Raw genomic sequence first — 235831 nt, forward strand, 5'->3', positions numbered from 1 at the left:
GTAATATGTAAAGCAGCCATTTGTGATGTTAAGCTTCAGTTTATTTATATTTAAAAACTGAAAAACGATTCACTCATAGAAACATTTTTAGAAATAGGAGGATGAGAGACTTACATGGTTTTAATTTGTGTATGAGGGGCGGACAGGCACTCCACAGACCCAATTATTTGTATGCAAGCCATTTAAATGGAAATTTTCCATATGACAGAATTCCATTGAATCGACAGAATTGTGAAATGTCAACGTGCCATTGAATCAACTATGATATGCATCTTGTAGTTTAGCAGAAATGCAGACAGAATAAGTGAGAAAGTTCAAATTAAATGAATCATATAAAAGACATTGTCAAACCTCCGGCAAGAGTGACATTTTCTCTCATTTCAACTTGCATCTCAAATATACAATGATCTAAATTAACCTGATATTTTATGCTGAATTATTGTTAACCGATAAATATGAGAACATGAAATTGCTTCTTGTATGAAGTATGCCACATTGACTTCTTCTATTTATGTTCCTGTGAGTCATCCTCATAACATTATTTTAATTTAAATGAATTATAATTTGGCAATATCATATCCACAACCAATAAAGTATTTTTAGCACGGAGGCATGCAACATGCTGATATGCGACATGCTTGTGTGTGTATGTCAAAACTCATCCATCCATCCATCCATCCATCCATCCAAATATATGCACATATGTGTTTTACATGTATCCTAATTTTAGTCTATTTTTCAAAAACAACTGGCCAGTTTAAAAACGATCCATCTTCTTCCTAATCCTAATTTGGTGGGTTAATGAAAAATATTCTCGATGGAAAATATTATAAATGCCCATTTTGTATTATTATTTGTCATTCGACTGAATGAACCGAAAAGTAAAATTTGTTTAAAAAACGATAAACGTTGAAGAAAATGACGTCACATTTCCGGGTTCATTAGCATTTGCACACCTAGCTCCCCTGCGGTAGCCGAGTGAAGCTCATTTGGTTCAAAATTGCAGCCGAGTGAAACTCATTCGTGACAAAATTACAGCGCATCTCCAACATGGTATAGAGAGAAAAGAAAAAAATATTCACTGTTGCTGCTGCAGTCAATAGGGGGCAATCCAGCCTTGGAATGTCCGAGAAAGCACCGAATCGCAGTCCCAAAATGAAGCCGCAAACAATCGGGCCAAGCACGGCGCAGACAAAAAGCAACCGAAAGCTTGGCGTGGTTTCCGGAGTCGTTATTCCGACTTTTCTGTCAATGTTTAGTGTCGTCGTTTTCCTGCGAATTGGTAAGTTAAAAAAGGAGGATGCTTGTTGAAACTACACGAAAGCGACGATACTGTATTTAACATTTTTATAGTTGGCTAAAAAAGGCAAACATCAGAGTTAGGTGATAAACCAATTTCAGTAAAAAAAAACTCCTGATTAATTGTCGTTTATATTTTTATTTTGTTTAATTCCCAGTTGCGGAATATTGAATATCATTTGCTCAAGTAATTATGCCTACGGTTGTTTCCTGCGGACTAATTAAGGCAAAATGACAAATTACCCTTGACAAATGGGATTTCGAGTATCTGCAAAATGAATGATTGTTCACGAAAAGCTAATTATTCTACTATTAATTAGTCTGTAATTAATCAATGATTATAGCAGGATGGAAATTATTTTTCAAACCGAAATGATGACCTGCTCCCTCCAATCCATGTTTATGGTTGACTATGCGGCCTCTTTAACCCCTAAATATATCTCAATTGTGGTTGCAAACCATATCACATTAAAATCATGTTTCAAAACTACCCTTAGCAAAATATCTGTTTTTAATTTCACTGGAAGTACATGCATTGCACACAGTATATTTAAGTATATGTACAGCCCCTTGCCTTGCATCATCTTGATGTTTTTACAACCCTGCCTTTCCTTGTCGTGGGAAATTCTGCACTGTAATCCACTGTACATTCAAACACATTCTTATTTATCTCCAGGATTTATTGTGGGGCAAGCAGGCCTGTACCAGACCTTCGCCATGTTCTTGGTGGGCTACATCATCATCACAATGACAGTCTTTTCCATCTGCGCCATCTCAACCAATGGAGCCCTGGATGCGGGAGGTGCCTACTGTATCCTTTAGTTAATCTGCCTTTTAAGGGCTAATGTGGCTGCTGATATTTGTTTGGCTTGCTCTCTGTTCAGCATTTATTTTGTCATTTCACCCTTGGTGGATGGACAGACATTCTAGAGACACTCTTGATCTACAGTAATTTAAAAAGTTCACGACCGACCTTTGTTTAATGATGGCCTTCAGACATGATCAGTCGAGCGCTGGGTCCAGAGTTTGGGGGCAGCATTGGAATCATGTTTTTCTTTGCCAACATATGCGGTAGTGCTCTCCACGTTTTAGGTCTGGTTGAAGCAACCATGTCTGCTTTTGGCATCCCTGAAGGTTAGTTGTTGTCATAATAACATCACATTCAGGGGCATTATAATGTCTTCCTCAGACTAACCAACTAATTGTTTCACATTGGTTCCAGCGTTAGAGACCGTGGCGGTTTTTGGAGCCTCCCATCGGGTGCTGCCATCTGGATACTGGTGGTCTTTACTTTACGGGACTGCGCTGCTTTTAATTTGTTTCTTTGTTTCCTTGGTGAGACACAACAACATGCCATGCAATTCCATTCAGTCATTGAAGTAGAATCTTGACGGTAGAATGCAATCAGATGGGATGCTGACTGACTGGAATTATCGTATTTTGTGGTGTATAAGGCACACCCAAAAGCCTTGATTTTCTTCAAAAGATGACCCTGCGCCTTATACGGAGGTGCGCCTTATATGTGAAGTAATATTGAGCCACAACGGGTCTTGCAACTACTGTCAGCAGCCACTGACTAGTAGTACTGCTAACCCCAACCTCTGCTGTAGCGCCTTATAATGTCATGTGCCCTACATTTGGAAAACTTTCATATATTTATACATTATACAGTAAAGTCTTTATATCGATTATATCGATAGTCCCGGTTATATCGATACTATTTCTATGCACGCACGGAGAAAATTACATGCAAACAGGGTCGGATATATCGATAGTCCCGGTTATATCGATATTTTTTCGGACTCCCTTGAATATCGATATAACGAGACTTCACTGTATTTGGAAAACATGTTTCATTTATTGACGGTGAGCCTTATAATCCGGTGCGCCTCATACATGGAAAATGTTTGAGAATACACCATTCATCGGGGGTTACTTATAAAATTATTTAACTGCTGTTGACTTCATGACTAATGGGCCTTTTAATTTTAGCATATTATTACTTGTATCGCCGGTCGGTTGATTTAAAGTACTAAAAGCTATGAAAATTAAAATATACACAAAAGGACAAATATATCTGATATTGTCCTGATTTTTTTTTATTGATAAGATTCTGAGAGTCACTTTTTGAGGATAACATTTATCAAAGTCTAAAAATACTTTATATGCAATAAAATGTATTTTCTAATTTCTGGTATCACATGTTGATGTATAATGTCAACCAAAATCCCAACCTTTGCCCCTTCCCCAAAACTTCGGGGAGCAGGCCCTTTCTGAACGCAACAACCGATAGAATCAACATTGATCAACTGTATATCGTACTTGCCTCTCACACCATAATGACTTGTGATTTTCAGGGAGGCGCCGACATCTACGCCAAAGCCACTTTTATCATCTTCATCATTGTCACAACTGTCCTGGCATCCATCTTTGGCAGCTTCTTCATTGTGGATCCCAGGATGGTCATGCTTCCAGATTCCTCCTTGATAAACGGTTCCGACCGGATCACTGCCAACTATACCGGCTTCCAAATACGCACCTTGGAGGGCAACCTATGGGGTGTGTCCGAATGTCTGAATGTTGACCATAACAACTCTTAATTGCCAAACCACAACTGATTTTTATTTGTCGTACCAACCCAACTGAACATATGCTATTTCCTGCGTTTCCTTGCAGCGAGTTACACTGTCGACTACACCACTGGAACCATGATGAGTTTTGCTACCGTTTTTGCCGTCATGTTCAACGGCTGCACTGGTATCATGGCCGGATCCAACATGTCAGGTAAGGTGTGTCGTTTATTTATTGATGTACAAAAATTAAAGCGACACTGACTCATACCTGTCAACGTGAGGCGGTTGGCAATCTTACAAATAATGGCGTCTGCCCTTACAAAATGGTGACTCATCTTCCGTTTTATATTGCGTAGGTAAAATGAAACATAAATAACTATTTTTAAAAATATGACTATCGGTATAGCACTGGTTCAGTCAAAGAACAAACAATGTCTTCAGCTGTATCATGAATTCTAAAATGTAATGACTTTTGTTGTAATTCTATGTCGTGCTTTTGGCCATTTCAAACATCCCTTGATGGTTCCACTTCATGGCACTTGAGCTCGCAAAAAAGTTTGACCGGGAGGTAGTTTGTGAGTGTGTCGACTCCCATTGATTTCTTATACTCTGTGTTAATTATTCTGACATAAAAATGCACGTTCACTGTCTGAAAATCTAGCTCCTCGTGTACCTTTCATTCTTTATCAATTACGCAAGACAGAATCACAGTTCATAGGTCGGTAAACTTTACTAAAATTACAGCGCATAATTAACAATAATTTGGTAAATGCAATTAAAAAGGTCAATTGATAAAGTTAACTGACATGCAAACTTTGAGTCAGGAAACATGTCTTTTGTTAATTCTGAGAAGTAATCAGCAACATTGCAGCCAGGTTGTGTTCGGCGACAAATTGGCAGAGCAAAATATCCGCTTTCGTCACAGAATCCGATGAGTGTGTGGTTTTGTTTAGAGGCAAACATTTTTCATTGATGGGCTTGTAGCTTTTCACATTAATTGCAACGAGAGATTCTCGCGATCAAACGGCTACAGACCAATTCGGTTCCATTGTCTTGACAAAATCAAAATGAGGAGAAAAAAATTTCATGGTCGGAAAACGTACAGATTTTGAAGGTACGCCACACTTATTTAAAAATCAGTGCTCACTTGTACAAATTACGCAGAAACCGTACAACTTAACAGTTATGCTGACTCGCCTCTTGGCTTTTTGACATGGCGTTACTCATCGTCTCCATGAGCACTTTTTTTCAGCATTGTGACAAACATTTTCTTACCTACTATCAAACATGTGCTTTGAATTAACATACAGTACTCTGATTGAGGGAGTGGCCTTGTCTGATTTCCAGTGTACAGTCCATTAAAATCCCAGTTTTCAGCACAATTTCTCTGGCAATGTTCAGCATGGTAGATTGCCTCCCACCCGCCTTTGCTCTTAACGATTCTGCTTATGTTGTCTGTTTCTGAGCAGGACTTATAGGCGCTAGTCACTGCTTTTAAAGTCATTTAGCAACTGATGCTACCAAAAAAAGCTTTGATTGTCTTTGTGTCGCCAGGTGACTTAAAGAACCCTAGTTTTTCCATCCCCAGAGGAACTTTGGCGGCGGTTTTTACAACATTTGTCACATACAACGTGCTAAGTCTGCTGGCTGCGACATCTTGTGAGCGGTTAGTATCGCCATTCAAGAAATCTGTTCAATTCCTTTCATCACTTTTCTGCTGTGAAATGTAAATTTCTCCAGTGCGAGACTAAGAAAGGCATATCCAATCCAATCCAATCCAAATCACAAGTTGTATTCTGAGCCCAAAGTCCGCAGTCAGGGGAAGATGGTGTCTTGGGGTCAATTTTAAACCGATTTAACCTTAACAAGAGTTAAACCTTAACTCCTCCTCAAGAGAGATCTCGCCAAGTTAAGCCGACTGAACCACAAGTTCTTCTTCTTTTTGAAGTTTCTGACATTTTAATTAACTCTGTAGGGATGGAACTGATCATATCCATGAAATCTTCACTTTGAAAACATCAATACAAAGGTAGTTCAGAATGTCTGTCTCTAAAATTGTCATTTGTATGCAGGTACAGTGATTGCCAACTGTGACGGCTTTTATTGAAATTAAAGAAATAAAAAATAAAACAATTTCCATCTATATCTTGGTTCAGTACAGTTAAAAATCTTAAAAGGAATTGAAAGGAGGCAAAACATTGTATCTAGTCATCCCGGTTGTTCACTACAAATGGCCCAAAAATCAGAATTGCATGCTAATTCTCAAATAGGATATGCACAAATCTGTGCCAGTATATGTCCCAGATATAATGAAAAAACATCTTCTCTTTACATATCTTCAAAATAACTACGTATGAGTGTGACATGTAAAGCCCTTCACTATACTTGCAATAACTAGAAACAAAAAACAAAGGAAATATGGATAGGCATGCCCTTTTATATAGATCTTTAGATAATCTATATACAGTATACTGTATAGTATACTGGCATTTCATGAACTAAAACCTCAAGACATGAAAATTGTCCCGTGAAGTAGCGGAATTGGGACCCAGGCGTCGTGACACAGAAGTTGAAAATTAAAGTTTTTAATCTATGACAATACAAAATAATTACAGGTAGTTTTATCTTTAAGGCTGTTACCTGCGTGTGCTAAGTGATGCCATCTAGAGCAGGGGTGTCCAAAGTCGGTCCTCGAGGGCCGCCGTCCTGCCTGTTTTCTAGCTCTCCCAGGAGCAACGCACCTGATTCAAATCTCAGGACCATTTTGATGCTGCTTTACAGCTGGCTGATGAGCTGATCATTTGAATCAGGTGTGTTGCTCCTAGGAGAGCTGGAAAACAGGCAGGACAGCGGCCCTCGAGGACCGACTTTGGACACCCCTGATCTAGAGGCTCAATTAGGAACAAAAATTACTACAGTATATAAGTCAGGAGCAGAATGATCCCCCCCCCCCCCCTCGCAAGTCATTTTTCATTCACGTAAATCTGAATACTTTTTTTAAGTTTTCACCCCAAAATCATAAAGTTTTAAAAATCCAGTCAACATTTATAGTTACTAATGATTAGTAACATAAAATCATGTTTTAAATGAGCCCCGCACTTAGTAATATCACTATTACTTGTTCATTTCTCTGCTATTGTGTTTAAAAATTATTTAAATATTAAACGGCCATTGTGAGATTTTTTAATGTTTAAAATGTAATTTGCACCCAAGAGTACAATTACGCCTGATCAACTCTTACAGAAAAGTTAATGAAAGTGTTTAAAACAATTAAGTTAAGTGAATAATCAATTTTCAATGTCAATTCAAGTTTGATATGCATGTTTCAAAGAACCAAAACGCATGCTTAAAAGAGCTGAAAGTAAAATAAAAAAGCAATTCTGAAACACAGAATAGCTCACTGAAATGTATTGAAATTAATAATAAAAATACATTTCATTTATAAGCGCCTTTCAAAGCTCTCAAAGACACTTTACAGTCATAGGATATTTTTTTCTGCGGGTGAGCAGCGGCAGCCACATGTGCCAGCGTTCACATGTAAAGAACGGCCGCCAAGTTCGGCTCCCCACTCCATTTGTAACACACAGTATGGCCCCCTTTGCAAAATGTTTGGCCACCCCTGCTATGAAGTATAATTCACAATTCTTCATCCAGAATGTCCCGCAATGAATTCTACCCATGTATTTTTAGTCCCATCCTCCAGAGAGACTACAGTTTCCTTGGAGCCATCAACATATGGCCGCCCCTGGTCACAGTTGGTATCTACTCGTCGGCCATGTCCGCCGCTATGAACAATCTCATTGGGGCCTCCCGAGTCCTGTATGCATTGTCGAAAGATGACTTGTTCGGTAAGCCAACCATTTTGTGAGTTCTAAATCTCAGCTGTAATTTGAAAGTCTGTTAAATTATTTAACATGCATACACCCTTTCCCCAATCAAAATGGTTGAGAACGCCTTTCCTAGATGTTTGCCTTAGAACTGCATGCGGCGGCAAATTTGACAAAAATGGACCAAAGTAATTAACTTAATGTTTTGTTTTCCTGATCCTGCCAATGTGTCATTTGACAACAGATGGCAGGCGGTGTTGACTTTCTATGCAGAAACACAAATCCCATCACAGTGTGTTTTGCTTTAGCACCAACGCCGCATGACTCAGTTGTTTGTCTCATTGTGAACCGCATGAACAGGAACAGACAGGCGTCCTTTGCCTTTTTTGACTGTGCTTTTTTTGAAAATGGCAACAGGTGGTGTCCTGGCTCCAGTAAGGAAGACATCCCGCAGTGGCAACCCCTGGGTCTCAGTGCTTGCCTCTTGGCTGCTTGTGCAGGTAAATACGTATGTTATGACTCGTTTACCTTTTTATGTAAATATTTGTTTGTTTTTGAAACATTTGTTTCTGCCAGGAAATAACCCACTACCCACATTAGCTGTGATTCTTTTTTTTTCTCATAAATTGATGCTTTTGGTCAGTCTTGGCATACAATTTGCATACTCGGCACCGGCAGCTAATCAGAAGCCTGCTTCGGACTACACCCTGACTGAAAAGTGTACTTCAGAGTTTTGAAAGACACTGAGAAAATGGAGTCCACGCAGCTTGTAGCGTTCTGTTTGTAGCTTTTGCTTTATTGAATAAAACAAACGTTTGATTTGAAAAAAAAAATGCTTTTTTTCTTGAAGAAGTTGTCGGGGCCGAGGCGTTTTGAAAGTTGTGTTTTGAAAGTTGTACTCCCGACGTAAAAGTTGTACGCCCCGGGCCACCGGGCAGACTCTATTTCAAACACTGCTTTTAGGTACGCCTTATAGTGTGGAAAATATGGTGAATAAAATACAAAAATGCCTTTTTTTATTTCCTGGGGTTTTTTTGGTTTTGTTTTAAAAAATGCCTTCCATCCTTGCAAAAAACAATGGAAATGGTGTCGTAATTTCAGGAAGAAACATACGCAACATATTTTATTCAAACAATCACTGATTGACATATTTCAACGGGCTGTACAGATATGTCAGTTTTTAGCTTCGATTCGATGGACATTGTGCTGCTCATAATGGTGCGTGTGCCTTTGCCACGCTGTAATAAGGGACAGAAACAAAAAAAATCACAACTGAATTAGAATAAGGAGTATTAGTCATTATAACAGGGAAAAGCCGAAAGGAAAAGAAGAAGAGGAGTCATAACAGAACATATACTGGCACTTGTATTTTTATTTTGTCCATGAACCTGTTGTGCCGCCGTTAGTTTTCATATATCTGTTGTTGGAAGGGTTGAAACACAAAAGTAACAAGATGGAAATCCAACTAATATAAAGTGAATACATTATGAAACTGTCATCAGTGGCACATCATTTGACTCATCCATCCTTTATCTTACCTTGCATCAATTTTGTTTTGTCATTGTATAATCTTTTGACTCATCGTGATAATCCGTGACGACACGGGTCTGTCTAACCCTTATCACAAAATTATTGTATTGTCCCAAACATCCGGTGACAACCTTGCTTTTTGTGTCACTAGATGGTGCTGTTTGCTGGGAAATTGAACACCATCGCCGGAATTGTGACCATCTTCTTTTTGTTGGTGTATGCTACTGTCAACCTTGCCTGTTTGGCTCTAGAGTGGGCATCTGCGCCAAACTTTAGGTAGAGCACAGGGACAGACTGGTAGATTTTTAAACTATTTAGTTGTAGTATTGTAGATAACTGCTGCAGACGTCTCTTATGTCCCTCTGTCTTATTTCCCTTTTATTGGGTGCATTTGGTATACAATAGAACCTGGTGGAAACGAAATGGCTGAAAATGTCGCTCTACTGTTTTTGTTCTCCTTCCCATATTCAGACCTTCCTTCCGTTGTTTCACGTGGCACACCTGTTCCTTGGGCGTCCTCGGTTGCCTCGTCATGATGTTCCTCATCAATGCCATCTATGCTTTTGCCAGCATCGCATTCATGCTGCTCCTCCTCATGCTCATTCATTATCTTGGCCCCATCAGTAATTGGGGCTACATCAGCCAGGCTCTCATCTTCCACCAGGTGCGCACACACAAAATTCCATTTTGAATCAGGATTTTTTTTCTTTCTAAATCACATCATTTAATTTGAGACTAATCTTCCACAAAAAAATCTGATATACATATATTCTAAATATCACTGAACAAAATCAAATGAGATTTGTTATAATAGAAAAATGTGATTGTGATTCATTTTTATCTTCACTTTTATACACACCATACCACCTGTTTCTGCTCAGGTCCGCAAGTACCTGTTGATGCTTGATGTGCGCAAAGACCACATCAAGTTTTGGAGGCCTCAGGTGCTCTTAATGGTGGCCAATCCCCGTAGTTGCCTGGGGCTGATAACTTTCACGAATGATCTGAAGAAGAGTGGCCTCTATGTACTGGGTCATGTCAAACTGGGATTGCTGGGTAATATGTTCTACCTTTTCATTTTTATTGGGACTCTTGCTGCATTGGAACGATGTCTCCACCACGCATTGATCAAAGCTGGGGATGGAATCGTCATTTGACTTTTGACTAAGTGTTTGTCTCTGCAGATGAGAGCCCGTCTAATCCTCTGCGGAGCTGTTACGACTCCTGGCTGTCTTTGGTAGACCATTTGAACATCAAAGCTTTTGTTAACCTCACATTAGCCGACTCTGTTCGACGTGGAGTTCAGCACCTTCTTTTTATCACAGGCTTTGGTAGGTGTTTTTTGTTACAATACATCCATCCATTTTCCGTACCGCTTATTCCTCATTAGGGTCGCGGGGTTTGCTGGAGCCTATCTCAGATGTCTTCGGGCTCGAGGCGGGGTACATATTGATTTATATTGTCGTACACAGCATAATACTCAAAAAAAGTAATATTTTCTAAGATTACGCTAAATGATTTTGCATTAAAACAAACTGCAGCAGCAAAAACATACACACGTGGACAAAAGTAACAAACCTGGCTGTCTCTCTCTGAACTGAGCTCTGTGAAAACTTATACAGTACCTGTGTGTCATACTGTGATGCCAATTAGCATTTTCTAGTTAGCTTTTGCTCTGGCACCATCTTGTGGTTTTGTTGGGTATTATAGAAAAAGTACCACATCTTCAAGTGTATAAGGCGCCCCCCAAAGCCTTGATTTTCTTCCAAAGAAAAGATGCGCCTGATATGTGAAATAATATTGAACCACAACAGGTCTCACAACTACTGTCAGCAGCCAGTAACTCCATTTCCCCGTGTAAAACAAGTAGTGCATAACGCCAGCCTCTACTGTAGCGCCTTGTAATGTTGTGTGCCTTATTTGGAAAACTTTGACACATTCATATACTGTATTTGGAAAACCTTTTCATTCATTGAAGGCTAATAGTCCACAGTGCCTTATATGGAAACTGTTTGAAAATACACCATTCATTGTGGCTGCGCCTTATACTCCGGTGCACCGGAAAATATGGTACATAGACATATACCGTATTTTCCAGTGTATATGGCACACCCCAAATACTTGATTTTGTTCAAAAGATGATCCTGTGCCTTATATATCAAGTAATATTGAGCCATAACAGGTCTCTGCCAGCGACTCCATTTCCCCCTGTAGAAGAAGTAGTGCGTAACTCCATGCCTCTACTTGCCTTATAATGTGGTGTGCCTTTTATTTGGAAAACTTTCATGTATTTATATATTGTATTTGGAAAATCTTTTGTATTGATTGAAGGTGCCCCTTACAGTCCAGTGCACCTTGTATATGGAAAAGGTTTGAAAATATGCCATTGATTGGTGGTGCACCTTACACATCGGAAAATACCGGTATTTTTTTCCCTGACTAAAAGTAGCCCCTCTCCTCACTTCAACATAGTTGCTTGCCACCTACAGTAGATGCCACAAAAGGGCTCCAAAGCAATTATTTTAGCCTAGACTGGGATTTAGGTTCATCTATGAGTGAGTCATGCAGGATAGTCCCTCCAAAACATACGTGAATTGGTGAATTTGCAAATGTTCGAGATATAAATATGCCCGGGGCAGACGTTCCACTCTCTTTGTTTTCATGACCTTGAAAGTGACTCTTTTTGGACGAAAGCTCAAGCTAGAATTGTGACGTTTCCTAGGTGGGATGAGGCCAAACACTCTTGTTTTGGGTTTCTATGATGACTGCCCCCCTCAAGACCACCTCCAGGGCAAAGTTATTTTATCTCCTGACCGCAGCTTGGATGGAGTGTGTCCCAACGAAGACCCAGCAGAACGTCCATTCCATTTTTTCCCTCGTGTACGTGATACAGATAAACCTAAAAACTTTAAGGAAGAGGAATATGTGTCAATTATAAATGACACTCTAAAAATGGGCAAGAATGTCACCCTTGCCCGATACTTCGGCCAGTTCAACAGGGAAGAGATTTTAGGATTGGGGAAAAAGACAAAGAGTCACCAAGCTACGGCGGCCCCGTTTGTTGACATTTGGCCATTGAATCTTCTGCAACCGGACATTCACGGCTATGTGGACGTCTGCTCGCTTTTTTTGCTTCAGTTGGCCTGTGTGCTTCACGAAACCCGCGCCTGGAGCCAGGCCCGCTTACGCCTCTTCCTCTGCGTGGAGGCCGGGGGGAGTCTGCGGGACGAGGAGGAGGCCAAGCTCCGACGAATGCTCAAGGAGCTCCGGATGTCGGCGCAAGTTCAGATGGTGGATTGGGACCAGGTGGTGGCGCTGCATCGGCTAAGAGGAACGGAGAAAGACAAAGGTCGAGGTGACAAAACCAATGATGGACGTCCCAGCAATGGGGCACAGCTGACAGACGAGTACATCCACGCAGTCAACGATTTAATCCGAAGCCATCGAGATCCCGCGCCTGCTGTGCGCTTCCTGTATTTGCCGCACCCGCCTCCGGATAAAAGCTGCTACCGGGCCTACCTGCGACAGGTGGACATGCTGAGTGAGGATTTGGGTCCCACGTTGCTCATCCATGGAGTCACACCGGTTATCACGACAGACCTCTAGAGCACATTTGCAACCTTAATTGAGCCCGTCAACGTAGCTCACCAATAAATCACTCTCCTCCAGTCAACATTTGGAACCACTGCTTGATTCTTCAGCACCGTTCTCTGACATTGGCGTCAAACGCCCGTCACTCACTCACCAAGATGCTTTGAAGGGTTTGTGAAGAATATATCGTGAGATCATTGGGGCTGTGTTGTAAAATAAAATGGATTTATTTGCATGTTTTTGTGGCGGAAGAAACTAAATGTAAATGTTTGAGTTCATCCTTCACTTGATATAGTAAGTACAGTTTACACATTGATATTGATTGTGTTTGGTATACTTGTTGATAGAAAAAAAATCAATACAATTAGTATCTTCATTGCTTAGATCACTTGAATGGTAAAAGCTTGCTGCTCTGCAAACACATTGGTGCAAAAATGATTATGTAAAACTGCGATGTGTGATTGTAAAGAGTTTTGTATAGTTTATTAATTGACCCATTGTGTCGTCAAATAAAACATGGTGAATGTATTTTTTTCTGACTTAAATTTATTTCCAAGCATTGCTTTGTTTACATGTATGGACATGTTGGTGGTTCTTGTCAAACTATCCATTTTTGGTGTAAAAGCTTTTGAGAACATGAAAACCACCACACACGATTGTTTAAAAGTCCCTTGAGCTTTTTATGGTGAGCCCACTCGAGTGTATATTAAGTTCACTGAGCGAAAGTGACGCAGTTAGTCATTTGGTGGCGGGCAGTGTCGAAATTTCTCCCTTCGGTCCGATGCAATCTGCGGCATATGTCGTGTAGTGCGAGGACGCTTGCGTGTGCGCAGGAGGCTTTGACGCCTGCCTCCACAAAAGTGACAAACGCTGTGTGGGAGAAGGTGCGCTCACAGATGGAGGCAGATTGGCTCTAAGTAGGCCTACTATAAATTAATGTAGCATTGAGGGTGAAGCCACGTGGGCCTTTGGAGATGAGCGAAAGAAAATGACAATGAGTACAAAAAAAGTCTTACCCTTTGACTGTCTTACCAATTTTATATTTACGTGTTTGTCATGGACAAATGTTGTCTGAGTTATAATTCAAAAGAAAAATACACCATTTGAAATAAAATGATGACTTTTTTAAAGGACAACCGACGCCTCCCGACAAGTTGTGTCCATAATTTGTAAAATCACTTCAAATGACTTCTACTGAGCGTATTTTACAAAGATTCCACCACATATAGCTATATTTTACGTTTTAATAGGCAACCGACGTCACTTTTTTGTTTTTTAACTGACATCAGAAAAACGTTTTATAGCATTTAAAATACCCAGAATATGCAGTATGACATTTTTATTCAAATGCAAAACACCAATAAAAATGGCTTAAAGTGTCCAAAATCTGCAAAAAATTGAGCTGCGAATTGGGCATTTTCAGAAAGTCCCGTCGCCGTGTTCGTGACGTCATGCCAAGACGTCTTGCATTGCTGGAGAATAAAAACAATGGCTTCAGATTCGGATAATATGCTTTCTTGTTACACATCCAGTTATGAATATGATTCAAATAGTTCTGAAGAGGAAAGCATCCATGTTTGGAATCGATTAAAGAATTTATTCTGTGTCATTTTGAGGCAAACGGGTGGGGGGGGGGAGGTCTCACCCAAAGGCAGGAAAATGGCCACTGAGCTGTGAGGAATGAATCAGCCCGTTTCCACAGGCTGATAAATTCGTTCCATGGAGCTTGGACTCCCTCTGCTGGCGGCTTTTGGGTGTAACACATGGTTTTCAAAAGACGTTACAATGCGTCTTTTTTACGGTCAGGGGGGGGGGGGGGTCCTTTCATGACGTAACGTGAGGACTCGTCACCAACTCAAAAACAAGACTTCCTGAATGTTCAGCGCGAGTCTTAAAACGTAAAATATAGCTATATGCGGTGGAATCTTATTAAGGTACGCTCAGTAGAAGTCATTTGAAGTGATTTTACAAATTATGGACACAACTTTTCCGGAGACGTTGGTTGTCCTTTAAGACTCGCGCTGAATATTCCGGAAATCTTGTTTTTGAGATGGTGACGACTCCTGACGTCACATCACGTCTGGAATGCCCGTGACCGAGAAAAGGACACACAATGCATTTTGCGGTACTTTGTTTGGTCTGAAAACGTGTTGATGGCGAAATTAGAAGGAATATGAATGAATAACGCAATGGTGAATCGTTGTATGTTGCACCAAGACAACTACAGTGAGACCTCAACTTACGAACACCTTATATTACGAACTTTTCATCTTACGAACGTCAAATTTATGAACATTAAAACTTATAATAAGCACTATTTTCATATTACACACCCACCACGGCTGGTCCATCAAGCACATGACCTTCGGATCTGGCAGAGTGATCTTCGGCGGAAGCACACGACCGAACAGCGCTACAGCCGGTGCTACTTTCCACACCCCCTCTCATTGAATGCACACGTCGATTGCCTACTTGGAGCTTTTTGCTGATAATTTTACTATGATGGGACCGAAAAAAACCACCACAGGCTTGTGTTCAACCCAAGAAGACACAAAATAAAATCACCGTGGCTGAGAAGAAGGAGATAATTTTAAAAACACGAACGAGGTGTGCGTTTGTGTGATTTAGTGGCCGAGCACGGCTATGCTAAGTCAACCATTGCTACCATTCTCCGGAACAGAAAAGCCATCAAAGGTGCGTCTGTTGCAAAAGGTTTTTGCCCGAGACCGTCGCTTTGAGAGCACGCAATCGAAGAAGTTGAAAAACCTCTGTTAATTTGGATTCACGAAAAGCAGCTATCCGGCGACAGCGTGAGTAAAGCTATTTTATGCGAGAAAGCACGGCTAATTCACGCCGATATCGCCATGCGCCAACCTGGAAGTTCGGCGCTTATTGAGGATTTTAAAGCCAGCAACGGATGGTTCGAGAACATCTGAGCGCAGGAGGAGATGGCTGCAGCATCAAGTGAGCTCATAAAGGCAATGTTGGCAAAGTGGAGTCCAGAAAAGACTGTGGCTATGACAATCATCAACATGATGAACGATAATGTGATGCCTCAGCTTCGTAAGACCTTCCAAGTCAGAAAGCAAAAGGTGTCAATTAAGGGTTTTTTAATCAGCAAACATGATGAGGAGTCTCCAAAGAAAAAAGACGAGAAGCCACACCAGAGGTTAAGTTACCAACAGTCCTTATGGAAGGTGACTTTCCTTCCATAAGCCATCAACGACCATCAAAAAGGTAAATAAAACTTTATTTTACAGCAGTTTATTTCTTTAATTACAGTCCTCATGTAATGTGCATCTCTTTCCAACCAAACAGCAATTCCCTTTGACCTTCGACCTCCAACACCATTCCATCAAGCCATCAATGACCATCATAAAGGTAAATAAAACGACTATATTTTATAGCACAGTTTATTTCTTTAATTACAGTCCTTATGGAATGTGACTCTTTCCAAACAGCAATTCCCTTTGCCCTCGGACCTCCAACGCCATTCCATCCAGCCATCAATGCCCATCACAAATAAAGTGACTTTATGATACAATGCAGTGTATTTCTTTCATTACAATACAATAGAACATTTATTATACATAGAATAAGGTATGTTGTGTGTAATTTTAAGGCTTATTTAGTTGAAAAGTATATTTTATGGAAACCTAGGAATAGATTATTCCCATTTTAATGGTTTCCTATGGGAATTTTTTTTTTTGAGATACACACTTTTCGCCTTACACACTCTGTCTGGGAACCAATTAAGTTCGTAAGTTGAGGTCTCACTGTATTTGATATTCGCTGACACAAATTCCCAGCAGACAAATCAGCCCATTTCGAACGGAGCTTTGGCACCATTTTGTGCATTTTCTGGGACGCTACATTGAAGTCCTGATGGCTCGAATTGATATGGAAGGACTTCTTTAATCGATTACAAACATTTTTGCTTTCCTCTTCAGAACTATTTGAATCATATTCATAACTGGATGAGTAACAAGAAAGCATCTTCTCCGAATATGAAGCCATTGTTTTGATTCTCGAGCAAGGCAAGACGTCTTGGCAGGACGTCACGAACAAGGGGGTCGGGACCTTCTGAAACTGGCCATTTCCGGATTCATTTTGAAGTATTTTTGGACACTTTATGTCAGTTTTTCATTTGACTAAAAATATCAGCCTGGGTGTTTTGGGTCTTTTAGATGCTATAAAACGTTTTTCTGATGGCAGTTAGGAAACATAAAAATGGTGTCTGTTGTCCTTTAAAGTGTACACTGAGAACAACTAGAATTTATCGAAAATAGTGTTTGACTAAGTAATTTAAAAATATAAAAATTGAAGCCTGTAAAAAAAATCCAAGTTGTCGATAGGTAGGAATGTGAGTACCCCCGACCGGTTTGATTGTCAAAATGTGTTGCTGGTTGGCGACCAGTCCAGGGTACCCCGCTTCTCACCCACATCAACTGGTATAGGCATCACGATACAGTGATACACGGACAAGTGCCAGAGAAAATGGGTGATAATATAATTTGAAGGCACATTTATATGCAACACCAACACCATGAGTGAACACTTCAGGCTGGATCCTGCAAGTGTAACGTGTGAGGTTTTCGCCTCCCTCTGTTCGTTAACGTCAGCTTCCGGGTGGCATAATTAAAATTGTTTGCTCATCGCTTCCTTTGGCAAGCATCCTCCCCTTGTGAAGAAGAGTTGAGCATCCTGTCATCTGCCGACATTTCTCCCGAGCAAATCCTGGCTTTCTCCAAAGCGTTTTGAGAGGCTGAGCATCATAGCACGTACATACATTGCACTCTGTGATGCCGTCTCTTGACCTTTTCACCTTTACAAAAATGTTTTATTTGTGTTTAAATATTTTTGCTGGCCTGAGAATAAATATAATTGGAGAAACCAGTTTGAACCCCAAAAAAATCTGGATTTTGAGGTTCTAAATTACAGAAGCAGCCAGCGATGGGACGTCAGCATTTGAGTTACTTTGTGTGCTCCCTCTTACATGCTCCAGTTAAAGGTAAATATTCATGTGGTCCATTACTTCTTTTTAAACGTTTCATATTCATTTTGTTGGATGAGAGCTGACTGTAATTGCCAAGAGATGACTGCCACCTCGGCCTCTCCTGCGCCATGGAATCTCCCCAACACATTAATAGTAAAATTGTGTATCAATGTCCATTACAATTTTGAACTTGAATCTGACAAATCACCAAGAAGCTTTTTACATGAATTATTATGATTTTATTTATTTATTCTGTTGTGTAAATTCAAACTTTCAGGGAGGGAAGACAATCCAAAGAAAAACCTAAAAAACAATTCTCCCCATTATATTTACCCTTTTAAATTTGATGTCCAGGCAAATGTGCTTCACGTGTTGCTGCTTTTTCAAAAACAGACTACCACACTGAGGTCTGGCATCTGTATGCTCTCGTAGAGTCCTTATGCAGCACCATGTCTAACAGACTCTCGGCCATCTGGAACCTCCGGATAGTTCTGGAGCAAACAGTGATTCATGTCAGGAAACTGGTAGATGTGTCATATGTATGCGTTTTCTCCAATAGCTATTTCCGGCCTCAGGCAGCACGGTGACTGACGTTGTGTTTGGCATGCCTGACCCTTTGAATCTCTTTTGGAGCATCAGCGTATGGAATTTACACTGAAATGATATTGCTGTACTGGTACTGCGTGGGTTTTGTTGGTACATGCATGGCCAGGTTGATTGAACACTCAAAATTATTTTTAGGTTGTGAGTGTGAGCCTGGATGGTTGTTTGTTTCGTGTGCGCTGCAATTGGCTGGAAACCGGTTTGGGTCACATTCCCAGATGAATGCAAATTGGACCAAAGTAAACTGTGATTGTGCCAATTGACGCTGACTAAATATATGCCATCCCTGATTGTAGCAGATGGTGAGGCGCTACCTCGTGTCGTGAAGTATATTTCCCCTGCTTTTCTGTATCAGTACTCAAATTCAGTGCTATGAAAAAAATATTTGCCCACTCCTCAAATTCGCTTTGGATCGTTTGCCCACTTGAATGTCAAGATCATAAAACGAATGTACTGTATACATGTATATCAAACACGACTCAACTAAAAACAAATTATTTTGTAAATTGTGTTTATATTCAGCAAGGGGCAAAAATCTAAGATACTTTAGGCTGCGTGTGGAGAAGGAAAAAGTACTTGACCACTTGCAAATTCATTTTTGTGTTTGCATCTGAGAGCGGGTGAGAGTCATGCTCTTTAAGACAGGACAGAGGAGAGTAATTTCATCTATGCTGTATATCATGCATATTAGCATATTTGACAACAAAGCTGACTTTGACTTTAAAATGTTGAATTTTACCATTTGACTTAGTTGGTTGAAAAATAACCATCAAACACGATAGGATGAGAGGAGAAGGTACAATTAGCCGAACCTAAAAGAAAGAATAACATATTCTAAAGGATTTCACTGTAATTAGTAATGGGTCTATCGTGATCGTTCGTCCCAGGTTCATCGCTTTTCAGGGTGTTGATGGCAGGTGTTGGACAGAATAAATTAGTTTAATCTTGTAGAGAGCAGGGGCATCGCGGAGTGTCGGCCGAGGAGGAGGCAGGAAGAGGGAGGGAGAGAGAGAGAGAGAGAGAGAGAGAGAGAGAGAGAGAGAGAGAGAGAGAGAGAGAGAGAGAGAGAGAGAGAGAGAGAGAGAGAGAGCATTTATATGACGGACAGGGTGCGACACAATAGGATGTGACATAATGGGATGTGACATCATGTAAAGGCAGGCAGGATGACGTATCAGGAAGTCCAAACCAAAACAAAATGACTTTTCGCGATACACACCCACCACGGAGGGCGGAGTGATCTTCGGATCTGGCGGAGTGATCTTCGGAGCTTCGGCGGAAGCACACGACCGAACAGCGCTCCAGCCGCCGCTACTTTCCACGGCCCCTCTTTCTGAATTCACACGTCAATCGCCTCCGAGGAGCTTTTTGCAGATAATTTTACTATTATGGGACCGAAAAAAAAAAAAAAACACACCACAGGCTCGTGTTCAGCTGAAGAAGACACACAAAAAAAGCACAGTCGAGGAGAAGAAGGAGATCATTGAGAAACACGAACGAGGTGTGCGTTTGTGGCGTTACATGTGCACACTGCGGCTGTCATGTGAATCTCAGCCTGACACATCTCTCATGCTGTGTGTCACTTCCCTGAGAGTAACTTTCTACGACCATTCTACAAATAAAGAGCCCGGTACCGTCCACCATTGCTACCATTCTTCGCCTAAAAGCTTCACACAAAGGCGTTATTTAGCCGATGCTTTCACGTGACTAATGACACCGAAATTGTCACGTGCGAGTTGACAGCTGGGGCGGGGCCGCCGCTCGCGACCTCCACCAGCTGAAGAAGACACTTCGATTTCATTTCATTTCAACGAGTCGATGTCACCTCACCACTGATGAGGTGACACTGGTGAGTCACCAGTGACATGATTACGACGCCTTGCGCCTCTCTGTGGCTTGTGCTGGCAAGTCCTAGAGATTGCTTTGCCCTAGGTGATTGTTAGCCGCGATCGCGTAAGTTTGTTGGTTTCCGGGATCGCGAGTGTGCCATTTTATTTTGCCTAGCTTGATAGACTGGACGGATCGCCCCGCCCGCCTTCTTTTGTCGCGTTTTATTCCGCGTCCGTGGAATCATCGGACTCGCGCCTTTTGTTGTAATAAAATCTCTGCCAGCACCTACAGGACTCGAAGTGGATGCAGATGACATCGAGCAGCTTGTTGCTGACCATAATGAGGTCCTCAACACAGAGAATTTGATTTGCCTTCAAGAGGACAAGCAGAAGCAGGCCATTCAGGAGTTGATGTGCAGGCTTTTATTGAACAGTTCCATCCAGAAAAGGCTATGAGAATCATCAACATGATGAATGATGATGTCATGTCTCAGTTTCGTAAGATCTTACAAGTCAGAAAGCAACAGGTGTCAATTAAGAGCCATCAATGACCATCACAAATGTAAATAAAGTGACTTTTTTATATAGTGCAGTGTATTTCTTCCATTACAATTCAATAGCACATTTATTATACAAAGAATAAGGTATGTTGTGTGTAGTTTTAAGGCTTATTTAGTTGAAAATTATATTTTATGGAGACCTGGGAACGGATTATTCTCATTTTAATGGTTTCCTATGGGAAAAAAAATTGGGATACACACTTTTCGCCTTACATACTCTGGGAACCAATTAAGTTCGTAAGCCAAGGTCTCACTGTACGTATTTGCATGAACTGCGTGCACTCCTACTCTTCCTGCGCATGAAATCGAGCTGGTCCCATTTTAGAAAAGAGGTTTACAAATCGGGCACGCCTTGACTGATTTATCACTTGTTCAGTTCCTTCAAAATGCCATACATTTTTGCATCTAGCGTTTTTTTTATTCCTGTATTAAAGGACAACCGACGTCTCCGGACAAGTTGTGTCCATAATTTGTAAAATGGCTTCAAATGACTTCTACTGAGCGTATTTTCCAAAGATTCCACCGCATATAGCTATATTTTACGTTTTAAGACTTGCGCTGAATATTCAGGAAGTCTTGTTTTTGAGTTGGTGACGAGTCCGTGTGTGACGTCACTAAAGGACCGCCCTTTACCATAAAAAAAACGCATTGTAGTGGTCCTTCCATCACGTCAATGTATTTTGCTGTACTGTTTGTCTCAAAACCTTGATGTTGCACCCAAAAGCCGCCAGAAGAGGGCGTCCAAGCTCCATGGAAGGAATTTATCAGCCTGTGGAAACGGGCTGATTCATTCATCACCGGGAGCTGGTCGCCATTTTTGGGTGCGACATTCCCCTCCGCCCGTTTGCCTCAAAATGACACAGATTTTTTTTTTTAATTGATGGCAAACTTGTATGCTTTCCTCTTCAGAACTATTTGAATCAGATTCATAACTCGATGTGTAACAAGAAAGCATATTCTCTGAAGTTGAAGCCATTGTTTTGATTTTTCAGCAATGCAAGACTTCTTGGCGTGATGTCACGAACTGGGGGCGGGACTTTTTGAAAATGCCCAATTCACAACTCCATTTTTTGCAGATTTTGGACACTTTAAGTCATTTTCATTGGTGTTTTGCATTTGAATAAAAATATCATACTGCGTGTTTTGTGGTATTTTAGATGCTATAAAACGTTTTTCTGATGTCAGTCAAGAAACAAAAAAGTGACGTCGATTGTCCTTTAAGTAATTATATATGACAAAAGGTTTTTTTTTTACTTTTGTATTCATCCACAGGTAAACATGATCATTATCGGTAAACATGATCATTACCAGAGTGTTGCAGTTGCATAAAAATAAAATCAACCGGCCTCCAAGTCAACTTAAAAAGGTGCGTTCGATTATGAATTCATGTACTGTATCGGTAAAGGCTACTTTATGCGCACGAACAACTCCTGCGCTTTCTATGGATTAGTTCATGGAATACTTCATGTTCCACAAAGTATATAAAAGTTACATCGTGTACAAAAAGTTTTTTTAGTGTCTCCGCATAGTCAGCCTGACTGGTTCTTGTATAACCGTTTATACAACAGCCGTCCAAGGCGCTTCATTCACAACGGCTGCTCTCTCTTGATTGGCCATGCCTCCCGCCACTAGTTTCCCCACGTGTAAGCGGTGACTCGTTATATAAAATGAACGACAGTTCCTTGGGCCAATCATAAAAGTATAGCCACGCCCTCATGGACACCTCCTTACCCGGAAGAATGACACCGTTGGCTGGAAACGCTCCGTGAGTAAGACTGACAGCTATAGGAGCCAATAAAGACAAAAAAGGAGGAGTTACTGTGAATGAGGTCACCATCTTCGCTGGAGCTCCTCTACGCAGTGCGAGTACAAATCTGACCGAGAAAGCAACTGTGTCACGGCCAGTATAGGACGTGCAACTTTTGGAATCTCTATTTCAGTTAAGCGTGTACACGAGGACCGGGCTCATTTGATGTTGACGGTACGTAGAGCTCTCCATACTTTTAAAAAGATGTCAGTTGTCTAAGTTGCATAAGTGTGTCAGTGGACTACTGGATCAGCTGACTCGGCGCCTGAGCTTTCACGTCAAAATGTTAACTTGGTTCATGTTGCCAATGTCAACGATGTTTGGGCTTTCGTAAAAAACGAAATATACGTTGTGGGAATGATGAGGCAGAAAAGCACATCGCGTTCGTACTTGACTTGGCATTGCAAGGAAAGTGAAACACGGCACCTTACATAAAGAGTGCAGTGCAGCACATGTCGGTGGAGTTTGTCATGCATTGGCGATTAGTGAATGATGCTTGGAATCCCTCCTCCTCTTAGTTAAAAAAAAAGCTATATTTAAGTCAACTATTTCAGTGTACCTGATACACAATGCGGGAGGAAAAAAACATTATTTTTTCAATCCGAACAATCATACTGTGTACAGAATACTATCATATTACATAAAGCATATAACCTAGGTAAGAAAAAATGTCTCTTTTTATCCTTTATGATTTAAGGGGTCATGTCTTCTATATTTGAATACAGTGGATAGACAAGAGCGCAAAAAAACAAGCACAAAACAACATTGTAACTACTATAAAGTGTGAGAAATGAATTGAACAAACTCCAGTTCTCAAGGGCTACTTTCCTGCATATTTCCCCAACTCTGTGCGACAATATCAACATATTGTTGGGTAAAAATGTGCTATCTCTTGTTCCAAAGCTTGAGTTCAATTATGTTTCAAGAGCTGCTTTGCTACATCCATTGCAGTGTGGGCTTGGTCTTTGTCGGGTGCAGTGGTGACTTCAAGTTATTCTCAAGTAAACCCTGCTGTCTGGCGCAAACAGATTTACTCTGTAATGTGGGGACTGCTTTGCTAAATCCAAAAAAGGGTGACTTGAAGATGTTCTAGTGCAGCCTAATCTTGTGACATTATGGAGATAAATGTACTGTTTGGTTTCTAAGGTTTTGCTACATCTGGTATCTCAAACTGGGCAAGGTGCAATTACATCAGAAAAATGGATTGGCAACCTGGAGCAAAATGGTCTGTCATGGCTATATCCCAAGGCTGTGTTGCTACCTTTGGCACCTGTTGTCTTGAAACTGTGTTGGAGACTATTCCTTGTCAGAAAGCAGTGACGAGGTGTCAAATCCTAACACTGTCCGGGCATTCTGGAGTGGAATGCGCTGTCTAGTATCGGAAAGCTTTGTTTGATAACAGTCACCTTACAGTTCAAACCCCACAGCTAACAATAGACTTGGAATTAAACATTAGACTAATCTGAGGAGGTCTGAACTAAATATTATCGACCAACAAGATGTGACTGTAAAGTGTCCTTGAGAGTTTTGAAAGGCGCTTAGAAAGAAAAGGTATTATTATTATGGAAATCTGTAGAAGAAACTGGATGATGCTGTTTGTGGGGAGTTCCTACATTAAAGTATGAGTGAAATCTAAGCCGACTTTCAACAACACGTATGCTATTGAACACATATTGTTACATGTGTTCAATAGTACGTTTGTGTTCAGAAGTACTTTTTGGTGGCTAGAACAGTTGGAATTGATAGAACTGCAATTTCGCCTGTTGCTTTGGCTCTGGCAGAAACTGAATGAGAGCATACAGTGAAGAATTAGAAGTAGGAAAAACAGCAAGCTGTGTGGTGATTCACGGGTTGCTTGGATACAGTTAATCAGGGCGGTTTCAAGGGCAGTGTATTTTCATCTTGTCTCAAGAAGAAAGGGACTTTAAAGTTGTCCAAATATATCTGTCTGCCTTTTCACCCAACTCTGTTTTTGTCATGGTGTGACCTGTCGCTTTTTTTAGCCACTGGGATAAAGGATGAAGTCTTACGTGGTCCTGGTGTGCATGTGTATGAGGCAGCTTGCATCTGATCCATTAGGTCTATCTAGGATGTCATTGACTGAAGATGTAGGTCAAGCAAACAAATTCAGTACCACTGAAAGGAAAAGGAAATACAGTATTCTGTAGTTTTGTCAAGAATTGCATTTGTAAAATATACAAGGATTTAGTTTACATAAAGATAAATTAAGATAAAATAAAATCATACAAAATGCATTTTGTGACTTTTTTTCCGCCCTCACCTGATAAAGCCTCAACGGTCTTCATTCACTTGAGAATGTATTCCTAACTGATTGTTAATTGGCACGCTAAAGAGGTTTCCCACAGGAAGCTTTTTCCACCCCTGGAGTCCCCGGAGCAACTTGTGATCACATTTAAATGAATGAAATAGCCTGGGATGAGTCATATTGTTTTTATTTGCTTTGTTTGATCCAATTAGCCCTCTCTGGTGAGTTCTCTCTGTTCCGTTCTCAATGGAGGAGGCAATTTTTTTTGTCTAGTCCTTCCTTGCACTCTGACGGGAATTGTATTAAACTGCACTTTAATGTCAAGGTGTTGTCATGTATTGTGTTTATTTGCACGTAGCTGGCTAAATCGTTGGTGTGTTTCTGTGAAAGAAAAGCAAAAGCCACAGTGGTCAATGAAATGCCTTAAAGCAAGTCAAAGTCAAGGCCCGCGGGCCAAATCCGGCCCGCGAAAGCAAATCAAACTTGTTAAATTCCATGATGATTGCTAAAATCTGAGCCAAAATGTCATATTTTTGGATGTCAACCACAATAAAAGTCATTATTCTTCACTTCAGATTTGAAAACGAGTTATTCATTAATTTGCTGTGTGCTCTATATGTAATATTTGAAGGGATTTAAACATTCTAATGGGTTCCCCAAATTCATAACGGCCCTCGAGAGGAAATCATAACTACATTGTGGCCCGCGGCAAAAAATGACTGACACCCCTGCCTTAAAGGATAAAACGAAGAATACTGTACCCACTGTGAAATACATAAAGGGTTTAATTTTGGATTGGATTGGATTGGATTGGATATGCCTTTATTAGTCTCACAGTGGAGAAATTTACATTTCACAGCAGCATAGTGATGAAAGGAATGAGAGTAGAAAAACAAAATACATGAGCTGCTGGAAAGGCAGCCACTCCTGCGGCGCCGTCTTGAAGTCAAAAGAACAAAAATATATATATATATATATATATATATATATATATATATATATTCTCAGTCAGGGCGGCCCGGTAGTCGAGTGGTTAGCACACCAGCTGCACAGTGCAGAGGTCGCCGGTTCGCGTCCCGGTCCGGCCTCCCTGTGTGGAGTTTGCATGTTCTCCCCGGACCCGCGTGGGTTTTCTCCGGGTCCTCCGGTTTCCTCCCACACTCCAAAAACATGCATGGCAGGCAGATTGACCACTCCAAATTGTCCCTAGGTGTGAGTGTGAGAGTGACTGTTGTACGTCTTTGTGTGCCGTGCGATTGGCTGGCAACCAATTCAGGGTGTCCCCCGCCTCGTGCCCGAAGACAGCTGAGATAGGCTCCAGCAACCCCCGCGACCCTAATGAGAAATAAGCGGTACGGAAAATGAGATGAGATATTCTCAGTCAAATTAAATGTTAAGACCGTCAAGGGGAGAGCTGTGCTGTTCGGCATCAGAAAGCTTGCTCTTAATTGTTTTCTGGGGCTGCTTTGCTCCACCTGGAACAGAGTTTCAACACCGTGTGCAGGGTGCAATGTAGTAAATACAATTTGCTTGCATCTCTCTCAAAATGGAACATGTCAAGAAGACAATGTTAGTTAATACTGCCGAATGAATATGCATACGAATGAGCGAGCCTCCCAGATGGTCTGAGCTAATCTTTAGTCAAAAGTGGAAACAGTCCATTGATATGCCAAGTCAGAATATCACTGTGTTGATATAAATGAGTTTCTCAGAAGCGATACGATTCTATTTTTCCACACCATATGTAAATGTTTAAAAGAAATAATTTCAAACATGTTTATTAATTAAAGTGGAAACAAAGATGGGTACCGTATTTTCCGCTGTATAAGGCGCACCAAAAGGCCTTGATTTTCTTCAAAAGATGACCCTCCGGCTTATACAGAGGTATGCCTAATAAGTCAAGTCATATTGAGCCACAACAGGTCTCGCAACTACTGTCAGCAGCCACAGACTCCTTTTCCCCATGTAGAAGAAGTGGTCCGTAACCCCAGCCTCTACTGTATCGCCTTATAAAACGTTTATATTTTTAGAAATGTTTTTTTTTCATTCATTGAAGGTGTGCCTTATAGTCTGATGTGCCTTATACTGTATATGGAAAAGGTTGGAAAATACACCATTCATTGGGGCGCACCTTATACACCGGAAAATGTTTTTTTTGTTTGTTTTTTTCACTTTAGGTATAGAGACCACCCACTTTTTCCTCCAAACTGTATATATTTTTTTTAACTGCTAAAATTGCAAAATGCGTCCATTCAGTTTCCCAAAGAATCTTCTTGGCAAGATCTGCAGTGTGGTTATACAGTAAAGCAGACCATTTGATCATTTTACGTACAGTGTGTCATATTTTCTAGCCTCAGTGCTTCAATGCCGCAAAACAACAACAACAACAACCCGCCACTGCAACCTAACATGGCATTCAAGTAAATGTTTAGTGTTTCATGTGATAGATGATCCTTTTGAAAGGGTCAGGGGGTCTCAGATTTAAAAGGCTACACAGTTTGAACCTGCTCACCTTTTCACCGTAGATCAGAGAAGCACCTGCAGAGTGTTTTTTTTCCAGGTCAGAAGTGAACCCTGCCATTTGTTGAGCTTTTCATGTCTGTAAAATGGATGCTGGCTTTGGAGATCCATACATGTCTAAATTCAGGCTTGTTTTTTGAGGCCTCCCGCAGTTGCATCATTAAGCAGGCTCGTGTAATCGAATGTTAAGGCATCAAACTCAAATCAAAGAGAGTGAGGGAGGAGGTGGACTTTTACAACATTACAGTAGTTTAGTAGCATCGAAGTGTGGTGACAGATTTGTTGTCACGTTGTTTTCAACACGTATCAAGTTGTGCTGCTTCAAATAACAGGGTCGTTTTCCACTGTGAGATTAATAAAGCTTTAATCTAATCTAATCTATCCATCCATTATCTAACGCTTATCCGAGGTGGGGTCGTGGGGGCAGCAGCTTAATTAGGGAAAGACAGACTCCCCAGCCACTTCTTCCAGCACTTCCTGGCAGATCCTGAGGCGTTCCCAAGCCAGCTGGATGACATGGTCTCTCCAGCATGTCCTGGGTCGTACCCGGGGTCTTTTGCCAGTGGGGCATGCCCGGAACACCACACCAGGGAGGTGTGCAGGAGGCGTCTTAACCATATGCCCAAGCCACTTCATCTCGCTCCTCTCAATGTGGAGGTTGACCGAACTTCTCACCTTATCTCTAAGGGAGAGCCCGGGTACTCTACAGAGAAAGTTTATTTCGGCCGCTTGTATCTGAGTATCTTTCGGTCATGACCCATTAGCCTGTGACCATAGATGAGGGTTGGGACGTAGATCGAGCGGTAAATTGAGAGCTTCACCTTTTGGCTCAGCTCCTTCTTCTTCACCATGACAGATCGGTACAAAGTCGGCATCTAATCTAATGTAATCTAATCTAATCGGTACTGCGTGTTTCATTGAATGTTTATTCTTTTCTTGACAGATCAACCCTGTTTCATCCTTCTGACAACTTGACTGATGATGGGGTGATAGCGTTCCATCTTCTCAACTACAACAGCAACGATCCGAAGTCAGCTCATCCTCCCGATGTCTGAAGATTCAGACTCCAAGCACTGTTGCTTTTCAGTACCGGAAGACCAAGGTGGCGCTTCGAGCTGCCGAGCGGCCACATCGTGCGGCTCAGTGCCGAGGGTGGCCTCCGGCCGCGACTCCATGGCCCAGCTGCAACGGATGAGCAGCTACACCCAAGGCGGGCCTGAGCTCGGCTTGCCGTCAGAGGGCAGCGACAGCAGCGGCCATGAACCTCCTTCTGCCGGGCAACGCAAGCTTCGAAAGAGTTCTCGTTCCTTCTTGCTCACGGAGGAGGACGTGGAGATGAAGAGCAGCGGGTCCAGCGGCAGCGGGAACGAGTCGCACGGCAATGAGAGCCATGGCCATGAGAGCAACGGTCGCGAGTCGATGGGCAGCTCCAACAGTAACAGCAAAGATTCCGCTTTACTGGAGTCTTCTGGAAGCAACAAGAGGTATTTGCTTCGGGATGTTTCCATTTAAGTCAGTCACTGCCAGACGATGTGAAAAAATGTGTCCACTCCAGTGCCAGGGTTTTTGTCATTTTCACTCAAATTGCAGGACCCACAGAATATTGAGTTTCAGGACTACATAAACATTTAATGCAGCATAAGAAACCTTTGACTCTCTTCTTTCATCAGAAAAAAAAGAGTTAATTCCTAAGTTATATGGGTCTGGTGTTATCAGAGTTTAAAATGGGCAGAGCTTTGCAAAAGGCAAATGCTGCCGCCTCGTGGGAGGGAAAAACATTGCGATGGGTCTGACCAGCGCTGAACAAATTCAGGAATGGCACGCCACGTCATGCTTTTTAATTCCCAAAAAAAATCGGTCAAGTCAGTCAATGGGTTAAAGGCGAGGAGAAACATGAGAAAGATTACTTCTGAAATAACTTGGTTCTGGAAGAAACTTTTTTACTATAAATGTTTGTACTGGTAAGTGGAAACGCGTTTTCCATGTAATTCCCCTAATTTGTTCCAATCTCCCCCCGAAATTCAGACATAAATGTTTCCTAAAGCATAAAATACATCAACACTATGCAACAAACACTTGTTACTATGAGAATATTGCACAATAAATGAGAGTTGTGCATAGATTTAAATGCGTCATCATTTTCAGTTCATGTACTCTCTCAGATGTGTTGTTGTTGTTTTTTTTTTATATATATATATATATATATATATAGCATACGATAAAGAACTGATCCAAGGACATTTGCTTTTGTCGGCTTCTGACAATCCTTTGAAAATGTCCAAGGCAAACATGAATATCGTGAGCCATTTAGTGAAAACTTGTTCAGGGTGATTCATATTTACCGGTACGTAAAACAATCAGAACGCCTCATAGCCGAATGAAGAGGACGCATACGGTCGAGCGTCCTCTTCGAGAATGGGATACCAGGATGATGCTTGGTCGTAGCCAATGGCAGAGCAGCTATTGGTATGTTGTGTTCTGGAAACTCAGGGCTGTGAGTAGCAGCCCATCATATATTCTTACTTTTCATATCTTGAAATTTCTCTGATAACAAGAGGCAATATTTTCCGGTTGAGATGTTTTGTAACTTGAAAATACTTTTGTAAGTAGAAGTGCTGTTAGCGCAAATAGCTCAATTGAAATGCCAATAATCCGATATTTTTATAACTTCACTCTTTCAGGTGCCACTATACAAAAAGCAAAATATCGTTTCAAGTTCTGCACGGCCCACAACATGCATCACCATCATAGGATATTTCCAAAAGTCTGTAAAATGGCTGAAATGTATCTGCCGTGTGACGTCAAAACCAGTACTTCTGTGATTCACTCCTGACAGGAGGCGGCCGTAATTCATCTGGACTGTTAGGAATTTAAAACATTTAAAAAAAGTCTGCTCCCAAAGGGAAGTCTGGCTTGATGATGTCAATCGGCAAACCAGCCATTTGGCTTTGTTCCAACACCAGAGGGGCTGTGTCATGATTTTTTAACTTGGTGATCATCACCATGGCGATGCATTGTTTGTTTGAGTGTGTCACCGGGCGGATTGAACACTGATGCACATTCGTCTACCTCGCCTCTCACTCCAACATTTTGATGTCCAGGCAGGGAGTGTTATAAAATACTCGTAATAGTATACTTCTCAGACTTTTTCCACCAATTAGCACCTTGGAAAGTACTTGGCATGTCCAATAATCACCACCATCATTAAAATACAGTAAGCGTAGTAGGCAAAGGATTAATTTCAAACAAATCAGCCTTTCTCCCCCAAATTAGATTTGGTTTCTATATTTGTCACGAATTGGCCTCGTAGCTTTGGGTCGCATTGACACCCTGACCTCATGCAATTCCCTTCTACTAAATCGTTCAGACTAGATCGTGAACCATTGATATCATTGTAAACCACTGTAACAAAAAAAGACATTTGAGTCATTGTATTAAATCTGTAAGTTTGCGTGCACATTAACTCATTCACTGCCATTCACAAATTTATTCAGGAAATGAAAATATGATGTGGAGCGCCATTCCCAAATTTGTTTGTTCAGGTTTTGGTTTTTCTTGCAGGGGGTGCCGATAAAGTTGTTGTTCGGTGCTGGTCTGACCTGTGGCAATGTTTTCCCCTTCACGAGGGGCAGCATTTGCCTTTTGTGCAGCCACCCCCATTTCAAGCTCAGATAACACCAGACTCATTATAACCTGGGAATTAACTTTTTTTCTGCTGAAAGAAGAGAGTCTAAGGTTTCTTACGCTGAATTGAATTTTTATATACTTCTAATACTCAATATTCTGTGGGTCCTGTAATTTGAGTGATAACGACAAAAACCCTGGCACTGGAGTGGACACAATTTTTGCACATGTCTGGCAGTGAATGACTTAATATTGGTTAATTCTTATTCAGCTTTTTAATTTCAGTCATTCATACTGAAAACTCAGAAATTGCTTTTTTATTATTATTATTGCCAATTTATTTATTTCAATGTGAGAATGGGTGGACTTCATTTCCCGCGCCACACCAATGCACTTCAGCCCACTATTGGCTATCACCAATTTGGAACATAAATACAGCGTGTACACATATCTCCCACTTCTAACTACAAAGAAAACACATCAATTTGTGCCCCACAGCCAGAGGACTATTCAAGCAGACAGAAACCAAAGCTCTCAAGTCTACGATGATGCAATGCAGACCAATTAGCCTCCTGTCAAAGCTTAGTACACGTTGGGCCTGTCCACTCTAAAACCAGAGATTGTATTTTTGAAGCTTTCCTCTGTCCAAAGGTTGCAATTTGTAGCAGCGCTGCTCTATTCTTAGCCGGATTAGTCTGCTATTTAAGTACACCTGTGTTGTGATGTGTCAGCGTCTGAGAGTCCATTTTGGGTTTACCGGGTCCTCGTTAGGCTTGTGGGTTAATGCCAACCAATGCACACATACTCTCCCGGTCTTTTTTTTACTCAGGTTAAACCTGTGCAGTTTTTTAGTAGTGATCTAGTATTTTGAATTTTGACAGTTAGATTTCATCACAATGTGTTTTAATTAGATTTTGGTGAGTGTCGCACAAAATGTCATTGTCTTTATTTACAGAGAGTGAGATGGAAAAATGCATTGATTATATTTTTTGACGATCGATTCATCATTTCGAAACCTTCGAAGCCTCTCGACATAAGTATACTCAGTTTTGTGGAATGAAAACACATTTGTTAATTTTGATTCAATACAAATACAAACATTTGCAAACATCTACTTTTATTTTGAGAGGGAGAGAGACACAGAGAGGCACAGAGAGAGACAGACAGCGTCAACCATGGTCCAGACCAGTAACTCATCCATAATTAATATGTGCATTTTCTGAACTATTTGTCTTTTTTTTAATGAAGAGATGTACATTGAGCATTTTTTAAGAAATCTAATTCAGCAATTAATTGACAAAATTCAATTGACGAGCTATTGATTTCATATAACCGTGAGTTGCACCCCTACAGGACAGAGTATGTCGATGAAGTGTGCAATTAGCCCGCTGTCGTGATGGCTCTTGTTATCCTTCATTATCAATCCATCTCTCTATATCTCGCCCTCCATATCCCACTCGAACAGCCATTACATCGCAATGAGTGTCATCCGAATGGCTTTTCATGTGGGCCGTGTTTAAAAGTTGCACTCATCCTCCCAATTCTCCGCCTTCCCCGCGGAGCCAGCTAGTGAAGCGTGTCCCCCAAGGAGCTGCTGACGATTGAAGAGCACCGCATCCTTTCTCGGCACCTCTCTTAACGCCACATGTGGCCCATTCCCCTTGTTTACCCCCCACCCCTACTCATTTTCCACAAGGCGTCAACAGCGGCGGGTCTTTTTTTCCAGGTCAAACTTAACCACATGGCGAACTGCAAGATCCACCGCGTCCATTTTTGCTCATTGTTATGTAAGACCTCCTACAGGGCTCCTCTGGAGGCTTTTCCTCACCTGGCTGATTGGCGGCTATTATGAAAGATACCAAAATGTCAAAGAAATTATCATCCTTTTTGTTGAGTGAATACAAAAAGAAACATCTGCTGCTCAATGTGAGAGAAGGTGTCGTCTACATTGGAGGCAAGTTTCTTTGAACAGTCTTTCGTGCACAAGGCAAAATCCATAGACGGGCAAAGAATTAATGATTTAAGACGACAAGCTGTTTTTCAGTCCTTTATTTTGGGGGGGATTTTTTTATTTGTTTATTGTTTTTTTGTTTGGCGGTGCGAGTTGGCTTCAGGCACAATGACGTTCAAACTACATTTCTTGTTACAAACAAAACTAAAAACAAAAAACACTGGATCAACCAAGATACAATAATGCCCTCGCATGTGGGCAAGGAGAGCCACAGTCGGCCATGCATTTTCAGATATTTATTTAACAGAACAAACGGTCAAACACCGAAATGTAAAAGACACTTGGCCAAAATACGAATACTACAGTATATAAAACTATTCAATCCGTTCATTTAAAGAAAGGTTTTATTATATTTTTATTTCCGGTCTGTATACCAGTAGTTTTTGTGCCATTTTTTTTTTTTTTTTTCAGTAAAAATCGGGCAAATCCGATTTTGAACGACACATGCATGCAGATGAATGTGCCAGAAAGCATCATTGAAGCGTCAACATGGAACAAACACGACTTTGAGATATCAAATTGAGATGATTTGAGAGTCACGACTATTAGCCGTGGGGTGTCAAATATTTTGCAAAGGGGGCCAGATTTGGTGTTTTCAGCTTCACAGATTTTAACAATGGTTTGGATGGTGCCCCACTGGTTTTAAACTACAAGAGAATTAACATAACCATTATAATCTGTTCTCTCTGTTTACTTACCCGTTCTCTCAAACTGTACCCACAGTTTACTCATGTTAAGTGCTTTGTTACAGCTTCAGCTGTTAAAGCGCTATATAAATAAATATTTATTGTTTTATTGTCTGGTTATACTGTAAATGTAGAGGGGACAATCTTAGCAGATGTTCTTTCCATATAACACCAATTCATTTAAATACATTTCAGGGAGTCGTTCTGTTTCACATTTACTTTTTTATTTGAAACATTCATGTCAACATTGAATTGACATTGGAAATTGGATATTCACTTAACTTCACTTTTTTAACACTAACGTTTTTTTGTAACAGTTGAACAGAAGTAATTGTTATTTTGTTTATTGCCACCATTTTAGAAAATGTGGAAAAAAAATGAAAATTGCCATTTTAGAAAAATTGGAGGTCTCATTCAGTCTTCTTTTCCTTCCGGCTTTTCCCTTCAAGGGGTCTTCACAGCGAATCAGTGTCCGCCATCTTTATAGGTTTGATCCGCATGTTTGTTTTGGCCAAGCTTTTACGTCAGATGACCTTACTGACACAACCCTCTCTATTTTGGGACCTGCACAATAAGACTCATTTTCAATTTTGCTGTTCCTACTTGAGCCTCTAGATGGTAGCACTTAGCACATGCAGGTAACAGCGCTACTGCCCAATGTATTAATTTGACATACGGTGCCACACATTGATTTTATGATGGAGGCAGCGGGCCACATGACAATTGACCACGCGTCCCAGTTGGACCCCGGGCCGGACTGTTGGCATGTTGGCTTGTCCTTATTTCCTCAAACGGAATCTTTGCTGACGTGATGTGCAACCTGTTAAAAATGATTGAATTTCTTTTTTCTTCTTTATATCTTGCCTAACCAGAACATGGAACAAAATATTTGTAGTTACAGCTCTAGCTTTTGTGGAATCGCGATATCCATAAAACTGTATCATATTGTATTGAGGTATGATAATCTTTCTATATTTTATCACCTGGTAATAAAAGGTATATTGGTATATTGGTATATTTCCTTCTCTGTCCCCCCACAGCTCAAAATCCCACAGTCCATCACCCCCCAGTAGTTCAAATGCCTTCAGTTTGCTGAGCTCCGAGCAAGACAACCCTTCCACCAGTGGTTGCAGGTAAGCAATCCACAGAGGCGTGAACCGGGCTTCCTAAAATGGCCCCTCTTTTTGGGGGTTTGATTTGTTTAGTATTTTTTAGCATAACTGACCTAGTGGGAATGGTCCTTGTGCCATTTGCAGTAGTCAGGAATCAGCGAAAGCCAAGAATCAAAAGGAAGTGCTAAAGACCCTGAAAGAGCTGAAGCTGTACCTCCCTGCCGGGAAGAGGCAAGGCAGCAACTCCTCCACATTGAACACGCTCAAGTATGCTTTGCGCTGCGTCAAGCAGGTGGAAGGTAAAAGCAACTGAATCTTTTTCTATATTTGTCATCAGACTTACCGTCAATGTTGAATTTTGCTTGCAGCCAATGAGGAGTATTATCAATTGCTGATGACCAATGATAGTCAACCTTCCAGCCTGGATGTATCATCGTACACCATTGACGAGATCGACAGCATTACATCAGAATACACTATCAAAAACAATGTAAGTTGCTGATTTATTGTCCAAAGAAGAAAGATCACATTTGGTCAATTGTTCATCCCAGAGTCGAAACACCACTACTTATATTTTCAAAGGGTTTTGATGCACAAGAACTGTGCATTGGGAAAACTGATTTTTTTTTAACTCATTCACTGCCAGACGTGCAAAAAATTTGTCCACTTCAGTGCAAGGGTTTTTGTAATTTTCACTCAAATTTCAGGACCCACAGAATATTGAGGTTTAGAGTACATAAACATTCAATGCAGCGTAAGAAACCTTAGACTCTCTTCTTTCATCAGAAAAAACGAGTTAATTCCAAAGTTATGTGAGTCCGCAAGAAAAAAACAAAACCCGAACAATTTTGGGAATGGTGCTCCACGTCATATTTTCAATTCCAAAATAAATTTGGGGATGGCAGTGAATGAGTTAATAATTATTAATGAATTTATTTCAAATGCCAAAATGAACTTCAATGGGTCCAGATAGGCATGCCAAATTTGAGGTGTCATACTCAAAAGGTGGAGGTTAGAGTGCGGTATATGTGCCCGATGGTATAAATTTAGCCTATGGTATCAATTTGGACTCCGCGGACCGATCGCGATAAAGCATGTTGATGACATTTTTGCATCTGCTTCCATCCATTTCCCAGACCACTTTATCCTTACTAGGGTCGTGGTGGGGGTGGGGGGCACTAGGCGAGGAACAGCTTGAATTGGAGTCCAACCAATCACAGTGCACACAGAGACGAACAACCAGAGTCACTCTCACATTCACACCCACGGAGTGGACAATCAGCCTGCCATGCATGTTTTTGGAATGTGGGAGGAAACCAGAGGACCCAGAGGAAACCCACGTGGGCCTGGGGAGAACTTGCAAACTCCACACAGGGAAGCCGCAGTGGGATTAGAACTCACAACCTCTGCACTGTGAAGTCGGAGTGCTAACCACTCGCTCTTACTAATCATGGGGCAGACTAGGAGAGAAAGGAGGAGAAAACGGAGAAGCTGTGGTAACTGTTAAGATAAACTAAAATATGGTGCGGCAAAAAAAAAAAAAAAAAAAAAAAAAACATGTGAACGAATTAATGTGTCGTTTTGGTCCCCTTTTTACAGGACATTTTTGCAGTGGCCGTGTCACTTATCACAGGAAAGATTGTCTACATCTCCGACCAGGCTGCCTCTATCCTGAACTGCAAAAGGGACGTGTTCAACAACAGCAAATTTGTGGAGTTCCTCATCCCGCAGGATGTCAGCGTCTTCTTCAGCTTCACCACGCCATACCGACTGCCCTCCTGGAGCATGTGCACTGGGGCTGGTAGGAGCAATGTTTTGATGACATGATTGTCAGGGGGGGTTCAGCTTTAAGGACAACAGAATAGTTTTCACTTGTGGACGCAGCACTTCATACACAAACACCACTATGTGGATGTGATGCACGGATGCATCTCTCAGCAGTTTCTTCTAACATTTTCTTTATCATTAATTCATTCATAAATGATTAATTGTAAAAAATAAATGAACAAAACACATTTATCCATATAAATGTCCATGTGAGACGGTGGCTGAATGAAAACATTTCCCATTGCAGAGTCTTTGCCGCCTGACTGCATGTCGGATAAGTCCTTCTTCTGCCGTATCAGGTGGGTGGGCGCCTACTCGCGATCAGACCATCTGCTGCTCGTGAATTTTATTCATGCATTTGTTCTACTGAGGAAGTTTTTTGGGGGAACGGGGTTGACATCATATGCACGTTACAGCTAATCGGTGATCAGCGCTGATGTTTTAATGTGAGAAATCCAATATGTGATTATTATTTACCAGATTTTTTATATTTATGCAGGCCACACAGAGGTAAATTTAGAAGACTTGTATATTTAAAAACAAACACATACACACACACATACATACATACCTTTACCTTTCAGCTGTTCATCATAGGTGATGATGACGCTTGCTCCCAGGGAGGGGATGTTGGGGCGGGAGGGGGGGTTAGCGACGGTGTCGCTGGTGCCAGTTCTCATGGCATAGAGCCCAATCCTTGAGCCGCAGACACGTCCGCAGGTGGAACATGGGAAGCCGGATGCCAGGGGGGTACCAGCCGCCCGCTGGTGCCGTTGAATGTGTCTCTCTAATTGTCTGTCTATGTGGATATGATGTCTTTCAGAGACTATCCTGGCACAAGTGGTCTGCCAGGTTTGTAGGTTTGAGGCCACAGTTTCGAGCTGCGTGATGTTGATGTTGGTGCGTTTGAGGAGGTCCCTGGTGTAGTCCTTGAGGCGTCGCTTTTGCCCCCCTGCAGAGCGCTTCGCGTCTTTCAGCTGTCCATAGAGGACTTGGCGGGGCAGGCGGTGATCGGGCATGCGGATGGTGTGTCCAATCCACCGAAGGTGTTTCTTTGCAACTGTCGCTTCCATGCGGATGAAATTTGTGCGCTGAAGGATGTCTGAGTGGGGAACTCGATCTTCCCAGGACAGGCCAAGGATCTTCTGCAGGCTCCGGATGTGGAAGGCCTCAAGGGGATTAATGTGCCGGCGGTATGTGGTCCATGTTTCTGCCCCATAGAGGAGAGTGGACAGACATACTGCGTTGTATACGGCAATCTTGGTTCCAATTCTCAGGTTTCGGTTCGTAAAGACTCTGCTGCGTAAACGACCAAATGATGACGAGGCTTTATTTATACGTTTGTGTACTTCAATGTCAAGGGAGCAATTGGAAGATAAAGTGGAGCCAAGATAGGTAAAATGATCCACTGTATTTAGTGAAATGCCATTGATGTGAAGGCTGGGTGGTGTGGCAGTTGGAGACACAGGTTGGAACATGAGCTCTGTTTTTTTTATGTTGATCTGGAGACCAAAAGGGTACAAGCTAGAAATGGTGTTGAGAGCATGCTGCATATATTCTGAGCTGTGAGCTAGTACAGCACAGTCATCAGCATACTGAAGTTCGCAGATGTGGCAAATATTTGTCTTTGTGTGGGCCTGGAGCCGTCTGATGTTGAAGAGGTTTCCATCGAGGCGGTACTCCACCCGGATGCCATCTTCATGTCCGATGCCTTTGTGAAATAGGCACGTGACGGCAGAGAGGAGGATATTAAAGGGCACTGGAGCCAAGACACAACCCTGCTTCACCCCAGCATTCACCCCGAAGAGCTTTGACTGGAGCTCTCCGAAGAGTATTCTGGCTTGCATCCCGTCATGCAGCTGCTGGAGGATGCAAAGAAACTTCGGTGGTACCCCAGGTTTGGAGAGGTATTTCCATAGAAACTCACGATTGACAGTGTCAAATGCTTTGTTGAGATCTATGAAGGCTATGTAGAGGTCCCAGCGATGTTCTCTACTCTTCCCCATAAGCTGCTTTAATACAAAAATCATATCTGTGGCGGATCTTGTCTTCCGGAAACCACACTGTTTCTGGAAGCACAGACTCTGAGAGATGCTTGACCAGCCTACTGAGCATGACTTTGGCCAAAATGTTCCCTGCGGTGGAGAGTAGAGAGATTCCTCGGCTATTCCCACAGGCTGTTATGTCCCCTTCCTTTTTTTTAGACTACAATGATGTTGGCGTCCTTCCAGTCCTCTGGGAGCTTCCCGTGTTCCCAGATGTTATGTATAAGGATGTGCAGACAGCGCGTGAGGAGATAACTTCCGTGTTTGTAAACTTCCGCAGGGATGCCATCAGGTCCAGCACTTTTGTTGTTCTTAAGGCTCATGATGGCTTGCCTGGTCTCCGAGAAAGATGGTGGGGTGTCGAGGCTCGTGATTGGCGGCAGATCTGGAAGATTGTCCAGAATTTCTGAGTTGACGGGGTTGGTGGTGTTGAGAAGAGTTTTAAAATGGTGCAAGGATCTCATAGCGGTCTTTAAGGAGCGCAGAGCCATCAGCAGATTGCACTGGAGCATGCGTTCGCTTTCTAGGTCCATACAGTTCTTGGATGGCATTGTAGAAACCCTGGGTGTTATTACAGTCTGCCAGATATTGGATCTCATGTGCCTTTTGCAACCACCAGGTGTCCTCCATGACACGGAGTGCCCGCTGGGTTGCTGCCCTTGCTTCGGTAAAGATTGCTTTCCGGGTGTGAGATGTGGGACAGGACAGGAGAGCTTTGTGGGCCTCATGTTTTGCTTTTAGAATGGACTGTATTTCATCAGAGTTTGAATCGAACCAATCCTGGTGTCTTCTCCTAGACTGTCCAAGCACTTCTCAGGCTGTGCTGTAAATAGCCTGACACAGAGCTTGCCAGTCGACCGGGTCCTCTGGGATCTTGTCGAGTTTTTTGGCAAGGAGACGTTGAAGGTGGGTTTTGTTGGTGGGGTCGGTCAGTGCTGTGCAGCAGAGCTTTCCATTGGGAGCTGTCCTTGGACGACGGGGATATATGCGTGTAAGGAGTTTGGATCTGACACGGGTGATAAGGACATCCTGTATGTCCTTCTGACTGACAATAGTCCAGGAGGTGCCAATGTTTGGAGCGGTGATGCTGCCAAGTGGTCTTGAACCTTTCTTTCATTTGGAAGATGGTGTTAGTAATGACCAGGTGATGCTCTGCACAGAGGGAGAGGCCAATAACTGGACAATAACTTCCACACAAGGTGTTCCATGCCCACCCAAGCATTGAAATCTCCCATGATGAGGAGCTTATCCGTGGCCGGAGTTTTCTGCAGGATGGTGTCCAGAGCTCTGTAGAACTCGTCCTTGACAATGTGGTTGGCATCCAGAGTTGGTGCCAAGAGAATGCGCCAGGTCATCAAGCAGCTTGCGCAAAGGTAGAGATTAAGGTGAGGGTGTGGGTGCACAGTCCACACTCCCACCATCTTCACTCTTACCAGGTGAGTTTCTGGTGGCATGAGGATTCTCATGACGACCATTTTCTGGCAGGAGTTGCAGGGGGCTACCGGTAGTCCGGTTTGTTGGACTCCGCTTACGCCTATCCCCAGGTGCGTGTTTGGGATCACTCTTTGTCTGGCCTCTACCATTCGACCTGTTCGGCTTGGGTGACCCTGACAGGAGTGCAAGACTCAGGCCGACGTAGCTCTCGGGGTCATTGAGACCCGCAAAGTGCCTCACCACGATAAGGTGGTGATCCCAGTCGAGGCACACATACATGCACACACACATACACACATACATACCTAAATAAATGTATGTATAAATAAACACATAAATAACATCAATAATACAATAACATAAAATATATATTTTTAAATCATTTTACAACCAGCATTGACTAACAACAGCTGTTAAGCTTGATCTTTGCTTAAATTGGTCTCTTCGAACCCCACCCTCCTTTTTTAATGTGTTGGCCCAGTGGAGGTAAAGAGTGTAAAGGCGACCAGCAGTACTATCCCTTCCGAATGACTCCGTACCTGATGAAGGTCCAAGTGGCAGCACACACCGAGGACCAGTTCTGCTGCCTCCTCCTGGCTGAGAGGGTTCACTCGGGTTATGATGGTAAGGACCTTGATAGAAGTGCACACATTTTGAAATTGGATTTGATTGGGTTTACATGCATTAGTCTCGCAGTGGAGAAATTTACATTACATTACATTGTGGCCCACTATTGATTCTGAAGGGCTGATTACCTTGAAATGACAGCACTGGAATATGACTGGACAAAAAAATGAACATCCCAGCACACACACTGGAAGTGGATGAGAGAGAGAAACATTACAAATTCTTTGGAGTGAATGAATATGAGAGTTACTAATATAGTTTAGTGTTGCTTATCAAAGTCTGTACTGCGCAATAACTGTCACCATGTTTTCCGTAGCACCCAGGATTCCGACAGATAAGCGCGTCTTCACCACCACTCATTCTCCAAGTTGCGTGTTCCAAGATGTGGATGAACGGTAAGTTGGACATTTATTATCTGTTCCGATTCGATTTTACTGTAGAATAGGAAACGTTGGAAATTTTATCTCTGGATTTGATCAGAGAGGATGACTTGAACCATTTTTTTGTTTGACGCACCCATACATTTTGTATCCAGTAGTCTCTGTTAACATTCGGGGACAGGTGATTTTTGTCAACCCCGCCACACGGAGGCAAACAATATTGACTTTTATAGACATTGATGCCGTCTCATGGGAGCTCGTGAGTATGTTTTAAGTCTACATCATGTGCTGTGCATGTTTATTTCAGAGCTGTTCCTCTCCTGGGTTACCTTCCCCAGGATCTGATTGGCACATCGGTTCTCCTCCACTTGCATCCGAACGACAGACCCATCATGCTGGCCATTCACAGAAAGAGTAAGGACTTAATTCATTAAAAACAAATGAAACGCTTTCATACACTGCCAACATGATGTCATGATTCATCACTGTCAAAAAATATATTCTTTGAATTTGGACCAATTCCACTAATATTACAGTAGCACAGTGTCGGGCCGTGCATGTCACCCCTAGGCCTTCAGTAGTGCTACGTCTAAATCAATCCACAGCTGCGAGTGTGGTATGATTTTACATGTTCACTAGATGGGGCCATTGCCCATTAAATAACTTGTGACTTGAAGAAACTTAAGAAATACTGTCTTTAAACTGTTTGAATTATTACTATGAACGTGGATTCACGATAACGTCATGAAATTGAAATGTTATTTGGTATTTTTGCTAGCTTCGGAGTTGTCCAACCTTTCTTAATGATGTCCATCCATCCGTCTTGAAAATGGCTTTAACAGTATACGTATCTGCAACCAAATCCATTTATTCTCCTCCTTCAGCCGTTGTGGGTTGACAAAACCGCTATTAAATCAACATAAAAAATTATTTGCTGATGCAGCTCGCTACAGGTATAGTGTGCGAGCTCTGGCCAGTATGCTCTTATCACTAGTGGCATATACTAGTGGCGAGTGACTAGCCAATCATAGTTTGCGAAAACTCTGACTTGGCTTGCCAATTCGAAATCTGATTGGTTAAAACAACAGTTTCATCGACACCGCAGAGCCCGCAGAACTGATTTTGAAGGCGTCCAAGTACATTTCTGACCCTAGTAACAAATGATGACTGAAATGTGATTGGTTAAATCAGGGGTCGGGAACCTTTTTGACTAAGAGAGCCATAAAAGTAAAATATTTAGAAATGTTTTTCAGCGAGAGCCACACGCACGCGCGCGCACATACAAACGCTCGCGTACGCTCGCGCACATACAAACGCTCGCGCACACGCATGCGCGCGCGGACACTTTTCAACAAAATATCAGAATGCATTATTTAAAATAACTTTGTGATAGTACTCACCGTTAACATGAATGGTTTTCCGTTCCTCGTGTTTGGTAAAATTCCAGGAAAACGATCGGAATGAAATTCAATTTGCCGGTCCAGAGGCGAAGTTATTGCTAGTTAGCCTGCACACTGCTCAGAAGCGTCCACACTTGCTATCTGCAATCGACTTCTCGCAGAAGTATGTCGATGCTAACGTTAACATGGGGCTTGTTAAAATGTCACTGACATTCGACTATTTCATCGATGGTATTGTTTCATTGCAAATTAGAATCAGAATAGTTTCTCTCCTCGCCGTCTTGCTGGAGCTCAAACACTTTGAAAATATTTCAAAAGGAACAGGCCGAGATTCCCCCGCGCACGCCCGCATTCGGTGATCGAAAAGCCGGCTTGAAGACTTCCGCAGACGCCCGCGCACACACACCGGTGCATTCACGCTGAAGTGCACTCGTTGGGCTCATTTAAAGGGGCGTTTACCTGTTTCAACATGACGGCCACTATCATCCAATCAACATGGCGCTTTCGGCCATTCTAGGTCAGTGTCATCCAATCAAAATTGTGTTTTCTGCCAACTGCAGCGCCAACAGGAAATGAACGGCGAAAAAAAAACGACGAAACGAAAAAGTAAATACATATTTTAGTTTTATCGGCGAGCCATATGCAATCATCAAAAGAGCCATATATGGCTCGCGAGCCATAGGTTCCCGACCCCTGGGTTAAATGCTTAAATATGAAAACACACACTTTGAAGCATCACAACTGGTGAAAAGCAATGAAAGGAAACTGAAACACAATTTGGAATTATTAAATAAGAGTTCATGGACTAAATATAATTCACAGTAGTCTGTGATTCAGATAATTTTAGGCCAGCAGAGCAGGCCTGTTGCATTATTTTTGTATTTCTGTATTTGTATGATTGTCCGTGTGTGAATAAATGGAATTTAATCTGAATTTGTAAAATCTGCCAAAAACTCATGTGATGTTGCCCTCTCCACGATCAGTCCTCCAGTATGCCGGGCTGCCGTTCGATCACTCGTCAATCCGATTCTGCGCCCGCAACGGTGAATACGTCATGCTGGATACCAGCTGGTCCAGTTATGTCAACCCCTGGAGTCGGAAGGTCTCCTTTGTGATCGGGAGACACAAAGTGCGAACGTAAGTTTTTGCCTTTTGAAGATTGCAATTATGTCAAGGTTGTAGTACAGATTCTTTGGGGGTGAGAAACTGGAAGTAGGATGACTGTGCTGATTGTGTGGAATGTGGAAAACAAATGCATTGCTTGTTCTTTGCCAAGGATATAAACAAAGTATTTGTATTTTGTTACCTTATATCACTGATAAAATATGTCACCAATTTGTTCATCTGTTTCATATTTTTTTTTTTTTTTTTTTTTTTTTTCCCCGTCTCCCAGGGGCCCTGTAAATGAGGATGTATTCATGGCCCCGGTCACTGCTGGAGCCGAGCCAAAGACCGTGGACTCGGACGTTCAGGAGATCACTGAGCAGATCCATAGGCTCCTTCTGCAGGTGAGAAACGTTAATTCTCTTCCACAAGGCTTACGACTCTCTGATTTTTTTTTTTACAATGAGCACTACCTTAATGTCAAAATTGCTTGAGATTGTGGTGAAACTACTGACGTTCCACAAGTCTCAATGATAGGTCCCCTCTACATATACATAAATTATTTGTCGTTCCTGTAGGAAAGCTAATAAGTTAGCATATTGGCTCGAATACGTATAAGACGACACCCTCTTTGTCACGACTCAAGTTTGAAAAAAATACTTTTTGAACACCAAATTAATTTTTAAATAGAAAATAATGACACTACATCTGAAATAAAAGCTTCTAACAATATATTAATTTTGCCTCATTCAAGTCTTAATATCTGAACATTTAAATATGTACAGTAATCCCTTGCTACTTCGCAGTTCGATTATCGCGGCGCTTGATGCATCGCAGATTTATGTCGAACTTAAAAAAAGGCGGCAAATGGCAGAGAAAGTCACTACAGTACAGCACTGTAAAACAACAGTGGGTTGAAAAAGCTACGAGTAGAAACATCAAACTGAAGGGTTCTCGGACATGACATTGGAGGATGTTGACACGCTTATTGAGTGTCTATTCGGAGCCTCTAACGGATGAGGACCTCATTGAGATGACATTGCCGAATAATGGGGAAGAGGAGAAGGCCTAAGAAGATGAAGAAGCCAGAGTGTGGCCAATTACCTATTACATACATGTTCCTCACCCGTCGTAAATCGACATCCGAACCTTCTGCAGGACCGTCGACTCCTTCTGAAACTTAACTTATACAGTAGTGTACCTGTAAACATTATGCTTTATATACTATATGTTGAAAGTGGACTGTTTACTACAAACTACAAACATTTTCTGTGCTTCTTTATGCATATCCTGTACTGTCTTCCACTAAATTTGGCCTCATAAATAGTTTTTGTGCACATGTAAATTTACTAATCCATGTAGGGTTCGCTACATCGCAGTTTTTCGTCTATTGCTGGTGGTCCCGGTCGGCATTCACTGCGATAAACAAGGGACAACTGTAAACCAAAGTGCAATCACAATGGCTTCTGGTTTTTGAAATGTGAACAAACCAATTTATTGTGCAAAAACAACAAAATTTCTATAAATACATGAACCATCAAAGTGAAGTCTCAGGTTTTTCAAAGCGTCAGAAAAAAAGGATGACTCCCAGTTTTTCAATCTTCTTTCAATGCAAAAAAACACAAATATTTGAGCCAATATGGCAAACAACTTCTGTACATGACACCAGGTTCTCTGTTTTAACACAATTCTGTCTGTCTTTCAGCCGGTTCATAACAGTGGACCCGGTGGCTACAGGAGTCTGAACAGCACCGACCACCTCCTGGGCATGACCTCCTCTAGCGGAAGCTTCGACAGCAAGTTCCACCGAGAGGACGATGAGGAGGAAGTCGTGACCAGCAAGGCCCGTCCGGTGAGTTTACGTCCATTTTACACAGTGGACCAAACTGGGAAAAGCATTAACTCACTCCGTGCCAGACGATATGTGCAAAAATGTGTCCCCTCCAATGCCAGGGTTTTTGTCATTGTCACACAAATTCCAGGACCCACAGACAATTAAGTTTTAGGACTACACAAATATTCAATGCAGCGTAAGAGACTTTAGACTCTCTTCTTTCATCAGAAAAAGGTTAATTCCTCAGTGTCAGAGATGTTCGCTCAGACACTGCGAACAAAGGCTCGAACACAGGGAGATTGTCTTTTACTGCTGGTAGGAGGCGTAGTTTTAATGAAGCCACTTCATGTGCGCTTCTTCGACCAACGCCCGCCCTTGCAACCCTCAGTCCAGCTATTTATTGAGAGTATATGCAAATTTCAGTGAGACATTATTAAAATACAGCCTTCTTGATTTGAATACCACACCCCTGGATGTCCCAAGCACCAGCATCTATAAACCAACCCATTATAATGTGCACATTATAATGGGTTGTCTTTCCATGAACTGATAGATTTATAACCTGGCTAATGAGCTCTTCCCCTGCAGGAGTTTGCCATGTCCTAAATTCCGCCCAAGCCTAGATTTCTTCCCCGAGGATGACAGTTTAACAGGCTGTGTATGTACACCTCAGATTGACCCCAGATGTTCTGTGCTTCCATCATGGGCCTTGTGTTTGTCGAACTCAGCATACAACAGCATGAAACTTTTAAATATGATAATTTATATTCTGTCTATTCTATATCACTAAGTTTTGTGTGTCTGGAGTAATAACGAGATGGAAGTGGGAGCAGCTGTACAAAAGGGAAAGGCTGCCCCTTGTGGAAGGGAAAACACATTGCCAGAGGCTATAGCCAGCGCTTTATCAGCACCCAAACTAGAAAAAACCAAAACAAATTCGAGAATGGTACTCCACATCATATTTTGTGCTAAAATTAAGCACTTCAGTCATACAAAACACTAATTGCATTGGTGCCATTTTTTGGCAGCTATACGCAATAACTTTGATTACAAGTTGAGAAATATGATGTTGCTCTGTCTTGGAAAACTTCAGATAATGTGGACCAAAGTGACCAACTTTTTTTCCTTTTTTATAGCGAACCTTCCAGGAAATCTGTAAAGGAATCCATCTGCAGAAGCACCAGGAACACTGCAAGAAAATAAATAGCAGTAAGTCAGAAATCTCAACCCATTCTACTTGGGCGGTAAGACTGATGCTCCCTTCACATCTTAACTTCATCACTTTAGTGGAGTCCGCTCAGAAGAACCCAGCAGTTGTGAGGCCCAAGGACTTGTCGGCCCTCCTCAGCTGGAAGGAAAGCGCCTCCTCGATGGAGGAGAATCGATCCTCTTCCCACGAGGACATGCCACTCAATGGCCAGACGGCCTACTCTTACCAACAGATCAGCTGCCTGGATGGTGTTATCAGGTACGAACAGCAGATTACAACTACAGAAATACCGGTTAATTTCTAATTATTATTATCAATCAATCAAACTGCAGGTACTTGGAGAATTGCAATGTTCCCTTTGCCCTGAAAAGGAAATGTCAATCCTCCTGTCGCACCACATCCTCTGACGAGGACAAACACAAAGACGGCACCGCATTAGACGGTTCTCAAGGTATGTCTCACTACATTGCCACCATAAAGGTTAAGAGTGAACAATGTCTTCGCATGAGAAAGTCTTTTTTCCAAGGCCTACTCAGCCTTACCTTAAAAGAAATGGCGTCCAAAAAAATGGCCCGGGGGGCCTGGAAATGACATCACGCGTGCTCAGGTAATAACCAATCGCAGTCATGTCAAGCTCGCAAACTGAGCCATGATTGGTCATTACTAAAACCCCAAGCACGTGTGGTGTAATTTTCTGTCGCAGTAAGTGGCAAAATTGGTTTCTAAAGGATATTACACACTTTTTAACTCTTTCACTGCCAGACAAGTGCAAAAATGTGTCAACTCCAGTGCCAGGGTTTTTGTCATTGTCATTCGAATTCCAGGACCCACAGAATGTTGACTTTTAGGACTACATAAACATTCAATGCAGCGTAAGAAACCTTAGGAATTAAGTCTTTTTTTCTGATGAAAGAAGAAAGTCTAAGATGTTTGCTCAGACACTATGAACAAAGGCTCGAACACAGGAAGTTTGTATTTTACTGCCAGCAGCAGGCACAGTTTTAATGAAGCCACTTCATGTGCACTTCTTCGACCAACGCCCGCCCTTGCAGCTATCTGCCAAACTATTTATTGAGAGTACAGGCAAATTTAAGTGAGACATTAGTAAAACATAGCCTTCTTGATTTGAATACCACACCCCTGGACGTCACAAGCACCAGCATCCATAAACCAACAGAACGTAGACATTTTAATGGGTTGTCTTTCCATAAACTGAGATACAGTAAAGTCTCGTTATATTGATATCGGTTATATCGATAGTACTGCTTATTACGATACTATTTCTATGAACGCAAGGAGAAAATTTACATGCCGCAGGATCGGATATATCGATAGTCCGGTTATATCGATTTTTTTCCGACTCCCGAGAATATCGATATAACGAGACTTTACCCTATTTATAACCTGGCTATATTTAAGACTTAATTCCCTAAATTATATGGATCTGGAGTTATATGAGCTTGAAATGGGGCACCTTTCCAAAATACAATGCAATACATATTGGTTTATATAGTGTTTGAAAGTGAAGCCGGTGTGATAACCACTCGACTACCGGGCCGGCCAAGTTTGGACATCTTTGCTTAAAATGCTTGTTTTCTCAGACTCTCCAAAACTTTGTCATCTGTGCTCTTCGGCAGAACCGTCATTGTTGAAGGGTCAGCACGGTCTCTCGACTTTGGATGACCCTGAAAAAAAATCCAGTGAAGCGACCAGACCTGTCGTGGGCACTTCGCTGCCGCTACCTTTACCCAACAAACCAGAAAGTGTGGTTTCCATCACCAGCCAGTGTAGCTACAGTAGCACCATCGTTCATGTTGGGGACAAGAAACCTCAGCAAGAATCAGGTAAAGTGCAGCGAAAAGGACCGGCCTCCTGTCATGTTTTTTTTCTTTCTTTTTTGATGCATATTTCCTCTCGTTTTCTCGTTCTGCGTTTTCATAATTGTTAAGTAATCATTATTATTAATTATTCTAAAGTCATATGGTATACAATTTCATTGCATTAGCGTGTGATTATTTTTAATTACAATATATTTTTTCACTATTATAATTATAGTCATTATATAATAATTATTTGATTCTCTTTTATATTTCAAACATCCAGACTTTTATCACCACACTGTGTCACCTTGAGTTTCGATTGTTGGCAGCTCCAAAAGAAATCTCCAGATATTTTTCTTTCATTTTGTTTTTTTCTTGTTTGGGTGCCGATAAAGCGCTGGCCATGGCCTGTGGCAAATTTTCCCTTCTCCATTTCTTTTTTTCATGTTAGCGCATTGTTCCAGCTTCAGCTGTTATTAAAGCGCTACATAAACCAATATGTATGTATTGCATTGTATTTTGGACAGCCACCCTCATTTCAGGCTCATATAACTCCAGACCTATATAACTTAAGTATTTTTTTTCTGATAAAAGAAGAGAGTCTAAGGTTTATTATGCTGCATTGAATATTATATGATTTCCACTGTCTTCCAGTCTGCTATTATTGGTGCATGTGACATCAATCAGCTAATTTCTTTGGAATTTTCTTCTCTGGACTCTTAAGAGCTATCGGTCCTTTATCATCCATACAGAGATCACAGAGGATGTGTCAAGGGCAGGTGACGTGACTGAATGCAACCACAACCCAACACAGGCGGCTTCATCTCGAGCCCAAGAAAAGCAGTCTTACAAGAAACTGGGTTTGACCAAACAAGTTTTAGCAGCCCACACGCAGAAGGAAGAGCAGACCTTCTTAATTCGCTTCAAGGAGTTGCGCAGGCTCACCGACCTCAAAGCCAATTGTTCGCAGTGCCTGCAGCGACAGAGGGAGAAAAACACAGATGGTAACAAAAAGAAAAAGAAAAAATAAATCATCACTCAAAAGAATGTTCTCAACTTGACGGGATGAAAATGTCCTTCCCCCCAGGTGCACAAGCTGTCCCGCGTAGGAAGCAAAGCGGCCGCGGGCCCGAGTACAACGCGGCGCGGCGCAGCATTCGCAACAAAAAGACCAAATCCAAGCGAGCCAAGCATATCGAGTCCTCAGACAGCTCCGCGTCTTATCCGAGGCACCAGCAGCCGCAAGGTCCCCAAGCGCTTAACCAAGCGCTCAACCCCACATCCTGGTCCGCTTCCGACACGTCGCCGTCCACGTTGTCCGTCGCCTACCCAGGATTCCCCTTCCAGGTTTTCCCCAGAGACGCTTCTGTTGTGCCCGATGTGAACACCCCTCTGCAAAATTTCTGTGACAAACAAGAGGCTGCACCCCGCCCAGCGGGGGTCCCTCATTCGCCCTACACGGCACCGATGGTTCCTCCCATCGTGGCTCTTGTACTGCCTACCTACCTTTACCCAGCATCATTGGGGCCCGGACCTCCGCAGTCGGTGTACCACCTGGGGACTGATGCTTTCCCCATCCAAGCCCAACCTTACACCCAACCCGTCTTTCCGGGACAATCGACCATAATGACTCCTGCCCCGTTCAACCCTCAGACCCCCTCGACCCCTCAATTGGGCTACGTGATGCCGTCGTTTTACTTCCCCCCGCCCACTTCAGAAGTTCCCAAGGTCCCGGTGGTGGGGGCCCAGTCCCGTGCCTCCACGCCTCAGTCCGCTTCGCCGCCGCTGTTCCAGTCCCGCTGCAGTTCTCCTCTCAACCTGTTGGAGTTGGAGCTCTCCGGGGATCGGCAGGACGGCACAACGTTGCCCCCCGCGCAACAAGGCAGCAATGTGGCCGAACGGGAAAAAGGGACGGCTGGGTCGCCCCAGAGCAAAGAGCTGAATCAGGTATGCAAGGAAACGGCAGAGCTCTCCAACTCCCTCAATGCAGTTATCCTCGCTATAACACGGAGGGATATTTTATAGACCGTCATTCTCTCTCACACGCTTTAAAGATGTAGCAACTTATTATCGCTCGTTTTTAAACCACGAAGTAAGCTGCAAAGACCCTTTAAAAATCACCTAAAACCGCATTTTTCCGCAATATAGCAGGGAGCACTCTATGTAGCCATTCTCCGTTTATATGTACCCACCTGCACGTCACCAATGTTGGGCCTGTTGAGCCTGTGCGAAACGTTACACCTCTCACTGAAGTGACTGTCAAATTGATTCCTCCCAGAATTGAATATGTATTTCTATGCTGTGTGTTCAAAGCCAAATTTGGTCCCCAAGGTCCATATGGGTGTTAACACATGATGTATTATGCCTTACACCCTTTAGCCATCTCTCACTCTCCTTGGTCCACCTGGACCGTTGTATTGCGAGGGCACGATCCATGTCTGTGAGCATTTGTCTTGGGATAAAGGCATGTTCTCTTCTAGGCTGAGGGCTTGCAGCAGCGAGGTAGTCTGACCGTCTGAAAACCTTCCATCCTTGTCCAATCCCATTCCTCCTCAATTCCATATGTCTGTGAAAGCTATCAATAATATCGCTCCTTCCCCGTCTCACCCAAACGTTGACGTCTGCTGTCATTATTTCAATTCTAAATGGATGCCCCCATGACCTCTTAATGGTTGAAGACATTTCGTGAGGCGCCACTGTGTCGTTGCTAAAATGGTCAGACAGTGACAGTTCATTTAGAAATGTCAGGACGGTAAGAAACGCTGGGAGCTTCTCAGAGATGGCCACACATTACCCCGTCCTCTGTCTGCGACCTGAACACCCTCTCGTCATCGTCCTTGTCCTTTTAAAACGCTGCCATGGGGGCGGGTGGGTAAGTAAACGGGCAGGATAAAAATCTTGATGGGCAGGCACTGAGAGACATAGACCGCAGCCAACTTCCTTAAATGGCTGGGTTGACCTTTTGTCAAATGGGTGTCCGCGGATACTTTGTGTTCTCTGACTGTACACTTGCTGGCGGTGTTGCTCGAAAAAAATATGATTGGGATGTAAAAAAGGAAGGTTCTGTCACAGCGACAGTGAGTTGTGCAAACCCTTGTTGTTCTGTTCACAGCCTTATATGAAAATGTAGTGCTTGGCTACACTGTGGCCTGATTTTGCTTCCCGACACCACATACTGAACCCGATAAATGGCCGGATGGAAAACCCATTTCTGTCTTTGCTTGGTGCGTCATTTTTGAAAAAAGGGCGTCCACCCGGGACATTTGGACGGACCGTTCCGTCCCAGAGACAAAATGCCCATCTCTGTCGATTATTTGTCAGGGAATTATTGTTGAGTGCTCTTATTATGAACGATGGCATGAATGTGTTTTTCTTGCTAATTTAAAGGACAACCGACGTCACTTTTTTGTTTCCTAACTGACATCAGAAAAACGTTTTATCGCATCTAAAATACCCAAAACACGCAGTATGATATTTTTATTCAAATGCAAAACTCCAATAAAATGACTTAAAGTGTCCAAAATCTGCAAAAAAATGAGCTGCGAATTGGGCATTTTCAGAAAGTCCCGCCTCCAGTTCGTGATGTCACGCCAAGACGTCTTGCATTGTTGCAGAATCAAAACAATGGCTTCAGATTCGGAGAATATGCTTTCTTGTTACACATCCAGTTATGAATATGATTCAAATAGTTCTGAAGAAGAAAGCATACATGTTTGCAATCGATTAAAGAATTTATTCCGTGTCATTTTGAGGCATCAGGGGTGGGAAATGTTGCACCCAAGGGAGGCAGAAAATGGCGACAAAGCCGTGTAGGGAATTAGTCAGCCCATTTCCACAGGCTGATAAATTCCTTCCATGTATTTTGGTCGCCCTCTTCTGGCAGCTTTTTGGTGAAACACGAGGTTTTCAGACCAAACAAGTACAGCAAAATACATTGACGTGATGGAAGGACTGTTACAATGTGTTTTTTTTTCCCCGTCAGGGGCGTTCCTTCAGTGGCGTCATGTACGGACGGACTCGTCACCAACTCAAAAACAAGACTTCCTGAATATTCAGCGCGAGTCTTAAAACGTAAAATCTAGCTATATGCGGTGGAATCTTTGTAAAATACGCTCAGTAGAGGTCATTTGAAGCCATTTTACAAATTATGGACACAACTTGTCCGGAGACGTCAGTTTTCAATTTACTAATAACTCATTCACTGCCAAACAGTGTGCAAATGTGTCCACTCCAGTGCCAGGGTTTTTTGTCAATTTCCCTCAAATTCCAGGACCCACAGAATATTGAGTTTTAGGGCTACGTAAACATTCAATTCAGCGCAAGAAACTTTAGTCTCTCGTTTTTATCGGAAAAAAAGTTAATTCCTAAATTATATAGGTCTTGAGTTATCTGAGATTGAAATGGGGTGGCTGTACAAAAGGCAAATGCAGCCCCCACGTGGGAGGCAAAAACATTGCCAGAGGTCTGACCAGCTCTTTTCAAGACCCCCTCGCAAGAAAAACCAAAACCCGAACAAATTTGGGAATGGCGCTCCACGTCATGCTTTTCAATTCCCGAATAAATTTGGTAATGGCAATGAATGAGTTAAAACACGTCATGACTTTTCAGAAGGTGAAGACTGCAACATTTAGTGCCTTTTTTGAAGACTTTTGTAAACAACGAGACTTTTGAACGAACGTTTTTACACACACCCCAAACGAGTCCAAACGATACTGATCCATGTTTACTCATGCCTGTCCAGACTGTAAATGAATGGCGCGTATGCCCCACTTTATTTTATCTGCCCCACTGGGCTTTTACATTTGGTCCCGTAGAATAAAATATTTGTTGCATTGATTTCGGTAGCCCAGCTGCCCCTCAAAATTGGAAAATTAGATTCTTTTTAATTAATTAAATTAAGTACAAGTATTTTCACCCATTCACAAATGTATTCAGGAATTGAAAATATGACAGAGTGCCATTCCCGAATGTGTTCGGGTTCTGTTTGTCCATTCTTGGGTGCCGATAAAGCGCTGGCAATGGCCTCTGGCAATGTTTTTCCTTTTCCACAAGGAGGCAGCATTTCCCCTTTTCCATTATAGCGCTTTGTTCCAGCTTAGTCTATTGTTAAAGCACTATATAAACCAATATGTATGTATTGCATTGTATTTTGGACAGCCACCCTCATTTCAAGCTCATATAACGCGAGACCCATATAATTTAGAAATTAACTCATTTATTCTGATGAAGGAAGAGAGTCTTGGGTTTCTTATGCTGCATTGAATGTTTATGTAGTCACAACACTCAATATTGTGTGGGTCCTGTAATTCAAGTGACAATGACAAAAACCATGGCACTGGAGTGGACATATTTTTGCACATCTGGCAGTGAATGAGAATTTGTAATAACTTAATTAATTAAAAGGATTTGGAAATTTTGCTTATTTTAATTAATTAAATTAACTACAGTAAAAGTATCCTCATTTTAATTATGTAATTAATTAAAAATGATTGTAATTTTAATTCATTTAATGAACTAAAATTAATATCGAGCTACCCAAGTCTGGTTGTCAAGATTTGCTCCAACACACCCGCTTCAAATGATCCCCATCATGATCTGATCATGAATTTGCAGATGATCGATTAATCTAAAATGGGTAAAAACTGTTTTTTTTTATACTTAATCTCCAATTAATTATATCCCATGTATCAATAAATAAATGAATAAAATGTGGCCATAAAATTTTCCCGACCTTAATTAACCAACTATTCGTGTAATTCTCCGGACCTTATCACACACATACACATATACACACACACACGTGCACTCGCGCAAATAAAAAGCAGCACTCAATCTACGTATTTCCATTGACTTGTATTTTTAGGATGCAGCACCGAGATGTCGACATTGTCACTCAGCATCTGGTGTTCCGTGTGTATGTGTTTTGTGTGTGTGGGTGTCTCTCTTGGGATCCCAGGCGAGCTCTCGCGGCGACGGCAACAACAGTGACAACAACTCATCTTCCAGCGGCATGCTGGACATCATCCTGCAGGAGGACTCTTGCTCGGGGAGCGGCTCGGCCACCTCGGGGTCCGTGCGCTCTCGCTCCAACGGCTGCGGGACCTCGGCCAGCGGAACCTCCAACAGCAGAGCGTCGGCCAGCGGGATCTCCGCAAGTGTGGAAGGTGGGTTTTGAGTTAGGCCTAAATGATTCTACTACATGTCATTGCCACCCAAAAGATAATTTGTTCACAACAAACCATGTCGATATTTTTTTCATTTTTTTGAATTATTGACAGAATGACCTTGACGCGTGACTGTACTCTTCTTGCGCCTTCAGGTAGCAACAGCAGCAACTACTTTGGCAGCCTCGACTCGTCACAGAACAGCCAAAAGGTCAAAGGTCACTCGAGCGGCAGTGAGATGGAGCCCAGCGAGGGCTACGTCAACTACATCCTGCAGGACCCCGTTTGGCTCCTTATGGCCGAGGCCGATGACAAAGTGATGATGAGCTATCAGGTGCCCTCACGGTAAGCCCACACTCGAACCTTCAAACTGTTGCTACAGTATCTTCAAACCCTAAAAACTCTCAACTTCAACTTGAAACCTTCATTTTGCGAGCCTATCTGCGTACTGATCCTTCAGTTGACGCTTTAGCCCTGTTTTAATACGCAACATTGAGAAACTAACCCTCGTTTGAAACGCTTATCCTGTCTTGTAACCGAATTTGGAATTACTAATTTGATTACTTGTACTTTGAAACCCGAAACCTGTGAAATTTTAATTTGGAACCTGAAAACCTGACTTTAAACTGTGATTTGAAAACTCTTCTAACCCTACATGGAGCCCTGAATACCTTAACATAAGATTGAAACATACACAGTCAACTTTAATTGATTACTGATTACAATTCCCGTATAAAAGTTGGAGTATGCTGTACATTATTTGAAATAATACAAAATGCTAACACAAGTGGAAATGCAGTTTGCAGCGCATGCGGACGTAATGCTTTTATCAATCCTGCCATACGCAATGATAAAAACTATATATACGATTGAGGATTCCTTTTGCTGGTTTGCCGTGACAATCGTAGCGAGATCGGCGGCAGCAATGTCGTTGGCTTCCAGCAGTCGCGACCAACTCGATTTGAGCCCAAATGGTCTTTCACAATTATTTTTTTTACCCCCGTCTAAAAGTTATCCGTTTTCTTTAATCATTTCAAATAATGTACGGCGTATTATAAGTTTACAATTTATAAACTCCAACCCTGTCGTGGAAACCTTTCATTCAACACACGAAGCCACTTTGGGAAATTTCTCCTCTGCCTAAGAAAAGCAATTCCCCATTTGAGCATGGTGGCCTCTCGTGGCATTGGGGGTAAACTGCAATAAATGAACCGCATTGACACAAACACGATCATACTGTACTCTGAAAATACATTCCAAGGTTTACACGTTTTTTTCTCGTAAATATTTGCAAGCAATAATTTTGATAATACGCATATTTGACATTTCAATGTATATTTCTTCATCTAGGATCTTGTTTTTCAATGTCAGTTTTTTGTACAAAAAAAAACTTGGTGTGTAATACTACTACACGTCCACTAGAGGGTACCGTTGCCCAGAAAATAACTTGTGACTTGAAGAAATACAGTACAGTGGTACCTTGGTTCTCGAACGCCTCACTGTTCGAACAAATCGGTGTTCGAACAAAATATTCGAGATATTCTTGCTTCGGCGTTCGAACGCCAATACGACGCGTGAGTGCGTACGCGAGGGTGGGGAGCTGAGCGGCGCACGGGTGTATCGCTCTGTTCGTGACCAACTGTTGTCGCTAGCGGACGTGCTGCGTTTTGCTCTAGCGTTTAATATAGGTGTACGAAGAGTTTTAGACCCTAATCATGCCTCCAAAGAAAGTAAGTGCTGCTTAAAGTGACAAAAGAAAAGTAGTGCGTACAACTATTGCATTTAAGAAAGAAATAATCGCAAAATATGAAGGAGGTGTGCGAGTGTCTGATCTGGCGACGGAATACAGCATGGCGAAATCTACGATCAGTACGATATTAAAGAATAAGGAGGCTGTGAAATCTAGTGATGTGACCGTGGGAGTGAGAGCAAGTGTCATTGGATAGATATTTTAAGAGAAAAGAACATCCTGTAGCCGAGTCATCCGAAGCTGTCACGTTCCGACCGAGAGTGACGGCAGCTGACTCGTTGGAACGTAGTGGAATGTTTGGCATCCCAAAGCAGACACAGGATGTTTATTCACAAATAAAAGAAAACACAACGAGTAAGAAGGCAGGGGGGGATCCGACCCGCTTACTACGCCAAAAAGCAAATGGCACACAAGGGTGCAAAATGACGCAATCCCAGAAGATGACATAAATTTACGCGATGCGGGGAAAATACCTCGGACCGGATACACTCGTGCATCGAGTCCAGGTACGGTGGCGAGTTGAGGCAATCATCCGGCATTGGCGAGGTGATCGCGAACCGTATAAATGCCCCGTGTCCGTGATTAGAGAATGACAGTGGGTGGAGAACGGCCGGGAGAGGCAGTCTCTCCCCCCCCCCTGCTGTCAACTCGCTAGTGACAGGAGCAAAGAGATGGTTTCGGTGTTCGAAAAAAATCGCTTTGCGAACAGGGTCCTGGAACGAATTATGGTCGAGAACCGAGGTACCACTGTACTGTCCTTAAACCATACCTGTCAACATTATACGTTTCCCACGTATTTTATACGGTTTTTTTTCAGCATTTTGAATTGTGTACGCCGTATGACAACTTTTATACGATAAAAAAAAAAAATCTGCGGTTATCAAGTCTTTGTTGATTATGCATGATATGCGCATGCACGTCACATTGTTTTCGTTTGATTTTGTATTTCTGTTTCTGTATTTGAAGTCCGGCATTTGTGTTGCAATCGAGGAATCAACTAGTTATAACGTAGTAAGCATGGGACAACCGCCAAGTAAAAAGAGAAAAACTCTAAGATCGGGTCGCCACCAAAAAGAATGGGAGAGTCTCCAAGGTGAATACGCTGGATGGATAAGATCGTCTATAAAAGGTCCTCAGTTTTCGTTGCTGCAAGTGGATTTTACGATCTAAAGAGCCACTTTAAAACTGCTGGACACGTGGAAAATGTAGCCAAAAGCAAGTCTCATGTTCCATTGAAATAATTGCTTGTGGTGTGTATTAATTATTAATAAAATAACGTAAACAAATTACCTTTGTTTTTATTCTATCTCTGTTTTCATTCTTGCTATATGTAAATAATTATGTCGGGCTGTGTTTGTAAGGTTTATTGTTGCTTAATAAGGGGAATTGCAATAATTAATAAGGGGAGCAAAAGTAATACTCGAAAAGTAATACTCGATCATATGTATATATTTTTTATCGCTGCGTACGGTTGATTATGAAAGCATAATGTGCGCATGCGCGGTAAACTGCATTTCCGCTTGTGTTAGCGTTTTTTTATCATTTTAAATAATGTACGGCGTACTTCAACTTTTATACAGGAATTGTAATCTAATCTTATAAGGGCAGCTATTAGCCAAGGTTGACAAGTATAATAAACTGTTCACATTTTTACTATAAACATGTGGATTCATGATAACCTCATAAAATTGCAATGTTATTTTCTGTTTTTGCTAGCTTCTGAGCTGTCCAACCTTTCTTAATAATGTCCATCTATTCTTGAAAAGGCCGTCTTGACAATGGCTTTAACAGTATATCTGCAATCAAATACATTTCTTCTCCTTCAGCCATTGTGGGTTGACAAAGCCACTATGAAATCAACACAAAAATGTATTTTCTTAAGCAGCTCGCGACAGATCCAGTTTGCTAGCTCTGGCCAGTATGCGCTTATCACTAGCAGCTAGTGATATTATGATAGGCTAGTGACTAGCCAAAACTTAGACGTTGACCAGCGCCTTCCAGCAGGCCTTGATTGGCCAACTCGGACTCTGATTGGTTAAAGCAACAGTTTCCTCTACATTGATGTTTATGCTCCAGGGCCTGCATAACTGATTGTGAAGGCGTCCAGGTAGATTTCTGACCCTGGTAACAAATGATGTCTGAAATGTGATTGGTTAAATGCTTAAATACAAATACGCAAATCTGGAAGCAGAACAATAGGGAAAAGCAATGAAAGGAAGCTGAAAGACAATTTGGAATTATTTAAGAAGAATTCATGGACAAAATATAATTCACATTAGTAGATGATTCAGATATTTTTAGGCCAGCCGAGAAGGCCTTGCAGGCCCTGACGGCCAACCACTGGTTTCCACCCTATATTGGCTGAGCTGAAAATCATGTGATCAAATGGAGACATCACTCATTCAAATGCATTTTGTCGTTAAAGCGATATCCAAGAGCTTCTCAAGGAGGACCGTGAGAAGCTGCGGCTGATGCAGAAGAGTCAGCCAAGTTTCACGGAGGAGCAGAAGAAGGAGTTGATGCAGGTGCATCCATGGATGAAGAAAGGCGGACTGCCCGAGGTGCTGGAGGTCAAGGTGCGTTACATAACTCAAGAAAAGAGTTTGCACGGTCAGATTTCAGATGCATATGTCGTTGTGATTCCTGAATTGAAAGTATATAGTAAAGTCTCGTTATATCGGTATTCGCTGGAGTCTGAAAAAATATCGATATAACCGGACTATCGATATATCCGATCCTGCGGCATGTGAATTTTCTCCTTGCGTTCATAGAAATAGTATTGTAATAAGCAGTACTATCGATATAACGAGACTTTACTGTATTCAATAAATACCCACACAAAGTATATCAAAGGATTGGATAAAAATAGAAAATATGTTCACATCGTTATAACATTTTCTTTTGCATAAATTGATCATTAAAAAAAATCATTGACAACGACAACAACGGTGGACAACTACTACAAGAAAATCATCAAGCGTGTAATTGATCAACTTTGCCACTAGGGCGCGCATCAATTCTCCTGTTGTCTATTCTGCTATATTAGAATGGATAAGATGAAGTTCTTCACTTTTTGTCATGTACAGTGAGACTTCAACTTACGAACTTAATTGGTTCCCAGACAGAGTGTGGAAGGCGAAAAGTGTGTATCTAAAAAAAAAAATTCCCATAGGAAACCATTAAAATGGGAATAATCCATTCCTAGGTTTCCATAAAATATACTTTTCAACTAAATAAGCCTTAAAACGACACACAACATACCTTATTCTAGGTATAATAAATGTGCTATTGTATTGTAATGAAAGAAATATACTGCATTGTATCATAAAGTCACTTTATTTACATTTGTGATGGTCATTGATGGCTTGATGGAATGGCGTTGGAGGTCGAAGGTCACAGGGAATTGCTGTTTGGAAAGAGAGGCACATTACATGAGGACTGTAATTAAAGAAATAAACTGTGCTGTAAAATAAAGTTTTATTTACCTTTTTGATGGTCGTTGATGGCTTATGGAAGGAGAGTCACCTTCCATAAGGACTGTTGGTAACTTAACCTGTGGTGCTGTTCGGTCGTGTGCTTCCGCCGAAGATCACTCCGCCAGCCGTGGTGGGTGTGTATTATGAAAATAGTGCTTATTATAAGGTTTAATTTTCATAAATTTGACGTAAGTTGAGGTCTCACTGTATTACTTTTTACTTTTTTTGAAAGGCGCTTATAAATACAATGTAAATAAAAATAAATGGAAAAAAAACTCGCATCTGATCTCCCAACATTGGTACCTAATGAAGTGGACAACACACCCACCCATTGGGGCACTCACTCATCCAACATGTCGTCATCATCCAGGTCTGCTCGTGTTGCGACGGTGCCATCCAAGACCTGCCGGACTTGGATCTGATCGAGCACGAAGTCTTGGTGGAGGGGGGCTGCCAGAGGAACTGCCCGGAGGACCCCTATGACCTCAGTGACACATCCGCATGCTCTGCGTCACAAATAGTCGACTGAATGCACACACAAACAAACAATCAAGACTTTTTAACATGTGACTGACCATCTGTTGTTTAGTTTTTGGGGGGGGGGGGGGGGCATATATTTTTCCCCTCGCTTTATTTAACAACTGATGTGCAGCTTTTTATGTCTGATTTTGTCAAGCACTGACGTAGAGACACCAGAGGCAAGCTTTATGAGATGAAAAAAAAAGAAACCCAACAACCACATACACTATAAACAGTCGGGTCAACAAGAACCCCCCCCCCCCCCCCCCTCTTTTTTTTTAATGGACCAACCCAATACTTATGGAGTACAATCTATCTATCATGGTTTATGTAGCACTTTCTGAACAACTGCTGAGGTCTATTTTACCCAATTTTCCGGGTTGTTTGGTGTCAATTTAACACCACGTTTTGGTCTATATTTGACCCAGATTATCTTATTTTCCACCTACCTGTATTTTTGAGTGTATGGTAGTTTCTGACGTAAAAGTCTCTTGTGATTTGCTGTTACTTCACATGGATTTTGCTTGCTGTCTCTGTAAAAAAAAATCATTGAAATGCACATGCGCACTTTTGTGAGTAACATCGGAGGAGGAAAAAATGAGGCCATCTTTTCTGTGTGCCCTATCATTCGTTTTTTTTTCCTGGTTTTGCACTCTGATTGTAAATAATGTGAAATAAAGAAAGTCAACTGCTGAAGTCTACAGCCGACCGAGCAGTATTTTTTTTATTTGGATTGGATTAGCCTTTCTTAGACTTGCAGTGGAGAAATTTACGTTCCACAGCAGCAAAGTTATGGAAGGAAGAGGAAAGGAAAGGAAGAAGTACCAAAAAAATATACATGCGCTGCTGGAAAGGCAGCCACTCACGCGGCGCCATCTTGAAGTTCAAACAAACAAAAATAACAAATGTGACAACACAAAGACACAGACAGTCATTCAATCCTAAACACTTTCTGCACCATCTTTGTCGTATGAAGCAGTTCTAGATAAAAGGAAAAGATCAAAGCGTCCTTATCACCAGTGGATTAGAAATGTTACGGTGAAATGTGCACGTCTGCGACAAGCCAAATGTTGAAAGCAAACATGAAGCTGTAGCATCTATTGACAAAAAGCGATCGTTTCATATCTCCTGTCCCATGTATATCCGCTTCAGTTCTACGTATGCATCGGTGCTCTGCGCTGACGTTACTTTTTTCTCATCGTGGGCTCCTCAAGCCATGCATCTATGCAGCCGCAGACTGTCCAACAGCACAGACCTTTCTAGTGAACAAAGCGGGGCTGTGAACATGCTGCCCGTTAGCGGGGCATAAAAGCACAATCGCCCCAGGTGTGTTCAGCGATGACAGTCAAATATCTGTCTGACCTACTTCAAATCTCCGTTCCCTCAGGTCCTCTTCCTCCCGCCACCTCTGTATGCCCTCTGCCCGTCTCACTACGATGGGGTGCAGCGCTTTCAGCCGCTCCGATCCCAAACTCTGCAACTCACTCACTTCCACTCAACATCCGTAACATTGAGTCCCTTCCTACTTTCAAATCTTACCTCAAAACCCACCTGTTTAAACTTGCTTTCATGGTCTAGTTTAATCTGCTGTTTTATTTTTTATTGTTTTATGTATTGTTTTTATTGTAAAGTGTCCTTGGGTGTCCAGAAAGGCGCTTGTAAATTGGATTGGATTGGATATGCCTTTATTAGTCTCACAGACAATTCACAATTCAATGTATTATTATTATTAAATGGCACCGACATTCCTCCTAATCAAAAACAAGGCAGGCATATTCACGCTGGCGGGAAGGTGCGAGCAATCGACACGGTCTTCTCCTTGATGAAAGTGGTGGCCAAAAATGCTGCCATTTCTTGCCGATTCTTTGGCCAGCAGCATTGTCCATTCAAGTGATGCAAAGTGACAAAAGCTGTTAAAATGTTGCTCAATGCAACTCTGTGTTACTGTAGTTGACTTTTTAGTGTCATTAGCCATTGTCTGTCCCCTTTATAAAAGGTGTGTGACAGCAACTTGCTGGCTGGTTAACAAGGTGACATTTTAGGCTTCTTGCAGCCACCAAGGAAACAACAAGGCCTTTCCTCCAATTTGAAGCTCGTCAAGATCCCCCCCACCACCCACTCATCCATCCATCCCTCCCTTTTTCCTCCCTTGTTCCCAAGTGTGGGAATCCTCATTTGCTTCAATCCATCACCGTGAAATGTCCACTCGAAGCCTCGTTGCCGCTGTGAAGAGCTGTTCATATTAGTTTAAAGCCGGCAAGCGCTTGAATAAGTGATTACTTAAGCGATGCATGTGACATTGACCTAATTGAAAGGGCTGACCATTGTGCGAGATTTGAATAGCCCTTAGTCTAGTAGGATGCGGTCATATCGTTGTTAGCCATTTCAAGTAGCTGTAGTTCAAAGTGTAGTGTTCAAAGCGATGAATATCCGACTGTTATTTTTGCTTTTTTGAATGTCGCTGTGCCGATGACCATTTTGTGTTTGGGAGCCTTTTACTGAGCGAGTTGCTTGTTCTCTAGCCACAAAGGGACATAAGTCTTCTTGTGCCGGTCCCAAACCCGGATAAATACAGAGGGTTGTGTCAGGAAGGGCATCCGACGTGGCCAAAACAAACATGCGGATCAAACCTCTCAAGATGGAGGACACTGATTTGCTGTGGCGACCCCTTGAAGGGAAAAGCCCAAAGGACAAGAAGAAGATTTGTGAGGGATAAGATAAGATGAAATAAGAAAAGCTTTATTGATATTACAATGGAGGAATTACCTATTCACAGTAGCAAAGTTATAGAAGGAAGACGTAGGGAAGAAAATACTGTATTGAAGCTGCTGCAAGGCTCGCCGTGCCAACTTGAAGTAACAACAAAACAACACAACACATAAGACAGTCATTCAATCTTCAGAATCAGAATCAGAATCAGAATACCTTTATTCGTCCCGCAATGGGGAAATTTGCAGTCCACAGCAGCAATTGTAGAGGGATGGGGTTGGGGTGGGAGTGAAAGGATAGTAAACAAGATATTCTAAGCATAACAAAATAAAAATGTCAACTGTATACTGTGCAAATGTAGATGTGCAAAAACCGTTCTATAAACAAGACTGTACATAGTGCAGAATCAAGAATTGCATTTAGATATATTGCAACAACCCATATTTACAAGTGTCCAGTTTTTTTTTGTTTTTTTTTTCACATGTGATCATTGGGAATTGTGAAGCCTGACAGCAGTCGGTAGGAACGAGCGGCGGTACCTCTCCTTCTTGCAGCGCGGGTGTAATAGTCTCTGGCTAAAGGAGCTACCCAGAGCTGTCAGGATGGGCAGGAGGGGGTGGGAGGGGCTGTCCGTCATAGCTTTTAGTTTAGCTAGCGTCCGTCTGTTGCCCACCTCCTCAAGAGAGTCCAGCGAGCAGCCCACGACAGAACTGGCCCGCTTGACAAAGCGCTCCAGTCTTTTTCTGTCCACTTTTCTGCATCCTCTTAATGATTTCACAGATTACACTGCTCCACTTTGAATTGTTAATATCGGGTAATTAGATTGCTACTAAATTGCCCTATAGACCTTTTTTTCACTCATCCTGAATCCGCCCTTGTATGATTTTTTTTCCTCTAACATAATCAGGTTTCCATTTGAGTAATACTGCAATGTAGTATTGAACGTCATAGTTTTTGATGATTTTGGTTCAGTTTGCCCAGCAATAAATAACAACATAATCAATTCTGTAGGATATTGGACAATCTTTTCAAGGTTAAATTTAAAAACCAAAATTGTAATAAAAAATAGCACGGGGTTGAAGATTTTTTAAATCAATTCAAACAATGGTTTTAGAATAAAGTAGAGAGAAACGAAGCCCAAATTTGCTGTGGAGAGTTTTTCTTTAACTCCTCCATCATTGTCATCCACAAGAAACACTTTCCAATTTTGGGGTAAACCAGAAAACAGAAAGCATTGTGATTATTCAATTGAAAATGAAGGATTTTGTTTCAAAATGGACACACAAAGTCTAAAAATAATAATATCCTCTCCTCTTTCATCTAGAACTGCTTTGTGTCACAAAGGGGGTACAGAAAGTGCTGAAGAATCAATGACTCTCGGTGCCTTTGTGTTGTCATATTATTTGTTATTTATTTATTTACTTATTTATTTTATACTTTGTTACTTCTGGCTTGAGTGAACGCTGGCATGTGTGGCTGCCACTGCTCACCCGCAGAAAAAATATCCTGTGACTGTAATGTGTCCTTGAGAGTTTTGAAAGGCGCTTATAAATGAAATGTATTATTATTATTATTATTATTATTATTGGTAAAAAACTGCAATTGTGCGAATCTTAGCGAGAGGTTTCAGCGATGGTTGACATATATTTTTTCCAACCTTAAGGAATGAGAGACATTGACCAAATGGACTCCTCTCTTTAAAAGTCAGTTTTAAGAATCAGTCCGGCAAAAAGTGTCATGATATATTTTAGTTTTTGGGTTGACTCATCTCTAAATCCCTGCACTTACTTCAATGCAGGGATCCCCAACAGAAAACGCCTGTGGAGTTTTCCTTCTGAATGCAAATTTCTTTCGGAAGGGTCAGATCCTGCAGGCCCAGCAGGTCTGATCAAAGCCTCCTCCTCATCTTCGCACCTCGAGATGAGGTGTGAACCTTAAGCAGCCGCCCCCCTGCAGACAGGGGCCTTGTTTGCACCCTTTGGGTGTCTGCAAAGCCAACCAAGGTCATTTGCAGGCTTTGAAAAATGTTCAGGCTTGAAAATGATTCAGGCAATGCATACAGAATGAATTCAAGGAAATGACATGAAATGTCCAGTATGCAGGACTTGGCAGGGGCAAAGAGTGAACTGAAAAGGATGAGAAAAAAACGTGTCCGTCAAGAGATTTATATATACTTTTTATTCTCTCAGAATCAAAATGAATCTAAAAATGGAAGAGGATAAATCAAGTGAGAAGATCACAAAACTGCTGAAGCGGTTGAATTATTCATACTGCCCATATTTAGAATGACTAGCTTATGCAGATGCAAACACTAAACAATTTTCCAATCAAAGATCAGAGCATTGTCATCAAATGGTGAGTATTTTTACTTTATTTGAATGTTGCTGATGAATATTATCCTTGCTGTCATTGCTTTTTTATCGAGTATCTTCATCTTCATCTGGTGACCCCTGGAGGGAAAAGCCCAAAGGAAAAGAAGAATGGATACAAAATGATGATGATCAACGTCACACCATAAAAGTAGACAAAAGGGCCTTAAAATCATCATTCAAACCATTTGTCCCTAGTATTGTGACACCTAGGAGTTAGTTCCGTAGTAAAACGTGCAGTCTACGGCTAAAGAGTACCATCTTTACCCTTTCCTCAGTCGCAAGTGTTATGGTGTGACAAACGACACTCTGTACGCACATCACAGAGCACAGTCGTCATTACGAGTGCACCATTGACTTATTATTATGCGGCCAAAGGAGTCAGGATGGGAGGGTGAATGTCTGTGACCCCTGTGGGGGACCGAGTCCCCCCCCCCCCCCCCCCCCATCACATGGTAATGTGGCCTATTAACATGATCTTTTTTATTTTATTTTAGATCCATTTTCCAGACCGCTTTTATCCTCATTCTGGAGCCTATCCCAGCTGTCTTCGGGCACTAGGCGGGGGACACCTTAAACTGGTTGCCCGCCAATCGAAGTGCACACAGACACACACACACATTGGCATATTTTATTGTATATTTATTTATTTGCTTATTTATTGCTTACTAGGTTGTCTGTATTGTGGATTCATTGCAAAGTTTTACAATGTTAATTATGCAAATCACATGTAAGCCGAATGTGGAGCAACGATTCTCAACCATTGCGCCTTATCTAATTTCAAATGTTCACATTCATTGGTTTGGAAATGATGATTAATTCGCAAAGAACAAAAAAAAAAAAAAAACAAACAAACACGGAAAAAACCAATTGCCTTTGTTTCTTGAATCATTGCCAGCGATGTACAATAATTGATGTAAATGTGAATGCTCTTCTGGTAGATGCCAAAAAGTAGAATTAAACGGTGTCTTCTCTCATTGATATTCATCTAAAACAATATGTTTGTAGACAGAGTTCATAAAAATTCCAGTTTGCTACGAAAACGTCAGTATTCTTCCACATGCCTTGTTTGCCTTATTAGTTTTAAGTTTAGAAAAGAACAAGGTTTTGTTGACAGTGTGACCTGCACTCCTGCTTTGTGTCCAACTTTTTGGCACTGTCAACGCAACAAACTGTGACATTGTTATAATTATGATGATCAAAACTGACCAATTTAAGCCATTGCAGAATGTCAACCAACATCCCAAAACTGAGGGGAAAAAAATGAGATGGCTCATTTGAAGCAAACTTCCATGAAAAGTCAACTTTCACCAAATCATTTATTGTAAAAGTTCTCTGTTGGTGTTTCATACATATAAATATACATTAAAAAACACTATAAAATATATCTATGGAATAATTTACACAATTCTGTTGTGACATTGTTTTGGGGTAGTGCGCCATGAGATGCTTTTCAAATGTAAAATATGAATCTAATAAAAGGTAAGGAAAACATTTCTTTATGTTTGCCCTCTATATGAGGTAGTCATGATTCCCAACTGATTTGCATTTGAAAAGATTGACTGACTGTACATGTGACACGTTCGGGTGTGACATATATATATATATATATATATATATATATAAATAAATTCAATTTGTGAAAAATATACCAAATTGTGTTAATCGAACAGCCTAATTGCCCAAGTTGTTTTTAATTTACTATAACAATAATAATGTATATTGTAGATAATAAATTAGAATGTAGATAATAGATATAACGGGTGTTAGATAGATATAACGGGACTTTTTTGGGGGATGACTCCATTTTATTTATTTTTCTACTTTGATTGTTCAATGGTGTGACTATCGCAAGCCTTTTTGCTGTCGCATCAACCCAGAGCGCAGTTAAATGGCGTCTCAAAATTAATGAATGGATGAATGACACCCCTGCTTTAAAATATCTGATGGCGTACAACCCCCTGAATCTACCATGGTCTCCAAACACGTATGGAGCCATTTAAGCACACACATCCCGACACGTCCCGCGACTCTGATTCTTCAGACGAAAAGACTTGACTTTGTTCCGACTCCTCGGAAGAGGAACCCTGACTGTGCTCTGAGTCTGTGTCCTCCAGGTCAGAGGAGAGGTCGTCGCCGGAGGCGGAGGAAGAAGAGGGATCTGGGCACACCAGCGAACCCGGTGCCATCGGGGCAGTGGGGGCAGGCGGGGACCGTGGGCCACCGTGGCGATCTGCGTCCAAAAGCGTGGCCCTGAGGTGGTCCTGGCCGTGCAAGGGCATGCTCTCCAGGAGGTGGTTGAGCAGCTGGGCCCCCACAGTGGCATCCATCCCTGGGTTGCTGGACACAAAAGTGTGTACGTCGTGCATGCACTGGATGTATCCAGCTGCAAAACGCTGGCACGCCTCTCGGTTGATGGCGTCTGCCTCTGGAATCAACAGAAACAAAAAATTGAATTCGACCCTGGTAAAGATTTCAGATTTCAAATTGTTTTTGAAAAAAAGTGAACAAAACATTATTTTTTTACAACTTCAACAATTTTTCATAAAAAGATTATGCATATTCAACACATATGTGTTCTATAAACAATATGGGTGTAGTCTTGGGGAAATCCAGGGATATATATATATATATATATATATATATATATATATATATATATATATATATATATATATATATATATATATATATATATATATATATATATATATATATATATATATATATATATATATATAGGGAGTCCAGTAAAGTCTCGTTATATCGATATTCAAGGGAGTCCGAAAAAATGTCGATATAACCGGGACTATCGATATATCCGACCCTGTTTGCATGTAATTTTCTCCGTGCGTGCATAGAAATAGTATCGATATAACCGGGACTATCGATATATCCGATATATATATATATATATATATATATATATATATATATATATATATATATATATATAATATATATATATATATATATATATATATATATAATCTAATTAAATCAATGAATTGATAATATAATTTGATAAATTAATCTCTGAATATGTGAATCCATGGGTGGCGACCTGGCTATAGTTAAGATGTAATATCATAATTGGCCACTAGATGACAGGCATGTCCTGGTTGCACTTAGATCAGCTCTTAAAATGCCAGACACCACTACTAGTTGCTTAATAATATTACAATTTGGAGTAGGTTGATTTTTGAAGGAAAAAAAATCAAAAATGTGGTTTTGCATTTGATGTTTGTGTCCTGTTCAATAAAATACAGTAATATATAATAATGAATAATCATTTTTGTACAAGTGGTCCTTTACATTGGAAAAAAAGAAAAAAATCACTGTAAAGAAAAACAGACCTTTGAAAATAGTGTACAGCAAAAACAAATCAGTCGTTGAAATGCGACCTATATTTTTTCTAGCGGAAGAACGTCCAGTGTTACACCTGTAGCCTCGGTGCCAAGACTGTATACACAGTATACTATACACTGTATAGTGTACCAATGCGCTGACCAGAGGAACTAGCGATCACCGCTGCGCTTAATGAATTTGGAAAAACAGATAATTTGTTGAAATTTGACTGAACTAACCTGTATTTAAACAATGACAATCAAAATCCAAGTAGAATTTGTCCTAACTGCCCCAGATTTTTTTCATTAAAACTGGAACATTCACGCCATTTCCTCAATCGTCACCAAGTCGTATATACGAGGTCATCCGCATTCCCAGCAGACTTCGAATGGAGCATTCTGCCCGGATTTGGGCTGCGGTTTGCCAAGTGGAAGCGAGGCAAACTCGAGTAAAATGTTACCTTTTACGGCCATAATCTTACTAAAACGAAAACACGAAAGAATAACCCACAACATCAATGGCGTTTAGCTTCACCTTGAGCCCGGTTTTGTAGAATGCTCTCCACCCGTTTGACCGTCATCTCCAGCACTTCGGCATTCTCCATCTTTGAATGGAACTGCTACTCAATACGCACACAATATTCGTCACGGTTAGCTCCAATTTAAAAAAAGAGAATGATTCGCCTATTAAAAATTTATTCACGACTTGTTGATTACCTCAGTATCCGCCATGAGAACTCTGAGTTCGTGTAAACTGTCGTTGATTCGAGCGCGTCGTTTCTTCTCGACTAGGGGTTTCCTCATCTGGACGTATAGAATTGGTGTTAAGGGCACCAAAAAACAACAACGACGACGTTACATTTCCAATGAATCGTTTTTTAACTGCATGGTGAATAATTATTGATATTACCTTTCTGTCAGACTTCAGTCCGCCTGTATAGTGGTCAGTCGGCGTGTGCTTGAGGGTGGGGGGCATTCTTGCCACCCCCTAAAAAACAAAACCGACGAGAACCTTGAAACTGTCTTTGGAAGCCCCCCCCCCCAAAAAAAGACACAGTGCAGAGACAGATGTTCTCTGCCAACAGACTTCTTTTTAGTGCTTAAACTGGAAGGGGAGACATGGGCAAGGTATATATGACGCCTGCTTTACATATAAATAGGGCGAAAAGCCACCAGGGCAGGAGGAGGGGTGTTAGCAAGAACCCCCCTTTCAATTTGCTAATCTGTACCCCAAATTCAATCACAGAGGAAAGGCTAAAACGCTACATGTAAATTAAATGTTTTCTGATTAATGTCATAAAATGACTGATTGTTATCATAATTTAAAAGCACATTCCCACTTCAACTTTTGAAAATATCAAAACTAAGCCCCTTTTTCTCATTCATATAGGTGCAATGAGACAGTCAGTTCAGTCAAAGCCAACAATGCAGTGTTCAAAGACCCATGTTTTCACACCTACGAGTACTTGGTGATTTCCTCTGGGTGCAAACGTAATTGAATGACAGTTTATTTTGCCCTTTCAGTTCATCTCTAGTACAACATTCATGACTGTATGTTAGCTGCATAAAGAGTGGCCCATATTGTCATGTGAATAATAAAACAGTTAACCATTATAGGCCGGTCTTCAAAGTTTATGTCTAATATTCATTGACAGTGATTCGCTGTGCCGACCCCTGAAGGGAAAAGCAGATAGGAAAAGAAGTTCCTGTTTCTTAAAAAAATAACTCCAACTAATTTTTAATCTTTGAAGTTGCTGACTGTGCCCTGGGTGACCACCTGTGATTTTTCTGGGATGCAAGTCCATCACTTGCACTGTGATAAAACTTGAGCCTGTCTTATTAAAATCTTCACTGACTCCCTGAAGAGAATCTTCTAAAGATGAATGTTCAGATGAATTTTTCTCCATGTCAATTGATGTCTGTTTTCGCATGGCAGATCAAGGCGTAATCAATGTGACAGACACTTTGTATAGTCGTTCAACACAAAGTGGATATCCGCAAGGCAGGCACCACGGACAAAGTCAAGACGAGATATGCGTTTGGCCCAAGTTGTAAGAATTGAAACGTGTTTGATTTGTTCAGATGATGAAAGTGTATAGCAGGATCTGAAAAAGCATTTCTCACGAAAGCTAATTTTTGTGACAACTTCAGATCAAAACATTTTTATGTGCTTGTAGGTGATACGTCTGCTGTTTTCTTTTAGGCTTGCAGTTCCTAACAAGCAAGCAGTGGTCAACATGATCATCACAGACTGTCAGAACCAGGCATGAAAACGCATTTCTTTGTGTTTATTCGTATACCTCTGCAGGACTGTCTCATGTGATATTAAACTAATGATTAACGATTTTTAGGGCACCGTCTCTGTAAAACATTTGATATGGGGGATACAGAGACCCAGAAGACCTTGAAGGAAACAGCTGACTCCGTAATTGGAAGACCAACACTACCTGGCAGAAGCAAACACCTGCCAAACCAAGCCAATTTACAATATTGCAAATGGAACCAGAAAACATATTAACTCATTCGTTGCCAGACATGTGCAAATCAGTCCACTCCAGTGCCAGGGTTTTTGTCATTGTCACTCAAATTCCAGGACCCACAGAATATTGAGTTTTAGGACTACATAAACATACAATTCAGCCTTTGAGACCTTAGAGTCTCTTCTTTCATCAGAAAAAAAGTTCATTCTTAAATTATATGAGTCTGGAGTTATATGAGATTTAAATGAGGGCAGCTGTTGAAAATACAATGCAATACATACATATTGGTTTATAGAGCACTTTGCGAGATCTCACATTGTTTTTTTTTCTTCGATGGCCCCTTTGGGGCTCCGTAGTACTTTAACAACAGCTGAAACTAGAACAAAGCGCTAACACGAAAAAGGGGGAAATGCTGTCCCCTTGTGGAAGGGAAAAATGCCAGATATCTGTCTAGTGCTTTTAGGGCACCCAAGCAAGGAAAAACAAAACCCGAACTAATTCAGGAATGGCGCTTGAAATCATATTTTAAATTCCTGAATAAATTTGTCAATGTGAATTTTTGACTTCAAGTCGGCGCCGCGAGAGTGGCTGCCTTTCCAGCAGCTCCTGTATTTAGTTTTTCTACTTTCATTGCTTTCATAATTTTGCTGCTGTGAAATGTAAATTTCTCCACTGCGAGACGAATAAAGGCATATCCAATCCAATCCAATGGCAGTGAATGGGATAATATGTGCATTAACTTGCACTTAAAACTCTGCTCACCATCATCATCTGTATCATGTGGAAGAGTATTTGGTAAAGCCTGGGAGCTGGTGTCAAAGAGTACAAATTGCCTTGGCGCAAAGACACTCCAAAAACTTTTTTCCTAAAAAAAAGATAAACTAGTTACTTTTTTTGTCTATTATTTCACGATTTAAAAGATCACACATTTTTTTCTACATCAGTTAAAACTCAGTTGTAACTTCCATTTTACATTCCAACTCAATTTAGCATTTATGCAAGCAGGGGATTTCTTTGCCTGCAATAGTTTTATAACTACTGCAGGAGTCACTGTTGAGTAACCCACACAGTATCAATACAGCGCAGTTTTTAATGCTGTGTCAAAGCTCTCCTCGAGGTATCAGAATCAGAAAGCCTTTAATAGTCTCACAATGGGGAAATGTGGAGTCCATAGCACTAATTTGATAGGGGGTGCGTGATTAAGATAAAAAAAAACAAAGTATTCTAAGCATAATAGAAATGTAAGAGGACTAAAATGTATAACTGTGCAAAAACTTAATATCAAAATATCATCGTCAACATAACCCTGCTGTTTTTAGGCACTAGGCGGGGTACAGTCTGAGCCGGTCGCCAGCCCATAGCAGAGCAAAAACCAACTAACAACCATTCACACTCATGATGACGCCGAGGGACAATTGAGAGGGTTCAGTTAGCCTGTCATACATGATTTTGGAGTGTGTGCGTGTGTGTGCGTGTGTGTGTGTGTGTGGTGTGTGTGTGTGTGTGTGTGTGTGTGTGTGTGTGTGTGTGTGTGTGGGGTGGGGGTGGGGGGTGGGACCCCTAGCAAACCCACAGAGGCACCTGGAGAACATGCACACTAACACTAGAAGGCTGTCGCCAAAATCAAACCCTGCACCTCTGCACTGTGAGGCGGACGTTCTCAATAGTTATTTACCTTACAGCCATATTAGATAACATTTATTGCATTCCCTTTAATGAAATTAGTGCACGCGCGTTTACTTTGAACAAAACCGCAGTTCCGCATAATGACGTGTGTTGTGAAATACGGAAAACTACCATATCTGGCTCGTGTCTTCAAAATAAACGTTATGGTGGCGTAAATTTCGTCACAAACGTCTTATATTCACGTTTATCGATTTAAATCGTCGATGAAAGACTAAAGTCTACATAAAAATCGTACACAGTTATATCTCGTGACATATCAAACTCTTTCTCTTAACGTTACTCTTATTTCTAATGTTGCGACCAAGGTTTTCCTTGATACCCACGCTCGCTTGTCTTCGTCACAAACAACGTTAGAGTGACGTCCCGGAGTCCTCCCCTGTGTTTATGAAATTTGAACCGGACTGGAGTTATTAGGCTAGTTAAACAAGTGTATCCCGAAAGAAGACTGAATTCAAACAACTCCACACTACTACAGTCACAAGCTGACACAACATCCACAATGGTGAGAGTATCCTTCAACACCTCCTCATCTGACAAGAGGGACAAAGATGAAGTCATTGTCAATACGCTTGTAAGTTGTCCCGTTTTTTCTTCTTTATGGAAGTGACTTAGATCTGATTATCATTAATTCCGACTTGTGGCTACAAAGTCAATGTTGTAATGATAACCCTAATAATAATAACAATCATCATAATAGCACATGTGCAGGATTTTTTTTCATTCTTTGCATTTTATGAATACACTATTTCGTGAGGTGGGGTACACAGAATTGAACATCTAAAAAGAGGGGGTCAGTCATGACTGCACACAGTGTTGAATTATTTCGTTTGTGTTGCTGACGATCACGGGAAATGTGCATCTGGATGTGTGGGTTTGTGTTTTGTACATATGGGCGAAGAGACATCAATTAAATATTTAAATTCTAGTGACAGTACATATTGTGTACATTCTGTGATGCTGTGGTGATTTTATGATTAGTACTATTATTTGTAACTCCTTGTTTCTAGTCACATATTGTGGAATCTGCTGATAGTTATGGTTTTACATTTGAGTAATTACTATTTTTATTTCAAGGGGCTATTAATAATAGTCAATGTGTGAATTCTATGGAATTTCCTGAGTTTTCATATAATTTCTATCATAGGAGCAATGGCGAATTGTTTTTCATTGTTGCGAAAAATAATTGAGGTCGTACTTTTTTAATGACTATTTTTTTTAATTGTGTGCTTTTATCCTATTATCATTTTTGCAGACATAATGTAAATATTATTTTTAAATATAGTATTTATTGTATTGTCTGTGGACCTAGTAGGTTGGTTTAGGATTGGATTGGATTTGCCTTTTCGTCTCACAGTGGAGAAATTTACATGTCACAGCAGCAAAGTGATGAAAGGAATGAAAGTAGAAAAACAAAATACTTGAGCTGCTGGAAAAGCAGCCACTCTCAAGGCGCCATCTTGAAGTCAAAAGGAAAAAAAGGCAGTTCCTTCATTTGTTGATTATCAGAAAGGATAATACAAGTGTACCTAATGTTTTGTCTAAAGCCACCGCCACATTAATCTAATTTGATGCTAAATGTTTTTCAGATTAGCCTTTTCAATCGCCATCCATATTAACAAAGTACGAGTGTGATCCCTGCTGATTATTGCATGTACACACCAGAATATGTCGATGTGCCAGTCTCGCGTGACGTCAAGGCGCATCGATCAACAAGTGCCGGACATTTCTGAAAATGATACAGACGTCTCGAAATAGGCCTTCGCCTTCAGTCAGAGCATCCCGGTTCTCCCACTTCCGCTCCTCACCATGGCGACGGTAGTACGGCGAATGTGACAGATTGTTCGTGAGATCGTAGGCGGGCATCTGGCGAGCTTTAGCGCTGCCCGATTTTATGTCTGACAGATCTCTGCCTGAATCACAATTTGGCGATGCAATCCACGTGTGATAAAATTCTCGACTATATTAATCAGAATTAGAATCAGAAAGCCTTTAATAGTTCCACAATGGGGAAATTTGCAATCTACAGCAGCAAAATGTAAGGGGGGGGGGGTGAAAAGATGAAAACATAGTATTCTATGCATAATAGAAAATAACAAAAATGAACAAAATAGTAGAAGGGAAAGGGATTTAATAATGGTTAGGAGCTGCTGTTGGGGCAGCCACCCAGGGTGCCCCATGAAGGGGGGAGCTTTCACGACAGCTGCAGATGTAACAGCACTTCACATAATAGTCAACACAAAGCAAAATAATAAACACAACAGGAACATAAAAACATGACAGTTGTGTTATCTTAATGACTTTCCTCAAGTACTTTATGATGTTTGAGTACAAGACACTTCATCATGGTGGAATGTGCGCGTCTACACCAGGGAAAGTTACAAAGCAAACTAAGCTGTGGCATCCATTGACAAAAAGAGATTGTCTCACATCTCTTGTCCCACGTAAACCCATTTCAATTTCAAGCAGCGACAGTTCCACATACGCATGCTCCTTTGTTCTCATCGCGGGCTCCTCAAGCCATGCATCCACCCAGCCGCAGACAGTCCAAAAGCACTGACCTTTCCGCTGAACAAAGTGGGCATGTGAAAAACCTGCCCATTGTCTCCCTGTTGCAACGCACCTGAGGCTGTGTTGCAGTGGGGCAGAAAAGCACAATCGCCCCAGATGTGTCCAGTGATGATTAGTGACTTGACTATGCACAAAATTGATAAGAGGTGTCAATTGTTTATCCACATAATTTTTCACTGGGTTTGCTGGAAAAAAATAAAAAACAATGTTATCCTTCTCAGCCAACAGTCACCTTGCCACTTGCCGTTGACTGATAATTGGATTGGATTGGATTGGATTTGCCTTTATTAGTCTCACAGTGGAGAAATTTACATTTCACAGCAGCAAAGTGATGAAAGGAATAATAATAATAATGACACAGTTCCTCAAACTGTCTGGATTTGGTCCCGTGACAGTTGCACCCTGCATTTTTACTAACGATTTGGAAAGTTGCACTAGATCACGGGTGTTAAAGTCGAGGCACGGGGGCCAAATCTGTCCGGCCACATCTTTTTATTTGGCCCGTGAAAGCAAATCAAGCATGTCAAGTTCCATGATGCTTGCTAAAGTCCAAACAAAAATTTCAAATTGTCGTATGTAAACCACAATAAGTAATTATTCTTGACTTTAGATTTGAGGTGGGGATTAAACATTCTAATGGCTTCCCCAAATTCATAATGGGCCGAGAGGAAACTGTGGCCCATGTTAAAAAATGCGTTTGACACCCTTGCACTAGAACATATCTTTGCACTCGGATTTTTTGAGTTACAAACTGAAAAAAAAAAAAAAATATTGAGTTCACTTGAGTTCACTGACTGACTTTGAACATGACTTGATTGTGGCGATCCTGAATTGATCCCCAATAGCAAGTTATATTTTAAATAATTTAAAATATTCACTTAGTTGTATTTATTTTAATTAGTTTCTTGAATTTTGTTCATTCCATTCAAAATAACTTCATGTAACAAAATGATTAGTACTGGACTGATAATGAAGATAAGAGCTAATTTACCCCCATTAAATTATTATGAGAAATGAATGAAATGCTTTGAAAATAGGATCCTTTATATCAGGGGTCTCAAACTTCGGTCCTCGAGGGCTGTTGTCCTACATGTTTTCCAAGTCTCCCTGTTGCAACGCACCTGAGGCTGTGTTGCAACAGGTGTGTTGCAACAGGGAGACATGGAAAACATGTAGGACTGTCGCCCTCGAGGACCGGACTTTGAGACCCCTGCTTTATATAAATCAAGTAAAAAATATTTTTTTCTGGAGTTTAAAACCTGTTGTAATGAACTAGAACAACAAACCTGTCTGTTGTTTACATTTGACTTAAACATTGAGTTTGGAACTTGATAATTAACTTGGGATAAATCCAACTAATTGCTACTTTTGAATACAGTCCACCATGATGTCCCTGATCCACTGGTGAAAAGGATGCTTTGATCCTTTCCCCTTTCATCTAGAAATGCTTCATGCAACAGGGTCTTTGTGTTGTCATATTATTTGTTTAGTTTCTTTTCTTTTGATTTCAAGACGGAGCCGCGAGAGTGGCTGCCTTTCTAGCAGCTCCTGTATTTTTCTACTTCTTTCTTTCCTTTCCTCTTCCTTTCATAACTGCTGCTGTGAAATGTGAATTTCTCCAGTGCGAGACTAAGGTAAATCCAATCCAATTAATAGGCCATGTGATGTCATTTTAAGTTGACACCATCAGACAAAATGAGCACAAATTAATACCGTCTTTAGACTTGAGTTCTTGAATTTCAATATTGTTGTGGTTTAATGTCAATGTGAAACACTTAAAGGACAACCGATTGCGGGACGAATAAAGGTATTCTGATTCTGATTCTGATTCTGATTAAAGGACAACCGACGTCTCCGGACAAGTTGTGTCCATAATGTGTAATATGGCTTCAAATGACTTCTACTGAGTGTATTTTAAAAAGATTCCACCGCATATAGCTATATTTTACGTTTTAAGACTCGCACTGAATATTCAGGAAGTCTTGTTTTTGAGTTGGTGACGAGCCCGTACGTGACGTCACTAAAGGAACGCCCCCTGACTGAAAAAAGACACATTGTAGCAGTCCTTCCATCACGTCAATGTATTTTGCTGTATTGTTTGGTCAGAAAACCTTGTGTTGCACCCAGAAGCCGCCAGAAGAGGGTGTCCAAGCTCCACATAAGGAATTTATCAGCTTGTGGAAACAGAGGCAGCCACAGGAGGTCGCCATTTTGTGCCTCTTTTCTGGTGATCGTTTCTCCCCAAAGTTGCCTCAAAATGGCATGGAATAAATTTTTTAATCGATTGCAAACATGTATGCTTTCCTCTTCAGAACTATTTGAAGCATGTTCATAACTGGAGATGTAACAAGAAAGCATATTCTCCGAATCTGAAGCCATTGTTTTGATTCTCCAGCAAGGCAAGACGTCTTGGGGAGACATGACGAACAAGGGGGCGAGACCTTCTGAAACTGGCCACTTCCGGGTTCATTTTTTTTTGCAGATTTTGGACACTTTAAGTCATTGTTATTGGTGTTTTGCATTTGAATAAAAATATCATACTGCGTGTTTTGGGTATTTTAGATGCTATAAAACGTTTTTATGATGTCAGTTAGGAAACAAAAAAGTGATGTCTGTTGTCCTTTAATATTAAGGAAAATTATATGTATAGACTGTCTGAAACTCATGACAAAAAGTTAGCGGACACCAGGGCAGACAACTCTGAATAAAAGTTGTTTGGCCGGCCATAAAGTTGCCTGCCCTATTTTCAACTTGTAATAACTTGAAACACAATAAGATGACTAATCACACATAGAAAAACATTGTTGCAAAGTAAAGAGGATTGTTTTTATGAAGGATGTACCTACCACAAATGCTCCCTTGCTTAATTTATGGTAAATATCCCTTGCTGAAGATTTTGCTCCAATTGGTCGTTTGTCCATACACTGTTCGTCATTTTGCACAATGCAATGTTTGCGTTGCGTCGTCTGCTACAAGCCACGTGAATTCTTTCCACAATGTTTTTATTGTGTGTTAAATTTCTAAGCGCTTTTCAAAATTCTCAAATACACTTTACAGTCACGGGATAATGTACGTTTATGTTTTGTAGCGTCGTAAATTTTGTTAGCTTTTTTTGAATCTTTATTCTGGGGCTGAGGTCTACTTTGGAAAATGATATGCAAATGCACGACCTTATAACGCTTGGGAAAGGCAGAAGCATGAAGCAGGCTTCTGATTGGCTGCCATGCAGAGTATGCAAATTGCCAAACGTACCAAAATTCAGACATTTCCAAACTGAATGAAGATTTCAAAATCTGAATAATTGATTCTGATTTCAAAATCTTCGTTCAAATGTTTGCTTTATTAAATAAAGCAAACGACTTAGTTGAAAACGTTTTTTTTTTCTTCTTCTTCTTGAAGTTGTCGTTTTGCAAGTTGTGCGTCCGACAGAAAAGTTGGACGCCCCAGGCATCCGGGCAGACGCTATTTCAAACTCTGGTATAGACAGTTTTACATTTGGGACTGCTCAATACTGGATCATGAAGCACATTTGTGAAAGAGCCAAACATGAATGAAACGCTTCAGTCGGTGTAAAAAACGGAAGAGGCATAGGAAGGCTGAGAAGTGGGCCATCTGTACAAAGTCAACTGATACAAACGATCTTTATCCAGGACTGAGTTTTTGTTCTTTAATTCTTTAAAAAACGTTTTTTTAATCTGACTTTGACAAACTTGGAACGCGAACAATGCAACGATAACATTAGCACTGTAAACATTAGCTATTGCGGCAACATTTATAATGAAGTTTCATGAGGTATATCTCTTCTGGAGCAAACAATGCTAGCATTTCCTTGTCTTTTCTGGAAGTATTCTGACATTCATCTTCATCATAGCGCCTAGTGGCCAATGGTAATGTTTAGTTGTTGTTTTTTTTTGTCTTCACCAGGACGAGGGCCACAATCAGGACCCTAAGTCTACCTATACCCACATCAAGAAGTATTTTCCAGTCCGCCTGTGCGCCATCATGATTTCTGTGGTGGTTATTCTCTTTGGACTGCTGCTGGGCTCCATCTCTATCTACCGCCACTTTCATCCTGAGGTACCTTTTGCATCAGGGCAGCGCTCAAGCGGATCTGTTTTGTTCATCACCAAGTGGCGTTTGGTGCTGACATTTTCTTGACATTTCTCATTCTTATTGATGTGTCCTTGTTCAGTCATCCGTCCAGTTGGATGACGATGCATCTGTCAGTCAAGTCCACATGCCGGACGTGCCAAGTGCCGATGCATCTGTCAGTCAAGTCCAAATGCCGGACGTGCCTAGTGCCGATGCATCTGTCAGTCAAGTCCAAATGCCGGACGTGCCAAGTGCCGATGCATCTGTCAGTCAAGTCCACATGCCGGACGTGCCAAGTGCCGATGCATCTGTCAGTCAAGTCCTCATGCCGGAAAAAACCACCATCACCTTCACAGATAACAATTTGCGTTCATGTCTCCATCCTGCTGTAGTTCTGTCATTCCAGCCAACTACTTTTATCCTTTTCATCAAACAGCTCTCTGTCCAGCTAACCATGTATTGCATCCATCCTGCAAGGCTTCTATTCTTTCACCCATCCCACATGTGCATGTTTTCTGCTATTCTATCCTATACATCAGGGGTGTCAAAGTCATTTTTTTGCCGCGGGCCACATTATAGTTAAGGTTTCTTCTTGAATGAATTTGGGGAGGCCATTAGAATGTTTAAGCCCCTCCACATATTACATATAGAGCGCACAACCAATTAATGAATAACGAGTTTTCAAATCTGAAGTCAAGAATAATGACTGTTATTGTGGTTTACATCCAAAAATATGAAATTTTGGTCAGGATCTTCGCAAGTATCATGGAATTTCACAAGTTTGATTTGCTTTCGCGGGCCGAAATAAATGATGTGGCGGGCCGGATTTGGCCCCCGGGCCTTGACTTTGACACCTGTTCTATACATGAATTCCATTCGTCACACAGCATATGGATTCCATCTACATGCAGAGATGCATCTGCGCGCCGCCCCATTTATGCATTTTGACAGCCACTGGCTACTTTGTAACTCCAGTGCAGCAGCACCAGCGCAGGTCTATTACGATTAGCGCATATTGCTACATGATCTGCGCCACATACTTCTGTTTCAAAAGCTAAACAAACATTTAGTTAAACCGCAATAGAAAACGGTTTGTTTTCCTTCAGATGTTTTCACTTTCGCCGTCTGCCATCTTGCCTTACTGATATCTAGCCCATAATCACTTTGCATTTGTTTTGGTGCATTCCAAAGTCGTGGTCGGATATTTGGGCTTTTCGGTGATCTGCCGGAAACTGCTGAAAGAGATAATCATATACCCATGGTGCATTGCAGTATTTATGTCGAACATGGCGGATGGTTGCAAAATGGAGCGTTAGAGTAAAATGGGGAGAAAACAAAAACAATCGATTAAGTCTGCGGAGAGTAGTGCCAATTGGTTGCAGCAAACTGCTGTTAATTATTTGAATTTTGAGCATAATGGGAAGGATTTTAGAACTTCTGCAGCACATTGTAATACCGTACAATATCAAAATATCACGATTGATTGTGTAGTAACTAAAGAAAATAATTTTTATTTTTGTATGAATAAATTATCTCATCTCATTTTTTCCGTACCGCTTATTCCTCATTAGGGTCGCGGGATGAATAAATTATTTGACTTGAATTAAAATTGTTGATATGGAGGTTACTGATTCGCTGTGGCGACTCCTTGACGGGAAAAGCTGAAAGGAAAAGATTCAAAGAATAGATTTTACTCAAGTAATGTTTTTTCATTTGTAATTTAGAAATACCATGCTTCAATCAGTTTCGTATACTTCAGCAATCGAGTTAAATTGGCCTCCATCAATTTTAGAATTTGGCCCCCTTTTCAGACAAAGGGGCCAACTGGCCCCCTTTTTTACTTTCTCAGATGCATCTCTGTACATGTATTACTCTTAATCCTGTATCCAAAAACAAAACAAAACGGATCTTATTGCCTTAAGGCTGCGCATGCTGATGGAAACTGTGCGTGCATGTCTGTAGGAATCAGCAGAGGAGTTCATGTTCCATGTTGCGTATCATGAGAATGGATACCGAATAGATCTGAAAATGAAAGTGGCCATATCCCTGAAAGAAAGCAACCAGTACATCAAGGTGCTCTTTATAGACCCCAGACGCGACAACGCCTTTGACGTCTTCCACGACTTTGAAAATGTGAGGCCCACCTGACTCACTTCATTTGATTTGTTTTTGTGATACATTTAGTTCTCCAAATATGAGCCGACATATTTATGTTTGTATTTACAGAACAGGACTGCTTATTATTATGACAAATGGCCAACCTGCTATGTGGGTCCGCTCAACACCAAAGTAGTGAAGCCTCCATGCAACCTTTGGGAGTTGCTGACCGGCACCAAGGTGAGTGAGACCATGTCATACAGTGCCAGCACCTCCTCTGTAAAATGGGGCTTGGTGTGTGAAATGACTGATCTTACTGTGTGAGCTTGTTGCTTAAATGAAATGAGACTGGTCATTGATTGGCCTTTTTTTGTTATCGGGCCTGCAGAGTGAGATGTACTTACTGGATAGCTACAAACTTGTCGAGATGATGAGGCTGACCGGGAGGCTGACCGCCAAGGATGTGAACAGCCCCAGCATCCAAAAAATATGCCGCAACCAAAAATATCTTTGGATTTGAGAAAGGAGATCCAGCATGTGAGTGTCAAACATCCGGCCGCAATGAGTCTTAACACACCAGACCCTTTGTTTCTGTTCCACCACCATCAAAATAAGTGTTTAAAATTCTATGAGTCAAAAGTTGAATTGAAAAAGCCTTTTCATTCCGATGTTACATTATGGTAATTTAGATTCTTAATTTAAGAAATCCATCACAATCCAATTTTATCAAAAGTATCACATTTTGAACAATTTCAAAATTGGCATTGATTCAAAAAATGATTGGAATTTATGGTTTTCGATTGGATTATTTTACTGCTAAAATTCCACATGAAAGCATAAAATAAAAATAGACATTTTTTTCCGCAAACATTGGAGACCCATAATTTTCACCATGAAAAAAAACCTACATCTTTTTAACATTGTAATGCGTTACATACCAATGAAAATTCTCCCCCCAAAAATATGTGTAAAAACATTCTAAAATTATGGGTTAAAAAATTGAACATAAAAGATGTTGGAAACTCTTTTCATGTTTTTCTTCCATCTTAAGAATGTGCGATATAAAATTAACTAATTCACTGTCATTTACAAATTTATTCAGGAATTGAAAATATGACGTAAAGCACCTTCGTTACGGGTTTTAATGATGATAATAATACATTTCATTTTAAGTGCCTTTCAAAGCTTTCAAGGACACTTTACAGTCACAGACAAGCATAGGTACAATAATAAATAAAATACAATTTAAATAGAATGCAATAAAAAAATACAATTATAAATAGAAACAAGAGAGAGCTGCACAGAAAATGTAATTTTAAATACATGGGTTTTGAGATGGAAGTTTTGTTTTTCATGCTTGGGTGCCGATAAAGCGCTGGCAAAGGCCTCTGGCAATGTTTTTTTTCTTTTCCACAAGGGGACAGCATTTCCCCTTTTCCAAGATAGCGAGCTATTGTTAAAGCGCCATATAAACCAATATGGATGTATTGCATTGTATTCTGGACAGCCAGCCCCATTTCAAGCTCGTATAACCTCAGACCCATATAATTTAGGAATCAACTTTTTTTTTCTTATGAAAGAGAGTAAGGTTTCGAATGCTGAATTGAATGTTTATGTAGTCCCAGAAATATTTTACGGTTCCTGGAATTCAAGTGACAATGACAAAAACCCTGGCACTGGAGTGGACACATTTTTGTATATCATCTGCCAGTGACTGAGTTAAAACAATTTAAATTTATGTCAACTGAAAATATTTTGATGGTTTTATCCACAATATTAGACCAACACCGATGGTGCAAATCCACTTGTATAGTACCCGCAAGCTGGGACTAATTGTACCACTTCGTCAAAGGCAGTCGGTGTTTGTGAAGTGTAAAAAAACTAGCATGACCAAATATAGACTTCCTGTTTGCAGTGATTGTATGGCCTTGTTTATTTCTGCCTGAGTAAGTGAGTGTGGGCAGAGCCTGAGATCACTTTATGAGTCACAGCTTGTGCAGTAAAAGTGAGGAGGATGGAGAGATGAGACATGAGTGGCTCTTGGCCTTTGATTGGCATGACGGCTTTTTCTGAGGCATCCATGCAACTCACTCACTTCCTTCCGCTGTTGCACAAATATGGAATCTCGCAGGGTTGCAGTCACCATTAAGAAAAAAAGAAAAGTAATTTAATGTGTTCAAAACATCAGGAAGAAAACAAGAGGACATTTTCTCAAAGTGTTTCTCATCCATTTTACTGCAATTTGTCTCGTGATTGCGGTACTTTTATAGTGTAATTACTAACTCCTCCACTAGAGGGTGCTCGTTTATTTTCAAACCCAACACCCAAAAAAAATGAATCTCCGGCCAGATCAAAGTGCATAAAGTAAAAACCGCTGTCACGGTTTGCCTTTAGCCACACGTTTGACCACCTGACTTTCACTTACTAAATGAGCTTTTAGGACCGGTACCAAGTTGTCGAGCTTGATTCCCATTTAAAAAATATTAATTAATATGCTATATAGAGCATGGGAGCTACATTTGAAATGACCAAGTCAAAATGATCTACCCTATTTATATTGAGAAATATATTCAGAATTCTTGCAACTTATGTTGATGTATCATCGCATGTTGCGCAACACAACATAATGCACATTTTTTGCCACTACCTCAGTTCACTCTGATAACTGGCAGCTGAGACAAACCCACTTTGAAAATGTCATCGTGAAAAAAAATCACTCTCCCATTCAGTATGAAAGTGATACTTGTTTTTCTTTCTTGGACAACCGACGTCTCCGGACAAGTCGTGTCCATAATTTGTAAAATGGCTTCAAATGACTTCTACTAGGCGTATTTTAATATAGCTATATTTTACGTTTTAAGACTCGCGCTGAACATTCAGGAAGTCTTGTTTTGAGTTGGTGACGAGTACTCATGTGACGTCAGAAAAGGACCGCCTCCTGAACGTAAAAACTACGCATTGTAGCGTCTTTCCATCACGTCAATGTATTTTGCTGTACTCTTTTTTTTTTTTTGAAAACCGTGTGTTACATCCAAAAGCCGCCAGCAGAGGGAGTCCAAGCTCCATTGAAGGAATATATCAGCCTGTGGAAACGGGCTGATTCATTCCTCACAGCTCGGTAGCCATTTTATTGCCTCTTTTTTGGGTGAGAGATTTTCCCCCAATGTTGCCTCAAAATGACACGGAATAAATTTTTTAATCGATTGCAAACATGTATGCTTTCCTCTTCAGAACTATTTGAATCATATTCATAACTGGATGTGTAACAAGAAAGCATCTTCTCCAAATCTGAAGCCATTGTTTTGATTCTCCAGCAATGCAAGACGTCTTGGCGTGACGTCACGAACTGGGGGCGGGACTTTCTGAAAATGCCCAATTCGCAGATCAATTTTTTTGCAGATTTTGGACACTTTAAGTCATTTTTATGGGTGTTTTGCATTTGAATAAAAATATCCTACTGCATGTTTTGGGTATTTTGGTTGCTATAAAACGTTTTTCTGATGTCAGTTAAAAAACAAAAAAGTGATGTCAGTTGCCCTTTAAAGGACACCAGACACCATTTTTTGTTTCCTGACATCAGAAAAACATTTTATAGCATTTAAAATACCTAAAACACGCAGGCTGATATTTTTTGTCAAATGAAAAACACCAATAAAAATGTGTCCAAAATCTGCAAAAAATTGAGCTGCGAATTGGGCATTTTCAGGAAGTCCCGCCCCCAGTTTGTGACGTCACGCCAAGACGTCTTGCATTGCTGGAGAATCAAAACAATGGCTTCAGATTCGGAGAAGATGCTTTCTTGTTACTCATCCAGTTCTGAATATGATTCAAATAATTCTGAAGAGGAAAGCATAAATGTTTGCAATCGGTTAAAGGAGTCCATATCAATTCTAGCCGTCAATGACAGCAATGTAGCACTGAGAAAATGCAGAAGATGGCGCCCAATCTCCTTTTAAAATGGGCGGATTTGTCTGCTTGGAATTTGTCGGCGAATATCAAATAGTAGTCTTGGTGCAACACACAACGATTCACCATCGCGTTATTTATGTTTTCCTTCCTAGTTTTGCCATCAACATTGATCAACATGAAGTTTTCAGAGCAAACAAAGTACCCACAATGCATTGTGTGTCGCTTTCTCGGTCAGGGGCGTTCCTTCCGTGACGTGACGTCAGGAATCGTCACCAACTCAAAAACACGACTTCCTTGAATATTCAGCGCGAGTCTTAAAACGTAAAATCTAGCTATATGCGGTGGAATCTTTGTAAAATACGCTCAGTAGAAGTCATTTGAAATGATTTTACCAATTATGGACACAATTTGTCCGGGGCGTCGGTTGTCCTTTAAGTTTAAGAGGAAAACCGAGCGAAATGTTAAGATGTAACGAAGGAATAGCTTGTTAATTTTGCAACGCTCGGAGGCGTGGTGTGATCACGCACAATGGACCTTAATAGTGAGATGTCATCTGATTGGTTGTCCGGTGTATCAATCAAGTGAAGGGATGGCTGATAGTCTGACGTCTAGCCACTGTCACGTCACCTTGTCATGGTCTACCAATAGATCCGAACGCGATCGACGTATTGAGCACCCCTGTGCTATACTATTCATATTAGTACCATTTTCAGCCTCTAATGAAGTATATTGAAAATTTGTCCATAAATGTCAATATAAATAAAGCTAATCATATGCACTTGCCATTGACCAACCAAATTAAGTTTCTAACATGTGTTTTCTTTTCTAGATTTGCAGGGTCACAACTGCAAAAGAATTACTCACTTTGAGAACCGTTACATCGTGACTACTCACATCTGTAAATAGGGGAAACATGACCCGACCACGATGTCTTCAGTTCTTGACTACACTTCTAAGCTGCACTTTAACCCTTGTTTAACCTTCATTTCTTTTTTGTCTTTTTTTTTTTTTATAGAATTACAATACATTTTCAATAGTAAGTGTAACAGAATGGTGGCGGACCGCTTTGCTCTGGATGTTCTCCCATTGCTTGTGTGATTTCCCCCCACATTTCTCCAAAAGCCATTCACATCCGGTGAATAGAGGATACTAAATTAATGCGTGAGGATGGTGGTTTATGTACTCCGACATGGATTGGTGACCAGTCCGGGATGTTGAGTCAGCTGGGATAAGCAAAACCTGGAGAATCGAAAACTGCACATATGATTTCAATGTCAATTTGTAACAATAATTGCATTTGAAATGCACCGGACAGCAAATCTAATGCTGTTGAGTGTGCCTGTTTTTAATCCTGATTTTTATTTTTATTTTAAAACCCTTTCATTTGCTTTTCCTTTTTAACTGCGGTACAGTGCTTGTGTAATAAGGGTTTTACCATGCGTTATGTATATTCGTTGTCAAAATACAAAAACCTGATGTGCTATTGGAAAATGGGTTTCTGCTACAAAAAAAACAATCAGCACAGAATTAGTAGTTAAGAATATTGGGCTGCATAATTTCTTGGCCAATGCTGTGTGTCCCAAAACATACTTCATATTTTTGGCATGGGTGGTTTACAGTAAATTTTCATCTGTTTCCAAGCAATAAGTGAATTTTCTACATATGGTCAGATGTTAGATGTATATTTGGGTTTTATTAAATGGCTTCAGCAGAAGGAACCAAAGTGTGCTGAGCGTGTATTGTTTTTCCCAACAATTGTCACTGGTGTAAAGAAATTGGTGAAAAAATGTCTTATTTGACGTATGTTACTCAATATTTAGTGTATTTTACTGTTACCACATTGGTTTGGGCCTTTTTGGCTATTGTGTCAGCAATCTTGTATTCTCATCCACTTGAGATTTAAAATTTACTGAAAGGCCAACCAACATCGCTTTTTTGTTACCTAACTGACATCAGAAAACTGTTTTATAGCATCTAAAATACCCAAAACACGCAGTATGATATTTTTATTCAAATTCAAAACCAATAAAAATGACAATGTGTCCAAAATCTGCAAAAAAATTGAGCTGTTAATTGGGCATTTTGGCCCCCAATTCGTGACGTCACGCCAAGACTTCTTGCCTTGCTCGAGAATCAAAACAGGCTTCAGATTCGCAGAATATGCTTTCTTGTTACACATCCAGTTATTAGTTCTGAAGAGGAAAGCATACATGTTTGCAATCGATTAAAGAATTTATTCCGTACCATTTTGAGGCAACATTGGGAAATTATCACCAAAAAAAAGGCAGAAATGGCGACCGAGCTCCTGTGAGGAATTAATCAGCCCCTTCCACAGGCTGATAAATTCCTTATATGGAGCTTGGTCACCCTCTTCTGGCTCTTATTGATGCAACATGACGTTTTCAGACCAAACAAGTACAGCAAAATACATTGATGTGATGGAAGGACTGCTACAATGTGTCCTTTTTTCAGTCAGTGGCGGTCCTTCAGTGACGTCATGGTACGGACTCATCACCAACTCAAAAAAAGACTCGGAATATTCAGCGCGAGTCTTAAAACGTAAAATATAGCTATATGCGGTGGAATCTTTTTAAAATACACAGTAGAAGTCATTTGAAGCCATTTTACAAATTATGGACACAACTTGTCCGGAGACGTCGCCATAGTTCAGGGGTTAGGCACCTTTTTGACTAAGCCATAAAAGTAAAATATTTAGAAATGTTTTTCAGCGAGAGCCACATAAACATGCGCACACGCAAACATGCCATTCCAACAAAATGTCAAATGCATTGAAAATAATTTTGTGATAATACTTACCATTAATATGAATAGTTTTCCGTTCCTCATCATTGGTACAAAACAATCTAGGTCTTATTCAAAAGGCGGTGTTTACCAGCTTTTTTTAATGAACTTGACAGGCAGTGACAATATGGGATGTGTGAGTGAGGCATCAAATTCAAAGTTTGCAAACATTCATGTAAAAACACTTTTTTTGCATAATGCAGATGCATGAACAACTATTTGGAATTACTGTACCTGGATTTCTGCATCAACTAGTCATAAAATGTGTGTTGATATTCATACTTATTTTTGCAAGTGTACAAACACTGGATCAGAAAGGATTTTCATTTTTTTGTTAGCGTGCCATAATCAGGAAACATAGAATTCAACACTGTATACTGCGAATTTCAAGACAGGTTTTTTATTGTTTTCATGGGTGATTTATCTTCCCACACTGGGATCGCCTTCTGCAAGCTGAACCCGTTTACTTCTTGTTGGTAACAAAATACCTATTATACCTAGAGACAATACCTATACTATTTTGATGACATGGGACACTTGGGAAATGTTTAAAATTGTGAAATTAAAATACATAAAATGTGTCACCTTTAAAAATTATGTAAACTCAAAATGCGCAGAATGTAGCTGAGCGGCTATGCTTCCGTCAGGGTACCTACCACAGCATACAGAACAAGAAACAGATAGCACAAATAGACACGCACGCTCACGCGCGCGCACGCACGCACGCACGCGCACACACACACACGCACGCGCACACACACACACACACACACACACATACATACATACACATGCGCGCATACACTCTAGGTGGCTGTGAATTTCCTGAGCATGATGACAATGAGAGCCAGAAGGACGGATGCTCCGAGGAAAACGGCGATGACGATGGCGGTGATGGCACCCGGTCCCAAGACACCTACAAATATGATGATGATGATGATGCCATGTTACCATCAGATCGTGTAATACATGAGGTTCATAATGCTAATCCAACATTGACATGTATTTGACATGAATTTGAGTAGATAGCAGTGGAAAAAGGGCAGATGGATGGGCACAAACCAAATCAAATCTATCTGGAGAAAACCCAAACTACCTTTAGTCTGGTAGTTGGGCCCATAATAAATAATACATTTAATTTATAAGCGCTTTTCAAACTTTACAGCAGGGGTGCTCACATTTTTTCAACATGGGAGCTACTTTTCAAATGACCAAGTCAAAATCATCTACTTATTATATTTATTGAGAAATATATTGAGGATTTTTGCAACTTATGTTGATGGATAACCACATAAATTGCACAACACAACATCATGATGTACATTTTTTGCCATTACCTGAGTTCACTCTGATAACTGGCAGACGAGACAAACTCACTTTGAAAATGTCGTCGTGAAAAAAAAGTCCTCCTTCCAATCCAAATGAAAGTGATACTTTTTTTTTCTTACTTAGTCCAGCTCCCCCACTTATTTTTATACACTATTTTATGTTTAAGATGAAAAAAAAACAAGCAAAAAATTAAGATGTAACCAGTGACGTGCAGTCAGGGGAGGCCGTGCCTCACCTGTCATCATGGAAATATCAAATGAAAAAATAAATTAAACAGTTTATTTATTTAGTGATTTGTACTTGAACGTTCTCTTCCATTTAACTTCACCATTTTTTGTTTTTTTTTCCAAAGTCGCTGAATTTTCACATTTACCGTTCACATACTAAATGGAGACGAGCGGTGAGGCAGCAGCCGTCTGAGCCTCACCATGGATTGCACAATCACTATGCTAACTGTGCTGGTGTTGAAACGCTTTTAGTATATGAACTAAATTTACACTTTTAGTATATGAACTAAATTAAAGTTGAGATGGTGTATATAATGTAGAGTCACTTTATATTATAAACACTACCACTGTTTATTTTATTTTTATCAAAACTGTGCATAAGTGAGGCACACAGTTCTCCTGCCTCATGTACTACAGTAAACAGTTAGCAAGTTAAGTGCAACCATCCTGTCATTTTTTCGTGTTGCTTGGCCTTATTTTCAGAATGGAGGATTACATATCTAAATTGAAGGAAATAGAGAGACTTTTAAAACTGAAGAAAGATAAAGAAGGTTTCTACAAAGAAGGTAGAGATGCCTTTCTTCAGAAGGAGCGGTGCATGGACTTCATTTATAAGGTAACACGATAACGTTTTTTTTCATTCTTTTTTTTTCTATGCTAAAGTTTATATAAAGAATGCTGACATGACATTAAACAAAACACGTTAACTGTTGCCAATCAAATGGTGAATAAGCTACTCTGTAGAGTTCATATGGTTGTAAATCTGACTGTGATGATGTCAGTGCCTCATCAGCCATGAACCTCACCGCACGTCACTGGATGTAACTAACAACTACATTGTTAACTTTGCAACGCTTAAGCGGCGTGGTTCGATCACGCACGTTGTACCTAATAATAAGATGTCATATGATTGGTTGTCCGGTGTATCAATCAAGTGAAGGGATGGCTGATAGGCTGACTTCTCTCCTCGACTTTATTTGTATAGCGGCAGTTCATGACAATGTCACATCACCTCATCATATCTACCGATAATCATAATAAATTTCATTTATAAGCGCCTTTCAAGACTCTCAAGGACACTTCAGTCACATGATATTTTTTCTACGAGTGATAGAACCTTGAACATCGACGTACTGAGCACCCCGCTTTACAGGAAAAGTAATTCTGTGGGTGAGTACAGTATATCGTACCTTCCCCCCACACACTTCGCAGTTGATCTTGATATACTGTAATTCCCGTTTTCATTTCTTTTCCAAATTGGTGATGAACAGTAGTGAAGTTGCAACAAAGCACTTTCACATAAAATAATTCTTGGGAATACACTTTTAGAACCTTTTAAATCTGCACTTGATTACACATCGAAAGGTGAAAAAAAAACATTATTTTGACCTTCCTCCTCATCCACTGTGAGGCCTTGCGTGGCGTCCTCATAGTCGAATGTGAAGGTCTGTTCCGTCATGTGATGAAGGAGCTCCTTGGTCGTGGCTCCAGTGGGGGAATCATCTGCAGGGATCTCTCCGGACATGTCTTGGTTGTCTCTTGGTGATTCCCCGGCCGTCTCTGCAAAACAGAATAAAAAAGTGATTTAGAGAATTTAGAGAATGTGATCATCGTTGGTATATTTGAGTGATCCATTAAGTCTCTCCTGTGCGCCCCCAACGGCTCCCGAGCGGCAGTATAAGGAAGCCTTTGTAGGGAGGCAACATTTTGTCCGTTTCAGCTTCAGGTGGCCTCCTGACATGTTGTTTTTTCCTTCCTTCAAGGTTCCAAGGAACCTCCCGGAATAGCAGAAAAGCTCCCTTAGTGTGGCCGATTATCACAGAAGAGCAGATGAAGAGGTTCTTCGACATGAAAGCCATGAAAGTGTTCATTTGAAACCCCCCCCCCCCTTAATGAACACTTAAAATTAGTGCCTACCCATAACGCTTTTAAGATGCCCAGTAAGAATGTATCATTGTTTTTTAAATGAATTTTATTTGGCAACTTGCCCCTCAAATAAAATGTCTCGAATTTTTAATAATGCAGTTGACCCATGGAAAATGCTAATCTATTCCGTACATGGACACTCAATTGTATAAATAAACATTTGCAGATACACAAATTGATCCATTCATGCGCACACAAATCAACAAAACCATGCAAGTATGTTGACGCCGGGCCTTGTTAAATAAACATTGACACTGCGGGCCTGTGATGCCTTTATTGAACTCTTTACTATTATTCCTGTACTGTCATTTGATCCATGCTGGGGACGAACCCAAGCGCAAATACTGTACACAGTCTTATGTATTTGTGGAGATTGTAAGGAATTTGTATTACAAGCTAGTGTCTGTTTTCCTCACATTTGACTCTTACTCCTTGCATATGAAACCATACTTGTTCATGTCCAAAAATATAAGATAAGAAAACCTTTATTAGTGTCACACGGGAGAAATTCCCAATTCAGAGCAGCAAGGTAATGAAAGGAAGAAGTACAATAAAATACAGGCGGTGCTGTAAAGGCAAAAACTCGCTCTGCGCCATTTGAACTCATCATAACAAAACAACACAACACATAACACACAGATAGTCATTCTGTCTTATCCACTTTCCTGCATAATATTTGTTGTAGGAAGCACTTACAGATGAAAAAGGAGCGCATCAAAGTGTTCTTTCCACTACTGGATCTCAGACGTACAGTGATACCTCGGCTTACGAACTTTTTGCCTTACGAACATTAAATTCGCACATCCACGTTAGGTCATGCTTCGTCGCGTGACTGTTTGAATGGAGTCGCAGTCACGTCCACGACGAGCTGTGCCGCGTCCACGTCAACGTCCGGCCGAGACCTGTTCCCATACGACCGTCCGCGGTGCCACTCTGCGCCCGGCAAAGCACATCCACATTGTGCCATGCTTCGTCGTGTTTGCATTGCATCACACGTTGAGCCATGCCACGTCCACATCCACGTCAGGCCGAGTCGTCTTCCCATCAGACCACCGCCCATTATTTGCTGGAGAGGCAATGGTTGCCGTCTCCACCTTGTTCCCTGGCGAGTTGGGCCCTTTGGGAGACTGTTGGGACTTCTGGAAGCAGTCCCTTGGTTGGGGGGGGGGGGTACTGTCACGGTCTGGTTGGCCCTGTCAGCCCCGCCTGCACCTGTCCAGGTGTTGGTCGTTCCAATCAGTGGCAGTTAAAAGGACTCTCGGCACGACCATTCCGTGTCGGGTCAAAGAATGGGTTTGCTTCACCCAGTCAGCTTTGTTTCATCTTGGCAGATATTTACTCATGGTTTGCTTTGATACTTTGTACTTCGCTGTTCGGATGACTTTGATGTTTTAGATTTTGTTCCTGCTGACTTTATTTTAATACAATTTGTCAAATACAACTTGCTGCTCCCTCCTGCCTGCTTATTTGGGATCCACAACCATCACCACCTCGCAAACCGTGACAACTTCAATCAGATATCATTAAGAGGCAACTACATCAACAATCATCACAAAGGTAAATAAAACGACTATTATACAGTTCAGTTTATTTCTTTAATTACAATGCAACAGCACATTTATTAGCCATAAAATAAGGTATATTTTGTGTAGTTTTAAGGCTTATTTAGAAGAAAATTATGTCTTATGGGGACCTGGGAACAGATTATTCTCATTTTTCATGGTTTCTTATGGGAAATAAATGTTTGGCAGATGAACTTTTCGCCTACACTTTCTGGGAACCAATTAAGTTCGTAAGATGAGGTATCATTGTATTGCTGAAAACGCAGTTGTGCAAATTGGGTGTTGAATTTGACTTTTGAATTTGTTGAAGTACAGTTCAGAGTGTGTACTTTTTTACTCTTACGTAACCATTTAACAACCCGCTCGACCAATCATGAGAGTACCAGAAGACACATTTCCTACAGGGTAGACAGTATTTACCACCTTGGATATTTTCCTAACTGGAACTAGAATTTCTATAATGAAGTTTCTCTGATGTTGTGAACATTTTCTGCAGTGAGAGGAGACAACCAAACTGCCACTGAAAGCCTACTAGAACACCGGAATTTCATTTTGGGGTTCACCAAAGGAATGTTGAATACTAACTATAATTTAAAAATGGTTTAATACATGGTGGTTGGATCATTCAGAAGGTGGCTGCAACCCGCGTTATAGGAGTGTGTGCACATTTTTAAAACCACATTATCTTGGATTTTTTTTCCACATCAATTTTAATGCTTAAAATAAAGTTAGGATATTATTTGTGTCGCTTCCACGTTATTAAAAAAAAAGAGGCGTATGTCGACTTTTTAGTTCAACTGAAAATTCAGTGTGAAGACTTTCGCAACCTCTGATGGTAATTCAGTAGAAATGGATGCCAAGCCGCATCTTTTTAGCTTGGTGAGTATTTGTGTTGACCCAGAAGCTTCGTGTACCCGTCGCAGGACGGGAGGTTTTTGGAGGCGCTGGCCTCGGGCCAGGAGCGTCATCAATGAGGCGTTCAAGGCCCACGTACAAAAGGCGGCTTGTGCTCGCTGGGCCAGCGACCGGGAACAACCGGCCCGGCCCCGAGCAGACAGCCACCAGGTTATGTTTGTTAAACAAAGTTGTTGATGGAGCCGTTTGGTAAAGGCTGCAGAGTGTAGCAAACAAGAACATGGATACTTCTTTCCATTAGTGTTCTCAAGGGCAGATGTTCAACACTGATTAAAAATATGTACATATCTATATATAATTATAAAAACTATGTGGTTGTTAGTAAAATGTAAAACATATTTAGCAGTGCCTTATGATCCAATTTCATTTGATCCGTGACTAAGCCTGAAATGGAAAATGATCGTATGTCAAATAGTCTTTCCCCATTGAAATGGATGGAAATACAATTAATCTGGTCCAGCTTCACTAGATAATTTTGTAGTTGTAAAAACTTAATTTTGACATTTCTCTCCTTTGATGCCCGTAGAAAGCCAGATGCGGAAGGATTTCTTGCGACGGGCACTGCATTGTTTGGCAGCCAGACATTCTTTTTATTTTACACTATGTCAGAAAGTAGTCAATCATAAAGTCCAACAGATTTCGCAGGAGTTTTTCCCACACCTTCGGGGACCCACAAACTCACCTGACCTCAACCGTGTGGCCAAATTTTGGCACATCCTCAAGGAAAGATCGATGAGGATGCAAGGCAGTTAAAATCCAAACAGCAACTTCAGTAGGCTATTCTGAAATCCTGGCGTTAAGTTACAAATTCAATGCATACAAGACTTGCCAAGCAGGTATCATATAAAAGGTCCTACGTTCAAAGTGGAATATGACCGAATAAGAACGGTGCATTTGAACAAAAACGGAACTTTAAAATAAATAAATATGCATTAAAAAAATAAATAAATAAACAAAAACGCACACACCACACACACATTTGAACCACTGGGAAGTTTCTTTCAAAACATTCAAATTATTCTCCAACAGTTGACTTGAAAATGATGCGATCTACACAAACTATTAAGAACATCATCAGATAGAAATAGCATTTGCATAATCATTTCTAGCACTCCCCAGCCCAATTGACATGGCTGGGATAGGAATTGATTGATTTGTTTATTTTTTTTACCTGAGCGCACGAAGACCACCAAGAGGCCCAGAAGGACCAGGACTCTGCAGGTGCTGCTACAGACCATGACGACAGCGAGACGTCAATGTGGCGTGATCCGAAGAAGTGACGCACCGGAGAGGATCTGAGGAGCAAAGGTGTAGCCTTCTGCAAGGTGAAAAAAGAGCAGAGTTTAGTAGGAGGAAGTGGTGCGGGAAGGCTGGATAGGGCGGGATAAGGTGCCTACCCGACTGTCAGGACAGTGGCGACTTTGTGAGTTCATCTTGCTAGTGCCCACCCACTCCAAGCTCCTTTGGCCACACAGGCGGGGTTGCGAGGTACAGGCCTTGACCAGGTCAAGGCCATTTTAGCATCTTTTTCTTGATGACACTTGTGGAATATCTGGCAAGTACTTTGGTGTGAGGAGAAAAAATATCTTGCAACTGATTAGATTATGCAGGATGGAATTATTGTACCTCCTTAAAATAGTATTTGGGGCATGAAACGGCTCTCTGTAAAGTACAAGGCATGAATTCATAATTAGACAAGTACTTTTACATTTTTGAAAAAAAAAAATCAATTTTGAATTTAATCATAGATGCAAGTTAACAATGACTTTTTTGGGGGGATTAGGGTGGTTGGACACTAAATTGTCAATGGGCGTGATTTTGAACGCATTTTTAGATTTGAGTTTCTTTGACGTCTACAAAAGGACCAGGGTATGAATATACCATTTGATATTAATTATAGCAAATGATTTCTATTTTCAGGGTAAAATATTGAAAAAAAATCAACTCATACAGCAAAAATGGAAGAAATGGGGGGGGGGGGGGTAAATGGCTTATACAATGACATTAACTCATTCACTGCCAGATGATGTGCAAATTTGTGTCCACTCCAGTGCCAGGGTTTTTGTCATCTCCATTCCAATTGCAGGACCCATAGAATATTGACTTTTAGGACTACATAAACATTCAATGCAGTGTAAGAAACCTTTGACTCTCTTTCATCAGAAAAAAAGTTTATTTGGAGCTTACTTGGTTGTAGTTATCTATCTGCATTGAAAGTGGGGCGGCTGTACAAAAGGTAAATGCTGCGCCCTCATGGAAGGGAAAAAACATTGCCAGAGGTGTGACCTAAGCTTTAAACACACACCCCGCAAGAAAAAAACAACACCCGAAGAAATTCGGAAACGTTGCTCCACGTCAAGCTTTTAAATTTCCAAGTAAATTCAGGAATGGCAGTGAATGAATTAAGAGCATGTCGCATTTCAAAACAGAGCAAAATTAAAACGTTCGACTGACGCAGATCATCTTCCAGAAAGAAAGTGTATTTATTTTTTTAACAGCCTAGTATTTTACAAGAAATAGATAACTACTTGGGACTTGGAACATGTCCTTAAAACAGGACATAAAGTAGGCACCGATCCTTGAGCTCATCTTTGCCGTCTTAATCCGCCAACAACCATGGAGGGGTGGGGTACAGTGGCAAAATAACGGAAGGGTAGAATTTGTTGAGGGGTGCGCGGGTGGGCTTCAAATTCAATAAATAGAAGAATGGATATAAACTCTGTCACTTGCCCCACCAATGTTAGAGATGGGTGTTTAAAAAAAGCCAAATTGAAAGATAATACTTCTGCCAACTGTGGCAAAAAAAGTGATTGGATTTCCTCGTTCCATTTAATGGAAAACTACCGCACAGCGTGGGAGGGCATTCGGTCAGATTGTTTTTTTTTTCCAATGTTGCGATGTTGGCAAAGAAGGTCTGACAATGAATGGAGGCCTTAAAAGACAGAAAAAGTTGAAAAAGTTATTGCAGCTGCAGATGAGGGCGGGAAAGGGTTTGAGTCACTTTGTGGCCGTTTTGCTTGGTTGTGTTCCCTTAAAAATCCTCCACCGTCTCAATCTCCCCCATATTCAGTCTCTCAGACGATGCGTTAACAGAAAAACCTAAAGGCATAAAAAGTAAAACGAGCGTTCAGACAGTTCCGAGGCTGTAAAGAGCAGCAATGAGGTGATTGGCGCTAACCTAGAAGGCTTGGATCCGCACGGACCATCTTTTGCTTCTTTTTCTTCTTCCCTGAGGTGACCGTCTCAAAGCGCTGCTGCTGTTGCTGTTGCTGCTGCTGCTGTTGCTGCTTCTGCTGTTGCTGCTTCTGCTGACCACTTATGTGGTTGGCCTGGTAGAGTGTTGATGATCCCGTCCCACCCCATACAGAATCCTTGACGAGAAGGAATATTAGAACATATTTAGACACTGCAAAAAATGTGAGCGACCAGTTCTGATTTGTTAACTTTAAGTCCCCAGGGATGCATCTGGGAAATTGAAAAGGGGGCCAACTTGCATCATTGTGTCTGTAAAGGGGGACAAATTCTAAAATCGATGGAGCCCCATTTAACTAGATTGCTGAAGTATCCGAAACTGATTGAAATAAACCAAAATACTTTCATTGAAGTATGATATTTGTGTATGTGTTTCTTTAGCTTTTGTAACAGAAGTATGTCATATGTGGTGCAGATCATGTAATAATTTGCGCCAATTGTAATAGACTTGAGCCAGTGCTGGCGCAGTGGATTTACAAAGTTGCGCCAGGGGCTGTCAAAATGTGTAAATGTCACAAGGGCGGGGCCCGGATGCATCCTTGAGTCCCACATGGCTGTGTTTTGATGGTCTACAAAAATTGAATGGCATTTTGGTGAGCAAAAGAAGAAACCAAATGGCCAAGGAAAGCGCGGTGATTACCTGCTGCTGTTTCAGGGTTTGCGGACGGTTCTGCGGCGGCGACGCTTTTTGCTGATTTGCGTTCTGTTTGGCACGACGTTCCAGGAACTGCTTGGCAAAGTCTTTAGCCTCGGGAGTATCCCCCAGGTAGGCCTTGACGTAGTCGTGCACTTCGTACGACGAGTCGACTTCTTTCAGGAACGATGCAAATGTAGGAACTGTGACAAAAGCGCAAAGGTAGGGGAGCCAAAACAAGCATTCAGATGAACGTTTTTGTCTCTGCGTCACCCATTTTTGCGCAGCTATTTACCATCTAGATTGTTGGCGGTGTTGAGGCTGTGCAGAGTGTGCTCACACCACTGAATGAAACTGTCCTGCTGACCCTTGTTGACCCCTTTAAACAATTTGAGCAGCTTCTCTTCCTCCTCCGCCTTCTTGTTTGTTCGCCCACTCATGGAATTACTTCACACACACACAAAAAAACAAAAACAACTATTATTATTATTATTATTATTATTATTATTATTATTATTCATTTAAAAAGTCTATGTCAGCTTTCAAATGCCAGGTTTTTAAATTGAAGAAAGGAAACAAGATGGAATAGTTCAAACGTTCTGCTGTTAATGTGACAACTCACTTGAGAAAAATATCTTTCAGAGAAGGGGAGTAAAAACAAATGAGTTTTTGTTTCATCTGACCAAACAAACTGAGACCAATTTTGAACATTTTGGCCATATTCTAAACGGTATGTTTGGCGCTAACATTGGTCATCCCCAAAAGGCCACCAGGTCAGTGAAGAATGACGGTGGCAGCAGTTGTTTCACCATCTACAACTTAAACCATGTTTGACGAACATGGAAGGAATTAAAAAATAGAAATATCAGTTGACGTAGTGCCTTAAACTGTCAGATGTAAGTAAAACAGAACAACCCAAACATTATTTGCAGTGAATCAGGGGAAATTAAAATGGTGGCAGTCGTGTGCTGACTTCCACTTATCACAAGTTTGAATGTCATTGGTTAATTCTTAATAGTGCCACATCTTCATTTGTACTCTAAAATGAAAATTCACTTCAGATTCACATACATGGAGTGTCATTTCTTCTCCCGTATAAAAACCCGACCTTTGAGGAAAGACAGTGTGTGAAGACATTTAACTCATTCATTGCCAGACGTGCAAAAATGTGTCCACTCCGGTGCCAGGGTATTGTCATTGTCACTTAAATTCCAGGACCCACAGAATATTGAGTTTTAGGACTACATAAACATTCAATGCAGAGTAAGAAACCTTGGACTCGCTTCTTCCATCAGAAAAAAAGAGTTAATTCCTAAATTATATGGGTCTGGAATTATTTGATCTTGAAATGAGGGCGGCTGTCCAAAATACAATGCAATACATATTGGTTTATATAGCGCTTTAACAACAGCTGAAGCTGGAACAAAGAGCTAGCATGGAAAAAAGGGAAATGCTTCCCCATTGTGGAAAAGAAAAAACATTGCCAGAGGCCATAGCCAATGCTTTGTCGGCATGCAAGCATGAAAAAACAAAACCGAACAAATTCGGCAATGGCGATCGACATCATATTTTCAATTCCAGAATAAATTTGTGAATGGTAGTGAATGAGTGAACATGACTTTATGCAGTTTCAGCTCTAACCTGAGATTGGCATTGCTCTTGTTTTTCTGTGCATTTCCTTTTCTGGTGGGCGGAGGCTGCTGGACGGCCTCCTTCACAGCTTCGTCCCAGAAACCCATGTTGGAGTTGTGCGTGTCCCCCCAGATCCCGCTGGAGTCCGCCGCCCAGTTTGAGCAGGGTGTGATGTTCGCGGATCCCCATACGGAGTTGCTCAGAGATGTCTATTGAGAACGACACACTCATTTGCCTGCTTGAAATCTCCATTCCTTCTACCAAGTAGGTCATTCGAATACTCCTTCATTTTACAAGCAGGGGGGTACTCTAGTATGATATGGGTTACATACAGTTCTGTTTTGTGGTCGGGCCGGCTGGCTGAAGATGTGGTTCTGTTGCTGCTGCTGTTGTTGCTGCTGCTGCTGCTGCTGAGGTGGCTGCACCTTCCTCTGTTTCATCTGCTGCGCTTCCTCCCGCTGAATTTCCAGTAGGGACTTGGTAACAGGGGCCTGTTTGGCAGCGTGGCCCCACCCCGACAGCTTGGCTTGGGCCTGCTGCACTTGCTGCAGCGCCTGATGCTGCTGAAGCTTCAGGAGCTCCTGCTGTTGACGCTGTTGCTGCAAGTGTGTATGTGTCGGCAGTGGAGGAGTAATAATTATGTTTAAAATGATCAGAAGTAAAAAATAAAACAAAATACAGAACAGGAAGTCTGGTGATCAGGATGGTTTTACCTCTTCGAGTGCCTGTCTTTCTCGCTCCTCTTCCAGCTTTTGGATCGCAGCTAATGACAAGGTGTTCTGATTCTTGTTGCTCATGTTGGCAGACTGATGACCCCATTTCGATGACAGCGGTAGCTACAAACAGGGAAGATTGGCGGTAGAACTTTTTCAATATTTTTAAAGGATATATGATATCTAAATCAGGTGTGAACAAAGTGGGACCCACTCCATTCTGTAGTTTGGCAAACTCATTGACATTGTTAACAGGCCTGTATGATAAAATACATTTAGCCCTCCTCCCCCACACAAATATCACTTTGACAGCTTGTGATATCATTAACCAAAATTGCTGATCCGGACACCCAATGATTTATAAAGAAAAATTGTCATTCTCAGGGATCCCAGACGTCCACTATTTAGCAGAATTCCGCAAAATATTTTTTCCCGCCAAAGTGATATTTTCTATTTTCATATAAGTTATTTTATTTCCATATACAACAACTAAAACATTTGTTTTGAAGGGTAATAGGAAGATCAGAATGCGTAGTTCTTGAGTGGGCATGCTTTCGTGTGTTTTGGTCGATGTCGGTTGCTTCCGTTGACAATCGGGATCGCTTGGGAGTAAAATACCACGAGACTGTGTGCGATGAAACGAGAAAACAAATATGACAGCTCCCTTACCGCACTTTTCGCTTGTAAACTTGTGCTAAACATCGTCACATTTTTGGTACTTATATGTTTAATGTGTTAATAGCAGACAGTGTAGGTTAGATATACGTATATCGATTTTGTTTTGATGTGAAGCTTACGTACATGTGTTCTGTGTGATAGCTCACTCCGGAGAGCACACGACTTTTCACATTGTAAAGATGTCGTGGTAGAGAGATCCTACACAAAAGTGATAGTGGAACGGTGACGTCTCTGGATGGAGGGATCAAGAATTCGTGGAATTGGACATGGTTAGAAAAACAAGTCGACGGATGCTCGCTTTCAAATTTCATATTGAAACATAAAAATCTGGGGAAAGCGTTCTGCAGTCTTTGCGATGGAAAAGTGATCAACTATGGTGGCAAAGGTTGGCTGTCACTCAAACAGCATTGTGAGGGAAGCAAACATGCAGAGAAAAAAAGATTGAAAAGCAGAATTACAAACAACCTGGTGAGTCATTCCAATTCATAAGTTAGTGTTCTAATTAAGGAAATTATGATAGGGCATGTTTATTACTGTTGACCTGTAGTATACCATGATTTTAATTATGATTGACAATACTAAACTAACTAACTTGAATAACACCTGATGGGGGATGCCCAAAGTTGGTGAAAACCCTCTATAAACATAATAAATGGTATTGTATAATTATGTAGCAGATATTTAATATGCAATCGTGCATTCATAAATTTAAGGCCCCCTTCACCCCCGGCTGATCTGTTTCATTTTCCTCTATTTTAATTTCCCTTGGCTGGGATCCCTGCATTCTGCACCGACAAGCTTTGTGGTTACTGTGAAGAAAAACAACTTCACCTTCATTTGTGCAAGTAGTTGCTGTTGCTGCAGTCTCCTCAGAGCCTCCTGTTGCTGCTGCCTCAGTCTCTGCAGCTCCTGTTGTCTTTGCGCATCTAGGTCTCTCTTCTTTTGCTCCTCTTGCTGTTGCTGAGCCAGGGCGGCCGCGGCTGCGGCTGCAGCTTCCTCCTCTGCTCGCTTCTCTGCTGCTCGCTTCTCCTCTGCTCGCTTCTCTGCTGCTCGCTTCTCCTCTGCTCGCTTCTCCTCCTCGCGCCTTCTCAATGCCTCCAGCTCCTCTTGTTTTCTGCGCTCCTCCTCCTGTATGAGTAAGACTTGGCAAGTGAGGATTAAGACCCGCTCGGTAAAACAATAAAGATCTGCTAACCGCCAGGCTACACACTGAGCAATATGGCTGATGCGAATAAATTGCATGTGGTGGCAAGAATGAAACAGCATGCTGATGATGACAAGTGAAATACCAATTTGAATTGAAGCAAGAAATGTATTGGTCCAATCACGGATGAGTCGCTGCTTGTGAATTTTGGCTTTCGGTTCCCCGTGAAGGAGCAGCAAGTTGTGCAAAAACCCGTGAAACCGAAAAGAGTCCAACGTGTGCATTTCAAAGCAATCTCAGACAAAGATTTCAAAGGTGAGCGGCTGGCTGTACCTGTTTGCGAAGGAACTCCTCCCTTTTCTTCCTCTCCTCCTCCTCTCTTCTCCTCTCATCAAGTCTTCGCAGTGCATCCTCTTGTGCCAGTCTCTCCTCCTCCTCCTTTTGTCTCCGGTGTGCCTCCTCCTGTTCTCGCTGCCGTCGGAGAGCTTCCTCCTTCAGATGTAAACTGCTTTAAACACCCCGATCAAATGTTTTACAGGCGATTTGATTAAAAAAACAACTCAATCACTCAACCTGTTTTTTTCTCGCTAACTCCTCCTCCTCGAGACGCTTTCGCTCCTCCTCTTGACGAGCCCGCAGCGCCTCCTCTAAACGCTTCCTCTCTTCTTCCTGTTTGATTCTCATTTCAGCTTCACGCCTCTCCAGTTCCAACTCAAGGATAAGGTGAGAGGAGTACAAATAAGCCTCTTCAATTATGCATTTTGTTCAAATTAAATAACTTTTATGGACATTATTAGTTTAAAATTAGACTCTGGGATCATAGTACAGGTGACATCTGAGTTACGACCGGGTTCCGTTCCGACAAAACGGCCGTAACTCAAACAGTCATAGACGAGAAGGTTTCTTCAGCCGTCATCTGTACAAAAGTGAAGGTTTCGGACGTTTCGCCTCCTATCCAAGAGGCTTCGTCAGCGAACTAAAGTCTGACTGGTCGTATCGGCCCCATTTATATATCCCTAATGTCCAGACATGGTGGCGCCGGACACAGCTATGATAGGTCCCTACTCTCAGGTTGGGAGGGGCGGGGGACCCCTCCCTGTGGCCCCACTGATTGTTCCTACATTCCTGACTAACGATCTTTTGTACAGATGACGGCTGAAGAAACCTTCTCATCGATGGACCACTCCTGTACGACTGAGAGCTTACACAGACGTCAAACAGTCATATGTCAAAATCAATTCAAAATGTTGAATAGAGACTCTGTGCTAAATGACTTGCAAATATTCTGATTCGGACACCACGGGGACGGGCGGGCGTGGGTCTGTTTCGCTGGTGTGCGACTGGTTGCCTTCTCCCCGGCCTAACCCCACTCTCCGCGCCGACCCCGTGGTTGTCTGCGACGCCGACGCGCTCAACCCGCCTACTCGCCCCGAAGCAGAACGAACTGTCATCGCCTTGGCGACAAACTGTCATTGCGTCGGTGGCAATGCGGTGGCGGGATGACGGCGGCGGGATGCCGCCGACGCGTTCTCGCCGCCAACGCGTTCTCGCCCCTGTGATGCTGCCGCTGCATTGCTGCTGGATTGCTGCAGAGGCGATGACAGTTCGCTCTGCTTCGAGGAAACGAGGTGCCGCAGACAACCGCGGGGTCGCCGCCACGTTCTCACCGACGCGATGCCACCTGTGTCAAGGGACCCCCCCCATTCTCGTCACCGTAGTCCCGCGCACCCAAGCGCCGACGCCCACCTGCCTCGGCTTTCGCCTTGGCCGATGGATCCTCCCCCCCTTCGATGTCCGATGCCATCACACGGTCAATTGCTGTGCGACAGTGAGATACTGGCTGGCCAAAATTGGGCTGTGAGGGCGGTGCGGTGCCTGGCGTAGAATTAAAAAAAAAAAGGGTCGGGCGGCCGTGGTCATAAGTACGGGTGGTCGTATGTCGCACCGGTCATAACTCAGATGTTACCTGTATATGGTACATTTTAATAGCATTTTAATAGTCTTTGAAAATGTTCAATTACTTGCACGTGTTTGTTTTCAAAATGGGTGTGGTAAGGCTCGGCCACCGTCCCACAGTAATGGTTTACTCTAATTTCAATTTCTTAAATGGAAATACAAATTACCTTTGCAGCCTTTGATTTTTCCAACTGCTGCATCTGCTCAATGGTTGGCGCCTTGGCCATGGACTCAATGGGCAAGTCCCACACACTGCTGCCATCCCATGCTGTTGAGAAACGAAAAGAAAAAAACACAGCAACATCGGGTGTAACAGCCACAAGTAACACCTTAATTTTTTTGTTGACTCACTGCTTGACGTTGCTGGCGGGAGGTGTGGTGTGCGGGGAGCCTGAGAGGACGGGTTCTGCATTTCCCATACAGAACTAGAGTCGGGTAGAGACAGGGAACATGTCACAGGAGGTAGAAGGCTCTCAGATGTTCTGCAAAACGAGAGCAAAACACATTGTTACGATAGGTTAAATTGCAGTGGTGGACAGTCAAGGCCTGCTAGGCCTTCTCTGCTGGCCTAAAAATATCTGAATCACAAATATAAATTATATTTTGTATATGAATTCTTATTAAATAATTCCAAATTGTCTCTCAGCTTCCTTTCATTACTTTTCCCCTGTTGCGCTGCTTTCAGATGTGTTTTCATATTAAAGCATTTAACAAATCACATTTCAGCCATTATTTGTTACCAGGGTCAGAAATCTACCTGGATGCCTTCACAATCAGTTCAGCAGGCCATGGAGCATAAAAATCAATGGCGATGAAGCTGTTGCTTTAACCAATCAGAGTTCAGGTTGGCAAACCAAGGCCTGCTCGAAGGCGCTGGTAACGTCAGAGTTTTTGCAAATTATGATTGGCGAGGCTCATTATAATATCACTAGCCACTAGTGATAAGCGCATATTCAGATCCCTCAGATCCTCTTCCTCCCTCCACCTCTGTGTGCCCCCCCCCCCCTGCCAGTCTCAGCACGATGAGTGACAGAGCCTTCAGCTGCTCTGCCCCCAAACTCTGGAACTCACTTCCTCCCAACATTCACTTCCCGCCTTCAAGTCTCAAAACCCACCTGTTTAAAATTGCATTTTCTGTGTAGCTCTCTCTCTCGTTTCTATTTATAATTGTATTTTATTTATTCTATTCGTGATTGTATTTTATTTATTATAGTACCTATGCTTGTCAGTGACTGTAAAGTGTCCCCAAGAGCTTTGAAAGGCGCTTAAAATGTAATGTATTACAGTAAAGTCTCGTTATATCGATATTCAAGGGAGTCCGAAAAAATATCGATATAACCGGGACTATCGATATATCCGACCCTGTTTGCATGTAATTTTCTCCGTGCGTGCATAGAAATAGTATCGATATAACCGGCACTATCGATATATCCGATATCGATATAACGAGACTTTACTGTATTATTATTATTATTATTGATACTGGCCAGAGCTAGCACACTGTATGTGTAGCAATCTGTATAAGCAAATACATTTTTGTGTTTATTTAATTGTGGTTTTGTCAACCCACAATGGCTGAAGGAGGAGAAGAAATGGATTTGGTTGCAGTTATACTGTTCAAGGCATTTTCAAGATGGACTTTTCTAGAATAGATGGACATCATGAAGAAAGGTTGGACAGCACTGAAGCTAGTAAAAATAGCAAATATAATTGCAATTTTATGAGGTTATCATGGATCCACACACTCATTGTAAAAATTCAAAACGTTTCATGACAGTATTTCTTAAGTTTCTTCACTAGTTATTTACTGGCCAACATCATCCTGTAGTGGACGTATAGTCAATCACACCACACTTGCAGCTGTGGAGTGATTCCGACGTAGCACTACTGAAGGCCTAAGTGTGACATGCATGGCCCGCCACTGTTAAAATAAGTGTTATGCGATGATGACGTTTCGGACCTTATCTTGAGAGCCTGGTATTGCTGTTGAAGCAAGTTAAGCTGCTGTTGGTGTTGCTGTTGCTGTTGAAGAGGTGCTGAGCTCAGCACTGCAGCCTTTTGCTGAGCCAGGGCCTGAGCATACTGCTGCCTAAAAGGCAACAACAAAGACATTTCATCCTTTAATACAAAGAGCCTTTTTGTTTTGTTTTTTTGGATGGTAATGCTAGTGTGGTACCTACTTCTGTTCACGCCCTACTCCCGGAGTAGTTGAGCTGAGAGGCATATACTAAATGTCTACATTTGGATTTAGAGGCCAACACGCTACTTGTATAGAGGAGAGGCAAACATAACCGAGGACAGCATGGGGAAGTTAGCGTGGGAAGGGGGGGGGGGGGGTGGAAAAACTACACGATAGTTATGATGGACAGGCATTCCCATCCCCTCTAGGCAACCCTAAAAGCACTGGGCAGCTCCTTCAGCCGGAGAAGGAGAGGTACTGTCACTTGTTCTTGCTGAATGTTGTTAGGTTATTAAATAGACAAATCTGAAAACATGGACTCACCCCCTAATCACTTCTTTTTAAATATGCTTATGTTATATAATATTGATTTATATATATATATATATATATATATATATATATATACACTTCTTGTTCTTCCACTTCTTCCTTCCATTATGTTGTAGCTGTAAATTGGGAATGTTTTCTTTTGTGAGACAAATAAATGTTTTCTTATCTTAAAGGCACAATGCTATTAAGAGTATGTATATTATTTTATTATGTGCATTGTGTAAAACATCGTCCCGAAAATGGACTAGCGAAGCAACACACTTACGAACCACGGTCTAAACTGCAAGCTATCAGTTTTGGGATTCGAGCACATTCGAGAGAAGTCAAGATTCATCCATGGTATGAGTGATTTTGTTTTCTGAAATGGCACAATCTATCCACATTTGACACTTTTCTGGCCATACTTTGCTTCCAATACTGACTGTTCTCACAACATATCCCTACATTCCCACATGCCAGCTTGGACTGTGGTGATGTGAAGTGATGGACAAGCCCATTTTGCATTTTGAAATACAGTGATACCTCAGTTTACAAACCACTTGGCTTACGAACGTTAAATTTATGAAAAATTTACCTTGGTATATGAACTTTTTTCATTCACGGAGCTATGTCGTTCACGAACGAGCCCGTTCTTCTAAAAACAAAATGGCAGCCGACTGTTTTTGTCCTCTATTCCCTGCCGCCAGTCTTCGGTTAAAGCCACGTGATTGGTCATGAACGCAGCAGTGAGGGGAGGTGGTTTAAACATTAAAGAGACAGGCAGACGACAGTGAGAGTTTCAACTTTGATAGTTCAAAGGCAGAGTGTAGACTGCAAGGTTAAAATATCCCATCAATCAGGCTCCACAAACAACCCACACAAGCCATCTGTACACTTGATGCAAAAAGCTATCAACTCAGCTAAAGAGAACACAATTGATGAGGAAGTAGATAAAATTATCACAGAGAAAGCACCTACAAGGGCTCATTCCTCAAGATGGTGAAAGAAGAAGGTTACTTTCCTCATCAAGTGTTTAATGCTGATGAAACCGGCCACTCCATTCCATCAAGCCATCAACGACCATCACAAAGGTAAATAAAACGACTTTATTATCCAGGACAGTTTATTTCTTTAATTATAATACCACAGCACATTTATTATTTATTGCACGCTGGGTCCGAGAGGACAGCAATTTCATCTGTGCTGTGTGTCATGCATATAAGCATATTTGACAATAAGGCTGAGTTTGACTCATACATAAAATAAGGTATATTTTGTGTAGTTTTAAGGTTTAGAAAATTAGAAAATTATGTTTTATGGGGACCTGGGAACGGATTATTCTCATTTTAATGGTTTACTATGGGGAATTAATTTTTGGGTTACACACTTTTTGCCTTACACACTCTGTGTGGGAACCAATTAAGTTTGTAGGCCAATGTATCACTGTACGACAAAAAGAATTTTGACAATCACATCAGGCACAACGACATCACCGATATGAATGAGATGGCGGTAACTCAGTTTGGTTCCCACTGCCTTTTAAAAGTGTGCATACATGCTATTGTGTTTTTTTAAGGTAGAGTATGTTTTACCATGCACAAGTCCAATAGCACAGTGTGTCTTGTGTATGGGTTTAATACAGAAATAGTAACCTCAACTGACACTACATCCTTTTATCCAGTGCGCCGTATGACTGTAAAAATACGGTTGTCGCCGAGCCAAATAAACGGTCTTGCAGTTACTTACAAATGGACCTTACCTTAAGAGGTATTGATATTGAAGTTGTTGTAACTGGTAAAGGTTGAGCACAGTGAGCTCTTGTTGTCTCTTCAACCTTTCTTGATCGGCGTCGCCCTGTATGAGTATCATAGGAGACACACACATGGTTTATGAACAATCTAGCAAGATGGATGAGAAGGAGATCTAGATGTGCACATAAGGTTTTACAATCAATGTTTGCGTACGAGTAATACAATACAGTGTTTTCTGCAAAAATATGAGAAAAAAAAGCTAATTCACGAAGGAAGGGGTGGAAATAGCTTTGCAGTCACAACAACCAATTTGCGCTCAAAAAGACCTGAAAGTACCTGAATTTACTATTCAATTTTTGATTTTGTTCTACCTGGGTGAGGAATAACATTCATAATCAAAAAAATAGTTCATTTGAGCATTATGTGCTTGAAACTACCGTTGCAATGTGTATTTTGGGGAAATTCAATAAAAATCTACCAACTGGAAAGCAGATTTGAACAAAGCCCCTGCCACCCCCCCAAAAAACAAAATCAAAGGATGTTAACAAATAAAATGCACGTCGTGTCAAAAATGCATGTACCATTGTGAAGATTGAGAAATATATAACGCAATCGACAACAGTTTGAATATATTGTTGGAATTTTGAGAATTTTTGGGGGGTAATCAGCATGACGCATATTAATATTGTTCGATTAGCCCATGTCATTGTTCAGTAATTTAGATTTTAAATCATCCTGCAGTGTCGTGTTTAAAACAGCACTTATATGTGAACACGCACCTGTAGAGGTGGAGGCGCCGGGCCCGGCGTGAACGGGACTCTCCCCCAAATCTTCATCATCTCCCCCAAGGCCTGAAATATGTCATCACAGCCTCTTTTGACCAGGAGGGACATGGTGAAATATCCCGCCTGGAACCATTCTGCCATCTCCTGGTTGCTGAATGGCCCTGGAGACAAAAATGAAAGATAATGTTCAAAGTAGCCTCACTGAGATTACCGAACATTGTTTTTGTGACATCCAGCATCCGTGTTACCCTGTATCTCTCCTTGAGGGTCTTTGTAAAACCACTTCAGTGCAGCTTTGTGGGTGAGTGGAAGTCCTGCAGGTTTGGGCTTCTCAGAGGTTTTCACTTCAAGTCTGTCATCATCGACCACACCATCTTGGAGGTAAGCCACCATCTTCTCTGCCTCCTGGAAAAAGATGGGTGAAGAAAGCTATTTTGTTACAATTTAGAGTATATCAGTATCTTTGCAGTGAAGTATCTTTGTTGAGAAGGATTTTCCAGGAAAGTGATTGTTACATTACCAACTACATTATTATAGCCACACAATGAAGCCAAATGCATACACATTAAACTAACCATACAAACAACAGAGATATGGATGGGATGGCAGCACCATGTTGAAACAGTTGAGAACTAAAATACAATTTCTCACTCATCCTAAGAGGAATTGAAGAATTGAACATTATTTTTTCCGATTTGTGAAAAGTGAAAATCTGAGAACGTACTATAATACAAATCCAGTGGGTTTATAATAATCAGAACCTGTTGAGATTATGAATGTTGCAAGAACAAATGCCCAGTTACTCTTGTACTTATATATTTGTCATCTGATTGTTAGACGGATTTGGCAGTAGAAGTGTTTTACATTTAAATATAATTATTTTTACTACTGCCATCAAGTAGTTTAGTAACAGACCACCACAGCGCTTTGCAGCTTATTACGTTCCAATTTAGGTTAGCATATTTTCACGACCAAATGGCGCATTGTAAAATGTATGCCAATTTAAAACTAAACTAAAAAACAAACAAACAAAAAAACAGTAGAAAGCATGCTAGCATCCTTCGTCAAGTCTGCTGAAATTATGATAAGCACGCAGATCATTCGCTGCAGGTTTTTCCACAGAGGCCGTGAGATGGTCAAGCATGGAGTCACAAATCAGCAGGTGTGGAAAAAAACCATCAGTTCTCTTCAACTAGCCCTCAGTCGGCCACTCTCTCATTTTCTCCTCATCAGACAGTCTTTCTCTTAAAAACCACAATAGGTGGCGGTTTCTGTCTGTTGATATGGCAAACAAACCCAAAAATAAGAGCCGCCTTCTCGTGCCTCAGTGTGTCAATCGCTGGATGTGTTGTTAGCAATCTTTTTACAGCAGCAGGAACGGAAGGAGCGTAGTTTGCCAAAGTTGTTGCGCCACACTAGTCCTTGTCCATATGGATAATTGGCACTGGTTCATAAAACGAAATCATCAAAAAACTTCGTTGAAAGTGTTTGTTTTCATTTCTTCGTCAAGCATTTTTGCCTTCATCTTCAGTTTCTTGACTTGGTCTCCTACTTCCTCCACTTGCGAACCAAGCCTTCTTCGATTTTAAATTCTCTTGCGGCTGCTTGATTGCCATTTTATTCTGTTTATCTGATTGCTTGAAGTTTGAACTTTGCCACATGTTCATAGGCGTCTCTTCATTGGTGCCACATTTTGGCACCCGACGATAATTTTCCCAATGCATGGCCGGCATGATATCCACCTACAAGTGGGCGTGTCTTTAATCCTCTTTCACACCAGCCATTCTACTCTTTAACATCCGCATGCTGTCACCAGTTAAATCTGTCTTTGCTCTAAATATTTTAACATCTGCATGACATCCCCTGTTAACTCCTGTCTTTGCTTGACATAAACATCATATCTGCATGACATTAGTTAGTTGAGTGGAGCGCTCATTGAAGTCACACAGCAACATTCCTAGATTTGGTGCGCCGCATGATTAGGGCGCCCTGTCCATTTTGGAGATAATTTAAAACTTTTAAGTGCACCCCTTTAGTCGTGAAAATATGGTACATCACAGCCATAGGTGAAGAAGTCTATCTAAACACCAAGGACCCGCAGCACAGATTTACAAAGTTACCTGCTCAAAGTGCTTCAACCCCTCATCTTCATCTGTGTCATGTGGCATGGGGATGGGCCTCGATATTGGCGCAAAAACACTTGATGAAAAAGGAAGAGGGTTGTTCATGGCCACAAGAACTTCCATGGGCTTCTGCATGGTGGATGACTGTGTGTGAACTTCTGCGAGGAACAGACAAATACCATGTGGTACTCTCTTTTCAACAATTCTTGACAATCCATCCGAAGAAGAAACGTCACCTGGGAGGGTGGTGGAAATATGAGTCATGGGTATTGACATGCTGTTTGACAATGTGACATGCAGGGGAACTTGGCAGGGCTCTGGCAGTCGCTCCAGGGAAGGTTGTCTTTCGGCTGGCTTTTTGGATTCCTCTGTTCTGTTAGGATGGCTCGGCGACACAGACTTGGGAGTCGTCTGGTCCTCTGGGATTGGCTGAACGGAGGGTGAAGGGACAGATGGCGCCTCCTCCGATACTCTGCTCACTCCTGCGAATACTAAAGGAAAGGAAGAGAAGGGGGTCAGGGGGCCATTGCGTAAAGAGGAGTGTACACAGCAGTTATTTTTGGTGTGGTCCATCGTGCTACAATTGATCACAAACAAAAATACTGGTGCACTGGGCACAGTAATAGGCTTCTAAGTAGCTCTTTCTCTTGGTTGGTTAAGGGGGGCACTAGCTTTTTGTGTGTGAGTTTCACTTAAATGTTTCACTCACCATTTGCCTATGCTCATTTAACTCAGGTTCTTGGAAGAAGTTATCAGTAAAAATGTCTGTTAGCTGCTGCTTTGAACAATTCAGCTGGAGGTCCCGCATGAGGATCCCATTTTGAATGACAATGATACTGCTTCAATATGAAAGGGTCCAACCTTTCCGGTCAGGATCTTGCTTGGCCTCTGTTTCCCTATCTTTGGTTTCCTTGGATTGGTTGTCTTCTTCCTCTAGGGATTCCTCACACTCTTCCAAAGGTTTGAAATCCAACTCTGCCTCCTCCAGGATGGGCTCTTTCGAGGCCTTCTGCTAAGACAAGAGAAGTCTCTGTGATAAATGTATGAAAATATCATACATTCATAGACATCCGCTTATCTTGACAGAGCTTTGCTTGCCTTAAGTGAGAGAAATGCTCCAGACGAGTCAAAGGTGCCCGCCTCTTCCTCCGCGTCCTCCAGACACCACTCCGGTAGAGCGTCCCTGTCGTCATCCAGACTGCCACTGCCCAAACGCGTGCTCCTGTAGCTGCGTTCGTCTTCTCGCAAATCAAACGGGACGCGGCGTCGCTGCTCTGGATGCCACACTCCACCCCGAGGCCCATCTAGTTAGGAAAAGAAGTGAAACAAAAACAATCAATGGCTTCAACAAAAGCAAGGGATTGACATGGGGTTCATTTTGGTGGATCGAGAAATCTAAGTGAGACAATATTTCTCAAATTAGTTTGGACACACGGCGGGCCTCAAGTCATTGCCTGGCCTGCCACATCATTTTATACAGCCCACAAGAGAAAATCATGTCAACTTTCATGATGCTTGCTAAACGCTAAACCAGAATTTCAAATGGTCATATCCAACCCATAACAACGTTTGAACATTCTTGACTTCTGATTTCAAAACAATTTAGTTGTGTACGTAGTATGAGAAGGTGGTTAAACATTTATATGGTTTTACAAAATTTAGTCATAACGGCACTCTGAGTGGAAACCGTCACGACAATATGGCCCACGACAATATGGCCCACGACAAAATTAGTTTTGAGACACTTTGCCTAAGCGGTCCATTCAATAAGATGAGAAGAAAGGAGCGTCGGCGCAGAGCGCCGATGCGTATGGGGAACTGTCGCGGCTTGGAATTGAAGCAAATTTACGTGGGACAGGAGATGTGAGACAGTCTCTTTTCGTCAATCGATACACATCCTTAAACATCCTATGCTGCTTCATTTCAGTTTAGTATATATATATATATATATATATATATATATATATATATATATATACAGTAAAGTCTCATTATATCGATATTCTCGTGAGTCGGAAAAAATATCGATATAACCAGACTATCGATATATCCGATCCTGCGGCATGTAAATTTTCTCCTTGCGTTCATAGAAATAGTATCGCAATAAGCAGTACTATCGATATAACCAATATCGATATAACGAGACGTTACTGTGTGTGTGTATGTATATATATATATGTGTGTATATATATATATATCAGTGCGTTGAGGTTCATGGCAGGTGAGGCACTGACGTCATCAGTCAGATTTACAAAAATATGAACTCAACAGAGTAGCTTATTCGTCATTTGATTGGTAACAGTTAACATGTTTTGTTTAAAATGTCATGTCAGCATTCTTTATATATACAAACTGTAGCATAGAAAAAAAAGAATTAAAAAAACGTTATCGTGTTACCTTTACTTATAAATGAAGTCCATGCCCCGCTCCTTCGAAAGAAAGGCATCGATAACTTCTTTGTAGAAGCCTTCCTTCACCTTATCTTTCTTCAGTTTTAAAAGTCTCTCTGTCTCAATGGAGATCACTGCCAGTGAAGAAAGTCGTCCTTGATCAGCCCTGTTCCGACTGTATGTTTTCAGTATTTTCAGTGCTGAGAATGACCGCTCCACCGATGCTGTAGTAGCTAGAACAGCGAGCACGAGCTGGAGCAACTTTGTCACCTCACGAATAGTTTCAATTAGATCCTTCTGGACCAAAAAGCTGAGAAGCTGTCCAGGAAATTTATATCTATCGCTCACCGTTTGTGAGCTATACAGTACGGTGTTGGTCTTCCTTTAATTATTATCTCCTGCTTCGATTGAAAGTCCAGTTTAGAAAATTCTTTCAATTTAGATATGTCATCCACCATTCTGAAAATAAGGCCAAGCAACACGAAAAAATGACTGGGTGGTTGCACTTAACTTGCTAACTGTTTACTGTAGCTTGCTGTCACTAATTCTATTATTTTGCAGCCGAGGAGTTGCAAGAAGAATCTCTGGTATCACCAGCGCCCCCTGTCATGAGGCAGGAGCACTGTGTGCCTCACCTATGCACACAGTTTTGATAAAAATAAAATAAACACTGTTGGACAGTTTTTATAATGTACAGTGACTGTACATTATATACACCATCTAAAGTGTAGAAATTTAGTTCATATACTAAACGTTTTTGAACACTAACAGCGATATGCAGAGGGACAGCAATGCAGTCTCACTGCAGAGCAAGCCAGCACAATTAGCATAGTCATTGCGCAAACCATGGTGAGGCTGCTGCCTCACCGCTCGTCTCGACTTAGTATTTGAACGGTAAATGTGAAAATTCAGCGACTTTGAAAAAAAATCTAAAAATGGTGAAGTTAAATGGAAAAGAACGTTAAAGTACAAATCACTAAATAATGATGTCCCTGATCCACTGGTGAAGAGACGCTTTGATCCTCTCTTTCATCTGGAACTGCTTTATGTAACAAAGAGGGTACAGAAAGTGCTTAAGAATGAATGTCTCTCTATGTCTTTGTGTTGTCATGTTATTTGTTCTCGAGTTTTTTTTTGTTCTTTTGACTTCAAGACGGCGCTGCGAGAGTGGCTGTCTTTCCAGCAGCTCCTGTGTTTTGCTTTTCTACTTTCATTTCTTTCATAACTTTGCTGCTGTGAAATGTAAATTTCTCCACTGTGAGACTAATAAAGGCAAATCCCATCCAATCCAATAAATACAACTGTTTGTTTATTCATTTGATATTTCCATGATGACAGGCAGTGTCTGAAACGAATGACAAGTTAGTGGACACCCAGGCAGACAACTCTGAAAAGTTGCCGGCCGGGCCATAAAGTTGCCTGCCCGATTTTTCACAACTTAAATCACATAAAGACGTTTAATCGCCCAAAAAAATACAAACATTGTTGCGAAGTTTAAAGGGTTTTTTTTAATTAAGGAAGTACCAACCACAAATGCTCCCTTGCCTAATTTATGGTAAATATACCTTGCTGAAGATTTTGCTCCAGTTGCCGTTTGTCGTCATGGTGTACAATGCAGCGTATGCGTTGTGTTGTCTGTTTAACGTTACGTGGATTCCACTTTCTCAGCGTCTTTCAAAACTCTGAAGTACACTTTTCAGTCAGGGTGTAGTCCGAAGCAGACTTCTGATTGGCGAACGTTCGTTTGGCAATTTGCATACTCGGCACCGGCAGCCAATCAGAATATAAACACACACATTTCACCCTTCTATCTCGTATAAATAAACATCTCAGGTGAGAGGAGTGTCAGGAAGGGCATCCGACGTAAAAGCTTGGCCAAAACAAAAATGCGGATCAAACTTCTAAAGATGGAGGACACTGATGTGCTGTGGCGACCCCTTGATTGGAAAAGCCGAAAGGAAAAGAAGAAGAGGTCAGGGGAGAGCAGAAGCTTCTCACTCAATGGCCCTACCACTTCAACCTCACAATGTCTCTGCTGTCTACAAGATAAAAGTAATCTCTTTGTTCACTACCTTGGGTCTTGCTGATTTTCCAATCATCCAACACCGTGAAGAGCCAGAACAAGAGAGAATGACCTACCACCCTCTTTCATCTAGAACTGCTTCATACATATGCAACAAAGAGGTTGCAGAAAGTGCTTAAGATTTAATGATTGTCTATTTCTTTTGTGTTGTGTCAGATTATTTGTTATTTTTGTTTTTTTTTTACTTCAAGATGGCGCCGCAAGAGTGGCTGCCTTGACAGCAGCTCCTGTATTTTGTTTTCATACTTCTTTCCCTTTCCTCTTCCTTTCATCACTTTGCTGCTGTGATATGCAAATTTCTCCACTGAAATACTAATAAAGGCTAATCTAATCCAATAAAAAGAAATAATGTCCAAAGACCAAGTCCACACACTGGCTGTCAAGCCGCATTAAAAAAAAATCCTCATGATCATGATTTGTTGTGAACATCGGCACTCATGTTCCCTAAAAGAACTAAACCAAATGTCAAAGTTATTGTGAGATTCAAAGCCGAGGCCATAAAATTGAAGGTTAACACGCTGCAAAAGTTGATAAGAGGGATCAAAAAGTATTGTTGTATGTCAGCAACCAGACCCACTAATCATCATCCTCACCGTTCTGATCGTCACGAGAGGTACGCCAATTTTCACTCTCCGAGCGGGTAAAATCGTGTTTCCTAGACAGGCCTGTTCCAGCATCATCGTAGTTGTTTCGAACTGGAAACGAATGAGTCATGATAGTTAGAGGTGAGGCAAGTTGGTTTTCATTAGAAATGGTGTGACTGAAGGAATTTACCATGATTCATCTGGAAATGGCCTGGGGCGGCATCTACATAGGAATAAAGAAAAGCAAAATAAGCGAATATTTGCTATCATTGATGAATCAATTAATTATTTCTTCATTCACCTGGGTCTTTCCGACCTGGCTTTTCAAACCTTCTATCACCCCTGTGGGAAAGATAACAACAGCTAATCGCAATGCGCTAGATAAACTATTAAACAGTTCATTAAACTTTTGTAATTTTGCATGACTGTCTTTTGGCTGTGTCCAGACTTGAAAGCCCAAATCAATGTATCAGTACCTTTCCTCCCAGCTCTGGGAGCGATGCATCTCCTTGCCCCCACGGCCAAAACCTTCTACATCATCAAAACTTCTTTGGTAAAACCCTCCGTCTCCCCTTCCACGGCCTGAAAACAACCAAAAAAATCTGATTAATTCAAAAAACACTACATTACTCTGAGTATAGTTTTTGCTTTTTTGAATATTGCTGTGCCGATGACCATTTTGTGTTTGGGAGCCTTTTACTGAGCGAGTTGCTTGTTCTGTAGCCAGAAAGGGACACAAGTCTTCTTGTGCCGGTCCCAAGCCCGGATAAATACAGAGGGTTGTGTCAGGAAGGGCATCAGACGTAAAAGCTTGGCCAAAACAAACATGTGGATCAAACCTCTAAAGATGGAGGATACTGATTTGCTGTGGCGACCCCTTGAAGGGAAAAGCCGAAAGGTAAAGAAGACTCTGCAAATTAATATTTATATGATGGCGGTGCATTAGTGCAAGATGAGCAAAAGCAAAAGAAGACGAATAGAATACCACTGTCTTGAGATGAGCCCGAAATTGTGAGCGCCCTCGATGGCATCTCAACAATATGCAGTTGTTACAGCTTTTCTTATTAGACGCATATGCAACTTTTAAAGCTGTGTATAAATTAACTCCACCCCAGCCATAAAATAAGAAAAGACATTCAGAAGTGCTTACCTCTACCCCTTGAGGTACTTCGGCCTCGAGGCGCCCCCACTACCGGACCGCCTCCTCGCCCCGTGTTCCGCAGTGCATTTTTAAGCGTGGTGAAATTTCTCTGCAAACACCAAAAAAGGGGTCAAAACAACTTCCAAATATATTTTTTATGCAACTTGTACAGCATTGCTGTCCTGAACCATTTTTATTTCATTTCGATAGAATAAAAAAGCACTTATTTTACAGTAAAGTAGTTCCTAAATACAAAGACAGGAGATACAAATGGCCATGACGACAGATTCACTGTTGGTTAAATGTTTTTAATGGCCTTGTAAGTCAATCCTTGAATGAATGAAATAGCCGCAATCTTTGACAGCGAAGTCTTATATAAGAACAAAAAGCCCTCTACTAAAACTAACTAACTAAACAAAGATTCTTACAATGGCTTGGTCAGCAACACAGTTTTAATTGCAGCATTGTTTGCTTATGTAGCATGTTACAGGAAAAAAAAATGTTTCAGGTGCAAAATGACACATTATTATGGAGTGAATTTTACGCATCAGGATAGGATTGAGTGAATCTAGCTTTTTTTTTAAAGAAGGGACAGATATTTTTGGAAAGGCAGTCCCACCTGTTCTTCCTCCGCATAAGAAACTACTGCCAAAGGCGGCAGAGGCTCCTCTTGCAATATGGGCAGGAATTCCTTATCAAGCAAATTTATAGGGATCTAGCAGAAGATAACACACAGGTCAACTTAAAACACTAGTGGTACTAACTGCTACAATATTTGATTCATTGTTCACATTCGAAAGTGTTGATCTCTGTGCAAACTGTTGAATGGTTCGTATGATTTGCTAGTCGGTTCATGTTCAAGGAGCAGTTCTTTTGTGATGTATAAATAGCCTAATTTCTGTTCATTTCAATTTGACATTACATATGAATGTTATCTGTTTTTCGTTTAAGAGCTTTTGCTGTTATGTGGTTTGATAGAACATTTTGGCGCTCAATATACAACAAATGATATGCTTGCTGCACTTCTTATGTGTCAGTTTGCAAGCAAATTGCAAATGGAGTGACCAACACCTTGAAAGAAGCACGCGTTGATCTTAACTGGAGAACTGGAAGCAAGAGAATCTTTCCTTGGAGTGAGTCACGCGTTTTTCAATTTTGTTATATTCCTAAGTATGGGAGCCAGGTGATCCAATGGTAAGACGTCAACGTCACAGTAGAGTTACTGGGTTCAATTCCAGTTTTGGCCTTCCTGTGTGGAGTTTGCAGGCTCTCCCCAGGCTTCCGTGGGTTTTCTATGAGGACTCCGGTTTCCTCACACATTCCAAAAACATGCATGGAAGGCTGATTGGACACTTAATTGTCCCTCAGTGTGAGTGCAAGCGTGGATGGTTGTTTGTCTATGTGTGCCCTGCAATTGGCTGGCAACTGGTTCAAGGTGTCCATCGCCTACTGCCTGAAGACAGCAGAGACAGGCCCCAGCATCCCACGCGACCATTGCAAACATAAAGCGGTTTGGATGGATGGATATCCCCAAGTACTTTTTGTCCATTCACATCTTGCTCCTTGCTGTTTTATCAGAATCAGAATCAGAATCAGAATCATCTTTATTGCCAAGTATGTAGAACACACAAGGAATTTGTTTCCGGTAGAACACGCTGCACTAGTATCGTTGTCAAAAAAACTGCTAAGTGGCACTATACAGTTCCATTTATACCCCATTATGTTATTCGTTAAGGGTTTTGATCACCTGTGTTATTCTTAAAGTGTGCTATGAATAAAGTTGGAATGTTTTATTACAAGTTTCGGTGTGTTTTAAAACATTTAAATGTGTTGAAACTAGATGGCAGAGGTAAAAGTAACGCGAAAGAAAAAATAACGGTCTCTCAATATTACACATTTTCACTTATTTCGGATGGATTCCGTTTAATATATGGGAGGGGGGGCATTGTATTTAAAACGTGCTATCAGTTGAATAATATGTTTACCTTGCTGTCCTTTACATAAAGTGCTAACATTTCTTCTCTTCCGTAACGATACTCTGCCAGCTTGTACTTTGGCAATGCAGGTGAGAGAGGTGGCGAGGAAACAACACTGCTGTTGCTTCCTCCACCTGCACTACTTCCACCTCCAGACAGGGCACGGAGCCTGCACAAAGCGAGAAGGTTAGTCAATGACTGAATGAAAAGACGGAGATGACACGTCTTGACATGTCAGGAGAAGATGCACCACTGGAAACTACTTTCACAATAAACATTAACAAACAAAGCCATCATAATTTTAAATGTACTACTTTACCATTCTGGTCCAAAATTAAGTGTCTGGGTCTCCGCCATTTTTTCGTTGAAGCCTAAAATGTAAAACAAAGAGATATTTAATTAATTGCATACTATGTCACTGTTTATTAAAAGTCAGCGCTTTCTTGTCCAGAACAGACAATGTTGTGTTCCACTTAACCAAACCTTGTTTCATTTTGAAAGAGGTTTTGTCAGCTGATGTCAGTGCCCCCATCAGCGCCCACCCACACAGGTTTACGATTTTAATGTGCTAATGCTATTTTAGCTCTTTGGTTTGTGGGTGACTTTGTTCAGACACCTATAATTGACAACGGAAATACGTAGTTATAACTACGAGTATATGGCGGGATGTGAAAACGTGATGTATTTTTTTACGTCCACCCAACTTGCCACACTGAAGGTATGCTAATTGAATCACAAACGGTAAGGGGGGGGGCAACTGTCGACTCCCAACCCACTCACCATATGGGAAGCCAGGATAAGCCACGTGTAAATTGCTACTTAGCGCAGTAAGTCCGATAAAAAAGGTAACATGCATTGTAGATAGCACGAGTGGGCAAGGCGACGATAGTTTTGGGGGGTAGATGTGGACACGCCCGCTGACTAGTCACGGTTGTATATATTTAAGGAAACGCGACGCTACACCATGAATGGCCGCCCAATAACAGCAAAGCTGCTCTGAACACGAAATGCTCCCAGTGACACGTTTGCTAAACTAGCAGACTCTACACTGATAACATTGTCCCACTGGGTCATAAACAAAACCCACTCGGCGCAGGGGTTTGGCTAGTGGCGCTGATGTTATTTCATGAATGGTTCATTTAAATTACCCGGTAGTTTGGCAATGTAGTTAATTCCCGTGCGCAGAAATTCGCACGGCCTTACAAAAGTGGCAATTGGGTGTCTTGCGGTATTTTGATGACAATGCGGTGTAGCTGTGTGTTTTGGCACACACTTTGATGCCACCCCACTGCGAAGTCTTACGATAGCCGCCATGTTAAGAAAAAGCTAACTGCAATTGACCAAGTGCACACAGCGTTAAATCACAGCTGAGGAGATTCGAGCAGTCACGGTGAAAAACACACACGTAACCACACGCCCATCCACCTCGACGTGTTGTCATAGACCGACGATATTATCGACGACAATCGCGATATTGCCACCGCAGCACAAGTTTATCCTCGAAAAACCCAGGCACTTGCGGCTAGCATGCTAACAGGTTCGCTCACGAGCTTTTTGGACGGAGGCCTCCCGCAGTAAACACGAAAAAAAGCAGCCGAACGCGGTTTGATGTTGGCCTTACGACGTGGCACTTGACTTCCAGCAGTCTCGTGCTGGTTGGGTGTCTATTTTGGCTGTCTTACCTCTTCTTGATGTGACAGCTCAAGGTTTTGAATTCGAGTTGAGTGTGTAAGCTCTCTCTCTCTCTCGCTCTCACTCTAGCTCTCTCTCTTTCTCGCTCTCTTTCTGTCACTCTGGCTCTTCGTCTCGGCTGCTTTCCCCCTCCCTTCTGCGTGATTCTGAATCCCACTGCAGTTCTCGGCACAACACGCCTTGCTGATTGCTGATTGGGTGCTTCATCGAGGCAGGACACGCCTTATTTACATCACAACGAAATATAACCGTTGCAAATATGCAGGGCGTGTTCTACCGGGATATAGCAGCCAATCATACTGCGGCATCCTGTGCCCTGTAAGAACGCCAGTGGGATCCACAAAAAACGCATCCCCCCTTACCACAAGATGGCTACGTAGGGAGAGTCACATGACATACAGATAAAACCCGTACATGGCGTCAAAAGAAAATGTGCTGAATATAGTACTGTACAACTATCTCCGTGTGCACATGAACGTCATTTATAACAACATAGTAACTATTATCGCGTAAGATGAAATTGAAAATAGAGATAATGATACTGACGGAAAGAAACTAGTTGTTTAGTCTCCGAAACTGATGTCAATGCACATCGATTCAAATACAGAGAGAACGGAATTGCCTGGGTTAATATGAATTACATTTACATTTGGTTTTGGAAGTTCCCTTGTGTTTTAGTTTTCAGGCTTGTAGTTGGCAATTCATACTGCTTGGCTCGTTGGTCTAGGGGTATGATTCTCGCTTAGGGTGCGAGAGGTCCCGGGTTCAAATCCCGGACGAGCCCGTTGTTTTTTTCCTTAACTGTTTCTGACATAAGACCACACTGTTTTAAAGGACAACCGACGCCTTTGGACAAGTTGTGTCTATAATTTGGAAAAATCACTACAAATGACTTCCACTGAGCGTAATTTACAAAGATTCCACCACATATAGCTATATTTTACGGTTTAAGACTTGCGCTGAATATTCAGGAAGTCTTGTTTTTGAGTTGGTGACGATAGTTGGAATCGTCACTGACTGAGAAAGCGACACACAATGCATTTTGGGTACTTTGTTTGGTCTGAAAACTTCGTGTTGATCCGTGTTGATGGCGAAATTAGAAGGGAAACACATAAATAACGCGATGGTGAATCGTTGTGTGTTGCACCAAGACTACTCCGAATTTGATACTACCTGACACAAATTCCCAACAGAAAAATCAGCCTATTTCCAACGGAGCTTGGGTGCCATCTTGTGCTTTTTCTGGGATGCTACATTGCAGTCCAGGCGCCTCAAAATGACACGGAAGGACTTTTTTAATCAATTGCAAACATTTATGCTTTCCTGTTCAGGTCTATTTGAATCATATTCATAATTGGATGAGAAACAAGAAAGCATCTTCTCCAAATCTGAAGCCATTGTTTTGATTCTCGAGCAAGGCAAGATGTCTTGACGTGACGTCACGAACAAGGGGGCGGGACCTTCAGAAACTGAAACTTTCTGAGGTCATTTTGAAGTAGTTTTGGGACACTTTAACTCATTTTTATTGGTGGTTTTCATTTGACAAAATATCAGCCTGCGTGTTTTGGGTATTTTAGATGCTATATAAAACGTTTTTTCTTAGTTAGGAAACAAAAAATGGTGTCGGTTGTCCTTTAAATGTTGTGTGCTTCATTCGCAGTAAGCCCGAGTCAATTTAAAGGACAACCGACGCCCCCGGACAAGTTGTGTCCATAATTTGTAAAATCTCTTCAAATGACTTCTACTGAGCGTATTTTACAAAGATTCCACCGCATATAGCTAGATCCCCGGAATAAAGGTATTCTGATTCTGATTCTGATTAATCACCACAATACATTTTGCGGTACAGTAAAGTCTCGTTATATCAATATCGTTTATATTGATAATACTGCTTATTACGACACTATTTTCATTTCCCGTGCACATCTCTAGTCTTTTTATGTATAATTAGTTCTGTTTAGTACGATTCGTGGTTTTTACGATAATCCGGTTACTATGGTTCTCTTTTTCATCTCCCGCCGGCCATTTTGCTATGTTTATATGGATACAAAAGATACTTACGGTGAATCGATATTTGCTTAGGGGTTTCTATACAGTACCACCATTATTGAAATCTGTATCGGTCGCGCCATTGGTCGACTTGGTCACGTGACTTGGTCACGTGAGTTTGTTAAGTGACCAGCTCCCGTGTAGCAGACGACATTTTCTACCGTCTTCAACAATGGCGACAACAATGGCATATATGTTTGCAATCGATTAAAGAATTATATGTGCCATTTTGAGGCAACATTGGTGGAACATCTCTCAACCAAAAAAAAGAGGCACAAAATGGCGAGCTCCAATGGCCACCTCCGTTTCTTATATGGCGCTTGGATGCCCTCATCTGGCGGCTTTTGGACGCAACACGGTTCTCAGACCAAACACTTCATCAACGTAAGTAATGTAAACATTGCAGTTTTGGTTTTTCATCCATGTATTTAATTGCGTAGCATTCAGATATCTTTAGCGCTTGCAACAATCACTGTTTTTTTCCGTGGTTCCGTGTGAATAGAACGTGAGGATTTTGCATTGGTTGCATTTTTGAAAAGAAATACAGTAGTCCTTGTAAAGTGTAAAGACGTTTTTATTTTATGCACAAATTTATTTTTCACTTCACTACTGTAGAAAAAGCATGTTAGATACGCAATTTGTTATTTAGTTTTTTTGTTCTTTTGACTTCAAGACGGCGCCCCGAGAGTGGCTGCCTTTCCAGCAGCTCATGTATTTTGTTTTTCTACTTTCATTTCTTTCATCACTTTGCTGCTGTGAAATGTAAATTTCTCCACTGTGAGACTAATAAAGGCAAATCCAATCCAATCCAATCCAATCCAATCCAATCCAATCCAATCCAATCCAATCCAATCAATGAACCCAATGATAAAATGACATGCCATATCAAAGATCCCCCGTTTACGTGTTGCCCCTCCCCCTTTTAATGCAGTTCAGCGCCGGACGGATATATCGACAGCACGGTTATATCGACAGCACGGTTATATCGACATTTTTTTCTAACTCCCGAGAATATCGATATAACGAGACTTTACTGTACTTTGTTTGATCTGAAAACTTCGTGTTGATTCGTGTTGATGGCGAAATTAGAAGGAAAACACATAAATAATGCGATGCTGAATCGTTGTGTGTTGCACGAAGACTACTATTTGATATTCGCTGACAAAACTTCCCAGGAGACAATTTCCACAGAGTTTTGTCGCCATCTTCTACCTTTTTTGGGTACTACTAAAGAGTTTGTCACTACATTTCTCTCCAGATGCATCAAAATGACACAGAATAAATTCTTTCATCGATTGCAAACATGGATGATTTCCTCTTCAGAACTATTTGAATCATATTGATAACTGGATGAGTAACAAGAAAGCATCTTCTCCGAATGTGAAGCCATTGTTTTGATTCTCGAGCAAGGCAAAACGTCTTGGCGTGACACCACGAACAAGGGGGCGGGGCCTTCTGAAACTGGCCACTTCCTGTTTCAATTTGAAGCAGTTTTTAGACATTTTAAGTCATTTTTATTGGTGTTTTGCATTTGACTAAAAATATCACACTGTGTGTTTTGGGTATTTTAAATGCTATATGACGTTTTTCTGATGTCAGTTAGGAAACAAAAAAGTGGTGTCGGTTGTCCTTTAAAGGTAGTGGTAATTCCCATCCCTGACTTTCACCCACTGGTGATAATACGTGAATTAATACATAATCGTTCTGTGCTATTTAAAGACACCGCACTCTTATAATTGTCAAGTCATAATTGCAATAAATTGTTGTAGATAAATATTTTGGACGAGATAAAATAGATGACCAATTCAATCATCATACATAGGTTGGCAATGGGTGTGTCTCCGTATGCCAATGTTTCCTTCGACGGGTAATGTCGTGTGAAAAGTAGAAAATGGCTAACGTTTAAAATAAAATAAATAAATAAATGTCGGAATTTACTTTTCTACCCATAAAAACTGACCCCGACGTGATTTGAACACGCAACCTTCTGATCTGGAGTCAGACGCGCTACCGTTGCGCCACGAGGTCGCACTGAACTGCCGTCGGTTGAAAAATCATTTTATAGAAACTGTCAAGGGAGCAACGGTGTGTATCTTTTGCTTCCGTTTCGCTTTTGTTATACACTAGTACATTTAAAGCCTTTGCTTTTATACAATTCTTTCTGATGTAGTTGCAATTGCTATACATTAAATGACAGTGATCAGCATTGGATTGAAGAGTAAAGTAAGTAAAAGTAATGTGATGGAATTTGTATATATTTTTATTTAAGTAACACTGCCCGGCACAACTCTGTTGACGGATTAGTTTTACGGACTCGCGCATCGGAATATTAATTGATAATATTGCATCACGCATAATTGACGATTTAGTTTAGTGAAGAAATAGTGGCAAAGTTACGGCTACAAATAAAAAAAATAAGATATGTTGGCTACAAATAAAAATGTGTGTTGGGTCTAAAAAAAAAGAGCTGCGTTGGCCGGGAATCGAACCCGGGTCAACTGCTTGGAAGGCAGCTATGCTCACCACTATACCACCAACGCTTAGAAATAGTCGTCTGATTTTTTCTTATATGACAGAAGAACAAACAAAAAATGGTGATTCAGCCCAAACGTGTGCATTGCAGCCACAGGCGCCTGGCGTTTCTATTCCTCCCCCAACAAGAACGAACTTTTTCCCCCCAAGGTATCGTGGTGATGAATGACAATGTCCCCAAAACGTTGATGAGGGCCTGGTTATCTCTTTGGTGTTAAATAAGGCATCGGGCTAAAAGCTGCTACAGATGTTTTTTATGCATATCTATTGAGAAGGTTGACTTACCATGCTAATATTTCATAAAGAATTAATCTAACTAATTGGGAGGGAAATTATTATGTTTCAACTTACAGTTGATGGCAGTGATCAGGTTGAACAACCTTTCCCATGTAGGCCTTATTTTTGCAACTCCCTCCAACGCAGGAATGAAAATGTAAAATAACCCTGAAAATATAATCATGTGTACTTTCAGGCTATCCATGAGCTCATAGGAAGAGTTGGGCTACGGCAGGTTTGTTTGGTGCAGTTGAGCTGATGACGTATGCTGAGCAGGCCGTCTCTACACTTTCAAGAAGCCAGCAGATCAGACACAGTAACTGACGGCTGCCCACGTCTTTGGAAGTCGGCTTGACAGGTGCGGCCTCGTGCAAACACTAATGTCATATTTTTAGTGTACGTGACTTAAAGGCTCACCATTCTCTGGCGTTATAAGAACAGGTTCAGGAGAGATGAGAGGGCTGACAACTTGACCAAGCAAAATATTATTCAGCATCTTCAATCTTAAGCACACGTTGTGTAAATATGACTCTCTTTTGTGAAAATAAATAACATAGGGTGCATTAATAATTGTGTTTAATGTCCAGCCAGCAGATGAAAGTGGTGACTCAGTAAACAAGTTGGAAAAAAGGCACAAGATAAATAATGATAGAAAGCTAAGTTAATTATGCTCAAATTGATTCCCCGTGAGAAACATATTAATGTAAGAACTGTTTTTTTATTATTGCTGTGCTTTGTTGCAGTGCCAGAACATTGTACCGAATGACATATTGCTTGTTTATTAATTTAAATTCATGAAATTGGCAGACATTTCCTGGAATTAAAAACAAACAAACACACAAATGAAGAAACAATAACTCAATTGGCATTCAAATGTATTGTCCATAATTTCCATCATCAATTTTTAAATGCAAATTCCACTCGGCCAACTACCAAATACTGACAGTACTTGGTACTTAGTACTGTACTGATTGGATGATAACTGGATTTGGGACAAAAATAAGAAGAAGAAAAAATGTGACTTTGGACTTGTGTAAGAGGGTGTGAATGTGCATGCTTGCCTGCATACAGTTTACACCCGTGGTGTTCGTCCTCTTCGGCAAGAGATGACCATCTTCACTGGAATGGGGGTTGGTGAAGATGTCGCAATGTCATCTGCCTCACTCTCTCTTGTCCCAGCCCATCTGAATTCAGTGGCAAGACAGAGTCAAGAGACTGGGGATGGGTCAGGATGCGGTGGATGACCACAGTGTTCTACGTTTCTCACGGTGCCCTACTTGCTCTCCACAACGCTTTGCTGGGCCCACCTTCATGCCCGTTAAACCAGTCTAGTGGTTTCCTCCACGCAATCTGCTGGCTCCAGGCTTTATATGTGTAGGTAGACAAGCCCTACAATAACCTACTGTCTATGTGGCATGCTCACTTAGACAGGCTGGGACGCCTAACCCCATCACAGATCAAACAGACCTGCCCACTGCCTACACCTGTAGACTTGCGTGATACACTCACTAATTTCCATTAGGTGAGGTTCATGATACAGAAATGGAATACTATATTTTCAGTATGCTTACATTAACACAAATCTTACAAATTGATAAAAGATAATGGGTTCAACCCTACTCGGACCTATCTCACCAATAACAATGATTTTTCTGCACAGATTAGTCTGCAATGATAATCTTGTAAGTCATACTCAACGAATACTTTTAACAAACTTAATCTTATGCACGATAAACATAATTATGTGCCAGCTGATGGAGGATGACAGCTGTGTTCTAATGTTTTTGAAAAGCTAAACCTTGAATACATCAGGTCACCTCTGCCTCATCTTTTCCCAGAGCTGTGTGTCAGCGCCATGACCCTTCGCCATACGGTCCATCTGGAGGAGGAGGAGACATTCTGTAACACAGAAAGGCCATGTCAAATGACCACAATGAGACATGTCAACAAAAAAAAAAAAACAACAAAAAAAGACTCACTCAGTGGAAATGTTACAATCTCAATTTAAAACGTAATCCTTTGCTGACATATTTAGTTAACTCAGACATGAGATGCAAATGTTCTTTTTTTCCTATATTATATGTCATGGGTCCCCAAACTTTTTCCTGTGAGGGCCACATAACTTTTCCCTTCTGTGATGGGGGGCAGGTGTCAGTTCGTAACAGAAAAAGTGCAACGATCGTAGGGGAGCTTAAAACTATTGTTTTCCAGAAAGCCACACATAACCAAATAACCCTTTCCAGGTTTCCAGGTCTTTACAGAAAAAAAAGTCAGGAAACAAATAATAACACTATTAATGAATAAATAAGAACTAAATAACACATTTAAAAAAAGGAAATACAGTAAAGTCTCGTTATATCGATATTCAAGGGAGTCCGAAAAAATATCGATATAACCGGGACTATCGATATATCCGAACCTGTTTGCATGTAATTTTCTCCGTGCGTGCATAGAAATAGTATCGATATAACCGGGACTATCGATGTATCCGATATCGATATAACGAGACTTTACTGTAAATAACATTATTTATGAAATTAATAATAACTAAATAACTCTCTAGGTTCTTCATAGAAAAAAAGCCATGGAACATTAACTTTCTGTTGTGCCATGCACAATCTTAACAGATAAAAGTTCAGCTCAGTTGTCACAGCAAATTCTCTCTGACACATATGAGCAGTCTCTTAAAGTTCTTGTGTTCCTTCCTTACAATCCTTTTGTAGGTTCCAGTAGCCCTATAGACACCGCTGATTGCAGCTCTCTCTCAACTCCCCTGTGAAAACCACAAAGGAAGCAGGTTGAGAACGTGAACTAAGTGATACAGCACCTACACAGTACAATACATTTCACTACCAGTATGGCTGTAAAGATGGAGTTTATCCCAGTAGATTTTATTATGATTATATTTGTTTATGCTCAGAATGACTCATTCAAGTCAGAAAAGTGAGCTTACCTATGTATGTTCATCAGTGTGAACAGTGAGTGAGCATCTGGCGGGTAGTCTAGTTGAGTATCAGGTTCCACTCTAGTTGCAAATGTTCTTCTGTCAATCTTGATCTCATCGGAGATTTCAGCAGTTTCATGCGAGAAAAGCTGTTCACGCAGATCTACGTGCTGCCAAAAACTGTGGACATTTTCATTGCGTGTTGTTTGATGTTTGGATATGTGTCGTTTGGGAGGGCGGCATAGAAGTCAATGAGACTGTTGGGCTTGAATGCGTCTTTCAGACCATCACAGTTCTGTAACTCAGGCCCCACTTCTCATATCTCAAAGTTTGCGCTAACTCCACAAATAAAAATGAGCAGTTCCGCTGTGTCTTGCACACCCGTGCTCTCATCCAGTGCTAATGAAAAAAGTCACATTCTTTCGTCTTCTGCCGCAGCTGGGCATATACATTCATCCCGATTTCTTCACCGCGTCTGGTGATTGTACTCGCCGACAGACCGACGGCATTATATGCATCTTTCTTCTCGGGACACAACTCCTCCGCGACAGCATCCATACATTTCTTAACAAACTCTCCGTCCGTGAAAGGCTTACCGCTGCTTGCTTTCAGTTTAGCAACCCGAAGGCTGGCCCGAACGGATGCCTTGTTCAGCTGAGCTTGGCGTACAAATGTATTCTGCTGAGATAGTAGTCCACTTTTCGCTTTGAGAGTTTGTCTGCTCGTATTTGGCCTTGCAAGCTATCGTACTTGTCTTTGTGACGGGATTCATAGTGTCGGCGAAGATTGTATTCTTTGAATACCGTCACCGCCTCTTGACAGATGAGACAAACAGTCTTTTCTTTGCATTGAACATAAAAATAACCGTTTGTCCACTGCAGGTTAATTACCCTGCATTCTGAATCAATTTTTCTATTACCTAACCTTTTCGCCATTATTCCGTTCTCTCTTTGACAGGAAGGTTTAGAGAAAACGGGCCCGGGACCAAATAGAGCGCCAAACTGAGCGCACCTTAATGTACCACCGGACTCCCCTCCACTTCCTCATACGTCACTTTCTTGTGTCGCGTCGCATTGTGACCGACTCTTTTAGCGTTCTATTGTGAGCAGGCGTGTTTGTATTGTTCAATCGCGATTATAAACAACATACATTGATTACATTGATTAAAATAGGAACAGATAATGATCGAAAACCGACCTTTGACTTGTAAAAGCATTTGTTATTTTTCTGGAGGCCAAATAGGAAAACAATCTGATAGCATCTCTGGTATTGTTCAGGGGGCCGGGCCTAATGTGCTGACGGGCCGGACACGGCCCTTGGGCCGTAGTTTGGTGACCTCTGTTATATGTGATTCTGGCCTACTAAATGTTTGTAAAGTTGTTGTGACGTAAAGTGTGTGTGTGTGTGTGTGTGTGTGTGTGTGTGTGTGTGTGTGTGTGTGTGTGTGTGTGTGTGTGTGTGTGTGTGTGTGTGTGTGTGTGTGTGTGTGTGTGTGCGTGTGTGTGTGTGCGCGTGCGTGTGTGTGCACGCGTATATATCAATGTGACATGTCCAGCATGTGTTCTTTCAAGTATTTCAACCTCTAACAATTTGAGATTAGCAAAGGTCATAACCGAAGGTCAGATGGAGAGTTCAGCAATAGTTTAAAGAGCAGAACAAATCCAGATGCTCATCTAAGGTAGACCCCGAAGCAGAGAACAAATGTGAAATTCTCGATTCTTCCTTTTTTCTCAATATGGAAACATGGCAAGGTTGGAAAGTTTATAAAGTGTGTGTATAAGTGTGTAAGTGTATAAGTGTATAAAATGTTAAAATCCTCCAATATGAATACACCAACAAAATGATAATATGAATGTTGTCATTATATGCCACTTTTGTCAAATAAAAGCAGAAATGTGAAACTACCACTGTTTTGTTACAAATGAAGACATATCAGGACTTCCTCGTTGCATCCTATTTTAACAGCATTGTGTTCTTTTCTCAGATTGAAAAAGGAAACAGCACCGTCTGTGTTTGGACCATGGGCAAACACGTGAAATAGTTTACGCAGAAATCAAGCAGCAAGACAGGAAGAAACAGATGGTCTTCGACAAACATAGCACAGACACTGTTTGAAATTTCATCTGTCTCTCACTACTTGCTGTGTGTCTGCTCCTCTGCTCGGTGCTTAGAAGTAATCAAAACTTTGCTGAGCTGATAGATCAGCACATGCGTCCATCCATAGTGGCGTCTCTGTTTTTGTTCCAATACACCCTGGACTGTCCCTCCTCCTGCCTTACTGTGAGGCCTCCCATCTAATGATTGGGGAACTAGTCAGAAGCAGCTGGCATGTATGCGGGGGTGGGGGGGGGGGTATCTTCTGAAGAGTGTTGAAGCAGAGTAGGGAAATTGAGAACAAGAAACACTGTTGCAACTCTTCTGGGTTGGAACATTTAAACTTTGACAGAACACTGACTCTTTTCCCATTCAAATCAGCAGCGCTGCGTAGTCAAATGTAAAGGGGAGGAAATGCATATTCCACAATGAGCAAATGCCATTATTTGTCCATTCATTTCAAATATTGCATTTCTTCCAGTTTTCATAAATGATTTTGTATTTCTACCCCCAAACAAAATGTTACCATTGCACCCCTTTTTCATTTATGTACTTTGTCCAATGCAACCTGCCCCATAACGGCTTTGTGATAAAAATCAACGTGAACACGCCTTTTTAAGAATGTCCCTGTAGTTTTGGATGTGAGTAAAACTCGAGTTCCAGTTTTGACAGAAGAAGTAAAATGGCCACGTATTTGTCAGGAAAAAATGTAGCTACATCCCAGTCAGTGTGTCATAAAGATGTTAAGAACCCAACATATTTTTCAGATTTTTTTTCAAATATGTACCTATGAAAGGCTAACTTGCCTTGCTATGCTTCATTAAGAAGCGTTTCATTAACGATTGAGCGGGTAACTAATTATTCAAAAACACATACGTAATCCCAGAGTCCATTGCTCCACCGTCTGCATTACCTAATCCCATGAAGCATCGCGGCGGGCGGGGACATAGCCTGTTGTCGGAGCAACCCCCATGTCAGTGGATAGACCCCACCCGGCGAATACGCTCCAGCCAATCGAAATGCTTCGTACTGACATCATCGTTATTTTCAGAGGAGCTGGAGCTCAGAGGTGGATAAAGTTCGTCTCCACGTTGGAAGTGATAGAAAGTACTATCCCAAATCAGGCACTGTTTTCTCTGTTGTAGGAGGAGCATCAATCAAAAGAGGATTATTTTGTCGGACATTTTGTTGTTGGTGGCGGCGAAACGACGCCCGTTTCTTTCTTTCTATTTTTTGAAACGACGACCGTGCGGGACGGGAGAGAAAAGTTTTCTCGGGACGCCAAGTTGTCAAGTGGTTCGAACTCAAACAAAAGGCGAACTCCTCTGTCACAAGGCTGGGAGATAGAAAGTCATATGTAAACAGCGGACCGTTTTCAAGGTGAGAAGTCATCTCGTAAAGTGACACAACTTAATGTCCGGGAAAATGGAAGCGACGTTCTACGACGACGCCGTGAACGCCCCGAACCCTCACCAGGACGGGGCGCGGGTTTTCGGCTTCAACACAAAAGCCCTCAAACAATCTCTGACTCTGAATCTAAACGATCCTCGAAACTTCAAACCCCAGCTGGGCACAAAGGCCCTGGACATTCTCACTTCGCCCGATGTGGGTCTGTTGAAGCTGGCCTCTCCGGAGCTCGAGAGGTTAATCATACAGTCGTGTACGGGCCTGACCACCCCCACCCCGACACAATTCATCTGTCCCAAGAATATCACCGACGAGCAGGAGGGCTTTGCCGAGGGCTTCGCGAAGGCGCTGGCTGAGCTCCACTACCAGCAGATGAGCGCCGCCCACCCCGAGCTGCCGCAGGCCACCGGAATCGCATCCGGTTCTTCCGCGTCCGACGCCGGCGAGAACACTTACAGCTGCACGGTGCGCCCCACGGAACCCCCCGAATACACAAATTTGGCTAATTTCAACCGGCCCGTGCTGGGCTCAGATGACAGACCCGCACCCACCGCCTGCTACCCAGCGCCCCCACCAGCTCAGGCACCGCAATCGAGGCTTCGTGCCCTGAAGGAGGAGCCACAGACTGTGCCTGAGATGCCCGGCGAGACGCCGCCGCTCTCTCCCATCAACATGGAAAGTCAGGAGCGTATCAAAGCAGAAAGGAAGAGGATGAGGAACCGGGTGGCCGCGTCCAAATGCCGGAAACGGAAGTTGGAGAGGATATCTCGTCTGGAGGACAGAGTGAAAAATCTCAAGAGCCAGCATACAGAGTTGATATCGTCTGCCAACATCCTGCGGGACGAGCTGGCTCTACTCAAACAAAAGGTCATGGACCATGTCAACAGCGGCTGTCAGCTCATCTTGACGCAGCAGCTTCAGGCGTTCTAGACTCCCGGCAAGTGTGCCGCATGATGGGACATGTCTTAGGGGACCAAATATCTCAGAGTGGAGACGTCCAAATGATCGGCGACTCGGGCACTTTCTCCTTCCAGCTTTTCTGTAAACACGCTGAATTGTAATGGTGAATGACGCAGAACCTGGGCCACACGCAGATGATATTTGACATCATACTGTTACAGACATCCTTTAAGAGGGTTCTTAGTGTTTTTAGACTCCATCCAGTGCTGATGTGGAAGCATCCGCAAACCCTTTACTCAGCCAATATGATGCTATGATGTCAAACATGCTGCAATAAATAACACATTAGATGCACTTGTACAGTAACACTAACATGGTCTAACCTTTGACGCACTCAGGTGTGAATCGTTTACTGACTTTACCTGCCTTACTTACTCTTAATCCTCACATGTATGCAACTTTTGGGATGCAGGTCAGGTGTAACTAATGTTAGACATTGAATATTTGTACGCAATTTTTGAGCACTTCACAATTGTACAGATGACAAAATAAATTTTTGAACTCAACTGTGCTTTTGTGCGTTCTTCATAAATGTTTTATACTAGACTTGAAATGAATGGAATAACTGGGTCAGAAACGTTTTAAATTATAAACAATTTATAATAATCTGTGAACTACACGACCAACACACACACAAACAAGAAAAAATACTCAAGGAACTCGCAACATTAAAATGACAGCATTATTTTGAGAGCTTTTTTACACCAAGTATAAAAAGACAAATTAGTTCATGACACTTGAACATTTTTAATTTTGACTGCAGATTTGCACACACAAAAAGCAGAAAAATACGAAAGCAACTACCAACGTTAAAATAAAAGCATTATTTTGAGAGCTTTCCTGCCGACCTAAAATTCTTTAACACTCAACATTTTTAAATTTCGACCGCATTTTTATATTTGTAAACATATAATTTAGCACCAACTACTTATTTCGCTCGATTGCTCGCCAGAATGCTCGTCTAAACACGGCATTCTGGTTAATACTGCGTTCGTGGAATATGAATTCAGAAGCAAAACCTGTTATTGTCCACCCGAGAAAAGACCATTTTGCCACTGTCGACTGAAAATGACATCACAATTCAACAGGGCTCTGGGCCAATCAGAGCGCAACTTGTACATGTCACATGACCAAACTCAGACTATGGGCCAACTGGATGGTCGTGACTTGAGCTCGGACCAACTGTATGAACATGACATATGAACATGGTCAGTCGACACTGACTTGAGCCTAAACCAACTATAATGTCCGGTTTGTCGACACCAAAGGCCCAGGAAATCGATAGAAACGGGTGGATTTTACTGGTTAACTCACCTTTCACAACGGTGAATAAACTCCAATGCTGTTGTTAGACTAGAACGTAGAGTCGTAGACTAATAGTCGAATAGAACACGCTGTGAAGAAATAATTTGACTTTACTTCCCAGTTACAGATAACTCGTTGCATATAAACCAGCAGATTTACGAATCGGTGTACAATTTCAAAATAGTCAGTCTAAGAAGCCACAATTCCGTTCGATATCATATTTCAACTAAAGGATCTCATCGGCGAAAAGCGGTCATAACAGTGAATCACATTCAACTGGTGTGTGTGTGTGTGTGTGTGTGTGTGTGTGTGTGTGTGTGTGTGTGTGTGTGTGTGTGTGTGTGTGTGTGTGTGTGTGTGTGTGTGTGTGTGTGTGTGTGTGTGTGCATGACACTTCAGCAGTATGTTACGCAGTGCCAACGGGGGTTTTAAATGTCTCTTGGCGACCCCTTGAAGGGAAAAGCCGAAAGGAAAAGAAGAATATCATTCGTTATATGTGCAAAAAATAAAACCAATGTAAGTTTACGACTTGGAAGTCGCTGAAATCGCTGATTGGACGTCCGCGTACCGGAAGTGAGTGGCGACATGTCATATTTGATAAAAGGCTTCGGTACTCAGAGACGAGTTTCGTTGTCACTGTCCCATAGAAAGTCAGTGGAAAAAAGGTCACCTTGACATAATTTTAAGAAAGAAAAAAATATTGGTGAAAAACGTAAACTTATATTGTTTTTATTTTTTTGCACATATAACGAATAATGAAAGAAAACAATTGGACGAAAGACACATTTAAACCCCCCGTTGGCACTGTGTAACATACCGCTGAAGCGCCATGCACACGCGCACGCAAGCACGCACACACACGAAAACTGGCAACATTCATAGAGAAGAGGCAAGTTAATTTATGTTGGCATGTGGATTTGGCTAATCCGTCTTCCTTCACAAACTATTTTATTTATGTAAACGTCCTCAAAGTATACTTTTTGATTCAAAAATCTTGATTGATGTTTCCATTTGAATTATGTCCTGTAATTTGAGATACTACAATGTATTAACCTTTTGGTGTCTCAAATTACGTACTACAAAAGGAATTTTGGAACCTTTTTTTTTGGGGGGGGGGGGGGGTAGTCACCCAAGGGCAATCTATCATTGAAGACACAAGTCAAATGTACAAAACAAATGTTATAATTTAGTGTGGGAGCATTTGTTGGTTACATTTTGGATTTGTGAAACAGCTCTCCTCAGACTATACTTGTACCACAGGGGGGCATCAAATGCTCATATGTGCCATTAGCTCCACAGCCCTGAAAAATGACAAGCGCCCAACATCAAATGAAGCTCCTAAATCCTAAAAGTAAACACTTTCAACTCCATTATGACGACAGAACTGCAACTCCAGGTGGCAATTGGTTCCTAAAAAAGGCTGGTGGGGAAGTGGAAATCTGCCAGCATCAAGCTGACAATGAGTCACGTGTTGCTTTGTCTCATTGTGATCCATTGATTCTATTTTTGTACAACAAAGGTACAGGTTTCCCACATCAGAGGCACGCCTTGGACTCTTGGACTTTCCATCCATTCCCACCAAAGAGCTAAATTCATATTCCACTACCAAATTTGTGGACTGTGTGGTTATATCAGCTGATGATTACACTGTCTTTAGCAGCAAGTCGTTGCCTGTGCACAAGGTCCTGCTCCAGTTCTTCGTGGCTAGGATGCCAGAGCCGTGACAGGATACGCTCCATATTCAGAGAATACATGGTGTGCGAGGGCATCACCCTGTGGTGAACCTGGAGGAGACAAGTATTCCCCAAAAATAAAGACATGAATTACATATTTTAGGCAAGTGGATTAAAGGCAGGTCAGAATGAATGGTAATGCAGCAGAAATTCTCAGGTCAAACACTATCTGCACTGGTTGATGGTTCATACCTTTGCATTAAAAAAACATGAACTCGAAAGGAAATTCTAAAGTAATGTTCGAGTCACATTGGATGACGTGTGTTGACTTCAAGGGTGATGCTGGCTAGAAAGCTGAAGCTTTGTGTCGCTTTATGGTGAAAATTTGATTTTACATTTTGCATTGTACTTAAATATCTCACGGCATAATCATTAAGAATCAGGCCCTGGCATTGTGAGATGAATACAGTGTACATGTTTTCTTCAAATTCAACAGTGGCTGTGACTCAGTTAACGTCAAGGTGTTACTCATTTGCATACTAATTAGGATACTTTTGTCTGTGTAAGCTCTCAGTTGTACAGGAGTGGTCCATCGATGAAAAGGTTTCTTCAGCCGTCATCTGTACTTCTTTGAAGGTGTCGGACGTTTCGCTTCTTATCCAAGAAACTTCGTTAGCAAACTAAAGTCTTACTGGTAGGGATATACATATAGGGCCTGAACTACCAGTAAGACTTTAGTTTGCTGACGAAGTTTCTTGGATAAGAAGCGAAACGTCCGACACCTTCAAAGAAGTACAGATGACAGCTGGAGAAACCTTTTCATAGATAGGATACTTTTGACATATCCCCATAATTTTCATTCAGCTTTTATAGACTGACAGACAGCCTACATGGTTTCAATATTTGTAGTAATTAACATTTAATGCATTGCGCTGGCTGGCTTCTGTTGCAAGAGCGCACTTAGCATGTCACACCACATTTCTGTGAGCCAATAGGGGAAGATGGTGGAAACTAGGTCAGAATGTGCTCACGTAGTTCTTTATAAAAAGAAAACATTTTCATACTAGTTAGATGTCCGTAAACTTAACCTGACTCACATCACAAATGGGCTTGCACCTGTTATTAAAGTCCTTCAAAGCCTTTGATAATAATGTTCTTCAAAATCACATTCTTGCACTGTATTGGATTGGATTTGCCTTTATTAGTCTCGCAGTGGAGAAATTTATATTTCACAGCAGCAAAGTTCGATCTGTACGATCCGTTTATAATTTTGCAAGTTTTGTGTTTAACGCCAGCCTTCCTGCCTTCCTCATCTGGTGAATGATGATCTCAATATACAAAATTCACCCCGTACTAGCTTCATGAGAAAAGGACATATGTGCAGAAATCTGACCTGTAAGGCTTCCAGGAGGTCAAACATGGTGACGGGTGGGAGGGCCGTGTGGAGCCTGGAGCCAGAGCAAGCTAACAAGTGAACGGCTTGCTGCTCTGCCTCATCTGGCGAGATTTGAGACGGTGGGCCAGCGGGGAGAGAAGCACTTGGAAGGGGGCTGAATGTGGAAAATAAACAAACTGTTTAAATTCCAGTGTTACATACGCAAACCAGAATGAAGCGCAATGCTCGTACCATTCAGTGACTTGATGATAAGCAGCAAGGCTGTTCTTCAGATAAGGCTGCGGTGTGACATCGCTGCCAAAAGCATAAGGGAAATGGCCATCCCGTAACCGGTATGCTTTCCTTCGGGAAATCACAGCGGTCAAAACATCTTTCAAGTGGTGCTGCAATAAAGCGGAAATGACACTGAGGGATTGCTCTGTCTTTGCAAAATCACAAGTAGGACAAAATGTACACATTGAAAAGTATTACAATTAAAACCATTTACATTTGTTACGATTCGCAAATACCAAGACATGAGAAGGTTTCTTCAGCCGTCATCTGTACAAAGTGAAGGTTTCGGACGTTTCGCCTCCTATCCAAGAGGCTTCGTCAGCGAACTAAAGTCTGACTGGTCGTATCGGCCCCATTTATATATCCCTAATGTCCAGACCTGGTGGCGCCGGACACAGCTATGATAGGTCCCTACTCTCAGGTTGGGGGGGGCGCGGGACCCCCCCCCCTGTGGCCCCACTGATTGTTCCTACATTCCTGACTAACGATTGGCCTATTACACCCACTCCCCCCGGTATCACCTCATCAGCATAACGACCCTCATCAGCATTGCGAATGTTGCCTAACCTGTTTTGCCTGAGCAGGCTATTGTATGAACGATCCAAATTGAACCTCACACCACCAGACCGGTTTAATGAAGGATTTTGTTGTTTTATAAGAATCGCCTCTTTTACCCCCCTTTCAAACCATCTATGTTCTTTCGCTAAGATTTTAACGTCATTGTCGTCAAATGAGTGGTTGCTAGCTTTTAGGTGCAAATGTACTGCCGATTGAGGCCCACTAGTATTATCCCTGCGATGTTGATAAAGGTTAGGCAACATTCGCAATGCTGATGAGGGTCGTTATGCTGATGAGGTGATACCGGGGGGAGTGGGTGTAATAGGCCAATCGTTAGTCAGGAATGTAGGAACAATCAGTGGGGCCATAGGGGGGGGTCCCGCGCCCCCCCCAACCTGAGAGTAGGGACCTATCATAGCTGTGTCCGGCGCCACCAGGTCTGGACATTAGGGATATATAAATGGGGCCGATACGACCAGTCAGACTTTAGTTCGCTGACGAAGCCTCTTGGATAGGAGGCGAAACGTCCGAAACCTTCACTTTGTACAGATGACGGCTGAAGAAACCTTCTCATCGATGGACCACTCCTGTACGACTGAGAGCTTACACAGACGTATTGCTGCCAACTTTGGGAGAGACATCCTTCTGCTGGTACGTAACTTAGAAAAGGCCACCTTTAAATTAGCTGATTTAAAGAACCACCTCAGATTCAATCTTAGATGTAGACAGAGCCGGTTAATTCCTAAATGCTTGAAGCAAGCACCCCTGGAACCCGGATACTTAGCCGATAAAATGCAACAAAATTATACTAGGAAAATTCTAAATTTGCGAATTAGGAGACTTAACATAGAGATAAAAAACAAACAGTCAGAAATAGAAACTTATTATCAGCGATTACAAACTAATCTTACCCACAAAATCTATCAGGAAGTGTGTGAATTTACTAAATCCGGTTATATGAGGCACCACAGCAAAACCAAAGAGAGACAAAAGGGTAAATTTCAAAAATTACTTTTACTGAAACAATCTCAGCTACTGGTAAACACGCGTAAAATTAGGTATGAACAGTTTGCAAGGGAGAATTGGATCAAAAATTTGTCAGACAGAGATCTCTCAGAGACAGAAAATGCGGTACTTACCAAAGGTTTAAATTTCTCAGTGACTCCTAAAACTATACCTACAATAGATTATATCACAGCTACTGAATCGGCTATTAAAAATAACAAACTTTCGTATGCAGAGGCAGATGATCTACGCATTAAAATATCAGCTCTTCTCAGTAGTGCCAAACTTCCTCCGTCCAACATAACATTAGAAGAGAGAAAGGCATTAACTACTCTACAAAAAGACAAAAATATTACTATTTTGCCAGCAGACAAGGGCAGATGCACAGTGCTGCTCAACACATTGGATTATGAAGACAAAATAAATAGGTTAATCAGTGATTCTAACACGTATGAGCAACTAAAAAGGGACCCTTCCAATAGATACAAGAAAGAAATGATTGACTGTCTCCAAAAACTAGAGAAGGGAAAACATATAGACAAACAGATGTATTTTAGATTATACCCGGGAGAGGCCACGCCATGTATCTATGGCCTGCCAAAAATACATAAAGAAGGGTTCCCCCTCCGACCCATTGTTTGTAGCATTGACTCCTCTACATACAATGTAGCCAAATATTTAAAAACTATTTTAGCTCCGTTGGTTGGTAACACAGAATACCACGTAGAGAACACCACAGGGTTTGTAGAGAGGATCAAAGACCTCATATTGGAACCTGAGGAAACTTTGGCATCATACGATGTGACTTCTCTCTTTACATCTGTCCCAACCCCAGCAGCAGTCTCAGTGGTGAGGACGAGGCTGCTGGCGGATGTTTCTCTGCATGAAAGAACCAAACTGAAACCGGATCACATCTGCCAATTATTAGAAATCTGCCTTAATACTACGTATTTTCAATTTCGGGAAAAATTTTATAAACAAATCCATGGTTGTGCTATGGGCTCACCAGTTTCACCCATAGTGGCTAATCTTTACATGGAAGAGATGGAGAAACAGGCCCTCACATCCTTCCCAGGGACAAAACCTAGACACTGGTTTAGATATGTGGACGATACTTTTGTCATAATTAAGAAACAAGAAATTCAATCCTTCACAGATCATCTCAACTCTGTAGACTTCAACATTAAATTTACTCGTGAGGACATTCAAGAGAACCAACTAGCCTTCTTGGATTGTAAAGTAATTATAAAAGAGGACAGAGCGCTAAAAACAGAAGTCTTTAGGAAGGCTACGCACACTGACCAATACTTACTTTTTGACTCTAACCACCCTTTACAACATAAACTAGGAGTTATCAGAACCCTCCAGCATAGGGCTAAACTAATACCAACTAGCACTGAAGGTAGAGAAAAGGAGTCAAAACATATCAGGAGAGCACTCACTAACTGTGGGTACCCTCAGTGGTCATTCAACAAATGTCAGAAAGAAAGAATAGCGAACGAAACCAATAATTCTCAAGATTCTAAAAGGAGAGGAGTAGCAGTACCGTACATTGCAGGAGTTTCTGAAAAATTACAAAGAGTCCTTTGGCAACATAAAATTCCTACTTATTTCAAACCGATAAACACGTTAAGGCAAAAATTAGTGCATCCAAAAGATAGGCTACCAAATGAAAAACAAAGTAATGTAGTTTATTCCATACATTGTAAGAATGAAAATTGTAAAGAGCAGTACATTGGGGAGACTCAACAAATTCTCAAAAAAAGACTTTATCAACATCGCAGGGATAATACTAGTGGGCCTCAATCGGCAGTACATTTGCACCTAAAAGCTAGCAACCACTCATTTGACGACAATGAGGTTAAAATCTTAGCGAAAGAACATAGATGGTTTGAAAGGGGGGTAAAAGAGGCGATTCTTATAAAACAACAAAATCCTTCATTAAACCGGTCTGGTGGTGTGAGGTTCAATTTGGATCGTTCATACAATAGCCTGCTCAGGCAAAACAGGTTAGGCAACATTCGCAATGCTGATGAGGGTCGTTATGCTGATGAGGTGATACCGGGGGGAGTGGGTGTAATAGGCCAATCGTTAGTCAGGAATGTAGGAACAATCAGTGGGGCCACAGGGGGGGGGTCCCGCGCCCCCCCCAACCTGAGAGTAGGGACCTATCATAGCTGTGTCCGGCGCCACCAGGTCTGGACATTAGGGATATATAAATGGGGCCGATACGACCAGTCAGACTTTAGTTCGCTGACGAAGCCTCTTGGATAGGAGGCGAAACGTCCGAAACCTTCACTTTGTACAGATGACGGCTGAAGAAACCTTCTCATCGATGGACCACTCCTGTACGACTGAGAGCTTACACAGACGTACCAAGACATGACAAAAGATTCTACAACGTACCATAGTTTTTGTGAAGTTGTAATTTCAGTGAACGTCTTTGTGCATCCGTTGTCATACATAAGCCACACCGGAAATACAAGGTGTATTGTTTTTGTGAAGTAATGTATGTTCATTTCATAATGTAGCGGAGATTATCGTCACAAAAACCACAAACCAAACAAACAAGTGAAAAAGCGCACACTCACAATAAGAAATGTTTTTGCTACCGAGTTAAACTAGTGTAGCCTCGATACTTAAATATCCTCCAAACATTTCTTTAATAATAATACTAATACATTTCATTTCTAAGCGCCTTTCAAAACTTTCACGGTCACTTTACAGTCACTGGATAATTTTTTCTGTGGGTGAGCAGCCGCAGCCACTCGCGCTAGCGAGTGGCACGAAATCCGGAATAAAAAAAAGCGCTGCCAGAATGAATAAGGCGCAATGTAAATTTTGTAATGTAATATTTTAGATGCTATAAAACGTTTCCCTGATGTCAGTTAAAAAACAAAAAAGTGACGTCGGTTGTCCTTTAAGCAGAGATGAATCCAGCAACTCTTATAATTTTCACTGTCCTTGATCACAGGAAAATAGTTCCATTGAATTCGTCAATAATTATTTGAATCCATACAAAAATTCTTAAAGGACAACCGACGTCTCCGGACAAGTTGTGTCCATAATTTGTAAAATGGCTTCAAATGACTTCTACTGAGCGTATTTTAATAAGATTCCACCGCATATAGCTATATTTTACATTTTAAGACTCGCGCTGAATATTCCGGAAGTCTTGTTTTTGAGTTGCTGAGTAGTCCTGACGTCACTGAAGGAACGCCTCTGACCGAGAAAGGACACATTGTAGCAGTCCTTTCATGGTGCCTATGCATTTTGCGGTACTTTGTTTGGTCTGAATAACTTCGTGTTGCACCAAAGAGCAGCCAGAAGAGGGCGACCAAGCTCCATGGAAGGAATTTATCAGGCTGTGGTGATTAATTCCTTACAGAAGGTTGGACGCCATTTTCTGCCGCTTTTTTGGTGATCAATTTCCCCCCCGATGTTGCGTCAAAATGGCACGGAAGAAATTATTTAATCGATTGCAAACATGTATGCTTTCCTCTTCAGAACTATTTGAATCATATTCATAACTGGATGTGTAACAAGAAAGCTTATTCTCCGAAAAAAAACAAACAAATTGAAACCGGAAGTCGCCAGTTTCAGAAGGTACCTCCCCCTTGTTCGTGGTGTCACGCCAAGACGTCTTGCCTTGCTCGAGAATCAAAACAATGGCTTTAGATTGGGAAAAGATGCTTTCTTGTTACTCATCCAGTTATGAATATGATTCAAATAGTTCTGAAGAGGAAAGCATACATGTTTGCAATCGATGAAAGAATTTATTCCGGTGTTTTTGAGGCATCTGGAGAGAAATGTAGAGACAAACTCGTTAGTACTCACAGTACCCAAAAAAAGCAGAAGATGGCGACAAAGCTCCGTGGAAATTGCTTCCTGGGAAGTTTTGTCAGCGAATATCCAATACAAGTCTTGGTGCAACACAGAACAAGTCACCATCGCGTTATTTATGTGTTTTCCTTCTAATTTCGCCATCAACACGGATCAACACGAAGTTATTCAGACCAAACAAAGTACCGCAAAATGCATAGGCACCATGAAAGGACTGCTACAATGTGTCCTTTCTCGGTCACAGGCGTTCCTTCAGTGACGCCAGGACTCCTCACCAACTCAAAAACAAGACTTCCGGAATATTCAGCGCGAGTCTTAAAACGTAAAATATAGCTATATGCGGTGGAATCTTTGTATAATACGCTCAGTAGAAGCCATTTGAAGCAATTTTACAAATTATGAATACAACTTGTCCGGGGGCGTCGGTTGTCCTTTAAGGTGTGACAGTATCTCTTTCCAACTCACCTCCACAGCATAGGCCATTGCACTGACCGCATCCTCTGTGATATTATCCAGACCCAGTTCAAAGGCTGTCACCATCATGCGGGCCTCCAGTTGACCCCGTGTGGGCAACAGCCAAGTGTGGGCACTGAGTCGCAGTTCCTCATCCTCATCAACCGTCTCCCGTGGGCTGATTGGCTGTGCGCCACTCAGAGGGTTATGAGGCTGGAAACGATGCTGAGGACCAAACAGGATGTATCGATTCCATGAGAAAACTTTGTTATTCTGAAATGTCATTCATCTGATTTTTGTAGTACTCCGGTTAGTCATTGGGTGTAACCAAACATATAGTACATGGTTTTAAAATGGAACGCTCACATCAAATTTTTGTCGAGTGGAACATTTCTTCTTTCCTTTGGGTTTGCCTGGCTTTGAAGCACAGCCACCTTGCCACTGTAACTGCCCAACGCCCTCTGGAGGAAGGAAAAGTATAGATAAACTGCATTATTTTTAAGATGTGGCAGCGGGTGGCCGTTTTTTCCCAGCAAACCTTATGAGTGCAACCAAAAGCTGCCCGTTTCATAAAAAACAGATGGAATAGAAATCAAATCTGAGTCATCGTCACAAGAACATAAATTGATGCTGCATATTTCTTTTCAAACCATACGTAGTACGTATGCAGATCAAACGGTTCCAACAAACCATGCCAATGATAAACAAATGATTAATTCAACTAACCAGGAGTGGAGACAATGATCTGGCAGCGTGTCAGAATTGCCAAGAGGAAGTCATTGTGAACATGAACTGCACAGAGAGAATGTGTGTAAAAACTGGTCGAATAGTTTTGGTTTTGAAAAACAACATCAAGCATCATTTTTATTGATAAAGTACAAACCATTTTCCTGTGCCAACAAACGTCGCGCCTCAATATCAAAATCTTCCTTGCTGATCTTCTGCTTGAACCACAGTTTCAGGTTTGCCCAGTAACTGCATATGGGCAGATAATCAACAGGCACGTAACTTAATCTGTCATCACGTTGGTTTTGAACGGAATGTTGAGATTTTACAATTGTACTTTTGTTGAGGCCTCATCATGTCGGGTTAGAAGAGACTTGAACAGCAAAATAATTACATTATAGGGATTTAGAAACTTGACATTTTTACATTTACCGGTGCCGGTTTCATAACAATAAAGTAGCATGACAATGAATCAACTCAGGCTGCTATTATTTTGAAAACGACATGAATGAAGAAGCAATGTGGCGACTTCAGTGTGAAAGCTAGCCGCACACGCACCGACTCACACTTCGGAGATGGCTAAATAATTTTGAATCTCTAAAACATACAAAGCAAAGTCTCACGTAACTATAAGGTAAGTGTCTACTCACCGTTTTACATTATCGCCAATAGCATCAGTTAAATTCTTCTTCGCGATTTCAAGCTCACTACCATGAGATGCCATAGTGGACATGGAGTTATACTTTGCGTCATCACCCCGCGACTGATATGCGGAACTCAAAACTTTATTGCAAAGGCAAAAAAGTAAAAACGGAAGTATAACTGTGTGGCTTAAACGTAATTTTTGTTATTTTTTGTCTTAATTCATTCAAATGAACATTTCATATTTCTAATATACAGTATGGGCTGTATTTTTATTTTGTTTCAAAAAATAATAAATTTAATACACCTCGTTGTTTTATTTGCTTCACATTAATGTGTAGGAGACGAAAAAACGAGTATACAAAAAACACCCAAAACATATGAAACTAACGAACCACTAGGTAGCAGCAAAATACCATTGTCGGCCCCGCCCCGCCTCGTCTCTCTCTCTCTCTCTCTCTCTCTCTCTCTCTCTCTCTCTCTCTCTCTCTCTCTCTCTCTCTCTCTCTCTCTCTCTCTCTCTCTCTCTCTCTCTCTCTCTCTCTCTCTCTCTCTCTCTCTCTCTCTCTCTCTCTCTCTCTCTCTCTCTCTCTCTTTCACTCATTATCTCATTCAACTAGGCTTTCAAAATACTGCGTTAAAAATACACTTTTTAAGAATTTAAAAGGTCCAATGTGACACTATGCACATGCAATGTGTGCTCCTGTTAGTTTGCCTGTTTTGAATATATAAATCTTTCACAGAACACATCTCTTGGCCTCTTTTCCTGTTTTGGACTTTATTATTCATGTTAAACCTTTACTGCTAAGAAGTAACATGTTTTGGATGTCTTTCGTCCCAGTGCACAATACAAGTATCAGTGTTGATGCTCTCTGTTAGCCTTTTCCAAGATAATGGAAAATTCAAATGATCTCCTCTACTCGTGTTTTATGACTGACATTCTGTCCAGCTGTTCAAATATATATACAGTGAGACCTCAACTTACGAACTTAATTGGTTCCCAGACAGGGTGTGTAAGGCGAAAAGTGTGTATCTCAAAAAATAATTTCCCATAGGAAACCATTAAAATGGAGAGAGAGAGAGAGAGAGAGAGACCTCAACTTACGAACTTAATTGGTTCCCAGACAGAGTGTGTAAGGCGAAAAGTGTGTATCTAAAAAAAACATTAAAATGGGAATAATCCGTTCCCGGGTTTCCATAAAATATACTTTTCAACTAAATAAGCCTAAACAACTACACACAACGTACCTTATTCTATGTATAATAAATGTGCTATTGTATTGTGCTGTTCGTTCATGTGCTTCCGCCGAAGATCACTCTGCCAGCCGTGGTGGGTGTGTATTATGAAAATAGTGCTTATTATAAGGTTTCATTTTCATAAATGTGACGTTTGTAAGACGAAAAGTTTGTAAGACAAGGTGTTTGTAAGTTGAGGTCTCACTGTATGTATATTATTGGTGTAGTCAAGCAAATGGTTTTGGGGCCATACTGCTGAACGAGATACACAAAACAGGATTTATTATTCCTTGATGTTCTCCTAAAATATGATGTCAGAGACCTCATCTTCATTGTTCCAATGGAAAGACTTAAAATCTTTGTGGAAAATAATGTTTGTCACGTGTGTAATTCTGTTGCCAGAACACAAGTGTACAGAATAATTGCAGATGCTTAAGTATAATATTTGGATTATGTGTGTGTTATATCTTGTCAGTACATTTTATCCCACTATAAAACCTTTTGGAAAACACGTATTTATGGGATGTTCAGACAACCAAGCTTGTGAATTGCGCCTGTAGTTAAGCTCTTTCCTGCTTATGGCAAACACATATTTTTCTCCAGTTGCTATTTTTTTAGCTTAATCGCTTCTCATTTATGATGGGTTAAAAGCGATCGACAATTTACGAGGGCAATCTCATTGAAGAGATAGGATGACCTTTCCAAACTTGTAGCAATGGTGCAGCCTGGGATGGAATTCAACTCTCCAAGATGGTAACGCTGGCTCCCAAAATGTTCTGTTCATCCTCTTTTATAACCTAACCTGAGTATTATGTTTGTTACATGAAATAGACTGTTCTGTATGAGGGTGTTTGATTCTTCTTTTTTTTTTTGTCTAATCGGATCTTGGCCTCTACGGACTGCAATGTAAACCTAACGTCCAAGGTCCCCTGACTTATGCAACTAAAATATATATTAGCAGTGGGGATATCTCTTTAAACAAATAGTAACGTTTCATCTGTGTCATACCAAAACACATTAGTAGTTATTTGAACATCTGAATACATTTAATAGTTAGTATGCGTGGTGAGTACAATTTATTATATTTACATGTTTTTTTTTTCCCATCGCATTCGATAAATATTAACTCTGAACTGCTCCCGTTGTGTGCGTCACAGCTGCATTCTGTTCGGTTTTGTGGTGCTCATCCCAGAGACACGTTCAAAACACAAAAACAAAAAACACATGGCTTGCTTTCCAAAGGTAAAAATGTATTTGAATGATGCACTGTGAAAGTATAAAAAAAATCCACCAAACACAAATGTGTCATAAAAGCATTCTGAATACAAATGAACAAAGTGCTTTTGTATTTTTGTTTGTCTCCCAAGTGGTTTGCGTTTTATTTTGAATCAACAGTTGACTAGTCAGCCCAATGTACCCTTTGGTGCTTGTGAATGTTTCGATAAGGTCTTACACAAACTGCGGAATGGAATCTGTAGCCCCCATAAAGTTATTTTTTGCTGTTATGGACTGCTGGGTCCTGCGGTTGAATGACTAATGCTGACTTTATAGTGCTCTAAGTGTTTACTATTCGATCACATCAGGAAATTCAATAAACCAGAATGAAATGTCGTGTAACATCGGAAACTATGCAATATGCACACGTACATGCAGCACGCCACGCTTTGTTTCCAGTGTTCATTTGATTGTTTTATTTGGTTTGTATTGGTTCCTTACTTGGTTAATGTCTCCCTACAATTAAACAACCCTATGTTAAATCAGTCTCATTTTCACATTTTCAGCATTGGCCCGCGTGTTTCGCGGCAACACGGAAACTCCCATGAATAAACTGGGAATGGAAACTGCATCAATCTGTGGCAGACTGATCCTTTCCAGATCCATTCAAATGATTATCCATTTTAAACAAGCGTCTGTTCAGCTTTAAATCAAAAGGGCACACAGGAATGAACATTCTTAGGTGGTATAATGTCCTGTCCAACGCGAATAAATTAGTGGTGGTGCCTTATTTTCATTGAAAACAGCTTCACATCCTGTCTGTTAAAGACACAAACTTGGGCCGATGAGTCACCGCCAGATGTAATTTTGCAAGCAGCACGGAGCTCCACAGATCCTCCGTAGAAAGTCTTTCTTTGGTGATGCCATCCCGTTGGTAGAACATTGGAATACAATAAACAATCAAGTTTCACAAAGTAAACACCGCTCACAAGCGAGCACTGAGGAGTGTCACTTGTCCCAATTGCTCTTGGAAAGTCCTTGAATACCCATATAGCCACAAGGGACTTTATGGAGGACCTCTTCCTGCACCTCTTGCGATGACGTCATGGTGTGAACCAATTTTTGCAGAGCTAACCGCACTCCCGCCGACCCGAGAATTCCACTTGTCCAGTTGTACGTTTCAGTCTCCTGACATTTGCTTTTGTGCATAGAATACTTTCTTTTCGCCTTTGACACCCCACCTCAACCCTTTCAATTTTGCTGCTGTAGATAGCAAACTTCCCCATTGTGGGACTATTAAAGACTATTTGATTCTGATAACACAATAAGCTGTCTGCTGTAGTAACCTGTGTACCTGAAAGGGTTAACGTGAATTTGAATATAATAAGATGAACATACGATGTTAATTTCTTTTTGCCCTTTTCAATGTATCAAACAAAAACAAAAGAAAACAAAAAAAAAACGGTATGTATGATTTTGCACGACAAAGCAGAAAATGAGTAAAAAGTCTCAATGTTTGAAAAACACAAACAAATAATGGCTTGACAAATACTCTCAGAAAATGTAATAAATTATTGTGGTTATGAGTCACACATGAAGTGATGACTAGCTCTTTTCCACTCATCCACAAAAATGCGGGGCTGGATGAAATGTCATTCTGAAATATATCTTCCTTCTGTCAACTTGTTGCTGCAACAACAAGGATCACTCAACCATCAGTGTTGAACAGAATTCCTCATTTCAATGAAGTCAAGTACAGAATGTTCCCGAACGTCATTCTGACATCTTTTCTTTGCCGAGAAAAAAAATCTGTTTCTTCCACTCGGTTTAATACTAGCGTTTATCTGCGCTATTCACAACTTTAAGATAAACTCGGAATGTGTGTGTCGTCTCAATAAAGAATAACACACATGAATCGTAACTTGATCATGAAAAATGCACAGAATCTCACAAGGGAGGTTGCTAGATCTGCAATTAAACCGGAGGGGACAGCCGATGGAGTCCTGTATTTTCTGGTGTATAAGGCCCACCCAAAATCCTTGAATTTCTTCAAAAAATGACCCTGCGTCTCATACGCAGGTGCGCCTTATATGTGAAGTAATATTGAGCAACAACTGGTCTCGCAAATGCTGTCAGCAGCCACCGACTCCATTTCCCTGTGTAGAAGAAGTAGTGCGGAACCTAAGCCTCTATTATAGCGCCTTATAATGTGGTGTGCTTTATATTTGGGAAACTTTTATATAGTCATATATTATATTTGGAAAACTATCATTCATTCATTGAAGGTGCGCCTTCTAGTCTGATACGCCTGATAGATGGAAATTTTAAAAATATATAATTCATTAGGGGTGCACCTTATACATGGGAAAATACGGTAATAAGGCAGACGATTTTCAGTTTTGGGAACCAAAGGCTTCTTATTTACGTGTTGTATGTTCACTCCTCTTCTCGAGAAGAGGGCAAACTTGGCGTTCATATTGTGCACTGACCTGTGACGAAAACGAATAGTTCAAGCAGTTTTTTGTGTGAAAAGAATGTAAATGTCTGTATTTAAAAGGGGTTACGCGGGACCAACTTGGAAATCTGGAGTGATTCCATCCCAATACACCCCTTGCTCCTCCCCTTCACTCCACCATGTCTGGCCTCATGAAATGTGTTTCTCATCGTTTGTCTAAGGGGCTATAACTCTTTAAACTCTGCAAAACAACACACCATTTCACAACTGCTACTCCGGGAGGCTCACCAAAAGCAAATGAATAAAACAAGCAACACATGTCCATACTGTGAGAACGCACACGAAATGACTGCTACACATCCTATTCCTCAGGACACCTGGCCCTTTTCATTCTCATGTTAAGTTAATTGGACACATAAATTATAATTTCTGCTCCAACATATCTCACAAAGGTCACAATAAGTGTTCAGAAAAAACAAAAAGCCTTTTTCAAGGGAGCTGAGTCAAAATAAAGCGCTAATTTCCAGTTTCTAGGAACTATAGCACAAGTTAAATCCCAAAAATGTGTTCTTCCTACAAATGTTTATCTTGGCAGTGAGGTAGGAAGAGCAGCATTAGCAGTTTAATCCTTACAGCTGCTGTTCGGACGTAGCAGGGGATCAGGGAAAACAAAGGCTGTGGAATTAAATATGTTCCAATATCGTGTTGCATAACATTGATTAAACTGCACCTGCAGTCATTCATTTTCCTTCATTTGTGTTCTAAAATGATTGCTTAGGGGAATCATACATCTTATAGATCCATACATCTTATAGATACATCCCCAATGTCACTATTTATGTTTCTTTAGCGATATGCATGTACGTATAAAGAGAGCAGTCCAACCTGAAAAAGGAGGGATCGCTATACACTACTGATGTTGACCTGATGGAACCCTCCCATCAACGATCACCTTTGACATCGCACTTTATAAGGAGCTTCAAGTTTGGTGAGTGGACCAACACGGTCCAGTGTCGCTTCATCCATCGATGGGCCGAATCATCAGGCGGACAGACTTCATGGAGTAGAAGCCGCCGCCGTAGTCAGCCCAGAAGATGCCATCTTGGAATTTGCTTCTGTAGACGCCTCCAGTGTACCACACGCCATTCAGATTGGCTTGGCCGCAAGCATTGTACCACCAGCCTCCTTTGTGGAAATGGGCACAATTACCTGCAATGGGAAGTTAGGATGAGACTTTGATTTCAAAAGTAGAAGCTAAAATACAGGAACATGACTTTATAACCACTTATTGTCGGAAATAATGCTAAAGTGAATTAAGTGCTTGGTGAACGCCTGTTTAATGCTTTTTAGCAGTGGCGGACCGTCAGGACCTGCAAGACCTTCTCTGCAGGCCTAAAAATATCTGAATCACATACTGATGTTAATTATATCATGTCCATGAATTCTTATAAAATAATTTAAAATTGTCTTTCAGCTTCCTTTCATTACTTTTCCCCTGTTGTGCTGCTTCCAAATGCGTGTTCTTGTATTTAAGCATTTAACCAATCACATTTCAGCCATCATTTATTACCAGGGTCAGAAATCTACCTGGACGCCTTCACAATCAGTTCTGCGGGCCGTCGATTCAAATACAGTGATTGGATTGGATTTGCCTTTATTATGTCTCGCAGTGGAGAAATTTACCTTCGCTTACGAACTTAATTGGTTCCCAGACAGAGTGTGTAAGGCGAAAAGTGTGTATCCCAAAAATTAATTTCCCACAGGAAACCATTAAAATGAGAAAATCCGTTCCCAGGGCCCCATAAAACACAATTTTCTACTTTCTAATTTTCTAAGCCTTAGAACTACACACATATACCTTATTTTATGTATAATAAATGTGCTATGGTATTATAATTAAAGAAATAAACTAGACTATATAATAAAGTCGTTTTATTTACCTTTATGATGGTCGTTGATGGCTTAGTGCAGGGATCGGGAACCTTTTTCACTTAGAGAGCCATAAAAGTAAAGTTTTTAGAAATGTTTTTCAGTGAGAGCCACAACACGGGAGCTCGCTCGCGCGCGCACACACACACACACACACACACACACACACACACACACACACACACACACACACACACACACGCACGCACGCACACAGACGCACGTGCGGCCACTTTCCAACAAAATGTCAGAATGTATTATTTAAAATAACTATGAGTTAGTACTCACCGTTAACATGAATGGTTTTCCATTCCTCACGATTGGTAAAAATCCAGCCAATTGGAACGAATCGATACGATCGGAATGAAAGTCAACTTGCCGGGTCCACACGTGAAGTTACTGCTAGCTAGCCTGCACATGGCCCATTAGCTTCCACACTTGCTATGCAACATACTTCTCACAGAAGTATATTGATGCTAACGTTAACATGGGGCTTGTCAAAATTTCACTGACATTCGACTGTTTCATTGAGGGTATTGTTTCATAGCAAATTAGAATCAGAATCTTTTCTCTCCTCAAAGGCGTATCGTCCGGTGCATTCAAGCTGAAGTGTACTCGTCGGGATCATTTAAAGGGGTGTTTACCTGTTTCAACATGACGGCCAGTATCATGCAATCAAAACTGCGCTTTCCGCCAACCGAGGTCAGTGTCATCCAATCAAAATTGCGCTTTCCCCCAACTGCAGCCCCAACAGGAAATGAACAGCAAAAAATTTAGTTTTATCGGCGAGCCATATGCAATCATCAAAAGAGCCATATAATGCTCGCGAGCCATATGTTCCCGACCCCGGGCTTAATGGAATGGAGTGGCCGGTTTCATCAGCATTAAACACTTGATGAGGAACGTAGCCTTCTTCTTTCACCATCTTGAGGAATGATCCCTTGTAGGTGCTTTCTCTGCAATAATTTTACCTTTTTCAGCTTTTTTTTTAGCTGGGTTGATAGCTTTTTGCATCAAGTGTACAGATGGCTTTTACCCTTCCAGTATACACTCTGCTTTTGAACTATCAAAGTTGAAACAAGTCCAAATTTCACTGTTTTCTATCCATTTTCTCACCATTTCACTTTTGTTTTTTTTCACTTTTGTTTTTTTTGTTTCAAGCTCTGTCATCTCCCTTTCGTGCGTGTGTGTGTGTTTTCTCACTCTTTCTGTCGTCTACCTGTCTCTTTAATTTTTACCCCCCCCCCCCCCCCCCCCCCCCCCCCCCCACACACACACACACACTGCTGCGTTCTTGACCAATGATGTGGCTTTAACCGAAGACGCCATTTTGTTTTTGGGAGAACGGCCTCACTCTCTCTCTGTCTGTAACCCCCACCCCCTCACTGCTGCGTTCTTGACCAATCACGTGGCTTTAACCGAAGATTGGGGGCGGGGAATAGTGGACAAAACAGTCGGCCACCATTTTCTTGTTAGGAGAACGGGCCAGTTCGCAAACGACACATTACTCATTATAGCAGCTCCGTGTGTATCCTGAAAAATAGTTCGTCTGCCCAGGTAAAATTTTCATAAATGTAACATTCGTAAACCGAAAAGTTCGTAAACCAAGGGGTTCGTAAACTGAGGTATCACTGTATGTCGATCAAACTGTTGCTCGAACCAATCAGATTTTAAGTTGGCAACCCAAAAGGGGTTCTTCTCGAAGGCGCTGGTCGACGTCAGGGAAAACTGCTCTTATTACTCGCCGCTAGTGACAAGAGCGTATTGGCCAGAGCAAGCACACTGTATCTGTAGCGGGCTGCATAAGGAAAAACATTGTGTTGATTTAGTTTTATCAACCCACAATAGCTGAAGGAGGAGAACAAATGGATTTGGTTGGAGAATTACTGTTGAAGCCATTTTCAAGACGGACGTTTCAAGAAAAAAATGGACATCATTAACTCATTCAATATGTATTGCTGCCAACTTCTGCAGAGACATCCTTCTGCTGTTTAAGGCCACACTTAAATTAGCTGCCAGTAGATATATATATATATATATATATATATATATAACAATATATATAATATATATTCCTTATATATATATATATATATATATATATATATATATATATATATATATATATACTATATAGCTAATATATGTAACGGAGTTGTGCGCTTAGATTATTAAATTATGAAGGAAGTGACGCAACGGCGCACAGTGTGGCACTATGTCCCGCCCATAGTTTCCAGAACAATCTCGAGGAGATTCAGGGTGAGTCGCAATTTTCTGTTGGTCTTGATTAACGCGTATTTTCATGACAATATCTTATTTCGTTTCCCCTTTTGTACTGTCTAGTGTTATCTAATTAGTTCCCTTATTCATTTCGAGTCCAGATTACTTTTTGTGTCATTATTTACTTCACGTTTTGTCGAGTGGAACTTTGGAGCATATGTGCTTTTCTATCGCAGTTAATCACAAGACGAAACCCATGCGACTTCACCCATCCCTTCTGCCATACTGTGTTGCAGGTAATAATTGTTTCATTTCGTTTTTATTGAACAATATTTAGTTTCTTGTGTCGTGTTTCATTTGCCCGTGAGTGTCCGTGGCGGGTGGCGCCATTACAAGCGCACCGCGTGTTCTGCCGAGTCTCCGCCCATGATGCGTTCAGGGACATCTTGTAAATAACAGTGAACTTGTGTTGTATTCTCTTTTTCTGTAAATAACCACTATACGATCACGCGTTGTTCATTCTGTTTTGTTATCTACAATGTTTTGCATATCCAGAACAATCTCGAGGAGATTCAGGTTAATCACAAGACGAAACCCATGCGACTTCACCCATCCCTTCTGCCATACTGTGTTGCAGAAATAAAAGAAATAAAAAGACACATCCACGCGTCTCGTCTTCATTATACGGCAGCATCGTGGGGATGAAGACAGTCACTGTTGTGACACCCGTCACATATATATATATATATATATATATATATATATATATATATATATATATATATATATATATATATATATATATATATATATATATATATGAAGAAATATATATGAAGAAACCTTTTCATAGATAGTTCAGCGATGAGGTGATACCGGTCGAAATGGGGCAACCATTTTTTTCTTATTACTATTATATATATATACAAATGGATTTGGTTGGAGAATAGATATATAGATATATAGATATATATATATAGATATATGGCACTATAATTACTGTATATATATATATATATATATATATATATATATATATATATATATATATATATATGTATATATAAAATATATAAATATAAAATATATATATATATATATGTATAGGGCCAGAGCTACCAGCAAAATTTTAGTCTGCTGACGAAGCCTCTTGGATGAGAAGCGAAACGTCTGACACCTTCAAAGAAGTACAGATGACGGCTGAAGAAACCTTTTCATCGATAGTTCAGCGATGAGGTGATACCGGTCGAAATGGGGCAATCAGGCCAGTCGTTAGTCAGAACGATAGGAACTATCAGTGGAGCAGCTGCAGGGAGTAGTCCTCTGCTCCCCCAACCTGAGAGCAGGGACCTATCATAGTAGAGTCTGGCACCGCCATGTCTGGAGAGTAGGGATATATATAGGGCCTAAACTACCAGTAAGGCTTTAGTTTGCTGACGAAGTTTCTTGGATAAGAAGTGACACGTCCGACACCTTCAAAAAAGTACAGATGACGGCTGAAGAAACCTTTTCATCGATGGACCACTCCTGTACGACTGAGAGCTTACACAGACGTATCGATAGTTCAGGTTTTGTTTTTTCTTGCTTGGGTGCCGATAAAGCGCTATCCAGACTTCTGGTGATGTTTTTCCCTTCCACAAGCGGGCATTATTTCCCTTTTTCCATGTTAGTGCTTTGTTCCAGTTCAAGCTGTTGTTAGAGTGATGTATAAACCAATATGTATGTATTGCATTGTATTTTGGACAGCCGCCCTCATTTCAAGCTCATATAAATCCAGAACCATATTATTTAGGAATTAACTGTTTTTCTGATGCAACGCTGAATTGGATGTTTATGTAGTCCTAAAACTCAATATTCTGTGGGTCCTGGAATTTGGGTGATGATGACAAAAACCCTGGCATTGGAGTGGACACATGTTTGCACATTGTCTGGCAATAAACAAGTTAAGAAAGGTCGGTCAGTTATTTCCGGGCTAATGGTACCCACTTGTTGACTTGTAGTAAATCAGACCACACTCTTTTCAGTCTGGATTGATTCACACGTCTAAGGCTGAGCGATGAAATCCACGTCCCAACCACTGCTATTTAATATGAACGAATGAATGACTGAAAACGTTTGGTGTATTGGAAGATGCAAAAATTGTAATGTCTGACTTTAGACAAGGAAAAGTTCTGCTGAAATTGTAAATTGCGAACAAAATGATGCACCATTGCTTCAATGAGTTATAATAATCAGATTTCTGACTTGGAACGTTTACTCTTGTCGAGATGGCTTTCTGGACATTTAGAGCAGTGCAATGGGAAGTTTGTGACTGCGATGTCAGCCCGGCTAGTAGAGGAATAGCAGATTAAGTTGAGCGTACCTGAGAAGGCATCCTTATCCCGATCCAGAGTCGTAAACTGTTTGCCGTTGTGGCTACTGAGGGAGTCGCCTGCGTTGCCTCGATATGTACCCAACCGCAGACGGTAGCCCTCGCTCTCAGGCTCCAGGTGGAAGCTGCTGTACTGAGCGTACACCTTCTTGTCCATCCAGTCTTCCAGCTCCACCTGGAGCTTGTAGTCGGCCTGACGTCCCAGCTTGTAAATGCCCTCTAGCCCCAGCCAGTACTCCCCATCTGTGTTGCCAAATCCGCTCTGAGTGACAAGAAGAATAAATTGAAGGTTTAAGAAAGTTCGAGAAAATTATTCTTGCACTCTTATGAAGGCAGGTTTAAAAGTAACTACAAGTGGGTAAAACAGTGGTCGACGCTGGTTTTTGTTTACCCCATACTGGGTTTACCTCAACTGGGTTGAGGATTTGATCCAGCACACTGGATAAATATTTTGAAGGATTTTCTGCGATTATTGGTCTCAAAGAAAGTCATATCTTCAACTTTCAATTTTATTCTTCACAGAATACCCACAGGATCATTAATTTTTGGATGGGGACAATGTGGCCAACAGTTTTCTGGTTTGAAGGGAAGGCTCCAATCTATTTTTTGTGTGCAGAAAACGTGAAGTGTTCATTTGGAAAATAACCACCAGTGCTTTAACTGCTAGTCCAGTCAACCGTGATGGACCTCGTGAATCACAATCACTAACTGGCTTGAACGATCTGAAAGTCTGGCCGTTTGCCTCCATCACACTTTACTCCATAAACATGGTTGAGGTCTTGAGCTGTGTGTGTGTGTGTGTGTGTGTGTGTGTGTGTGTGTGTGTGTGTGTGTGTGTGTGTGTGTGTGTGTGTGTGTGTGTGTGTGTGCGTGCGTGTGTGTGTGCGTGTGTGTGTGTGTGTGTGTGTGTGTGTGTGTGTGTGTGTGTGTGCTGGTGCGTGCTTGTTGTGGCTTTGTGAGAGAGCACAGAGGGTAATCAATGTCAAAAGGAGGGCAATTTAACTCAAAATGTCAACATTCTTATATTGAATGAATCATTGAATTATCAACCAAGGCTTGCAGTGGTGATATACTTCACCTACAGTATTCTTGACGGATCTTTGATGAGAGAGCCCGTGTATAGTGGCATGCACTTAAACATCCAGCCATGCATCCGGGAAGGCACAAAAGGAGTTGCGGTTTTGGAAAGAAGCCCCGACAGATTGACTCTGTGGAACATACCTTTCCAGCAAGCCATCTAATGTTTCATCATGGAAACCTCCAAGTAAAAAACCAGGGATGAATAACACTGCTGATGCGACATTATATTTTCACAATAAAAACAGAATGATTCCGGCCGAAGGGAAAGACGCTCCTTCGCCCACCCTCACAAGATTCCTGCAGGTCCCATAAAAGCAACAGTGTTATCTTTGGCTGAAGCACTCTGAGGTTGAGGAAACACCAAACTGTGTCAGTGTAATCACCTTGTAGTTTTCCCAGTTCCTGAAGAAGTTAACAGAGCCGTCTTTTCGACTCTGAATCACAGTCCAGCCTCCGTTGTCCATATCCTGCTCACACCAGACTTGGAGGGACTTCTCGGCTTCGTCAGGTTTGATCAGATACATGCCACTGATAACGTGGCCGGCCTCTTGAGCTTCCAGACAGTCTCTGAATGGACCTTTTGGGCAAGAAGGACTCGTATTATGACAACTTGTTCATCCAATTTGTTAGTAAAGACTTAAATGATGAACAAACGGCAAACATCTCGTGGGATGTGAGACAATTCAACAGAGACACTTTGACGAAATACACAATTTGTAATTTTGTAATTTGTTCATCTGCTTAGTTCCTGCAGCTATGACACTAGTATACTGCCAAAGCTTATGTTTTGGGTTGTCTTTCAATTGTATTTCTCATTTGGAGATGAATATGGATCATTCAGAAGACCCTTCAATTCAAATTCCAAATCCCTTGCTGCAACATTGGATGAGGTAAATGTTTCAAACAAAAACCTTGCCAATTTGTTTGACGTCTGGTTGAGCAAACGATCTCTCAGAGCCTGGCCGAGTAATAGTGGGAGAGAAGCAGAGGAAAGAGGGGCTAATGAAGTCACTTTGTTAATTATTTAGCCCCTTTCTTCTTTAATGACTGGATACATTGTGTCTGCTTGCCATCAAAGCATTTCCTTGTGCTCGGGATTCTCAGTTATAATCACGTGCAGCGTTACAGTCAGCAGCAAAGTAAACCATATGCAATTAATGATATCAAAGCAACATAAATAGATAATCTTTTCATTTTTCTTCATGGTGTAGTTTAGGAAATATGAAGCAGTGGATATGGTATCCCAAAGGCACTTAGTGGTCTGAGCCTATTATGGCAGTTTGGGTTTAGTTCATGTCTGCGATGCAATGGAACAGTCTTGAATGGAATCACTTCCATATACAGCTGTGCAGAAACCTTACACACTTTATTATTCTTGGATGAGGGTGAGCTAAATGTGCAAGGAATTTCTGTTGATGAGCAAAACCGAGCTAGTGAGATTTTCTTTGCTCTGCTTTAAATCCCTAGCCTCACTTCAGACATGACATTTTTATTTCCATACGAGTAGTTGGGCTTTTTGTTGAGCAAGGAGTCCAACAGCAGCTGAATTTGCAGCTCTTTTAACGTTTGAAAAAGGGGCTACTGGATCACTTGAACTTAAACAGCACTGTGATTCATTTTATTAGGGTAGTAGTAAATGCTCTACAAATGAATGAATACATTCATAGAAAGGCCTATTGAAGTCCAATAAGTACATGCAAACGTACTTGTTGTACTTAATTGCTGATAACATGTAAAACCTTTCTGAATACACACACACACACGCACGCACGCACACGCACACATGCACACACACGCAAACACACACACATACACACGCGCGCGCACACGCACACACACACACACACACACACACACACACACACACACACACACACACACACACACACACACACACACACACACACACACACACACACACGCACACACCACATCATAAATTCCAATGTTTATGGCGCACCGGAGTATAAGATGCACCGCCAATGAATGGTGTATTCTCAAACTTTTCAGTATATCAGGTGCACTGGACTATAAGGGGAACCTTTGAAGAATGAATAAAATTACTTTTTATATGTCCAGCCTGCACCACGCACTACTTATACTGGGGGAAATTGAGTCGATGGTTGCTGAAAGTAGTTGCGAAACCTGTTGTGGCACAATATTACTTCACATATAAGGTGCACCTGCGTATAAGTATTTGCTGCGTATTTTCCGGTAGATAAGGCGCATCCTAAAGCCTTCATGTTCTTCATATATATATATATATATATATATATATATATATATATATATATACACCCCCAGTCATCATCATTATTCTAATTTGTGCGTGTACACTTTACTCACCTTCAGCACTAAAGTTTGTCTGAGGAGGTTTCTGGACCTCCAGGGTGCTACCCGTTGGTGAAGGCCCGGAGCGAGACCCTCTTTCGCGGGCAAAGTTTCCACTATTATCACCCCGGATCTCATTGGTGAAACGCGGTACATTAACAGGAATGTTCTCAGGTACCACATGCACCATCGGCGGGCCAAGAGGCGGCGGCTCTTGTTTGCGGTCCTGCATCTTCATACAATTTTCTTCCAGAGTTCCTATCATCACTGACTGGTTGTTCACCATGGCTGAGAGGGCAGCATATTTGGCCTCCAGTTCTTTGTAATGAGAAGACAGCCGCAGTGACTCAGCGGTGGCATTAAGGATGCGTGTCTCCAATTGAGCCAGCTCCAATGAGTTGTCCCTCTTTCTGATGATTTCGTGCAGCAGTTGCATATAGAGCTGGGTCACCCTGGAATTCATGTTCCTGCTTTCTTTCCTCATCAGCTTCATCTCATTCACAAGGTTTCCGTCCACGTCCACCACCAGCTTCAGAGTCTCCATTTCCCGCCTCTGCTTTGACAGAAGGTCACGCACCGAGGCCACATCAAGCCGAGTCACTCGGTCCCTGTCGGGGACAGGACCTTTGGCTGCGCAGATGGGGCCTGTGATCTTCTGCTCGGGAACCAGGAAGGTGTAGGAGCACCTGTTGTTTTGTCCATTGACCTCCGGAGCTCGTCGTGCCCGGGAAAGGACGGGGTTCTTGATGAGGGCTTCACTGTTGTTCCAAAGTGCCAGACCAAACAAAGTAAACCAACTCCACATTTTGTCAATCTCGATCTGTCACCATAAACAAGGATTTCTGTGAAGACATAGAGAAATAAAGAACATTTTGGCTCAAGGTTTTATGACCTTATTGTGGAGAAATACCATTCTGTCGCTCATATGTTTCTAATATGTGTGTGCCACTGAGCCCAGAGGATCTTGGCTGCTATTTATAACATTCTTAAAAGTATTCAGGCTAATTCTTTTTAATAAATGGCCTGATATTTCCCAAAACCAGCTGGACACTTTGCCAATGCACCCATTACTGACTTAGCAGTACGCAACCAGTGGATTTCCACTCACAATGTTAGCTTGAAAGGCGAAAAATTAAACGTTTATTTCTTTTGTGTGAGCACAAATCTTCCCGTTAATTGCTAACGGCTGGTCTTGAATGCAAATGCATTTGATGAACTCAAAATAATTGCAAAGGCGGTTATGTGAAAGTCAAACTCCAGCTCAATATGGTAAAGACTTTGGTTTGTGTAATTAAAACGCGTCTTGGAAACACAGGGCCTCTGGTTCATTTGTGGTTGAGTTTGAGACATGCCACCCACCTACCAAAAATTGTCAAGAATCATATTTTGAGTGCATTTGCTTGTGGGTTCTCTTTAATTATAGCGCTCACCACATCAGTATCAGGTGTCTGGGGATGGGTAAGTGCTTAGATCTGTTTTTAATACTTCGGTACATGTGCCTTGAACCTCGGTTTACCTGTGCTGGTTTGTGATGAGAATATGCATGGAAAATGAATGTCAGTCTCTTGCAGATCCACACAGCAAAATAAAGACATTTATTAAGCTACTTGGACTCTGTTCAATGTGTTATTCCATCTTGGTTGACGGTATTTAAAAAAAAGTGTAAGACATAGAGGAAATTGATGGGTTTCAGAAGTAGCGAGGGGAGGAGGAGTGACTGATTTACGAGTGCTGTGCGATTGAGTCAACTTTTGGCAGGATTGCGTGTGTTCTTTGGTTCTTATTGGTTTTGACAGGCTATCAAATGGAGAAGAAACGGTTGACGTTCAAATATGTGAAAGTTAAAGATGGTTCCCTCCTTCAAATAAAAACAGGCTTGGCCAAGAAAGTAGGGCTAATAGGCAGCCAACTTTGAGTAGCTTTTGGCACAGCGGTCCACATCCATCCAAGAAGGCCGTCTGCTGTCTATATAGTCGAGATGATAAAGAACGCAGGGAAAAAAAATGCTGGGGTATTTTCCTAACCCACTTGTTAGATTGCTGTGGATGGTGAGCGTTGAGTTATTTCTTCCAAAGTTAGGGGGATTTTTTTGAGCAAATAAATAGGTTGATAATTGGATTTGGCTGGGCTGACGAGCCCAAACTGGTCACCATTTTGGACATGTTCTGCACAGTATGCAGAGTATGTTCTTCCCAGTAGAAAATGTTGGAAATTATTATTTCTTCTTTGTAACCACAGCTGAACTGATGACCTGGCAACACATTTCTTGATTGATTCAACACAACAGCGTGGGGAAGCTGTTACCACTTGATGGATGAAAATCTTGATCCATTGTACTGGTTCAAATCCTCAAACCAAAGCACTGGGTGTAAATAACCTGATATTAACGCAAACCCACTTGTATACATTCTCCACATGAACGATATCCGAAAAGTTACTTAAGTCCGAATACTTGTCTGGAAAATGTATTGTTTTCTATTAGTCATCGCTCAAAACTTGGCATATTTTGAGTCACGTGTGACCGCGGCATCACTGGTTTTAACACATGACTTTCAAGAGGGTAAAGCCATAAGCAGAATATTGTACAACAAGCATCTCAGTGGAGCCCCAAACAAGTCCAATGAGGAGTTACAACAAATGCCAAAAAAGGGAGAAATAAATGAGCTCGACACATAAAGACAGTTTGGTTGGATCATTCCTGTGGTCACCACTTGATGTGTGCTCATACTGATGAGGCCGCACCACAGTTAATGGGAGAGATCCCAAAGCATTACCCAAGCCCAAACTGTTCCGAGGGAAGAATAATACCCCTTTGTCAGCGTCACTGGAAAAATACGCTTTCCTTCATGTCAAGTGGTTGTGTGTGGTTTAAATCACAACAATTTAGCGACAGTGGGAAAGTGTCTGCGCACGCACAAACATTTGAAACAACTCCCGGTGACTGTCAAATCTGGTAAAGTCCGGCCCGGGGGATAAATGTGGCCCATGGTCGATTTTCATCCAGCCAGCCGCCTCCTTCATAAAATGAATAACGTCTGGCCTGCATGTAGAATGAATATATTGGACAGTCGCACTGTTACCTGCTTTTGCTAAGTGCTGCTATCTAGAGGCTCAAGTAGGAACAGCAAATTAGTAAACGAGAAACTGACTTCATGAGCCCCTCAATTTTCTAAAATGGCCACAATCAACAAAAGGAGGAAAGTTGACTGTCAATGTCAATTCAATGTTTCTATGCTTGTTTCAATGAACCAAAATACATGCTTAAGATAGTTGAAATTAAAATACAAAAGCAAATGTGAAAAACAGAATAGCTTGCTGAAAAATGTATTTAAATTAATTTCTGTTATATGTCAAGAACGTCCGCCAAGGTTGCCTCCCCCCTACATTTTTAACACACCAAGGAAAAGACAATTTACCGAAAATTGGCTATGTGTCAGAGCTCAGAAATGCCTTGGCACTGTCAGTCAGTTGATGTCACCCACTGGGTACATTTTCCCGTCTGTCTGCAATCACCACTCGCTCCCCCGTCTGCCCGTCTCCTAATATGAATCTCACAAGGAGGCCGCGGCCTGACAGGAGCGACAGTGTTTACACAGTTTTCCTCACTGCGGGCCTGTGGATCTCATCAGCAACCCTAACCTACGCGGCCTCCTTGCTGTCACTCACGCCCGCAAGGCCTTCGAGGAGCCAGCTGCTTTCCTTTCCCGGTGAGAGACCTTTTTGCGCGATATCAATCCATCTATTGTAAATAAATATGCCAAACTTTATAGGGGTTGCTGCTTCTGACCACTGGCCGACTCCATTGAGCGCCCATGTTGATTACCCGGGTCAGTTACAGCAAACATATGGCATCAAATATTACTTTATGGAGAATCCTGTTTTTCACATTGAACTGCCTCGACGTTATTGACTGCGCCAATTATCCCACAGCATCCCCCCCCTCCCCCTCTTGGAACAGACGGCTTTAATCAGAGTCTATTTGGGTTCTGAGAGATGACATATAAACTTTGTGCATATTGCTCACGATGAGGAGGTCTGACAGACAGAAAAAATGTCAAAGACAAATAAAAAGCTGCTTCTTTCAACATAGGCTCCTGAATTTTGAGCGACTTACTCTACAGCACCAGTTAAAGATGTTGCGTATCGGAATTCTTTGTATTTTTTTCACGCTACATATAAGAATGACCTCTTACCTCTCTTGGTTGTCAGCGGTATAGCAGATGTACGTTGAGGGATGCAGTTCAGGGTCCTAGCCGCGTTGAGTTTTCATAATCGCCATGCTCTCCTCACACTCCCTAAATCTTTGCTCTCATTGAACACGAAGGGCCGCTCAGTCAACCTGGCCCGGTTGGAGAACACGAGAGGGTGGTCCATGTGCGAAAAGAGGGAGGCTGATGCTTCGGTTTGATCAGTAGTCCCAGGAAAGAGGAGGCTTGGCCCTGCCTTCTTTCTTGCACTGATGTAATGTCAAGTTTTGGGAGAGCAGGAGCCACTCCTCCTTTTTTTAAAAAAAGTTTGCCCACAGTTGGAAAAAGGTGGAGAATGTACAAAGTCGGCTGTCTATGTAGACTATGAGTAGTGAGAACTCACACTTGAAGTCAATTGAGTTGATGAGATTTGTACCACTCTTAAATCCTGCATATTCACATTATAAACCATCCGTTCCACCTCCTCCTTTTTTTGTGTGAATCTGACCAAATTTGAACGCAGTCGCTTAAGGATGATCATCGCAGGTCTGTTTTGGATTTGTTCTCCGGTGGTGATCCAAAATACAGTTGGCAGCTGAGTTCATGTGCTCATGAGGACAATGAGTGGCACGATTCAGGCAAGCGCTAGTAAATGTTTTGAAACGAGAAGTAGGCTCAGGCTTTGATGCATGGGGAGACGTACTTAATCATCTGGGCGGACGGCTTTTTCTTGTGATATTCACGACAGGAGGTTTTTTATTTTTGTAGTGTGCGAGTGCATGAAGTGTGGGTGCACGTGCTTGACCAACAGAGGGGATGTGTTTGTTTACGTGTACGGGTGATTGAGAATGAGCTTCAAATGTTGAATGGATAAATGTTGATGTAAAGTAAAAGCAAATAAATGTGAGTGTGCCCGTGTGTTTATGTTTACATCTGACCATATGGATGGAGGAAATGTTAGGGTCTGTGCGAGCAAACGATGGTTTGTTCCGGTGTTGGGGAGAAAAAAAAGAAAAGATTATATATATATATATATATATATATATATATATATATATATATATATATATATATATATATATATATATATATATATATATATATATATATGACGGGTGTCACAACAGTGACTGTCTTCATCTCCACGATGCTGCCGTCTTAATAAGACCAGACGCGTGGATGTGTCTTTTTATTTCTTTTATTTCTGCAACACAGTATGGCAGAAGGGATGGGTGAAGTCGCATGGGTTTCGTCTTGTGATTAACCTGAATCTCCTCGAGATTGTTCTGGATATGCAAAACATTGTAGATAACAAAACAGAATGAACAACGCGTGATCGTATAGTGGTTATTTACAGAAAAAGAGAATACAACACAAGTTCATTGTTATTTACATGATGTCCCTGAACGCATCATACATGGAGACTCGGCAGAACACGCGGTGCGCTTGTAAGGGCGCACAGTTCAACCCGCCATGAACATTCACGGGCAAATGAAACACGACAGAAGAAACTAAATATTGTACAATAAAAACGAAATGAAGCAATTATTACCTGCAACACAGTATGGCAGAAGGGATGGGTGAAGTCGCATGGGTTTCGTCTTGTGATTAACTGCGCAATAGAAAAGCACTATGAAGCACATGTGCTTCAAAGTTCCACTCGACAAAACGTGAAGTAAATAATGACACAAAAAGTAATCTGGACTCGAAATGAATAAGGGAACTAATTAGATAACACTAGACAGTACAAAAGGGGAAACAAAATAAGATATTGTCATGAAAATGCGCGTTAATCGAGACCAACAGAAAATTGCGACTCACCCTGAATCTCCTCGAGATTGTTCTGGAAACTATGGGCGGGACATGTTGCCACACTGTGCGCCGTTGCGTCACTTCCTTCATAATTTATATATATACAGTAAAGTCTCGTTATATCGATATTCAAGGGAGTCCGAAAAAATATCGATATAACCGGGACTATCGATATATCCGACCCTGTTTGCATGCATTTCTCTCCGTGCGTGCATAGAAATAGTATCGATATAACCGGGATTATCGATATATCCGATATCGATATAACGAGACTTTACTGTATATATATATATATAGCCCGGTAGTTGTGTGGTTAGCGCAACGGCTTCACAGTGCAGAGGTCGCCGGTTCGCGTCCCGGTCCGGCCTCCCTGTGTGGAGTTTGCATGTTCTCCCCGGACCCGCGTGGGTGTTCTCCGGGTCGTCCGGTTTCCTCCCACACTCCAAAAACATGCATGGCAGGCAGATTGACCACTCCAAATTGTCCCTAGGTGTGAGTGTGAGAGTGACTGTTGTATGTCTTTGTGTGCCCTGCGATTGGCTGGCAACCAATTCAGGGTGTCCCCTGCCTCGTGCCCGAAGACAGCTGAGATAGGCTCCAGCAACCCCCGCGACCCTAATGAGGAATAAGCGGTACGGAAAATGGATGGATGGATGGATATACTCATATCAGGAGAGCACTCACAAACTGTGGGTACCCTCAGTGGTCATTTAACAAATGTCAGAAAGAACGAATAAGGAATGAAATCAAAAATTCTGAAGATACAAAAAGGAGAGGAGTAGCAGTACCTTACATTGCAGGAGTTTCTGAAAAACTACAGAGTCCTTTGGCAACACAAAATTCCTACTTATTTCAAAAAATAGTGCATCCAAAAGATAGGCTGCCAAATGAAAAACAAAGTAATGTAGTTTATTCAATACATTGTAAGAATGAAAATTATAAAGAGCAGTACATTGGGGAGACTAAGCAAATTCTCAAAACAAGACGATCAACATCGCAGTGATAATACTCGTGGGCCTCAATCGGCAGTACATATGCACCTAAAAGCTAGCAACCACTCATTTGACGACAATTAGGTTAAAATTTTAGTGAAACAACATAGATCAAACATACGGCCCGCGGGCCGGAACCGGCCCCAAGGATGTTCGATCAGGCCCGCAGGATAATTTGAAAGTGGAAAAATGCATAAAAGACATGGAATTAATATTTTTTATTTGCTGCAATTCATGGATTATCCGCTAAGGAGCGCACTCTTTCCATCAGAGTAGAAGACATGCCGCATCACTGAGACAGACTCAAAACAGCAGACGGTGTCAATGCACCATCTGCTGCTTGTTACGACGTTGTTAATACCTTGGTCTCTGCCTCTCCGTTACACCCTCGTTCGCCAAAATGTTGTTATCCAAACGGAGAAAAGTAGATAAGGAGTGTAGAATTTTCAAAGAAAAATGGACCATGTCCTATTTATTTACAGAGATGCACAGAAAACCTTTGTGCTTGGTGTGTTTGCAACCAGTTTTGGTATTGAAGGAATATAATATTCAACGCCAGTACGAGACTCATCACAGCGAAAACGGGTTGCAAGGACAACTGAGAAGAGAAAAGATTAACGAAGAGAAAAGATTAACGAATTGCTGGCGGGTGTGAGGAAACAGCAGTCAACTTTCATCCGGAGCCGAGAAGTCAATGAAGCAGCGGTAAAAGCCAGCTACCTAATTGCTAGCGAAATAGCATTAGCATCGAAGCCGTATTTCGACGGTGACTTTGTTAAACGATGCATGATGAAGGCGGCTGAACTTGTATGTTCCGAGAAGCGACAAGCTTTTGCCAATATTAGCCTGACGAGGAATACTACAGCAGAGAGGATTTATTACATTTTCCGTGGCAATTGACGAGAGCACTGACATCACAGACGTAGTCCAACTGGCCATGTTTATTTGAGGAGTTGATGAGACATTGACTGTGTTGGCGGAGAGTGGCCTTCTCTCCTCCGCGTGTTCGTTAATATCGGATAATGAGTATTTTGTTCATCCAAATAAAAGCTAGAGTCGATGAACAGTACCTTTGAAGGGTTTATTTGCAGAATATTCTGGACACACATGATTTACAGACAATGGCTGCACGATCAGGAGTGTGTTCACATCATGGACACACAACATATTTATTATATCAGAAGGTCGGTATCAAGACTATGGCGCAACACCGAGGCGGCATTCTTCCAAAACAATTCCTAGCTTTTATCAGTCTGTCTCCACAAAGTCTCCAGTATGCAGTGCGTCAAGGTTAACAGATGGCTCCAAGAATCAACTTGATTCACTCTGTGTATCGGAAGGTTATACAAACTATGTAAATATGGTGGAAGACACACATCATGACATTATTGAAGATGCACATTACTGAAGCGTTTCTTGAGTTGGTGCCAATGATGGACACCACAACAGCCGAGGACATTTTCGGCTCTGTCGTTGCTGTATTGGACAGAGTTGGAGTGGACTGGTCCCGCGCTGTCAGCCTGGCTACAGACGGCGCGTCATCCACGGTCGGAAAGAAAGCAGGTGTCGCGACAAAGTTCAAAGACAAAGTACAAGCCCTTAATGGAGGAGATCGTTTCTGGACATTTCACTGTATTTTGTACCAGGAGGCATTGTGTTGCAAGTCGCTGAAAATGGACCACGTCATGGAAAATTTCATCCGGTCCAGAGGTCTGAACCATCGTCAGTTTGACAAACCTCTCAGCGACAGCAACAGTATCATTACAGTTCATTAAATGTCAATATTTTCCTAATGTTCTTGTGCTTCTTTACACCAAAACAAAGGCTATACATGATAGTTTTGCTATTTTTAGCAGAGTATGGTATAATTTTAATGGTCCGGCCCACTTGACATCTCCCTAGGCCGTATGTGGCCCGCGATGCAAAATGAGTTTGACACCCCTGACATAGATGGTTTGAAAGGGGAGTAAAAGAAGCAATTTTCGTAAAACAACTAAATCCTTCATTAAACCGGTTTGTCGATGAGAAGGTTTCTTCAGCCGTCATCTGTACAAAAGTGAAGGTTTTCGGACGTTTCGCCTCCTATCCAAGAGGCTTCGTCAGCGAACTAAAGTCTGACTGGTCGTATCGGCCCCATTTATATATCCCTAATGTCCAGACATGGTGGCGCCGGACACAGCTATGATAGGTCCCTACTCTCAGGTTGGGGGGGGGGGGGGGGCAGGGGACCCCTCCCTGTGGCCCCACTGATTGTTCCTACATTCCTGACTAACGACTGGCCTATTACCCCCACTCCCCCCGGTATCACCTCATCAGCATAACGACCCTTATCAGCATTGCGAAAGTTGCCTAACCTGTTTTGCCTAAGCAGGCTATTGTATGAACGATCCAAATTGAACCTCACCCCACCAGACCGGTTTAATGAAGGATTTTGTTGTTTTATAAGAATCGCTTCTTTTACCCCCCTTTCAAACCATCTATGTTCTTTCGCTAAGATTTTAACCTCATTGTCGTCAAATGAGTGGTTGCTAGCTTTTAGGTGCAAATGTACTGCCGATTGAGGCCCACTAGTATTATCCCTGCGATGTTGATAAAGTCTTTTTTTGAGAATTTGTTGAGTCTCCCCAATGTACTGCTCTTTACAATTTTCATTCTTACAATGTATGGAATAAACTACATTACTTTGTTTTTCATTTGGTAGCCTATCTTTTGGATGCACTAATTTTTGCCTTAACGTGTTTATCGGTTTGAAATAAGTAGGAATTTTATGTTGCCAAAGGACTCTTTGTAATTTTTCAGAAACTCCTGCAATGTACGGTACTGCTACTCCTCTCCTTTTTGAATCTTGAGAATTATTGGTTTCGTTCACTATTCTTTCTTTCTGACATTTGTTGAATGACCACTGAGGGTACCCACAGTTAGTGAGTGCTCTCCTGATATGTTTTGACTCCTTTTCTCTACCTTCAATGCTAGTTGGTATTAGTTTAGCCCTATGCTGGAGGGTTCTGATAACTCCTAGTTTATGTTGTAAAGGGTGGTTAGAGTCAAAAAGTAAGTATTGGTCAGTGTGCGTAGCCTTCCTAAAGACTTCTTTTTTTAGCGCTCTGTCCTCTTTTATAATTACTTTACAATCCAAGAAGGCTAGTTGGTTCTCTTGAATGTCCTCACGAGTAAATTTAATGTTGAAGTCTACAGAGTTGAGGTGATCTGTGAAGGATTGAATTTCTTGTTTCTTAATTATGACAAAAGTATCGTCCACATATCTAAACCAGTGTCTAGGTTTTGTCCCCGGGAAGGATGCGAGGGCCTGTTTCTCCATCTCTTCCATGTAAAGATTAGCCACTATGGGTGAAACTGGTGAGCCCATAGCACAACCATGAATTTGTTTATAAAATTTTTCCCGAAATTGAAAATACGTAGTATTAAGGCAGATTTCTAATAATTGGCAGATGTGATCCGGTTTAAGTTTGGTTCTTTCATGCAGAGAAACATTCGCCAGCAGCCTCGTCCTCACCACTGAGACTGCTGCTGGGGTTGGGACAGATGTAAAGAGAGAAGTCACATCGTATGATGCCAAAGTTTCCTCAGGTTCCAATATGAGGTCTTTGATCCTCTCTACAAACCCTGTGGTGTTCTCTACGTGATATTCTGTGTTACCAACCAACGGAGCTAAAATAGTTTTTAAATATTTGGCTACATTGTATGTAGAGGAGTCAATGCTACAAACAATGGGTCTGAGGGGGAACCCTTCTTTATGTATTTTTGGCAGGCCATAGATACATGGCGTGGCCTCTCCCCGGTATAATCTAAAATACATCTGTTTGTCTATATGTTTTCCTTTCTCTAACTTTTGGAGACAGTCAATCATTTCTTTCTTGTATCTATTGGAAGGGTCCCTTTTTAGTTGCTCATACGTGTTAGAATCACTGATTAACCTATTTATTTTGTCTTCATAATCCAATGTGTTGAGAAGCACTGTGCATCTGCCCTTGTCTGCTGGCAAAATAGTAATATTTTTGTCTTTTTGTAGAGTAGTTAACGCCTTTCTCTCTTCTAATGTTATGTTGGATGGAGGAAGGGAGTGGGGAGGAGTGGGGGTAATAGGCCAGTCGTTAGTCAGGAATGTAGGAACAATCAGTGGGGCCACAGGGAGGGGTCCCCTGCCCCCCCCCCAACCTGAGAGTTGGGACCTATCATAGCTGTGTCCGGCGCCACCATGTCTGGACATTAGGGATATATAAATGGGGCCGATATGACCAGTCAGACTTTAGTTCGCTGACGAAGCCTCTTGGATAGGAGGCGAAACGTCCGAAAACCTTCACTTTTGTACAGATGACGGCTGAAGAAACCTTCTCATCCATGGACCACTCCTGTACGACTGAGAGCTTACACAGACGTATTAAACCGGTTTGGTGGGTGAGGTTCAATTTGGATCGTTCATAAAATAGCCTGTTTAGGCAACATATGATTAGTAATACTGATGAGGTGATACCGGTCAAAGTGGGGCAATCAGGCCAGTCGTTAGTCAGAACGATAGGAACTATCAGTGGAGCAGCTGCAGGGAGTAGTCCTCTGCTCCCCCAACCTGAGAGCAGGGACCTATCATAGCAGAGTCCAGCACCGCCATGTCTGGACAGAAGGGATATATATATATATATATATATATATATATATATATATATATATATATATATATATATATATATATATATATATATATATATATATATATATATAGGGCCTAAACTACCAGTAAGACTTTAGTTTGCTGACGAAGTTTCTTGGATAAGAAGCGAAACGTCCGACACCTTCAAAGAAGTACAGATGACGGCTGAAGAAACATTTTCATCGATGGACCACTCCTGTACGACTGAGAGTTTACACAGACGTAAATTCTCATTTACATACACATTCATTTTAAGCAATGGAAAATAATGTAGATTAGATACCTTTTATTGGTCTCACAATGTAGAAATTGACAGCAGCAAAGGTATGAAAGGAAGAGGAAAGGAATAGAAGATTTCACTCTATTAATAATAATAATAAAAATAATAATTATAATAATTTTATATATATATATATATATATATATATATATATATATATATATATATATATATATATATAGAGAGAGAGAGAGAGAGAGAGAGAGAGAGAGAGAGAGAGAGAGAGAGAGAGAGAGAGAGAGAGAGAGAGAGAGAGAGAGAGAGAGAGAGAGAGAGAGAGAGAGAGAGAGAGAGAGAGGTTTTTACTGAGACACGCAGGGCAATACGCGGAACAAACCTGCGTACTGCTGGGCGAAAGGTAAACTACGGAGAATACACCGGCGCGGACCGAGTGGGAATGGGTGGCTTTTATAGCCAGAAGGCACTTTTTTTTCAGTTTTTAACTATTCATTTTGCATTAAAATGCAAATAAATCTTTTTAGTGTTGTAAAAAATTTTACTCATACCCTAGTTAGATATTTTTGTTATCTTTGTTTTTGAATATCTTCAGATGTTTGTAAATGTTTTGAAGGTTTATGCTTTTGTTTGTGTGAAGCACATTGAGTAGTTTGTGTGGGCCTTGCCTAGCCAAGCCTAAAGTATACTTAATTTATTTGCTATACTAAAATGGCCAAATCAAATGGCGGGTTGTATCTAGCCATCAGGCCTTGAGTTTGACACCAGAGCAATGAAAGGATTGGAAATGACTTTGGGCTTTTTGCTTCTCAAGGAATACTAAACGACAAAACCGGAACCACAAAGATCTGTGTTTGAGTCAAGCGTCCATGCACGGGTGTCTGGTATCTGCAGAGGCATTTGAACTGGCCAGTTTCACACTTTGAAGCATTTCAACTTTATAGACGACCATTTCACAGCGGAGGATGGCGATGGGAGTGACAGAGATTCAGTTACGTGTCTACTGCAGGGCGGTCCCGTCATGCCTATGGTTAGCCCCGTGGAACGTGTTTTCTCTCTAATTAGCAGTCTAGTTCGCTGACTTTTTTAGCACAATAACAGGTGAAGCATTCCAGGAAACATTCATTTTCTGGACTGTCTGCCGAGCGTGTCGTGCTTGATTTGGCTTCCGTATAGGTTCCGGGGTCCGGCACTTCCGTTGTTATGAATCAATCAATAATGTACACATTTTAACGCATAGATTGTTATTGAGGGAATTTCTGTTTGACGAAGGACATTAGGCGGGAATACTTATTGTATATATTTAGATTCGTGCCCTTCACGCTGGTATGTAGCTCTATTCTAGAAATGTCATGACTATGCTCAATGCATTTCCTGTTTAGTAACGAGACTGGTGTACGTGTGTTTAGGTAACGGGAGAGGCTAATGAGAAGCAGTTGTGCGAGGCCCTGATAAGGTACAGAGACAGAATATTTCATCCGAGAGGCCCTCTTCCAGAAATGCTGCAGGTGATATAGACCTGTTCATTCCCAGGGCTTCCTACTCAGGAAGCCACTAGAAGTCAACATGCCATCGTCGTGACTGTAGACCAACGTTTTACTTAAGGCTATCTCAGTTATTAGCGAGCCGAAATGTGTTCCCTTGCGAATTTCAAGCTTTTGAGCCAAATATAGTTTTTCAAAATTAGCAATTTTGACTGACACCAGGGATGGATTGATGGCCTCTTGGCCATGACAATGACCACTCTTATTGTTGTGTTTTCGTGCATTTAGAATTTTTGCGGCTGTGACATAAAATTACACTGCAGTGGGTCAAGCACTGAGCAAACCAACAACATTGTGATGCGAGCCACATACTTCTCAATGTATTGACCCAGAGATTCATTTTGATTCTATGCAATTGTGTTTTGATTAGATACACTTAAAATGATTAAAAGTAACCTAATTATGGTCCGAAATGAGACCGACTCGCGATTTAGGTCAATTAGACCAAACTTTGTTTTTTGTTTGTTTTGTTTTGTTTTTTTTTAATCGACTTCCTGGCTTGTTATGTACGAAACAAGCCACAAATGTGGGCCAGATTGAGGCAAGTCGTGGCTTGGTCTTGTTTTTTTTTTTGCAATAAAACCAAAGCTGAGACAAAGGATATCTCTTATTATATAATAAATAGTTAATGTGGGTAGACATTTTGTGGAAATGGGAGGAGAGAGGGGGGTTATATAATCGATCAATTGCATTAGTTTGTGTATAGCTTTATTTCATGCAAAAAAAATGCATTGATGTATAAGTGTCCAATTTGAAGGTCGAAGTGGCAGACAACGGAATATCTGAGCACGATGACACAGTAAACATTTTGAACGCTTTGCGCTTGCGTGGCCACTAGAGGGCGCTTGAGTTCTGGGGTCTTAGTTTAAGGCTCCGAGGCTGCGAAATGGTCATCGGTTAAATGTGAAGTTAACTTATTTGTCCAGCATTTTTAAGAACGACCGTAGCCCAGGTCAAAAGTTCTACACCTCAATAAAAAAACAAAAACAAATCGAAAGTAAGACAATTGCACTTATTCTAATTGAGAAACAAATACCAAAAAAAAAATCTCTTTTCAAGACCTCTGAATCTTAAGTGCAACCATCAGCGCTATGAGGGGTACATTGTAATCCAAGTGTGTGCCAAAGTTAGGACATAAATCTGCTCAAATTGGATTACAGTAAAGTCTCGTTATATCGATATCGGTTATATCGATAGTACCGCTTATTATGCACGCAAGGAGCAAATTACATGCGCGCAGGGTCGGATATATCGATAGTCCCGGTTATATCGATATTTTCGGACTCCCGAGAATATCGATATAACGAGACTTTACTGTATATGAAATTGCATTTCTGATGTAAAAATGGCTACTTCAAGCTGACTTGAAGGGGCAAGTCATGTATAAATAAATATAAAACTGTCACATTTGTATTTAGCTTTGGGCAGATTTCCTTCTTTGGCTTTCTGGTTCTCGATTGGCACTGTTTAAGCTGCAGGCTTAGCCGGCTGCAGACATCACACTCATCACTCTGATTATCGCTTGCTCACTGTTTTTTATTTATTTTTAAAAAGCACAATTATGCTTTCCAAAATGGCATCATTTTCTTTCAAATGCTAGAATCATGACATAAATAGAGAGGTCACAAGAAAAGTTCCCAAAATAAAGAGAGGAAAAATAAACAACGCCCGAGGGGTGTCTAAAAGAGATCAACTGCAGATATTATGAATAAATTGTGTCAAAATATACTTTGGAGCATTTCAGGCCTGACACTCTGAATAAAAATATAGCAGCACAATTTGTCAATTCCACACGGATGTTTTGGTCCCTTCAAATTGCAGCTTATGGGGTTTCATTATCTCACTTGTGCAGATCCCTCTGTTGTATCAGCAATACATGAGAACCTGTCTGGGCACAACCAATGGCCATTTTTGCCATTGTTATTGTGGAGTATTTTTCAATGTGCAGAAGGACACACCATTTCCTTTGAAATGACTTTGGGAAGAGGCAGAGAGCCGGCAGGGCCTTCAGCCTGTGTGTGGACATGGGAAAGCATCAGCAGCATCCGCCCTGCTGCCAAGCTCCTTCCTTTTGTCTGTCAATCATCATCAGAGAGGACAGCTAAGAGACATTTTACAGGCACCGTGAAGCATAGCACATGAACAGACTCGAGAAAGGCCTTTTCACTTGCCGACATTTACAGTTGAAACGGTAATTCATATATAATTTGTAGTGTGTCATAGCTGCACGGGTACCAGATTCTTTTTACGTACAGAAAGATTTGTGGTTCTGTGTTACCGTCTCCAATCTTCCAAAGACCTTCAGATTCCTGAGATATCTTTTTTTTTAATCTCTAAGATTTAAAACTGCACTTTTGGACCTTCTCAGCGGTGCACACTGCATCTAAATCGACTCCTGTTTACACTCCTGATTTGGTTATGCCTCACAGGCAACAGCGGTGTAGAACAACATTTAAAAAATAAATTTTGAGGTGCATTTTTTTTTTTTGCCTCAATAAGGATGGATGAACCAATGTCAGAGCTGGTGGCATGTTTTGACTCGTAAATGGATTTGTGGTCCACTGTCAGAGCAGCATGTATGAGTGCGAAGGCTCGCTATTGCAGCCAGGCAGGACAAAAGAAAGTAGTTATGACGTGTATCAGCATCACTGATAGACATAATTTTCACATTTTATGTGTTGATAAATATTGATTGTGTGATTGCTATATTGCAGGGGTCGGGAACCTTTTTGACTAACAATCAGAATCAGAATCAGAATCAGAATCAGAATCATCTTTATTGCCAAGCATGTAGAACACACAAGGAATTTGTTTCCGGTAGAACACGCTGCACTAGTATCGTCGTCAAAAAAAAACTGCTAAGTGGCACTATACAGTTCCATTTTGGCTACTGTTGAAAGAGAGCCATAAAAGTAAAATATTTAGAAATGTTTTTCAGTGAGAGCCACACACACACGCGCGCGCACACACGGACACACGCATGCACACACACACACACACACACACACACACACACACACACACACACACACACACACACACACACACACACACACACATACTCACACACACACACACACACACACACACACACACACACACACACACACACACACACACACACACACACACACACACACACACACACACACACACACACACACACACACACACACACACACACACACACACACACACACACACACACACACACGCACACACACACAAATACACGCGTACGATTTCAACAAAATGTCAGAATATATGATTTAAAATGACTTTGTGATAATACTCACCATTAATATGGATGGTTTTCCGTTCCTCATGATCGGGAAAAAAAAATCCAGCCAAACGGTCGGAATGAAAGTCAACTTGCCTGGTCCATATGCGAAGCAACTGCTAGCTAGCCTGCACACTGCTCATTAGCTTGCGCGCTTGCTTTCTGCTGTCTCTCACAGAAGTTTATTGATGCTAACATTAGCGTGGGGTTTGTCAAAGTGCCACTGATATTCAACTGTTCCATTCATGGTATTGTTTCATTGCAAATTAGAATCACGGCAGTGCTTTTTCTCTCCACAAAGTTGTTCTTACTTGAGTCGTCAAGCTTATTTAAAAGGGGGCATTTACCTGTTTCAACATCAACGGCCATCCAATTAAAATTGCACTTTCCGCCAACTGCCACCCTCAGGAACAGGAAATGAACAGCGAAAAAGTGAAAATATCTATGTACTAAGTTATCGAGCCAGATGCAATTATCGAAAAAGCCATATATGGCTCATGAGCCATAGGTTCCCGACACCTGCTATATTGGAATGGGGAAGTTTGGATTTATTTGTGATGTTGTGATGTTATGGAGTATCGGACTGGATTTGATTCGATTAGACTGTGGAGTGGAGTGGAGAAATTTCCATTTCACAGCAGCAAAGTGATGATGAAAGGAAGCGGAAAGGAAAGGAAGAAACAGAAAAGCAAAATACAAGAGTTACTGGAAAGGCAACCACTCTCTCGGCACCATTTTGAAGTAAAAAATAAAAATAAAATAACAAATAATGTGACACAACACCAAAGACACAGACGGTCATTCAAGCTTAGGCACTTTCTGCACCCTGTTTGTTGCATGAAGTAGTTATCGATAAGAGAAGAGAGAATCAAAACATCCTTTTCACCAGTGGATCAGGGACGTCATGGTGGAATGTGCACGGCTGCTACAAGATAAATGTTGAAAGCAAACACTAAGCTGTAGCATCCACTGACGAAAAGAGATTGTCGCTGTCCAGCTATGAGAGTCAAATGCCACTGACATTCCTCCCAAATCAAAAACAGTGCTGGCATATTTGTGCTGTCGGAAAGGTGCAACCGCTCAGCAAAGTCTCCTCCTTGATGAATGTCGTGGCCAAAAATGCTGAAAAACGATCCGTATCTGTTCCACATGACGCACAACACCACAAAGTGACAAAAGAAAACACAAAAAAAACACCCCCCCCCCCCCCCCAAAAAAAAAAAAAAAAAAAAAAGCAAGGCTTGTGACCATTTGCTGACGGCTGCCTACTCGGGCGCCATCTTGGACCTTGGATACACCATTCCTTTCCTAGGAGTCCACGATGGCGCCCGAGTAGGCAGCGTCAGCAAGTGCTCTCATGAGCCTTGCTTTTTTTGTTGTTTTTGTCTTGTTTTTGTGTTTTCTTTTGTCACCTTGTGTTGTTGTGCGTCGTGTGGAATCAGATACGGATTGTTTTTCAACATTTTTGGCCATGACAATCATCAAGGAGGAGACTGTGCTGAGCGGTTGCGCCTTTTCGGCAGCATGAATGTGCCAGTACTGTTTTTGAATGGGAGGAATGTCGGTGCCATTCGACTGACATCGCTGGTTCAGTGGAAAGGTCGGTGCTGTTGGACAGCCTGTGGCTGGATGGATGCATGGCTTGAGGAGCCTGTGATAAGAAGGAAGGAGCGTCCGCGCAGAGCGCCGATGCGTATGTGGAACTGTCACGGGTTGGAATTGAAGCAGATTTATGTGGGACAGGAGATGTCAGACAATCTCTTTTTGTCACTGGATGCTTCAGCTGCGTGTTTCCTTTCAACATTTAGCTTGTAGTCGACGTGCACATTTCACCATGATGTCCCTGATCCACTGGTGAAGAGACGCTTTGATCCTCTCCTCTTTCATCTGGAACTGCTTTATGTAGCAAAGAGGGTACAGAAAGTGCTTAAGAATGAATGTCTCTCTGTGTCTTTGTGTTGTCATGTTATTTGTTATTTAGTTTTTTCAGTGGTGGTCCGTGCATTTCACACCTAGGCCTTCAGTGAAGTCCTGCTTAGTCCGACTTGAACAAATATCCCTCGTAATACCATAATTTATGACACAACGGATGGAGATATCATTTACCAAAGCACACGCACGCAGTACTGGGCGTGGCATCACCTTAATCGTCTACAACACAGGCTATTTTCCAGAGCAATTACACATCAATAAATCTGCATCAGCCATTAGAACTTGTCACTATACGTGATACTGCAAACATTTAAAAATAAAAGGAAATTTAAAATCATTTGTCCATCAAGTTTTATGAAGTGCACCAAGAATATGCAATCTTTAACAAGATTTTACGCTAAATTACAAAATGTCAGTTTAATATAAGAAAAACAACAAGACGTTCACAAAACGAACTATTTGTTGAAAATAAAAGTAAACACATCTTTTTCATTTGTTCTTGAGAATAGGCTTACCTACATGCGATAGCGAGTTGTCATCTCCTTCAGCCATTGTGGGTTAAAAAAAGCCAGTAGATATACTTGGTTTTTCTGCTAAAGTTTCCGGGTCTGATCTGTTGTCAGCTTGGTTGATTTGCATAGCGTTGCCTCCGCTGAGGCCTGAGGTAAAGTGAGTATCCAATCACAGGACGCGTACATGTCATGTTCAACGCGAGGCTCTCTAGCTGGCCCTACTGTGCCAACTCGTGATCTGATTGGCTATCGCAACTGTATAACAACTACATGTGCCCGTTCATGTACAGCGCGCAGACGCCCTCACTGTTGATTCTGAAGGTAAAGAGTTTGATGTTTCTCTTTATTTGTAAGTAGGTTCGTTGTCAGATCTCCCAGGCAGGTGACGCGCAGAGCTTGATCGTGGCGTGGAGTTGCGCAAGTCGTGCCGTGATGTCCGTCCGACGCCCGGCGCGAGCCGGGCGTGAGTCTGAGATGATTCTGCCCCGTGGTTCGCCCAATCTCTCTGTCCCGCGACAGCTTCTTTTATACAATTTGCAAGCGTGTGCTATGCGTCAGGGTGATACGCACATCAAGGAGATCAAAGAATTGAAAGACATGAAAGTTGAAAAACGCACTTCAAAATCATACACGCGTGTGACGCAACAAAGGCGTCGGTCAGATTTCATACAGCCTGGCGACACAAACTAGCTGAATTCTGATTGGATTAAAAACTCTGACCTAAAACTACAACACTGAAAGGAGCATAACCAAATGGATATAATATACCATCAAGAAAACAGTATGTAGAATAATTATATATATATTTACAAAAAAATACTTTTTTAATTAAATTGACTTTTATTATATTTATGATAATGATGTATGATTATGTTAGGCCAGCAGAGAAGGCCTTGCTGGGTCTGACGGCCCACCACTGAGTTTTTTTTTGTTCTTTTGACTTCAAGACGGCGCCACGAGAGTGGCTGCCTTTCCAGCAGTTCCTGTGTTTTGCTTTTCTACTTTCATTTCTTTCATAACTTTGCTGCTGTGAAATGTAAATTTCTCCACTGCGAGACTAATAAAGGCAAATCCAATCCAATCCAATCCTTTTGTTATAATGGTATCTTCATCTTCAAATATGTGAAAAGTCGTCTCTTGAGCACCAAACGTCGTTGTGTAGCATTTTTTGCAAACTATTTTGCGAGCTAGCGATGTTTTTCAGAGATTAAGTCACTTAAATCCCCACTAAAGCCACAGAGCCAAAACCCACCACCAGCGCCTGCCAGTGGAAGAAATAGTACAGATAGTGTCTTATTTGACAATTGCAATAGCACTAAACTAGACTTTAGTGTGACAAGAGTGACTGACTTGTTACTGGAAAAAGCAAGTTGAATACAGACGGTATTGCAATACAATGTTGAAATGCTTGGCAGTGTCAGCTGAAGCATTTTACATAACTCATGCTTATAATTTGATGCTGACATGTCTGCGCAACAGTGATTATAAGTGACTTATTTTTCAACAACCGGAATGCATTCTCCCATTTCCTCTTCCCCCATGTCTAAATTTGTAAATCATCATGCTACTCCACGAGAGTGTTTGGTTTGGTGTGTGTGTGCGTGCGTGAGCGTGCATGTGTGCGTGTGTGTGTGTGTGTGTGTGTGTGTGCGTGAAGTCAATGAAATGGCCTATTATGGTGAGTTAGAGACGCTCATAATTGATGTCACATCTCACGCCAGCAAGCGACGCAGCAAGTATTCCGCCTTGAGTTCAATAAATCCACGCAAAAGTCCAGAAACATAAACAGCCACGGGCTGGGAAATTTCTACATTGCAGCATTTGTCCATGTGTGAAAGCGGCCAGACAGATGAGTGTGGGCTATAAGTACTGACCCCTAGGTTAGCATGCATGCATGGATGGATGGACTCGGAAATGACCACATCTCTTTTTTGACTTTAACTTTAAGAAAAATCGGTATACTGAATATCTTGAATGCTGCCTAGTGTGTTCCGCGAAGTATCTGTTAGTGAGCGCCGGACGGTCTGACACCAGGGAAACGAAATTGGAAAACAGGAGGCATAGCAAGCTCAAACTGTTCAGAATCAGAATCATCTTTATTTGGCCATGTTTGGAGAACACACAAGGAATTTGTCTCTGGTAGAATATGGTGCTCTAGTATCATCATCATAAAAAAAAAACATGACAAATAAGTATGGAAGGTAAGTGGTACCTCTCAGGAACAGCTGTGCAAAGTATAAAACTGAGCTAAAGTGGTAGAATGAAATATGATAACAATTGTACAGTTTGTGCAGAAAATCAGTGAACCATTTTAAAGTGATCACTGTATTTGTAGTCCACCACAGGTGCCATTATGCAAATGTCCATGAGCGCCTCAAAGTGTCTGTTGCTGGAGATTATATTGGTCAGTAACAGGGGTATGGCTGAGTACAGAGCTAGAGCTACAATGATTAGAACAGGATGCTATTCCACGGGGTTGTGCAAAATTGCAAAGAGGCACTACACAGTTTGATTTGGGTTACTGTTTAGAAAGTTAATGGCTTGAGGGAATAAACTGTTTAAATGTCTGCTGGATTTGGTGCGGATAGATCGGTAGTGCCTGCATCAGGGGAGGAGCTGGAAAAGGTGGTGGGCAGGGTGCAGAGGGTCCAGTAGGATTTTCCGTGCCCTTGTCTTGGTTCTTGCAGTGTGTAAGTCCTCAAAAGGGTGTAGGCTGGTGACAATGATTTTTTTCTGCCGTCCTACCTGTCGATTGAAGTCGTATTTTGTCCATTTTTGTGACAACCCCTAACCAAACCGTGATGGAAGAGCACAGGATTTATTCGATGACTGCTGTGTAGAACTGCCATAGCACCTCCCGTGGCAGCTTTTGTTTTTATTATTTGTCTTTTTGTTTTTAATTTTTGGGGAGATCTTCTGAAGCTTGTCTGTCATGGTTTCTGTTGAGCAATGTACGTGGCAAACATATTGTGTATGTTTGGGAAAAAAAGTTTGCTGATGCTTAGTGAATGCTGAAATCCTGCTTTTTACGCCCACGGAATACACCAGCAAAAGGTTCACGTTATCATGTATGTCTCAGCATGATTATTGATTCATGTTGTGAGATCTAGTTGTTCATTTGAAAAAAATTATATAAATAGCTGGAGGGATGGACTGTTTCTGTACACTGTAAAGGATATTTTTTCCTGTCCATTGGTCTTCCTCTCCCTCAATGTATGATACAGTTTTAATTGTGTTGGTAACATTATAATATATCATATATATTTAACCCATTCATACACCCTGTAACTTGATAACACGATAAGCTGTCCACTGTATCACTGCTGTCCTTGAAAGGGTTGAAGACTTCTCAAAACATGAAATCCGCCATATTGAACTTTTTGTATTGAATAAAAAAGCGTCATAAATCTAATAAATTGACACTTAGGGAGTATTTAAAAGGGATATATTTTTCTTGTGTATTTCCCTTCATGCAGGCGTGATCTGGGTTAATTTTACTGTATAATTATTTAATATTTTGCACGTCATCCCGAATATAAGTATTTTCTCAATTTTCACCTAGTGTCTTTGATGAACCACAGGTTTACCAATGCATACAAAAGAACCAAAAGATTACTTGGACTCAACAACAGTGACGACAAACGATACAGAATCTGATATTTGGATTCGTGTTTTCCAAACCGAGATTGTTTTTCAATTTGATCATCGATTTGATGATTTTTATGTCATTTCGTCATTAATGTGAATGAGAAACTGCTGTGTGCATGTAGCTGCTTTGAGTTTGGAATACACACACCAACACCGGGTAAATGACCTCTCTCAGCAAATGTTTTTGAAAAAAATTAAATGAATGTCACAGATCCTTTTTGCAGAATAAAAACAAAAGCTTTGAGTCAAGGCTTTTAGCAAACTGTATTGTCTCAGCAATTCATTTCATCAGTTTCATCATCTTAAAGATGATGCGGCGCCTCTTTTAAGAGACAATTAACAGGTCAATGATACATAAAGATGACATTTGCTCACGGCGTATTACATAACAATGAATGTGGTTTTTTTTTATATCACACAAGCGACTTTATATAATAATAATACATTTCATTTATAAGCGCCTTTCAAATGTTTCACCCGTCACTGCAGTGATTCTCATAACACCTGTCTACCCTTGACACTTGAGAGTAACTTTAGTAACCTCAAAAACTAATTATCCACATGTTCAATATTTTCCACTAGAGTGAAATTCACTTCTGTTTTATTTTTGTCAACATTTGCAAGGTGCTGTGCCACCCATCAACCACTCATTACACATGAAAAAAAATATTTTGGTTGTTTGCTAGCTAACTCGCAAGATAGATGCAGAAGCAGATGATCGTTCTTACACCCAAGATTGGGTTAATTCCTTTGACCCAATAAATTGGATTGAAGATCCTGTTTAGTGTTATCTGATCATCATTTTTGACAGTTTCTTGTGTACTAAAGCGGAAGTAATTTTAACGTGAAATTCTTTGAAAACAAGATTCCAAATCTGTTCCGGCCAGATTGCTCACCCTCAAAAAGTGAGTAGGGGTGCATACACAAGGGCATCTGTAAAAATGGTGACAAAATGACATGCATTCGAGTTGCTATGGCTTGGCTTGGCTGGGGAAATTTGCTCTTTCTTCTTCTTAGAAAACATAGGTAATAAAAATAGCTGGCTATATTAGCTACCGTGTAAACCCATTTCCTGGTTGCTGTCCCGAATCAAAATAGTTTTTTTTATATACCTTGTGTTGGATCAAAATCTTGACCAAACGTACTGGTTCAAATCTTCAACCCAACATTGGCTTGGTTCGTTATGGACCTAGCACTGGGTTAGCTTCTTCACCCTGTTTTGGTGACTTTTGATCCTGTAATTTTAAGAGCGCAACATACTCCATCAATAGCTGTTGACCTGTTTCCTCCCCCAAAAAATAAATTGCTCTCTTAACTCATTCACTGCCAGACGATGTGCAAAAATGTGTCCACTTCAGTGCCAGGGTTTTTGTCATTTTCACTGAAATTGCAGGTCCCACAGAATATTGAGTTTTAGGATGACATAAACATTCAATACAGCGTTAGAAACCTTAGACTCTCATCTTTCATCAGAAAAAGTTCATTCCTAAGTTATACAGGTCTGGAGTTATCTCAACTTGAAATGGGGCCGGCTGTACAAAATACAATACAATACATACAGTATGTATTTGTATTTGTATAGCGCTTTTAAAAACAGCTGAAGCTGTAAGAAAGCGCTAACATCGACAAAAGGCAAGTGTTGCCCCCTCGTGGAAGGGAAAAAAAACATTGCCGGAGGTCTGACCAGGGCTTTATCGGCAGCCAACGCAAGAAAAACAAAAACACAAACAAATTCGGGAATCGCGCACCATGTCACACTTTTCAATTCCCAAATAAATTCGGGAATGGCAGTGAATGAGTTAAACACTCGCTTCTGGTCACGTGTCGTTGATGGGAATCAGTTACAAATTTCCCCATTGTGGGACAAATAAGGGTTTTCTTATACTGATTCAAATTCCCAAACACGGTACACTTGCTGAGCGCACTTTTATCTGTCTGTGAAAATTGGGCCCACCGTCTTCACACTTTCCCTGACTGACCACTTGACACAGACGAATAAGACACAAATACATCATGCTTTTTCATATGCAGTACACCATAACCTCGATAATGTGCTTGGAACAGGTTCTAACTCTCTGATGAGAGTTCCATGTAGAATGAGAATCCCAGAGATTCTGGAAGTAAAACGGAAGGCACTGTGAGAATCCAAAGTAGCCCAACTGAAGCAGACACCTAAACAGTGTGTTTTAACAAAGCGTTTTCGTGGTCGCTCTCGGCCCGTGTTTGTCGCCTTGACTCCATGGCCACTTCCTCTTCATCGTCCAATTCCAGCTGCTCATCTTGCTTCTTGATGTAGCGCTCGTAAAGCACCATGATGACCCCCATGACCCAGGCCAACACGGTGCCGGCAGCGAAAATGACAAAGCCGATGATGATGAAGAAAAGATAGTCCCAGGAACCTAAAGTGTGGTGGCACAACGTCCGTAGCTCGAGGCCCACCTCGCCGAGACGACGGCCCTCCAGGTTTTCTGGATAACCGCACACGGTCTGGCCCTCATCTGTGACACACACACACACACACACACACACACACACACACACACACACACACACACACACACACACACACACACACACACACACACACACACACACGCATGCATGCACACACAATAAATCAGCATCAGGTAGTCGGAATTGCCTTATACTAGTTGTATGATCATGGTTCTTTCGGCTTTTTCATCATTTTTCAACCAAAAATTCTATGTACATCATCTGAAACATGACAATTTGACAAAACATTGAAATATAAAAAGAATGTATGTCATACTCACCAGGCATCGGGAGTCAGTCATGTGTACAAATATGTACAGACTACAGTTGTTGTTTCACAAATCGATCAAATATCGGTTTTCGACCGTAATCTGTTCCAGAAACCTGTTCGAAAACCAATTTGGTCAAAAACCAAAACATTTCCCATACCACGTGGTGGGGAGTTGAGTTGTGCATTCAGGTGCACTCAGTTCGGTCGAGAACCGATTTTCTGCTGTGAACCGAGGCATAAAATAAAAACAAAATTCTTGGTCAAAAACTGAAACATTGCCTATTATAATAATAATAATGTGATTGAACAAAACAAACACGCCTGCTCACAATGGAACACTCCACAAGATTAATGCCGCGGTCACAATGAAACGCGACACAAGGAAGTGACGTATAAGGAGGCGGTGGGGAATCGAGTGGTGCATTCAGGTGTGCTCAGTTTGGTCGAGAACTAATTTTCTGTTGTCAACCGAAGCATAAAAAAAACAGAAATATTCGGTCAAAAACCAAAACATTTCCCATTATAATCAATGTCTGCTTTTTTTTAATTATGATTGAACAATACAAACATGGCTGCTCATAATGGAACGCGACACAAGGAAGTGACGTACTGTATAAGGAAGAGGAAGGGAGGTGAATGGTGCGTTTAGGTGTTTGGTCGAGAACCGATTTTCAGTTGCAAACTGAGGTCTAAAAAAAAACGTCATTTTTTGTCAAAAACCAAAACATTTCCCATTATAATCAATGTAATCAATTTTGCTTTTTTTAAAATCAAGATTGAACAATACAAACGCGCTTGCTCACAATGGAACTCTACCTGAGGATAAAGCACGGTGACAATGTCATGATCTGGTTGGCGACCAACGGGGGGCGCTGTCGGCCCCGCCTGCACCTGCACAGGTGCTGGTCATCCCGATCAGATTGGCGACCAACGGGTAGCGACATCAGCCCTGCCGGCAGCCTCGCAGGTGCTGGTCGTTTAATCACTGACACTTAAAAGGACACCCGGCACGACCATCCGGTGTCGGTTCATTGTTTGCTGCTTGTTTGCTGCATGCATTGTGTATGTGTTTGTTTAACCTTGGCGGACTTTTACTTTTGGTCTTCTTTTGCTACTTTGTATTTTTTCCATTCAGATGATTTTGATGTTTTACATTTTGTTCCCGCTGACCTTTATTTTAATACAATTTGTCAAACAACCTCCTGCTCCCTCCTGCCTGCTTTTTGGGATCCGCACCCGGCATCACCACCTCGCAAAACGTGACAGACAATGAGACGCGGAACAAGGAAGTGGCATATAAGGAAGCGGAGGGGAATCGAGTGGTGGGTTCAGGTGCACTCAGTTTGGAACTGATTTTCGGTTGTAAACCAAAGCATAAAAAAATCATTTTTGGTTGAAAACCAAATTGGTCGAGAACCAAGATGTTCGAAAACCACGGTTTGACTGTATTTTCTTCTTATGAACTGCCTGCCATCTGCGTATTGCAGCACACTATATATATTTTTTCTTTCTATTTTTTATTTTCCTTGATTAGAATCACATGTCTTCTTGCTCTTATTTGTTTAAAAATACACAAGGATAGATGACAGTAAAATAAATAAATAAAATAAATAAACAAAATCATATATTAAATCAAATAGGGACGGTGTTGTAATGAGATTAGCAAAGTTTGATTGTGGCTTATTTTAGAACAGCTGCAAAGTTCTTAAAGGAAAGAAAATGCTTCGTTCTTTCTCTCTGTTCCCGTGAGCCATAAATAGCATCCCGGAGGCCTTCAGGTTTAACCGAAGAGCTTGATAAATAAATCAAAAGGGTTACGTATTCTTTTGCATAGAACATATTCACCCAGCTACTTATATCTATCGTGTGCTGCAACTGCACGTGCTAAACAATGGTACGAACGAAAAAGCCACGAGCTTCACACTGCATTAAATTACCAAGAAAAAAAGCGCACTGAGTGAATTATGCAAACCCTGTTCTTCTTCACAGGGTTCTTTGTGCGTGTGCACGAAACCAGAGAACAAAACATACAAACTTGAAGTTAGCTAGCAGGTAATACAATTCAAATTCCTCAGTTTTCATAAAATTACGGGATCTATTTCAATTTTAAACCTCTCTGGTTGGCTCCGCGGCGCTTCAAAAGAGAAGCCTCTTTGAAAAAAATCATCCTTAATGCTGAATTTTTCTTTCAAATGGGAGAAGCATGCAATAATACTTATGAATGGATTCATATTTCCTCCAACGGATTTCTTTTCTTGGCGGGAATTCCCAACGGTAGTGAGCCAAAGACTTTACCGCATTCTGTGACCCCTCACCTATCAAGAAAAAACAGCTCACATTTTCCTGCACTTGTTCTCTGGAAAGGTGAACAAACATTAAATTGGGCTCGAGAATGCGTTGTTTATTTCTTTCAAAATTGCATCTAAATCCACAATAATACCCCCAGCTGTCTGAGAACACACAAAATCCAATGCCCCAAAGGACCTACAGTTCAGAAATTAAAATAAACAAAAAATGAAGGCATTACCTCAGCACAAAGCCTTTTTGGTATTGCACAGTGTGCCTGTCTGTGCACGTGTCTGGCAGGGGAAAAAACAAAACATTTGTGGTTCCATAACATCACTCCGTCTTACAAAAAAAAGAAAAAAAAACTGGCATCGAAACGTGAGGGCTTTCCCTTTCTGCTTCCCCCATGCTCACTGGGCTCTATTTCGAGACACCCCCCACCCCCCCTTACATAACAGCTGAGGGAACTGCTAATCTCGACAAGGAGGCCGACGCAGAGGAGAATCTGTTGGTTCCTTCCTCGAGCTTTTCTCTCTCTCTCTTTCTCTTTCTCTATTGCCATTGATGTGTCTCTTAAAAGCAAGAAACAGGCTAGTCGGAACGTGTCAACCAGGTGCTTCACAGATGAGACATAACATGGAGACACAGGTGTCCCTCGCCCACAAAATCCAAAATGGTTTGGGGGAGCAAATAAAGAGGCATCGTCTGATAGGCGTGCCCTTCCCTTGCTGGCAGCTGTTGTGGCAAGAGACTCGCTTCCAAATGAAGTGAGACAAAGGGCAGTGAGCTGCATGGAATTAGGGCAGCTCTTTCAGGACTCGCTTTGGACTTGGCTTAAGCGGCAGGGTTTGAGCTTTTGTAGATGTGGAAGCGTGTGCGGGAGAGAGAGAGCGAGAGAGAGAAGCGTGGGACATTTTTTTTCAGCGTGAGTGAGCGGCGGCTGCATTATAACACCGGTGCTCAAATTATGACTGGCTTCTTTGCGCACTAAAAATAGCAGTTGCCCTTTTACGCAGTCAACACATGCACAGTAGTTCCAAATCAAAAGAACAGCCAAATTATCAAAATAAAAATGAATCACATTCAAATCAACATCGCAATGGAGTGAAAGGCAATTTTCCAATTGCAAAACTGATATTTATGAGTCCGCGACATCTCTGCTTCATTTTGCTTGGCGAATAGTGTTAATGTCTGTCTATCTATCTATCTATCTATCTATCTATCTATCTATCTATCTATCTATCTATCTATCTATCTATCTATCTATCTATCTATCTATCTATCTATCTATCTATCTATCTATCTATCTATCTATCTATCTATCTATCTATCTATCTATCTATCTATCTATCTGTCTGTCTGTCTGTCTGTCTGTCTGTCTGTCTGTCTGTCTGTCTGACCGCAAGCACGCACGGTCGCGCACACACACACACACACACACACATATATATATATATATATATATATATATATATATATATATATATATATATATATATATATATATATATATATATATATACAGTAAAGTCTCGTTATATCGATATCGGTTATATCGATAGTACCGCTTATTACGATACTATTTTCATTTCCCTTGCACATTTCTAGTCTTTTTATGTATAATTAGTAGCGTTTAGTACGATACCCGGTTATTACGAGAATCCGGTTATTACGGTGCTCCTTTTCATCCCCCGCCGGCCATTTTTGTTGTTTATATCGATATATCCGTCGCGCCATTGGTCAACTTGGTCACGTGTCTTGTTACGTGAGCCGCCATCGGTCGCGCCATTGGTCGACTTGGTCACATGAGCCGCCATCGGTCGCGCTATTGGTCGACTTGGCCGTGTGACTTTGTCACGTGACACGCCATCGGTCGCGCCATTGGTCAACTTGGTCACGTGTCTTGGTTACGTGTCACGCCATCAGTCGCGCCATTGGTCGACTTGGTCAGGTGACTTGGGTACGTGCCCAGCACCCGTGTAGCAGAGCCATTTTCATATTCAGACGCTAGCTCGTGTGTAGCAGACAAGATTGAAGTGTTTGTGTTAAAAGGTAAAAATGGGAAGCAGAAGAAGATTGATGACTTTTTTAAATTGTATACATAATACAGTAAGATGTAAGCGTTGCAGTTTCCCTGTTGTGTTATGTACATGCCCACTGTACTGTATATGAATGCAATCGTTTTTTGCAACAATGTTTCTTGTTTTGTCTGCTGAAGCGCAATGATTTTGAAAATTATTAACATTCCATACTGTGTATTAAAGGACAGCCGATGTCACTTTTTATTCAAATGCAAATAAAAATGACTTCACGCCAAGACGTCTTGCATTGCTTGTGAATCCAAACAATGGCTTCAGATTCGGATAATATGCTTTCTTGTTACACATCCAGTTATGAATATGTTTCAAATACACTGTAGTTCTGAAGATTAAAGCATACATGTTTACAATCATTAAAGAATTATATGTGCCATTTTGAGGCAACATCACCCCAAAAAAAGGGAGCTAATGGCCAGCTCCGTTTCTTATATGGCGCTTGGCTGCCCTCTTTTGGCGGCTTTTGTTTAATGCAGTTCGGCGCAGGATCGGATATGTCCCGGTTATAGCGATATTTTTCGGACTCCCTTGAATATCGATATAACGAGACTTTACTGTATGTATATATATATATATATATATATATATACACAGTAAAATCTCGTTATATCAATATTCTCGGGAGTCCGAAAAAATATCGATATAACCGGACTATCGATATATCCGATCCTGCGGCATGTAAATTTTCTCCTTGTGTTCATAGAAATAGTATCGTAATAAGCAGTACTATCGATATAACGAGACTTTACTATATATATATATATATATATATATATATATATATGAGACCTCAACTTACTTAATTGGTTCCCAGACAGAGTGTGTAAGGCGAAAAGTGTGTATCTCAAAAAAACATTAAAATGGGAATTAATCCGTTCCCGGGTTTCCATAAAATATACTTTTCAACTAAATAAGCCTTAAAACTACACACAACATACCTTATTCTATGTATAATAATGTGCTATTGTATTGTAATGAAAGAAATACACTGCATTGTGTATCGATGAGAAGGTTTCTTCAGCCGTCATCTGTACAATTTTGAAGGTTTCGGACGTTTCGCCTCCTATCCAAGAGGCTTCGTCAGCGAACTAAAGTCTGACTGGTCGTCCGAAACCTTCAAAATTGTACAGATGACGACAGAAGAAACCTTCTCATCGATGGACCACTCCTGTACGACTGAGAGCTTGCACAGACGTACTGCATTGTATAATAAAGTCACTTTATTTACATTTGTGATGGTCATTTATGGCTTGATGGAATGGCGTTGGAGGTCGAAGGTCAAAGGGGATTGCTGTTTGGAAAGAGAGACGCATTACATGAAGACTGTAATTAAAGAAAGTTTTATTTACCTTTTTGATGGTCGTTGATGGCTTATGGAAGGAGAGTCACCACTGTTGATAACTTAACCTCTGGTGCTGTTCGGTCGTGTGCTTCCGCCGAAGATCACTCCGCCAGCCGTGGTGGGTGTGTATTATGAAAATAGTGCTTATTATAAGGTTTAATTTTCATAAATTTGACGTTTGTAAGATGAAAAGTTTTTAAGATAAGGTGTTTGTAAGTTGAGGTCTCACTGTGTATATATATATATATATATATATATATATATATATATATATATATATATATATATATATATATATATATATATATATATATATATATATATATATATATATATACTGGACAAGAAACTGGTCACACCGTCATTGAGTCAAAACTGATCCCATGCTCACGAGTCAGGTGAGTGTAACACAACACCATCATTGACACACGTGGAATTGAGAGGTAAAATTAATTCTCTTATCGTGTTCCCGCGACATCACGGGTGTAATATGGCATCTTCACTATGCTAGTGTGCCGTTTGGTTATTTGGAGTGCCCCCACCCCCATCAAAATGGAATAAGGGGGTCCATTGTCTCAGGCAATATATGAGCAAAAGAAATTAAAAGCACATTCTGCTGATTATAGGTTGCCTTCAGAAATGTATGTGAGCAAAGAACGATCGTCCTCCCACGCAACACACGGCATTTCTTTTTATTTTAAAATGGCTTATGATCATCAAAATCCTAGATCACAGCGAAGTCAAAATTACATCCTGGTGGGGCTTTAACTCTTTGGTGGAGTCAATGCAACTTAATCTCATTTGAATGGTTATTTTTTCAAATCGTTCAGCTCTATAAAACAAGACCCATTTGATGGTCATACTGATAGTCAATTGTCATCATGTGACGTCAAAGCGAATGGCATTGAACCAAAATCAGCTGCACCTAACTCACATTGATTAAGAGATGAAACATTGATTCCCGGTAACACAGACTACAAATACAAATTAATGAGCACAGTTGCAATGGATCACATGACCTTTCTGCCCATGCACCTGCTTTTATCCGGGCTCGTGTTGGATAGAATGTCATCATGCTCTACTTACTTCACTTGCATCTCTTTGGAGAGACTTTAAGCGAGCTGCACGGGGGTGGATTTTTTGTGTGTGTCGGATTAACATACGCACTTGCACATGCCAATAACATCTCCCCCAATTTAGAATGTTTAAATTCAATACGCGACGTGTCAAATATTGTGGCAGCATGTGCAAATGTACGACTGATATGTGGTGATTTTTTCAGTGAGAGAAGTCAAACTTTGCCTACATTCCAGGCAAGCTATGCAAAAAGGATTTGCCCTCATGTCAGTTTATATTGGGTCACCACCACTGTCAAAGTTGTTGTGATGCCTTCGGCAGTTTTACAGCGGGTAACATATGCACATACCGTAAAGTCTCGTTATATCGATATCGGATATATCGATAGTCCCGGTTATATCGATATTTTTTCAGACTCCCTTGAATATCGATATAACGAGACTTTACTGTATTATCAACATTTTCTCATGTTTGTTTTTAAATTCTGAGGAAGGAAATACAGTTTGAATATGCTCGTTCTCATCAATATTTTTTTCAACGAGACCTTCGCAACAACTGATGCTTGTGAAATGGCGCTTGTATCATATCTACATACAGCCCCACTTTGTTCAGCGTAAAGGTTATTTGCTGTTGGATAGTCTGCGGCTGGATGGATGCATGGCTTGAGGAGCCCGTGATGAGAAGAATGGAGCGTCAGCGCAGAGCGCCGATGCGTATGTGGAAGTGTCGCGGCTTAGAATTGAAGCGGATTGACGTGGCACAAGAGCTGTGAGACATTTTTTTGTCAATTGATGATACAGCTTCATGTTTGCTTTCACAACTTAGCTTGTAGCAGACAGCTTAAACATTCCACCATGACGTGTCTGATCTACTGGTCAAAAGGAGGCTTCCATCCTCTCCTCTTTCATCTAGAACGGCTTCATGTAACAAAAAGGGTGCAGAGAGTGCTTAACTTATTTGCTGCCATTCCTGAATTTGTGGGGTGCCATTACCAAATTTGTTCGGTTTTGTTTTTTCCTTCGGGGGGTGCCGATAAAGTGCTGGTCAGACCTCTGGTAATGTTTTTTCCCTTACATGAGGGGGCGGAATTTGCCTTTTGTCCATGTTAGCGTTTTTTTTTTTTTTTTTTACAGTTGTAAAAATGTTGTTAAAGTGCTGTATAAATCAATATTTATGTATTGTGTTTTGTACAGCCGCCCCCTTTTCAAGCTCAGATAACTTCAGACCCATATAATTTAGGAATTAACTTTTTTTTCTGATGAAAGAAGAGAGTCTATGGTTTCTTAAACTGAATTGAATGTCGATGTCGTCCTAAAACTCAATATTCTGTGGGCCCTGCAATTTGAGTGAAAATGACAAAAACCCTGGCACTGGAGTGGACATATTTTTGCACATTGTCTGGCAGCGAATGAATTAGGATTGATTGACTGTCTGTGTCCTTTGTGTTATGTCATATTGTATGTTTTTGTTTCTTTTTTTTGGACTTCAAGATGGCGCTGTGTGAGTACTGCAGCTCCTGTATTTTGGTTTTGCCGCTGTGAAGTGAAATGTAAAATTCTCCACTGTGTGACAAATTAAGGTGCATCTCATCTCCTCTCATCTCCTCTCATCTCATCTAATCTACGACATATTTCTCTTCCCAATAAGTGCAGGTTTGGGCTACCCTGCCACCTTGAACAGAAAAAATGCTTACAAAGTGAGTGGGTGGACACAAAATTAATCAAATGACATTTGACATTTTAAGAGGTGTTTTTGCATTGTTTGTTTTCTTACGAGGTCATATTTTCCGGTACTTAAAATTTGTTTTCAATTAGATAAAGGCTGCAGATTTATGGTTTATAAATAAAGCGAGCATAATATCAGTATTTTAGAGGTTTAAATCCCAAAACTTTGATTTATGTGTATGCGTTTGTGGCAGGCAAATCAGATGATATGATTTTACAACCTACTAAATTGATGGCATGAAAGAAAAGAAAGTGGAACCTTGGAACTTGAAGCCCTCCAAGTGGACCCACAGACAGAGTTCCTCGCTGACACACTCGCAGCTCCACGGGTTGCCGCTGAGGCCCAGCGAGCGAAGGGCAGGGAGTGAAATCAAGGAGCTGATGTTGAGCACAGTTAAATTGTTCCGGCTCACGTCCAGCACCTGCAGGGCCAAGTTTTCTGCAAAGGCGTCCTGGTGGATCTCGGACAGAAACGGGTTGTCCGTCATCCTCAGCATAACCAAAGCGTCCAGAGGGCCAAAGGTCCTGTCCTCGATCTGGGCGAGGTTGTTGAACGAGAGGTCAAGGTAGGCCAACTTCCTGAGATTCCCAAATGTGGACTGGGAGATCTCAGTCAAGGAATTGTTGCTGCAGTCCAGGTAAACCAGATCTGAGAGGTAGTTGAGCGCGAGAGGCGGCAACTCCGCCATCAAGTTGTTGGAGATGATGAGCTGCCGAGTGGCCAGCGGCAGGTCCGCGGGGAAGCTGCTCAGGTGCTGCCCGGCGCATTGAACCACCAGCTGTTCGTCGCACACGCAGCGATCCGCGCAGCCGGACGACAGCAGCGGGGTCGTAATCGCCTCCGTGCAAAGCAGGAGCGCAACCACGGTCACCAGGGCGCTTGGCTGCGGGGCAAGACGCATGACACCGCCGAGGGCTTCATCCAGCCCGCTCGGAGCGATCCGCTTACATTCTTCATGGACCTCCGGCGGACGATCGTGAATAGCGCGCGGATTGTTTCCACGTAGGTCAGAGGAGTCTGTTGCCCTTGGCGCCTCTCTTGCGCCTAATATTTCAGCTCATCCCGTCAGCTGGTCCTCATCCCGATCCAACGTGCAGACGATGAGCTGACGTCGGTCGTCATACTTTGTGGATTTATGACGGGCGGTACAGGGTTTCCTTCACTCTCCCACTGAGCGCGCTCGCGACATGCGAGTGTGCTGTAGAATTCTCTCGCCTTCCCAAAGCCGACTCCGACGAGAGGGAGGGGGAGGGGGGCTCCGCACTGAGAGGGTTGAAGCGCCGGGCAGCGACTGCAACCAAAATATTCCGTGTAATCCATGCATTTCCGTGTGTTTGCTTGCATGACCTATTTGCTCCGGCGACTCACAGTGGCTTCTCCACGTTCCTCTTGCGCGTCCCTGCATGTGTGCGCCAGATGCTCACGTTGATTGATCATGAAACATGCATGATTGGTGAGCATAAATGCACTGTAAAACCCAACAAGTTGAAAGTACTCAAAATGTATATGGCAACTGATTACGTCAAAATTTTGTAAAAGTGTAAATAAATTTTATGAGTTTGTCTGAACTTAAAAGTTATGAGTTTGATTGAGCTTAAAAGTTATGAGTTTGTTTGGACATAAATGTTATGAGTTTGCCTGAACTTAAAAGATGTACTTTCAGTTTACTCTAATGTTTTCTTAATTTTTAAATTAAAATTAGGTTTCATATTTAAGCTTAACCAACTCAAATTTATAATGTTCCATGAAAACATATATTCATGTATACTGTACTTACATTTGCCTTCTATGTCTAAAAACAAAAACACACCTCACGTCTGTTTTAGTTCACATTTTTTTTATTAAGGTTTAAAACAACCTTTGATAAAACAAACGATAACAGTACCAAAATGCGCAGCATGTCCACGTACCAAAACAACAAATAAACCCCTGAGCAGAAGATGTGAAATAAACACAACAAAACAGAAAAAAACAACAAATTATACTCTGCTGTTCTGTTAAAAAAATAAATTCGCTGACAAGCATATACTTGAATAAATACAACCGAATACATTTCAATGTACTCGTTATAAGGTGCAAATCAAGGTAAAACTTACTAAAAACAAACACAGTATTCCTGAAATGAAAAAAGACATTTTGGTGGAATCCAAGTTTACATATCAAAGTATTAATAGAAAATCAGTCACAAACAGGTATACAAAGCAGAGTAAAACTAAAGTTACTTATCGAGTGTTGCTCTGTTCCGTAATATTGGAGGCACTGGTGCCTTCAATATTGCGGAACAAAGCATTTTTCAAACTTAGCAAGCGTGGTTTGAGTGGTCTGTTATCATCAAGACACAGCAGTATTTTCTGAATGAAGTTGAATGTGAGGATTAATTTTCTTGGATAATCTAAATGCAATGCGTACATTAAACCAAACAAGAGGAGGTGTGCATCAGCCAACCTGGGGAGACATCTCACAATAATGCCATCTTCTATCACAACAGAAATGCTGTCGGGGTTAAACAAGATGGCAATAGTGAGGTTGTCAGTTGTTACGGAGAGAAGTGCGACAGGAGTGTTTTCAATGTCTGGATCCTCTTCCCACTGCAAAATACACACAAACGTACACATACAGAATAAAGTAAAAGGTTATAGCATATATTGTGGCCATAGATAGACATTTGTGTTAAGTCAGGTAATACATACATTGCATGTCTTGAAGAACTCGGAGTCATCTTCGCCCGAGTATCCAGGGATGTAGAACACAGTTTGCATCTCCAGTCCATGTTAGGCCTGCAATTACATTAAACATTTTTCAAGAATGAGTACGTGTTTGGATAAGCAAAGTAAAGTTGGTGTGATTCTAGTGGGTCCAAATTAAAGACAGTTACGGATTATTATAGCTCAAATCCAAGCATATCCTTCGTAATAGTTTGGAACCTCCGCACTATCCCTATTGCAATTTAACAACTGCATCACTGTAATGATTAATGAACATCAGTTGCTGGTAAGAGCAGAGGAGAATGTGAGACTTGAGATTGTTTTTATTAAAGAAAGAACAACCAATGAAGTCTCAGGTAATGGTGTAAAATACTCCAATATATGTTAAAAAGGTAAAATTCTGTTCAATATAAAAACTACCTACATGTAGTATGATATTCATCAGGTAATTAAGAATATAGCATAAATAAAAATGTAAACATACCTTCGATAATGGTGGTGTTGCTCAATTTGCACCCGGGGGCTGAAAGGTTGAAGAGAAAAAAACATGACAATGAATGTAATCCTTTAATTTAATAAAACACATTTATCCATGTTAACTTTTTAAGTTTAATAAATCTAATGTACCAGATTAAATGATGCAATCAAACCAGTCAGGCGTTTGCAGTTTGATGACTTGGCCTCCAGCAGCTCTCTCGGTATCCTGAATATGCCAAAAATACATTTTAAAAAAAGTTCATGTTTAATTTACACATGCATAACCATTTAAACTGCATCAATTGTACATATTTCAATCCACTGTACATTTTTTGGCTATCATTATATTTACTTAGTGCATTCTTAAAACTGCAGCACTACCGCTGCACGTGTATAGATATCTTAAGCCTATAGCTTGTGCTGGACACTGACACGCGGTCCTGTCGTTTGCAAACAAAGTTAACTCAAAGCATTAACCTGCTGGGCGTTGCAGCCACGGCGTGGAGGATTTCGTGTGACCCTTTTATATAAACCTTAATTTTACACGATTATGTGTGCTGTTGTCCAGGAGTGTGACCAAGTGTGCTGCAGCTTCACATCACATACTTAAAAATACAACAGCAAAAACAAGAGTCTCGCCCGCACGGAGCCACAACTACTGGTGGATGAAAACAAATTTGGATGTCACCGCCTAGGGCTGTAATGCTCCATCGCCTGTGATTCATACATTTTTCAATTTAATTTAACTCATTTACGGCCATTCATGAATTTATTCGGGAATTGAAAATATGACGTAGAGTGTCATTCCCGAATTTGTTTTTGGTTTTTCTTGTTCGGGTGCCGGTAAAGCGCCGGCCACGTCCTCTGGTCCTGTTTTTGCCTTCCACAAGGGGACAGCATTTCCCTTTTTTCAATGAATGAGCTAATTCGAATTGGAACTACAAAAAAGTCTCGTTATATCGATATTCAAGGGAGTCCGAAAAAATATCGATATAACCGGGACTATCGATATATCCGATCCTGCGCCGAACTGCATTAAACAAAAGCCGCCAAAAGAGGGCAGCCAAGCGCCATATAAGAAACAGAGCTGGCCATTAGCTCCGTTTTTTTTGGGTGAGAGATGTTCCCCCAATGTTGCCTCAAAATGGCACATATAATTCTTTAATGATTGTAAACATGTATGCTTTAATCTTCAGAACTACAGTGTATTTGAAACATATTCATAACTGGATGTGTAACAAGAAAGCATATTATCCGAATCTGAAGCCATTGTTTGGATTCACAAGCAATGTAAGACGTCTTGGCGTGAAGTCATTTTTATTTGCATTTGAATAAAAAGTGACATTGGCTGTCCTTTAATACACAGTATGGAATGTTAATAATTTTCAAAATCATCGCGCTTCAGCAGACAAAACAAGAAACATTGTTGCAAAAAACGATTGCATTCATATACAGTACAGTGGGCATGTACATAACACAACAGGGAAACTGCAACGCTTACATCTTACTGTATTATGTATACAATTTAAAAAAGTCATCAATCTTCTTCTGCTTCCCATTTTTACCTTTTAACACAAACACTTCAATCTCGTCTGCTACACACGAGCTAGCGTCTGAATATGAAAATGGCTCTGCTACACGGGTGCTGGGCACGTACCCAAGTCACCTGACCAAGTTGACCAATGGCGCGACTGATGGCGTGTCACGTGACAAAGTCACACGGCCAAGTCGACCAATAGCGCGACCGATGGCGGCTCATGTGACCAAGTCGACCAATGTCGCAACCGATGGCGGCTCACGTAACAAGACACGTGACCAAGTTGACCAATGGCGCGACGGATATATCGATATAAACAACAAAAATGGCCGGCGGGGGATGAAAAGGAGCACCGTAATAACCGGATTATCGTAATAACCGGGTATCGTACTAAACGGTACTAATTATACATAAAAAGACTAGAAATGTGCAAGGGAAATGAAAATAGTATCGTAATAAGCGGTACTATCGATATAACCGATATCGATATAACGAGACTTTACTGTAGTTATTTCCTATTATGTATCTTTGGTCATCTATCTACACATGCAGAGATTTAACCCTTCAAGGACAGCCGGTACAGTGGGCAGCTTATCACGTTATCATGTTACAGGGTGTGTGAATGGGTTAAATGATAGATGAGACCAGAAATTTTCATCAGCTCTAGAGGGAGACCATCGGTCATAGCCCGATTAAGCCCCTTCAGCATTGATTTGATATTCTAAATTACATAGAAACTTATTTTATCAGCCATCAATATCACTGGTGTCAAAGTCAAGGCCCGGGGGCCAAATCTGGCCCGCCACATCATTTTATTCGGCCCGCAAAAGCAAATCTGACTTATGAAATTCCATGATGCTTGCTAAAGTGTGAACCAACATTTCAAATTGTTGTATGCAAACCACAATAACAGTCAATATTTTTTACTTCAAACTTGAAAACTAGTTGTTTATTAGTTTGTTATGCGCTGCATATGTAATATGTGAAGGGGATTAAACATTCTAATTGTTTCTGCAAATTCATAATGGCCCCTGAGAGGAAACCGTAACGACAATGTGGCCTGCGGCAAATGAGTGAAATACCTCTGCTCTATATCAGGGGTGCTCATTACGTCGATCGCGATCTACTGGTCGATCGCAGCGTGACAGTAAAAAAAAACATTTGCCAGCCTATCAAACGTCCCGTCACTTGATTGACATAATTGACTGAATTTTTACCTTTAGGTCGCCGTGCATGCGTAAAAAACGGCGCTAAACGCAGCAAAATTTACAAGGCAGTCAGCGAATTACCTCAGATTTTAAGCCCTTGCTAAAACATATGGTGATCAAAATGATTGAGAAAGCGGGACCAAGTAAGGGGGCAAAACATATTACTTTCATACGGAATGGGAGGTGGACTTTTTTTTTCGCAATGTCATTTTCAGAATCATTAAGTCCAAATACTGTTCCACCATGACTGATGAACATTTGGAAATGTGCTTGAGGCTGGCTGTCAGCATCTACTGTCTGGACTATGCATCCCTGGCGGATTCAATTCAGTGCAAGTCATCAAAGTAAACTCAGGTAATGACAAAAAAATGTTAATAATTATTTATTATGTTATGTGTACGTACTTATGATGTGTCTTATCTCATCTCATTTTCCGTACCGCTTATTCCTCATTAGGGTTGCGGGGGTTGCTGGAGCCTATCTCAGCTGTCTTCGGGCACGAGGCGGGGGACACTCAGAATTGGTTGCCAGCCAATCGCAGGGCACACAAAGACATACAACAGTCAGTCTCACTCTCACACCTAGTGACAATTTGGAGTGGTCAATCTGCCTGCCATGCATGTTTTTGGAGTGTGGGAGGAAACCGGAGGACCCGGAGAAAACCCACACGGGTCCGGGGAGAACATGCAAACTCCCATCCCAGTTATGATGTGTGTTGTGCAATATTGGCTTATTCAGTTATGTAAGGTACATCAACATACATTGTAAATACAAAGTTATATTTTGCATTTTTGTGGTGGGTAGATCATTTTGACTTGGTTGTTTTTATAAGTAGCTCGTATGCTGAAAAAGTGTGAGCACCCCTGCTCTATATGATTCCAAACTCCTATTAGCCCGGGAGGGGAAAAAAAACGTTGTCGTCCCTGTGGGAAATCAAATTTGGACAAGAAAATGATAAGAGCGAAAAGTTCCTCACTCAATTTTGTTCCAATTTTTCTTAAGTGATCAAACTAATAAAGTTGTGGGCTGCACTTCCTCATCACTGTTCGACAGCAATAATAACATCTAAATAAAAGGCATAATTAAATGGTCTTCCACTAAATAGCAGAATGTTTTATTGAGAATACTAGACAAGATTGTTTTTAATGCATTCATTGATATTTAGTAGGCTGATACTTTCCCCTGTGTTCTGTCGAACGATACTTTCCCATATTCTGTCTAATTTTATTTCACGATGAAGTTATGACCGATGGTGATGTTCACATCTTTCCCTTCAAACAGAAAAATATTCCATAGTGGTGAAAATACACACACAGACACACACCGTGAATTAAACGAAAGGGTCTCATAGAATACATAACAACTCACACACAAAATGCTAGGTGCAGGGTGTTAGGTTAAAATATTACGGGCTAATGTTAGCGTTAAGTTACATTTCATCTTTTAACAATTATGAACGGAATTCAATATTTACCTTATTGCGTAACGTTATAACCTAACAATTGGCATGTTCGTTGTGAGAGAGATCACCAAAGAAGCCGGCAAGTTACTCACAGATGATTTATTCCTAACAAATTGATCTAATGCAGAATTCTGGGTCTCAGCTCCCTGACACAGAAAATATTTGTGTGCCCCAAATCAGTTAGAGAGACGAAAGACGAAGACTGAGCAGCCCAGATTTAAAGGTGTCCCACATGCATATTCAAATTTGGCTCAAACAAAGAAATCATCAGTTGATTGGATCCCTCTCCTCTGATGCCGTCATCCTTTTGGTGGGGTGTTGTGGAGACGGCTCCAGTTGCGTTTGCCAAGATAGCGTTGGTTCATGGTGTATCCCTGCACCTCCTTCCTTCAGCCTTGGTCAGGTCGTAACTTTTCCTCTCCTTTTGGTGATACGAATCAGCGTGGAGACGTCTCGAGTTGCTCTTTTATCTTTCCTTGGGTGATGAGGACCAGCTGACCCCTTGACATCCTGGTTCCTGAACAGACACAACTCCACAAACATGCAAACCTTCCATGCCCGCTTGCACATCCTCCTGTTGAAAGCAAAGCACTATCTATGCTGAGTAACTCAATTGTTTTACCGCTTATCATACACAGTGCCTAACATGGCATTACTTCCTTTATTGCAGGCCAGCCGACCCCTTAACCCCCTGGTAAACAACCACAACTTCAAACATGCAACCATTCCACATCTGTTCCTTCACCCATCCACTGAAAACAAAGCACCATTTATACTGATTAACTGACTATTTTAATGTTCATCCTACAATGTTAAAAATGGCTAACTAAATGTATTTATTTCCTTCAAGGGTGATCTCACTGTTTTCTCCTCACCCGTTCTGAATCTATTCTTGGTTCCATGTATATAGGTGTTGAAGCGCGGAATCAGAGTCAACACGGTGGAGAAGGACGGGGCTGGGTGGGGGCAGAAGGCGACAGATATGTTGCTGAAAGACCCTCTCTGCACTTTATACGATGAGCATGCTTAACTGACGTATGCACTGACAGAAGAGAAGGAGGACAGATCAGGTAAGTTTTCTGGGCGGGCGACACCAAACTATCTGACGTAAACGCAGTTTTGCGTTGACTGTTGGTGGATGTTATGACGACATCTAGTGATGGCTGCTTGCTAGTAGCATCATGGAACGCTCCAGAGCCAATACAGGACGAGGATTTCGAGGCGGATTCATTATTTCACACAACTCATACATTACGGCGTTGGGAGCTCTCGATTCCAACCCTCAGCGGAATTTGAACACGTCGTCACGGTCTGGGTGAGTGTTTTTACATTGTTAAACACAAGTATTTTGGTAAAGGTGAAAGCTATAAGGAAAAATGCCCAACAGGTGTTTCTGTTTTATTTTTCCTTTGATACCATATCTACTAAACAAGATGTATCCAAATACATTACTTCACTTAAAATATCTATAGCTTGTCTTCTATGTCTTTTGTTTTTTTCTTCTTGCCAATACAGCATTTTTTTCACAATGGGAGGAGAGTTTGGAACCGATGGAGGAAAGTGGGGCTGAGTAACTACTGTGTGGATTTTTAGGAGAAAAAAATAATTATCAGAGCCTTTTTTATTCGTCAAATAGTGACGTAAAGTGACCTTGAGTTTTGAAAGGCGCTTCGAAATGAAATGTATTACACTATTATTCTATTATTATGTGTAAGCAAGTTTGTAGCCACGCCCATAGGTTGCGTGTGTTACGTAAACTCCAATGCGGAAGGAAGTACGACAAACTTTGTTGTCATTGTTCTGCTCAATCGATAGTAACAGGTGGACGTTTCGTCCTTCTTCGTCTGTTAGGTAAAGCCTTTTTCGTGTGATTTATGATCAGATAAAAGTATATGTGTACAAGCTAGTACTCTCCTTTGTGTGGACGGTGTAATGACGCTGTCCTCGTTTGACCTTTTTAAGGGCGTGATTGCTAGCTCATGCTTTTGGGGGAAATATAGGGGCGATCATTTCAATTCCACGCCAAATAATTTAATCCGGTTCGATGAGACGAATTGGCCAAAATCATTATATGTCGCGTTTACTAATCGTTCTTTGAGTTTGCAGACGTAATAGAGGACTTATATTTTTTGTGTTGTTTTCTTTACTTACCCCCTAGCAATGTTTTCTCACAGATCTGTTCAGGGTATATGACTTTCCTACTCCTTTTCCTACTCCTGTATGGCGATCGACTAACTGCATAAATTTAGGGTTACAGGCAAAGACTGCCGTAAACCGTGGAGGACTCCCTGTGCACGCTACAATTTGGGATTAGTGTTGATAAGTAATAATGATGAACATTAGTGATGGCAAAATGAGGCATCATGAAGCAATAAGGCTTTCCAGCCAAATGGTTTGCTTTTTGGCATAATGAGGCCTCATTTGTTCCACTGCACCATCACGTGGAAAAGAAATGTCATGACAGAGAGAGTGATTAAAATTCTACAATGGATTTGATGGGGTCAAAATGTATGGAAGAGGATTAAGACCAATGAGGAAAATAAGATAAAGATGGCCGGATTCTCACTTTAATCTCAGAATTAAGACTTTAAAGTGGGAATTCCTACTTTAAAGTCACAAGTTTGAGATTAAAGCCAGGATTCTGAGAATAAAGCCAGACTTCTGAGATAAAACTGAGAATCGTGCCAACTCTACTTTTTTCTCTGCTAGCCCTAATCTTCTTGTGTAAAAATGGCAGGGAGTTGTGATGTGAATGACTGTGCGTGTGTTACTTGAAAGAATAAATAATATAATATAATATAATATAATATAATATAATATAATATAATATAATATAATATATATATAATATAATTTACTTTAGAAATTGACATACAAACAAGGAATATTTGTTAGAACAAAGTTTACACTTCACCTTGTAAAATTGAGCAAGTAGAAGACATAAAAACGAGGTATACACCATATTGTCACAATAGTTTACATTATATATTTGCACTGGTTATTGTAATTTGTACCATTTTAGGAGATATCTGCTCAAAATGAACCCAGACAGGGGATGTTTTTTGTTGTGAACGGTGCGTCCAATGCAGAACAAATCGATTAATATGTGAGTTGGGTGTGCTAGTGTCAGCCGTCAGCTCACTGTGGTCTCGGTGCACTATTTTATTTCAAATGACCTGCATAACTATAAGTTGGCGATGCGTAGGAAGCCCATCTCGCAGGGGTTCGGGTGTTGAAACTGCGCGTTCCGAGGCATCGGAAGTGACCAAAAGCGTAACGCCTCGAACCAGACTTTAACAATTGTTTCACAGGATTACTCGCCACACGCCTTGGAGCCTCGGCACAGTCGGGCACATTATTAGTGAACATTACAGCATGCATAACAAAAACATTTGCATCCCCTTCACATTTACAAAATTCACCTAACTACTGGATAAGAACTTTTATAGTGTACAGTGCGGGACCCATTTGCACTTGACTTTATTAAACTGCTCCTACCTTCTCCTTCCCCCTCACAGGTATCAAGATGGTTGTTCTTTCCAAGGAGTACGGCTATGTAGTGTTGACTGGCGTTGCCAGTATGATCATGGTGGGACACTTGGCATTTCAAGTCGGCAAAGCTCGCAAGAAGTACAATGTGCCGGTGAGCTGAGAGGTTGACGTCTTATTGCAAAAACTGTGTGATCTGTAGATAAGCTGCAGCGTTTTAACCACAAGGCAAATACAATATCTCATTTAACAGTACCCCAAGATGTATAGTGATGACAGCGAAGAGGGCACCATTTTCAACTGTGTGCAGCGTGCACACCAAAACACGTAAGTAAGGCACATGCATCGGACAAAAATGATAAGTTATTCTTTTACACCTTGCAGGAACTGAAAATACGGAGATGCATTTATATTGTATATATCAGATCAAATTAAATTGTGACATTTGTTAGATTGTCCTCTTCTATGTCTTTGTCAAAACCTTCACCAGTCTGGAGCTCTACCCTGCCTTCCTTTTCTGTTTGGCTGTTGGTGGCTTGCAGTGTCCTGTAAGTTGATCTCTATCACTTCACAAGCAATATAAGTTGATCCAAATGCACATCAAACATGTCAGACAAAATGTGCGTCTGCTTTCAGCGTCTCACCAGTGGACTAGGTGCTGTGTGGATCATAAGCCGGGAGGTTTACGCGCATGGCTATTCAACAGGAGGTGAGATGGGGTTGAACCAATTGTGATTTTTTTTTTTTCAATTCAGTGCCATTCAGGTAACTTGTAAAAAAATCTCAATCAGATCCTAGAAAAAGAATGCGCGGAGCTTTTGGGAATGTGGCTCTCCTTGGGATGATGCTGACTACCGCAAGCTTTGGACACCACTTGCTTGGCTGGGCACGACCCCATTTGGGGTCTTGGTGCGAGATGAAAAAATGCTGTTGAAAAGGCCTGCTGGATGGGAGTCGCCATACGAACGCATCAACAACGTCACCTTTGCCGTATTTCTTGCAGTGCTTGTTTCATACTTACAAACACTGAAGTCACGTAAAGTGAGCTGACTGGTTCTCCATGTCAGGGGTGGCCTAACATGGCACTCCCAAACCATATACTTTTTTTTTTTTTCGAAATAAATTCAGCACTTGGCTCACGTCATTAAAAATGACTTTAAGTGTCTAAAAATACTTCAATTTGAAACCGGAAGTGGCCAGTTTCAGAAGGTCCCGCCTCCTTGTTCGTGGTATCACGCCAAGACGTCTTGCTCGAGAATCAAAACAATGGCTTCAGATTTGGAGAAAATGCTTTCTTGTTACTCATCCAGTTATGAATATGATTCAAGTAGTTCTGAAGAGGAACGCATACGTTTGCAATCGATTAAAGAATTTATTTCGTGTCATTTTGTAGCACCCACAAAATGGCGACAAAGTTCTGTGGAAAGGGGCTGATTTTTCTACTTGGCATTTTTGTCAGCGAATATTAAATCGTTGTTAGGTGTAACACACAACGATTCACCATCGCGTTATTTATGTGTTTTGCTTCTAATTTCGCCACTAACACGGATCAACACGAAGTTTTCAGACCAAACAAAGTACGGCAAAAATGCATTGAGGTGATGAAAGGACTGTGACAGTATGTCCTTTGTCGGTCAGGGGCGTTCCTTCCATGACGTGGCGTCAAAACTCACTCTCAAAAACAAGACTTCATGAATATTCAACGCTTAAATATGAATATTCAGTCTTAAAACGTAAAATACGTATAGCTATATGCGCTGGAATCTTTGTAAAATACGCCCAGTAGAAGTCATTTGAAGCGATTTTACAAATTATGGACACAACTTGTCCGGAGACGTCGGTTGTCCTTTAAACAACAGCTGATGCTGGAACAAAGCATAAAAAAGGAAATGCTGCACCTTGTGGGAAAGAGAAAGATTGCCATAGGCCATGGCCAGCACTTTATCTGAACCCAAGCATAAAAAACTAAACCTGAACAAATTTGAGAATGGCGCTCTGTCATATTTTCAAATTCCGAATAAATTTGTAAATGGCAATGAATGAGTTAGTTTGTTGTGCGCTCTACATGTAATATGTGGAGGGAATTAAACATTCTAATTCTTCCTCAAAATCATAACTGCCCCGAGAGGAAACCATAACAACAATGTGGCCTGTGGCAAAAAAACGAGTTTGACACTGTTGATCTAGCTAGCACATTTCAGCCACAAGGCAACTCAATGTAATGTGGTTCACTCAACACCCTTGAGGACTGTCATATGTGCTGAGCTCTTTGTCGTGTTTCAAACCTCACCTGCAGCATTTCATTGTTTACTGAATTTCTTTGGAAATTGTTTTTTAAGCCATGTCTAGTGACTGGCAGAACAATCTCAGTATTATAGAGTCCAATAAAATCTGTCATGGTCAACTACCTTTCCCTGCAAGTAGATCAAACATATTTATGAGTAAATTAAAACAAGACAATTATTTAAGAAATTGTGTTTATTGATCTGCATTTGATGACGATAATTTTCAAATATAAATGAAGGGAGGCCGTTGTTCAATAAATGTTTGGAAACCCACAGAAAAAAAGTGTACCTCATGAAAAGAAGTCCAAGATGGCACCCGAGTAGGCAGCCGTCAACAATTGCTAGAGTGCGCTGAGAAGAAAGGAGCGTTAGTGTAGCGCGTCAATGCATATTTGGAACAGTCGCGGCTTGGAAGTGAAGTGGATTTACGTGGGAGAGGAGATGTGAGACAGAATATCTTTTTGTCAATGGACGCTACAGCTTCGTATTTGCTTTCAGCATTTAGCTTACAACTCTCAAGGACACTTTACAGCTTTCAAAACTCAATGACACTTTACAGCAGGTCCTGTGTTTTTACTACTTTTCATACTTTCATCACTTTGCTGCTGCGAAATGCAAAATTCTACACGGTGAGACGAAAGGCTAATGGCCAATCCAAACCACCAGAGGGCATCAGAGCAACGTAGTTGAGTTGCAATAACTTTTTAGCATTTAGTCGTACGTTCGAATGGATATTTTTCAATGTATTTGCCAATATGTTCCAAGTTTCCAGTCAAAAAATGTTGACTCCATATTGGCACAAATATGGCCGTTCCACGTTATTCCGTAGTAAGTGAGATTGCCAGCACAAACTGACTCGCGACTCGTCACAATGTACTACGGCAACCACCTCTGGCCTGGGATGAAACGCGAAACAAAACAAAAATAATTTCACAATGAAACGCTGACTTCATCTTATCTCAGATTAGAAAACAATTTTGACGTGCACCGGGGGTCGCAATCTCTTCGGTGTTTCAGTCCATTTGATCGAAAGTTATTTCCGTGACTTGATGCGTGACTGGACATCATCGGGGCTAAAAATATCCGGAAGGGGTGCGTGAGTACTACAATAACAAAAAGCCAGCCACTTTTTAGTCACACTTCCACGTTCACCTGTTATACCAACATAGCAATTATCAAGCTCCCGCTCTGTCTGCTGACTCGTGCATCTGAATACAGTGTATTCAGATGCACGTGTGTATTCAATACACACACAGCCAATCAGAATCTAGTGCGTCAGGGGCGCTTCAATTTTACGTTTCATGACTGGACCACGCATGACCGGAGTTTATTTATTCTGGCGATTTTTTTAAAACTCCCTGTGCGTGTCTGTTGTGCTCGAAAATACTCCAGTCATTGAATGATGGAAGCAAACCGGTTGATCCCTTCCCGTGAGGCGGACTTCAACTCCGCCAAAGGGGGTCAATGTGGTCACGTAACGATGTGGGCAGCTGACAGACACTCTTCGGTGTCATCTGGCTGTTTGCTTTCACACACCCTACTGGTCTGTGTGCGCCCTTGAACTGTCTGTGCGCCCTTTTACCAAAAGGCGAGTCCTAATGGACATCCAGCGGGCCCATGGAGAGACTTCTGTATTGCACCAGTCGGAAGATGATACAAACGCTGAGGAGTTGACAGTGGAGAATGTGGAGGCAGTGAGTAGCATGTATTTATTTGTTTGTTAAAAAAATCAGAAGACTGTCCGAAAATAGATGCTTCGATTTGCTTAGTGTGTGTTGCACATAAAAACCATACCAAAATAAATATTGTAAAACAAACTTTGCCAAAGGTTTAAACACAAACGTGTCGTGTTTAAACGTGACAGATGTCTGAAGTGCACACTCAACTTGAATGTATTGGATTGGATTAGACAAAAAATATTTGTTACTATCTTGGGACTGCAAAGTGCCCTTGCTCGTTTTGAAAGGTGCTTATAAATAAAATGTATTATTATTATTATTATTATTATTATTATTATTATTATTATTATTAATTAGCATGTTAAGTCTCCCGATTTGGTCTAGAGACTCCCTATTTTGACCACAATGCTCACAATACTCACTTTATAAAGCAACTATTGACACAATATACAGACAGTTAATTTGTAAGGTGAAACAAAAGAAAATGTCGAAAACAAAATGCATTTTTATACTAATTGAATGTATAAATAAACAATGACACCATTTTTGTGTTTCATTTATTTGTAATTTACACTTTTGTAATGCTCACATTATTTTAACATGCACCAGAGAGTTGCGAGTATGAAAATCTCCCGATTTCTGATTTCTGAAACTTAACATGTATGTATTAGAAAAAGCTGTAAGGCACCTTCGTACAGTTTGAACATTTAATTCAGTTATTCTTTGGGTGCAACTCGAGGGAGCTCGGGCAGCACTATAGTACATAGTACTTCGGTCTCCTACACTGACTAGATATTTGGTTCATGCTTTGAATTCCAACTAAATACTTATATTACAACCTTGTTTACATCACAACAGTGTTAAGATTCCAAATCTTTGTACTGGTCATTCAAAAATAGTTTTGAAATGGATAAACTGTAAATAGAATGTCACAAGGCCTTGGTGTTGACACCAAGAAAGATTGCAGTTGAAGTGCATATTTATGCCACCTACAGTTTAACCATTTCTTTCCTTTTTTTGTACTGGTTGGAGGAAAACAAAATATATAAAAAGACTAATTCACTACTGTATACAAATATTTCATGATCAAACAAAAGCTGTTTATCAAAACAGTGTAGGGAGATAAAAACCAGCGGACATTTTGTAACATGATATCAACGTAAGCTTTTGCTGCCCTAATAATAGCAGCAGCCACTGCATGCTTCCGATTAGTAACTATGGCAAGGTTTTTTTTGCCCCTCTTGAATAAAGCATCTTTTTCAGGATGAATATTCATGCATTTCGATTTAGTGTACCTGTAAGTAACTCCCACTTTTCTTCCAGGCTCTCTCCCAGCTGTATTTTGGGCCAGACATGGAGTGTAAGAATGTAGCCCAGAAGTGGCTGACACACTCTCAGGCATCTGCCCAGGCGTGGCACTTCTGCTGGACACTGCTAAGACCTGACAAGGTCTGGTGAGCTACTTCAAATTTGAGATAAGCGTGTTGCACACTCACAAGTTAAGACAGGGCACCTTTATCGACAACTTTCGGCAGAAATATTGGGATGACACTTTCTTTCTTTCTTTTTAAACGTTCGGGTGTCAGATAAGTAGATTAAGATGCAACAAATATTCAGAGGTCCAACTTTGATTTGTTGGGATTTAAAAAAATAACAAACTTTGTAAATGAGTAAAAGTATTGGAAGATATGATGAATGGGTGGCTAATTTCCAGTGGCGGCACATGCATTTAATCGCTAGGCCTTCAGTAGTGCTACCTTTGAATCAATCCAGACTGAAAAAAGTGTGCTGTGACTAACTGCAAGTCCACTAGAGGGTACCATGAGCCAGGAAATAACTAACCGACCTTTCTTAATGATGTCCATTTTTTTTCTGGAAATGTCCATCTTGAAAATGGTTTTAACCAGTGTTTGAAATAACGTCTGCCCGGAGGCCCGGGGCGTGCAACTTTTACGTCGGGCGTACAACTTTCAAAACGTCTCGGCCCGGGTGGCCGACAATTTCCTCAAGAAAAAAAAAAAAAACAACGACTATTTTCAAATCTAACGTTGTTTTATTCAATAAAGCAAAAGCTACAAGCAGACCACTACAAGCCACATGGCCTCCTCTTTCTAAGCGGCTTTCAAAACTCTCAAGTACACTTTTCAGTCACGGTATAGTCCGAAGCACGAAACAGGCTTCTTCTTCTGACTTGAGAGTTTTGAAAGCCGCATAGAAAGAGGAGGCCACGTGGCTTTGAGCAGACATCGCAACGCAAATATTGCATTGTGCACCATGACGACAACTGCAGCTAGTGACTAGCCAATCATAGTTTGCGAAAACTCTGGCGTTGACCAGCGCCTGCCAGAATGCATTGGTACACCTTTTGTGTTGTCAACTCGAAATCTGATTGGTTAAAGCAACAGTTTGATCGACACTTATTTTATGCTCCCGGGGCTGCAGAACTGAGTGTGAAGTCCAGGTAGATTTCTGACTCTGGCAACAAATAATGGCTGAAATGTGATTGGTTAAATGCTTAAATACGGAAACGCACATCTGGAAGTAGTGCAATAGGGGAAAAGTAATGAAAGATTGAAAGACAATCTGGAATTATTTAACAAGAATTCATGGACAAAATGTAATTAACATCAGTCCGTGATTCTGATATTTTTAGGCCAGCAGAGAAGGCTTTGCAGGCCTTGATGATCCGCCACTGCTAATTTCAGTTCTGTTGGCATTTAATTCCATTTGCTTGCAGCATAACAGATACATGCTGATGAATAATGTTTTCTTTCAACTCTGGGCTCTGCCAATTGACCCGAGGCTGCTGACTTCAGAATCCTTCTGGGTTTATATCCCATGATGCATTTCACAAGATATTTTTTGTGGTTCCACAGCTTCCAGAAGTTCAGTTCTTTGGTGCCAGCACTCTCCACACCAAAATCTCCTCGCACTGGAGTGACTTACCCGCAGACCAACATGAGCACCTGAGAGCGCAGCTCCTGTCTCACATTTTGCACTTCGCCTCTGGCCCGAAAATGGTGTTAACAAGACTATGTGTTGCACTCGCCGCAATGGCCCTGAACTTAATTCCCCACGTCTGGTCACACCCGGTTGCGGACATGGTGCAAGCCTTCCAACCTCAAAGCCCTGACGGTTCCGAGGCGACGCAGGACCCTCAGCTGCATTGTCTGGCACTGCTGGAGCTCCTGGTTGTACTTCCGGAGGAGTTCCAGAGCAGCCGGCTGGCGGAGGGCCGATGCGGACAGCTGAGGGAAGCCTTGGTTGGGGAGTGGAAAGCCGTATGTCCTCTCCTACGTCAGCTCCTCCAAAGCCAAGATTCGTCCAGCCAGGTGAAGGAGAAGGTGCTCCGCTGCTTGTCCAGCTGGTTGGGACTGGATGTGCAACTTGGGGAGACTCAGGAACTGGTGCAGGATTGTTTCACGACTTTATCCAACCCGGTGTTGTTTGACCCAGCCATCGAGACGATTGTCAGTGCCATTTCGCAACCTGACTGCCAGAGGTAAACGCTGCGGTACATAGACCAATATACAAGTCACTATGATTTGACATGTGGTTTGTCACACAGCTATGATGGAGCCGTGTACGTGTGTCTGTTTGTTGTTTGTGCATTACCTTGAAAAGGTAACATGGTTACTTTACTGATTACTTGATTTTAAAAGAAAGTGTTACTTTACTCCTTATGTAAAAAAAGGCAGTACCGTATTTTCCGGTGTATAAGGTGCACCCCAATGAATGGTGTATTTTCAAACTGTTTCTATATATAAGGCGCACCAGAGTATAAGGCGCACCTTCAATTAATGAAAACGTTTTCCAAATGCTGTATAATATATAAATATATTTAAACAGCTTCTTCCCCCAAGCCATTAACTCTTTGAACTCTTTCAACAGTAGCCAAAATGGAACTGTATTGTGCCACTTAGCAGTTTTTTTTGACAACGATACTAGTGCAGCGTGTTCTACCGGAAACAAATTCCTTGTGTGTTCTACATACTTGGCAATAAAGATGATTCTGATCTGATTCTGATTCTGATATAAAAGTTTTCCAAATATAAGGTGCACCACATTATAAGGCGCTACAGTCGAGGCTGGCTGGGGTCACGCGCTACTTCTTCCATATTTTCCGGTTTATAAGGCGCACCGGAGTATAAGGAGCACCCCTAATGAATGGTGTATTTTCAAACTGTTTCCATATATAAGGTGCACCAGAGTATAAGGCACACCTTCATTTAATGAAAAACGTTTTACAAATATCATATAGAAATGTATCCAAGTTTCCAAATATAAGGCACACCACATAGTAAGGCGCTACATTAGTTGCTGGGGTTACGCACAACTTCTATAGGGGGAAAATATAGTCGTTGGCTGCTAACAGTAGTTGCGAGACCTATGGTTGGCCAATATTACTTCACATATAAGGTGCGTGGTTATCTTTTGAAGAAAATCAAGACTTTTGGGTGCGCCTTATATTCAAGAAAATACGGTACTTCTTATTGTTGATTCCTATGCAAGTGTTATTAAATGTTTCTCACCACTACCCCCAAAATGCAGCCAATGACACGTTCGCTTGGTAGTGAGTTCTAAGTGCCTCGCTGCCAGATTCAATGTGTGTGTGTGCGTGTGTGTGTTTGTTTCTACAGGTATGTCGGTGCTCTTATGAGTCTGATGCCTCTGGTACTGGGTCTCCATGATCAGTTGAAGACAGCAGTTGAAGACGGGGACATGGAGACCTCACATGGGATCTGCCGTATTGCCGTCGCGATGGGAGAAACACATTGCAGGTGCGTACGAGAATCCATTTCGATTCCTGGTGCCTGATTTTGGTAGAAAGGTTCACATGCGCTCGGCATAAAAACGGACACATCTTCATAACTGATGCATTCTTTCCAGCAGCTCCTGTATTTTGTTTTTCTACTTTCATTCCTTTCATAACTTTGCTGCTATGAAATGTAAATTTCTCCACTGCGAGACTAATAAAGGCAAATCAAATCCAATCGTTTCCAAAGTCTTGTTTACCGTGCTTGGGGATTTGGAAGAATGTGTTATTCCTCGCTGGGCATTTTCGCAGACCGGGGACATCTTGTTATTAACATGCACCTGGTGAATCTGGACCAGCTAAGTTGTGGTTGTGCAATTCAATTGCGGTGGGGATGATGGAAGCACAGGCAGACAGACACGAGTGCAGGATGATTTATAAACATATTTCCTTTTTTTCTAGCACATCATCAGGTTCGTGAGACATTTAGATTTTCTTTTAAGTTTTACACATCCACTTCACAGCGCAGTTTGATTCTAGCTTTGGCTTTTCAACGTGGCTTTTCTCCGGGTACTCCAGTTTTTTCCCATGTTCCCAAAACATGCATGGCGGGTTAGTGGTACGTACTCTTTAAATTGTGCTTAGGGGTGATTCTCACTATGACTGTTCGTTTGTCTATGGGAGCCCTGTGATTGAATGGTAACCAGCTCAGAGTGTACCCAACCTACTTTTTAGCTGTGATGTTTTTTTTTTTTTTTTTTTGGGGGGGGGGGAGTATTGCCACCTTTAGTAACGAGTCATATGTGTGCGTGGCAGAGTGTTACTGGAGCAGGTGGAGCACTGGCAGCAGTATCTTGCCTTGGTCCACATGATTCTGTTTTGTACTGGGATTCCCGGCCAGTATCCAATCAGAGAGACAACCAGCTCCCTCACACTTACTTTCTGGTATACCCTACAGGTGGGGACCAAATTTAAATCTGCAAATCTGTAAACCACATGCAGCAGTTGCATCGTTCTGACGTTTCTGTTCAGGATGACATCTTGTCTTTTGAGGAGGAGAAACAGGCCATTTATCTGCAAGTCTACCGACCCGTTTACTTCCAGTTGGTGGAGGTGTTACTACATAAATGCCACTACCCTTCCCAGGAAGAGTACACTTCCTGGAGTTGTGATGACAAGGAGCAGTTCAGAATATACAGGTGAGACCTATGAAATGAACCATTTTATATGTTTGGTTGTCTCCTTTGGAAAGATATCAAACAGCATGAAACCCATTTTGTTTTGTTTTGCGCTTGCTCCTTGTATCTCCACAACCTCAACATTTTCAAAGTTTGAAAAATGTATTCATTACATGACAGGAGAGTTTTGTTTTCCCATTGTTTTACCTCCTAGAGTGGACATCTCGGACACATTGATGTATGTCTACGAAATGTTAGGAGCCGAGCTGCTCAGTAACCTTTACGACCGTTTGGACAGGCAGCTGATGGACCCGCAGCTAGCAGCACAATGGCAGGTAATAGACCTACTTCACGTCATTCAAGTCCAGATTCTAGATGTGAAATGATTCATGACTTAAGAAGTTAAAAAAACTGCACGACCTGCCCAGTCACTCCACACACGAAGAACGAATGAGGACACTCCTTTTCCATCCAATTGCAACATAATGAACAAATTCTGTGAAAATAAACAACAGTTTCTTCTTTTCCTTTCGGCTTTTCCCGTTAAGGGGTCGCCACAGCGAATCCGTGTCCTCCATCCTCAGATGTTTGATTGGCATGTTTGTTTTGGCCAAGCTTTTACATCGGATACCCTTCCTGACACAGCCCTCTGTATTTATCCGGGCTTAAAACTGTTTGATTAAAAGAAAAAAAAAATGTTGTGACAGTGACCTATAAAATATAGACAAGGTAATGGAGTTAGATAACAGACACTGACAAGACAACTTTTTAGACTGACCATAATTACTTTTACGTTTATTTAACCAATACAAAAACACTTTTCGTGATTTCACTGAACACAAATGGACTACAGGTACTTGTTTTTTTATATATACAGTGATACCTTGGCTTATGAACTTAATTGGTTCCCAGAGAGCGTGGGTAAGGTGAAAAGTGTGTATCCCAAAAATGACGTTCCCATTGGAAACCATTAAAATGAGAATAATCCGTTCCCAGGTCCCATAAAACATAATTTTGCTTTTGAACTATCAAAGTTGAAACGAGTCCAAATTTCACTGTTTTCTATCCATTTCTCCCTTTTTTTCCACTTTTGTTTTTTTGTTTCAAGCTCTGTCGTCTCACTTTCGTGTGTGTGCGTGTTTTCTCACTCTCTCTGCCGTCTTCCTTTCTCTTTAATGTTTAACCCCCCCCTCACTGCTGCGTTCTTGACCAATCACGTGGCTTTAACTGAAGACGCCATTGTGTGATCCTGGACAGTGGCTCTCATACTCACTATGTAAATATATATATATATATATATAAATATATATATTATTTTTTTTCAAACTAAAAATGAAGTCACTATTTTCAGGTTGTGTTAGCTAAAAATACAATTATGAAATGAATTATGAACAAAAACAAATATATATTTTTTAAATTAATAGAAAATAAAGACTGTGTTTTGGCTTTCTATATTTGATGGCAAAAATCAATTTACAATGAACATTTTTTTATAAATATAATTACAAATAGAATATAAATTGGACCCTCCTACCTCCTACAGTCACTAACCCCGGTGGGTTTTTCTCTTTAAGCACAGAGTGCGTGACAACACTTCATAATTGTATTTTTAGCTAACACAACCTGAAAATAGTGACTGCATTTTTAGTTTGAAAACGCGACGGTGCATAAGTGATGTCATTCCCTCAGACTGGAATGTGAAGTTGAAGGCTCCCACAACGCATCACTCTGTTCAAGCGTTATATACCAGTTCCCCAATTTTCATGTGTGGAATCACGTTCACTTATACTTATCATGTACTCCTGTTAAGAAATTCTCTCACATCTCCTCTTCACAAATCAACTACTCAGAAGTTTATAATGGTAAAATATACTCTCTCAGTATAAATCTGTTGCCTTCTGTTGTAATTTCTCAATGTGAAAGGGTCAAGTGTCCCACAATATGGCAGCTGCCTGCCACAATTGTTACCTTCTCATTTTCATTTGGCATAGCATATTATTCTCCATTCTCCTTTCAAGGAAACAGAAGCTTTGTTATTCGGCTTCCAGTCGATAGCTGAGACCATTGATGAGAACTCCTCGGAAGTCATCCCAGGTCTGATTGCGCTGATCCATGGAATCAACATCACTAACGTCATGTTGGCTGACACAGTCATGTACACGATAGGTTTGTGGAATATCACTCATGTTATTCTGGAGCACACGGTAAAACTCAATTGAATCATTCAATTCTATTACGTTGAGGAAACGATAGCAATGATTAATTTTGTATTCATTTTAAATAATGCACAGTAACTTCTTCTTTTCCTTTCGGCTTTTCCCTTCAGAGGTCGCCACAGAGAATCAATGTCCTCCATATAACCCGGTTTTGTGCATCCTCTTCTCTCACACCAGCTACTTTCATGTCCTCTTGGACCACATCCGTAAACCTCCTCTTCCTCTTTTGGCAGTTCAAGGCTCAGCATCCGTCTCCCGATATAGTCACTCTCTCTCCTCTCGACATGTCCAAACCATCTCAGTCTGGCCTCTCCGACTTTCTCTGCAAAGCCTCTAATATGAGTTGTCCCTCTAATGTACTCATTCCTGATCCTATCCATCAGCTCTGCTACCTCCAGCTCTGCTTTCTGTCTTTTCTTCAATGGCACTGGCTCCAGTCCAAACATCATCACCACTGTTTTATACACTTTTCCTTTCATCCTAGCTGAAACCCTTCTATCACACATCACACCTGACATCTTTCTCCAGCCACTCCAGCCTGCCTGGACACGCTTCTTCACCTCTTTTCCACACTCTCCATTGCTCTGGACAGTTGACCCCAAGTACTTAAAATCCTCCACCTTCTTTATCTCTTCTCCCTGTAGCATCACTCTTGCACTTGGATCCCTCTCATTCACACACATATATTCCGTCTTGCTGCGACTGATCTTCATTCCTCTCCTTTCCAGGGCATATCTCCACATCTCTAGTTTCTCCGCCACCTGTTCCCCGTTCTCGCTACAGATGACAATGTCATCTGCAAACATCATGGTCCAAGGATATTCTTGTCTAACACCCCTGTCATACGCTTTCTCCAGATCTACAAAGACACAATGCAATTCCTTCTGACCTTCTCTGTAGTTCTCTATCAGCATTCTTAAAGCAAACACTGCATCTGCCGTACTCTTTTTTGGCATGAAGCCATACTGCTGCTCACAAATGTTCACTTCTGCTCTTAGTCTAGCTTCAACTACTCTTTCCCAGAGTTTCATTGTATGGCTCATCAACTTTATTCCTCTGTAATTAGTACAACTCTGCACACTCCTTCTTCTTAAAAATGGGCACGAGTACACTTCGTCTCCATTCTTCAGGCATCTGTTCACCATCTAAGATCTTGTTAAATAACCCAGTCAGGAACACCACCGCCACCTCTCCGAGACACTTCCATACCTCGATTGGTAAATCATCAGGCCCGAGTGCCTTTCCCCCTTCATCCTCTTCTGCGCCCTCCTCACTTCATCCTTGCTAATGTTTGCTACGTCTTGGTCATTTTCCTCATTCATCAATTTTTCAAAGTACTCCTTCCATCTTGCCATCACACTACTGGCACATGTTAATACATTGCCATCTCTATCCTTAATCACCCGAACACATCAAATGAAATTCATTTTACTTATTGACGACTACAGAAAATTAACATGAGTAATATGGTAAATGCACTGTAAAAAAAAACACAATTTGTATTTTGGGGCCTAAAGCAGTGTTTTAAATTACAACAACTTTAAAATATAAACAAGTGTCATTTTTGGGAGATATGTTAGTTAGCACAAGCTAACAAGTTTAGGACAAGCTAAAGCTAGCAAGTTGTTTGCACAGAAAATCTTAGTTGAGTTGTTTTTAAATTTCATCTTTAAGTTGTTCTCACTCATTTGGTAAAATCTTGTTTTATTTGTCTATTTATCTACTTATGTATTTATTTACATTGTTTTTTTAGTTTTGGGTGAGAAGCCAGAAAGTCACTTTTCAATCAGGCTGATTTGGCCAACTTAAACTTTTGTGAATTTTGTTGCTGAGAAATTGTAAAAATGTTTTTTTAACAACGTCGCTTTTCCCTTTTACTCTTCACTCAGAGGTGCTTAAAGTTCTTTCACACTGTCTTCTCGTTTGCTTTTTGATTCCACAGCATCAGTACAGAACCGACTATGTAAAAATATATAGTGCAATATGCATAATGGCCGATGTTCTAAAACATACCAATAATTTCTATTGTATCTATAACTACTGGAGTAATTTTAGATTCAGGTACATTTTGGGTTACTAATGTCTTACATCTTTAAATAACTTTTTTTTAAATGGTGTACTGTTTTCCAGTGTATCGTATGCACATTTTGTAACGTATTTTATTGGCTAATCTTGCCAAGGATCCCTGGCAGAGTGGCTAGTGGACCACCCGGCGATGCTTGGGGGAATATTACCCATGGTTCTGCAAGCTCTGACAAGGCCCGAGCTGTCCGTCTCCAGTGTTTCGACTCTAAAGAGAATCTGCAGGGAGTGTCGACACGACCTCGGATCCTTCACTCAGGCCATTCTCACCGTGTGCCAGGTTATACACGCAACTTCAGATTGTTGACCAAACGACATTGATAAAAGTAATCATAACGTTTCACTTGATAGGACGTGCTGCTTAAAGGTATCCATAAGGTGAGTGAGCAGTGAGATAAAGGTCAGCATGCTGCAAGTGAGGAAGCCATATGTGATTGGATTTTCTGTATGTGCAGAGCAGCCAGTGCATGTGGCTCATGCAGGCTCTGGGCTTCCTGCTTTCCGCTCTGCCAGCCGAGGAGATCCTGGGAAAATTGCACTCGCTCATCAGTCCTCATATTCAGCAGATGGACACTCTGACCCAACAAGCAGTCAGTGTAAAATACAAAATGCTTCGTTTCTACAATAACAGGCTTTGTGATTTTAAAATTGCTTTCGATTACATTGTGATGTCAGTGCTTTGAATGTGATTACCGGTAATTGTTCAGCCCTTGACGAAACAAATTACCGTCAACTGCAAAATAGCAGTGTCACATGAAATACGTAGTTGTGTCACAATATCAGACGTGATGAATGTCTCTCCCTGTCCAGGTTGATCCTGCCCATAAACAGTCAATCATCCACATCCTGGGAATGTTGTCCAGCCTTTTTACCGCTCTGGACATCAACAGATATTCAGACGGCTTTGAGGGAACTGCCCATGCTGCACTGTCTCACCCTCAAACCACACCCAACCCAGTAAAAATCAACATATACGTACTTTAAAAGAATTGAGAGATAACATTTAATCACAACGAGAAGGAGCCTGTTGAAACACAACCAGACTGGCAGCTGCAAAGAAATGCATAAAGACAAGTGTCCACTCAAATGTACAACACCATTCGAAAAGCAAACAGTTTGTTCATTATTTATTATCAGTTTTGCAGAGCACAGTTGTAGGGATGAAAAAGCCCACATGCCTTGCCGGCTCTGCTACCGATTCATGCGAATGATAACTGCATTGGGAAGCCGTCATGAAAAAAAAATATTCCCTATTCAAATAGCTTTGCACATATTCCAAACTATTTCTCTTGTTTTTAGGTTGTGGTGGTACTCCAGCAAGTTTACACATTGATCCAGAACATCCTCAGCAAATGGCTCGAGGATTCTGAGGTGGTGGAAGTAAGAAAGTGTTGAAATGTTTACCTTCACAATATTCGATACACTTGCTATCTAATGGGATCCAATAAAAGAAAGAAGAAACTTTTCTTTAACCCTTTTATGCACCCTGATAGCATGATAAACTGGCCACTGTTGTGACTGCTGTCTCTGAATGTACTCATGATCTACTTTTTAAAATTAATTCCCAGATGAATCGACTTTCAGATTTTTGTTCTGTTCACAGTAGAATAGGCCTTAAAAAACACCATACAATTCAATTTTCTCGGTACATTACAGATTTATATATGTATGGACTAATAACGATGATTACTCACTGTGACAACTGAAGCCACTGGCAGATACCTCCCGTTGCTACTCCCTAAGCCGTTTTAACTTGACTACACTTATTCTACATGGCACTTTCACATTACTTTCTGTCTCAATGGTGAAAATATCACAGTTTACCACATTGTATTGATAAAAATGTGGTTGTACATTTATTCTTAAAAGGTGTATTTCTAAATGTTAGTCCAAGATTCGTCTGCATCATGTCAAAGTCAAAGTCAAGTCAAAGTCAGCTTTATTGTCAAATATGCTAATATGCATGACATACAGCACAGATGAAATTACTCTCCTCTCGGACCCAGCATGCAAGGCACTTATAATGACTTTAACAAACATAATAAAATTGTCAAAAACCGTCAACAAAGAAATGAAAGAAAAGCACACAGAATGCAAACAGTAACGTTTGAGTGTCATTATCCACACATTCAGAGTGGCAACGTGAAATGGCCGCCCTCTGGCTTCAGCAGTGGCGGGCCTTTTTGATAGTCCAATTGGTCTGTACATGCACGATATATAACATCTATTTCTTCCCCTTTGCCCCTCCATAGGCAGTGTGTGGAGTATTTGATAAGTCCATTCGAACTCTCCTCCAGGATTTCGGACCCTTGGTTGCTCAGTTAAGTGAGACGCTCGGGCAAATTTACAGCAGCTTCCCACAAGCCTCATCTCTTGACCTGGCGTCTCAGGTACACACTCCATCACAGAACCAAAGGAAATGGCGTCAAGGGTCCAGTGGGTTCTGTTCTCCCTTAGATGGTTCACGTCTTTGCTGGAGAGGAACCGCACATCTCCTCCATTAAGAGCCTGTTGAAAGTTCTCACGTCTTCCACTGTGCCATTATTTCAACAAGGTATTATTGTCTTTATGTGTTTTTTGGAACAAGTTGTTTTCCTTTTCTAAACGACTATGAATTTTTAGGCATTAGGGATCATCCTGATGTTGCAGAGTCCTTCATGCAACTTCATGCTCAGGTTAGCTCGGAATATTTGGAAAGGAGACACGTTTCCTGCGTCACTTTGAAACTCAAAATATCTGCGTATAGGTCCTAAAAAGAAAACCCGATTTGTACCTGGAATGTGATCATCAGGACGTGAACGCGTTATTTTGCTGTGGTGAGTATTTTGTGTATGGGTCACAGTCACATTTATGCTTAATTATTTCCTGGAAATGATATCAAAACTTTGTCATTTTGACATTGAATATTTTCTTTTAACAATTTCAAGACTAAACTATTTTGCTTTGTCTGCTTAGGAATTCTGTCACTCAAATTTCCTGAGACCTCCACAGTAAAAGCTGCCAGTGTCTTCTTTGTAAGTTGAAGTTAAACCGAAATAACTCATTGTTAGATACTCAGTGGAACCCCCAAAGTCACATGATCAGATGATCGGGATCTATTTTAAAAAATACTTCACCTTATGGTGTTTTTGTAATTTTGGAACGATATACTTTGTTTCTTACCTTTTCTTTAAAATGACTTATTTATTTTTTTTAGATATGTCTAATTGTTGTCAATGCGCGTCTTGTGCTTTTTTTGTTGTCTTTGCTTTGCTAGTAGCAGTGTCTGAAAAATAAAATAAATAAATATTTAAAAAATTGTTGCGAAGTATAAAGGATTTTTTTAATTAAGCAAATACTTACTACAAATGCTCCCTTGCTTAATTTAGGGTAAATATTCCTTGCTGAAGATTTTGTTCCTGATGTCGTTTGTCGTCATGGTGCACAATGCAATTTTGCATTGCGTTGTCTGCTAAAAGCCACGTGGACTCCTCTTTCTAAGTGCCTTTCAAAACTCTCAAGTACACTTTACAGTCACGGTATAGTCCGAAGCACGAAACAGGCTTCTGATTGGCTGCTGTGCCAAGTGTGCAAATTACCAATCATTGTTCATTTGGCAATTTGCATACTCGGCATGGCAGCCAATCAGAAGCCTGTTTCGTGCTTCGGACTATACCGTGACTGTAAAGTGTACTTGAGAGTTTTGAAAGGCGCTTAGAAAGAGGAGTCCACGTGGCTTGTAGCGGTTTGCTTGTAGCGGTTTGCTTGTAGCGGTTTGCTTGTAGCTTTTTTTCTTGAAGGGCCGAGACGTTTTGAAAGTTGTAGGTCCGACATAAAAGTTGTCTGTCCGGGGCCTCCGGGCAGATGTTATTTCCAACACCAGTAGGAGCAATTTATCAGTCAGTCGTGTTTGACAGGTCAAGAAAGAGAAAAGTCATTGTCACCAGTCTGCCACACGATGGCAATCAAGCACTATTTTTAATCACACTGGTCTGATCCCAAAACAGCACTGGGTTCGTTTTTTTCAGTAAATTATAGCAATTAAAGCAAATGTCGACCTTTTCACTCAATTTTCTTCAAAATAGCAACTGTACGCCGCAGGGTAGTTTCGTGCATTTGACTTCGGTGGTTCCACTGTATCTTATTTTGAGTAAACCCATTTTTCAATGTCTTATTTACCTTTGGGAACAGACCGAATTCCTGCCTCGATGTCAAGACGTTTCATCTCTTGGCGAGGTGCTGCACAGGGACGGAAAGCTCCTGACGGAAACAATCCTGCACGTCAGTCTGATACGCTTGTTCATTTATTAATTGCATTTTTTTAACCTTGGAAAACCCAAACATCGAACAATTGTGAACAGCGTTGAAGTCGAAGCCATCTAGTTTCATTTTGCAAGTCCAACTCAGCTCTTTTGCATGTCTGCGTGGTTCTCAGTCAGTTGGTGGTGGATCTCCTCGAAGTCTGATGGATTATTTCGCAGAGGTGCTGCTGAGTCTGAGCGAACACTGTCCGATTCTGCTATCCCAGTGGCTTCAAGAACTTATGCAGTCACAAGGATTCCCCTCCGCACAAATCTCAGTGGAGCAGAAACGCAACTTTACGGATCAGCTTCTTGGGTAAATGTTGAAATGTGCTGATCGAACTGCACAAGGCCACCTCTTCGAAAATGTCCCAAAGTGAGATTATTTTACAAAAGCAAAATCCTCCTTTCCCCCCAGGGAGAAAAGCAACAAACGACGTGTGAAGGAGATAGTGAAGGAATTCTCTCTACTTTGCCGTGGCCTGCAACGATCTGAACCCCGCCTTTATTAGCCCTCATTTACTTATGGAAGGGATGGACTATCTATTCTAGAAAGAAAGGGAAATTCAAACATTTGGACTTAACGGTGGACATTTGGAAGCATGGGATGTACTCATGACAAGACTGCACAAAGCAAAATAATACCTGACTGGTGAGTTAATTGTCACTGTTCATTAAAGGACAACTGACGTCACTTTTTTGTTTTTTAACTGACACCAGAAAAACGTTTTATAGTATCTAAAATACCCAAAACATGCAGTATGATATTCTTAGTCAAATGCAAAACGCCAATAAAAATCTGCAAAAAAATGAGCTGCGAATTGGGCATTTTCAGAAAGTCCCGCCCACCTTTCGTGACGTCACGCCAAGACGTCTTGCATTGCTGGTGAATCAAAACAATGGCTTTAGATTCGGAGAATATGCTTTCTTGTTACACATCGTTATGAATATGATTCAAATAGTCCTGATGAGAAAAGCATACATGTTTGCAATCGATTAAAGAATTTATTTGGGCCATTTGGAGGCAAACGGGCGGGGGGGGGGTCTCAAAAAGAGGCAGAAAAATGGCGACCAGCTCCGGTGAGGAATGAATCAGCTCGTTTCCACAGCTCTGATACATTCTTTCCATGGAGTTTGCTTCCCTCTGCTGGCGGCTTTTGGGTGTAAGACATGGTTTAAAAAAAACAGTACAGCAAAATACATTGACGTGATGGAAAGACGCTACAATGCGTCGTTTTTTATGGTGAGGGGGCGGTCCTTTTCTGACGTCACGTACGGACTCGTCACCAACTCAAAAACAAGACTTCCTGAATGTTCAGCGCGAGCCTTAAAACGTAAAATATAGCTATATGCGGTGGAATCTTATTAAAATACGCCCAGTAGAAGTCACGTGAAGCCATTTTACAAATTATGGACAAAACTTGTCGGGAGACGTCGGTTGTCCTTTAAGTGATGTGCAATTTTGTGCTATTTATTGTTTTGCTCCTCCCTTGAATACTGGCATGACACTGTGGTACATTGTGAAAAAAATAACATTATGAAGAATGACATTTTTATACTGATTCCAAAATTACACTGATTATTTACTGAAAATCAATGTGATTGATTAAAGAAAACTGAATCGTTTTTGATTCCGTACCCAAATGTGTTAAAAGCAGCTCTTACCCCTAAATTAACAAAAGGTGTGTTCCCCACTGTTATGAACACCTTTTCAAAATATTGATATGAAGATCGAGACATGCTCTCAGCTGCTAAGACTACAAAATGTAACACCGTGTTGGTTCTTGAACGTATATTTCAGCTCATGTATCAAAACAAAACCAACAAAAATCATGATCAAGAAGACATCTTTTATTTTGTGTGTGTGTATTTTTAAAGGTGTATAATCACTGATGGAGACGTTTTGAGTGCACACCTTTGTCAGACAGACAGACAGACAGACAGACAAATAGTTGCAGTAGCAAAGTGCTGTAGTTCCACCATGTTGTGGGAAGTGCTTCTCTATCGGATTCGTGTGAAAAGGTTCAGCACAGACTTGGACTCCTGATGACAACACACGCGCACACACAAACAAGTAGCATGTGATGAGTAATTCTGTGACGAGCTGATCACATGACCTGAGAAGGAGCAACCTTGGTGCAGCGCGTTTTGCTGAAAATGTTCCAAAAGCGAAGCGTCTCATCACCCGCACCTGTGACGATGGCCTCGCCGTCAGGGGACACGGCCTGAGGGAAAACAAAAAGTCACATTGTTTATCACGTGGGAAAATAATGATGTCATCCAATGTCACTAAAGACGAGGACATACCAGGTAGAGTACTCTGTACGAGTGTCCCGTCAGCTTGGCCACCTGTGTCAGCGACGGGTACTTCCATACTAAGATCTGGTTCTGAGAGTAGCCATGAGTGCTCACCTTGGACCGAAAAGTGGGCACAGATGTGTTTTTATTTTTTATTAATTTATTTTTTGAGGGGCATGTTGCTCACCAGTTCATTGGCGTGCTTGGACCACGCCAGGTTGCACACTTGGGAGCCGGTGTCTGTGCTCTGCAGCGCCTGACCCGTCAGCGTGTTCCAGAAGCGCAGACAGCGGTCCGCGGTGCCGCCTCCGGATGCCAGCAGGCCGTGCTGGTGTGGGGACCAGGCGATGGCTTTCACTGCTGCCAGGTGGTTGCTGTACTGCTGCACCGGAAGCAGGCTGGAGCTGTTCCATACCAGTAACTGATAGCGTGGATATGAAAGTGCACGGTGAAGTGTAAAAGTCCCTTTTAAAGTAGACACTCCAATGACTGAATTCAGATTCATTTACTTTGTTGTCATTGCCGCCGGAGGCCAGATGTTGATGATCAGGGGACCATTTCAGACCACACACTTCCTGTCTGTGTCCCTGCAACCTCCTCTCGGCAGATGGCGGCGTTCTGATGTCCCGTTGCAGAATCACTCGATCGCGACTTCCTGATGACAGCTGCTCCCCATTCCATGCCAGGGCACCTTGAATACAAGCAGTATTAAAAGTCATCATGGGGCAATACGTTAATATTGCTTTGCGGTGGAGAGACGACTCACCCACACGAGCTGAGTGGCCCTCCAAACTGGTAAGCTTTCGCCCACCTGCTGCGTCCCAGATTTGTACATAACCTTTGTGGGTCCCAACGGCAACCAGACTCCCCTACGAGAGAATAATGCAAATCCATTATAAGACCACTCGGTTGATATCTTATTAACTCATTCACTGCTAGACGATGTGCAAAAATGCTTCCACTCCAGTGCCAGGGGTTTTTGTCCTCTTTACTCAAATTGCAGGACCTACAGAATATTGAGTTTTAGGACTACATAAACATTCAATGCAACACAAGAAACCCTACACACAAAGTGAATTCCTAAGTTATATGGGTCTGCAGTCATCCGAGCTTGAAATGGGGGGCAGCTGTACAAAAGGCAAATGCTGTCCCCTCATGAAAGGGAAAAATATTGCCAGAGGTCTGACCGGCGCTTTATTGGCCATAGATTCGGGAATAGCAGTGAATGAGTTAAATGATCTCTGGTTGTATTGAATAAAACGCTGAAATCTAATTGACCGCTCTTCATTATCAGTAATCTGATTTAAGACCCAAACTCAAATGACTTAACAGCGGTGTTATTCTTTATCGACACAAAGTTTTCTCTGACTCACCCTCTCGTTCCAGCATACCGAAGTCACAGAATCGTCATCCACCGAAAGATCACACAACCGCGTCACCTGTGAAACGCATACAAGGCAGTCAGCACAAGGTGAGACATGAACAGTGACGACAACAGAACTGAAGTTCACCGATGGGGGGGCGAGACAAGCCACCAGTAAAGATGCATGGATGCATCTGGGAAATTAAAAAAGGCGGCCAGTTGGCCTCCTTGTGTGTGAAAAGGGGGCCAAATTCTAAAATGGATTTTTGCCAAAGTATAAAAAAAACTGTTTGAAATAAAACAAAATACATTCATTGGAGCATGATATTTCTAAATTGCAAATGAAAACCCAGTATTTGAGTAAAATCAACAATTTAAATTCAAATCAAAGAATTTATTCATACATAAAATAAACACTTAAAAATGTCTTTTGGTACAACACAATCAATCCTAAGCTATTTTGATATTGTATCGTATTACAGAGAAGACAAAGATAACACACTTTGCACAATATTTCTTACTAATGTCTACTTAAACAAATGTCTGAAGATTTCCAATGGGCTGCAACAGCTCTGAAATTATTCCCTTTATCCACTAAATTTGAATAATGAACAGCAGTTTGCTGCAATGCATGGTCACTACCTCCGTAGACTTATTTGTCTCTTTAAAAAAACGAGAATATGTTTGTTTCCTGCCTGTTTTTAATGTGATTTATAGTTTTACTCCTGTGTGAACGCTCCATATAGCAACAATCCGCCATGTTCGATGTAAACAATGCAATGCACCGTGGGTAAATGAATATTCGATTAGCACTATCTGCAGTTTCCGGCGGGTAACGGACAAGCCTGAAATATCTTCTACCACGACTTTGGAAAGCACAGAAACAAATGCAAGGTGATCATGGCTAGATATCGGTCAGGCAAGATGGCAGACGACTAAAGTTAAAACATGTGATGGCAACAAACAGTTTTCACGTCTGGTGATAGTAAGTAATATGACCTGGCTGGTACAGGCACTCCACAAGTAGACGCAGGCTCCCAGACCGACACTGAGCGAATTGCCCGCCGACCAGTCGACCAGGTTGAGGTAGAAGTCATCTTGCAGCTCCGGGGCGTCCAGCACCTTGAAGGGTATCTTTGAGATCTTGCGGGCCGGTTTACGAGGTGAGCGGAGCAGCTTGTGACTATGTGGGCGGGGAGAGGTGGGGGGGGGGGGGGTGATTTGGGATTCATGTGGCACACAGAAGCGTCATTTCAGCAAGGGAGACATCGCTTACCTCTTGTTAGTAAGCGGAGAAAGAGAGTAGGGTGAGACTTCATTATCGCTATGAAAAGGCACTCTTTTCGTGTGGATGGTGTACTGTAATTAGATAAGACACAGAATCATTTCAGCGGATCATGAAAGGAAATATCAGAACATGCAAAGTGTCACTCCACATACTTGAAAGAGGCTGTGTGTGCCGTCAGAGGAGACCGCATATCGCCTTTCGTCCGTGTGAAAGTCTGTCACAGACTCAATGCCCGCGCCCAGCAACTCATTCCTCAACAAGGCAGCATAAGTCACCGTATCTGTTGGCAAGCACATCACATATTTGAGCGACATTATCAAGGACGCAGGTCACATTAAAAGCCACCTTTGCCCGAATCTGAACTGGCATCTTTTGGTTTATGGTTCTGGCCGGGGAAGCGATGGTTCTCCTGGACAGACAAGTAAGACAGATGTCAGTCAGCATCTGATCAATTCAATGTGTGACTTTGAGGCTCACATTGGCATAGTGGAAGTTGATGCTCCAGTTGCTTCCAGCGCGGGTGGGGATGAAGCGGTCCCCTGATTTCACACTGATGGGGCCGCAGGTGACACTTCCACACTGGGCAGAGGTGAGCCATACAGAAAAAAACGTATTTAGGCTATTTCCTGAAAAATATGGAGATATGTAACCCTCACTGGAAACACACTTCATTTACTCCACCTGTACCTAAATTTTCTACCCACAAAAAATTCACCGCCATCACATACAGTGCATAATAATAATCAGCTTTCAGTGTCACTGTCGGAGAGTATTTCGTTTGACAATTATGCAATTGGCAATCTTGTGGAAAAATATTACATACTGAAATGTTGCTTTTATAAATTCGGATCTCACCCTGATCAGACGGGCCTCGGGGGGTAAGTTCTGGTGGTTGATTTGCCTCAGAAGACGCCTCTCGTACTCTTGGTCCATGTCAAGTGGCTTGACGGACGGGCACCGAGAGACCCCCCCCCCCACCCCGCCTGCTGCACTGACCTCCTCGGTTTAAACCCTCTCTCCTCCCCGATGTGGAAATCCACACGGATGCCCCATCCTTAAAAAGCCCAGTTGCTACAGCGTTTTAGCAGGGAGACGTCGCCAGGGAATCTTCCCTTTAGTTGAAATAAACAAGAAATCATACAATCATGGTGCACCGGTGGCAGACTTGGTGTTGACATAAAATGAAGTATCACGTCATTCTTACCCCACTTAAAATTTGCTCAGATCACAGGATGCCCTCGCATGTTCAGTAATCGTCGCTGTCGGCTAACGCAAGCGTGATAAATCCGTTCAAAAACAGTAAACACGGCTGACGTTCGCAACAAAAAAATGGCGACGGAATCAGCTGGAAGCCAAAATTGTTTAGCTGACTTTGTTCAAGCGACTCGGTAGCGACGCCTATTAGCGAAGCCAGCTTTTACACTCGCCCCCGCCGAATTAAGAGGGCGAATGTCACTCATGGCCAGAAAGGGGCACTGTTTCCCTCCCTTTCGAAAGTGCCACGGTTTTCCGACCTTTCGGAACATAATGGCTCATTATGCTCCTGTACAGTTGGGCACGGACACACGTATATTCATGTCGTCAAGTTAGACGTGTGCACCATTACACTATCTGCCCACGTTTACATATCTTTCATTTAAATAATTTGCATATTAAAATGACGGCACAAAACACGGTTATAAATCTATTTATACAGTTTCTCAAGAGATAAATAAAACTGCGCAGTTTGTCTCTCCCGCTCTCTGTCTGACTATCTCTCTCTCTCTCTCTCTCTCTCTCTCTCTCTCTCTCTCTCTCTCTCTCTCTCTCTCTCTCTCTCTCTCTCTCTCTCTCTCTCTCTCTCTCTCTCTCTCTCTCTCTCTCTCTCTCTCTCTCTCTCTCTCTCTCTCTGTCTGTCTCTTTCTTCCTCTCTGTCTCTCTCCTTCTCCATCCATCTATCTCTCTTTCTCCCTCTGTCTCTCCTCCTCTCGCTCACTTTTTTCTCTCTCTCTCTTCACGTGTTTTTCCGAATAGCAAAATCCTGAGTTGTAAACACACACTGGCGTATCTTTTGATCAATGTAGTTTGACAGACACAGGCTCAAATGAAGATTTTAGGCATCTTCTCCGCCCTCTTAGTTACAATGTGTGTCTTTTAAATCAAAAAGAAAGTCTGATGTGAAATGAATTGCTCTGTGGCTCCAGAAAAGTTAAAAACAGATGTGGTCTTAATTCAGACGTAGGGAAACATGAACATTGAGGGAATGACTTATAAATTGATGAATAAATTGCTTTGATTCATGGCGCAGGGGCACTCGTTTGATGGTGAAATGGATAACACACTGCAGTGGACTAGCTGGCTCGTAAAATGTTTTGCTCAATTACTCAAAGGAAACCCTCCGAAAAACAAGGCAACTGTTCTGCTGCTATACAAGAACTTTAATGACAGCGACAGTCACGGTTCAGCAGCCATGCGGCATCTCGGGTGGCCCTCAGATCTGCACGTAGGCCCGTCTGCCTCTGCGCCCTTTGCCACACACCCAACCTATATTTACAGTACATGTTAGCAAAGCGCTGTCGTCAGGGCAGATACTGGCTATGGATTTACTCACATTGCCTTTTCTGACTTAGTGAGAGACAAAGTGCACTCCGCTCATGCTCATAGATGACAAAAGTAATCAGACACCACACACGCACGCGCGCACGCACACACACACACACACACACACACACACACACACACACACACACACACACACACACACACACACACACACACACACACACATATACGCGTTTTATGCTTTCTGGGGACCACTTTACGGATCATCACTTCTGGGGACCACCCTTTCTGAAACGTTTTTATATGTTTTCTTTATGGGGACCAGTTTTTTTTGTCCCCATATGTCAAATGGTCCCCAGGACGTGACTGTGTAAACAGGTTTTTGTCCCCATAACCACATATAAACGAGAGCACACACACACACGCACACACACAAAAGGTACCCATTTTATTAACTGGCTCACATTCTTCCAGGTTATTGTTCAAGTTCTAAAACCCAATATGTCGTTTTTTTGTATGTAATTTGAATTTGAATGACTTTACCATTTTTGATTTACACTTTTAACAGTTTTTTAAGCCAAATGGAAAAGAAAATGTACTATATGTATGTATGTATGTATGTATGTATGTATGTATGTATGTGTGTGTGTGTGTGTGTGTGTGTGTGTGTGTGTGTGTGTGTGTGTGTGTGTGTGTGTGTGTGTGTGTGTGTGTGTGTACGTACGTGTGTATGTGTGTATGTATGTGTATGTATGTATGTACACATAAACAACTGCATATATTTTTTCTCAAATGGAAAAGTACACAAATCCTCCCAAAAGGAAAATACCCTCGTCTAGTTCTGCACGTGCAAGCACACAAGCCACATAAACACACGGCTCATATCTGACCAGCATCGCATGCTTTGGGCTGTCCAGTCACAACAGAATTCTATCTGCATCCCCCATCCCTCGCACTTGGAGCAGCGCGCAGCCAAGACCACGTTTGAGGAAGGCCGTTGTGACCTTGTGGTCGAGGGCGGAGGGGTGGGGCGGGGGGGTGTTTTGGCTTCCTTATCACTCCTATAATTGAGAAACAGGCCAGTGGGCACGTAGGAAGCTGGGTCAGTGCGGTCCGGCTTGATCCTTATGGGAATTTACAACAACAAAACAAGTGCCTAATCATATCCCTGACATCACAGTGGTGAAACTTTCATTGTTGCCGGTAGCCAGTGTTTTTCCTCGAGATGGTGCCTCTGTGTGACAAAGTGAGGCGAGGCATTTTTTACTGTAAATTATAATCACATCATCTCTACATGTTTGTTGTCAGATGTTATCCTATACCAGTACTTCCTCTTATCGTACAGCGCCAGTATTTTTGTCATTCACTGAAACAACAGTTAAGAATGCTTGTATTTTTCCCAAATGTTGACACACAAATAGCGTTGAATTTGCATTTGTTTCTTTTTTGATTTTTGCACAACATAAATGGGCTGTTTATTTATTAAAACCATTTTTTAAAAGACTAAAATCTGAGGATCTCCTGCAGTTACACGATTTGATGGGACTTTTTCTTTAAGTTTCTATGCATACTGTGCTGAGATCTGTTTATTTATCTGTTTATGTCTGTTTGTCTCCCTGCCTCAAAATGTTGAAAGAAAAACAGTTATTCTTTCAAGTAACAAACGCACATTCATTCATATCACAACTCCCTGCCATTTTACACAAGAGCATTGGGGTGAGCAAAGAAAAACAAAAGTTGGCACGATTCTCATTTTTATCTCAGAAGTCTGACTTTTTTTTAAAGGTATTTCTAAATGCAATTTATTATTATTATTATTATTAATATTGCTTTTTTGACTGTTGCTGTGCCGATGACCATTTTGTGTTTGGGAGCCTTTTACTGAGTGAGTTGCTTGTTCTGTAGCCACAAAGGGACATAAGTCTTCTTGTGCCGGTCCCAAGCCCGTATAATTACAGAGGGTTGTGTCAGGAAGGGCATCCGACGTAAAAGCTTGGCCAAAACAAACATGCGGATCAAACCTCTAAAGATGGAGGACACTGATTTGCTGTGGCGACCCCGTCAAGGGAAAAGCCAAAAGGAAAAGAAGAGATTATTATTATTATTATTATTATTATTATTATTATTATTATTATTATTATTATTATTATTATTATTATTATTATTATCACTTTAAAGTCTTAATTTTGAGATAATAGTGAGAATCCTTCCATCTCTATTTTATATTCAACGTTGACTCTTCCATACATTTTGACACCATCTTATCCAGGCCAGCATTTTAATCACTCTCTCTGTCATGACATTTATTTCCGACATGATAGCGCAGTTGAGTAAATGAAGCCCCATGATAAATTGACCAAAAAATGAACCGTTTGGGTGGAAAGCCTTATTGCTTCATGATGCCTTATTTTCCCATCATAAACTATACATGATCATTTTTCTTTTCGGACTAAAAAATGCTTACTATGGATGGTTGTTTTTTTCGGGCTAAAAACACCTTACACTATACATGGTGTTTTTTTGCCTAAAAATGCCTGACAGTACTTAGTACGGTATACATGGTCGTTTTTTTTTTGGCATAAAAAAGCTTACTATATATGGTCGTTTTTTGGGGGGGCTAAAAACACTTTACTATACATGGTTGTTTTTTTTTCAGCAAAAAAAAAAAGTCTTACTATACATGGTATTTTTTTGGGGTCAAAAACTCCTCATTTTTTATGGTTGTTTTGTTTTTTTACGGAATAGAAAAGGCCCTACAATAAACGTTTTTTTTGGGTCAAAACTGCCTTACGATTTATGGTCGTTTTCTTTGGCCCATAAACACCTTACTTAGTATACATGATCATAAATTTTCCAGGCCAAAAACGCCTTACTATATACATGGTCGATCAATGAGAAGGTTTCTTCAGCCGTCATCTGTACTTCTTTGAAGGTGTCGGACGTTCCGCGTCTTATCCAAGAGGCTTCGTCAGCGAACTATTTTTTTTTTTTGCTGGTAGTTTTGGCCCTATATATATCCCGACTGTCCAGACGTGGCGGTGCCAGACTCTGCTATGATTGGTCCCTGCTCACAGGTTGGGGGGAGCAGAGGACTACTCCCTGTGGCTACACCGATTACTTCTTTTGTCCTGACTGAGTATGGGGTCTACGACTGGCCTGATCGCGCCATTTGCTCCGGTATCACCTTATCAGCATAACTAAGCCTATGTTGCCTAAGAAGTCGGTTGTAGAAACGATCCAAATTGAACCTCACCGCACCATGGCGATTTAGTAAAGGGTTTTGCTGTTTTATGAAAATAGCTTCTTTTACTCTCCTTTCAAACCATCTATTTTCTTTCACTAAAATCGTAACCTCATTGTCGTCAAATGAGTGGTTTCTAGCTTCTAGGTGCATATGTACTGCCGACTGAGGCCCACGAGTATTATCCCTACGATGTTGATAAAGTCTTTTTTTTGACAATTTGTTTCATCTCCCCAATGTATTGCTCTTTACAATTTTCATTACATGGTCGTTTTTTCCCTGGCTAAAAACACCTTACAATAAATACACGGTAGTGTTTTTCGGTCAAAAAATGCCTTATTATAAGCTCATATAGACCTATATAATTTAGGAATTAACTATTTTTTTCCTGATCAAAAAAGAGAGTCTAAGGTTTCTTACGCTGCACTGATGTTTATGTAGTCCTAAAACTCAATATTCTGTGGGTCCGAGGATTCATGTGACAATGACAAAAACCCTGGAACTGGAGTGGAAGCATTTTTGTACATGTCCGGCAGTGAATGAGTTAAATACGAAAACACACATCTGGAAGCTACACAACAGGGTAAAAGCAATGAAAGGAAGACAATTTAGGCAGCAGAGAAGGCCTTGCAGGCCCTGATGGTATCTCTCTCTCTCTCTCTCTCTCTCTCTCTCTCTCTCTCTCTCTCTCTCTCTCTCTCTCTGAAACTGACATTTCAGTGGCAATGTACATTTTCTTGTAAACCCTGCACCATGTGTTCATCTGCCATGACACAGTCTGTCTGTCTTGTGTATGTTGACAAGCAAAAACAGGTGCATGGTTATCATCATCACTATGCAGAGGGAAGTCGTATTTGTGTTTTCTCTCTCAGATGACATCATGCTCTTGTGTGATGCCACAGGGATGTTCTCTTCCATGATCCCTGACTTGACTGCGCCGTGGCTAAACAACCCCAAGGTTACTTAGTGCAAATGTCAGGCTGGTTCAATTCATCATGAGAAATGTGATTGAATCAGTAATACACTTACTTATATCAGCATCTGAAAGGTTTCAAATGTAAATTATTCATAAAACGTTTCAGTCTAGGCTACGATGACCCGTTTCAATATTTGCACAATTTGGAAAAAAACAGTTTGGAAGTTCAAACGTGGAAATCAGTCAGCTTCAAAAATATGCAGGATAAAGAAGAAAAAAAAGTAGCGGTCTC

At 41.3% G+C, this 235831-nt stretch overlaps 14 protein-coding genes, 1 long non-coding RNA gene and 3 other non-coding genes across 25 annotated transcripts in view; 8 read left to right on the forward strand and 10 right to left on the reverse strand.

Annotated features, from left to right (window-relative positions):
* thpo (thrombopoietin) overlaps nt 1-1120 on the forward strand; it is a 5475-nt gene extending 4355 nt beyond the window's left edge. The window contains exon 5 of the mRNA XM_089008710.1: nt 1-1120. This exon is cut by the window's left edge and continues 936 nt beyond it. The gene's annotated coding sequence lies outside the window, so the exon portion shown is untranslated.
* Nucleotides 1-13330, forward strand: part of LOC148891725 (solute carrier family 12 member 9-like) — a 14065-nt gene extending 735 nt beyond the window's left edge. Inside the window, 15 exon segments of the mRNA XM_089008679.1 lie at nt 1116-1192; nt 1194-1282; nt 1976-2110; nt 2296-2433; nt 2522-2634; nt 3657-3858; nt 3976-4083; nt 5427-5538; nt 7563-7720; nt 8117-8199; nt 9381-9505; nt 9701-9893; nt 10111-10285; nt 10414-10560; nt 11952-13330. Coding sequence (XP_088864805.1) covers nt 1116-1192; nt 1194-1282; nt 1976-2110; nt 2296-2433; nt 2522-2634; nt 3657-3858; nt 3976-4083; nt 5427-5538; nt 7563-7720; nt 8117-8199; nt 9381-9505; nt 9701-9893; nt 10111-10285; nt 10414-10560; nt 11952-12835 — 2739 coding nt within the window. The 3' untranslated portion in view covers nt 12836-13330.
* Nucleotides 13331-35183: 21853 nt separating this feature from the next.
* Nucleotides 35184-61125, forward strand: per2 (period circadian clock 2). The gene is made up of 19 exons (XM_089007409.1): nt 35184-35324; nt 36434-36635; nt 36909-36960; nt 40622-40764; nt 41084-41162; nt 41455-41561; nt 43531-43684; nt 43941-44055; nt 45357-45503; nt 46622-46694; nt 46773-46953; nt 47028-47146; nt 48333-48539; nt 49268-49519; nt 49603-50462; nt 54472-54679; nt 54835-55024; nt 58855-59005; nt 60276-61125. The coding sequence occupies exons 1-19, from the start codon at nt 35229-35231 to the stop codon at nt 60432-60434; spliced, it is 3495 nt and encodes a 1164-aa protein (XP_088863535.1). The 5' UTR covers nt 35184-35228; the 3' UTR covers nt 60435-61125.
* Nucleotides 61126-67171: 6046 nt separating this feature from the next.
* On the reverse strand, nt 67172-69869 carry hes6 (hes family bHLH transcription factor 6). Its single transcript, XM_089008415.1, has 4 exons — nt 69760-69869; nt 69567-69653; nt 69385-69469; nt 67172-67930 (listed from the first exon to the last, which is right to left on the reverse strand). The coding sequence occupies exons 1-4, from the start codon at nt 69823-69825 to the stop codon at nt 67470-67472; spliced, it is 699 nt and encodes a 232-aa protein (XP_088864541.1). The 5' UTR covers nt 69826-69869; the 3' UTR covers nt 67172-67469.
* A 3507-nt stretch (nt 69870-73376) lies between these two features.
* Nucleotides 73377-87197, forward strand: LOC148891728 (uncharacterized). Its single transcript, XM_089007981.1, has 7 exons — nt 73377-73586; nt 79508-79660; nt 79776-79985; nt 81638-81808; nt 81902-82012; nt 82161-82309; nt 86511-87197. Exons 1-6 carry the CDS (start codon nt 73515-73517, stop codon nt 82290-82292), a joined length of 849 nt encoding a protein of 282 aa, XP_088864107.1. The 5' UTR covers nt 73377-73514; the 3' UTR covers nt 82293-82309; nt 86511-87197.
* A 1365-nt stretch (nt 87198-88562) lies between these two features.
* Nucleotides 88563-96754, reverse strand: snorc (secondary ossification center associated regulator of chondrocyte maturation). Of its 2 annotated transcripts, XM_089007982.1 has the most exons (4): nt 95840-96754; nt 95614-95760; nt 91429-91599; nt 88563-89399 (listed from the first exon to the last, which is right to left on the reverse strand). In XM_089007982.1, exons 2-4 carry the CDS (start codon nt 95678-95680, stop codon nt 89290-89292), a joined length of 348 nt encoding a protein of 115 aa, XP_088864108.1. In that variant the 5' UTR covers nt 95681-95760; nt 95840-96754; the 3' UTR covers nt 88563-89289. The 2 variants fall into 2 exon arrangements, with proteins under 2 accessions (XP_088864108.1, XP_088864109.1); XM_089007983.1 differs by lacking the exon at nt 95840-96754 and having other exon boundaries at nt 95614-95820.
* A 147-nt stretch (nt 96755-96901) lies between these two features.
* On the reverse strand, nt 96902-121595 carry gigyf2 (GRB10 interacting GYF protein 2). Of its 2 annotated transcripts, XM_089007979.1 has the most exons (30): nt 121458-121595; nt 120095-120146; nt 119785-119944; nt 118419-118514; nt 117809-117908; nt 117135-117240; nt 116960-117000; nt 116849-116881; nt 116668-116769; nt 112700-112905; nt 112463-112610; nt 111838-112092; nt 111599-111759; nt 109727-109883; nt 109473-109639; nt 108702-108796; nt 106412-106540; nt 104803-104933; nt 104619-104719; nt 103069-103206; nt 102829-102987; nt 102378-102479; nt 102183-102347; nt 100674-100796; nt 100293-100559; nt 99970-100169; nt 98624-98775; nt 98335-98531; nt 97621-97813; nt 96902-97541 (listed from the first exon to the last, which is right to left on the reverse strand). In XM_089007979.1, exons 2-30 carry the CDS (start codon nt 120130-120132, stop codon nt 97474-97476), a joined length of 3990 nt encoding a protein of 1329 aa, XP_088864105.1. In that variant the 5' UTR covers nt 120133-120146; nt 121458-121595; the 3' UTR covers nt 96902-97473. The 2 variants fall into 2 exon arrangements, with proteins under 2 accessions (XP_088864105.1, XP_088864104.1); XM_089007978.1 differs by having other exon boundaries at nt 102183-102479; nt 121458-121588.
* Nucleotides 121596-122179: 584 nt separating this feature from the next.
* On the forward strand, nt 122180-122251 carry trnap-agg (transfer RNA proline (anticodon AGG)). Its single transcript has one exon. It is a non-coding gene; the product is annotated as a tRNA-Pro (tRNA).
* Nucleotides 122252-125472: 3221 nt separating this feature from the next.
* On the reverse strand, nt 125473-125544 carry trnaw-cca (transfer RNA tryptophan (anticodon CCA)). The gene has a single exon. It is a non-coding gene; the product is annotated as a tRNA-Trp (tRNA).
* Nucleotides 125545-125984: 440 nt separating this feature from the next.
* On the reverse strand, nt 125985-126056 carry trnag-ucc (transfer RNA glycine (anticodon UCC)). Its single transcript has one exon. It is a non-coding gene; the product is annotated as a tRNA-Gly (tRNA).
* Nucleotides 126057-132415: 6359 nt separating this feature from the next.
* LOC148891734 (transcription factor Jun-like) lies at nt 132416-134235 on the forward strand. Its single transcript, XM_089008500.1, has one exon. It carries the CDS (start codon nt 132776-132778, stop codon nt 133697-133699), a length of 924 nt encoding a protein of 307 aa, XP_088864626.1. The 5' UTR covers nt 132416-132775; the 3' UTR covers nt 133700-134235.
* Nucleotides 134236-134456: 221 nt separating this feature from the next.
* tada1 (transcriptional adaptor 1) lies at nt 134457-145714 on the reverse strand. Its single transcript, XM_089008498.1, has 8 exons — nt 145612-145714; nt 145119-145210; nt 144962-145027; nt 144602-144696; nt 144248-144460; nt 138335-138486; nt 138101-138257; nt 134457-136818 (listed from the first exon to the last, which is right to left on the reverse strand). Exons 1-8 carry the CDS (start codon nt 145692-145694, stop codon nt 136666-136668), a joined length of 1011 nt encoding a protein of 336 aa, XP_088864624.1. The 5' UTR covers nt 145695-145714; the 3' UTR covers nt 134457-136665.
* A 2354-nt stretch (nt 145715-148068) lies between these two features.
* On the reverse strand, nt 148069-164863 carry LOC148891736 (angiopoietin-related protein 1-like). The gene is made up of 5 exons (XM_089008187.1): nt 164634-164863; nt 160456-161282; nt 158493-158686; nt 157021-157291; nt 148069-151718 (listed from the first exon to the last, which is right to left on the reverse strand). The coding sequence occupies exons 2-5, from the start codon at nt 161243-161245 to the stop codon at nt 151528-151530; spliced, it is 1446 nt and encodes a 481-aa protein (XP_088864313.1). The 5' UTR covers nt 161246-161282; nt 164634-164863; the 3' UTR covers nt 148069-151527.
* A 16934-nt stretch (nt 164864-181797) lies between these two features.
* LOC148891737 (leucine-rich repeat-containing protein 52-like) lies at nt 181798-195828 on the reverse strand. The gene is made up of 2 exons (XM_089009006.1): nt 194797-195828; nt 181798-185746 (listed from the first exon to the last, which is right to left on the reverse strand). Exons 1-2 carry the CDS (start codon nt 195437-195439, stop codon nt 185421-185423), a joined length of 969 nt encoding a protein of 322 aa, XP_088865132.1. The 5' UTR covers nt 195440-195828; the 3' UTR covers nt 181798-185420.
* A 1117-nt stretch (nt 195829-196945) lies between these two features.
* On the reverse strand, nt 196946-197952 carry LOC148891738 (uncharacterized). Its single transcript, XR_016116519.1, has 4 exons — nt 197871-197952; nt 197728-197766; nt 197229-197315; nt 196946-197126 (listed from the first exon to the last, which is right to left on the reverse strand). It is a non-coding gene; the product is annotated as an uncharacterized LOC148891738 (long non-coding RNA).
* Nucleotides 197953-203096: 5144 nt separating this feature from the next.
* mgst3a (microsomal glutathione S-transferase 3a) lies at nt 203097-206570 on the forward strand. Of its 2 annotated transcripts, none has more exons than XM_089007817.1 (6): nt 203097-203242; nt 205446-205570; nt 205670-205743; nt 205907-205964; nt 206053-206125; nt 206208-206570. In XM_089007817.1, exons 2-6 carry the CDS (start codon nt 205454-205456, stop codon nt 206348-206350), a joined length of 465 nt encoding a protein of 154 aa, XP_088863943.1. In that variant the 5' UTR covers nt 203097-203242; nt 205446-205453; the 3' UTR covers nt 206351-206570. The 2 variants fall into 2 exon arrangements, with proteins under 2 accessions (XP_088863943.1, XP_088863942.1); XM_089007816.1 differs by lacking the exon at nt 203097-203242 and adding an exon at nt 203671-203778.
* A 365-nt stretch (nt 206571-206935) lies between these two features.
* LOC148891740 (importin-13-like) lies at nt 206936-225723 on the forward strand. Of its 4 annotated transcripts, none has more exons than XM_089007810.1 (21): nt 206936-209395; nt 210704-210829; nt 212257-212882; nt 214021-214161; nt 214953-215094; nt 215169-215335; nt 215529-215649; nt 217333-217480; nt 219711-219892; nt 219964-219990; nt 220068-220208; nt 220423-220569; nt 220912-220992; nt 221865-222002; nt 222070-222166; nt 222235-222287; nt 222359-222428; nt 222568-222626; nt 223783-223872; nt 224027-224208; nt 224311-225723. In XM_089007810.1, exons 1-21 carry the CDS (start codon nt 209300-209302, stop codon nt 224402-224404), a joined length of 2928 nt encoding a protein of 975 aa, XP_088863936.1. In that variant the 5' UTR covers nt 206936-209299; the 3' UTR covers nt 224405-225723. The 4 variants fall into 4 exon arrangements, with proteins under 4 accessions (XP_088863936.1, XP_088863938.1, XP_088863937.1 ...); XM_089007812.1 differs by having other exon boundaries at nt 220912-220983; XM_089007811.1 differs by having other exon boundaries at nt 220068-220202.
* fzr1b (fizzy and cell division cycle 20 related 1b) lies at nt 225723-230230 on the reverse strand. Of its 2 annotated transcripts, XM_089007814.1 has the most exons (14): nt 230046-230230; nt 229697-229953; nt 229319-229420; nt 229187-229250; nt 228994-229121; nt 228830-228912; nt 228553-228736; nt 227564-227629; nt 226957-227059; nt 226700-226881; nt 226378-226611; nt 226200-226304; nt 226025-226117; nt 225723-225935 (listed from the first exon to the last, which is right to left on the reverse strand). In XM_089007814.1, exons 2-14 carry the CDS (start codon nt 229772-229774, stop codon nt 225894-225896), a joined length of 1464 nt encoding a protein of 487 aa, XP_088863940.1. In that variant the 5' UTR covers nt 229775-229953; nt 230046-230230; the 3' UTR covers nt 225723-225893. The 2 variants fall into 2 exon arrangements, with proteins under 2 accessions (XP_088863940.1, XP_088863941.1); XM_089007815.1 differs by having other exon boundaries at nt 229697-230230.
* Between the last annotated feature and the right edge of the window lie 5601 nt (nt 230231-235831).

Source organism: Hippocampus bargibanti, linkage group LG11, assembly GCF_051943395.1.
Source record: "Hippocampus bargibanti isolate YZ-2025 linkage group LG11, ASM5194339v1, whole genome shotgun sequence".
NCBI lineage: Eukaryota > Metazoa > Chordata > Actinopteri > Syngnathiformes > Syngnathidae > Hippocampus > Hippocampus bargibanti.

Bases quoted from the DNA above. Each gene is read 5' to 3' on its own strand.
- per2 (XM_089007409.1), top strand. From the start codon at position 35,229: ATGACCAATGATAGTCAACCTTCCAGCCTGGATGTATCATCGTACACC. The intron at 48,540-49,267 runs GTAAAGTGCAGC...TCATCCATACAG, and splicing joins GAAACCTCAGCAAGAATCAG to AGATCACAGAGGATGTGTCA. The intron at 54,680-54,834 runs GTGGGTTTTGAG...TTGCGCCTTCAG, and splicing joins GATCTCCGCAAGTGTGGAAG to GTAGCAACAGCAGCAACTAC.
- hes6 (XM_089008415.1), bottom strand. From the start codon at position 69,825: ATGCCCCCCACCCTCAAGCACACGCCGACTGACCACTATACAGGCGGA. The intron at 69,470-69,566 runs GTAATCAACAAG...CGTATTGAGTAG, and splicing joins TTCTCATGGCGGATACTGAG to CAGTTCCATTCAAAGATGGA. The intron at 67,931-69,384 runs GTGAAGCTAAAC...TGTTGATTCCAG, and splicing joins TCTACAAAACCGGGCTCAAG to AGGCAGACGCCATCAACCGA.
- LOC148891728 (XM_089007981.1), top strand. From the start codon at position 73,515: ATGGTGAGAGTATCCTTCAACACCTCCTCATCTGACAAGAGGGACAAA. The intron at 79,986-81,637 runs GTCAGTCAAGTC...GCATGTCTGTAG, and splicing joins TGCCAAGTGCCGATGCATCT to GAATCAGCAGAGGAGTTCAT. The intron at 81,809-81,901 runs GTGAGGCCCACC...TTGTATTTACAG, and splicing joins TCTTCCACGACTTTGAAAAT to AACAGGACTGCTTATTATTA.
- snorc (XM_089007982.1), bottom strand. From the start codon at position 95,680: ATGGTCTGTAGCAGCACCTGCAGAGTCCTGGTCCTTCTGGGCCTCTTG. The intron at 91,600-95,613 runs GTAAAAAAAATA...TCTGTTTTGCAG, and splicing joins GGTGGTCTTCGTGCGCTCAG to AGACGGCCGGGGAATCACCA. The intron at 89,400-91,428 runs GTCAAAATAATG...TCATATTTGTAG, and splicing joins CACAGTGGATGAGGAGGAAG to GTGTCTTGGGACCGGGTGCC.
- gigyf2 (XM_089007978.1), bottom strand. From the start codon at position 120,132: ATGGCGGAGACCCAGACACTTAATTTTGGACCAGAATG. The intron at 118,515-119,784 runs GTAAACATATTA...ATCTTCTGCTAG, and splicing joins TTTATGTAAAGGACAGCAAG to ATCCCTATAAATTTGCTTGA. The intron at 111,760-111,837 runs GTGACGTTTCTT...TGTTCCTCGCAG, and splicing joins TATTTCCACCACCCTCCCAG to AAGTTCACACACAGTCATCC.
- LOC148891734 (XM_089008500.1), top strand. From the start codon at position 132,776: ATGTCCGGGAAAATGGAAGCGACGTTCTACGACGACGCCGTGAACGCC.
- tada1 (XM_089008498.1), bottom strand. From the start codon at position 145,694: ATGTCCACTATGGCATCTCATGGTAGTGAGCTTGAAATCGCGAAGAAG. The intron at 145,211-145,611 runs GTGAGTAGACAC...GCCCATATGCAG, and splicing joins ATTGGCGATAATGTAAAACG to TTACTGGGCAAACCTGAAAC. The intron at 144,697-144,961 runs GTTAGTTGAATT...TCCTTCCTCCAG, and splicing joins GATCATTGTCTCCACTCCTG to AGGGCGTTGGGCAGTTACAG.
- LOC148891736 (XM_089008187.1), bottom strand. From the start codon at position 161,245: ATGTGGAGTTGGTTTACTTTGTTTGGTCTGGCACTTTGGAACAACAGT. The intron at 157,292-158,492 runs GTGATTACACTG...CTTGTCACTCAG, and splicing joins GGAACTGGGAAAACTACAAG to AGCGGATTTGGCAACACAGA. The intron at 151,719-157,020 runs GTACGCTCAACT...TTCCCATTGCAG, and splicing joins GGATAAGGATGCCTTCTCAG to GTAATTGTGCCCATTTCCAC.
- LOC148891737 (XM_089009006.1), bottom strand. From the start codon at position 195,439: ATGCGTCTTGCCCCGCAGCCAAGCGCCCTGGTGACCGTGGTTGCGCTC. The intron at 185,747-194,796 runs GTTCCACTTTCT...TGTGTGTCACAG, and splicing joins GGAGGGCTTCAAGTTCCAAG to ATGAGGGCCAGACCGTGTGC.
- mgst3a (XM_089007817.1), top strand. From the start codon at position 205,454: ATGGTTGTTCTTTCCAAGGAGTACGGCTATGTAGTGTTGACTGGCGTT. The intron at 205,744-205,906 runs GTAAGTAAGGCA...AACCTTCACCAG, and splicing joins CAGCGTGCACACCAAAACAC to TCTGGAGCTCTACCCTGCCT. The intron at 206,126-206,207 runs GTGAGATGGGGT...AATCTCAATCAG, and splicing joins GCATGGCTATTCAACAGGAG to ATCCTAGAAAAAGAATGCGC.
- LOC148891740 (XM_089007810.1), top strand. From the start codon at position 209,300: ATGGACATCCAGCGGGCCCATGGAGAGACTTCTGTATTGCACCAGTCG. The intron at 222,167-222,234 runs GTATTATTGTCT...ATGAATTTTTAG, and splicing joins TGTGCCATTATTTCAACAAG to GCATTAGGGATCATCCTGAT. The intron at 224,209-224,310 runs GTAAATGTTGAA...CTTTCCCCCCAG, and splicing joins TTTACGGATCAGCTTCTTGG to GGAGAAAAGCAACAAACGAC.
- fzr1b (XM_089007814.1), bottom strand. From the start codon at position 229,774: ATGGACCAAGAGTACGAGAGGCGTCTTCTGAGGCAAATCAACCACCAG. The intron at 227,060-227,563 runs GTGAGTCAGAGA...ATTCTCTCGTAG, and splicing joins CGGTATGCTGGAACGAGAGG to GGGAGTCTGGTTGCCGTTGG. The intron at 226,118-226,199 runs GTATGTCCTCGT...GTTTTCCCTCAG, and splicing joins CGTACAGAGTACTCTACCTG to GCCGTGTCCCCTGACGGCGA.